We start from the raw sequence: 270395 nt of genomic DNA on the forward strand, positions 1-270395 counted from the left end.
CTGGCAGAGGAGGTGACATGTGAGCTGGACGTTACAGAAAAATGTCAGGAAAGGGCAGAGCACTCCAAGCAACGGGAACACTGGCAATTTGCATTTTAAGATAATTTCTTAAGAGGAAGGACATGGAAGGGGAGGGCACATAAAGCTGGCCGCCAACTGTGGGCTCCGGGGTGACACTGGGGGCCAGGGAGACTCCTCTAGCTTCAGTCCCCCTGCCTAACCATGCGAAGCAAAGGGTCATCAGGCTGCAGGCACTGGACCCAGCTCAGAGAGAGCTGCCCCCTCCTCCCACAGGCTGGACAGCCGTGTTTCATTAATAACATGTAATTTGGCCTCTGTGAGTCATGACCTGCACATCTGACTTCAGAGCCGCGGCGTGAGTGCTGCCCTCCAGCACCGGCCCTGACCCAGAGGAGGTGGCTGCGTTCAGGCAGGTCGGAGCCCATTTCTGAACACGCTGGGAGCAGGTTCCCGGGAATCGCGGGTGGAGTGGCAGGGTCACGGGACAAGAGCACAGGACCGTGAGAGCATGCTCAGTCATGTCTCCACGCCTCATTCCCTTCTCTGCAAAAGCAGAAAATGGCAGTGCTCATCCTAGCGGACTCGCGGGGTTGCTGTAGGGATTAAAAGTGCTCCCTTTGGCTAATCCTCCACCTGCGGCGCCGGCACACCAGGTTCTAGTCCTGGTCGGGCGCCAGCACACCAGGTTCTAGTCCTGGTCGGGCGCCAGATTCTATCCCGGTGCCCCTCTTCCAGGCCAGCTTTCTGCTGTGGCCCAGGAGTGCAGTGGAGGATGGCCCAAGTGCTTGGGCCCTGCACTCCATGGGAGACCAGAAGCACCTGGCTCCTGCCTTCGGATCAGCGTGGTGTACTGGCCGCGGCGGCCATTGGAGGGTGAACCAACAGTAAAGGAAGACCTTTCTCTCTATCTCTGTCTCTCACTGTCCACTCTGCCTGTCAAAAAAAAAAAAAAAGTGCTCCCTTTGGAAATACGTGAGCCACTCTACGTGTGTTCTCTGTGCCCTTGCCGGCTCTGGAATGTTCATTGCCTTTAGACCAGGGCAAGGGCGGGAGGGCCACTTATAAATGTGTGAATTTGGGGCTGGCGCTGTGGCACAGCAGGTTAAGCTGCTGCGTGAGATGCTGGCATCCCATATGGGCACCTGTTCAAGTTGGGCTGCTCTACTTCCAATCCAGCTCCCTGCTAATGTACCTAGGAAAGCAGCAGAAGATACCCCAAGTGCTTGCCCTGCATCCACGTGGGAGACTCTGGATGGAGCTCCTGGCTCCTGGCTCCAGCCTTGGCCCAGCCTGGGCTGTTGCAGCCATCTGGGGGGTGAACCAGCAGATCCCTCTGTCTCTCCTTCTTTCTAACACTGCCTTTCAAATAAATGTCTTTCTTTACAAAAAAAAAAAAAAAGTATGTGTGCATTTTAAATGTTTATCCTTTCCCAGAGACCCCTCCGTACCCAGATTGGATACCAGCCCAGCCCAGGGAACTTGGCTCTGCCTGCACACAACCCCCGTGTTCCACACAGCTGGCAGGGTTGATTCCAGGCCCTTCCCTCAGCCCTTGATCTCTGGCCCAGGACCAAAGAGGAGGCAGCACTGAGCTATGTCCTGGGTCACCCTGCCACCCTCCCTCAAAAGCCCCTGGACGTTTGCATACCCCAGACTCCTGGCCGTCAAAGCCCCCGGCAGTCCTGGCAGCTGCTGGCTCGTCCTGGTAAGTGTGGCCCAGGGGGAAAGAGGAGGAGTAGGGAGGGGGAGAGCCAGAGTAAGCTCAGGAGGGCGCCACGACCTGAGCAGGCTGGCCCATGCAGGAAGCTGACGGCCTGCGTCTTCCTGCCTCACAGCCTGCCCCTTTCTCCCAGGGCACCGGGCGTTCCCAGGGCGTCCTCCCTTCTGTCCTGCCACTCCGGTCCTAGGGAGGAGGCTGCAAGGTCTTGCCTGTCCTCATCGTCCTCCTCTGTCCCATGGCACAACCAGGGCTCATGAGTGTTGGAGAGAGTTGTGCGTCTGACAGAAATACACCCTTGCAACAAACACTGGGCCCCGCACGCAGCGTGCACCCACACCATGAGCAAGAGTATTCTGGGGGGAAGTGTTTGTGCAGCCGTACAGTGCCCCTGGCACTTCCACATCTCATGGGGGGGTCCCTGGTTCAAGTCCCACCTCCACTTCTGATCTGACTTCTTGTTTTTTATTTTTATTTATTTATTGATTGATTGATTGACAGGCAGAGTGGACAGTGAGAGAGAGAGACAGAGAGAAAGGTCTTCCTTTGCCATTGGTTCACCCTCCAATAGCCGCTGCGGCCGGCGCACTGCGGCCGGCGCACCGTGCTGATCCGATGGCAGGAGCCAGGTACTTATCCTGGTCTCCCATGGGGTGCAGGGCCCAAGCACTTGGGCCATCCTCCACTGCACACCCGGGCCAGCCTGGAAGAGGGGCAACCGGGACAGAATCCGGCGCCCCGACCGGGACTAGAACCCGGTATGCCGGCGCCGCAAGGCGGAGGATTAGCCTAGTGAGCCGCGGCACCAGCTTGACTTCTTGTTAATGTGCATCGTAGGAGGCAGCAGTGATGGTTCAACGACTCAGGCCCCTGTCCCCCATGGGGGAGACCCAGACTGAGTTCCAAGCTTCGGGCTCCAGCCTAGTCTAGTCCAGCTGCTGCAGGCATTTGGGAAGTGAAACAACAGAGGGAAGATTTATCTCTTTCTGTCTCTCTGCCTTTCAAATAAAATTAAAGTATTAATTAATTAATTTTTGAAAGAATGAGAAGTCTGGAGGGAGAAGACCTGGTCTCCAGTTCTAGTTCCTCCTCCACTGAGAGCCTTTACCAAGTTCTTTAACTCAAGTCTCAATTCTGTTATGTATAAAATGGGTTTTCATGAGGGCTCATGCAGAGTTAGCATGGGACTCCTTTGAGATAACGAACATGAGCAGCTGTACGGTGGGAAGCGTATCACAAGATACACATTCACTATCTTGGCACCTACCTGGGACTCAGCAGCCCCTCCACAGATTTCTGAAAGCCTCCGGGATCCTGCCAAGTGCTTTGACCCCCACCCCCCTCACAGCCACAGCAGCAGGTGGCAGAGCCACATTTGCACACTGCATACTGTATAAATATAGGTTTTATTAATAATGGGTGAAATCCCACAAATACAACTGGCATCTCTGTGTGAGGAGAAGAACCTGTGGCAGGGTGAGGGAGGGGAGAGAGGTCCTCTTACAGGTGTGAAGGGGAGCCCTGGACAGAGGGGAGATCAGAGGGCACCTGCACCTGCACCCACCAGGACAGTGAGCAGCTCGCTCTGCGTGTGTCTGCCACCTGGTGCTCAGGGCGTGCTGCTCTGATGCCCGTGGGCCACCTGCTGACGGCAAGGGCTGGAGAGACATGGACAGGACTCTGAATGAGCAGCAAGCGGCCAGGGAGGGGTGGGGGGATGAGAACGCCAGATTGGAGCACAAAAGGAAAGCCATGGGGTGATGGTGGCCAAGGCCAACGGATGCCCATGCTTGTGCTTGTGTTGGGTCCTGAACTCCAGGGAGCTAGCGCCCCATGCCACCCTTGGCTTGGGAGGAAGGAAAGATGGGGGGGAGGGAGGGGAGACACCTGCCGATCCTGGAGACACCTGGGCAGCACCAGCCTCCTCCTGAGAGTCTCCAAAGTGGGATCCCCGGGAGGAGCTTGGCACCGCCCTCCCTGCAGCGCCCGCCACTGCCACCACCGTGATGCCGCTGGCACTGGTCCTCCGAGCCGGAGGGAATGGCGAGTGTGGGGAGCTGAGATTGCCCGTTCACATGTGTGTGCCTGTGGCTCTGGAGAGGGGAGGGAGCCTCGTGAGACCCTGCTGTGGGGGCAGGTCTTCCCCCACTCACACCCAGAATAAAGTGCATTCTCCAGTTCCGCCGGCAGGTGGGACAGAAACACAGACGTTATTGCAGAGGTACCACCAGGCCCTACTCCCCAAAGGCAGGGGGCACAGGGAGCGGGGCGTCCCACGGCCCCAGGTCTCTCCAATCCTCAGGATTAGGAGTGCAGACCCAGACAGAAAATCCAGCTTCTGTCAGCAGATTGTCCAAATCAGCCAGGTTCTCGGGGAGGGGGAAAGGTGAGGAAGAGGAGGGAGAGACTTCCAGAGTCCTTCCCTGCTCCATTCCAACATCCAGAATGGGGCTTCCAGGGGGCCCCACCAGGGCCCAGCCCTGGCACTCCAACTTTAGAGCTGCCCGGTTTACAAACACCTGTGTGGTGGGGCCCCCCAGAGGGGGCCACTTTGGTCAGTTGTACGTGGGAGCCTGGAGAGCCTTGGGCTCCTAGGCAGACAACAGAGGAAGGTGCCAGGGCAGGGAGGAGAGTGGCAGCCTCCCAGGGGTCTTTGCATGCAGGTGTTGGAGAGAGTAGGGAGGAAGCTACAAACTGCATCAAATGGGAAGACTCCTGGGCGCAGTGGGGAGGCTGAAGCCCCTCGCCAGGGCCTGGCTGGGACCACAGTCTGTGGAGCAGCTGGGGGAGGGGACGGTGGCCACACCAGCAACCAGTGCTACAAGGTTAAAACAGCCCCCAAAGGGCTGGGGCCCAGGGCTTCCAGCTGCAGGGGCTGGGGCCCAGGCCAGGAGCCAGGCTCTATCTCTCCGACTTGACCCGGTAACGAAGCACGAGGTACGCCAGCAGCCGCAGGGCCAGGAAGAAGATGCCCAAGACCAGGAAGTCCATGTACAGCTTGGCATCCTCCACATCCAGCGCCCGGAGGATGCTCTGTGGCTCCCGGAACGGGCAGCGCTCCTCCAAGCACGTCAGGTCTCCTCGCTCCATGCCATAGATTGTCAGGATCACACCCTCAAAGCCATACCTAGGTAGGCAGGGGCGTCAGAGCTTGACAGAGCGCCGTGTCCACTCCCTGGGCAAACTGCCAGAGCCCAGCTCTGACCCCCCTGAGCCAGCCAGGGCGCCCTGCCCGCGGGAGAGTTAGGCAGGCACCAGACCCGGCACAACCGGGGTCTCCTGGGCACAGTCCCCTGCAGGGCAGGAGAAGGAAGGGGCACTGACCTGACGTAGGAGAGATAGGAGCTCCACTGCAGGTAAGTGGGGATGGTCTTGAAGCTGACAAAGAAGCCAGAGAACAGGAGGACAGGGATCGCGGTGACCGGGCCCACGAAGGTGGCCACCTGGAGGGAGGGGGAGGGCCAGGCCATCACAGGAGTGACCAGGACAGACTGGGTCCACCCCTGATGGCCCCCCATGCTTCCTCCCACAAGGCCCCATGGGGAATCCCCACCTGTAGGGAGTTGGAGGCGGCGCCGATCAGCAGCCCCAAAGACTGGGCCACCAAGGCCGTGGCGGTGGCCAGGGCTGAGAAGAGCAGGAAGCGGCTGGTCTCAGCTGGCTGGCCCGTCATCCAGTACACGATGCTGCAGTACACCACGGGGCACACCACCTGGGGGGCGGGCATGCAGCTGGGCAGCAGACCTTAAGCCGGGGGCCTCCACTCCCCCCTAGCTCTAGAGCACCTGTGCCTGCAGTGTTCCCTGCCTGTGCTGCCTCCACCCTCTCCATCACCCCGTCCCCCAGATTGACACGTGGCACCTGCCAGTCCCACCGCTCCATTAGGCCTGCTCTGACCAGCTCAGACACAGTGACATCTCCCTGCTCTGAGCTCCCAAAGTCCTTCCTGGCCAGGCCTGCTTGGTGCTTGTATTGTTACTGCGGTCGCTCGTCCTAGGAGCCTGTTTGGTTTTCCCAGGAGACTATATCCTGTGTGTAGAATCAACAAATTTACAGATCTGAGCTACACCTGGAGGACCACAGGCAATAAAGTCCTGTTGTATTAGGAGTTCCTGTTGAAGTTTAGTGTATTTCAGTTGCTCTTGTCACAGAAAGATAACTCTGAGATGAGAGCCATGTTCATTTGCTTCAGCATGGTAACACTTTACTCTCTGCATCTCATAGCACAGCATTATAAACCTCAAATATACACAGTGAAACGTTTTCTTTTTAATAGAAGAGTAGGCACGTGTCTAGCCTGGCAGTAAAGACACAAGTTAAGACTCTTGCATCCTACATCACAGCACGTGGGTCCGATGCTCAGCTCTGGCTCCTGACCCTGGCTTCCTGCCACTGTAGACCCTGGGAGGCAGCGGCAAGGGCTCAAATACTTGGGTTCCTGCCGCTCGCATGGGAGACCTGGATTGAGTTCCTGGCTCCAGGTATTTTAGGAGTGAATTAGCAGATGGGAGCTCTCTGTCTCTATTTATCTCTCTCTTCTCTGCCTTTACCTCTTTCTCTTAGTCGCTGCCTCTCAAATAAATAAATAGTAGAAGAAATAGTATTATAAGAAAAAATTGCAATAGAGAGGGGGGTGGAGAGTAAAAGATGCAGGCAGGAACCAAGCATGTGGCTTAGCATTAAAGATGATGGTTGGGACACACCCCACAGCCTGTATCACAGTGTCTGGGTTGAAGTCCCAGCTCCACTCCTGATTCCAGCTTCCTGCTAATGCATAACCCTGGGAAGCAGCAGGTGATGGCTCAAGTGGCTGGGCTGACACGGATTGAGTTATTGGCTCCCAGGCATTTTGGAGTAAACCAGTGGCAGGGACTTTGTCTCTCAAAAATAAATAAATAAACAAACAGATTTTTTTTTTAATATGGAAGCAGGATAGAACCAAGTGTGTGTGCCCAACCGCAGGCCAAGATCCAGCCTGTGTTGTTGTCATGGAACCTGGCACAGCACAGGAGCCACCCCCGAGGAATGGGTGCCCCCTCGTAACATGCAGGTGCCTGGGGATGATTGGCAGCCCTGGTGCTCAGAACATGGTGGTGATAGTCATAACAAGAAACCGACTGGGGGGCCGGTGCTGTGGCATAATGAGTAAAGCCACTGCCTGCAGTGCCGGCATCCCATGTAGGTGCCGGTTCAAGTCCCAGCTGCTCTATTTCCAATCCAGCTCTCTGCTATGGCGTGGGAAAGCAGTGGAGGATGGCCCAGGTCCTTGGGCCTCTGCACCCGCATGGGAGACCTGGAAGAAGCTCCTGGCTCCTGGCTTTGGATTGGTGCAGCTCTGGCCACTGAGGCCATCTGGGGAGTGAACCAGTGGATGGAAGACCTCTCTCTCTGCCTCTGCCTCTCTGTAACTCTGCCTTTCAAATAAATATAAGTCTTAAAAAAAAAAAAAAAAAAAGAAGGAAAGAAACCAGCTAACATTTAATGAGTGCTTCATATATGCCACGCACTGTTCTAAGATTTTTCTCGTAGTCAGTCATTTACTTCTCATAAAGAATCCTGTAGGAGGTCCTCTCGTCACCCCCTTTACAGACACTGAAACAGGGAGACGTGCAGCTAGCACACGGTAGCAAGCCCCGGGGTCTACTGATTGTCTGCTGCCTCCGACAGTCTTACAGGGAGTCATTTGTAAGGTTGCCCTCGGCAGCATCTTCTGGTGGTTGCTAGTTGTTTCCACTAAAACATCAGCTTGTGAGCTCAAGGCTCTATCAGAGCTATCAGTGCTAGTACAGACCTGGTGCACGGCAGGTCCTCACCACCCACCTGCTAAGCGATGGAGGGAACAAGACAGCATGGAGGCAGTGGGGGCGGGGCTGAGGCTCACCTGAAAGGGCACATCGGCCATGGTCTTGGCCAGGTAATACGCTTTGAGGCTGTACCAGTAGTTGAGGTGCTCCCTCATGAAGACTGCCATCTCCAAGGGGACTACGGACACAGGCAGATCAGGCACAGCTGGCTGACACCCCGCCCCTCCCCCATGGCCCATGCCCCGGGCAGCTCAGCTCACAGGTAAGCACAGTCGGCATAAGGGCAGCAAACATGAGGAACAGCATGGAAAAGAAGAGGCAGCCGGTGTTGTTGAAGACCTTGCTGGCATCGTCGCCGATGTGCAGGTAGAGGAGACCGATGAGCACGCCAATCACCACGTGGGACACGAACCGCAGGTGGGTCAGGACCTGTGGGAAGGGTCGCCGAGAGGACACGGGATGCGTCACAGCCCAGGGATGGGCAGGCCATCCAAGGGTTGGAGCTTCCCAGGCACACAGACCCACAGGTGCCAGGATCTTCCAGCCCAAAGGGCCAGGCCTATGGGCTGATGGCAGCTTCCTCTCCCCCGACCCAACGCCTCACCGTGTCCCTGAGGATGGACAAGAAGGTCCTCTTGAAGAGGATGCAGAACTGCGTGAGGGTGCTGGTGGCAAAGGTGTGGCTCTCGATGGGATCCACTTCCTGGGGAGAGAAAATTGGCTCCGGTGAGCCTGGCCCGGCCTGGAGAATGGGCAAATGCTGAGCCCGGCCCAAGGGCAGGGGTCCTCCAGGTCTGCAGGAGAATCCTCCACCACTGGGTTGGGTACGGGGAAGCTGGGCTGAGGGGTACGAATCGTAGAGAGATTTATTGAGAGAGGCGAGGAGGGAGTGAACACCTGGGAGGGGGGAGATGGAACAGTGGCCAAGGAATCCCAGTTGCATCTTTAATGCATTGAAAAGCACTAACCCGAAGTGTACAAGGGTTATCGCAAAGTTCATGAGTATTACGAAGACACCATTAATGGATTCAACGTTTTTGCACCAAAATAAACTTGTGTTTTAATCCCATTTTCTATGAGTTTTTGAAGGTACCACTGTATAATTCCTCTATGCCACCCATTTCACATTAATATTATTTAGTGATAATAATGACAGCAATGACAATAATAGGGTGGGCTTTGGCTTAGCAGCTACGCTGTCAGTGGTGCGTCTCCATCCCGTATCAGAGCGCCTGGGTTTGCGTACCAGTTCTGCTTCTGATCCCAGCTTCCTGCCAGTGCACACCCTGGGAGGCAGCACGTTGTTGAGTCCCTGCCACCCACATGGGGGACCTGGATTGAGTTCCTGGCTCCCATGCACTTGGGAAGTAAACTAGCTGTTGGGACCTCTCTCTCTCTCTCTCTCTCTTTCTCTCTGCCCCCCTTTGCATCTCAACAAAAAAATAATAAACGTTTAAAACTTAAAAAAATAGGGGCCAGCACTGTGGCACAGTAGGTTAATCCTCTGCCTGCGGCACTGGCATCCCATTTGGGCGCCAGTTCTAGACCCAGCTGCTCTACTTCCCATCCAGCTCCCTGCTATGGCCTGGGAAAGCAGTGGAGGATGGCCCAAGTGCTTGGGCCCCTGCACCCGTGTGGAAGACCGGGAAGAACCTCCTGGCTCCTGGCTTCAGATTGGCACAGCTTCAGCTGTTGCAGCCAACTGGGGAGTGAACAAATTGAGGGAAGACCTCTCTCTCTGTCTCTCCCTCTCACTGTCTGTAACTCTACCTCTCAAATAAAATAAATAAATATTTTTTTAAAAATTTTAAAAATAAGTAAGGGGCTGGTGCTGTGGCGTAGCAGCATCCCATATGGGCACAAGTTCAAGTCCTGGCTGCTCCACTTCCTATCCAGCTCCCTGCTAATGTGCTGGGAAAGCAATAGAAGATGGCCCAAGTCCTTAGGTCCCTGCACCCACGTGGAGACCCAGAAGAGGCTCCTGGCTCCTGGCTTCAGACTGGCCCAGCCCTGACCATTGTAGCCATTTGGGGAGTGAACCAGAGGATGGAACATCTCACTCTCTGCCTCTCCTCCCACCCCTCCCTCTCTCTGTAACTCTGCCTTTCAAATAAATCTTAAAAAAAAAAAAAAAAAGTAAGTAAAATGGTTTCTGCTTAAAAAATGTAAGAGTGGTAACACTAAGTAACCCTTCTGGAATTCGAAGGTTTTAGTAGCTCAGCGGGGGAAGAACTGGCCCTGGCAAATGTACTAACTACAGTGCTGGGGCTTCCTGCCATCATCTGCTTAGTCCCCCTAACCCTGCAGGGCAAGTGTCACCACCTGCAGCTCAGAGGCAACAGCAAGCCACCCTGGCCCCGGGGCTGAGGGGCACGGCGGAATTGAAGGACAACACACTACAGGCGCTCAACATGACTTCAAAGAATAAGTGAACGCACAAACCAAAGCTTGGCACCCAGGACCACACCACTGCTCATGCAGGTCTGTCCCAAGTCCCGGCTTCTTCCTAGCACCCAGCAGCTGCGGCAGCTCTGAGGGACAGTGTCTTTGGCAGGGCCACTGCCAGTGCTCTCCTCTCCTCTCCCGCCTCTGCACTCACACTCACCGGAGGGCAGGGGGGGCAGGGGTGAGGGGTCTCGTTCTTCTCGGGGCTGCTCTTCTTCTCAGCCATGGCGCACAGCCCGTTCTGCACAGCCCTGAACAGCATGGGGTTCAGGTCTCCATACTCGCCCGACGCCACCTCGATGACTGCGCGACAGAGAGCGGGGGTCAGCCAAGACCCACCCGCGTCTCTCATGGGGGAAGTCAGCCCTCCTGGGATGTGCGGGGAAGGCGGGCACCCCGAGCCCCAGGGTCAGCCCACAGCGGGCATCCCAGCCCCCACTCACTGAAGTCCGCGGGGTTGTGGTAGGTGGGGCAGTACAAGCCGAGCCCCTTCAGATAGGGGATGAGGTTGGTGACCACGCCCTTGAAGATGCACTGACCCTGGCTCAGGATGTAGAGCTGAGGCAGAAAGCGAAGTGTAAGAAACTCACAACAGGCAGGCTGAACCGGGGCCCCGCCAGCACCTCGAATGGCCCCCGGGGTCCCCTCGTCTCAGGCCAGTCTTCTTTGAGGCCCAAGACACTCACCTTGTCAAACATCTCAAAGAGCTTGGCACTGGGCTGGTGGATGGTGCAGATGATGGTACGGCCTCCGTGGGCCAGGGACTTCATGAGGGACACCACTTGGAAACAAGAGGCACTGTCCAGACCGCTGTGCAGAGAGAGGCCAGCAGGGCGCCCGGTGAGGTGGGTAGGGCCGAGAAAGGGGAGCATCTGGGGCTGGGCAGCAGCTGTGAAAGGGGTGGAGCCCAGGGCTCACACTGAGGTACAGCGGGTAAAGCCACCGCCTGCAACACCATCCCATGTGGGCACCAGCTCAAGTCCCGGCTGCTCCACTTCGGATCCAGCTCCCTGCTGATGGCCTGGGAAAGCAGCAGAAGATGGCTCAAGTGCTTGGGCTCCTGCACTCACATAGGAGACCTGGAAGAAGCTCCCAGATCCTGGCTTCCAATTGGCTCAGCTCCACCCACTGTGGTCATTTGGGGAACAAACCAGTGGATGGAAGATCAATCTGTGTGTGTGTGTGTATGTGTGTGTGTCATGCTGACTTTCAAATAAATAAAATAAACCTATAAAAATAAATAAATAAAAGGGGCGGGGCCTGCAGGAAGGAATCTCTGGCCACCCCCTTTTCCTGGAGGTCCTGTATGCTTCAGGCACGCGCAGGTGCCCACTGCTCAGCTTCACAGGCATGTACCGAGCACCCTTGTATTCCAGGCACTGGGATTATTAATGGTGCATAAACGAGACCTTGACTCTGGGCTGGAGGGAGAGATGGACAAGTGCACAGCCACAGGTGATCTGAGGTTAGGTGAAAAGTGGTGTAGCGACACGGGGAGCTGGGGGGACGCAGCTGTCTTGAGGGAGCCTGGTTGAGGGCAGAGCTGAGCCAGATGACAGCGCAAGGGGAGGCGCCACGTTGAAGGGCACTGCAGGCCGAAGACTCAGCATGGGCACAGCTTGGGGGTAGGAAACACATGGTTTGACCAAGGAATTGCAAGGCTTCGGCATTATTAGAGCGTAAAATACAAGACGTGAGGCCGGAGAAGGAGGTTCGGAGAGGCACCTGCCTGGGTCTTGGCAGCAACCGGAGGCGCCGCATACCTTCCAGTAGGGGTGTGGGGCCTGCCAGACTGGGCTTTTAGAAAGTACTCGTGGGCGGCCGAGCGGATGGGGGCTGGCTGGAAGGGAGCGGACACGAGGCGCTCAGAGTCCGCTGGTGGTGTCCGGCTCGCAAGCACTGGCCCTGGGGAAGGATGGGGCAGGGCCACCTGGGGGCAACAGGGTGTGGTGGCTAACAGTGTGGGGACACAGGAGAGGAGGCCTCGGCCAAGGAGGCACCCGGGTCCCTGCCTGGCAGCAGGCTTGGCAGGCACGGAAGGAGGAAGAAGCCCTCCCCTTGGCCGCAGGAGGCTGCAAACAGAGACGCTGACCCCACGTGAGACAGGATGCAGGGAGGAGTGGCAGGGGAGGACTACCTGGTGGGCTCGTCAAAGAACATGACGGGCGGGTTGTTGACCAGCTCCAGGGCGATGGCCAAGCGCTTCCTCTGCCCGCTGGAGAGCAGGGCGGTCTTCGTGTGGGAGCAGCTCAGCAGGCCCAGCGCTGTCAGGATCTCTGTCACCTGGCTCCGCCCCAGCCCCCAAGAGCAGATCAGAGTCTGCTTCCCGCAGGCGCCTCCCACGCCTCCCATGCACCTTTCTGAAGCCCGCGGGCCCCTGCCTTGGCCACCACGCTCCCACCCCCACGCTGGGCAGCTGGCCCCCTTGCCTCCCCTCCCCCACTCACCAGCTCCTTCTTCACCTCTTGCTTCTCGCTCAGCTTCAGGTTGGCAGAGACCTGGGGCCCAGAGAGGAGGTGAGACAGGGGTGGCTGGGAGGGGCCCTGGCGGCGGGGAGGAGAGGGAGGCAGGCCAGGGCCGGCGGGCCTCACCATCATGGCTTCCAGCACGGTGAGGTGCGGCAGCAGCATGTCGTCTTGCATGATGTAGCAGGACATCTTCCGGAAGGTCCTCAGCTCCCGCGGCCTCCCGTTCACCAGGATCTGCCCCTTCATTCCTGACTCCCTGGGGGGAGGGGTGTCGCTTGGAGATGCAGGGTGCCCCTAGGGACCCTTGTCCAACCCACCCCACCCCGTGCTCATCCTCTCACCTGTATCCTGCCAAGATGTTCATGAACGTGGACTTGCCCGCCCCCGAGGGGCCCATGATGCCGATGAGCTCCCGACGGCAGAATTTGCCTGACAGGCACTTGAGGAGGGTCTTATAACCTGCGGAGAGCAAGGCGGGGATCTTTGGCCAAGGCTACAGCAAACGCAGGCACTGCCGAGCCTCTTGGGAGCAGCCATGGCTCTCAGCACGATGGGCCATGGCCCCTGCTCAGTGTGGTTGGGTCAGGACGGAGGAGCGACCCTCAGAGCCCACCAGCGAGCCCTACTCTCTCATCCTGGTCACCTACAAATGACCACCACTACCGCCAAAGTGCCAGAGAGGACAAGCCTCTTCTGCACAAACCCATGCATCTCACGGCACAGAGAGGAGATGCAGGTCTGGGAAGACCCAGGCCCTCTTCTGTAATCATGGCACCACCGTCTCACCCCCTCCAGGAAGGCTTCCCTGTGTCTCCACAGCAGCACGTGCATCTGGGGCGGGGTCCGAAACCTCAGCAGGCTGCGTGGCATGCAGTAGGTGCTCAGTAAGTGTTGGTTCTGCATGTATACCTTCTTAGAGCGATGCTTCATCCTGAGAAAGCCTTCCATGTGCTCTCTGCCTGTCATGCTTGTCTCACCAGCCCCTAACACGGCCCAGTAAAATCTCACCATCCATTCCTTAGGAGGCAGCACACGCATTAAGAGCCCCAGAATGGAGTTAGGTGGATCTGGGTTCAAATTCTGGCTCCACACTTACCAGCTGTGTGACCTCAGGCAAGCTGCTTAATCTCTCTGAGCTCCAGGTCCCTCATCTGTAAAATGAGGATATGTACCCATCTCATAACGTTTTTGTAAAGACTCAATGGGAGGACACCCGTGATGTACATGACACCATGCTTAGCACATGGAGAGCATTTTAAAAAGTAACATTTTGGGGCCAGTGCTGTGGCGTAGCAGGTAAAGCCACCGCCTGCAATACCAGCATCCCATATGGGCACCGGTTCAAGTCCCAGCTGCTCCACCTCTGACCCAGCTCTCTGCTGTGGCCTGGGAAAGCAGTGGAAGATGGATCAAGTCCTTGGGCCCCTGCACCTGCATGGGAGACCCGGAAGAAGCTCCTGGCTCCTGGCTTGGGATGCAGCTCCAGCCATTGCGGCCATCTGGGGAGTGAACCAGCAGATGGAAGACCTCTCTCTCTCTCTCTCTCTCTCTCTCTCTCTCTCTCTGCCTCTCCTTCTCTGTGTAACTGAGAGGTAGAGTTACAGAGAGAGAGAGGGAGAGGCAAATAGAGAGGTCTTCCATCCGCTGGTTCACTCCCCAAATGGCTGCAATGGCCAAAACTGGGCCAATCCAAAGCCAGGAGCCAGGAGCTTCTTCAAATAAATAAGTAAATCTTAAAAAAAAAAAAAAATCAGGCTTCCTGGAAGAGCTGAGCCTTGAAGGACGAGCAGGATTTCAAAAGGCAGAGGCCCTCCAGGCCTTGGAAGGAAAATCTCTACTGTGGGGCCAGCACTGTGCCATAGCAGGTAAAGCCACCGCCTGCAGGGCTGGCATCCCATTTGGGGACTGGTTCGCAACCCGGCTGCTCCACTTCCAATCCAGCTCCCTGCTGTGGCCTGGGAAAGCAGTGGAGGATGGCCCAAGTCCTTGGGCCCCTGCACCCGCATGGGAGACCTGGAAGAAGCTCCTGGCTCCTGGCTTTGGATTGGCCCAGTTTTGGCCATTGCAGCCATTTGGGGAGTGAACCAGCGGATGGAAGACCTCTCTATTTGCCTCTCCCTCTCTCTCTCTGTAACTCTACCTCTCAAGTAAATAAAAAAAAATCTGAAAGAAAGAAAGAAAGAAAGAAAGAAAGAAAGAAAGAAAGAAAGAAAGAAAGAGAAAGAGAGAGAGAGAGAAAGAAGGAAAGAAAGAAAGAAAGAAAGAAAGAAAGAAAGAGAAAGAGAGAGAGAGAGAAAGAAAGAAAGAAAGAAAGAAAGAAAGAAAGAAAGAAAGAAAGAAAGAAAGGGGAGAGAAAATCGCTGTATAAAAACAGACATACAAGGGTACTTCAAAAAGTTCATGGAAAGTGCATTATGAATAACTCTGCATGGATTTCAAAGTTTTTTGCACCAAAATAAGTATCTTATAATCCCATTTTCTGGGAACATTTTGGAGTTCCTGCATACATAGAAAGCAATCCAGAGGACGGGGGTAGAAATGCCTAGACGGGACTGACGAGGCGGCGCGGGCCTTGCCTGCTGAGCCTGCAGCCCTCACTTGGCCCAGCGCCTCCCCTCGCCTCTGCCGACCCCCAAGGAGCCCACTACCTGCCCCACACCGGCTCCCGAGCAGGCCCTGAAGCACTGTCTCATTTAATGCCTGCCCACCACTACTCTCAGGGCTCTGCTCTGGACATCAGAGGGAATCAGCCCCTCCCACTGCTGGGCTCCAATCCCACCCAGATGGTGCGCATTGCTTCAGCTGCTCTGTACCAACACAGATGAGGCAACTGGGGCCCAGAGACATCCAGTGACTCACCCAAGGTCACACAGCAAGTTCTTTACTGGAAAGGGGGCGTCATGGGCTATAATAATCCCCTGCCTTGGGCGTCCTCCCTCCCAAACAGAGATGGGGGGGAGGTGCACTCCAGCACCTGCCTTTCACAGGCACTCACAGGAAGTGATCCCTTTTGCAGGGAGGAAATGGGCAGGGAGGAGCCCTCCCCTCATGCAATCCCAGCACAGATCTCATCTTACACTTGCCCGCACAAAGTGCTTCCAGACAGCATCCTGGCCGAGCCAGGGTGCTCCTCTGTTTACACATGGGGACAGGAGGCAGACTGGGACAGACAGCCCGCCCCAGGCCACTCAGCCACCAGGTGGCTAGGACCCCATGTCCCTGGGCTCCCGCCAGGCCACGTGCTGGACAGACAGCTGCAGTCTGGTCCTGCCGGGCCCGAGACTCCTGCGCGGCTCTGCCGAGCCTCGGGTCCCTGAGCTGTTAAAAGAAGGGTGGGTGCATCCCCTCCCAAGGCCTTCGTGGGACTGCGACAAATATGGAGTGAGATCCTTAATAACGATTAATAGGAAAGCGCTCTGAAAAATACACAGAACGCTGTGTGTAGCTAGGGGAGACCGAAGATAAACTTGGGAAAGACAGGAGCCTCCCCCACCCGTGCCCACCTCCAGCTGCTTTCTGATCTCTACAGCAGCAGAGAGGGACTCCAAGGCAAAGAGGAGCAGAGTGGGGGGAAGCAGAGGGCCGAGGAGGGACCGTGAGATGGGACAGCAGAGTGGGATGGACGAGGTCCAAGAGCGGGAAGGCCCATCGGGGTGGCCAGGGTGGGCCTGGTGGGTGGCAGCAGCTGGGGAGTGCCCAGCCAGCCACGGTTCTTCCTTGGCACAGAACACCTGCCTAGAACTGTGCTCAACCAGAGAGAGACCGCTTACCAGGAAGGGAGCCCTCCTGCCTCAGCTCCCCTCGGCGCGTCCCCAGACCTGGCGGTCACTCACGGTCACTCACGGGAGGGAGGGTGGAGAGTGCGGAGCCAGCTCAGGCTAAGCCCAGCTCTGAAGCATCCCAAACCTATTTCTCAAATCCCAGAGAACAATGGCCCAGCTCCACCCCGGGCCCACACCCAGGCTCCCGGAAACAAACCGAGCTTCTCTGTTCCCAGCTGGAGCTACCCAGGTAGGTTAGGGGCCGCTTGGAGACAGTCAGTGCTGATGGCCAGGAGGCGGGGACAGGGGCCGCTTGGCCCAGCTTCTGGCCCCAGCTCTGTGCTTATTAACCATGCGAGGACATCGGTGAAGCTAATCAACTTCCCTGAGCCTGGGATCCCGTGTGAGTGACGGGAGGATGACATCCACCCTTCCAGACCTCCACCCTTCCTGTTTCAGTGGACTGTGGCAAGAACCGAGTGAGGTGACAGCAGTGAGAGCATCTTAGGAAGGGACCCCAGGGTGTGCCAAGCATGCCAGCCCTCCCAGGCAGGACCCCTCCCCACACCCAAACACCCAAACTCATCAAGGGCCTCCCAAGGACCTGGTGGACAGGGCAGAGCTCACAGGTGTGGGGAGAACGGACCCTGGCACCCCAGCTGCCACAGGGAGGGAGGGGCTTGGCTACCCAGGGAGGGGCAGGGGTCCCGCAGCAGGGGACTCTCAGGCCTGAGACTCCAGCAGAGGCAGCTCGCGGGGGACCCGCGCTCCCTACCCCGTTTGCGCCAGCAGGGCCCCTCCCGCACGGAATAGGACAGCTCCACGAACTCGATGTCCACGGCCGAGCGCTTGGGCAGGTGAGAGAAGCGCTGGGCTTCTGTGATGTGGTTCTCCACCTTCTTCAGGTGCGTGGTCAGCACCGGGGGCTCCGCCCCATCCTCCAGTGCAACGGCCATGGCCACGGCCCCCGGCCCTAGTCCACAGCCCACGGCCTCCAGCGCCTTCTCCGCCATCACGCCGCGTGCCGGCCTGCAGGAGAGGGCCGGCTCAGTCGGGGCGGACCCCCCGCCGCCGCCCCAAGCTCCCCGCCTGCCCGGTGCTGCCCGCGCCTCCTTGGTGCTCAGGGCAGAACGGCAACTGTTGGCCCCTCGCTTCCCACGGCCCGGGCATCCGCGCCCCCCGACCCCCACTCCCCACGCTGCGCCGCTTCGCCCGGATCTCTCCCCTGTCCCGGGCAGCACCCGCCCCAGCCCGGCCCCTCCGAGCCTTCATCCGCCCCGTCCTCTCCGCCGCGGCTCGGGCTCTAATCTCCTTACCCTGCGGGCCAGCAGCCCCTGGGGACCCGACGGGTGGCGTGGGGGGAGGGGCCGGCGGCCGAAGCTGCCCGCCAGGAGGTCCCGGGGACAGGGGGAACGCAGGGTGGTGGGCCGGGGAGCCCGAGAAGGGCAGCTCCGGGCCTCCCGCTGCGACCCCTCCCCACCGCAGGGCGCGACACCCCGGCCGGCCCCTCCCGCGGATGCCGCGGGCCGGCGTGCCCAGTGTTCTTCCCAGAGACAGGCGCGCCCCCCGGACTCAAAGCCCCGCGGCCCCCGCAGCGCCCCCCGCCCCCCACCGCCGCCGGTGCCTAGTCACCTTGACGCGCCCCCGGGCCGTGCGGGCCGCGCCTCTGGGCGCCGCCGCGGGCCGGGGATGCAGACCACGGGCCCTCCTTACCTGCCTCGGGCTGCGGCACCCGCGTCCCGGCTCCGGATCCCGGCCGCCCGGGCCGGGGCGGGGCCGGGGCGGGGTGGGCGGCAGGGAGGCCGGGCCTCGGGTCGGAGAAGACGACCAGGTTGGGGAGGGGCGGTTGGGGTCCTGCCCCCGACTCCGCTCGGCTGCGCACACCCGGTTCCCCGAGCCCGGTGCCCGGCGCTCCGTCCTCCCGAGCCCGCCGGGCGACTGCGCTCTCCTCCAAGCCACTGCTCGCCGGGCCCGCTGCTCTTAAAGGGCCCGCACCGCCCGCAGCCCGCGGGGGGCGAGGATGGCGACGGCGAGCGCGGCGCTGGGGGCGCATTTGTGGATGCAGGACCGCAAGTTGGCGGCGACAGGCCGCCTCGGGAGCAGTGAGGAAGGGAGGGCTGGAGCCGCTCGGCGGGGACGGGGTGCGGATGCCATCGTCCTCGAGGCGTCGTGAACCCGTTTCCCTCAGCTCCCGTCCTTGAGCTCAGCGTCCCGCCCAAATCCCCAAACTGGGCACAAAGGCTTCCACCACAGCGACAGTCTGAGGGCACTGGGACACCCCTCTCCCTCGCACCATCCGCTCCGAGGGGGAGGTCGTGGTTAGGAAGGGCCAGGGGCTTGCATTGAGGGAGCTCGCGGGCAGCCAGCCCCCAGGTCAAAGCGGTACCCGGAGCTCTGCCTGCTCCCACTGTAGGAGTCTCTTCACCCAGCCAGCTTCGGGCCTTCAGTCCAGGCACCTGTGTCCAGGGCCGGCATCCGGCTCACAGCCTCTGCCTCCGGCCCCTTCTCCCACGGGCGCCTTCCCCCCTGCATCCCAAGCCCGCAGCTCAGTCCCGGCAAAGGGGCGACTCTCCCCTGCTCTGCCCCTTTCTCAGACAATCCCTCTCGGCCCCTGCCTGCCCCCGCCCCTGTGTCTTCGAGGGGTAAGTAGGTTAGCCAGCCAAGACACGTGACCTGAGCGTGAAGTTCCCACCTGTCACAGCGCCGAGATGGATGGGAGGGGCGGCGGCCGGGGCCGCTGAGGCTGCTGCTCACTGCAGCAGTGAGAGGTTACTAGCAGTCAATCTTGCTGCTACCCCGCCCGGCAGCCTCCCCGCCACCCGGCAGCCTCTCCGCCGCCGGCGGCTCGCGGCCCCTGCAGCGCACGGCCAGGCCCCGCCCTGGAACTGCGAGGCTTAGCTGGGATGTGGGTCCAGCCTTTTCAACTTTCTCACGCCCAAACTGCCTTCTCCACGTTAACCTCCGGCGCTCTCCTACTTACTCCCCCAGCCGCCAGCACTGCATTTGCTGAGCAACTGCCGTGAGTCCTTTCTCCGGGAGGGTTTGCATCCACGGATTCGACCAACGGAGGATCAAAAGAAAAGTTCTCTCTCTCTCTCTCCCCATATGTGTGTGTGTGTGTAATTTTTTTGTTTGTTTGAGAGAGCTAGAAAAACACAGAAGGAGCTCTCCCATCCCCTGGTTCACACCCCAGTGTCCATTATGGTGATGAGGCGGGAGGAGTTAAAGCTGGGAGTCTGAAACTCAATCCAAGTCTCCTACATAGGTGGCAGCAGCCCAACCATCTGAGCCATCGCTGACAGAGGAGGGACGCCCAGGGTCTGCTGCAGCAGGATGTAGCAGTCAGGAGCCAGAGCCAGGCATGAGCCCAAGCACTCCAATTCGGGGAGTGGCATCCCAATCAGTAGGCCAAACGGCAACTAGAGAAAAAAAAAATAGTCTAAATTGCATCTGCCGCCTTTCTGCTTTCCGGCCTGGGAAAGCAGTAGAAGATGGCCCAAGTGCTTGGGCTCCTGCACCCACATAGGAGACCTGAAAAAAGCTCCTGGTCCTGGCTTCAGATTGGCTCAGCTCCAGCTGTTGCAGCCATCTGGGAAGTGAACCAGGCAGATGGAAGATCCCTCTGTCTCTTTCTGTAACACTACCTTCAAAAAAAAAGTTGTTGGGGCTGGCACTGTGGCTCACTTGGTTAATCCTCTGCCTACGGCACCAGCATCCCATATGAGGACTGGGTTCTAGCCCCAGTTGCTCCTCTTCCAGTCCAGCTCTCTGTTGTGGCCTGGAAGGCAGTGGAGGATGGTCCAAGTGCTTGGGCCCCTGCACCTGCATGGGAGACCAGGAGGAGGCACCTGGCTCCTGGCTTCAGATCAGCACAGCGCCGGCTATGGCGGCCATTTGGGGGGTCAACCAATGGAAGGAAGACCTTTCTCTCTGTCTCTCTCTCTCTCTCTCTCTCTCTGTCAAATAAATTTTTTAAAAAGTTGCACTGGAAGCCAGCACTGTGACGCAGCATGCTAAGCCACTTGCACTGCAGACGTCCCTTAGGAGCACCAGTCCCAGCTGCTCCACTTCTGATCCAGCTCCTTGCTAATGCACCCAGGAGAGCAGTGGAAGATGGCCCAGGTACATGGGCTCCTGCCACCTGTAGGAGAGACCTGGATGGAGTTTCAGGCTCCTGATGTCAGCTTGGCCCAGCCCTGGTCATTGTGGCCTTTTGGGGAGTAGACCAGCAGATGGAAGACCTCTCTTCTCTCTCTCTTTCTTTGTAACTCTACCTTTCAAATAAATTAAAACAAAGCACTAAAAAGTTACATTGGCACTGAACATGTGCAGCCTTTTTGTTATTATGTCCTTAAACAATATGGGGTAACAACTATAACTATTCACATAGCATTTACATTATATCAGATATTTGACGGGATGCAGATTTGACTTAAAGTATACATGATTAAATGCAATACTGTGATATTTTATATAAGCCACTGGAGCATCCACAGGGGGTCCTGGAACCCGTTTCCAGTGACATGCAGGGACCACTCTACTATCTGCCAGGTATTATCTCATTTAACACTCACAGTATCCCTAGCAAGCAGGTTTTACACACCCTCCTCAGAGACAAAGAAACGGAGAGATAGGGAGGTTGAGCAATATACCCAAGCTGATACATCTAACGGGTAGCAGGGGCCAGCACTTGGTGCAGAGGTTAAGATGCCCCTTGGGACACCCGCATCCCATTTGGAATGCCTGGTTTAAGTCGGGGCTCAAGCACTTGGCCCTTCTGCTGCTGCTTTCCCAGGTGCATTAGCAGGGAGCTGGACCAGAAGTGGAGCAGCCGGGTCTTGAACTGACGGATGCTGGCATTGCAGGCGGAGGCTTAACCAGCTATACCACAAAAGGTCCCGCTCGTCACCTTCTGAGATCAGCATTTCCACATCTCCCATCAGCTTCCTGTACTGCAGGGCTCAGCGCACTGGGCCTCAGCCTTGCCTTGGAAGCAGTGTGTCCTGGGAGGCTTTCAAAAGATGACCAGATGCCACTCCAGACCCAGTGCTCCTGAATCTGGTGTGGGGCCCCGGCTCTTTAGATGTTTAGAGGCTACCAGGCAACCCCATTGGCAAGCAAAGGTGAAAGCCACTGCTCTAGGTGAACCTTCCCTTCCCTGGGTTGGAAGCCCCTACCCGGCCCTCCCGCCCCTCTGCCCTGAAACAGGCTTTCCCTCCTCCATGACACCCTCTCCCCCACGGGAGCAGGTCGTCCATGTCCTGAACTTGGAATCAGATATCTGTAACGACTTCTTACAAGTTCTGTACTGCATCCGGGACTCGAACCAGCCCCTACATGGGACACCAGCACTGCAGACAGCAGCCTCACCTGCTACGCCAGTGTCGGCCTCGGGCCCACACATCTCTAGTTCAGGTTCATTTCCTTTTCCCAGAAGAATCTCATGCTTCCTTGGCAGAATATAGAAAATTACATTTATCTTTTTTAAAAATTCATTTATTTGAAAGGCAGAGAAAGTGAGATCTCCCATCTGTTGGTTCACTCCCCAAATGCCTGCAACTGCAGGACTGGGCTAGGATGAAGCCAGGAGCCAGGAAACGCATCCTGGTCTCCTACCTGGGTGGCTGGAACCCAAGTTCTTGGGCCATCACCTGCTGTGCCCCCAGGCACATCAGCAAGGAGCTGGATTGAAAGAGGAGATGAGATGTGGTCCCAGGCACGCCAACACGGGATGCGGTGACCTGAATAGGCCTTAAGCTGCTGTGCCACAATACCCACCCCCAAAGCTGTATTCATTGAATGTAGGCACCCAGGGTAGAGTTATGCTCTCTGAGAAAGGGGCTAGGTCTGTCTCTTTCTCCCCATCTTCCTAGAACTATAACAGAAAATGCACCCAATAAAAACCTGTTGACTGATCCATCCATTGTCTCCCCAAGTTTTCCATAAGGAAACTGTAGCTCAGAGTACTAGGTACAAGTGTGAGGTCACACAGCTGGTGCGGTGGGTCCGGGTCTCAGTGGCTCTGAGCTGTGGCTCTACCTATTTACTCCCTCAAACTTCCCCTTTCCCTAACAGTGTCACCTTCCCATTTTACCAAGCACATCCACCTGCATCCCAGGGAACAGCCCCCTCTCGTTGGAGCACATGAACCTTCCAAATCTTCCAGCGATTCCCTAGGGCAGACTCTCCCCACTCTGGAGGTGCTCCCGACACATGCCCCCGAGGGCAGATCTCTGCTTCCTGAGAAGACACACTTCTTGTTATTGTTGTTTGTTTTTTAAGAGACAAAACAACTGCAGGGCAACAGGGGAGTGGGGAGTACAGGGGCATAGGGCACCAACCAACACTTATCACTTTTTTTTTTTTTTTGACAGGCAGAGTGGACAGTGAGAGAGAGAGACAGAGAGAAAGGTCTTCCTTTACCGTTGGTTCACCCTCCAATGGCTGCCGCGGATGTGCTGATCTGAAGCTAGGAGCCAGGTGCCTCTCCTGGTCTCCCAAGTGGGTGCAGGGCCCAAGGACTTGGGCCATCCTCCACTGCACTCCTGGGCCACAGCAAAGAGCTGGCCTGGAAGAGGGGCAACCAGGATAGAACCCGGCGCCCCAACCAGGACTAGAACCTGGTGTGCCGGCGCCGCAGGCGGAGGATTAGCCTAGTGAGCCACGGCGCTGCTCCCCCCCCCCCCACCTTTTCTTTTTTAACATTTATTTATTTGAAAGGCAGAGTGAGGCCAGCTCTGTGGTGTAATGGGTAAAGCCGCCACCTGAGTGCCGGCATCCCACATGGGCACCCATTCAAGTCCCAGCTGCTCCACTTCCAATGCAGTGGAAAATAGCACAAGTCCTTGGTTCCCTGCACCCACATGGGAGACCTAGAAGAGGTTCCAGGCTCCTGGCTTCGGATCAGCTCAGCTCCAGCCATTGCAGCTGTTTGGGGAGTGAATCAGCAGATGAAAGACCTCCCCCACCCCACCCTGCAACTCTGCCTTTCAAATAGATAAATCATTAGAAAGAGAGACAGAGAGAGTGACAGATATTCAATCTCCTGAACATCTCTCCAAACGCCTGCCAACAGCAAGGGATTGGTGGCCAGGCTGTGGCCAGAAGCCAAGAACTCACTCCATCCTGGTCTCCCATCATCCCAGCACTTGGGCCATCCTCCACTGCCTTCCCAGGCGCATTAGCAGGGAGCTGGATTAGAAGAAAAGCAGCTGGGACACAAACTGGAACCCATATGCGATGTGGGTACTGCAGGCTGGGGCTTTAACCCCCTGTGCCACAGTGCCAGCCCCTTAATATTTTTAAATTTTTTTTTTTTTTTGACAGGCAGAGTAGACAGTGAGAGAGACAGAGAGAAAGGTCTTCCTTTGCTGTTGGTTCACCCTCCAATGGCTGCCGCAGCCGATGCGCTGCGGCCGGCGCACCACGCTGATCTGATGGCAGGAGCCAGGTACTTATTCTGGTCTCCCATGGGGTGCAGGGCCCAAGCACTTGGGCCATCCTCCACTGCACTCCCTGGCCACAGCAGAGAGCTGGCCTGGAAGAGGGGCAACCGGGACAGAATCTGGCGCCCCGACCGGGACTAGAACCCGGTGTGCCGGCGCCGCAAGGTGGAAGATTAGCCTAGGGAGCCACAGTGCCAGCCCTTATTTTCATTTTTATTTGAAAGGCAGAGAGATCTTCCATCCACTAGTTCACTTCCCAAATGCCCAAAACAGCCAGGGCTGGACAGGGCTACAGTTTCCCAGATGGGTGGCAGGAACCCAACTACTTGAGCTATCACCCGCTGCCCTCCAGGGTGTGCATTAGTAGGAAGCTGGACTCAGGAGTGAAGCTGGGATTGAACCCTGGCACCCTGATATGGGATGGGGCATCCTTAGTGTGTCAGCCACTGCACCAAACACCTGCCTCCACAGCTCACAGCTTTAATTCCACTTTTCATGTACACTGTGATATTTGTCGGTGGAAGGCCCCTCTGCTGGCCACTTGGGGAGATGCAGCTCAGGCCTGGAAGGCAGCGGGGCATTCCGGAGACCGATGGCGCCCTCTGCCTCCATCTGCTGGCTTCCTGGTCCCTGCCGGTCCTCTCCTGTGGCTTCCCTAAGGCAGGCGGTGAGCTGGAGGGATCCCTACTGGTTGCTGTTCCTGATCTCTCAGGGGCTAGGCAGAAACCCTATTGTTGCTTTTTTTTTTTAAATCTTTATTGTTTAAAAATTTTTTAAAAATATAAATACAAAATCAAGGAATATCGAAGTGCATTTAAACAACGAGGTATTTCTCTCTCTGCTTCCTCTAATAACAAAAAAGCGAGTTCTCCATGCTACAGAGTGCCAAGTTTCTCTGCCAAGTTGTCTCTTTCCTCGTGCCCAGGACTGGAGTTCCCACTGTGGATGTCTTTCGCATGGTACCAGCCTCAAATCAGTATTGAACCAGCTTTTCCTTCGGGCCTGGCTCCTTCCCCTCAGAGTGGGACTGGTGTTGTGCACACCAGGTTGAGTTGCCACCTGCCACACCAGCATCCCATGTTGGAGTGCCACTTCGAGTCCTAGCTGCCCCATTTCTAATCCAGCTCCCTGCTAGTACTCCTAGGAAAGCAGCAGAGCATGGCCCAAGTGCTTGGGCCCCTGCACCCACACGGGAAATTCAGATGGAGCTCTTGGCCTTGGCCTGGCCTAACCCTGGGGCTGCAGACATTTGGAGAGTGAACCAGCAGATGGAAGCTCTATCTTTCCCTCTCTCGCGGTAATTCTGCCTTCCAAATAAATTCTTTTTTATTTTTTTTAAGATTTATTTATTTATTTGAAAGTCAGAGTTACACGGAGAGAGAAGGAGAGGCAGAGTGAGAGAAAGAGAGAGAGAGGTCTTCCATCTGCTGGTTCACTCCCCAACTGGCCGCAATGGCCGGAGCTGTGCCAATCTGAAACCAGGAGCCAGGAGCTTTTTCCAGATCTTCCACACAGGTGCAGAGGCCCAAGGACTTGGGCCATTTTTTACTGCTTTCCCAGGCCACAACAGAGAGCTGGATTGGAAGTGGAGTAGTCGGGACTCAAACCAGCGCCAAAATGGGATGCTGGCACTGCAGGTGGTGGCTTTACCTGCTACACCACAGCACTGGCTCCCAAATATTCTTTTTTTTAAAAAAAATTGTATTTAGGCCGGCGCCGCGGCTCACTAGGCTAATCCTCCGCCTAGCGGCGCCGGCACACCGGGTTCTAGTCCCGGTCGGGGCGCCGGATTCTGTCCCGGTTGCCCCTCTTCCAGGCCAGCCCTCTGCTGTGGCCAGGGAGTGCAGTGGAGGATGGCCCAGGTGCTTGGGCCCTGCACCCCATGGGAGACCAGGAAAAGCACCTGGCTCCTGGCTCCTGCCATCGGATCAGCGCGGTGCGCCGGCCGCAGCGCGCCGGCCGCGGCGGCCATTGGAGGGTGAACCAACGGCAAAGGAAGACCTTTCTTTCTGTCTCTCTCTCTCACTGTCCACTCTGCCTGTCAAAAAAAAAAAAATTGTATTTATTCATTTGGAAGGCAGAGTTACAGCGAGAGAGGGAGAGACAGAAACACACACACACACAAAGAGAGGAGGCCAGCGCCGCGGCTCACTAGGCTAATCCTCCACCTTGCGGCACCGGCACACCGGGTTCTAGTCCCAGTCGGGGCGCCAGATTCTGTCTCGGTTGCCCCTCTTCCAGGCCAGCTCTCTGTTGTGGCCAGGGAGTGCAGTGGAGGATGGCCCAAGTCCTTGGGCCCTGCACCCCATGGGAGACCAGGAGAAGCACCTGGCTCCTGAAAAAAAAAAAAAAAAAGAGAGAGAGAAAGAGAGAGAGGGAGAGATCTTCCACCTGCTGTTCACTCCCCAAATGGCTACAATGACCAGGGCTGGGCCAGGCCAAAGCCAGGAGCTCCATCTGAGTCTCTCACACGGGTGCACTTGGGCCATCTTCCGTTGCTTTCCCAGGCACATTAGCAGGGAGCTGGATCAGAAGTAGAGCAGCCAGGACTCAAACCAGAGCCCATAAAGGATGACAGCCCTGCAGACAGCAGCTTTGATGGTGGCTTAACCTGCTAGGCCAGAGCGCCAGCCCCCTAAAAAAGAGTTCTTAAAAAAGGGTACACCTAGGGCTGGCACTGTGGCATAGTGGGTTACGTCACTGCCTGCTGTGCTGGTATCCCATATGGTTGCCAGTTTGGTTTGCAGCTGCTCCACTACCTAACTCCCTGCTGATAGCCTGGGAAAGCAGTAGAAAACGGCCCAAGTCCTTGGGTCCCTGCACCCATGTGGGAGACTCAGAAGCTCCTGGCTTCAGGTCTGCCCAGCTCCAGCCATTGCAGCCATTTGGGGGGTGAATCAGCAGGTGGAAGACTTCTTTCTCTGTAACTCTGCCTCTCAAGTAAATAAATAAATCTTTAAAACAAACAAAAACTGCAGCCCATGGTGGGTGGAGCAGAGAGCCCAAGGCTGCTGGGCCCTCAGATGCTCCACTTCCCGATTTCCACGGCCCCAGTGCTCTCCGCCTCCACTCAGCAGCCTCCTTTCCCGTGAACATACTCTGGACCCTGTATCTCCATTTGAAGCTGTCCGTTTGTCAGCACATCAGCTGATCAGAAGTCTCCCTAGAGCGTCCAGGGCTTTCATTTCCACTCCTACCTTCTAGTCTCTCCAGTCTGGACCTCATGAGCCCTCCCAGCTGCTCTCATCATGTTGCTCCTTGGCCCTGCCCAGTCCCCGTCCTGTCAGGCCCTTGCTGTGGATCTACCTAGTGGTCTGTTTGCTGCTTTTGCTTCAGGGAGGCTGGTGTCTGCTACTAAAAAATACTGTGGCCACACCAGCATCTTATATGGGTACCTGATCAAGTCCCAGCTACTCTACTTCTAATTCAGCTCCCCGCTAAGGCACCTGGGAAAGCAGCAGAAGATGGCCCAAGTGGGTGGGCATCTCCCACCCACGTGGGAGACCCAAGAAAAGCTCCTGGATCCTGGCTTCGGCCTGACACAGCCCCAGCCTTTGCAGCCATTTGGGGAGTGAACCAGTGGATGGAAGATCTGTATAATTCTTTCAAATAAAGAAATAAAATTAACCTTTAAAGTGCACATGGACAGTGACGTTCCCATTGCTTTCCAGGTTTTGCCAACCTACTTGTCCTCCAGAGACCTCCCCCAGACAAGGAATCCAAGCTGTCCTGTGTGATCTGAAGGTTTCACTGCTCCCCCAGCCTCCGTCAATGTGCTCACTGCCCTTTTCATTAAGGGCCCACATTCACTAGGTCACGCACAAGCATTTACTCCTCCCTCCTCATCTCGGAGCATCTGTTTTTATATCCACTCAGCTCTTCCATGCCCTTCTCGGAGGTAGTGACCTTGCCCCAGGCAAGAGAAAAGCACCCTCAGCCTCCAACTCCTGGGCCACCTGCTTTCGCTCCCCACCCTTTTAGGAGTAAGACGGGTTCTCCACTCTTCACCATGATGTGGCGACAAGGGCTGACTTCAGATGAAACTGGAAGGTGATCAAACTAGTATGCCAGCCTCCTCTCCAGGGTCTGCTCTCACCCAGGCCCAGCCTCCAGTATTTCTACAGGCCTCGATCCGCCTGAACTCCTCAGTCCCAGACCAGAGCTTCCTAGCCCACACATGCTAAGCTTTGGCCTCCAGGTCCTACCTGCTTCCAGGGAGCTGGAATGATGTTGACAGCAGACCAGAGTCTCTCGTGCTGTCACCATCGTCTGGGTAGTGTGCAGGATGTGCACAACTGTCGGGAAGGAGCCTCCCCAAAGGATGCAGGCCTGACCCTGAAGGCACTCCTCAGTGAGGGATGATGTCAAGAGCGCCGGATTACTCAAAGGCAGCCCAAGCCACTGCTTAGATCACCAAACGGAACGGCACATTGGGACTTCAAGAATGAAATTTGAACATTAGGAAAATAATTTCATAGTATACCTATGAGGGTTTTTTTAAAATAGGAAATTAGTCACTTTAAAAAAAATGATTTTATTTATTTGAGAGATAGAGAGAGAGGCAGAGAGAGAGAGAGAGGTCTTCCATCCGCTGGTTCACTCCCCAGACGGCCACAACGGCTGGAGCTGAGCCATTCTCTTCCAGGTCTTCCACATGAATGCTGGGATCCAAGCCCTCGGGCCATCTTCCACTGCTTTCCCAGGACATAAGCAGAGAGCTGGATCGGAAGTGGAGCAGCCAGGACAGGAACCAACACTCATAGGGGATGTCGACGCGGCAGGGGGAGACTTAGCCCATTACGCCACAACACAGGCCCCTGAGGGGGTCTTCAAAAAGCTCATGGAAGATGCGTATTAGAAAATATTGGGCATGGATTTCCCCAATTTTTTGAAGTGCCCTCATGGGTGTGTGTGCATAAAACACCAAAGTAGCCATGGTGGACTTCCGTATACATATACTTCTCAGCTCACCACTTTTCTTTAGAACTACCTTTGAAAACAGGGCACCACTCTTTCAGGATGGCGGGCGTTGACAATCTTCTTCTGGTCTTGGTTAGGGTCTCTTTCTAGAAAAAAACCTTCCCCATGCCCAGGTCTACGGTCCACCATGTTGAACCTTCTCAACATACAGCGTAAGTTCCTATCACTTCCCTTACATACTCTCTCCTTGTCTCTATACTGCAAGTCCCTCCAGGATGGGTCCTAGGTATTATTTTTGTATCCTTAACAGCTGTGCCTGGGCCACAGCAGGAACTGAGATGATGGGAACGGCATTGTGCCAGGGGGTTACGCTGCCTGCAATGCCAGCATCCCACATGAGCGCATTGGAGTCCTGGCTGCTCCACTTCTGATGCAGCTCCCTGCTAAGGCACGAGGAAAGCAAGAGCAGACGACGTCACCCAAGTGGGACACCGGCTGGAGTTCCTGGCTCCTGGCTTTGGCCTGGCCAAGTCCTGGCCATTATAGCCATCTGGCCAGTTAAACCAGCAGATGGAAGCTCTCTCTCTGTCCTCCCTCTCTGTAACTCTTTCAAATAATCTAAGAAAGAAAGAAAGCAAGAAAGAAAAGAAAATGGGCCGGTGCCACGGCTCACTAGGCTAATCCTCCGCCTGCAGTGCCAGCACCCCGGGTTCTAGTCCCGGTTGGGGCGCTGGATTCTGTCCTGGTTGCTCCTCTTCCAGTCCAGCTCTCTGCTGTGGCCCGGGAAGGCAGTGGAGGATGGCCCAAGTGCATGGGCCCTGCACTCGCATGGGAGACCAGGAGGAAGCACCTGGCTTCTGGCTTTGGATCCACGCAGCGCACCGGCCGTAGCGGCCATTTGGGGGGTGAACCAATGGAAGACCTTTCTCTCTCTCTAACTCTGCCTTTCCAAAAAAAGAAAGAGAGAAAAGAAAAGAAAATGGCTGATGGAGGAGGACCTGTGGTACAGGATGCTAAGTCACCACTTGGGCTGCCTGTATCCCACATCACAGTCCCTGGAGTCCTGGCTACTCCACTTCACATCCAGGTTCCTCTAATGCATGCCCCTCCCCCGGGGGGGGGGTAGCAGTGATGGCTCAAGTACTTGAGTACCTATCACACACATGGCAGACCTGCGTGCACTCCAGGCTTCTTTCACCTGGCCAAGCCCTGGTTCTCACAGGCAGCTGGGGGCTGAACCAGTAGATGGAAGCTCTCCCTAATCCTGTCATCCCATAGGCATGAGTGCTGGCTGAGTCTCAGCTGCTCCACTTCTGATCCGGTTCCCTGCTAATGTGCCCGGATAAACAGTGGAAGATGCCCCAAGTGCTGGAGCCCTGGCCACCCACATGGGAGACCCAGGTGGAGCTCCAGCTCCTGGCTCCAGCCTGGCCCAGCCCCAGCTGCTGCAGGGCATTTAGGCAGTAGACTAGCACATGGAAGATCTCTGTCTCTCCCTCTCTGTTACTCTGCTTTTCAAATAAAGAATCTTAAAAAAAAAAAAAAAGCTGACAGATTTTATTTTCCTTTCTTAATTCTGTCAACAATAGACAGTTTTCGCAGTAAGAATTTAAAGCAAGCCCTTTAACAGATCCAGAATCCTTTTTAGGCAACTTCCTGGTCGTCTAAGACTCTCAGAGTATTTCCTTGGCCTCTCCACGGCAGCAGACATAAGAATGAACACTGTGTACTGAGAAGTAGCCAAACCAGCCTAAAAAATGTCTGTATTTTGGAGGTGTTTCAGCCTCTGTGAAAATCTACTGAAAACAGATCCTATCCCCCAGGAAAATGCATTTTGTTCCTGGCCCCCTGCAGTACCTGCCATTCCCCAGGGAGCCTCCCAATCCACCCGGCTCTCCCTTCCTCCCACAGCCCCAGAGGTAAGGAACCTTACCCCAGGGGCACTGGGTTCTGATCAGTGTGGCCGTGCTCAGCTGCTCCATCTTCCCGGGTCAGCCCCATTCTCATCTATGCCATAGATCTGCAGCCCACTCATGTCCAAGTGCTGGGGGCCTCCATGGAGATGGCAAATGCTCTGAGAAAGAACAGAGACATTTCACCAAAGTGGGGCTGCAGCAGAGGCAGCAACACGACAGAAATAAGCCACACCAGGCACTAAAAGGGGAATAAGTCGGATTACTCAGCTCCTCTTCCAGAAAGATGTACCTCTTGCTACCCAGTTAACTTCCACTATACCTAGGAAGAAATGAGTTCCAGTCCAAGTGTTTATTATAAAAAAACAACTACTACACACATTCAGTACCTCCAAGCCCGTCCCTGAGGATAACCGTAGAGCCCTTGCTGTTGTAGGAACCCCTAAGAGAAATGGATGCCTGGTTCCTAATACCTTGGCTGATGGCAACGAAAAGCCCTTATAGGGGGTGTGGCATGGAAATGGACGTAAGCTGAGTAAGGAATTCAGCATGGTCTAGCACGTCTACAGAGTAACGGTTAAGCCTGATCACAGCCCCTTACCAAGAACACATACAGCCAGGATCCCTTCAGAGAACCCAGGTAGCTAAGGACCCCCAGAAATTGCAGTCTGGCAGAAAGGGAAGTCCTGAGAGCCCGCAGAACCATGCAAGCCCAGGAAGAGCAGTGCGCACTGCTCTCCACATCACTCCTAAGGTATCCAGCTGCAAGAGCCGCCCCCTGGGGCACTGCACCCCCAGCTCAAACTCCGGGGCCGGGGCAGAAGTGGCCAGGCTCTGCAGCTTCACACAGTGTGGACCTCTGGCTCCTCAGCAAGTTCTGGAAGCTTCTCCATGATGCCTCCTGAGGGCAGCTCCGGAGCTGGCGGGGGCTCCCCGGGGGCTTCAGCCAGCACATAGTAGACAATCTCTCGCTGGCCTTGGGTGTTGGTCTGATTCACCATGTGGATGACAGGGCTGGGGTTGTTCTGAGAGGCTGAGTGGGCTGTCCCCTCACCACCCCTGCTCTCCTCCTCCTCTTCCGCCTCTTCCTTAGATCCTGGCTCCTCTGTCACCGTTTCTAGGATGAGGCCCTGTAGGCTGCTCTCATTCAGTGCTGATCCCAGGCCGGACCCCTCTGGGGGCTGCTGCAGCAGCTGCTGAGTCAGCTCTACACTCTCGTAGCGAACCAGCTGCAGCCGCATGTAGCCGTCTTCATGCTCCTTGTACCTGGGGGAGGAGGAACACAAGGCAGCACACGTGGGCAGGGGATGCCAAACAGCTCACACACAGGGAGCTTAAGGGACAGATGCAGAAGGAATCCTGGGATTTTATGTGACACCATTGAAAACTGACAGACAGTAACCCACCATAAAAGCATTCAAAGGTTTTTAACTTTGGCGCAAAAAAAAAAAAAAAAAAAAAAAAAAGACACAGAAAAAAACGTGTGTGAACCTGGAGGGAGGGTTGTTGTGGGACCTACCGAAAACGGGGGTGCCCCGAGGGCCACTTGAACTGATGCTTCTGGCGAAGGTGCACGGTGAGGCTGTTGCCCCGTGTGAAGCACTTGTCACACACATGACATTTGTACCTCGGCTCCGAGTCCCCCTGACAAGGAGAGAGGCAGAAGTGAGGCTGACCCTTGACCCCAGGCTCCCCCACACTTCTGCCAGGCCCACTCCACCCCCAGCCCCTCACCTCGTGCACTTTGCGGTAATGGGACTTGACGGAGCAGAGGGACCGGGCACTGAAGGTGCAGCTCTCGAAATCACACCTGTAGGCTGGCTCCTTGCTGTGCGTTTCCAGGTGTTTCCGGAGGTCGATCAGATTCTTACAGCTGCCAGGAGAGGTGAGGGGGGTTGGAGGACATGGGGACCCTGGAACACGAGCTCTTTTTCTGGGCCCCGATTCCCCTTACCTGTAGTCGCAACAGTCACATTTAAAGGGACGGTCCTCACTGTGGCGGAAGCGCATGTGATTGCGGAGGGAGGAAGGCAGCGGGCAGGTCATGTCACACAGGGGGCACTTATAGTGATTCACTGGGAGGAGCAGAGAGGAGGCTGTGGTTTGAAGACTTGTGGAGCCCTGGAGGGTGGACGGGGAGGCTGGCGTGGCGGGCCACTCACCATGGTTGCGCATATGGTCCCGCAAGAGCCGCTCTGTGGCAAACCTCTTGGAACAGTGAGAGCACTGGAAGCGCTGCTCTGGGGACAGGGCAGGCAATGAAAGGAGGGCGGCGGGGGATGTGGAGAGGAGAGGGAAGAGGAGGAGGACCACCCCAGGCACAAGGGAGCACCCGAGGACAAAGGGGAGCCTAGCGAGCTGTGGATGGACACAGGAGCCTGGAAAGAACGCGGGGCCAGAACAGAGAACCTGAGAGAGAAGCCCGCCCTCACCACTTACTCTCTGTGTGATTTCAGCTGACTGACTTAACCTCTCTGAGCCGCAGCTTCTGCATCTGCAGAAACGGGGATAAGAAGCCTACCTCACGGGGCTGCTTTGAGGGCTCACTGAGATAACTGACGGGCAGTGAGTGCTGAGCGACAGCACCCGGGACTGGCTCAGCACCGAGGCTGTGGGGTGCGTGAGCCCAGAAGGAAGAGGGAGCCAAGCCACAGATCTCTTCAGGGGAAACACGCGCCCACCACGCTCCGGGCAGGGCAACCTGCTCCCACCCCTGCTCTCTGGCTCTTACGATCCAGGGAGGTCTGGCGGCGGATGTGATCCAAGAACTTGGTGTTGTTGGCAAACATGCCCCCGCAGGTGGGACAGGCTACCACCTTCTCCTGGGTGTGGCTGCGGAGGTGTTCTCGAAGCTTACAGCGGTCTTTGAAGGTGCAGGTGCAGCCTGGGAAGGAAGGCCCGGCCAGGTTCCAGTTACAAACTCCCCCAATAGGCTCTACGAGCCCCAACTCTCTCCAGCTGCCAGCCAAGCTAGCCCTGCAGGACTGGCCCGCTCCTTGGCTGCCCTGGCCCCTGGCCACCCCAGGGTTTCTTTCAGGACCCAGAAGTTAAAGACAGGCCCTACCTTTCCAGCCACACAGCACCACATGGTTGTCCTTGCCAACTGCTTTGTATTCATAGCACAGGCTGTGCGCTTCCACGTGCCGATAGAACCACTCAGGGTTGTCAAAGGTGCTCTGTGCCAGAGGCAACTCAAGGTGAGAACTGAGGTAGTGGAGGGACCCTTACCACCATGTGCCCAGAGGGGTTTCCTGGCTCTCTCCCAAATTAACTGGGTAGGGATAGAAAGTTAGAGGAAAGGAGCTACACGGAGCTAGGGCAGAGGCACTAGCAGGAGCTGTGGTAAGATAACCACCCCTAAGAAAGTCAAGACAGCTTGAGTCAGGACTCCCAGACCCCCCCCCCCCCCCCGCCATGACTGGCACTGCTCACTGACCTCACAGTACTCCCACAGACACAGGAAGTGGTCAGGGATGTCAGGGATGATGTTCCGGCTCTGGAAGTCCAAGATGCAGGGGCTGAGATCTGCCTGGCTTTGCAAGGCCTGCAGCCCCCACTGCTTCAGCTTGGTGTGGTAGCAGTGGAAGTAGACGTGGCGGATGAGATCAGCAGAACTGTCCAGAGAGCAAAAGCCGCACTCCTGCCACAAGCAGGAGAATTCTTCCCCTGCAAAGGGTTTAGAAGGAGAGTCCAGTCCTTTCCTGGGGTCAGCATTCTCTCCACCTGCAGCACTTGGCAGGGAATAAGGCCAGGCGCTTACCAAATTACCAGGAGTTCCTTCAGCAAATACCATCACTTAATGACCATCCACTGTGCACCAGGCACTAAGGACGTAACCAGCATGACAGAGTACCAGTCCTTGCCCTCACACAGCTTTCAGTCAAGGAAAAAAGAACATTACTCAATCATCACATCTACAAAATAAAACTGCAACTAGTAGTGATAAGCGTGATGGGGTAGGGGCCCACGGTACTATACAATTATGAAGCAGAGGTAGCTGGACACAGACAGGGGTGTCTTGAGAATTGCCCTCATGCTGAGATCTGACGGATGCGTATCCGCAGTAAGTGAAGGGCAGGTGTGGTGGAGGCAGAGGTAACTGCAAACTCAAGGCCCGAGCTCAGAGCCGGCGGGTGTGGCTGGCACCACAGACTCTGGCTCACAGTGCCCACTGCCCCTGAGGAAGACGCAGCCTCCTCTGTCCCCCCACTTCCCACTCAAGAGCTGCTTTCTCCAGGAAGGCCCCAGCAATGGTTCCAATCCACTTCCAATATCTCTAGCATCTCCAAGCAACTTAGCTTCAAAGCTTTATAGAAATGGTGTCTCAGCCAGCGCCGTGGCTCACTTGGCTAATCCTCCGCCTGTGGTGCCGGCACCCCAGGTTCTAGTCCCAGTTGGGGTGCCGGGTACTAGTCCTGGTGCTCCTCTTCCAGTCCAGCTCTCTGCTGTGGCCCAGGTGCTTGGGCCCCTGCACCCGCATGGGAGACCAGGAGGAAGCAGCCGGCTCCTGGCTTCGGATCAGCACAGCGCTGGCCATGGCAGCCATTAGGGGAGTGAACCAATGGAAGGAAGACCTTTCTCTCTTTCTCTTTCTCTCACTGTCTATAAATCTACCTGTCAAATAAAAAAAAAAAAAAGAAAGAAAGAAAGAAAAGAAAGAAATGGTTGTCTCAAAAAGTAGAGGGGCTGAAGTCATGGTGTGGCTGGTTAAGCTGCTGCCTGCGACACCAACATTCCGTATGGGTGTTGGTTCGAACCCCAGCTGCTCCACTTCAGATCCAGCTTCCTGCTGGTGGAGCTGGGAAAGTGGCAGAGGATGGCTCAAGTGCTTGGGCCCCCACACTGACATGGGAGACCTGGAGGAAGTTCCTGGCTCTTGGCTTCAGTCTGGCTCAGTCCTGGCTGTTGCAGCCATTTGGGGAGTGAACCAGTGGATGGAAGATGTCTCTCCCTCTCTCTGTAACTCTGCCTTTCAAATAAATACATTAATTAAAAAAAAAAGGTATGTATTTTAGAAAATATGACCATCCTCTGATTGTTCTTTATTACTTTTCAAACTATCAGTTATAGCTTAGTCACAGAATCTCGGGTTGGGGAAGGAGAGTGGTCCCCATACTTACAAGGTCTCCTACATGGGTGACAGGGCACTAAGCACCTGGTTCATCCTCTACTGCTTCCCAGGCACACTAGCAGGGAGCTGGATCAGAAGTGGAGTAGCATAGGCTTAAACTGGTGCTCTGATATAGGATGCAGGTGTTGAAAATGGCAGCTTAACCTGCTGTGCCACCAGAAAGTACCCCCTCCCCTTTAAATAAAGGAGCACAAGGGGGGCGGGTGTTGTGGTGCAGTGGGCTAAGCTGCTGCCCACAATGCCAGCATCCCATGTGAGTGCTGGATCAAGTCCCAGCTGCTGCACTTCCAATCCAGCTCCCTGCTAATGTGCCCGGGAAAGCAGTAAAGGATGGTCCAAGTAGTTGGGCCCTGCCACCTGGATGGAGTTTCTGGCTTCAGCCTGGCCCAGACCTGGCTGTAGCAGCCATCTGGGGAGTGAAACAGTGGATGGAAGCTCTCTCTCTTTCCCTGTCTTCCCCTATCTCTCTGTGACTCTGCCTTTCAATTAAATAAATAAACCTTAAAAAAAAGAGAGAGACAGACAGTAAGGGACAGGCATTTAACCTAGCAATTAAAATGCCAGTTAAGACACCATGTCTCACATCAGAGCACCCAGCTCTGCTCCTGACTCCAGCTTCCTGCTAACGCAGACCCTGGGAGGCTACAGTGATGGCGCAAGTGACTGGGTTCCTGCCTCCTGCATAGGAGACTTGGCTTGAGTTGTTGGCTCCCAGCTTCAGCTTCAGCTTCTAGCCTGGGATTACTGCAGCTTCGGGGAAGTAAACCAGCAGATGGGAGCTCTCTCTGTCTGCCTCTCATATTAGAGAGAGAGGCAGACAGACATTGCAGACAGTATTTAGTAAGTATTGTTCCTGGTATTTTTTTTCCTTTAATTTTTGTGTTGTAAAATATATATTGCAGGGGCCAGCGCTGTGGCGTAGTAGCTTAGGCATCCACCTATGGTGCCAGCATCCCATATGGGCAACTAGTTCGAGTCCCAGTTGCTCCACTTCCAATCCACCTCCCTGCTGATGGCATGGGAAAGCAGAAGATGGCCTAAGTGCTTGGGCCGCTGCACCCATGTGGGAGAGCCAGAATAAGATCCTGGCTTCTGATCAGCCCAGTTCCAGCCATTGTCGCCATTTAGGGAGTGAACCAGTGGATGGAAGACCTCTCTCTTCTTCTGTAACTCTGCCTCTCAAGTAAATAAATAAAATCTTAAATACATGCATATGCATGCACACACACACACATCCTGTGCCACAGTGCCTGTTCTGAGTCCAAGCTATTCTGCGGCCCATCCATGTACCTGCTGATGCGCATCCTGGGAGGCAGGTGATGGCCCAAATGCTTGTGTTGCTGCCACCCGCATGGGAGACCTAGATACAGTTCCTTGCTCCTAGCTCCTAGCTTCAGCCCTGGCTCTTGCAGGCATTTGGAAAGTGACCCAACAGATGGACCATCTCTCTTTCCCTCCTTCTCTCGCTCTACCTTTCAAATAAATAAATAAATCTTTATATTTCTGTATTTATCTAGATACATAAACACACACACACACACAGATACCCCTAACTGGTGGCTGCGGGAGAAGAGGAGGGGGTTGGAGAGAGGAGCACTCCCAGAGTTAAAGAGAAAGGGTTGCCAACCGCTTCTACAGTATGAGCTTTTTACAAAAAACAAAATCTGCATCTAATTTAAGTACACAAATGCAAGAGAAGGCAAAAAGAATGTTCACTAAAGCAGTGTAACTGCCTCTTGATGGCAGATGCACTCCCTATATCCTTTTGTTGACTGAATTGTCTATAAATAAATTTACAATGTTTTTATAACCAAAAAAAGCACAATATGGAAAATAAGCCTCCATTCTCCCAGGCTGTCCTCTCCCTTTGGGGAAAGGAAAGTCAATTTCCCATCTTCCTTTTAGCTCTTTCCCCTTCCTGTGTCCTGCTCCCTTACCAAGCGGGTCATCCTCCTCTTCCTCCTCCCTGGAACCATGCAGGTGCTGTTGCAGGTGCTGAGTGACATGCTCGCAGAATTCCTCCATGGCTGAGCACACAGAGGAGCAGGACCCCCACTCACACTGGAGCCCCAGGTTCTCCTTCCGGGGCACCTTCCCAGCAGGTGGCATGGCCTTGCTGTGGAGGGAGAGGAAGAAGTACATAGCTGCAAAGATTCCACCCAGTGCTGCTGGGGCAAACAGCTGGGCAGGCAGCCTGCCTAGAATCAGCAGGTGTGTTTCCAGTGAGGATGGAATAGCAGTTCTTCAAATTCCTGGAAGCTATCTGGTGTTCTTGAAAAAAGGGAACAGAAACTAACACTATCCAGTTTGTGCTAGGCAGTAAGCTAAACACTTTAACAGACATTTCCTCTTGAAGTTTCAGAGCAACCCACCAAGAAGGAATTATGCTTTAGGCAGGAAGAACAACACTCAGGTTCAGAGACAACTCTGGAAAGGAATCAGAATTCAAATCCAGACTCTACTGTCTACCACCTACTAGCTATGTGACTTTGGCCAAGAACTTAACCTTCAACTTTTGAACATTCTTTTCTGCAAGATGGAGCTAATAGATCCTTTTAAAGTTTATTTATTTATTTATTTTCATCTACTTGAAAGGCAGAGCAATAGAGAGAGAGAACTCCCACCTGCTAGTTCATTCCCCCAAATGCCTGCAACAGCCACAGCTGGGCCAGAAACCCAGCACTCCATCTGGGTCTCCCAAATGGGTGGCAAGAGACCAAGCACTTAAGCCATCATCTGCTGCCTCCCAGGATGTGTTACCAGGAAGCTGGATTGGAAATGAAGTAGCCAGGACTCAAACCGGCACTCCAAAATGGGATACAGGCAACCCAAGCAGTTGCTTAACTTGCTATACCACGATGCCTGTCCCTAAAACCTTTTATTTTTAATTTCACAGCTACTTTATGTCAAGCACCATCTTAAACATTTTATTTGTATTACATCCTTTAATTACCAACCATGCTAATAGGTATGTACTATTTTTAATCTCCTTTATAGACAAGGATCTGAAGTTAGGTGATGTGCACAAGGTCACACACTGGTGGTATAGCAAGGTCAAACAAAGCTCACCCTAAAGTCCTCAATCTTCCTATTGGACACAGCCTGCAGATGGGCCCCAAATCTGCTTACTTCTCATAGCATCATGTCTTAAGTTCTCTGTCAGACTTCACACTTTCAAAGTGTCACACAATCTGCCCCTGCCTAACTAGCCAACGATTACCCAGCACTCCCAAACACCCTGTTGAAACGTAGATTCCAGGGGCAGGTGTTTGGCCAGTGGCTAAGATGCCGCTAGGATGCTCCCACCCTCTATGGAAGGGCCTGGGCTGGAGTGCCTGCTCCACTTCTGATTCCAGCTTCCAGCTTCCAGCTTCCCACTTCCCCACTAATACTGATCATGGGAGGCAGCAAGTGATGGCTCAAATATTTGGGTTCCTGAAGTCACCCATGTGTGAAACCTAGATTGAGTTCTGAACTCCTGTCTTCAGCCTGGCCCAGCTTCGGCTGTTGACTGCATTTGGAGAGTGAATCAGCAGACAGAAGATCTCTCTACCTTTCAAATAAATGAAAATTAATGTAAAAAAGATTTTGTAAAAGAGTCACCCTTGGGGCCAGCACTGTGGCGTAGAAGGTTCAGCCTCTGCCTGCAGTGTCGGCATCCCATATGGGTTCAAGTCCCAAGCTGCTCCACTTCTGATCCAGCTCCTGGCTGATGTACCTGGGAAAGTAGCAGAAGATGGCCCAGGTACTTGGACCCCTGCACCCACGTGGAAAACCCAGAGGAAGCTCCTGACTCCTGGCTTCAGATCAGCCCAGCACTAGCCGTTTCAGCCATTTGGGGAGTGAACCAGTGGATGGAAGACCTCTTTCTCTGTCTCTCCCTCTCTCTCTGTAATTCTGACTTTCAAATAAATCTTAGGAAAAAAAAAAAAAAAAGAGTCAACCTTTGTTGCGGTTGATTTGTTTCTGAGAGGAAGAACGTGGTGAGGGCAAGAGGCGCGGAGTCACTACACAGACCGCAGGAATCTGGTGAAAGCAGGCCTGAGACGAGCAGCCTGCAGACTCGTTTATTTCAGTTGATACAGCAGCTTATATAGCCAAGGCAGCCAATCCGGTCAAGGGGCAGTCTATGCCCTAACCAATCACATCCTGTTGCCAGGCAGTTTCTGAAGCCATCCAATCACAGCCTGTTGCCAGGCAGTTTCCGTTGCCAGCGGCCATCTTGGCATGGCCTTCTCATTCCACATTTCCCCCTTTTCCTTTATTTTTGAGCAACGGGAGGCATGATTCTTGGCCATACCATTGTTGACCCCGCTTCCATGTGGTCTCCATACACGGCTGTGCCTGTCTTAGGTTGTCCTCCAGGGGATCTTACCCATCATTGACTAACCAGCGCTCAAAACGGGAGACCACAGGAGTGCTTGCTCAGATGGGGGTAGGAATGAGGAACAATGGTAATCAGGTTGGCATGACTGCACACAGGCTGTGGGCTGTTCGAGTGGCTGACCAGAGCTAGTGGGGTATAAAACAGTAATGGATGTGGCTACAGTTCCTCAGGGTAGGATGATAGGGCAAGTACATCCGCTAACAAGGTGGGCTCTCAGTCTTGTTCAGCTGGTTCTGGTTGGCTATCAGTTGTAGGCTTGATGTTTCTGGCTGGTACACAATGGGCTGTCCCGCATTCTCTGGAAAGACACGCATATCCTCGACCCTTGGTTAGCAGACGCCTTTTTACAGGCGTTGGAATCCAGGGTCTGAATTTTGCCTCCACTCCTACATTTATGGCAAACATGCGGGTGGGATGGGGTATAGCAGCTACCCTGAGAGCCTGGGGTGCCTGGGGACTGCCACAAATGTGGGGATCCTCACTGGGTGCGGATGGGATGACCTCGCATGGGTTATTGCCTCGAGGTCGTCTTAAGTTCATCCCACAAGTATTTGGGGGGTGGCTGACCAGGCATTGCTGTACCAGAAACCTTTAAAAACAAAACATAAAGAAGACCTGTCTCATTTACACTGCACCCGAGGTACCTATAAATTGCTAGACAAACTTAGGCATATAATAACTATTTGTTAGAGAGAGAGACGATTATAAAACTAAATGTTTTCAATGCTTACTATACACACAAATAGGGTTCTCCAGTCCCTCCCCCTAGAAGTTCAGATTCAGCAAAGTGGCAGGTGAGCCTAGAAATCTGCTTTTAAAACTCAGCATTCAGTTTTGATCCAGGCAGTACCAGCAGCATACTTCAAGAAACGGCAAAAGTTTCTCTCATTAAAAAAGAACACAGAAAAAAGGATGACACTGGAACCTAAAGTTCTGGGAGGAGAGAAAACAATAAAAGCCTTGACTGTGTCCCCTGAATGCCACCTTCCCCTAGGGGATCTCACTGCCCCCACCCTAGCAGACCCTGGAAGGGAACAGGGCACGGCCGACTCTGGCCTACCTGAGACTGATGAGGACTCTGTAAAAGGCCTTTACTGAATATTAAGAGGAATAAAATAAATGAAATAAAATAAGGTCATAAATCCTTCATGCCTCCAAGTACAAGGCTCTGAACCTACTCTATCTGCTAAACCTACCCAGTCTTTTCTCCTCCTCAGAGAAGAATCAAGTCACCGGGACACTGGATTAGACAAGGATTGCAGGGCTGCTCCTAGGCTTTATTAGGAGAAAACGTCTACTGCTTTCATAAAGTTGGGGTAGGGAAAGTCTCCCTAAGCCAGACATAAAATCCCAAACTTCCTCTCTACCACTTACAGTATGGAAAATGCAAGACTTTCCAAACTAGCTTCAACTTACTTCTCCAGAGTCTGGGTGTGGAAATTCACACCCACGAGGGCCCAGGTAACGTTAGCCCTGCCATGACCCCGCTCCACATGTCACTACACTACTCTGAGAGGGCCCTGATTCTGATCCAAGGATCACACCCCCTCACCACCACCACACCATGCTGCTTCTCCAGCTTCTTCTCCCTTGCCTCTCTGATTCACTCTCCTGAAACTCTGCCGAAGCAGCAGCTCATCCTTCAGACCCCAAGGTCCCTTCCTTGGTCTCCCTCTCCCCAGTTCACCAGGTCAGCTGGAGTTTCCCATCTCCTGCCCACAGCGTCCCGTAGACCCCTTCACTGCAGCGCTTGCTCCAACGCAACAGAAAGCAGTCTCCCTAGACTACACGTTTCACAGGGCAGGGACCAGCACAGAGCTCCGTAGGCCCCAGTGCTCACAGGTCTCGGATGATCATATTCCAGGAAGCCCTCCTAAACTATGCTACTCCTCAGTAACAACTCTTTGGCCTTCTGGTTCTAGGGCTGGCACTGTTGACAGACATCATAAAACCTCAACCCAATTAGGACACCATGAGGATCACTCATGGTCTTTTTATGTGTTCTGTTCCTGTTTACACAACTGGGCTATAAGCTGTTTCTGAGTAGAGGCCCCAGCAGGTGCATCTGGGTCTCTCCACGGTGCCCACAGTGCTGAGCACAAATGTTCTAAACGCGTTCCCACGGTGGGGTTGGGTGGGAAGACCCAGGAAGCTGGCTACCTAGTGACAGGGAATGACCTGACTTAGGCAAAGCTTCCTGACTTCCTCTTTTTCTCCCTGTGTCCCTAGAGACACAGGAGAGATGTGCGACAGAACTATGTCCCACACTGCCCCATCTGTAGATGAACGATGCAAATGATGCAAACAACATACGGGAGAGCTCTGCACCAGCCGTCAGAGATCCGGGTTCCAGTTTTCTGTCTCAGCGAATCTGCTCTATTTATTTACCTACCATATCCAAACACCGCTCTAGGTGTTTCATGTGTATAAAAACCCTTTAATACAACACTCTACCGTGTTAGCTATTATTATTATCCACTGCACCAGTGAGGAAATGGGCCCAGGTAGGTGAAGTAATTTAACCAGGGTCACAACGCTAGAAGTGGAGACAACAGAGAGCCAGGGAGTTTGGCTCCATTTTCCTCCCACTGTTGCCCCTCTTAGGGTACCCGAGTGCCCCACCCACAGACATGGTCTCTGCACACACAATATCCAGACGCCTTTTAGCAAGCAGCTCCTTCGTCAAGCCCCTCCAAGTTGTAACCTGCTGCACAGCCTGGCCTGTGCCCTCTTCAGTTCCACCCGCAGGGTCATCAAACACCTCCTAGGAGCTACGGTAGTTCTAGAACTAGCTACTGTATTTTAGAAAAGCCACTCAGCTTCTCTGAACCTGTTTCTTATTAAGAATGAGATACCAGTTTCAGTGATGGTGTTAGATGCAGCTAACCTGCTCACGAAGCAACATTTACTAACCGTAGGGACCTTCCTTAAGCCTGGGTTTCCAGTGTAGCACGGGAACCATTGTATCTCACTGAACTGGGGGCGGAAGTAGACAATTGATATCAAAATACTTCGCATGGCACAAAAACTCCACACGTGCTGGCTGTGAGTACGCTCGTTGCGGCTGAGGGCTGACCTGAGCGGACTGCTGCGAAGGACCCAACAAAAGGGCAACCCGGGACCCGAGCCTCCCTCCCTTCGCTCGGCGGTCACGGTAAGAAGCGATCAGCAAACACTTGAGAGCGTGCACTGTAGCGCAAGGCACCGAGTGAGCCCTGAGTGGTCTCCAGGAAAGGGAAGGACTTGGGTCCTCATCTCCCAGACTCCCAACTCGGCCAAGTCCTGGGAAGACCAAAACAAAGCGCCCGGCGACAGAGCTCAAGGCAGAGAAATCCCCGGGACAGGGACGCTTCCCCTCCGTGGCGGGAGCACGTCTCGCGGACGAGAACCCGAAAGAGGGCAGGAAGCCGCTCCGGAGGGCAAAGCCTCTCACCCCAGCCCCGCAGCCCTCCCGGGACCCGTCCCTCTAAAAGCGTGGCACTGACCGAGTCTCGGCGTGAAGCCCCGACCCGGGAGGGCACCGAGGTTCGAATCCGGGTGGGCGCCACAGAGAACCAGCGTGCTCGAGCCGCTGGAAGGAGCCTCGCCGAAGCGGCCCAGGAAGAGCTCGGCCTCCTGCAGCCGCCGCGGGACGCACCGCCTCCAGGCCGCCAGGAGCGAGCACCGAGCCCCAGCTCACCGCCCGCCAGCGCCGGCTCTCTCCTCCTCCTACCTCAGACAGTCTCCTGAGAGAGAGCTTGAGCGACGGGCAGCGCTAGCCAATCGCCGCTCCCAGATACTACTGACAGCCAATGGCCGCTGCGTCTGACGGAAACCGTGCGCACCAAAACACGGAAGGGGCGGGATCGTGGGTAGAGCTCGGCGTTCGGAGCGCTACCGAGGGGTTGCCGGATGCGGGGAAAGGTAGCGCGGGCCCTCGGGGCTCCAGACCGCTCGCAGGCTTGGCGCCCAAGGGCCTGAATTCCCCCATCTGCGCAGACTCGGCGTGCGGGCCCAGTGGGCATGCGCGCGGCTTGGTCTGGCCCCTCTGGGGGATCTGCCTGGTCCCATGGGCAGCGCGGAGGCGGGGACGTGGGCGGCTCTGCCCCACCTGCGTCCTTCACCCTCTTAGTCTTGTCTCCCAGATATTGGTGTTCCTGAGCCAGCTTCTCTCTGCCCCGCGCGGCCGGTGAACAACCTTGCCATCCCTCCGCTGTCTGGGGCCGGAAACCTGGCCGGCATCTTTGATTTCCCCCCCTGACCCGCCACATCCGTCAAGTGCTGTGGATTCCACCTCCGCGAGCACAGGACCTCTCACATTCATCTCCCTCATATTCCCATGCCCCCCGAGGTCCGTGAACCTGTCCCCGCTGCGTGCACTCTCGCTTCGCTCCAGAACATTCTCCGGAGCGCTCGCAGCGAGCTGACAACTGGCGGAGTCCCCGTTCCCTAAACAACTCAGGCTTTCTAGACCCTGCAGCAGCTGGGCGCCGCCTGCTTCTGCGGCCACTTGAGTCCTTTTCAAGCTCACGTCCCGCTCTGTGCTGCTTGCCTAGAACATTCCTCCCCCTCTCCCCCAACCCCGTCTTTCACTTGATTCCCACTCATTTCTTCTGGGCTGAGAGGAGACCCGTGGTTCTCCAGGATGGGGTCCTTGAAATCCTTTCCCTTACTTTCCTTTGCAGCTGTATCGCATTGAGTGATATTTGCCTGGTTCCCCGTCTGCATTCTGCACTGGACCGACCGGTCAGTGAGGGAGGCAGGGACTGTATGTGTGTTCTTTGTAACTCCCTTATTTATCCCAGGGGCTGAAACACAGGATTCAAGACATATATGCTAAAGAAATTGTATACTTTAGTTAGGATCGATACTTTGTTGCATTATTATTTTCTATGTCGTCTAAAAATAAACCTATGTAATTTATATAATCCGGAAACACATTAAGTAATCAATATAGATAAAATGAATTTAAAGATGCCATTACAGATGGAAGGCCAGGTTTGTGCGTGAGTTTTGTTTTTAACAACAGTGAATTATAGCTGGGTTCCTATTTTAAAATAGGGCTTAAAAATATAATTCCAAAAAAATTATTTTCTCTTTATTCATTCAGAAGTACATAGTTGTATGTCATGAAATGCCAATCTTATTTTAATTCAGATTTACATTTTCTTTCTGAAAGGTTTATTTATGTATTTCAAAGAGATACAGTGAAGGAAAGGCAGGGAAAGAAAGAGAGGTCTTCCATCCACTGGTTCACTCCCCAGTTGGCCACAACGGCCGGAACTGGGCTGATCTGAAGCCAGGAACCAGGAGCTTCTTCCAGGTCTCCTACGTGGGTGCAGGGGCCCAAGCACTTGGGCTGTCTTCCACTGCTTTCCCAGGCATATTAGCAGGGAGCAGGATTGGAAGTGGAACAGCTGGGACACAAAACAGCACCCATATGGGATGCCAGGGCTGCAGGTGGGTTTTACTAGATACGCCAGGGCACTGGCCCCCAGATTTACATTTCATCCATACTGAAAATGGCTCTCAGCTTCTTTAAAAACTACCACAAAGGGGTAGGCTCTTGACAGAACAGTTAAGCTGCCACTTGGGGTGCCTGCATCCCATGTGACAGTGCCTGGGGTCAAGTCCTGGTTCCATTTCCACTTTCTTTTTCTTCATTTTTAATTTTTATTGATTGATTTGTTTATTTGAAAGGCTGAGTTACACAACGAGAGAGGAGAGGCAGACAGAAATCTTCCTTCTGCTGGGTGACTCCCCAAATGGTTGGTAACAGCCAGGGTTGGGCCAGGCTAGAGCCCAGAGCCTCCTCTGGGTCTCCCATGTGGGTGCAGGGGCCCAACGACTTGGGCCATCCTCTGCTGCTTTCCCAGACACATTAGCAGGGAGCTGGGTCAGAAGTGGAACAGCCAAGACCTGAACCGCAGCCCGTTTGGGATGCTGGCATCGTAGGCAGCAGCTTAACCCACTATACGCCACGGCACTGGCCTCCTGGCTCCACTGCTGATTGTAGCTTCCGGCTCATGTGCACCCTGGGAGGCAGCCCATGATGGCTCAAGCACTTGGGTTCCTGTCATTCATGTGGGAGACCTAATGGAATTTCAGGCTCCTGGCTTCAACCTGGCCCAACCCTGGCTGTTGTGGGCATTTGGGAAATGAACCAATAGATGGAAGAAACTTTCTCCCTTTCAAATGAATAAAATATTTTTAAGAACCTACTTAAAGAGAAAAATCTGCCACAAAAAGTTAAAAGATAATTCATTCTTATTAAAAGCTGTGGGTTTCCCCTGTGAGATGAGTCAAGTTGATGGAATTATATTTTGTATTCTTTTGCATTTTTTTAACTTTTAAAAAAATTATTTGATGAGCAGTTAGAGATATCTTCCATCCATTGGTTCATTCCTCAAATGGCCACAATGGCTGGAGCTGGGCAAAGCTCAAACTGGGAGCCTGGAACTCCAACCTCATCTCCCAAATGGGTGGCAAGGGGCCAACTACCTGGATCATCCTCTGCTGCCTTCCCAGGCACATTAATAGGGAGCTGGATCAGAAGTGGAGCAACCGGGACTTGAACTGGCACCCGTATGGGATGTTGGCATCACAGGTGGCAACTTAACCCACTATGCCACAATGCCAGCCCCTTTTGCATTCTTTTTAAAAATCTCTATTTTTGAAATATGGTCAGGCTCTTCACTGTAAAATATGTGATTGCTTTGAGCCATGGGCCCCCATCACTGAATGGATACAGTCTCTGGTTACCGTCTGCTCAGTCCCCAGGTAGAGTGGAAATCTGAACACTTGGCCTCCCATCAACCAGAGTTTCTCATGAAATTACAAGTTCAGTGGATGTGGCTGTCCTGGGACACTGATACACACACTGCTCCTCTGTGAGCCACCAGGAGTGCAGCATTTCTTAGATTAGGGGAAACAGTCTGAAACATCAGCTTTCATGACCTAATGCTTAGCATATATATAAATTACAGCCAGCTAGCCATACCCTGCCACTCTTTGCAAATATCCCATATTCTGTGACTCATATGGAGGGGCACTTGGGGAATAGTAACAAATCTTCAGGCTACCCCAAGGCACATGCCATGTTAGGTAGGTAAGTCACAGAGCGTCAGCAGAATGGTGATCCAGATGAGGAAGCTGCAGTCCAGAGAGGGGAAGTGCCCTGTGTAGGGTCGCTTGCACCCAGTTTGTGGCAGACTCAGGTTCCCTGCCCACTGGGCCCGTGCTTGGATCGACATGCTACAGCAGCTCGCCTGGCTCAGGGTCCCGGAAGACAGGACCTGGGGACACAGAGTTTGCCAGTAACTATGACTCCCTACTGAAAGTCTTTTTATTATGACAATTGTTCAACTTCCTCCTCCTAATCTGTCTTGTCTGAGGCAAGAGTGGACACTTCTTCAGCCCTATGTGCAACAGAGTGCAGCTGCTCAGCTACTTCTCCCCACTGAATGACAACTACTGTTGTCACCGTCCCCATTTTACAGATGGGGACACAGAGGCCCTCGGCGTTTACTCCCATGATCCCACAGGTGAACAGTGGAACTGGGACTCAAACCCGGGCCGTGTAGTTCCTGAGCACACGCTCTGAACTTCCGCAAAGTGGCCTGTGAGGAAGGGGAACGAAGATGCCTGCGGTCCCTGGTTGATTTTTTTGCTGCAACTTCGGGAGTCTGTCCCACCCCTCTCTCTCCATAGTCCTTCTCTGTGGGAGCTTCTTAGCAGACCCACTATGTGTCAGCTGCCCTATTTCACCATCCAGGCCCCTTTCTCTCACCATCCACACCCTCAGCATCATCACCTCACTGCCTGTTTGCCTTTCAAAGGATAACCAGCTGTCCAGTTTATAAACTCCAATTTGACTTTAATTTAATAAGTTAAACTCCAACCCATCACACAGCAATGGACTTCATCGTCTCCCGACACACAGAGGTGCACCTTGCTCTCGCTCCATCATCAGTCTTTACATAAAGCCCTCAGGCCATCTCTCTGGGGAAGGTTTCCCACCAGGCTCCTGGCTCCCTCCTTCCAACCGAGCCATTGCTCATGGAGAAGGCATCAAGTACAAAAACGGTAAGAAAGGGGAGGGAGGGGCGAGGAGCAGAGGGGAGCAGGGTGGTGGGGAGTACCTGCCCCCCATCCCGGGCACCGGCCCGGCTTCCTGTGAGCTGCCAACGCCCTCAGAGGCAGACACTGGTGCTGGTCTGAGTGGGGACCTGAGGGAGGCATGGGAGCCCCATCCTGAAGGGACTTGCCTATCCTCTTGGGACAGAAAAGAAGGGCCACCTGGGAGATGCCCTCTGTCACCTGTTCACTGAGGGTCCTCGACCACACATATAAATAAAAAAGAATAAATAAGGGAGGAGGAGGGGGCGGCCTGGGACTCTGCTTAGGGCCCAGAGTCAGCAGGAGGCCAGCACAACTGAGTGATGCTGCACGTGCCAGGACAGAGTCTGCCGCTGCCCCCCGCTGCCAGCTCCCACTTCTGTGTCCTTGGCAGGGGATGCCCACTTCTCAAGTGCTTCCCGCTGCAGGGACCCTTCCAGCTGGCCCCACGGCCCAGGGTGGACAAGGCTTCCTGGAACCCAGAGGGCCTTCCTGGCCCCTGGCACTGGGAATCCAGGAAGGGGTATGGAAGGGGATGTGGGAAATGGGCTGAGAGAACTCTCGCCCTCTCCTAGCGCAGGAGGTGAGGAGGGCCCTCAGAGCTGGGGGCTGGGGTTGCCATTGGCTTTGGGTTTGGATTTGAAGGAAAAACGCTTGATAAGGCGGCGAGAAAAGCTGCCGGCCTTCTTCCGGACACTGGGCGTGGCCGTCGTGTTGGAGAGGTCATCGTGTGATTGGCTCAGACCAGCTTCCTTCTGTCGGGGTCTCCGGCGGAAGATGAGCTTTGTGCCACTGCGCAGGAAACTCACTGTGGGGGGATAGGGGAAGCTGAGGCAGACAGAGGGGCTGGGGGAAGGACGGGGACGCAGGGAAAGGACAGAGGTTGGAGGGGCAGGTGGAGTGGAACAGCACCAGTCCTTTGGCCTGAAGCCAGAGCTCTCAGGGAAAGGAAGCGCTCTGCGGTCCCGAGGAAGAAATGCAAGTGAACGTTGGAGTCTGTGTGCACTACCACCTCTGCCCCCGCGAGGAACCTCAGGGGCCGTAACAGGGAGGACAGACACTGGGCCTCTCTCCTGTGAGACAAAGGCTAAGCAGAGGGTGTTCTCCAAAGCCTCTAAATCATAAAAGGGGAGGTGGGTTGACACTGACTTGTTCACGGAATTCCAGGATGTGAACAGGAAGTGGCACCTCCGGGGACTTCAGAGAGGTGAATTCAGGACCAATAGGATGAGGGGCTTATACAGCAGGCTTTGGACTTAGGGACCCCATTATCTCAGAAAGGGACACAGGCTTGCATCCGCGGTCGACAGGCTCATTGGTAGAAAGATGAGCCTGTTTGGGGGAAGCTCCTCACTCTCTGAAGTGCCAGAGCTGTCCCTAGCCTGTGTCATTGCTGGAGGAACAAGTCTGCGGTTGGCCTGGGGTAGGATTTCTTCCATTCTTTGGGATGGAAGTAGGGAGTAAATGGGAAGAAAGGATGAGTGGGAAATAAAGGGAGATGACCTGAAAGCCTTTCCAGTGACCCAAGCCCGTCGGAGCCAGGCCAGGAACTAAGGCACCAAGTTCCCCTCTCTGCTGTAGCTTGGCTGAACCTGGCTGGGAAGTCTGGCTGATCTTTCAGGGGAGGTAGGAGAAGACATGTTTGCCGGAGGCTCCCATGACCCTAGGTGTCCAGCAGAACCCAGGTCATGACCCTGGGTCTAAAGGGGGAGTCACCTGCCAGCATGTCCCCACCTTTGTGATCCTTGAGGCTGCGCGTCTCCAGGGCACCAGTGGACCCTGTTTCCGACTCCACATCATCCACGGACGGCCTCTCAGAAATGTCCGAGCGGGTTGTCTCATCAGCTTCCTGGACACTTGTGGGACTGGAGAGGGCATCGAGGGGTCCTGGGGACATGGCTGGTGGGTCGGAGGGGGGCGAGGAGGGGCCGCCACTGGTCCCTGCATCATCCTGCACGGAGGCTTCCAGGGATGCCGCATAGCCCAGGGAGAGTGCCAACTCGTCCTGAGCAATGGGCACCTGGCAGGAGGGACAAGCGTTAATGGGCAGGAGTGACCCATTAGGCCTTCCTCCCTATCCCAACTCCTCTCCCCAGAGCCCTGTTACCTTGGAAACACCAGAGATGATGAGAGTGCTGCGCTTGGTGGGTGTCTTCTTGGCTGCCCGCCCACTGGGCTCAGTCAGCTGACGAATCGCTGTCTCTGCTACCGGGTCCAAGCCATTGGAAAGGTGGCTCTCCCCTGCTGGGGGTTCAGAGGATGGAGAACCCCATTTCTCCCCAGCTCCTTCTGGGACTCCAACGCCTGCCCTACCCAAAGAGGTTTTTGACCCAGGGGCCCCAGCACCAACCACGTCCACACATCCAGCCCCCACTCACGGCTGCTGCTGTGAGACGTATTGCTGGGGCCGCTGGTCTCACTCAGCACGGTCGTCGTCTTCTCGGTCACCTCCACCTTGGACGGGGAGCGGGAGGGGGAGTCTGGTGGGTGGGGGAGGGTCAGTGAGCTGGGCGGTGCTTTCCAGTGGCTCCCACCCCCTACTACCTTTGTTGAGATGCAGGCTGTGGTTGACTCAGAGGGCAAGGGTGATTAAGGAATGATTAATCACAAGATTAATCATGGGGACCAAAAGACACCATAGGAGCTAATGGGAATGTGGGGCCCACTTGCAGCTATGGGGAGATGCCATGGGAGTATGGAGTATACAGGGGTGATAGAGGGGGAGTGCCAGAGTCCTGTAGGAGGAGCTGGGAGACCCCAGAAGCACTGAAGGGTCAGAGGAGTTTTGGGGAGGTGGAGGGATAGAAGGGAAAGTTTAAGAGAGACAGATCCCAAAGCAGGTATGGCAGGGGCAGAGCGCAAAGTCAGGAACTGGGCACGCTGGCGTGGGGGCTGGCCTTCCCCTTTCCCCGTCCCGCCGCGGTCTGCAGCCCGGGGCCACCACTGGCTAGAGCCGAGCTCCCGGGCTCCTCCTCTGTACCTAATTTGCCATCGCCGCGGGGCCGCGACTGGACGGTGGTGACTGTGGTAACGATGGTGCCGTCAGGCATGATGGTGCGGTCCAGCTCTATCTTCTTGGTGGGTGTGATGCTGGGACGGGGAGTGGAGGGGGTGGGCGTGCCCAGGTTCCGGGGGGAGCCCTCCTCATACTGAAGCTGCGGACGGGTGCGAATGCAAAGAGGCAGGGCCTCAGAGACTGCCTGTCCCCTGCGTCCTCCCGCCTGCCCCTGGCTCCGCATCTCACCTCTGCTGCTATGGTGGCTGCTGGGCCCAGGGCTTTCCCTGGCCCTGGCATGAGTGGGCACACCTGTCTCCGAGACAGTGGTCTGGACGGGGAGCCCACAGGCAGTGTGGCCTGGCCCAGGAGCTCAGCTGGAGCAAAGAGAGGCACTGTGAGCTGTGGCCCTGCTCAGCACCCACCCAGGGTAGCCCTTCCTGCCCCACACTCACTGTCTCCATGGCTGCCGCTCCTCAGCACTCGGAGGGTCAGCTCCCGGCTCTGTGGTCCCAGGTCCCTGGGGGCAGAAGCAGAAGGGGAGGATGAACAACCGGAGTGGACCCCAGGCCAGAGGCAGAGAGAGATGATAGCACAAGGCTCCAGTCCAGTGCTTCTGCCCTCCCAGTCCTGCCTCCTTGGGATAGCAGGGCTAGGCCAGGTGGAGACTCTTTAGCTGGGCTTTCAGACCCTTCCAGGCCCTGCTCCGCCCTGTCTGGTTAGTCTCAAATCATGCTCTTTCATTTGTCCAAGTATCCTGGAACCAGGAGTAGTGTCACACTCCGGTGAAACCCTACTCCTGATCTAAGGTGCAGTTTAATTGCCACCTCCTCCTTGTAGCCTGCTGGGATCCTTGTTCCCCTAAGGGAATTGGTCTCTCCCACCTAAGTGCTCCCTCAGCATATTGTGGTAAGCCTCTATGGGAACACTTACAACACCTTCTTTTTGTACCTCTGTTCTGCCTCAAGCCTGCAATCAATGCAGGGGGTGGGGGCTGTATCGTGGCCACGTCTGGATCCCTGGGATCCAGGCCAAGGCCTGGCCACGCACAAGGAGCTCACATCAAGGGCTACTGCGAACAGAGCTGATTCATGCCAGGGCTGTGCTGGAAGAACTTGACCCTCAGTCGCCCACGGAAGCAGGGGGTTGGGGGGGAGGTCACTGCTTACAGTGCCAGGTCCTCTGTCCACTCCACCTCCGGACCAGCCCTCACAGGCTTGGTCCACTTCTGTTGCATGGGAGTGTCGAGCTCAGCCACACAGCACAGTTCCTCGGTGCCTGTTGGAACCAGCAGTTAGAAGATGCTCAGGTCAGAGATGAGAAGCTACTGAGGAGCAGAGAGGCAGTACCCCTGCTAGAGGGGCAGGGAGTGCTTGCAACCATAGGCCCTGGCCGGTGTGCTCTCACCTCCCAGCTCACTTCCCAGGTGGGAAGCTCGAAGCTGCCGTAGGAATAACCGCGTAGGTCTGGGAATGACTGGCTGGGTCTGGGGCATCGTAGGTGGCTTCTCACTGGGTACCTAAGAGCAGGACGAGGTACCTTAACATGGTACCTTGCGGGCAGGCTGCATGCAATCCTTTGACTTTGGGTGCCTACTCACCAGGCCTCCTGGGGCAGAGCAAGCCCTGAGGTTGACCATCATGGCTGGCTGGGTGCTGACTATGGCGTCCTTGATCAGCTCCTCGATTGTGGAGAGCTCAACTTCCTCCTCACCTCTCTACATGGAGCAGGAAAACAAACAGGTGGAGCCCGCAGCTCTGCCTGCCCTCCCTGCCTCTGGCCTTGTCTTTACCAGTCCGCGCTCCTCACCTCTCTGGCCTGCAGCTTAGGAAGCACCGTGAGGCTGAGATCTGGGCGGTCAGTGAAGGCCCAGGACACCAGCAGCCCTTCCCCAGGGATCTCCTCCAGGTTGACTTCCAACTGGGGAGAGGGACAAAGGGACTGGGCTTGACTTGGCCCGCTCCCCCAAAGACTCCGACTCCCCAGGACCACCCCTTCCCAAATTCCATCCTGGAGAGGAGCCAAACAGAAAATGCTGGGCCACCTGAACCGCCCCCTGTCCAACTCAGTTTCCCACATCCCTCCACCTGTGTTGGTGGCAGTGTCAGAGTGACGTGGTAGGTCTCCATGGAGACGGCAGCGGGGGACTGCTGGGTCACAGAGACTGGGAACCGCATCTCCTCGGCAGAGAGCTGGCAATGCAGCACCTAAGAGAGGAGGGAGGGAGGGTGGCCACCTGCTTCACCTCGCCCTATGATTCAGCAGACTCCTACCCACTTCTGCCTTCCTTGGGACTTCATCTTTTGGAGGTCATGAACCCCTCAACGAATCAGATAAGAGCCAAAGACTCCTTTCCCCAGAGAAATGCACACACACACATGCACACACATTTTGCACCCAACTTCAGGGAGCTCCTCAGACCTCCTAAAGTCAGGAACCCCTGACTAAAAGGAACCCTGGGGTCAGCCTCCCTAAAGTCCCAAGCAGGCAGTGCCCATCCGTCCCTTACCATGGTGTGCTCTGATTGGTCTATGCAGGTCACATGACTGATGCTGGCTCTGGGTGGGAGTTGGGGTACTTCCTCAAAGGCAATTTGGATGGAGCTCTAAGGAAGTAACATGGGCACAAGATCACGTCTCTGGAGCTTCCTCCCACAGAGCTGGCCAGCTCGGTGGCTGGCTGGGCCCGAGCACTGCAGATGCCTCAGCTGCAGGCTGGCTTCTGGCCCCTGTTTGGCTCAGGGCTTTAGGTTCCCATCAGACCCCACCTCTCCAGGGACCTGCAGCTGCTAGGGCTCCCAGGGAGCCAGACCACCTCAGAGACCAGATCACCTTGAGCTGAGGACCCTGGGTTCCTCCAGGAGGAATACCAGAGGTCTCACTCTTCTCCTCACCTTCCTCTTCAACCCCTACTAGTCCCAAAGAACAGTGTGCACAGAAAAGTAATCAAGCCACGTGTGTGTGTGTGTGTGTGTGTGTGTGTGTAAACAGCTTGACAGAGAGGGCTCGGGCTGAGCTAAGGATCAAGGGCATTTACTGTGAGATAAAAGCGAGAGAAATGAAGCTAAGACTTCTTCCAGATCAACAGGATGTGGAGACTCAAGAAGAGGATGCTACTTGAGGATACTCTTGGAGATGGGGTCCGGCTGAGCATGGCCTGGGGGACCTTGAGAAGCAAAGCAAGCTCAGAGGGCTGAAGGGCCCGGGGGCCTAGCTAATGCTGCACGGCAGACAGCAGGACGGTATTAGGAGGCAGAAAGCTGCTTAGCTCAGGTCTCCAAAGAGCTACTCCCTAATTCTTCCACGGCAGTAGAATGAACCTACTGCAGGCCCCTCTGGAGAGCAGGATGGCAGGAACAGTTGAGAAGGGGCACAGATGAGGCTGGCAACTCCTCCCTGGGTCTCGAGATGGAGGAAACAGATCAGTGGGGTTCATGTGCCTCACAAACCAGAGGAAGCCAACTTCTCCGCTCTGGTAACTGGATCAAGGAGCAGGCCAAGGGAGATGGGAGACGGATGCTGGGAACCTTCATCTCCCCGCCAACGTCTGGCTGAGTCAGCTGTCCTGGAGAGTTGCTTGTGACCCAGGGACAAGGTGCAGGGAGAGCTGGCTGGAGGCATGGGTTCAAGGTATAAACTCGCTTTTGGCTGGTCAGCTGGGCAAAGCAACTTCTTGTGGCCACTTCTGTTTCCAGGGATTTGGGGAGCTAGCAGGGTAAAGTCTCCAAACTTGTCATGGCTGAAAACAGAACCCTCTGAACAAGGCGTGGGTGGACTGTGAGGGTCAGAAGAGATGGCTGGGTCCGGATAGGAGGGGACCAGGGCAAGTGGGGACCTCCCATCCCTCCTGGGTCTCATGATCACACTTCCTGCCCCACTTCCTGGGAGGCGATGCCTGCTGCCATGGGAGGAAGTGGGCAGGGCTGGTATGTGACTGACCCTCAAGGGGCAACTGCAGCTCCTTTGGGAAGGGCATGAGCACAGACAGACTGTCAGGCCCTTCTCCACCGGAACATTTTTCCTCCAACAAATACACTGCGGGCCCAGCGAGCAGAGAAATTACTGATGGGCAGGGGGTAGCTCAGGCTCCTTGAAAAACCGCCTGGCCACGGCAGGGATTCAGGGCAGGAGATGTTAACTGGGTGTGGTGGCATGAGGACCAGGCAAATTCCTTCTGCAGGTGCACCTGTCTCCCCTCCGACAGGATCAGCAGGCTTGGCGGAAGTGCCCTCAGGCACAGGGATTAGCGTTGCTATGAGAACAGTAACTTGTACTAGGGTCTGGAGCCAGAGTACCTTGCCCACAGAAACAGATCTGGGACAGCACTGGGTTTCTACAACCCGCAGCCGCAGCCGCACCTGCTTCTCCGATCTGGAGGGGAAGAGAGAGCGTGGGCTTCCCCAGTTGATCTCCACCCCCGTCTGGCCCCTTCCTTCCCTCCCCCGAAAGGAATGGCTGCAGGACCACCTAGGGTCTCGTCCGACTCACCCCGTCCCTGCAGGCCTGCTGGTTCAGCGCTCGCACCCACGCCCGCTGCCAGTTCTCCCGGAAAGACTTGAAGGCGAAGAGCGACGCCAGGAGGCCCCGAACGCCTGGCTCCTCGGCGGCGCCGGTCCGAGTCGCCCGCAGCCGCAGCAGCGAGCGCCACACGCCCAGCTCCCGCAGGGGGCCCGCTGGCTCCGCAGCTGAGGCGGGGCCCGCGCCCCGGCCCCCGCGGGCCCGCGCCAGCCACAAGCCGCGAGCGTACTGCAGCAGCCAGCCGAACACGGTGAGCAGCGAGGCGGCGAAGAGGACCAGCAGGGCCGCCCAGCCCACGTCCCCCTGCCCCCAGCTGCGATCCATGCTCGGCACGGGCTCGGTCCGGCTCCCGGCTCAGGCTCGGCCGCTGCCCCGGGGGAGCATGGCCCAGCAGGGCCGCGGGGCGGGGGCGGGCTCCCCCGGGGCTCTCGCGAGCCGAGTGCCCGGGACCGGCGGGTGCCACAGATCGAGGAGGGGGTGTCCTCGGGGCTCGCGACGCCGGGTCTCTGCCTCCGTGGCCGGGGTCCCTCCCTGCTCCGTCCAGCAGTCGCAGCCCGGCGAGCCTCCGGCCGGCTCCCGGCTCCTCCCACGGCGCGGGCCCGCCGGAGCCGGGCGGGGACTGGGCTGCAGAGACGCTGGGGCGCGCGGGCCGGCACCGGCTCCGGGAGGGCTGCGTGCGCAGAGCTGACACTGACAACACCGCCGGCGCCCCGCCCCCACCCGCCCTTAAAGGGGCCGCGCCCGCACCGGGCGGGGCGGGAGGCGCCGCGCGAGCGGGCGACGTTCCGGGGTTGAAACCGGGCGGGGTCTTTGACCGTTCCGCCCCATCCCGGGACTGGGGGGATGCGCCCCCTCGCCCGAGTTCACGGCGGCGGGAATGACCTCACTCACCCGACGCCCCCTTAGGTCTCTAAGTGAAACGCCTGTGAGGTTGACAAGGAGGTGACCCCCGTGGAAATCGACGCCTCTTCTAACACCTCCAGGCTCGGTCCCTTTTAAGTCCCCCAGTCCTGGGGCGGGGCGGGGCGGCACAGGGCATCCCTCCGGAACGGAAGTGTCTGGTAGAGGTGCACAGAGAGAGAGCAGAACCCGAACCTGGCAGAGAACCGAGCGTAGAATACTGAATTCCCTCCAGCACCCTCGCCGCCCCCACTCCCCTTCGTCTTGGAGCTGGGACCCAGGGACGTCCCCCTTAACTTCTTTGCTCGGATGCGGTTGTTCCGGAGACGTTTCCCAAGCCCAGAGCTGTGTCTGTTTTTAGAAGTGCTATATTTCCATAGTAACAGCTCCTGCCTATGGAGCACGTGTAGAGAGGGTGGGGAAGAGAAGAGAGCAGAGCTGGCGGTGCCGCACTGAACTGCCAATAGATTTGGCCAGAAGACCCTGCCATCCAGATGTGAGACCCCAACAAGCGCCCCAGAAATCGCATTGTGGGTTACCACCCGACTCCCGGCCTCGGGATCAGGGAGGAAATTCAATCCCTGTAGGCCTGGGACCGGAAAGCAGGATCCAGAGGAATCCTGGTTCCCTGAGAGCCTACAAGGGAGGTCTTTGCCCCACAGCCCCTCAGAGAGGTAGGTCAGAAGGTGTTGAATAGCCTTTTCCCAAGTCAGTTAGTTGCCTGAGGGATCAGCACGTGAGAGCAAGGAATGCCTTCTAAAGTGGAGTTGGAGCTGGTGCCGTGGCACAGAGGGTCAGGTCGCCAGCTGCAGAGCTGCATCCTGTAGGGGCACCAGTTCGCGTCCCAGCTGCTCCACTTCTGATCCAGCTCCCTGCTAATGTGCCTGGGAAAGCAGCAGAGGATGGCCCAAGTGCTTGGGCCTCTGCACCTATATGGGAGACCCAGAGGAAGTTCCTGGCTCCTGGCTCTGGCCTGGCCCAGCCCTGGGCATTGCAGCCATTTGTTGAGTGAACCAGTGTTGGAAGATGGATCTCTTTCTCTCTGTCTCTCTCTCTCTCCCACTCTGTGACTCTGTCTTTCAAATAAATAAAAATAAATCCTTAAAAAAAATAAAGAGTGGAGTTGCAGGCCTAGCAGAACCAGCAGGGTTTTGAGGCAGAGGAGGTGTTGGGGTAGCCCGGGGCAGCCCTGGATTTCACTGTAAGGATTGGTGGGGGAGAGGTGGCTGAGATGGGGTAACCCTGCTGTGGCCCTGCGCAGGCATGGTCAACAGCCTGCAAAACAAGAGAGACTCCTAGAGCTGGGCCTCTGGTCTCAAGGGGGAGGAGAAGACATGGAACAAGGAAGGAGAGCAGGCAGGGACAGAATCCAGAGATGCCGGCGGAACAGTACACAGGCAGTGCAGCTGGGGCTGGGGGAGCAGGTCACGCAGGACGTTGTCCAGGTGCAAGTTTCCTCTGTGAAGACCCTCTGCCCCCAATATCCTTCTTTCTTTCGGTTCTCAGTTCTTAGGTTTATTCCATCAGCCCCTGCACTGGGCCTTATGCTGCTTGACAATGAAGACTTAGCACTCCCAGTCTCTCCTCCACCGCTTAGCCCTCGTGCTCTTATTTCTTCAGGGGAGAGGTGGGAAGAGAAGGAAGGAGAGCCATTGGGCTGTGTGGACCGAGTCACAGACAGCGTCCAGCCCCCCCTCTGGAGCTGCAGGGAAGCACCTTTGGGAGGCTTTGTCGTGGTCAGCTCCACAGTGGACTGGCCTTGCTTACCGGGAGGTGCTCAGGACAGTTAGCAGATGTGAGCTCAGGCCTGGTCGGCTCAGCTAACCTGTGAATCCCAGGTGTTAGCCTTCTTATTCATTTGCTAATCACCTTGCTGGCGGTTACCATCAAGGGAGCAAAATCATTCAGCATGAGTGACACGCGTCCAAGGAACCGCTTTCTGATGGTAACATGTATACCTGAATGAAGAATGCCTACTGCTCCGACTTTGAACAAATCCTCCCACCCTCTTAGGTGAGGGAGGGCTGATGATCTCAGAGAAGAAAGAGCCAGTGCCTGGCTGGATAGGCAGATCCATGAGGCTTGGCCTCCCTAATAAAGCAGGAACAGAGACAGACTGTCCCTCCGACCTCCGACCTCCAGGGAGTCTCAGCCAGCCTCTGAGCTATAAGATACCCGGGCGCTGCCTCCTCCGGGGACCCACAGACTCCTCCTTCACACCTGCTCCCGGTCTCACCCCTCCCTCTGGAAGGCCCTTCCATTCTGCCACCTGCTCACATCCTTTGAGATACCACTCCTCCTCCAGGCCCTGTCCTGCCCCTGGTCACCACCCCGTGCTCCCTGCTCTGTGCACCTGTTGCCCTCTGCACTTCTTTCACACTCAGACTCATTAATGTGTGTGATGCCTTCTAAACAGATACCGGTGTCCTTAGCCTCGGGGGGACAGCCTGTGGAAAGAAAAACAGTGGCCTCCAGGGAGTTTCCAGTTTAAGAGGCACCAGTGACACAGACACAGATGGGTACATATGCTCACACACACACACATGGAGGAAACAAACTGGCAGAACACTGTGGTGTAAATCACTGGGATTATGTTCACATGTGTCCTTGTCCCGCTAGAGCTGCTCCGCATCTGTAGATTCAACCACGCAAAAAACATCGTTGTACTTGTATGTACATACATATTTTTTCTTGCTATTCTTCCCTAAACAGTGCAGTACAGCAACTGTTTACCTAGCATTGACATTTAATTCAATATTATAAGTAATCCAGAGATGTAAACTATACAGGAGGAAATGGGTTGGGTTACATGCAAATACTTCACCGTGTTATATAAGGAGGCTCAGCATCCACGGATTTGGGCACCCTAAGGGGTCATGGAACCAAGTCTTGAGGATACTGAGGGACAACTCTATGTACAAATGAGGACACTTCAGAAGGGTCATGGAAAATGTGTATTATGAAAAGACTATGCATGGACTTTCACTTTTTTGCATGTGAACTTTTAAAGACATTTTTCATTACTTTTACAGATTTTTTTATTTGAGAGGCACAGTGACCAAGAGGGTGAGACAGAGACAAAGATCTTCTGTCTGCTGGTTCACTTGTCATTTGCAACAACAGCCAGGTCTGGGCCAAGCCGATGTCAGGCGACAGAAACTTCATCCTGGTTTCCCACATGGATGGTACTGGCCCAAGTACTTGAGCCATCCTCTGCTGCCTTCCCAGGTGCGTTAGCAGGAAACTAGACCTGAAGCAGCTAGGATTTCCTATGGGATGCTGGCATCACAATGCTGGCCCTTCCATGAATTCTTTGAAGGACCTTGGTGTTTATGCCTTTTATACATATATTTTGCCTGTTACTGTTAATTAGACCCAAGGGTCATTTCATACTTTGATTCGAGGTAAAAGACAGACTATCTTGGCCCAAAAAGAATCACCCTGACCTTGACTCCTGAAATTCCGGAATTCCTAATGGCAGAAGTGCTAGGCTATTTGAGGCATATCTCTAACTCCCTCCCGGTTATTTCGTCTTGGAGAAATGAGAACACGTGGGGGAATGAAAGGGAATTTAGATGCCAGTGACCGTTACTTGCAGGGGAGCGGGTACCCAGCAAAAGGCACAGTGAACTGGAGGAAGAAACCTGACTGGGAGCCCTACAGCTCATAAGGAGACAGGTGTGGGCCTGCTGCTCCTATCTCCTAAGCTCATTGCAAAGCCTCAGCCTCCATCTCCTCATTTCGGGAGCTTGGTACAAAGCAGTGATCCAGGACCAAGTGAAAGCCCCGGGTTAGATCCGAGACTCGGTGTGCCGAGCCCTCGGCAGTGGGAAGCGCCGGGCTGGTTGCCTGGCAACTAACTGCTACAGTGGGAGCAGAAGGTGGGTGGGATGCGGGGCGAACAAAAGTACCTGATCCAGGACAAGAGAAACAGGATGGGAGGGGCTCTGTGGTACAGGACAGCGTCCTTCCAAGTAGCGGCAGCGTTTCCGGGAACTGACTTGTTTACCTTGGTTTCCGACTTACGTGGGCAACAGGTTTCCTACAAGAAGCAGGCGCGGCCCCACACCCTCGTCCCTCCCGTCCAACCCCTAGCTGCCAGCAGCCATCATCTTCCCCGCTCCGGAGGCATCCCAGCTTAAGCGCGGGGGGCAGTGGCCCTTTAAACGTGACCTGTGGCGGCCGAAGGAGCTAAAACTGACGTGGAACCCGAGAGTAGACGGTGTCCGGCACGTGGTGCGAGGAGGCGTTCATTTTGGAACTGGGCAAGGAGTCTGGGCTCTGCGTCGTTAATGTTAGAAAAGTGTCCGCGCTTGTTTGTGCTTCTTTTGTCGATATGCCAGTACTCGCGGGATGCCTTTATCCTCGGAAAAAATATGTTTTTTTTTAAAAAAACCACTTTTCTCCCCACCTAGTGCCCTTAATAAAAATGGCGGCCACGGCCTTCCGCAGCAAGTTGCTCTGCGAATGGGATCCGGGCGGAAACAGGATAGGCAGGTGTCGCAAGGCAGCGCTCAGGTTGCCGTAGAGGGGCTGTCGCTGCCGTCCCGGGGCTGCTCTAGTCAGAGTTGCGGGGTTTGCTCCGGCTGGCTGTGGGAACGCTCTGCCGCTTCTTGCTGCTGAGGCCTCTGGGCTGCCGCCCAGCCTGCTAGCTCGCTGAGGGGCCGGCGGAGCGGGGCTCCTGGCCGGTCACCATGTGGGCCTTCCCGGAGTTGCCGATGCCGCTGCTGGTGAATCTGATCGGCTCGCTGATGGGGTTTGTGGCCACGCTCACCCTCATCCCGGCCTTCCGTGAGCACTTCATCGCCGCGCGCCTCTGTGGCCAGGACCTCAACAAGTCCAGCCGGCAGCAGATGTGAGCCGCGGCGCGCGGGGTTCCGGGCAGGGGGCTAGGGCTGAGGAATGTCGGGTGGGCAGGGCAGGGGCGGGGACCGAGAGTTAACCCAAGCCGCCCAGGGCTCGGGGAGGTAATGGGCAGAACTGGCTAGCATAGGGGAAGGTGGGTGGGGGACCCTTGGGTGTATCAGGGACTCGAGCAGTGGTGTTCTCCGTCCGCCCCCCTCACAAGTAAAAAAAAAAACTGGGAAGGGTAAGACTATTTGGAGTCACTGTAACCCCACCCCCGCACTGGTGAGTGACCACGCCCCTTCTCTTGTTTCTCTTCCACTGTTGCTTTTGGGCTGCAGCCCGGAGTCCCAGGGAGTGATCAGCGGTGCTGTCTTCCTTATCATTCTCTTCTGCTTCATCCCTTTCCCCTTCCTGAACTGCTTCGTGGAGGGGCAGTGTAAGGCATTTCCTCACCACGAAGTAAGTGGCTCAGTGGAGGTCCTTGCCTGGTGGCTGGCACCTGGGAACCCGAGAGAGCTGAGGGTGTGGGCGGCGGCCGGGGTTCTCGGAGGTGGAGTGGGAGAAGGCTGGAGCCGTGACCTGCCCGAGCCTCCCCCAGTTTGTGGCCCTGATAGGTGCCCTCCTTGCCATCTGCTGCATGATCTTCCTGGGCTTCGCGGATGACGTGCTGAACCTGCGCTGGCGCCACAAGTTGCTGCTGCCCACAGCCGCCTCGCTGCCTCTCCTCATGGTCTATTTCACCAACTTCGGCAACACCACCATTGTGGTGCCCAAGCCCTTCCGTCCGCTTCTTGGCCTGCATCTGGACTTGGGTGAGTGGCGCTGCCAACTGTGACACCTGTGTCAGGGCCCCCTTCACCCTCGACATATCCACCGGAGCATCCTTTGGTGCTCTGCATTCTCCACCAGGTTATCTCCGCTCTGTGCTTTTATCTTCTCGCTTTCCGGTGGCCCTTCGTCCTGTTCTCTGTCCTCACCGCTTTTCTCAGAAGAACATTCTTGAATGCCCCTTCCCTGGCAGCACTAGGACTTCTCATGCTGTGTCTCCCGCAGGCATCCTGTACTATGTCTACATGGGGCTGCTGGCAGTGTTCTGCACCAATGCCATCAACATCCTAGCAGGAATCAATGGCCTAGAGGCTGGCCAGTCACTAGTCATCTCTGCCTCCATCATTGTCTTCAACCTGGTGGAGCTGGGAGGTAGGTGGGGATAGGGACAAGGAGAGAGAGCAGTCTGAGTGTTGAGGGAGTTGCCTGGTATATGGCTTTGAGGAGTTCTGAAAGAAGCAGTGTGTGCATAATTACAGAAGATAAAAGAAGCTATTTACATCACAAATAACAACAGTTATTAATTGTGGAACAAAGAAACAGCAGCCCTGTCATTTGTAGCTGGTTTGGCCACTGCTAGGACGCAAACAATGTCACAGAACCCTATCATCAGCATCAGACAGGTCACTCTGTGACTACGGTAGAGCAACACAAAAACCAGACCCCTCCGTGTGTTGTCATGGCTGAGCAAGGGAAAACCACAAGAACACCGGGCAGTCCACAGCAACGATCAAGATCCCTTCTCATGGGCTAACATGGGAGACTGCTGCTGCTTTCCAGTAACTCAGCCCTCCTAATTGTTTGATTAAAAATTAAGATGCTCAATTACAGAGCCGCTCTTGCTAGCTGACAGCAGTAGACCAGACCAAACTCTACTCCCCTGCACACTCTCCAGAATTATTCCAAACACACCCTGGAACAAACCCCTCCTAACGGCCCTTTCCTGAGGCATTCTGCAGTTTCCCATGACATGAGGTTTCCAAAGTCCCGCTCATTGCCAGTCAGTGAACCCAGTGGTGACTGTAAGCATGTTTCTGGTGGCCTTTGGTTAATGGGTACCAACAAATGCTTACTAAAGCGAAGCACTGTTGAAACATTATCTCACTGCAATCTTGTAATAGCTCTACATGGCAGTGTTATCATCAGCCCTATTTTACAGATGAGAAAATGGAGGCTTAGAGAAGTTAAGTGTGTCACGGTCAAGGTCACATGGCTAGGAAGTAAAGCTGGTACTCAAACCCGGGTCAGAATGGCCTAAGCTAAATTTACAGTAGTAACTAGGAAGCTGTCCTGAGAGAAGTAGAATAGTGGGAATTGCCCAGGTGACATTAAAGGGAAAGTGTGTTCTTGAAAGTATCTCGGGCAAGTGGATGCCACAGCAAAGGACAGAACTCAGGGACAGACACAGGTAGGACCGAGGTATTTGACTTCCCTTCTCCTCCTGCTCTCAAAGGTGATTACCGGGATGATCACGTGTTTTCCCTGTACTTCATGATACCCTTTTTCTTCACCACTTTGGGATTGCTCTACTATAACTGGTAAGTTGGCCCATGGATGAGGGTCTGAATACATGGCAAAGGTGGTCCTGCTGATAACCCACCCACCGGGGAAAAGGCAAACCCATGCATACCTGTGTTGAGTGTTCTCTGGGTCTTACAGTGATACTATTCCGGCATCCCTCCCTACCCAGCGGAAGTTGGGGATGTATACTCTGGAGTCCCTAAGGATAGAATTCAGGGCCTTGGGTCCTGCAGAATTGCTGGGATAGCTGGACTCTTCCAAGTCAGACTCAGCTTGGGGCTAGCCCGGTGCCCGTAGTGTGTGCTGTGAGAATAAGGATTGGCAATGCCTTTTGCTACTGGCTCAGATCCTCTCCCCCACACAGGTACCCCTCCCGGGTGTTTGTGGGAGATACCTTCTGTTACTTTGCTGGCATGACCTTTGCCGTGGTGGGCATCCTGGGACACTTCAGCAAGACCATGCTCCTCTTCTTCATGCCCCAGGTGTTCAACTTCCTCTACTCACTGCCTCAGCTCCTGCATATCATCCCCTGCCCTCGCCACCGAATTCCCAGGTAGCCGCTTTGGGGCTTCAGAGGCCGACATAGCCTTTCTCTCGGGATAGCCAAAGCCAGTCTATACGTTACTGTGCAAAGGGAGGGGGCCCAAGGAAGGGCTGACTTCCCATGCCGTGCACCTTCTGTAATCTGCGAAGCTATTACATAACCTCACGTAATGCTAAGAGCACTTCCGAGCACACACTAGTAAGCAGAGCCAGAAACAGGCATCTGGCCTTTTCCCTCCCCAGTCAGAGCTCTTCCTATTAATGAACACAGGGAAGAGCCTTCTCCGAGTAGTGGCCCAGTCACATGAAGCTGTCTTCCCCCTGCAGACTCAATACCAAGACAGGCAAACTGGAGATGAGCTATTCCAAGTTCAAGACCAAGAGCCTCTCTTTCTTGGGCACCTTTATTTTAAAGGTAACAAGGTAACAAGGAGGTAAGGCCCTAGGCCGCCATCCTGAACTTGGGGATCCGGGAGCCTAGACCTGCATCAGATCCCAGGGGAGCTCGGAGGCATTAAGCAGACTCCTGTCCCCGGACCACACATAGGAGCTGCGGTTCTCCCTCTGGTCCCCGCAGGTAGCAGAGAGGCTCCGGCTGGTGGCGGTGCGCCAGAGCGAGAGTGAGGACGGCCACTTCACTGAGTGTAACAACTTGACCCTCATCAACCTGCTGCTTAAGGTCTGCGGGCCCATCCATGAGCGGAACCTCACCTTGCTCCTGCTGCTGCTGCAGGTGAGGTCGGGCATGGGGATGGCGTTTGTACTTCCTTGTGGCTCTTTCTCGACGGACCTCACGCCAGTCCATTTCTCTTGCAGGTCGTGGGCAGCGCTCTCACCTTCTCCATCCGATACCAGCTTGTCCGGCTCTTCTATGATGTCTGAGTGCCCTGGGTGTTGGCCCTCACCTCAGAGTCTCCAGGGGTCCTGCCCTGACCCCTGTCTGGACCAAGGCTGCTTCCCCTTCCCCTGTGATCATGGACATCCGGGGCCTTTCTTGCCCTCTGGCGATGGCCACTGAGACTTAGCCTGTGGCTCCCCATCAGCTGGCCGCTCTCCCGCCCTCGCATCTCTGGGCTGCAGCAGATTTTGGACGGTTACCCACAACTCGACTCTCAGGGTCCTGCCGCTCAAGGGATGTGCTGGGCCTTGGGGCAGAACCTGGGCTAGAGAAGGGACACGGGCTGGAAGGGGGCTTGACTCTCGACTCTAAATGAAGTATTCTGATTAGTAAGGGCAGACGGGGCACCCGATGCTCCCGACAGTGACAATAAAGGGTCTTTTTTCTTGTTTCTGTACGTATATTTCCTATGGGGGCATTTTAGGAAAACAGGGAAGGGCGCGGGGAGAGGACCTCCAAGCGGAGGCCTGTGCCTGTGGCTGCTCTTTCAGACCCTTCCCAGAGAGAACACAACTGAGACCTGACAGGGAAGCTCCCGGCGGCACAGGGGGCCTTAAGGTGGGAGTGGCCTGTCTTCCGACGTGGGATCGTCCCTTTTCGCACTCTCCTTCGGCCTATTCGGAGGGGGCGGGGGTAGGGCGCCCCCAGACTTAGATGGGAAAGCTGAGGTAGCAGAATCGAGTCCTTTCCTTTAAAAACCCCAGGCCAGCACGGGGTCTGGCTCCACCCCTTTCGTCTTCCGGTTCTAGTCTCCGCCTGCCACGTTTAAATCTCGCGCGCTTTGCGCGGATTGGCCGCGTCCGGAGTGGCTGCCTGTCAGCCGGCCCGCACGCTTCCTCACCTTCTTACCCGGGCAAAAGGTTTTCAAATTCGACCAATCGGCGGGCGCGCTCCCTCAGCCGAGGCGCGTCCCCGAAGGGTTAACCTCAGCCAACCGGAGGCGGGTACTAGAAAAAAGAGCCAATCAGGAGAGCGCAGGGGGTGTGCCCTAGGGGCATATAAGGGCGGCCCCGCCGCGCGCGCGCCGGCAGTTGGACTGCGGCGGTTGGCTGTTGGGGGCTTCCGTCCGGGCGTCGCTTCGTGCCGTTCTACCTCGCGCACCATGTCCGGCCGCGGCAAGACCGGCGGCAAGGCCCGCGCCAAGGCCAAGTCGCGCTCTTCGCGCGCCGGCCTGCAGTTCCCGGTGGGCCGCGTGCACAGGCTGCTGCGGAAGGGCCACTACGCCGAGCGCGTGGGCGCCGGCGCCCCGGTGTACCTGGCGGCCGTGCTCGAGTACCTGACGGCCGAGATCCTGGAGCTGGCGGGCAACGCGGCGCGCGACAACAAGAAGACGCGCATCATCCCCCGCCACCTGCAGCTGGCCATCCGCAACGACGAGGAGCTCAACAAGCTGCTGGGCGGCGTGACGATCGCCCAGGGAGGCGTCCTGCCCAACATCCAGGCCGTGCTGCTGCCCAAGAAGACCAGCGCCACCGTGGGGCCGAAGGCGCCTTCGGGCGGCAAGAAGGCCACGCAGGCCTCGCAGGAGTACTGAGGGGCCCGCCCCGCGCCACCACAAAGGCCCTTTTAAGGGCCACCACCGCTCTCACGGAAAGAGCTGAGCCACGGCCGCTGCCCCTCCCCCGCGCCGCGCACCTGCACGCGCCTCGGGCCGGGCTCGTGACTCAGCCGCCCCACGCTGCGGGGCTGCGGGGCGGCCGCGGCGCCCGCCGGAAGACGGCCTGCGGGGCCGAGCGGGCAGCCCTGAAGGTGAGGCCCTCGGCGGCCGCAGCCCAGGACTGGGACACCCGTCTGCGGCTTCCAGGCCTCGGCGGGAGACGCGCTGCCCCTCTCGTCGTTGGCGGCCGCACAGCCCAGCTCCGTTCGCCCCGGCGGGGCGGGGGACTGCCCGGAGGACTGCCGGGCGGCGGCGGCGCGGCCCGCGCGCTCAGACCAGCCCCGTCCGGACGGCCTCCGGTGGCTTGACTGGGACTTTGCAGCTAACTCGTCGGAGAACCAGGGACTGGGAGTTTCGGATGGACTCATTTTGTTTATTAAAGGATTTGGTTTTTTAAATGAAGCGCTTCCGTGTACTTGCCTGAGGGGGCGGGGCGGGGGTTCAGCTAACGGGAAAGGCTGTACCGGGACCGGGTGAGGCAGGAGCCGGGGGGCTCTTAAGGTGCGTGGGGGGCTCTCCGCGGTATCCGGGGACCGTGTCGGGCAGAACTACTGCGGCAGGAACGCGGTGTTCCAGAATTCGGGGGGAAGGGTCAAAGGGGTTTGTCCCTGTTTGCGTCTCCACCGACCGCACCACGAGACAACCGGAGAGCCGCCCTCAGCTGGTTTATTCCCGGGGCTGGTTACATTCAAAGGCTGTGGCTTGCATTGTGTTCTCTAGAGATGAGGCCCCCACGCAGCAGGAGGCAAGGCCCCGAGGTGAGGCGAGTCCCCGGCGGTCAGGGACCCCGCAGTTCCTCCTGGAGTGACCACTTCCCAGTGAGAACAGGGCACTCGGCCGACGTCCTCCCCGGGGAGCGGCAGCCCAGGCAGGCACCTGTGCCCACGGCCGCTTAGTGGGCGTCATTCAGCTGGCGTGCAACGTCCAAAATGTTCTTGGCTCCTTTGTTCAGTAACAGATTGGCCAGGCTGATGCCCAGGTTCTCAGCGGCCAACTGGGGTCCTCGTGGAATGTTCCGGGCAGTAATGCCTACCAGCTGGGGGTCATCCTCCGGGCCATCTTCATGCTGGACAGAAGGGAGTGGGACTTAGTGGGGACAGGGAAGTCGCACTGCTCACTCCTCCCTCTCACCCTCTGGCTTTGTACCTGGGCAGGGACCTGGATGCTGGCCTGCATGGTCTCTTGCATTGTGTCGGAGCCATCCAGACTCCAGACTCCTCCAGTCATGTACAGCTGGTTAAGAAAACGGTTGTCTCAGCCTCGTCGGAGGGACTCCTTAGAGACGGGTGCACGGGGATGCCACTATGCTACCTCCCCGTCCTCAGGGTCCCTGCTTACCTGCCCATCCTTCATGGCTGTGTGTACTGCCACTGGCACACTGCAGCCGCCTTCCTGCAACCAGAGGTTCTGTGAGCTCCAGGGCCCCTAACACCCTGGGACCACACTTCTCAGATGCACAGACCCGAAGACGAAAGGCAGCTGAGGGAGGGCCCAGACCTGGCTCCTCCATACGCAGCAGCCACCAACAGGCACTTAAGGAACCTCCGCCCTCCACGGGGGAGCCTCGGGCCCTACCAGGTGCTTCAGGAAGGCCCTTTCAGCAATGCAGCGAAGCAGGGTCTCGGGATCGTGCAGCACACCCACCAGATCCAAGATGTCCTGGTCCTTAGCTCGAACTTCCACTCCCAGGGCCCCCTGATGGGAAAAACAGCTTAAGACCTCAGGCTGACCTCTCTCCAACCGAGCTAAGGATGGAACCCACCCCCCCTCCCCAGCTGCTCCCAGGCCTGTGGACCATCAGCATCCCAAAGCCCTCCCTGAGTATTTTATTTTGGGTGATGCAGACGTAGAAGGTGTGAGCCCAGCCTCTTAGCTGAAAATAACGGAAGAAGTTCATCAACACGCAGCTTCCCCAGTCAAGCGTACCTGGCCCACAGCGTACATGCATTCCTCAGGGTGCAAGATCTGTGAAGAGCAAGTGGGTCACAGACTTGAGATGAGGGCGCCCAAAAGCGCTCAGCGGGGAGGAGGAGCTTCCCTACCACTTTGAAAGCCTGGGTCGGCACATTTGAGAGTCTGGTGCCATCCTGGGACCTGTTTCCAGCTTATAGTGCCAAATGTAGGGTGGTCAGAAAGAGGATTCAGGCAGGAAAAGGAGTCCAGTTGAACTGGGGAGGGGAAGGCACAGGCCATACCTGCCCTACTCGGTTGTGCCAGCCCATGCGCTGTAGGCCAGCCACAGCCAGGATGATAGCACTGAACTCCTGCTGCTCATCCAGCTTCCGGAGCCGGGTGTTGAGGTTTCCCCTCTGCGGAGAGGTGCTAAGGACAATGAGAAGCCTCGTGCTGCCCTCTCTGGCTGACTTCTACGCACGGCCCAGTCCCTCACTTAGTGACGGCAGCTAACACGTGGTGGTGGTCCAAAGTGCTCCCAGGTGCCAGCTATTTGCCCTCACAAGCCTGCGAGGCAGCTGGTGTGATTATCCCCATTTTACAGATGAGGACAATGGGCGTTTAAAGTAACTTGCCCAAGGTTGCAAGACATCTGAGAGCCTCCCCTAGCACCCAAGACTGTGATTATACTCCAGCCAGAAGCTTCCAGAGAATTCCCTATTTTACCGAGTAGAGCATTTAGCATACACTCTTTTTAAAATTAGTCCTATGAAATGTACTGCGGAGCCACTGTCAAATCAAAACATGGTAGCATAAACAACAGTAATGGAAGCACCGTCTAAACGTCCCATACGTCATCACTGTTCAGTACTGCTCTGTGTTTGTATGATCACGCTGGTCTTGTCTCCTGAGCTAAAATGTACACTCCCTACAAGCAGGGACAGTGTTTCTCTCGCTCACTAGAATCCCCGGTGCCAGGCACCTGCCTGGGGCTGAAAAAAACAACAAAAGATGGCAGGGTGGGTGGACAGAAGGACAGAGCGGCCGCTGCCCCTGCACTGTGAGGACCCCCAGGGCCCTCTGGCCCACGTCTTCATTGGCTGCTGCCCCTCTTTCTTCAAAAAGGATACGATACTCTTGAACTCCAGGTGTGGAAACTTCCTCTGCAGCTGGGCTGCTCTCCGCAGGGAGCTGGTTCCCACTACACTGCTCGGAGAGGGGGTTTAAAATCAGATGTCACACCATGGGCCACCGATCCTTTCCTCTGCCCGCATTCCCTCCTTCTTAGATGTACATCCCACGAGATACCCATGCAGGCCTCACTCACCTCCTCTCTGGCAAGGTTGCTAGAGTCTTCCCAACAAATTTTGGGTGAAAGACAACAGCATCGCAGGGGTTCTCCCGCCTAGGCAAGGAGAGAAAGGCAGAGTAAGGGACAGACTTCAGTTCAGGCTACCTCTACTAATAGCCAACTAACGGGCATTTACTGTCTTCTGCCACACTCGACCCTCCTTAGGACAGCGGGAACAGCTCCTGAGGCAGAGGGCCACGTCCCAAAGGGAAAAGCAAAGCTCCCACTAGGCCCACGCCCTGCAGGACTTACTTGCAGATGGCTCCCACGGTGAAGCCAGGAGGAAGCACAGTGGGCAGGTCCTTCAGGGAGTGAACCACCAGGTCCACCCTGGAAAGGTGGGAGAAGGGGCAATGAGGAGGGGTCCAAGCAGCTGCCCCCACCTTTCCTCTGCCACCCCCACTTCTCCCTCAGCAGCGTGGCCTAGGGCCGTTCAGGCCTTTCCGGGACTCCAGGCTCTCTTCCCACCCTCCCTTCCATCCCAGCACCCTCAGTCAATCTCGCCTCCAAGGCAGCTGGATGACTCAGAACCAGGATGCTGTCCTTGACTGGAGCCTCAGGAAGCCACCGGGAGCCCCTCCAGCCCGCCTGAGCCTGGCTGACATGGGTTCGTAACACACAGTGGTGCCAGCAAGAGACAGGTGGGTGCCCCCCAGGCCCTCCTGTCCTCACTCACTCGTTCTTCTCCAGGGCATGTTCCAGTTCCTTGGTGAACAGGCTCTTCTCCCCAATCTGCCAAGCAAGAGCGAGCCAAGGAATGACTCTCTTGGGGGACAGACAGGCGAGACGGGGTCAAGGCCTGGGGGAAGGAGTCTCTCACCTTGGAAAGTGCAGTATCAAGAATCTTGTCCCCCGTGGTGGACATAGCGACTGTGGAGAGAGTCAATCAGGTGCTCATTGGCCTGCATTTATGGAGCCCTCCTGAGCCCAGCCCAGGGTGGGACAGAGGCACACAGGCCCCAGTCCCTGCCCCCTGGGAAGCGAGCCATCCAGCTTCCTCATCCAGCAGGAAGGCACAACCCAGCCACCAGGAAGGCCCAAAGCAGAAGATGAATGATGCCCAGACCAGCCCTGGGTGTCAGAGTTGGAGGCGCCAGGAGGAGGAGAGCAGCCAAGAACGATTCTTAGCGGCCACTGGGCCTCTAGGATGGGCCAAGTCAAAATCCCCGTGCGCTCTCCTCCGCAGGGACTCACTTCCCATCACCTCCCACGCTGCTTTTGGAAAACTCACTGATTTCAAACCGCAGGCCAGGGTATAAGGTTTTCAGCGTTGCCACCACACTGTCCGTCTGGATGCGAGCCAGCTGGGGGCAGAGATGCTGGTTAGTCCCGCCTTTCCCTGGCCACTGCCCCAAGCTCAGAGCTTCACAGGACCAGGAAGACCCTGAAGGATTGGAATTCTCACCTAGGAATGAGACGCGCCTGGCCTGGGCGTACTCTGCACCCCAACGACTTCCCAGCCCAGGGACTCTCTCCACAGAATGCACTCTGCCAGTCCCCACGGAATTTAATGCCCACCCAGAAATTCCTACACAGGGAACGAACCACCTGGCACCCACACCTTGCAATACTGCAAGCAGCAGCCATCCGTAGACTTCCACGGCAGCACAAGCACTCACCTGGCTCTTCCGGGTGCCCACTCGAATCACTCTCATCCTGGGGCTGCTCGCTTCCTGCGGAAAGAGTCCTCGTGTCACCGTCCCCACTGGGGCTTAGCAGCTCATCCAAGAACCAGAACCCCAGGCCTGGGCTCAGCCGGGCCTCAGGGTGGGGGCAATGCTGCAAGACGGCCCCCTTACCTTCCTCAGTACCTTCTGCCTCCTCAGGGAGCCAGAGAAGCAGTAGCAGGATCTGCTGTTACCGCCCTGCCGTAGCCAGGACACTGCGCCCCCAAGCCCACACCGGCTGAGGCAGTTCTCAGAGGGAGTGCTGCACACAGGCAGGTGCAGAGAGAGATAAGGACCATCAGCCTGGCTACAGGGAGGGTGCGCCCCGCAGCTGGCCAGGGCAGGGCGGCAGGGGCCACACAGCAGAACTGTGCTGAGTCACTGGAGAGAGGTTGACTGTCCAAAGCAGAGCAGCACTGGAGAAAGCTCCAGTGTCACCCAGATGCCAGGCGCTACCCCACAGCTGCCACACCAAGGGTCCCTTGATCTGGCAGAATGCACACACATGGGAGGGGGCTCGGCAGATGTGGTGTGCAGTCCTGGCCCGACCTTGTGGCTTGGGCACAGCATCCCACCAGGACCTGCTTGTTGATCTTAGGTCTGGACTCAAGTTTCTTCTGCCCCAGAGGTGCTCGAAGACGGCGAGGCTGAGCTGCCTGAAGTTCACACACACTGAGTGCTGCTCTGGTTTCACTGACGAGGAAATACCGCGATGTCAGGGACACACCTCTTCCTCATGCCACGGCAGCCTGGACAAAGGTGTTCAGTGCCAAGCAGGCAGAACTGGGTGCTTCAGTCTAAGGCAAGGGTCCTAATTCTTTCTACATCAGTAGACGACCTCTGTAAATAATGTCAACTTTCCCTGCTCTGGGTTCTTCTGATGGAGTGCTTCTGCAGTCAGACATCTGGGGCCTCTGTTGCTGGAGGAGGCGACTCCTGAACTCTACCCTATGTGATCACTCCTCCAATAAATCAACCCTGGGAGACCCTCTGCAAATTAGGCTAGGCCTGGGGCTGGTGCTGTGGCATAGTGGGTAAAGCCACTGCCTGCAGTGCCGGCATCCCATATGTACGCTGGTTCTAGTCCTGGCTGCTCCACTTCCAATCCAGCTCTCTGCTATGGCCTGGGAAAGCAGCAGAAGATGGCCCAAGTCCTGGGGCCCCTGCACCCACGTAGGAGACCCAGAAGAAGCTCCTGGCTCCTGGCTTCGGATCAGCACACCTCTGGCTGTTGCAGCCACTTGGGGAGTGAATCAGCGGATAGAAGACTTTCTCTCTCTCTCTCTGCCTCTGACTCTCTGTAAGTCTACCTTTCAAATAAACAAATAAATCTTAAAAAAAAAAAAAACAAACAAACAAAAAAAAAAACTGGGCTAGGCTTGAAGTGCTAAACATGGCCACTGACTTCTGGGCAACAGAGAGTCCCTAGAAAAGAATCTTGGGTTCCAGAACTGCCAGGTTCAAGCAATCTTTTAAGTTCACAGAGTCTGTATAGCCTATGCAAATCAGACCGTTCCATCCAAAAGTATTTACTGAGCACTGGAGATGCTACAGCTATTGCTTTTGCATACTGCTGCTGTCTACCTGTTAGGGAGATGGGGCAGGCACCCCCGGCATCATGTCACAGAAGCAAAGTGCGACTCTACAGGGTGAAGTGACTTAGAAACAACGGGGAGAGCTGGAGCTAGAATCCAGATCTTCCTGCTGCAATAGCCAAGCATCTCATTCTGCACTAACAGGCCGCAGATAAGCAGCCGCCCCGTCTCTTCCTTATCTCAGGCCAGCACTGGCCGCCACCGTTCTGGGACTAGCGTGTGCACAAGCCCACAGCCCCGTAGGCAGGCTAGGGATGTTGAGAATGCCCAGGGGTGTCCGCACCCCACCCCACGGTAGTAATTCAGTGATGTGTCTCTGCTGGTGACTGTGGGAGTACGCTGGGGCTGAGGAGCTGCCACGGCGGAAAATCGGAGAAGGCGCACTTCCAGCACGCAGGGGATCCGGCGGCGTCAAAGCGGAAGGGCCTCCCAAGGTGGCTACATTCGCATCTGCCTCGCCCCGCAAACTTCCCCGCTCCAATCTAGAACCATGCATTTCAGGCCTGGCAGGAAACCCAGCCAGATGCCGGCAGGGAACAGCTTGAAACGCTCCTTCCACTCTTGAACCCGCCCCATCGCCTACTGATTTCTGCCTGCCCTTCCAACCGGCAATCCAGCTACTGGCCCTTTAAAAACCGTGTACACCGAAAAAAACAAAATGACGGATGCCCGTTCTGACCAATAGGCGTCCGAGGACGACAACCTAGGGCCAATCGTAGCACGGTTCATCCGGAAGCCCGAAGTAAGCGGGTCACCAGCTCAGAACTCACCGTCGTTGCAGAAGCCTCGTCATTGCCGTTGCCGGTGCCGGACATGGCTCCGCTCAGGCAGTAGGCCAGAGGTGCCGCCAAGGTACCCGGGTCCGGAGAGGCCGTGGGCTCCGGCCGGCGGGAGCCCGGGGCACGTGGGCCCTGAGCCCGTCCTGCGGCCTCAGACTCCGGGCCTGCACGGGGCCCGGCGTCACTTCCGCGCCCGCCCTCGGAGGGGAGGGCCCCGTTCTGGGCGGGAGTCGGAGCTGTTGCGACAGAGCGGCCCTTACCCTCTGCGCCGCTGCCCACTGCCCCGGGCTCTCCTGAGGGGAGGTTCCCGCCTTCGAGACCCGGGCGGGCCTGCTGATGCAAGGGCTGGGCCGGAGTCCCAGCTCTACCCGTGAAGTAAACTGTCTTCCCAGTGGTCTTCTACGACCCCCCGGGGGACCGTGAGGCGCGGGTGGAAAAGGAGCACCCATGCTCCCCGGAGCGGCCTCTCCCCAGTTACTGCAACTCACCCAGCGCCGCTTTTGCGCTGTCCAAGCCTAGCTTTGCTGGGACCCTGAAGCAAGCCGCATTTCTATTCCTTTATTAAATATGTGGCTGGGCCTTTTTTTTTTTTTTCTTAAAGATTTATTTGAAAGGCAGTTACGGAGAGCGAGAGGTCTTCCATCCGCTGGTTGACTCCCCAAATGGTTTCAATGGCCGGGGCTGCGCCCATCGGAAGCCAGGAGTCTCCCACGTGGGTGCAGAGGCCCAAAGACGTGGTCATCTGCTGCTTTCCCAGGCGCATTAGCAGGGAGATGGATCGGAACCGGAGCAGCCGAGACTTGAACCGGCGCCCACATGGGATGTGGCGCCGCAGGCGTCGGCTTCACCCCCTGCACCAGGGGGCCGCTCCAGCATTTTTCTTTTTTGTTAAACAATGATTTTATTGCTTGGTACATAGACGCGTTTACGCCATCAGGGCGAGGCTGTGGATGGCTCATATTTCCGATCGGAAGGGAGGACCTGTTTAGTTTGTAGTTTCGAGCCAGTCGGTGAACTTGGCTGTCAGAATCAGGCGAATTTAGCATCCTTATTCTTTGTTCCTTTCAAGGTGCTTTTGAACGGCAACAGCTTTCTTAATGAAATGACAGGGATGCTCCGTAAGATCAGGGGCGAGACCCCTGCACTTCAGGATTCTCAAGACTTCACTGCCTGTCTCAAAACGCACTTGTGTGGCTCACACCGATCTGTGAGGGCGCCAGGCCCTTTCTGGCCAGTTGCTAAATCTGCTCCTTCACGTCCTCAGCCGTCAGCTTCAGTCAGGTGGGGACAGGGCAGGGCCGACTGGGACAGGCCCTTCCCAGGACGTGCACACGACCCATGACGGCGGTGGACAGGCCGCAAAACAAACAACAAAAACGCATTTCTGTTTTTCACATGAGGAAATATGTTCACAGAAATTAGTCATGCTTAGAGGCTGCACCTCTGAAGCACTGGGGTTAAGCTGCTGCCTGCAAAGCTGGCATCTCACAGGAGTGCCAGTGACCCCATCCAGCTCCCTGCCAACATGCCTGGAAAAGCAACAAAAGAAAGAAAAGCCTGGGCTTGGGTCCCTGCCACCCAGTAAAGACCTCAGTTGGAGTTCCTGGCTCCCGGCCTTGGCCTGGCCCAGCCCTGGCTGTTGCAGCCACTTGGGGAGTGAACCAGCGGATGAAAGAGCTTTGTCTTTCCTTCTCTCTGTAACTTGCCCTTCAAATAAATAAATCTAAAAAACCCATAATTATGAAGTGGGAGCTAACAGCACTGTTGTTGGTGGAAGAGAAGGCTTAGCTTCTCCAGTAGTGTCACAGTCGTGAACTGAGCAGCTGTGTGCGAACCCTGGGCCCCAGTTTACCGCTCAGGCCTTTATGACCCCCATGCACGCCCTGCCCTAAGTGAAAAGCGCCGCTGGGACTCAGACCCAGGGGAGCTGGTCCAACGTGTACTCACGGTCACTACAGTACTGCTTCTATAGTGTCACAAACACCACAGCTGCCTTCAACTTAAAACACCCATGTCAATAAACACCCTGTAGGAAGACTACTCTCACAGGAAGTGTAACCCAAATTCCACAGCAGCATCAGCTTCAGCTGGCTCCACAGAAGGCCTTTTCTCCTGTTCATCACCAGGTCATGAGGCCAGCAAGACAGCAAGAACGCCTTAGGAAGGGAGGCTGAGCCCAAGGCTTCCCCCAGAATCTGCCTTCTATTGAAGGCAGAATATCTGACCCAAACATGAGGCAGAGACCAGCGAGACGAAAGAGCAAGAGGCATTCTGGGTGCTCAGTCGTTAGGCTTTTGCAGAGTGCTCAGTGAAGCAGAGGCCATAGGCCTCACGCACACCACAGTGAGGTCTCAAGTCAACACGACCTGCAGGGGCTCCACAGGAAGGAACTGGAGTCTAGAACACAGGGAAGTACATTAGGCACAGCTACGAACCACCAGGAAGTCCCCGGAAAAAATCCTCCACCCCCCCAAATCATGATATTCGTTTATTTATAGTAAGGACCCAAGCACAGCCTGGTGCTCTTGGGTGCAGAATAAAGCTGCTATTGTCCACACGCAGAGGTTGCCGAGGTGCCCGCCCCCGCGGGCCTGAATGCTCTAACTGCTCATCAGCAGGCGGGAGGGGCCTGCAGGACAAGGCAGGAAAAGAAGGCCCCTGGGCTCCTTAGCTGTGGGCACGTCTGCCTAGCCTTCCACGCAGCCGCCTCAGTCGCACGTCGGTCCGCTGGGCCTCCGCGGTCACCCGCTTTCTCACGAGCTGCTTAAGTGCCCCTCCTGGAGTGCATGAGCAGGTCCCGCTGCAGCCCCGCCTCCAGGCTGGGGGGCAGTCTGGCTGTGGGCGGGTCGGTCAGCAGAGTCAGTTTATTGAAAACACCTCTGCCAAAGTAGTCGGCAATCACAGAGAAGCTGTCGTTGGAGCACTTGAGCTGCAGGAGAAGAGGGAAGAACAGTAACAGAAGTGACATTTCTTAAATGAGGAGAGGAGCCAAGCCCCGCAGTGCCCCAGGGACTCTGTGACACTGGGGGATCCCCTGCCCCACCTAGCCCACTCATCCCACCTGGTGCTGGAACTGATCGTGGAGATCTCGTTTCTGTTCCTGGGCCCGAATCATATCCATGACCTTCCGGTTTTCTGGGAGGCAGGTGGGGCAGTCGGCATCACTTTCGGAGTAACTCTCAAAGCAGTGCTGGTGGAAGGAGTGGCCACACAGGAAGTGCACCGAGGGCAGCTCCAAGGCACTGTTGCAGATGCTGCACTTGGTCTTCTGGAAAATCTTCGGACTACAGGCAAGGGAGACCGACAGGAGCGGCCGAGAGTGAGGGCAGGGCCACAGCCCGGGGGGACAGAGGGTGGCTGGAGGACACTGGGAGCGGTCCCTGTCTCGCTCGTCTCACCTCAAGGGAGGCGGCTGAGGACGGCAGCCCTGGGGCTGGAGTGAGCCTCTGCATGCTCTGGGCAAGCCCGAGTCACCTCCGGGGACAGTTTTCTCAAGTGCCAGGAAACTGCCTTCCAGGTCTGCACTCAGCTGTGACCCTTTGGGGGAGGCCTGTCCTGGGCACCTCATCTAAAACTGTCACACACACTTCTTCCCCACTCTCCCTCCATTTTCTCCTCAGAACCTGCCACCACCTCACACACTAGAAGAGTTGGCCTACCTCAGGGCTTTCTGTCTGTGTCTCCCTCTTCGACATGAGTGCCATGAAAGCAGGGCCTGGGACGTGATCCAGGCACAGTAAATATTTGTGGAATCAATAAATTGTTGTTCTCTAATAAACGTTTTACAAGGTTACGCGCACATAAGACTAAGAGTCGGGTTTGACATGTAACTAATCTGCTTCGTGTATTTTTTTTTTTAAGATTTATTTTATTTATTTGAGAGGTAGAGTTATAGACAGTGAGAGGGAGAGACATAGAGGTCTTCCTTCCGTTGGTTCACTTCCCAAATGGCCGCAACAGCCAGAGCTGTGCCAAGCCGAAGCCAGGAGCCAAGAGCTTCTTCCAGGTCTCCCATGTGGGTGCAGGGGCCCAAGGACTTGGGCCTTCTTCTACTGCTTTCCCAGGCCATAGTAGAGAGCTGGATTGGAGGAGGAGCAGCCGGGACTAGAACCAGCATCCATATGGGATGCCAGCACCGCAAGCGGAGGATTAACCTACTTGCACCACGGCGCCAGCTCCCACTTCATGTATTTTCTAAAGCCAAGCTCAGAACAGATTCTAATCCCAACTTAGATGTGTGTTTAGAACAACTAGAAAATAAGTAGAGAGAAAGTAAGTACTTGCTACAAGATAATATCCCCCAAAGCCCCATAAATAATGATCTGTGTAATAAGCTATTCTGGAATTCCTCCATTAAAACAGATCTTCAACACAGAAGACAAATACTGCATGTTCTCCCTTGTTATGTGGGAGCTAAAATTTTTTTAAAAAGCTTGTATTAGTTTTGTTGCAAATATTTTATCAAATTTTGTTTTCAATCTGTGTCAAATTGATAGGAATGATATACTACCATAGTTTAATGATTTCGTAACTATTTAAAATTTATTTTATGGGGCCAGATAGCACATGGGCGCCAGCTCACGTTGAAGCTGCTCCACATCTATTCCAGCTCCCTGCTAATGGCCCGGGAAAAGTGGGGTAGGATGGCCCAAGAGTCTGGGCCCCCCTGCACCCATGTGGTAGACTCAGATGAAGCTCCTGGCTCCTGGCTTTGGCTTGGCCCAGTCCTGGCCATTGCAGCCATCTGATGAGTAAACCAGTGGATGGAAAATTCCCGACTCTAACTCTTTCAAATAATAAGTAAATCTTTAAAAAATAATTAAACAAAATAAAATTTAGGGGTTGGCACTGTGGCATAGTGGGTAAAGCTGCCACTGGCTCTGCCAGCATGCCATATGGGTGCCAGTTTGAGTCCCGGCTGCTCCACTTCTGATCCAGCTCTCTGCTGTGGCCTGGGAAAACAGCAGAATATGGCCCAAGTCCTTGGGCCCCTGTACCCACATGATAGACCCAGAAGAAGCTCTCGGATCCTGGCTTTGGATCGGCCCAGCTCTGGCTGTTGTGGCCATTTGGTTTAAGAGTGAACCAGCAGACGGAACACACAGACCTGCCTCTCTGTAACTCTGCCTTTCAAACAAATAAACCTTTAAGAAAAAAAGTTCTGAAAAAAATAAGTAAAATAAAATTGACTTTAAGAGTGAAGTTAAACATCTTTTAAGTCGATTATTGTTTATAACCCCTGCCTATTTTTCTGCTGGACTATGGTCAATTTATTTATTGAACTCTTTATTTGGTAAAACCATTAAGCCTTTGACTGCAATATAAATTTAAAATGTTATCTAATAAAATAAATTAAATATTAAGTTAAAAGAAATAAAAACCACACGTTCAAGGGGAGCACTGTGGCACAGCATATTACGCCTCCATCTGCCACACTAGAGTCCCATATGAGAATGCTCATTTGAGTTCCGGCTGCTCTGCTCAAATCCAGCTTCCTGCTGACATGCCGGGGAAGGAGGCAGCGACGGCCCAAGCCCTTGGGCCACTCAGGCGAGACAGATGGAGTTCTTGGCTCCTGACTTTGGCCCGGCACAGAACTACCTACTGTGGTCATTTGGGGAGTGAACCAGTAGATGCAACATTCTCTGTCTCTCTGATGCTCTTTTTTTTTTTTTTTTTTTTTTTAAGATTTTATTTATTCGTTTGAGGTACAGAGAGAGGGAAACACAAAGAGAATGACCTTTCACCCGCTGGTTCACTACCCAAATGACCGCAACAGCCAGAGCTGAGCTGATCTGAAACCAGGAGCTTCTTCGGGGTCTCCCACACGAGTATGGGGGCCCAAGCACTTGGACCACCTTCTACTGCTTTCCCAGGCCATTAGCAGGGAGCGGGATTGGAAAAGAAACAGCCAGGACAAGAATTGGAACCCATATGGGATGCCAGCACAGCAGGCGGAAACTTAGCCCCCTACGCCACAGCACTGCCCCAATGCTGTGCCTTCCAAACAAACAAATCCGTCTTGAATAAACACCTCTTCAAGACTAAAAATGCACAAACACACACATGCAATCCTGTCTTCCTGCCTCTGATGTGTTTTTACTATACCCCATGAGGAACAGGATCACAGCCTGGACTCCTCCCCTCCCCCTGCACATACAGGTGCTAGGTACCTCGCCTTGAGTTCCTGGATCTCCTGGCGGATGCGAGTGGTCTCCTCTCGGTACCTCCGCACCCGCAGCTCATCCTGTGCGATCTGCTGGCTCTGCTTCTGCAGTTTTTGGACCAGGTAGTCCCGGATGACAGACAGAGTAGCTGTGGAGTTGTGGGCCAGGGTCTGCACCACTGAGAGGGGGTCCGAAAGGAAACAATAGGGTGAGCTGAGCAGCAAGCTCTGGACAGAGCGGAAGGGCCCTGGCCACAGAGCCCTTCGTGGTTGGCAGCCGAGCACCCCCGACCCCACCCTCCCAGTACCTAGAAGGGGCGGCATGAGGTTCCTGGTCTCGATGTGCTTGAGCACGGCCGCCACGTACTCCTTGCAGTCCTCCTCCTTGCGGGCAAAGTAGCTGAGGGCCTGTTCCCAGAGGGAGGGGTCCTGCTCGCCATGGCGCTCACACACGGCGATCACCTGCCGGTACTGCTCATGCTGCATGTGGTAGTGCATTATCTGCTGGAACCTGGGGCCGGGCAAGGGGCACAGCTCAGTGTCCCTGGGACACTCCCTGAATCCTTCCCCTTCTCGGGAAGTTCCCGATGCTTACAGCTTGCCCTGCTCATAGAGGTAAAGGACCCCGTCCTGGAAGTCGTGCATCTGGCACAGGACCAGGGCCTTGTCAAAGACATCACAGAAGCGGCCGCTCTTCAGCAGGGAGATGGCCTCTGCGTGAAGCTTCTCTTTGACCTGGGGAGGAAGGAGGGCAGAGCTGCTGGACATGCAGAAAACTCACAGGGTCTCTTGGAAGCAGGCTAATCAGCGGGTTCTTCCCCTCAGCCCAGTTTCCCCTGCCCTAGTTAGCCCCGTGGATGAGGGGTCACCGCTGGTCTCAGGAATGAGTGTAGTAAAAGGCAGCCCCCAAGAATTGAGTCTGCTCTCCAGCACACCCGAGCGTCTGGCCGGGGCTCACCTGGGGCTCCTTCTCATGGGCCCAGTTCTGCAAGCGCAGCTCGAGGAGCGTGTCGTAGACGCCCTGGGGGGAGTCTGGCTGCACCTCGCTCATGTGCTCCAAGAAGGCTTTCAGCTCTCGCGGGTTGTTGGCAAAGATGGGGATGAACTCTTCCGAGTTGGCCTAGGACACCAAGGGAGGAGAGGGGAGGCAGGGTGAGTGGGCTCGGTTCCCAGGAGGCCCCTACAGTGATCCTGGCTGTCCACAGCTGCTCTACCAAAGGCCTCACCCTGCAGCCTGGAGCCTCCCTGTCGCCTCGGCCTTCTGTGCTGGGCCGGTAGTCAGTGCAGAGTCCCTTCAGCAACTGGGTCGTCTGCTCTGGGATGTGGTGCATGAGGGTCTTCCCATAGCGCTTCATGTTGCTTTCGGCCTGCTCGAAAGGCAGCTTGCCGATGTACTGAAGAGCTTCCTGGTAATTCTGCGGGGTGGTGAGAGGCTGGCTAGCACCTGCTCCTGACTCACGCAGCCTCCTGCTGCGTCCTCAAGATGAACAGGGCTCTGAGCGAGTCAGGATCTCACCCACCTTAATGTCCTCGAGCTGGATCTTCAAGTACCACTCGTGATGCGCATGGTTCTCGGCCAGGTAGAGGGCGTGGGAGTAGTAGCCAGCCTGCCGGAGGACCTTGATGGCTGTCTCCACGTCAAAGTGGACTTCACTCTCGCTCTTTGTCTGCCAGGGAGACACCAGACAGAGTCATTCGCACAGAGGTGGCTGGAGAAGGGAAAGGAAACAAGCAGCCGGTGTTAAGACAGATTCCTAAGGGGTACTAAAGCCCAGGCTTGGGGAACACGAGGACAGCCTGCCTCTCAGGCCTTCCTGGGGACACAGCTTCTTCAACGTCACTTCTCTGGCCTGATACATGAAGAGTTCTGGTACCATAAAAACAAGGAGGGGAGATGGGAGAAAAACAGCAGGACAGCTACTGTGCTCCCCATTTACAGAGGGTGCCGGTCTCCAGATTAAGGTCAGCCTTTGCATTCTCATGCCCGGCTACAGAAGGGGAAGCCCCAGTGCACAACGGGGACCCCCTGGAATCCTCTCCCAACACCGCCCTGCACCTTGATGAACTCCTCCAGCTTTGAGCTGTCCTTGAGCTTGGTATAGCAGTTGAGGAGCAGGGTGGTATGGTCGGCATTGGCCAGAGACTGTCGGTGCAGGGTCTGCAGGTAGGCGGTCAGGTTGTGGATGCGCTGTGCATCCAGAAACTTGCGGATCACGTAGGATGGCTCCAACTTCCCAATGGTTCTAGAGACACAAACATCATCTGCATCAGGGCACTTCTCAAACTTGCGTGCATGAGAATCACCGTAGAGCATGTCACAATGCAAGCTGCTTCAGTAGGCCTGGGAGGCCCCAGATTCTGCATTTCTGACAGTTCCAGGTAATACCAGTCTGCTAGACTGTGAGCTGCAGTGCGCACCAAGGTCCTGGATCACTTATTTTTTTTTCCTCAACTGACAAGTAAAAACTGCAATAGGGGCCAGCGTTGTGGTGCAGTGGGTCAGGCCCCTGCTTAGGACACCAGCATGCCAATCCCAGTTCCAGAGTGCTGGCTCGTGTTCTGGCTTCTCTGTTTCCAATCTAGCCTCCTGCTAATGTGCCTGGGAAGGCCCAGATGATGGCCCAAATACTTGGGCCCCTGCTACCCATGTGGGAGAACAGCAAGAAGTTCCAGTTTCCTGGCTGCGGCCTGGCCCAGACCTGGCTGTTGTGGTCATTTCAGGAGTGAACCAGCAGATGGAAGCACTACTTCTGCCACTTTTTCAAATAAATAAATAAATAAATCTTTAGGGGGGAAAAGGGTACATATTTATGGGGTGCCATGTGAAGTTTCAACACATGTGTACATCATGTAATTCCAAATCTAGGTAAAGACATTTATCTCCTCAAACACATCACTTTCTCATGATGAAAACATTCAGTATCTCCTCTTGTAGTTCTGAAATACATGATCCATTATCAGTCCCTACAGTCACCCTACTGTGTAACAGATATGAGAGTTTTCTCTGTGACTTAACTCCGATCGCCCAACCTTTCCCACCCCTCTCCCCAGCCTCCGGGGACCACCACTCGACCAGCTGCACTTGTCTTTCTGTGCCCGACTTTTTTCACTGAACATGATGACCGCTAGTTCTACCCATGTCACAAATGACAGGACTTCATCTTTTTTAATGGCTGAACAGAATTCCACTGTGTCTATGTGCCACATTTTCTTTACCCACTCATCAGCTGGACACCTCAGCGGATCCTATACGTTGGCTATCACATAAGGTGCTGTAACACTGTATGTGGGAGGACACATGTCTTTTCGACAGACTGATTTCATTTCCCTTGAGTACATACCCAGCAGTGGGACTACTGGATCACATAGTAATTTTATTTTTTTTTTAAAGATTTACGTATTTAATTTGAAAGGCAGAGTTACAGAAAGGAAGAGAGACAGAGACACACAGAAAGAATATGAGAGACAGAAAAAAGATATCTACTGGTTCACTTTCCAAATGGCTGCAACAGCCAGGGCTGTTTTTTTTTTTAAAGATTTACGTATTTAATTTGAAAGGCAGAGTTACAGAAAGGAAGAGAGACAGAGACACACAGAAAGAATATGAGAGACAGAAAAAAGATATCTACTGGTTCACTTTCCAAATGGCTGCAACAGCCAGGGCTAGGCCAGGCTGGACTCAGCGGCCTGGAACTCTATCTGGGTCTCCCAGAGTGCTTGCAGGGACCAAGCACTCGGGCCATCTTCCACTTCCTTCCCAGGTGTATTAGCAGGGAGCTGGATCATACATGCAACAACTGGGACTCGAACCAGGACTCATGTGAGATGCTGGTGTCAAAGTGGCTTAAGTTACTGCCCACCCCTCCAGCCTCTATTTTTAATTTTTTGAGAAACCTCTGTATTGTTTTCCTGAACTTCTGTACAATTTACCTTGTAACCACAGGGTATGAGAATTGCCCTTTCTCCACATCCTCACCTGCAGGCATCTTTTCTTTAAAAAAAAAAAAAAAAAAAAAAACTTATTTATTTTATTTATTTGAGAAGTAGAGACAGAGCAAGCTCTATCCACCTGTTCACTCCCCTGTAACAGCTGGGAATGGCCTGGCCAAAGCCAGGAGCCAAGAAATCAATCTAGGTCTTTCACATGGGTGGCAGGGATCCAGTTATTGAGCCATCACCTCTGCCCCCCAGGGTGTGTGTTAGTAGGAAGCTGGAATCAGGAGAGTAGACAGGACTTGAACCCGTGAACACCAATATAATGGGATTTGAGTGTCCCGGGCGGTGTCTTAACCACCACACCAAACAACAGTCTCTGATCTGTCTGGGAAGTAGTCATCCTAACTAGAATGAAATTGGTTCTTAAACTTGGTTGAAAATAAGAAAAAAGAAAAAAGCTGGCCAGATTTCTAAAACAGTATAGAAACAAGAGATATGGGGCCAGCACTGTGGCATAGAGGGTAAAGCCTCTGCCTGTGATGCCAGCATCCCATATGGGTGCTGGTTCAAGTCCCAGCTGCTCCACTTCCAATCCAGCTCTCTGCTGTGGCCTGGAAAAGCAGTAGATGGCCCAAGTCCTGGGGCCCCTGTACCCACATGGGAGACCAGGAAGAAGCTCCTGGCTTCAGATCAGCGTACCTCTGGCTGTTGCGGCCAACTGGGGAGTGAACCAGCGGATGGAAGACCTCTCTCTGTCTTTGCCTCTCTGTAACTCTGCCTCTTAAGTAAATAAAATAAATCTTTAGAAAAAAAAGGAAACAAGAGATAAACTCTCTTTTTCCTTTAAAGAACCAAGAAATATGAATCTTTAAAAAGGCTAGGCTTAAGTTTAAAATAGGAGGTCATCATCAGTTCAATTGTATACTGATTGGATTTAACCCTAAACACTGCCTTTCCAATAGGGTACCTCATCCTCCCCTGTGAGATGGTGCAGTTTCCATGGCAAATATGAGCCGTTCAGGATGGAGTTCCAGCCCTTCCCCCACACAGGTCTCAGCCATCTGGCTGCCTGCTGTTCAGAGCTACATCCCCAGTGCCTCCAGACTGACCGGATGTACTGCTGGACAGCGCCGTCATGGTTGCCCTTGCTGTAGAGATGGTCTCCATACTGCATGAAGATCTGGGCCAGCCCGTCACTGTCCAGATGCTGGCTCTTGGCCAGGTTAATTGCCATCTCAAATAGGTTCTTCTTGAACAGCATCTAGAAGAGGAGAGACGTTAGAAAACTGGGAGCAGCAGTCCTGAAAAGACCCCATTCCCAACATGCACCTGCAACACACAAGCCAGACAGTCCTGCAGCTGCAACCTTCCCAGAGCCTCAGCACAGTGAGACCTCCCACAGACCCACCTCACCTTGGTTGGTCTTTGCCAACCAAGTGGACCCTGAGAGTGGGCTCAGGCTCCGGGCACTTATGGCCCTTAAAGCCTCATCCCAGGCCATTTATCTTGTGATTCTACCTTAGCTAAGGACACTGAGTCAGACAGTGACCCCAAGGGAAGGGAAACCCTGGGCAAAGTGACTAGGGAGCCTACTCCCGCAGCTGCTTCTGAGCCTGTGCTAGCTCTGGGAACCTGGTGGCCTTGCCTCCAGTTTGGTCTGTGTGTCCTTCTCCTGCAGTGCGTGGACCCGCCCATCCCTCGTCAGCACGTACAGGGAGCCCCATTCAGCAAGCACATCCACTACATCCTCAAAGACAGCGCTATAGGCTATGAACTTGTTGCACAGGTCATAGATGTTGAGAATCTGCTTATCGGAGCTCTGCGAGTCCTGGCTGGTAAACTCTGACCTGCATAGGAAAGAGACAGCATCAGACATGTGGATCCCCCATCTCCACTCCCCTTCAGTTCTTTCCTGGGACAAGTGTGGTGCTGCGCATTCCTCTCAGAACAAATCACCACTTTGGCTGCACTGGCAGCTCACCCTGTAACACCCAGCATTGTGCTGGCAGGTGCAGAAAGAAAGCACACGGGCCTGATCTTATCTCTGGGACCCTACCATGAATCCCAACAGCAGACAGATATCCACCCATCTCACAAGTGATCACCTGACGCCTGCTGTGTTTGGTGCCGTACGAAAACAAACCAACTTCAACTAGGGAGCACTGCCACCATGCAAGAGTCCCTACCTCCCCCTTTTACAGGGCTCTGGAAAAACACAACTGTGCTTTGCACTCTCACTACTTTCAAATTTCTCCGCTACCTCAATCCCTTGTTCCTCTGTCCAATTTGGCTAAAGAGTAAAAAAAAAAATCAATATAAATTCCAAATTTCCTGGAACACTCTAGGATACCAGGGCCACTCAGCAAATGAAGCAGCAATGGAGTCAGTGCTTGAGATGGGAGCATCCCTTATCTGCAGCAAAACCACACATTCTTCAGCAAAGAGGAAGTCTAGGTGCAGTGCAATCTACGTGAAACCGAAGTAGGAGACTGGCAAGATCCAGCCATTAGGATTTTAAAATCTGGATAATTTGGGGACAACAAGTCCAAGTCTCTCTCTTTCCCTTCCCTTCTCCCTGGGTCCTTACTTGGGGGAAACCTTCCGATCACGAGAGACGATGACGAGGTAGCCTCGAAACCAGTGGGCGATGAGCTTATGGCCCTCAAAGGCGAAGCAGGGCCCACGTTCATCAGGCTGGTACAAGTAGACGCAGTCGTCTCCGGCCACAATGAACTGCAGGTCCTGAGAAGGGTCGCTCAGGGCTGAGCAGCGCAGGCCACAGCCGTGGGTGTCCAACTCCACACGGGGGTAGTCCTTCCCGGACACTATATAGGACTGTGGAAGAAAACAAGCAGTTCAAGGCTCCCTTTGAGGGGTAGCACTGAAGCCTCCATATAAAGTACTCCCATCTCTGTAAGATGGCACTTCAAAATGCTCAAGGAAAAAACAGAATTAGAAAAGATACGGTTATAGACTGGCGTTGGGAGCAGCAATGGAGTCAGTGCCTGAGATGCCAGCATCCCTTGTCAAAGCACCTGGGTTCAAGTCTGAGCTTCCTGCTAATGTGCACCCAGGTGTCAGCAGGTGACTGTTCAAGTACTTGGGCTCCTGCCACCCACGTGGGCAACCTGCACTGAGTTCTGGGCTCCTGGCTTTGGCCTACCCCAGCTCTGGCTGTTGCAGGTATTTGGGAACTGAACTGGCATATGGGAGCTCTCTGATTTTCTTTTAATAAATTTTTTAAGATTTATTTATGTATTTGAAAGGCAGAGTTACAGAGACAGAGAGCAAGTGAGATCCTCCATCTGCTGGTTCACTCCCAAAATGGTGACAACAGCCAGGGTTGGGCCAGGCCGAAGACAGGAGCCAGGAGGCTCTTCCGGGTCTCTCACATGAGTGCAGGGGCCCAAGCACTTGGGCCATCCTCCACTGCTTTCCCAGGCCATTGGCAGGGAGATGGATTGGAAGCAGAGCAGCTGGGACTCAAACCAGTGCCCATAATGGACGCCAGCAGCACAGGCGGCAGCTTTACCGGCTGTGCCATGGCGCTGGCCCCTCTGCTTTTCAAGTAAAATGAAAAAAAAAAATAAATAAATAAATAAATAAATAAAAGAGAATGGGGTGAACATGCAGCACAGCACATTAAGCTGTTTCTGGGGACACCTGCATCCCCTAATGAAGTGATGGTTTGAGTCCAGCTACTCCACTTCAATCCAGCTTCTTGCTAATGCATTTGGGAGGTGGTAGATAATAGTTCGTGTTTGGGCTCCTGCCACCCATATGGGAGAATGGACACAAGTCCCAGTTCCTAGCTTAAGTCTGGTGCAGTGCTGGCTGTAGTGCGCATTTGGGAAGAGTACCAGCAGATGGGAGATCTCCCTTTCTCTGTCACTCTGCCTTTCACATAGACGAAAAGAAAAAACAGGCTTTTTAGGGGCACCAGGAACCAAAGAGGCAAAGCAACTTGTCCAATATCACATAGCTAAAGGGGAAAACATCACGGCCTTTTCATTACAAGCCCCGTGTTCTTTTCTTATGCTTCCCACTCTCCGATGTAAAAAAATGAAATACTAAGCGGGGCAATGAGTTAGGGCTATCTGACGAAAGTTCTAAGCATGCCACCTCTCCCATTAGTCCCTTATCCTAGCCCCCTGAGCAACAGAAAAGTCTTACTGGCTGCCGCTCAGACTGGTGGCCTCTGTCATACCTGGACATTCTCTGTCGTCACCACAAACAAGTGGGTGGTCTTTCCTGCTTGGCGAAAGGCCAGTCCAGTAACGGGATAGTTGCCCTTGTGCAAGATCTGGGTCTTGCTATGCCGGTCCCGGGTGATGTCTCCCTTGTTCAATGTCACACTGCCATCAGTGAAACCTGCAGGAGAGCAAGGAGCAGGACTTCAATGAAGGGAAGAGAGACCAATTAGGAACGCCAAGCTCACCTTACACCCAGACTCTCTAACGGCTTACCTGAACACTGGAACTCCCTGGCTCATTATTAAAGAACAAACTGACATGCTTTCTCATTCCAAACTTCACTATCTCAAGGCCTCAGTGCAGAACAAAGTGATCTCATGAAAACAAATGAAGAGGAGCCGCAGAAGCAACTCTGAAGAACGTCTACAAAGCATCTGAAGTGTTACTTCTGCTTTCTTTCTGCTTACCGATGGCCATAAAGTTGAGATTTTCATGGACCGTCAAACAAGACACAACAGTTGGCTCTGTTCCTGGGATGGCGGGAAAGATTCGAGTACAGAGTGGGTTGCCACCATCTCTTTTCTCCAGGTTCCAGATCTTTACCTGTGGACAAACCTCTGAAGTGTGAATGCTATTCACCCTCCAGCAAAAACAAAAAAGCAAAACAAAAGGAAAAAAAAAAAAAAAACACCAGAAGACAGAAAACATTCGCAAGATCCCGGATCTCCCTTCTTCCTTTCCGGGACTCACCAGAGGGTTGATGCCCTCTTCATCCTCACCAACAGACGCCAGGATGTTGTGCTGCTTCAGCTGGTACAGGTGAGTCACCCGCAGTTTGTAGGCCTGGAAGCCTGTAAGCTGGAGGGAGCGTGGCAAGAACCAGATCTGGCCTTCCATATGTGCAGGGCAGTCAAGGTGCTTCCTCTCCAAGAAGAGATACGATAGTTCCCCTGAGCTATGGGTTCACTTTCCATGGCTTCAATTACCCAGTCAACCACAGTCTGAAAACGCTACTACTACACTGGGGCTGGCATTGCGGCCTCGCTGGTCAAGCCACCACTTGCAAAGCCAGCATCCTGGCTTCCTGCTAATGCGCCTGGGAAGCAGCAGATCATGGCTCAAGTGCTTGGGTCCCTGCACCCACGTGGGAGACTCCTACAGAGTTCTGGGCTCCCGGTTCAGCCTAGCCCAGACCTGGCCCTTGTGGCCAGTGGACAAAAGACCTCTTTCTCTGTCTCTCTGCCTTTCAAATAAATAAAATAAATTTTTTTAAAAACTGTATTACTATTACAGCATAAAGAGGAAGTAAGATATTTTGAAAGAGGAACCACATTTACTTAACTTTTAGTATGGCATATTTTTATAATAGCTTTATTTTATTGTTAATCCCTTACCATGATTAACTTACAAATTAAATTTTATCGAGGATATGTACATAGAGATGGTCCTGGACTTACGATGGTTCAGCTCACAATTTTCCAGTCTCACAATGATGCAAAATCAATATGCATTCACCAGAAACCCAACTTCAAATGCTGAATTTGAAAAGATCAAAATCTTTCCCAGGCTAGCGATATGCAGTGCGGTACGACCCTGGGATGCTGGGCAGCACGGAGAGCCACCGCTCCTCAGCAGCCAGGTGGTCACAGGGCAAAGGGCTGACACGCTACAGTGCACCACGTGACTAAGCTCTGCTTGGCAGGAGCGTGTACTACATGCATTTTTGACAAAATATTTTCAACTTAAAATGCTTTAAGCACGATTTAACCCTATTATAAGTTTAGAAACATTTGCCAAGGAAAAAACAATATATAGAGTTTCGTAGTATCTATGGTTCCAGGTATCCCTGGTGGTCCTGAAACCATGGATAAGGGGGAACTGCTGTATTTATGTGTGGATCAGAACGCAAACTAACATGCATACATTATCAAGGATTTTTGACATTACCAAGGATTTCTTCTGGCGGAACATCCTGCCTTAAAGAGTGGTGAAGCCCAGAGTTTAGGGCAACTACGTGAAGAACAAAGCCACAAATTCCTAGTCTCATCTACCTCCCCTCCACAATACTGGGCAGGGGAAACCATGACACCTTACAAATTTATCTTTTAAAGCCAACCGGCATCCATTTTTTGGACTGATCTTAAGATAACCTTGCCAACTGGCACGACGCCCTTTTTACCGATAAAGAAACTGAAGGCCAGTGGTTACATGACTCGCCCAGGATTGGTCAGTCGACAAATTGGAGAATGGACTTCCTTCTGTCTTCCCTCAGCCCACAGAAGAACCCTAGCGCCTATCGAAAGGAAGGTGGCCCAGGGCACGAACCACTCTGACAGGTTCCATCCCAGCTGGATCTCTTCAGCGACCGGGAGAGCAAAGAGACAGCTCCGGAGGAAGGATATCTCCAAAGACCAGGCTCCCTCGGCCTGAGTCGCAGACCGTGATGCCAGGAGGGAGGCAAAGGAACTTGGAAGCAGCGGATCCGGCGGTAGGCGCGGCCCCGGGAGCTGCCCCATCATTGCCCACGGGCTCCTTCACCAGTTCCTTGTCGAAGAAGACGAAGCGCCGCCACTGCAGGTAGGCCGCCATCTTGGCCGTGGAACTCCGCCTCCAGGAGTTGTGTCACGTGAGCCGAGCCCGCGGGTCACATGATCAGAGGTCCTAGGCGCACGCGCGTCCGGCGCACTGGAGAAGGTGTGGAAGAGCCCTAGTTTCCCGGGGCTGGGAGAGTGGGCGGGCCTGTGTGCTGTCAGATTTCCTAAGAGCCACTTGTTCTGGGTAGAACTCTAACTGCGCTGGCTAAGATGCCGAACAGCTGGACCCTTCGCCCCTTTGAACATCTGTTTTGGCCTATGTAAAATGCGCCTGCGCGGAGAGATCAGGCTAAGCGGTGTCCTGCGCTTCGCGAATTGTAACCCGCTGTGCCTAAGAGAATGGTGTTTAGGCCTCACGGGACTTCATAAATGAAGCAATATATATGAAACTAGTTTTTTGGCCGTTGGAGAGGAGAAATAAAATTAGAAGTTTGTGTCTGCTCCTAGGCATAGATTGTGAACCAGTGTCATTTATTCGTTTTTGTGTCCTGCTTAAAACATGCTCTTAAGGAAGTTGGGAAATACTGATGGGGCTGGAATTCTCAAAACCCCATGCCCTTTTCCACAGTGGGAAAGAGCAGAAGCCTGGAAGCCACAGCTCTGGGAGCTGAGTAACTTTTTTGTCTGTTTTAAAGACTCACTGTTATATATTTTGCACTTTTTAAAATATTTACTTTATTTATTTGAAGGGCAGTTACGGGGAGGGGGGGAGTGCGAGATCTTCCATCCACTGGTTTTACTCCATAAATGGCCACAATGGACTGGGCTGGACCAGGCCGAACCCAGGACGCAGGAGCTTCATCCAGGACCTCCCATGTTTCGTGCAGGGGCTCAAGGTTTCTGCCCATCTTCTGCTGCTTTCCCTGGGCACATCAGCAGGGAGTTCGATTGGAAGTGGAGCAGCCAGGATGTGCCGGCCTGCGGCACAATGAACTGGGTCTTCCTGAAACAGAGAGTGGGAATGCGGGGACAAGGACGCAAAGAATGGAGCCAAGACGAGTCCTGATCAAGGCTCGTTTATTGAATAAATGCAGTAGTATTTAAACATGACCAGTTGTTTACAAGGAGGAGCACAAAAGATTTACATATCAAAACGGCTCTTAAGGTTACAATAAAAACACTTAGGTGATAAATGAAGGTTACAGGTGTGACTGATTATTTGTATCATCTCTTGTGAAAGGTTTAGGTTCCTCCTGCCTCTTCCCGGAATCTCCCCTAGCCTAATTGTCTGTGCCAGGAAGTCTCCATTCATATGTTTAAGTGTAAACAAAGGGAGTGACTACCTGTGGCTGCCCACACCAGGACTTGAACTAGTAACTTTCTGGGAGGCTGGCATTGTAGGCAGTGGCTTAACCCATTATACCACAATGCTGACCTCTATATTTCACATTCCACAGGCCAGCGCCGCGGCTCAACAGGCTAATCCTCCGCCTAGCGGCGCCGGCACACAAGGTTCTAGTTAGTCCCCGTCGGGGCGCCGGATTCTGTCCCGGTTGCCCCTCTTCCAGGCCAGCTCTCTGCTGTGGCCCAGGGAGTGCAGTGGAGGATGGCCCAAGTGCTTGGGCCCTGCACCCCATGGAAGACCAGAAGCACCTGGCTCCTGCCATTGGATCAGCGCGGTGCGCCGGCTGCAGCGTGCAGGCCGAGGCGGCCATTGGAGGGTGAACCAACGGTAAAAGGAAGACCTTTCTCTCTGTGTCTCTCTCACTGTCCACTCTGTCTGTCAAAAAAAAAAAAAATTCCACAGAAGTCTATGAACGGTTCTTTTTTTTTTTTTTTAAGATTTATTTAAAAGGCAAAGCAATAGAGAGAGGGAGAGACAGAGATCTTCCATCCTCTGATTCACGCCCCAGATGCCCAAGGCTGGGCTCATCTGAAGCCGGGAGCGAGGATCTCCATCCATGTCTCCCACATGGGTGGCAGGGATCCAAGCATATGGGGCATAATCTGCTGCCTTCCCCGGACTCCAGCCAGCACTCTGTAAGGGATGTGGGTCTCACAGGCAGAGGCTGCTTAACCCACTGTGGCATGAGCCTGTCCCCTACAAACTGTTTTTAAGAAGCCCCTCTTTGGGGCCGGGGCTGTGACGTAATAGGTTAAGCCACCACCTGTGGCACTAGCATCCCATATGGGCACCGCTTCATATCCTGGCTGCTACTCCCGATCCAGCTCTCTGCTGTGGCCTGGGAAAGCAGTAGAAGATGCCCCAAATCCTTGGGCCCAGGCACCTGCATGGGATATCCGAAAGAAGCTCCTGGCTCCTGGCTTCAAGTCAGCCCAGCTCTGGCCATTGTGGCCATTTGGGAAGTGAACCAGTGGATCAAAGACCTTTCTCGGCCGGCGCCGCGGCTCAATAGGCTAATCCTCCGACTGCAGCACCAGCATCTCGGGGTTCTAGTCTCGGTTGGGGCGCCGGTTCTGTCTCGGTTGCTTCTCTTCCAGTCCAGCTCTCTGCTGTGGCCAGGGAGTGCAGTGGAGGATGGCCCAAGTGCTTGGGCCCTGCACCCACATGGGACACCAGGAAGAAGCACCTGGCTCCTGGCTTTAGATCGGCGAGGCACGCCGGCCGTAGCAGCCATTTGGGGGGTGAACCAACAGCAAAGAAAGACCTTTCTCTCTGTCTCTCTCTCTCTAACTCTGCCTGTCAAAAAATAAATAAATAAATAAAAGACCTTCCTCTCCCACTCTGTAACTCTGCCTCTCAAATAAATAAGTAAAATTTTTAAAAAAATCTCTTGGGCCGGCGCCGTGGCACAATAGGTTAATCCTCTGCCTGTGGTGCCAGCAGCCCATATGAGCACTGGTTCGAGACCCAGCTCCTCCTCTTCCAATCCAGCTCTCTGCTGTGGGAAAGCAGTAGAAGATGGCCCAAATACTTGGGGCCCTGCACCCATGTGGGAGACCCAGAGGAAGCTCCTGGCTTTGGACGGGCCCAGCCCTGGCTGTTGGGGCCACTTGGGGAGTGAACCGGCAGATTAAAGACTTCTTTTTTTTTTTTTTTTAATTTTTTGACAGGCAGAGTGGACAGTGAGAGAGAGAGAGACAGAGAGAAAGGTCATCCTTTTGCCGTTGGTTCACCCTCCAATGGCCGCTGCGGCTGGCACACTGTGGCTGGCGCACCATGCTGATCCGATGGCAGGAGCCAGGTACTTATCCTGGTCTCCCATGGGGTGCAGAGCCCAAGTACTTGGGCCATCCTCCACTGCACTCCCTGGCCACAGCAGAGAGCTGGCCTGGAAGAGGGGCAACCGGGACAGAATCCAGTGCCCCGACCGGGACTAGAACCCTGTGTGCCGGCGCCGCAAGGTGGAGGATTAGCCTAGTGAGCCGCGGCGCCGGCCAATAAATCTTTAAAAAAAAAAAAAAAAAAAAGACAGAAGCCCCCCTCCATTGCTTTTCTCTTAATAGTTGTTAAAGTACTGAGTAGAATAAGCCTTGATTTCAGAACAACCAACCTCTCACCACAAACTTGGCAGCTTTTCTATCTTGTTTGTATTATAGTGGTCTATACAATCTATAGTAGGTGTGTCCAGCCAGATCTCCACAACACACTTCAGGAAACCAGTGGTGATGAACAAATTAGCTCTGGCATGGAGCTCTGCTCTCTTGCCCGTAATAGCCTGGAAGACCAGTTTGGTTTTGCTTTGGTTTTTGTTTTTTTGACTTGCGAGGCAGGGAGACAGTGGCACACAGAGATCTTCAGCTGGTTTACCGCTCAAATGCTGGAAACAACAGCGGCTGGGCGGGGCTAACACTGGGAATCTGGAACTCAATCCAAATAGCCCCTGTGAGTGACAGGGACACAACCAGTGGAGCCATCAGCTGCTGCCTCCCAAGGTGCACTTTAGAAGGATCCTGGAACCGGGAGCCGAACCAGGACCCGACCCCAGCTCTCTGACACGGAATATGGCATCCCAAGCAGCATCTTAATCACAGCACCAAATGCCGCTGGTGCCCACCCTCCGGACACTGGTTTCAGTATTGGCAACAGAGCATCAAGAATGACAAGTTATGCACCATTAAAAAAAAAAAAAAAGGGAATTGAGTTTACTGTTTGTTTGCCATGAGGAGCTAGGTAGAGAGAGGAGTGACCTAGCTTTATCTGAGATAGTACGGACATATGGAAGCGTCTATGTGGCTAACATTTGTGAAGTTTAGTTTTCCACCCCTCCACACACAACTTTTTTAGCTTCAGAATAGTTTGTTCTTTAGTCCTACAAGCCTGAGTTTCCAGGCTGTAAGAGTTGTAACTTGTTAAATGTCCATTGTTCTTTTTAAAGGAAGATTTATTTATTTGAAAGGCAGAGTTACAGAGAGGCAGAGAGGCAGAGAGAGAGAGAGGTCTTCCATCTGCTGGTTCACTCCCCAGATGGCTGCAATGGATGGAGTTGGGCTGATCCGAAGCCGGGAGCCAGGAGATTCTTCCAGGTCTCCCACGCGGGTGCAGGGGCCCAAGCGCTTGGGTCATCTGCTTTCCTAGGCCATAACAGAGCTGGATCGGAAGTAGAGCAGCTGGGACTGGAACCGGAGTCCCCGCTATGCAACAGTGCCAGCCCCTGACATGTCCATTGTTTACATTGGGGAAGGTGAAAGCAGAGACCTGGGCTCTTTATTGCTAATGTGGGTGCGCCCCCTGCTGTTCAGTGGATGGGGCTGCAAGTCTTCTGTGTTTGAATCTTGCTCCACCTACACACCTTGGATTGGCTTATTAATGAGAGATACCATGGCAGGGATTGGCCCATGAGAGCAACACAGGACCTCCTGGGACTTACAACCTTCCTTCCTTTCCTCCTTCTGACAGACATGTACTGAGAAGTTCCTGTCCCCCTGGAATTGTAGTAGATGTACAGAGTGTAGAACAAAGCATAGCCCTCAAGCACCACACTAGGCGACAGGAGTAAAAAGGGCCGTCAGCAATCAGCCCTGAACTTCATGGTGCCAATCATAACTAACACAGCGCTTGCACCTTTCCTGGGATCTACCTGACAACTGTGTGCAGAACAGGTGTCAGTATCCTTGGTGAGAAGCCGACTCCAGGAGGTGAAAGGGACTCTGGGTAAAAACATCAAAGTTCTTTGGAAATCAAACAAGAGTTCTCAGGTCCTGCAGTCTCCAAGTCATTGGCTGGAGCGTGAGGCTAGGTTATGCTTGTCAGACATACACCAGGGTTTGTCATTGGGTCACACTTGTCAGCACAAGCACAGGGAGCAAGATCAGCAGGTGCAAAACACAGAAGGCCACTGTGTGTACAGATTCACCTCCAGTTCTGCATCCTGAGAACTCGTGTTCCGAAGAGACGAAGATAAAGTGAAATCTTTCATTTAAAATGAAAACCATCACAACACAGAAGCAGGAATGCAAGCACTGTCTGGGGATGCCCGGCCTCTCGCCCTCAGCACACAGCCGCCCATGGTGTAGAACACTTGGATCGAATGGAACACAAGAGCACTTCTTCCGCATGCAGACCTTCCCTTTTCTCTCACACTTGTTTTTCTCGCCTAGCTCTCTGTGCAGAAACAGTTTTCAGGAATACTGAAAAGTCTCATTTTATTTTATTTTTTTTCTCTTCACCTTCAAGAAGGTGAGCACCAGTTTCCACTTTCAGAGCAAGAGGATCAACTTAAACATGGAGGTCCTGTATTTCGACAGAGCCCAGGGCCCCACAGGCACCAGGAACAGGAGGAAGAAGCTTGTGGCTGAGTCTTATTATTTTGACCTAAGGAATTTATTAATAATATTAATAGATTCTCAGGGTCACAGCAAATTCATGATGACTACTACAACACAGTTCTCATTTCTCTTGTTAATGTGATACCAATACAAAGAGAACAGATTCAAGGTGGTTCATGGAAACAATTCTAAGAATACAATAATACTTCTTCTCCCCTTCCTTTTTTGATTTTTTTAGATCACTCTTTTTTATTTATTTTTATTATTTTTTTTTGACAGGCAGAGTGGACAGTGAGAGAGAGAGACAGAGAGAAAGGTCTTCCTTTGCCGTTGGTTCACCCTCCAATGGCCACCATGGCCGGCGTGCTGCGGCCGGCGCACTGCAGCCGGCGCACAGCGCTGATCTAATGGCAGAAGCCAGGTACTTATCCTGGTCTCCCATGGGATGCAGGGCCCAAGCACTTGGGCCATCCTCCACTGCACTCCCTGGCCACAGCAGAGAGCTGGCCTGGAAGAGGGGAAACCGGGACAGAATCCGGCGCCCCGACTGGGACTAGAACCCGGTGTGCCAGCGCCACAAGGCGGAGAATCGATTAGCCTAGTGAGCCGCGGCACCAGCCCTTTAGATAATATTTTTTTAAATTTACATAATAAACAAAGGCTTAATGCTACACTAAATAGAGTTCAACAGGTAAAGAGTAAAAAAACCTAGTTCAGGGGCCAGTGCTGTGGCGTAGTAGGTAAAGCTGCTGCCAGCAGTGCTGGCATCTCATATGGGTGCCGGTTCGAGTCCCGGATGCTCCACTTCCCATCCAGCTCTCTGCTATGACCTGGGGAAGCAATAGAAGATGGCCCAAGTCCTTGGGTACCTGCTTCGGCTGGGGAGACCCAAAAGAAGCTCCTGACTCCTGGCTTCGGATGGGCTCAGCTCCAGCCATGGCGGCCAACTGGGGAGTGAACCAATGGATGGAAGACCTCTCTCTCTCTCTGCCTCTTCTTCTCTCTCTTTCAAATAAATAAAATAAATCTTTAAAAAAAGACCTAATTCAGAGGGAATATAGGCAAGGGCTATAAACAATAATCAAATGAAAATATGACCACTGAACTTCTATACAGTAAAAAAAATTTTTTTGACAGGCAGAGTGGACAGTGAGAGAGAGAGAGAGAGACAGAACAGAGAGAAAGATCTTCCTTTGCCGTTGGTTCACCCTCCAATGGCCGCTGCGGCTGGCGCGCTGCGGCCAGTGCACCGCGCTGATCTGAAGCCAGGAGCCAGGTGCTTCTCCTGGTCTCCCATGGGGTGCAGGGCCCAAGGACATGGGCCATCCTCCACTGCACTCCCTGGCCACAGCAGAGAGCTGGCCTGGAAGAGGGGCAACCGGGACAGAATCCGGCACCCCGACCGGGACTAGAACCCGGTGTGCCAGCGCTGCAAGGTGGAGGATTAGCCTATTGAGCCACGGCGCCGGCCCATACAGTAAATTTTAATCACAGATCATTAAAACTATAGTAGTATGTCATTCTTTTGTAATATATTTTAATGAATTTTTTAAAATTTTATTTATTTTGAGAGAGGTAGAGACAGAGAGGTCTTCCATCTGCTGGTTCACTCCCCAAATGGCTGCAATGTCGAGAGCTGAGCCAATCAGGAGCCAGAAGCTTCTTCCAGGTCTCCCACACAGGTGCAGGAGCCCAAAGACCTAGGCCATCCTCTGCTGCTTTCCCAGGTGCATTAGCAGGGAGCTGGATTGAAAGTGGAACAGTAGGGCTGGTGCCACAGCTCAATAGGCTAATCCTCCGCCTGCGGCGCCAGCACACCAGGTTCTAGTGCTGGTTGGGGCGCCAGATTCTGTCCTGGTTGCTCCTCTTCCAGTCCAGCTTTCTGCTGTGGCCCAAGAGTGCAATGGAAGATGGTCCAGGTCTTTGGGCCCTGTACCCTGCAACCGCATGGGAGACCAGGAGAGGCACCTGGTTCCTGCCTTCGGATCAGCGCGGTGCGCACCAGCCAGAAGGGCCACTGGGAGGTGAACCATCAGAAAAGGAAGACCTTTCTCTCTGTCTCTCTCTCACACTGTCCACTCTGCCTATCAAAAAGTGGAGCAGCTGGAACTTGAATTAGTGCCCATAAGGGATGCCTGCGCTGCAGGCTGGGGCTTTAAACCGCTGTGCCACAGCGCCAGCCCCAGTATATCATTCTTACACACTGGTTTGACAAAGATGTAATACAAAGTCTGACAAAACTATATTTACTGTGACTGACTGCCGACTATGAAAATCCGATGTGCAAAAGGAAAACCATATTTCCCGAAGCACTTAATCAAGCTTTTAGCATTACAATAGCCCTCATTTTTCAGTGTTGTTTTTCTAGGCTAATACCGAAAGCAATACGAAGTTAGCTAACATGCATGTGTGCTGACGACTTTATGTCTTCCGTTTTTACACCAGCCCTGGGGTGTGGACCAGCAAGAGGAGGAAACGCAGGCCCAAGAAAGCTACCAATGTTCCGAGAATCACACAGATAGGAAGTGGTGGTATTCACAGGCAAACCCAGGTCTGTCAAACCCCAGAGCCCTGTACCCAGGGTACTCAATGTAATTACCCTTCTAGAGAAACGCTCAAGTCCATCAGCTTGTTCATAAGTCTAAGTGATTGTTCTGCGTGATCATGAAGTCACAGAATTCAAGAACCCTTGCAGTCTTGCTCCTCTCCTTGACACAACAATCCCCATCTCAACACAAACTAGGAAAAACGTTCCCAATCCACTGTCTCTACTTCTCCGCATGTATCCTATTCAAATTCATAATCCGAAGACTTTAAGCATGCATTTATATAGTAGTGATAATAAGGATACAAGGATTGTCATTCACTCAGTAAACCCTTCTGGAAGATAATTTAGCAATAATTATCAAATGCTTAAAAACAGGAATTTAAGCCAGCATTTCCATTTCTAGGAATTTATTCTAAGTAAGTTCTAAAGGATAGACTTGTGTAAAGATTTATCAGTAGGGGCTGGTGCTGTGGTGCAGCAGGTTAAAGCCCTGGCCTGCAGTGCCAGCATCCCATATGGGCACTGGTTCGAGTCCCAGCTGCTTCTCTTCCAATCCAGCTCTCTGCTATGGCCTGCGAAAGCAGTAGAAGATGGCCCAAGTCTTTGGGCCCCTGAACCCACATGGGAGACCGGGAGGAAGATCCTGGCTCCTGGCTTTGGATCAGCACAGCTCCAGCCATTGTGACCATCTGGGGAGTGAACCAGTGGAGGGAAGACGTCTCTCTCTCTCTCTCTCTCTCTACCTCTCTCTGTAACTCTTTCAAATAAACAAAATCATTTTAAAAATTTATCAGTAAAGTTGCCTACTGCAGTTTTATGATCGTGAAAATAAAAGGGGTGGGCATTGTAGAATAGCAGGTTAGGCCTCTGCTTGAGAGGCCCACATCCCATATGGGAGTGCCAGGTGGAGTCCTGGCACCTCCACTTATAATCCAGCAGTTTGCTGATGTGCCCGGGAAGCAGCAGATCATGGCTCAAGCACTTGAGGCCCTCTGCCCACGTGGGAAATCCAGATGGAGTTCCTGGTTTCTGGCTTTGGCCTAGCCCAGCCTTGGCTGTTGCAGCCATTTAGGGAGTGAACCAGCGGATGGGAGATCTCTGTATATATGTATTGCTCCTTCTCTCTTGGTCACTCTTTCCAATAAATAAATCTTTATAAAAATGTAATTTTGGTACACAAATTATTGCACTTGCCTGTGCTACAACCTCATAAATGTAGTCACTGAACATCCTAGAGAGGAAAAGTATAGTTTGGTATTATTTCATCAATAAATTAAGTGAAACATGGTCATGAAATCTTATCTTAAGTAAAGTTTCAGCCGGCGCCGTGGCTCAATAGGCTAATCCTCAACCTTGCGGCGCCGGCACACCAGGTTCTAGTCCCAGTTGGGGCGCCGGATTCTGTCCCGGTTGCCCCTCTTCCAGGCCAGCTCTCTGCTATGGCCAGGGAGTGCAGTGGAGGATGGCCCAGGTGCTTGGGCCCTGCACCCCATGGGAGACCAGGAAAAGCACCTGGATCCTGGCTCCTGCCATCGGATCAGCGCGGTGCGCCGGCTGCAGCGGCGGCCATTGGAGGGTGAACCAATGGCAAAGGAAGACCTTTCTCTCTCTGTCTCTCTCTCTCACTGTCCACTCTGCCTGTCAAAAAAAAAAAAAAAAAAAAAAAGTAAAGTTTCTCTTGGTCGGGGCGCCGGATTCTGCGGATTCTGTCCTGGTTGCCCCTCTTCCAGGCCAGCTCTCTGCTGTGGCCCAGGAGTACAGTGGAGGATGGCCCAAGTGCTTGGGCCCTGTACCCCATGGGAGACCAGGAGGAAGCACCTGGCTCCTGGCTTCGAATCAGTGCGGTGCACCGGCCACAGTGCGCCAGCCACAGCAGCCATTGGAGGGTGAACCAACGGCAAAGGAAGACCTTTCTCTCTCTCTCTCTCACTGTCCACTCTGCCTGTCAAAAAAAAAAAAAAAAAAAGTACAGTTCCAAGTGTGTGTAGAACTAAGCAGGCTTTTTTTTAATGTGCTTTCCCAGGCACACGAGTAGGGAGCTGGATGATAAGCAGAGCAACCAGGACTCAAATAGGCACTCCAATATGGAATGGCAGTATCCTAAGTGCCAGCTTTACCCACTGTGCCACCACAATAGCCCCAGTTCATCTTGTCTTGCTGGAAATGGATTCTCCCCCTATCTAGGGTTGTAGCAAAATGGGGTTTCTTTACCATAAATAATTTTTTTCTCTGACAAAATAATTTAAATTTTTTTACTTGGGTATAACACATGTACAGTGAAGTTACATACTACAGCCCACTGAAATTCCATAAACTCGATCCACCTCTTGCAACCGGAAATGAGAACACTGCCAGTGCCCCAGAAGCCTGCCTCCTGCCCTCCTGTAAACTCCTGGAGCAGAACTATCGTGCCGTCACCACTGTAGCTCAGCTGTATCTGCTTTTACACTTATTTTTTTTTTTAATTATGTTTTTTTTCTTGACATGCAGAGTGGACAGTGAGAGAGAGAGAGACAGAGAGAAAGGTCTTCCTTTACCGTTGGTTCACCCTCCAATGGCCGCCACGGCCGGCGCACCGCGCTGATCCGAAGGCAGGAGCCAGGTGCTTCTCCTGGTCTCCCATGGGGTGCAGGGCCCAAGCACTTGGGCCATCCTCCACTGCACTCCCTGGCCACAGCAGAGGGACAGAATCCGGCGCCCCGACCGGGACTAGAACCCAGTGTGCCGGCACCACAAGGCGGAGGATTAGCCTAGTGAGCCACGGCACCGGCTGCTTTTACACTTATATAAGTGAAATCAGACAATACATACTCTGGCTCCTTTCACTCAATGTCATGTGTGTGGACTTCATTTAAGTTTCAACAAGTAAAACAGACCATTTATTCCCACTGAACATAGAATACACAATTCCATTATGTGAATTCACAATTTATTTCTTCATCCAGTTACTGATGGGCATTTGGGTAGTTTTCAGTTTGGACTATTATACATAAAAGTGGCTATCAACAGTCTCTTGGCGACTATGCTTGCATTTATTAGATATAAACCTAAGAATAGGATTGCTGGGTGACAGCTGATTTTTAAAAATTCTCCTGGCCCAAGATGTCCACTTTGATCAACACTGCCTTAAACCCATCACGTAATGTTCGTGGTTTATTATGTATGCATACGCCCTTGTTAATGTGTTCATTTTCAACTTGTTAGTTCAGCAGATGTCCTGCAAGACAGCAACTCCCACCCCTGCCCCGTGGCTTTCTGCACAGCAATGGGGACGGGATGTCGCCCTGAAATGTCAGTAACAAGTTATTCTGGACAAGAACTGTGGAATCCACCTGCCAAGGCCAGCCTAAATCACATGTCTTACATAAAAAATTTCCCATTGTTTTACGGCTCATTCTTGTGAAGCACAATTCTCTCTGGTCAGAGATCAAAACAGGTGTCTCCCCAGAGCACCTGCACCTGCCGCACCTCCCATGGGGATGGCTACCTCATTTGAGAACTGTAGCTGCACTAAAGTGCTCCCACCAACCTATCTTGGGGTTCCGGGGGTGGGAGCTCTATCAGGAACAGGGAAGACTGACTTTGTTAATTTTCTAATCTGCAATTATCTAACATGTCTTTAATAAATAAAAACAGATTTTTAATAACCATTAACATATTTGCTTCCCAATAGATCGCGGACTTCTCTGAGAGCAAGAACAAACTCAAACCATCTCTGGGTTGCCACCCATCTAGCACAGCGCTTGCTTACACAGAAGCCCCGTCAGTGTCACAATGCATAGTCTTTGTTTGAAATGGGTTGAAAGAATCTACTGGATAGCTGGCCAAAAGTGGAGTCAATTATTGAACAGAATCTTCCTCTGTGGAATTGAATTGACAACTCAGATGTTCATGTTGGCCAAACAAACTCCATAGCATGGAATGTTCTACAACAGTAAACAGCAATGAGTCACAGTGACATGGAAAATGCTCCAGGATTTATTATTAGCTAAAGAACAGCAAACAAATGTAACTGCATAACATTTTATGGTTTAAAAAATATAAATGGGGGACACCCTGTGGTGTATTAAGTAAAGCCACCGCCTGTAGTGCTAGCATCCCATATGGGTGCCAGTTTTGAGTCCTGGCTGCTCCACTTCCAATCCAGCTCTCTGCTGTGACCTGGGAAAGCAGTGGAAGATGGCCCCCAAGTCCTTGGGCCCCTGCACCCGCATGGAAGACCCAGAAGAAGCTCCAGGCTCCTGGCTTCAGATCGACCCAGCTCTGGCCATCACAGCCATTTGGAGAGTGAACCAGCAGGTAGAAGAGCTCTCTCTCTCTCTGCCTCTGCCTCTCTGTAACTCTGCCTTTCAAATAAATAAATTAATTTTTTAAAAATCAGTACATGTTTCTTTTTAAAAAAAAAAAAAAGAATTATTTTATTTATTTGAAAGTTAGAGAGAGAGGTAGGGCCAGAGAGAGAGGTCTTCCACCTGCTGGTTCACTCCCCAAATGACTGCAACAGCCAGAGCTGAACTATTCCAAAGCCAGGAGCTTCTTCCACGTCTCCCATGTGGGTGCAGGGGCCCAAGCACTTGGGCTATCTTTACTGCTTTCCCAGGCCTTAGCAGAGAGCTGGATCGGAAGAGGAGCTCAAACTGACGCCCATAAGGGATGCCGGCACTGCAGGCTGGGGCTTTAACTCACTGTGCCACAGCACCAGCCCCAGTACATGTTACAAAAGAGACTTACTATTAATGCAGAGGAAAAGGCCTAGAAGGCCACATACCACATTCCACAGTGCTAACTGCAGTCACATTCAGAGTATGGGAGGTTGCAGTTGGTGTTAAGGATTTAGCTGTAGAGAATGGATTTTTCTTCCAAGGTTATTACATTTGTGTATTATTTGTGTAATTGAACTGTTAACATTTTAAATGAAATTTCTCCCAGTTTTTCTAGTATCTGAACACTGAACTATTCCAAAAATAGCTCTCTCCCTGGTTCTGCCAGTAGGTTGATCTTTCAAGCATAGTTACCTGGCTATGTCCACCTAAGCACCATGAAAAATGTAGAGCAAGGAACAGATGAGGATTCCTTAAACAAGCTCGGATTTGACAAAGTGCTGCCCACGGCAGCCAGGACTCTAAAGAAAGTCCTGGCAGACCGATGCAGTGTCGACTTCTCTTATGGGCACTGGTTCCAGTCCCGGCTGCTCCACTTCCTATCCAGCTCCCTGCTAATGCACCTGGGAAAGCCGCAGAGGCTGGCCCAAGTCCCTGGGTCCTCACACCCACATTGGAGGCCTGGAACAAGCTCGGGGGCGCCTGGCTTCGGGCTGGCCCAGCACCAGCCATTGTGGCCATCTGGGGAGTGAACCTCTCTCGGTCTCTGCCCAACTCCGCCATTCTCATAAATAAGTCTGTAAATAAAGCAATAAATCCTGGCATGGGTTGGGTCACATTTTTAAAGAATGCGCCCTCTAAGGGCTGCGAGGCGCTTTAATTCTCCCACAGAAGCAGTTAGAGATGGTGCAGATTTAATGCAACAGAAAAACGGGGGACACGCGTGCTCACCGCACTGTAGCCTCAAATAATAAAAATGCCTTTTGTCTGTAGCGCTTTACAGTTTGGGGTTTTCTTTCGTATACGAGGGGGGTTTAGGGTAAGGAGTCCAGGCCAAGTTCCGCCACTAACACATCGGTTATCCCTGGCCCACCAGCGAAGTCTGATTTATGGCTTGTTTTCTCAACGAAACAGGGAGGCTGGGGCGGACCAAGTCCGCGGCGCAGCCATTCTCAGATGTCCATCCAAACCCGGCCAACAAACGCCTCTTCCGCATGGCCGCGGAGGGGATGCTGGTCACTGCCGGGGCTCCCCAGGGGACCCAGAGGTCCGAGTGCGGGACCGACCTGCTCAGGACTCGCTCCAGGTGCGGGTCATTCCCGAGCCTCGCTGCGATGCACCCAGCGCCGGGGCCGGAAAGGATCCCCTAGGCGCCGCGGGGCCGGCACTGGCGAGGAGGGAGCGGACGCGCCGGCCCGTGACGTGGCCCAATCGGCTGCCGGCGCCGGCGCTCTCACCCCAACTGGCGGACTGGCCCCGCGGCCGCCTCCGGGACACCGCGGGGACGGAGAGGGGGCGGGCCTAGGACGTGGCCCAATGGGAGCGCGCGCCGGGGCGGCGGGGGCGGGGCCGGGCGCAGGGAGCAGGGCCGGGCGGCGGCGGCTCCAATGAGCGCGCGCCGCGTCCGGGGCCGGCTGGTGCGCGAGACGCCGCCGAGAGGTTGGTGGTTAATGTAACAGTTTGCAAACCGAGGGGAGTTGTGAAGGGCGCGGGCTGGGGGGCGCGCTGCCGGTCTCGTGGGTACGTCCGCGCCGCATCTGACCCAGAGCTGGGGCCGCAGGAGCGGAGGCAGGAGGTAGCAGGGGTGGGGATGCAGCCCCGGGGCCGGCCACCTCTTGTAGGGAGGCAGCGTGCTGGCTCCGGGGGCGGGTCGGTACCGGGAGGGAGGGCCGCACGGACGCTGGTGCTCTCGGCCCCGCGCCTCGGGCCCCGCCGCCGGCCTTCGGGCCGCCCCCGCGCGCTGAGGGTGGCCAGGACCCGTTTCCGGGCTTGGGCGCCTCAGCTTGGGTCAGGTGAGGCTCAGGTGGACAGCGGATACTCGATACCCGCCTTGAGAGCAACCTTAGGGCTCCCGGCGCAGCGTCTGTGTGGGCTGCGGGGCCCCGCGAGTGGGATGAGGAAGGGGAGTGGGCGGGAGCCGCAGGGATGCCGAGGAGACGGGCCCCTTCCATCCCAGCCACCCCCAGCGTCATCGCCTTTCAGTTCCCGTGCAGGCCCTGGCCGGCTTTGCTCGCTCGCGGGGAACTCCAGGTGTGGAGAGGTGGTTGAGCCCTGGCCAGGGATCCCCGGCCCCACCCCGGGTGTCTGACAGCCGGGCCCGGTGCTGGGTACACGGTTACTGCCTGGAAGGCTCCGGTCTCCTTCCTTCCGGCCTAATACCTTCTCTCGGGGATGTGATGGAGCCCAGGGCCCATGCTGTTTCGCCTGGGCCTTGGTGTGGACACTGCTGGGGATGCCTGGAGAGTGGTTGGCACTCATCAGGAGGTGGAAAGGGGGTATAAGCTGCTGTGCCCTGGGCGAGAATGGAGTAGGTACGAATCTTACCGTTTCTCTGGTCTGGAAGTGGCTGTGTCTCCATCACTCGGGCATCCGGTTACCAGTATTTTTTTTCCCTCCTCCCCAGGGCATAATGGCAGCCACAGGCAGGAGGCAGAGGCTGAGGAGGCCAGCCTGCTGGGCCTTGATGGCTGTGCTCTTGGCAGACCTGTTGGCACTGAGTGGTACGTACGGGGTCTGAGCCAGTGTCACACGGTGGGAAGGGGGCTCGAGGTGCCTGGTCAGAAGTCTCTTGGGTGCAGGACCCAGGCTTCCTTCTCTGTCTCTTGCTGTCTTATTCTCTGTGTGGAAAGTGGCGGAGCCTCCGTAAGACAGGGAGGGAGGCTCACCCACAGACCTCTGCTCCCCTGTCCCCAGACACGCTGGCAGTGATGTCCGTGGACCTGGGCAGCGAGTCCATGAAGGTGGCCATCGTCAAACCTGGAGTGCCCATGGAAATCGTCTTGAACAAGTGAGGCCGGCCCCAGGGCGGGGGTCAGGAGGGAGGGAGCCTGGGCTCCTTGTGGGTGTGGGGTGGTCCTTGTAGTACCCACAGCTGACAGTGGCCTCTGAGTGGTTGATTGTATGTGAGGTGCTGAGGTTCCTGAACCCACATGTGCTGCAGACCCTGGGTTCAATATCTGTTTTCCCCAGGGAATCTCGGAGGAAAACCCCGGTGATGGTGACCTTGAAAGAAAATGAGAGATTCTTTGGAGACAGTGCAGCAGGCATGGTGAGCTGCCAGCACCCATTCCCAGTTGTGGTCTGGCCCCTTATCCGTGTCTGACGGAGGTGGGCACCCCTGGGCTTGAGACCCTAATACTCAGCCTCCTCCTCACCTCACAGGCCATCAAGAACCCCAAGGCCACCCTGCGTTACTTCCAGCACCTCCTGGGGAAGCAAGCAGACAACCCACATGTGGCTCTTTACCGGGCCCGTTTCCCGGAGCACGAGCTGAGCTTCGACCCCCAGCGGCAGACTGTGCACTTCCAGATCAGCCCGTGAGTGCTGCGCTGGCGCAGGCGGGCTCCTCACGGTGCGTGCTCGTGGCTTCCTTGCCACCAACTACCCTCCCTCTCCCCAGGCAGCTGCAGTTCTCACCCGAGGAGGTGCTGGGCATGATTCTCAACTACTCCCGCTCCCTGGCTGAAGATTTTGCTGGTGAGTGCCAAGGTGGGACCCATGGCAGCCAGATCCCCCAGGAGCTAAGGCAGCAGTTCACAAACGGGCAGGAACATCTGGCTATGTCTGAAGACACACCTGGTTGTCACATCTGGCCTCTGGTGGGTGGAGGCCAGCGACGCCGCCCAGCATCCCTGGAGTGCACAGGACAGACCCCAGCAACAGTTACCTGGCCCTGAGTGTCAGTAGCGCTGAGGGTGGAAATCCTCATCCAGGCGTGGAGCTGGTGGGACCCTGTTCTCTTGTCCTCTGCAGAGCAGCCCATCAAGGACGCGGTGATCACCGTGCCGGCCTTCTTCAACCAGGCCGAGCGCCGGGCGGTGCTGCAGGCTGCTCGCATGGCCGGCCTCAAAGTGCTGCAGCTCATCAACGACAACACTGCCACCGCCCTCAGCTACGGCGTCTTCCGTCGAAAAGACATCAACACCACCGCCCAGGTGAGCAGGGAGGCGCCCTGACCAGACACACAGGGGGCCAGAGTCCGAGGCTGGCGCTCTCCTGGCCTGCTTTGCATCTCATTTGCATGGCTGGCTCTTGGCAAAAGGCAGCCGCAGCCTCCTCCCAGCCCATGCTGGGGCTGCTGGACTTTATGCTGAGAGCTGGCCTGGGCCCCTGGAGGCAGGCAGGTGGACAGCAGCGCCCTGAGGTCTGATGAGGCTCCTGTGACACTTGCTCTGATGTCGCCGCAGAACATCATGTTCTATGACATGGGCTCAGGCAGCACCGTGTGCACCATCGTGACCTACCAGACGGTGAAGACAAAGGAGGCCGGGATGCAGCCACAGCTGCAGATCCGGGGCGTGGGGTAAGTGGGTGCTCAGGGGTGGGCTTCTTGTTGAGACCCTTGAGTCAGGGGCTTCCTCCTGGAGGGGCACCGCTCCCCTTCCTGATCACTGCAGGAATGCTCCCCAGGTTATAGCGTTGCTCGCCGTGGGGTGCCACTGCCCGAGAGCAAGGCCTGGAGAGGACGGCTGGGAAGGCTGAAAGGCGGGGAGCCCGTGGAGCGTCTAGGGAAATGCACAGGATGGCAGGCCACCTGTTAGGTGTTAGAGGCCATCATGTTTTCTCTTTCGAGTTCACTTAAAAGCTGCTCGCTCTTGTCTGTCTGCTGTCGGTGGATTCCGGCACCCCCATGCTGGTCTGGCCGTTGCCCCTTACCTCCAGGATTAAACAGGACCTCTCTGTCTCCTTTGGGTTCTCTCTCCGTAGTGCAGCCAGAGGCTGGTGTTAACAATGCCAAACTGATTGTAGCCCGTTTCTTCAGAAAGCACTCGGTCACACCAAAACCTTGCTGTGCCCACCTAAGCCCCGCCTCCCACAGCTCGGCTCTAGTCCCAGCAGCGCCCTCCTTTGGAACTTGCTCTCTCAGGGTCGTTATGAGCACTGCTCCTTCCATCTAGAATGTTCTTCCCTCGCTCTACCAGCCCACCCTTCAGGTTTCAGTTCAGGCATCACTTCTTCAGGGAAGCTCTCCTGGATGTCGCTGAATAGCCCACGCGCACGCCCGGCCCGCTGTACTCTCCTTTGTAGCACACACTTGACATTGACGTGGCCTTCCCGCTGCTAGATCATAAGCCCTGGCAGCAGGGACCCTGTCTCCCCGCCACTCCTGCCACAGTTACGTTCCCAGAGACGAGTGCATAGTCAGTGCTCAGTAAATACCATGAACGAATGAGCGAGCTGCCTGCGTGGGGTGTCAGCCATGCTGTGGGGAGCAGAGAGCAGTGTGGGTCCCTGCCTGAAACATGGGGCTCCTGCGTGGGCGGAGGGACCCCCGTGTGTTCCTCACACTTTCCCCTGCTGCCTTCTCTGAGCAGGTTTGACCGCACGCTAGGCGGCCTGGAGATGGAGCTCCGGCTGCGGGAGCACCTGGCCGGGCTTTTCAATGAGCAGCGCAAAGGCCAGCGAGCAAAGGACGTGCGAGAGAACCCGCGGGCGATGGCCAAGCTGCTCCGTGAGGCCAACCGACTCAAAACCGTCCTGAGCGCCAACGCCGACCACATGGCCCAGGTGCCCCCGGGGCTGCATGCAGCCGGACTTGCCCCCAGGGATGCGGAGGGCCCCTGCTTCACCCACTGGGCTTGTTGCCTGCTGGTCCCTGGGCGTCAGTGCCGCCAGCAGAGAGCAGGCACTGACACGCCTCGTCCTCCCCCAGATCGAGGGCCTGATGGACGACGTGGACTTCAAAGCAAAAGTGACCCGAGTGGAGTTCGAGGAGCTGTGCGCCGACCTGTTCGAGCGGGTGCCCGGGCCCGTTCAGCAGGCCCTCCAGAGTGCCGAGATGAGTTTGGTGAGGGGCTGGGGCAGGGGCCGTGGAGGACGTGGGGGAAGGGTCAATGGAGAAAGGGGCGTCGACCGCACGCGGCCCCACCTCACGTTCCTCCCCTCTGCAGGATGAGATTGAGCAGGTGATCCTGGTGGGCGGGGCCACTCGGGTCCCCAAAGTTCAGGAGGTGCTGCTGAAGGCCGTGGGCAAGTGAGTGTGGGGCTGGGGCTGCCCGGCGGAGGGTGGCTGGGTGTCCCCGTGGATGGCGCTGGAGCCTGGGACTCTCCTAGGGAGGAGCTCGGGAAGAACATCAACGCGGACGAGGCGGCTGCCATGGGGGCCGTGTACCAGGCAGCTGCCCTGAGCAAAGCCTTCAAGGTGAAGCCGTTCGTCGTCCGGGACGCCGTGGTCTACCCTATCCTGGTGAGTGAACCCCCTTTCCCTCTCCAGGCAGGAGCCCCGCTTCCCTCTGTCTCCGCGGCCAGGGATCCCCACCTCCTCCGGTTCTCCAGTGCGCCCTGTCTGCCTGCTGTGTAGGTGGAGTTCACCAGGGAGGTGGAGGAGGAGCCCGGGGTCCGCAGCCTGAAGCACAATAAGCGCGTGCTCTTCTCCCGCATGGGGCCCTACCCTCAACGCAAAGTCATCACCTTCAACCGCTACAGCCACGATTTCAACTTCCACATCAACTACGGCGACCTGGGCTTCCTGGGGCCTGAGGATCTTCGGTGAGGGGCAGGGTGTGGGGCCTGCGGGGCTGCCGGGGGAGCAGGCCGAGGGGTTGGGGCGAGGTGGCAAGCCGCCTCTTTGGGCAGTAGTTTGGCCTGGCCTTGGAGAGTGCCCCTGCCGGCCCCAGTGTGAGGCTGTGCGGTCCGCGGTCCCCTCAGACTCTTCTCTCCTGCCCACCCAGGGTGTTTGGCTCCCAGAATCTGACCACAGTGAAGCTGAAAGGTGTGGGAGAGAGCTTCAAGAAGTATCCCGACTATGAGTCCAAGGGCATCAAGGCCCACTTCAACCTGGACGAGAGCGGGGTGCTCAGTCTAGACAGGGTGAGCGCAGAGCGGGCTGTGTGTGCAGGGCAGGGGCCCAGGCCTCACCGGCCCCTTCCCGGGTGGGTTCTGCGTGGTGTTAGGACGTGACAGACAGGGCGTGGAATCAGCAGATCTTGGCTCCACAGGGCTCGCTGGGGATCTGGCATGGGTTCTCTCGTGGGCTACCCATGCTTGTGGGTGTTGTGGGATTCTCTGAGGGAGCCAGGAATGAGAGGCAGCCGCTGTGCAGAGCACTTCTGGACTGCTTTTGAGGATGTGCCATGGGAAGTGTGCCCGTGCACGCTCCAGAGGGTACGGGAGCCAGGCTGCTTTTCTCGGGCTCATGATTGAAGGGGGCGGGGGCCATGCGGGAGTCCTCAGGAAGGCAGGCCAGTGCCGGGCGGGAGGCGGGCTTGCGGGTGTGCTGCTTCATTGCACCTGTTTGCAGGTGGAGTCTGTGTTTGAGACAGTGGTGGAGGACAGTCCAGAAGAGGAATCTACTCTCACCAGTAAGGAGCGTCTGCGTGGGTGTACATGTGCGTGTGCGTGTCTGAGAGAGATTATGCTTGGACTTGGGCAGTTCATGGAAGCAGACAAGGCATTGCCGTTGGCTGAGGAGGTGGAGTCACTGCTGTGGTCCCCTAATTTTTTCTTTTTATAAATTTATTTGAAAGGCAGAGTTACAGAGGGAAAGAAATAGAGACAGTCAGAGAGATCTTCATCTGCTGGTTCACTCCCCAAATGGCCACAATGGCCAGAGCTGAGCTGATTGGAAGCCAGGAGCTTCTTCCAGGTCTCCTGCATGGGTGCAGGGGCCCAAGCACTTGGGCCGTCTTCCAGTGCTTTCCCAGGTGCATTAGCAGGGAGCTGGATTGGAAGTGGAGCAGCCAGACCTCGAACTGGTGCCCACACGGAAAGCCAGCATTGCAGGTGGCAGCTTAACCTGCTAAGCCACAGCGCCAGCCCCTGTGGTCCCCTTTTGAGTCTTTGGCTTTCTTCCCCCTAGAACTCGGCAACACCATTTCCAGCCTGTTCGGAGGTGGCGCGACACCAGATGCCAAAGAGAATGGTACTGACTCGGTCCAGGTGAGCTCAGGAAGGAGCTGGGGACGTGGAGGACAGCACGTGGGGCAGGGAGTGGCAGCAGAGGCAGGCAGTTGGGTGGGCTCAGCTGCTTGGAACTCGGAGCAGCTCTCGCCCTCCCCCTCCCCCAGCCCAGCCTTCTGCAGGCTCCTCCGCACTCCAGGCTGTTCCCTGTTCCAGAGCCCAGAGCCATTGCCCTCAACTCCAGACCCGCTCCCTTTGTCCGGGCAGCCTGCTGACCGTTCCCTTCACTTGTCATCCGTCCTCCCTGACGCTGTGCCCTGAGCCGTGAGCACCTGCACTGCCGAGGCCAGGCCTGCCTGGGGATCTGCTGCTGGGGCTGCCCTGCAGCGTGTCTGTCTGTCCCCCAGGAGGAGGAGGAGAGCCCTGCTGAGGGGAGCAAGGACGAGCCTGGGGAGCAGGCAGAGCTCAAGGAAGAAGCAGGGGCCCCCCGAGAGGATGCCTCTCCGCCCCCACCCCCTGCGCCTGAGGGGGACACAGGCCCTGAGGAGGCAAAGGCAGCAGAAAAGGAAGATGGGGACAGATCTGAGGCACCGGTGAGCCGAGGACCCGGGGACAGGGGGCGGGGCTGCCCGCTTCCCGCTGCAGAAGGTTCTCAGTCCCCTCTTCCTCCCCAGAAGCCAGGCGAGAAGGGGGAGGCAGGGCCCGAGGGCGCCCCTGCAGCCCCCCAGGAAGAGAAGAAGCAGAAGCCCGCCCGGAAGCAGAAGATGGTGGAGGAGATCGGGGTGGAGCTCGTCATTCTGGACGTGCCTGACTTGGCAGAGGCCGAGCTGGCCCGCTCAGTGCAGAAGTAAGTGGGCGAGAGAGCGTGCACCTGCGTGTGCGCTGGACGTGGGGCGCAGTGGGCGGGAGAGTGTGTGCACGCATGTACACTGGACGTAGGATGTAGTGGGCGAGAGAGCGTGCGCCTGCGTGTGCGCTGGACGTGGGGCACAGTGGGCGGGAGAGTGTGTGCAGGCATGTACACTGGACGTGGGGCGTAGTGGGAGAGAGAGCGTGTGCACGCATGTACACTGGACGTGGGGCGCAGTGGGAGAGAGAGTGTGTGCACACATGTACACGACGTAGGACGTAGTGGGCGAGAGAGCGTGCGCCTGTGTGTGCGCTGGACATAGGACATAGTGGGCGAGAGAGCGTGTGCACGCATGCACACTGGACATAGGACGTAGTGGGCGAGAGAGCGTGTGCCTGTGTGTGCGCTGGACGTGGGGCGCAGTGGGTGAGAGTGTGCACCCATGCACACTGGACATAGGATGTAGTGGGCGAGAGAGCGTGTGCCTGCATGTGTGCTGGACGTGGGGCGTAGTGGGCAAGAGAGTGTGTGCATGCATGCACGCTGGACATAGGACGTAGTGGGCGAGAGAGTGTGTGCCTGCGTGTGCACTGGACATAGGACATAGTGGGCGAGAGAGCGTGTGCACGCATGTACACGACGAAGGACGTAGTGGGTGAGAGAGCGTGTGCCTGCGTGTGCGCTGGACGTGGGGCGCAGTGGGCGGGAGAGTGTGTGCACGCATGCACACTGGACATAGGACGTAGTGGGCGAGAGAGCGTGTGCCTGCGTGTGTGCTGGACGTGGGGCGTAGTGGGCGGGAGAGCGTGTGCATGTGTGTGCCTGCGTGTGTGCTGGACGTGGGGCGTAGTGGGTGAGGGTGTGTGCATGCATGTACACTGGACATAGGACGTAGTGGGCGAGAGAGCATGTGCACGCATGCACACTGGACATAGGACGTAGTGGGCGAGAGAGCGTGTGCCTGCGTGTGCACTGGACGTGGGGTGTAGTGGGCTAGAGAGCGTGTGCCTGTGTGTGCGCTGGACGTGGGGCATAGTGGGTGAGAGCATGTGCACGCATGCACCCTGGACATAGGACGTAGTGGGCGAGAGTGCATGTGCCTGCGTGTGCGCTGGACGTGGGGCGCAGTGGGCAAGAGAGTGTGTGCCTGCGTGTGCGCTGGACATAGGACATAGTGGGCGAGAGAGCGTGTGCACACATGCACACTGGACATAGGACATAGTGGGCGAGAGAGCGTGCACCTGTGTGTGCGCTGGACGTGGGGCGTAGTGGGCGAGAGAGTGTGTGCCTGCGTGTGTGCTGGACATAGGACATAGTGGGCGAGAGAGCGTGTGCATGCATGCACACTGGACATAGGACGTAGTGGGTGAGAGAGCGTGTGCCTACATGTGTGCTGGATGTAGGACGTAGTGGATGAGAGTACATGTGCACTGGACGCAGGACGTAGTGGGCAACAGAGCGTGTGCCTGCATGTGCGCTGGACGTGGGGCGTAGTGGGCGAGAGCGTGTGCACGCATGTACACTGGACATAGGATGTAGTGTGCTGGACATAGGACGTAGTGGGTGAGAGTACGTGTGCACTGGACGCAGGACGTAGAGGGCGAGAGTGCATGTGCACATGTGTGCGCTAGACGTGGGGCGCAGGGCGTGGAGCGGCCTCCTGCCCAGGAGAAACGCCCAGAGCCTGAGCCCTGAGCCGCTCTTTCCCTCGTGCCCTCTTCTTTGTCCCACAGGCTCGAGGACTTGACGTCGCGAGACCTGGAGAAGCAGGAACGGGAGAAGGCTGCCAACAGCTTGGAGGCTTTCATCTTTGAGACGCAGGTGGGTGGGCTGGGCAGCACCCGGTCCCTGGCTCTGAGAGCCTTGCCTGGGGTCGCTGCCCGCACGCACCCGTGTCCCTCCCTAGGACAAGCTGGACCAGCCCGAGTACCAGGAAGTGTCCACCGAGGAGCAGCGCGAGGACATCTCGGGGAAGCTCAGAGCCGCGTCCTCCTGGCTGGAAGACGAGGGCTTTGGGGCCACGACTGCGGTGAGGGCCTCCCAGGACGTGGCAGGTGGGGCGAGGGGCTGCGAGGCCATTAGGAGGGACGTGGGGCTGATCAGGGCTCTCCTGTCACCCCTGCCCAACCCCGCCTCCCTCAGAAGTTGAAGGAGAAGCTGGCGGAGCTGAAGAAGCTGTGCCAAGGGCTGTTTTTTCGGGTAGAAGAGCGCAAGAAGTGGCCTGAACGACTGTCGGCCCTCGACAATCTGCTCAACCATTCCAGCATGTTCCTCAAGTGAGCGGCACCTGCGCCCTTTCTGCTTCATTTAGTCCTCTGGTTCCGTCCACTGCCACCCCCCACACCCTGGGCCTCTTCCCACCTAGCCCAGGGCTGACTGTCCTCTCTGCCATCCAGGGGAGCCCGGCTCATTCCAGAGATGGACCAGATCTTCACGGAGGTGGAGATGACCACGTTGGAGAAAGTCATCAATGAGACTTGGGTAACCACCGCGGAAGCTGGCCGTCGGCCCCGTGGGAGGTGGTGGGAGCCGGAAACGTGGCGGCGTCGGCCTCCTGGCGTAGCCACTGACTGGGAAGGCAGGATATTTGCATCTGAGCCCGCTTTTGATTAGCCCCAAGCAAGGGTCAGAGCTGAGAGTCGGGGGGAACAGAGAAGCCTGGGTCCATGAGTGAGGGAGAGCCAGGCTCAGAGATGGGCCGGGTGTGGACCAGCCAGGTGACCTGTCCTGTGAGGCAGACGCTGCTTGGGATGGGTGGGGACTTCCTGAGTCAGCCTAGACGTGCAGAGGCCAGGAAGGAAGAAGCAAGGGCTTCGCTCCGCTGTGGCTGCCCCAGAGCTGGAGGCTTGCAGTGCGGGCCTCTATGGCCTGCCCTGCGGAGGCGCCTGCTCACCTGGGGGCAGACGGCAAGGAGTGGCAGAGTGAGGAGCCTGGAGCTGCTTGGGGACCGGTTCCTCCTGGGAGAGAGACGGCTGCGCACACTGTGGCCAGCGCTGAGCCTGTCCTGGCCTCCCCCACAGGCCTGGAAGAATGCGACGGTGGCCGAGCAGGCCAAACTTCCCGCCACAGATAAGCCTGTGCTGCTCTCAAAAGACATCGAGGCCAAGATGATGGCCCTGGACCGCGAGGTGCAGTACCTGCTCAATAAGGCCAAGTTTGCCAAGCCGCGGCCCCGGCCCAAAGACAAGAACGGGACCCGGACAGAGCCTCCCCTCAATGCCAGTGACAGTGACCAGGGGGAGAAGGTCATCCCTCCAGCAGGTGAGGGCCAGGTGCCCGGTTCCCTGTTCCTGCGGGCAGGGGGCGCTGCTCTCCCTCCTGGGCACACACTCATCCTGCTCTCCCCACAGGCCAGACGGAGGATGCGGAGCCCATCCCCGAACCTGAGAAAGTGGAAGCGGGTGAGTGGGGAGACTGGCGGGGGACACTGTGTTAGCGGGGCAGGCAGACTGGCAGGTGCAGCCCACAGACTGTACAACCTTTATAGAAACTAGAAGAGCTCCTTTAAAAAAGGAAAGCAGGCAGAGACCCCCGTGGCCCACCCATCCTCAGTCATTAGCTGACTCTTTCCAGAAGCAGTTTGCCAACCCCTCGCTCGGTTAGCTTGTCCCTGCCTTCTGTGGAGCCTGACCAGCCCTTTGTTTCCCCAAAGCAGAATCGGAACCAGCAAGCCCAGAGACTTTGGAGTTAGGAGGTCCGGGAGCAGGTGAGGGTGGAGCCGGGGCATGCCGGGAAGCCTGGGTGGTCTCGGGGAGGAGAGCCATAGGGGACCCTGGGCTACTCCCTCGGTCTCAGCTGCTGTCTGTCCTTGGCTCTCCCCTCCCCCACAGCATCAGAACAGGAGCAGCCAGCGCGGCAGAAGCAGCCTGTGAAGAATGATGAGCTATAACCCCCACCTCACGGCCCTGTTTGTCACCACCCCCTTCTCCTGCCACCTCTATTTATTAAACATCGATGGGGGAGGGGGTCGGTCCTGCCCTGGGGGCTCCTTTTCTCTCACTTGCAGCTAGAGTGTGGAGAAGGGGAAGGAGAGGCCAGCTCACCGGCTCCTTCTGGGATAGCTCTGAGGTTAAAGCCAGAACTTGTCTGCCGCCTGCTCCCACCCCGGCTCCCTGCCCACCCAGGCCCTACACTGGGGAATAATCACTATTAGGTCTTAAGGCTTTGCCTGCAGGTAGGCGAGAGAACGGCCACAGTGGCTGACTGGGCCTGGAGGTAGGGAGGGCATCCTGGGACATGGGGGAGTGTCCAGTCCTCTCTGGTCATCCCGCCCTCCCTCCTTCCCCTCCCCCCATGAAACCCATGTCCCGCTGGGCCAGTCTGCACAGCCTCAGTTACCAGCCTTGGTTTCTGAGTCTCTGCCCCTTCCTCCCTCCAAGGTCTTCCCATCCCCGCCCCCCACCCCATGCATTTTCTTGGCTTCCTGGTGCAGGTTGGGTAGTTCTCTGCCCCTTGCCCAAAGCCTTCCATCTGGACTGACTGAAGGAAATCTGGAAGTATTCCGCTCTCACGGATGACCCTTACTGGCCAGAGGAGGCAGAGAGAAAGGGGAGGGGGAGGTGTGTGACAGCCCCGGAAAGCCTGTGGAGTGGTCAGTGTGGGAAACCAGCATCGTGCAAGCCCTCAAAACCTGCATCTTCCCCGGAGGCTGGCCGCCCTGGGGCCTGCGCCCACCTGCCTCCCCTCCTGCTGCTCTGCCCCTGCCCCCCGGGCTGACCAAATGTGCTTGCTACTGTGAGCCCCTATGCTGAGACCCTGGGGCTTGGAGAGCCCACGGTGTGAATGTAAACACAGCACCTCACTCTTGGAGGCAGGCTTTGCGGGTGGAGGAAGAGGGCGGGCGGCCTTCCTCCATGCATTGCTCTGCTGGGGTAGGGGCAGGAGCTGGAGCAGCCTCCTGCGCTCCGGGACGAGGGTGAACCGGGTTGTGTCAGTCATTCTGTCTTTTTTGTCCTTTTTTTTTGTTTTTGCCACATTGGCAGAAAAGGTCCCCCCACCCCCTTCTGTATGTTCGAGTTCTTTCATTAGCAGTTGAGGCTGGTTGGACAGGTTTGAATCAAATTGTACTTTGCTCCATTGTTAATTGAGAAATTGTTTCAATAAAATATTCTTTTCTATAGTTTTTGTGCTATCATTTTGAAACATGAGTTTGTTTCTCAAATATACATGATGCATGTGAAGGGGCAGCTGTTTGGTACAGCAGTCAAGCCACGCTTGGGATACCCACATCCCACATCAGAACTCCTGGGTTGCAGTCCTGACTGCTTCCAGTTCAGTTCCTGCTAATACACCAAATGGGAGTGGAGAGGCTCCAGGCTCATGGCTTCAGCTTGTCCTAGTGCCGGCTGTTAGGGGTGTTTGGGGAGTGAATCAGCAGATGGAAGATCTTTGCCTTTAAATTAGAATTTCAAGACTGCATGTTTAACAGAAGGTAAGACAGGAAGTGGACATTTACCCTAGTTAAGATGCCCATGTCCCAGATTGGAGTTTCTGGGTCCAGTCCCCAGCTCCTGACTCCAACTTCCTGCCAATGCTGGTCCTGGGAGGCTCCAGTAGTTCAGTTCTGGGTACCCATGTGGGAGACAGATTTGAGTTGAAGCCGCCTGGGTCTAACCCAACAACCCCTTCCAATTACGGCAATCATTTGGGGTGTGAACCAGTAGGGGGAGCGCTTTCTTACTCTTAACAATTTCACTTGCTGGCTTACGCTCTCTGACCCAAATTCTTTTGAAGATTTATTTACTTGAAAGAGGGAGAGACAGAGGTCTTCTGTCTGCTGGTTCACGCCCCAGATGGCCACAAGGGCAAAGCCTGGGCCAGGCTGAAGTCAGGAGTCAGGAGCTTCAGCTGGGTTTCCCACGTGGGTGGCACGGCCCCAAGTACTTGAACCATCTTCTGTTTTTCCCAGGCCATTAGCAGGGTGTTGGATTGGAAATGCAGCAGCCGGGACACGAACCAGCAGCCACGTGAGATGCTGGCATCACAGGCAGTGGCTTTACTTGCTACACCACAACACTGGCCCCTCAAATAAAATTTTAGGTTACCTTTCAAAAGATTGTTAACATTCTGGACTTAGTTGAGATTTATATATTTTTTTCATGAAAATAAAATTTTGGTTCTGTTTTCCCTCTACCATTATTTGGACTTCTACCTGCCAGACATTCTTAGGTAGCGTCCATTCCCAAGGTAATAAGGCAGTGCACAGAGGCTGGGCAGTTGGTCTGAGGACGACCTCTTTGTAATCTGCCACAGGAACATAATAGAGATTCACCTCCGTGGCTCAGCTCCCTATTTTCCCAAGGGAGGTAAAACTGTCTTGAGTCATTTACATATCCAAGCAGTTGAGTATATATTTAATGATGACGGAGGTCATTTTTTACTCTGAAGACTGGACAGGTTAGACAAGTTTTGAACCTTAATAATAGATGGCTGAGCGCAGTTTTGAATTCAGCAGTACAGAGTGTCCGCATGTAACTCCCACACGCTCAGCCTCCCCCAGGGTGGTGAGCCCGTACTTCACTGTCATCCAAAGGTCTGTGTGACAGTTATGGTGGAGGGTATGTGTCATTTGACAAAATCCGCAGGCCATCCAGCACCAAGAGTGGACAGTAATGTAAAATGCAGACTGGGCAGCGCCAGTGTAGCTTCGTGGATCGTTGTAAGCAGATCACGCCTGTGCAGGGCCCTGAGAGAGGCCGCTCTGGATTGCACGTGGTTTCCGTGTGTCCCCCAGGGCTCAGCTGTTGGGACCTTGGACCCTAGTGTGGTGGTGCTGAGAGGTGATGGACCTCAAGGGCTGGCGCTGAGGTGTAGCAGGTAAGGCCTCCGCCTGCAGTGTCAGCATCCCATAAGGGCGCCAGTTCAAGTACTGGCTGTTCCACTTCCGATCCAGCTCTCTGCTATTGAGCCTGGGAAAGCAGCGGAGGACAGTCCAAGTCCTTGGGCCCCTGCAACCACATGGGAGACCCAGAGAAAGCTCCTGGCTTCAGATTGGTCTAGCTTTGGACATTGCAGCTATTTGGGGAATGAATTGGCAGATAGAACTCTCTCTCTCTCTCTCTCTCTGCCTCTCTGTAGCTCTACCCTTCAAATAAAAATCTTAAAAAAAAAAAAAAAAAAAAAGTTGGGCCCTGTGGAGGTCCTTAGGTCACTGGGAGTGCACTTGCAAGGCATTAAGCTCCCTCCTGTGGGACCGCCGAGCTCTCTCCAGAGCACGTTGCTAAGAGAGTGAGCCCAACTCCTACACCATTTTCTGGCTTCCTGTGTCCGGGTGTAGTCTCTTCCTCCCACATGTGATCCTGCCCTTGTGAGACCATCACAGTGAGGTTCCTATCATCTTATGCCAAGGCCTTGGTCTCAAATCTCCAGGACTCTGAGCCAAATAAGCCTTTTTACTTTACAGCAGTAGCCTGTATTGGGTATTTCGTTGTAGTGATAATACAGTAGGAGAGGCTGCGAGTGTGTGGAAGCAGGGGCAAATGGGACATTGCTTCCCACCGAATTTGCTCAAATTGCTCTAATAGTTTTGTTTGTTTGTTTGTTTTTTGTTTTGTTTTGTTTTGACAGGCAGAGTGGACAGTGAGAGAGAGACAGACAGAAAGGTCTTCCTTTTGCCCTTGGTTCACCCTCCAATGGCCGCCGCGGCCGGCGCACCGCACTGATCCAAAGGCAGGAGCCAGGTGCTTCTCCTGGTCTCCCATGGGGTGCAGGGCCCAAGCACCTGGGCCATCCTCCACTGCACTCCCTGGCCACAGCAGAGAGCTGGCCTGGAAGAGGGGCAACCGGGACAGAATCCGGCGCCCTGACCAAGACTAGAACCCGGTGTGCCGGCACCACAAGGTGGAGGATTAGCCTAGTGAGCCGTGGTGCCGGCGCTCTAATAGTTTTTTTAAGGGTTTTTAAAAACTTATTTGAAAGATTAACAGAGAGGGAGAGGGAAAGACAGAGATCTTTCACGTGCTGGTTCACCCCTCAGCAAGGTCTGAGCCAGGAACTCCATCTGAGTCTCCCACATGGGTGGTGGGGACCTAAGTACTTGGGCCACCATCTGCTGTTTTCCCAGGCACATGAGCGGGGAGCTGGATCTGAGGCAGAGTAGCCAGGACTCAAATTGGCACTCTAATGTGGGATGCAGGCGTCGCAAGCAGATTAACCTGCTGCGCCACAACACCAGCCCCCTAACAAAGTGGTTCCACATGTGGAGCCCGTCTCCCCTTCCTTCAAGTCTCGGTGGTCCTGTCTCCCCTTCCTTCAAGTCTCGGTGGTCCTGTAGCCTGCCTTGGCCGACAGAAGCAAGCTGAACCATCTGGAACGAGGCCCCAAGATGCTTGCAGGCTTCAGTTCTTCCTCAGACCCCTGCCGTGAGAAGGAGTTCGCGCTTCTCTGCAGGATGACGCAAGACCACAGGGAGCATGCACTTCGTCTCCTCTGGGCCTGTCTGAGATCAGCCAGGCACCAGGCCCCCCGCCTGCAGACACAACATCAAGGCCCCGCTGACCCCGCTGACTCGTGTGCTATAAGACATTCGTGATTGGTTTAAGTGACTGGATTCTGGGGTGATTTTGTTAATTGTAATAGTTAAGTACAGGGGCCAACACTGTGGTGTAGCGGGTAAAGCTGTCACCTGCAGTGCCGGCATCCCATATGGGGGCTGGTTTGAGTCCCAGCTGCTCAACTTCTGATCCAGCTCTCTGCTATGGCCAGGGAAAGCGGTGGAAGATGGCCCAAGTGCTTGGGCCCCTGCACCTGCATGGGAGACCAGAGGAAGCTCCAGGCTCCTGGCTTCGGATCGGCGCAGCTCCGGCCGTTGCGGCCATTTGGGGAGTGAACCAGCAGATGGAAGACCTCTCTCTCTCTGCCTCTCCTTATCTCTATGTAACTCTGACTTTCAAGTATATAAATAAATCTTTTAAAAAAATAGTTAAGTACAAATGTTAATTGATAACTTGCTGCTTTGGCAGCTCTCTGAGACCTCCGGACAGTGATCTTATATGTGGATCAGTTGTTCTATTTGTTGGCAGGAAGACCAGCCTGAAACAAGGCTAATCTGACATTACTAGAAGCGAAGCAACCTTGATGACCTTCATAAGAGTTTCATGACTCCTGCTTTATATTTCTGAAAGTATTTATATGTTGATTTTAACTTCTTGACCCACCAGTCTGCCTTGTCTATTACATAGGGTTCAATTTTTCAGCATCTTATAACAATTTCTTTCCTGTCTAGACTTCTCCCTCCTGAGCTCACATCTCCTTGGCTGGTGGACTTCTGATGAACAGCTAAAACTCCCGGGGCTGGCGTTCAGCAGAGCAGAGCTCGGGACACCAGCATCCCATATTGCAGTGCCTGGGTTCAAGTCCTGGCTCTGCTTCTGACCCCACCTTCCTGCAAACGTGAACCCTGGGAGGCAGCAGATGATGGCTCAAGTCCTTTGTTCCTGGCACCACTGTGGAAGACTCAGATTGCATTCCTGACTCCTAGCTTTTGCCTGCCCCAGCCCGCTGTTGTGAGCACTTGCGAAATGAACCACAGATGGGAGAGTTCTCTCTCTCTTTCCCTCCCTCTCCCTCTCCGATTCAAGGAAACACATCAAGCTCATGTCTAGCATGTGCACTTCCTGATGGATGAGGCTTGAGTTGAGAGGAGGGGTGTGAAACGTACTCGCACAGCAGCAATTGTTCTGGTGTTAACATCTTCCAAAGTAGTGCAGCCCCCACGCTGGGAGCTGCTTTCCATGCTGACACTCTCTCTGCTTTCAGGTTTTACGGCAGCAAAGTAAAGGCTCGGATTCAGCCAGTCTACCTCCCCCTGTGTTGCAAACCTACACCCGGGCCTGTTGACACCGAGTTGGCAGCTGTCTTCCGCCCTAAAGATCAACACGGCCAGCCACAGGCCCTGCCGGGTACTGCTGAGAGACAGTGAGCTGCTGACCTAGAAACTCGCTCCTGCCTTATCTCTTGTCCCTGTACCTGGGCTTCCTCTAGTGCCCTTGACCCCTACCCTAAAGGCACGAGGGCACTGGCTCCCGTTCTCCAGGAGCGCAGCCACGGCTGGGTGCACGATTGACAGGGACCCCACCCTTCCTCCCACTTCTGACTGTGGCTTGGGGCTGGAGGCCCACAGCCCGCACCGTGTACATCCCTTCAGAGACATCTTTATTATTATCATTATCTTTTCATGTTGTCAAATCTATTGTGTTCTTGGGTGATTTCTTCAACTGTTTTCAAGATCGGAAAGTACTTCCTCACCCAGAGACTGACTTAGTGGTTTTATTTCCTAAACGGCACCCTTTATCTGGGATTTACTCTGTGTGGGATGTGCAGTAGAGATCTAAATCGATTTTTTTTCTAAATAGCTGGATGATTATCTTACAACATTTATTAATGAATCCATCCTACCCCTCCCCATTGATTTGTGGTGTTTTCTTGGTCATTGTTAAAAATCACACATGAAAAGGTTTGTTTCTAGTACAACTTTTTTTTAAAAAAGGAGTTATTTATTTGAAAGGCAGAGAGAGAGGGAGAACAAGGTCTTCCATCTGCTGGTTCACTCTCCAAATGCCCTCAACAGTCGAAGCCAGGAGCCTGGAACTCCATCTGGGTCTCTCATGTGGGTGTCAGAGACCCAAGTATTTGGGCCACCTTCAGCTACCTTCCCGGATGCATTGGTAGGGAGTTAGATCGAAGCGGAGCAGATGGGACTCAAACCACACTGGTGCTCTGATGTGGAACCTGCTGAGCCATAACGCCAGCCCCTGTTTCTGATACACTTTACTCCTATGCTCTAAACCACACAGTTATAATTACCATACCTTTAGAATTACTTAGCAGTGGAAATTCTTTTCTCTCTTCTTTTCTTTTTAATTCAAATTTCTTATTCCAATGGTTATTTCTCCAGATGACCATTCCCTCCCCCCCCTTTTTTTTTTAAAGATTTATCTTTTATTTATTTGAAAAGCAGAGTTATAGAGAGAGGGAGAGAGAGAGAGAGAGAGAGAGAGAGAGCGAGCTTCCATCCGCTGGTTCACTCTCCAAATGGCCACAACGACCAAAGCTGGGTTGATCCGAAGCCAGGAGCCAGAAGCTGCTTCTAGGTCTCCTACATGGGTGCAGGGGCCCAAGCACTTGGGCCATCTTCCACTGCTTTCCCAGGCTCGTTAGCAGGGAGCTGGATTGTAAGAGGAGCAATCGGGACTCAAACCAGTGCCCGTATGGAATGCTGGCGCTGCAGATGGCAGTTTAATCCACTATGTCAAAACGCTGGCCCCTCTCCAGCTGATCTTTAACACAATTCTGTCAGCTTTGTAGACATCCAGTTGGGATTTTGGTTAGAATTACTTAAGAACGCCAAGTGAGGGGCAGCCATTTGGCCTGGTGGTTAAAATGCTGGTTAGGATTCCGGTGTCCCACAGTGGAGCAGCCGGCATCAATGCCTGGCTCTGGCTCCAGATTCCAGCTTCTTGCCGATGTGGACCCTGGGAGGCCTGGTAACAGCTCAGGTAGTACCTGCTCCCCACGTGGGACATCTGGGGTGTTTTCAGCTCTCTGACCTGGCCCATCCCTAGCTGTTGTATGCATCTGGGGAGTGAACCAATGGATAAGGTTTTCTATGCTGCTCAAAAAAAAAAAAAAAAAAAAAAAGGAAACCAAAAAAACTGCAAGTGAATTTGAAAAGGGTTGACATTTTGAAAGTATCAAATCATACATAGCCTCTTTTCTGGCCTGTATTATGATTTAAAGCTCCCTCAAAGTCGCTTTTATCATCCTTCATGAAGTCTGCCTTCCTTTTTTTTTTATTTTTTATTTTTTGACAGGCAGAGTGGACAGTGAGAGAGAGAGAGACAGAGAGAAAGGTCTTCCTTTGCCGTTGGTTCACCTTCCAATGGCCGCCGCGGCCGGCGCACCGTACTGATCCAAAGGCAGGAGCCAGGTGCTTCTCCTGGTCATCCTCCACTGCCCTCCCTGGCCACAGCAGAGAGCTGGCCTGGAAGAGGGGCAACTGGGAAAGAATCCGGCACCCTGACCGGGACTAGAACCCGGTGTGCCGGTGCCGCAGGCAGAGGATTAGCCTAGTGAGCCGCGGCGCCGGCCTCTGCCTTCCTTTTTTGAGATTCCCTTCTCATTTCTTTTCTTTAACTTTCTTGAGAAATAGAACTGAGCAGGCCAGCGCTGTGGCATAGTGGGCTAAGCCTCTGCCTGCAGTGCCAGTTTAGGTCCTGGCTGCTCCAGTTCCAATCCAGCTCCCTGCTAGTGTGCCTGGGAAAGCAGTGGAAGATGGCCTAAGTGCTTGGGGCCCTCTCAAATAAATAAAAGCTTTAAAAAGGGAGAAGACTGAGCAACTAGCTTCGGCATCCCTGCTCTGTGCTGACCACGGTGACCTACGTTCATTCACGCCCACAGCCATGTTAGGGTGGGTTATTCAGTCCCTGCTTTGCTGTGGAAGCTGAAATGCGACAACTTAGCAGGAATTGTGGGTGAACCGGGGTTGCGGTTGGACTTAACTGGTGCTGCTCGGGTTGATGCCATGTTAGACTCTACTTCCGGAATGTCTGCAGGGCCCTTGCCCTGTCTCCGGCTTCTGGCTCTGGCTGGCTGCGCCCCGGTCCCTGCCCTGCCTAGCCAGCCAGCTGCAGCAGTGGCAGAGGCAGGATCTCTGTGACCTGCCTGCGCCAGGGGACTCCCCGTTCTCACTCGAGTCAGATCTGAGTGCCGCACAGTGGAATCAAGGATCTGTCCACCTCTGCCCCGCCATCTAGTGCTCCTCCATGGCAAACAAAATGTTAGCAAACAGGGTTGAGTGTTTCACTCCCCTGGGCTCAAAGTCCTTAAGTCTGTAAACAGTGTCTGTGCTGCGGCGGGCACTGCGGGACACAGGGAAGCTGCCACGTGGGATGCCTGTATCCCACACTGGAGCATTCACGACCCGGCTACTCTGCTTCTCATCCACCTCCTGAAGTGCCTGGAGGCAGCGTGTGAAGGCTCGAGGAACTGATTCTGAGGCCCTGTGTTGTGCAGAGTAGGGTAAGCTGCCGCCTGCAGCGCCGGCATCCCACATGGGCACCGGTTCTGGTCCTGGCTGCTCCACTTCTGATCCAGCTCTCTGCTATGGCCTGGGAAAGCAGTAGAAGATGGCCCAAGTCCTTAGGCCCCTGCACCCACGTGGGAGACCCGGAAGAAGCTCCTGGCTCCTGGCTTCGGATTGGCTCAGCTCCAGCAGTTGTGGTCATCTCGGGAATGAACCAGCGAATGGAAGACCTCTCTCTCTCTCTCTCTCTCTCTCTCTCTCTCTCTGTGTATAACTCTGACTTTCAAGTAAATACATAAAGCTTTTTTTTTTTTTTTTTAATTTGAGAGGTAGAGTTACAGACAGTGAGAGAGACAGACAGAAAGGTCCTCCTTCCGTGGGTTCACTCCCCAAATGGCCGCAACGGCTAGAGCTGTGCCCATCCGAAGCTACAGTGCTGCCCTTTTATGCATTTATTTGAAGGCACACTACAAGTGAAAGAGAGAGAGAGAGAGAAAGAGGAGAGAGAGCGCGCGAGCGAGCTTCCACCCACTGATTCACTCCTTAAAAGCCTGAAGGCTGGAACTCCCTTTAGGTCTCCCAGCAGGTGGCAGGGGCCCAGGTACTTGAGAGACCATCTGGTACTTGGCCCACACACTTGAGATACCCAAGAACTTGAGATCCATGGTCTTCCATGTGGCTGCAGGGGCCCAAGCTCTCGGGCCATCCTCTGCTGCTTTCCCAGGCGCATTAGCAGGAAGCAGCAGGGCATCAAATCAGCATCCATATGGGATGCGGGCATCACAGGTGGCTGCCTAACCCACTACGCCACAGCGCCAGCCCCCTCCCCATGTCTAAATTTAATTACAAAGGCAAAGGATGGAGGGGAGGAGAGAGGAGACAAATCATCAGCTAACATCTTCAAGCCAGACCAACAAGAGCAACCATTCGTGTACTGAAATTTCAACTCAAAACCCCAGGGACGGTGGCAGGTGTTAGGGCTACTGGCTGCTGCTAGCTCCAGCCCCACCTGTTACACTCCAGATCCAGCTCCTGGCTAATGCACCTGGGAACGCCACGGACAATGACTTAAGGTCCCTGCTCCCATGTGAGAGACCCACAGGGAGTTCCAGGCTTCTGGCTTCAGCCTGGCCCTGACTCAGCTGTTGTGGCTATTTGGGGAGTGAACCAGTGTATGGAGGATCTCTTTCTCTCTGTTTCTCTCTCTCTGTCACTCTGCTTTTCAAAATAAAAATAAATATTTTAAAAAATCTCAACAAGGGGCCAGCCCTGTGGCATAGCAGGTAAAGCTGCCGTCTGCAGTGCTGGCATCCCATATGGGTGCTGGTTCATGTCCCAGCTGCTCCACTTTTGATCCAACTCTGCTATGGCCTGGGAAGGCAGTAGAAGATGGCCCAAGTGCTTGGGCCCCTGCGCCTGCATGGGAGATCTGGAAGAAGTTCCTGGCTCCTGGCTTCAGATTGGTCCAGCTCCAGCCTTTGTAGCTATTTGGGGAGTGAACCAGCAGATGGAAGACTTCTCTCTCTTGCTCTGCCTCTGTCTCTCTGTAACTCTGCCTTTCAAATAAATAAATAAATCTTTTTTTAAAAAAAATCTCAGCGAGTTGGCCATCAAGGTACCATCTCATTCTGCTTACAACTCCAACCAATCTGGAACCAAGAAATATTTCTCCTTATAGATTGTCCCCATCACAAAACTTTGCCCTTTTTTGGACGTCCAGCCCCTCTTGGTGTTAGGTAGGAAGCTAGGAATTATCCTCTGCGTGTGAGGGGGCCCAGGGAGAACGCGGCAGCTGCAGAAGCTCCCCTTGGAAGCAGCCCAGTATTTCACACCACAAAGCGCACCCACGCCTCTACAGGGGTCTCAGCCTTCCCCGAGGGAAGCTCCCCAGGGGAATCCTCTCCCTCAGCACCAGGCGGGTTACCCGGCTGATGACACGGAGCGACAAAACCCTCACAGCCCCATCCAAGGCAGGCCCGCAGAGGGCAGCCCTTCTGCCCTGCGCCAGGTGGGCTCCCCGGCCTGACAGCTGAGGAGTGAAAGCTTGGGGGGATTTCACCTGATTCACACTCCGCAAACCCCTGTCCTGGAGGAGGAGGAGGAGGGGAAGGAGAACCGGGGTAGGGGGAGGACTGCACCCCTTTCCCTTAGATGTCCTATGCCCAGCTCTCCACTCTCTGCTGAGCCGCCCGCCTGGCCTGCCGGGAGTGTTCTCTCCATAGAACCATGGAGCCTTGCTCTCCCGGGTCTGAGAGCCTGGGCACTGTCTCTCAGATTCTGTACCGTTCGTTCTGACGGATGCCCTAGCCCAGAACATCTTGCTACTGTGCTTACACTGCTCTCTGTCTCACCCCTGAATTCTTTCTTGCGCGAAGACAAGAACCTCGCCCACCCATCGCCAGTAACATTACCTACAGACACTGTAGACACTGTACACAATTCTTTTAAAGACTTATTTATTTATTTGAAAGTCAGAGTTACACAGAGAGAGAAGGAGAGGCAGAGAGAGAGAGAGAGAGAGAGAGAGAGAGGTCTTCCATCCGCTGGTTCACTCCCCAATTGGCCACAACAGCCAGAGCTGCGCTGATCCAAAGCCAGGAGCCAGGAGCTTCTTCCGGGTCTCCTGTGCAGGTGCAGGGGCCCAAGGATTTGGGCCATTTTTCACTGCTTTCCCAGGCCATAGTAGAGAGCTGGATCGGAAGAGGAGCAGCCAGGACCAGAACCGGTGCCCATATTGGATGCCGGCACTGCAGGCGGCGGCTTTATCTGCTAAGCCACAGCGCCGGCCCCATAGTCACTGTACACAATTTACACTTTCTTTTCCCCAAATTCCACTGTAAAATAATCCAGCTTTTTAGACCCAGTGCTCCCTACCCTTGCTGCTGGCGGCTGCAGGAACTTCTCCCAGGGCAGGTCCGTCCTTCCGGCTAGCATCTGTAGCGGCTCAGCAAGTCTCCTATATCAGAGGCCTGCTACTCTCAAGAGTTCTGGCTTAAAAGGCAAAAGCCGTGTTGTTGTGGCGAATTCTTATCTGAATTCTCTGAGCTCATGTCTGAATCAGCTGCTGAGTTTGATGAGGTTGCTAAGAAACTGGGACCAGAGACTGCCCAAGGTGTCAGCGCTGGAGTGCAGGGGTCCAGGATGAGCAGGGAGGGCCCCTCCTTGCCTGTCTCTCATCCCGTATCGGAGTATGGTCCCAGTCCTGGCTGCTCTGCTTCTCATCTAGCGAACGCGACTGGGAGGCAGCAGAGGATGGCTCAAGTACTTGGGTTTCTGCCGCCTGTGTGGGAGCCCTGGAGTTACGAGCTCCTGGCTTCAGCCTGGCCTAGTCTGGGCTATGGGGGCCATTTGGGAGTGAACCAATGGATGCAAACTCTGTCAGTCTCTGTGCCTTTCAAACAAATCAATATATCTTTTTAAAAAAGCGGAAAATACTGGGGCCAACGCTGTGGCACAGCAGGTTAGGCCGCCACCAGCAACGCAGGCACCCCGTGTGAGTGCTGGTTCTAGTACCGGCTGCATAACTTCCTACTACTTTGCCTGGGAAAGCTGTAGAAGATGACCCGAGTGCTTGGGCCCCTGCCACCTGTGTGGGAGACCCAGATGGAGTGCCACACTCTTGGCTCCTGCCTGGCCCAGTGCCAGCCATTGCAGCCATCTGGGTAGTGAACCAGGGAATGGAAGGTCTCTCTCTTTCTCTCTATCCCTCTAATTCTGCCTTTCAAATAAATAAATAAATTTTTAAAAAATAAAAATTAGGGGAATAAATAAGTGGATGTAAAATCTGTTTTTCCTGTCTGTGTCTCTCTTAACTTTCAAATAAAAATTTAAAAAATAAACAGAAAATATCGGCCTCACCAAGACTTTTCCCAGTCTGAGCAGCTCAAGAACAATGATTTTTACCTGATCGATGTAGGATGCAGTTAGGCGGTGGACGCACCACGCAGAGCCGCTAGACGGCGCTGTCTCGCCTAGGGACCAGCGTGACGGGCAGGACGAAACCCGCGTCCCTGGGGGAGGAGTCGGCCCGGGGCTCGCGAGGAAGCGCGCGGAGCCCGCCCCACCGACGGCGCATGCGCATCCCCGGTCCCGCCCCATCCCGCTCGGGCTCCCGCCTCCACTCAGGTAGGGGGCGGCGTGCAGGGGGAGGGGCGCCACCTGAGGGCGGGGCAGGACGGGGCGTCTCAAGGTCTCGGGGTTCCTTTGTGGGCGACCCCTGACTTCCGGTACGACTAGTGGCTGCTTCTGCGGTTGCCTTTCCCGGGGTGGGGGGCAGTTTCTGGGTCTGGGGGCTGCCGGGGACCCAGGCATGCCCCCACCTTTGCAGCGCCCGCCCCGGGGCCTCCGCACCGCCTGCACTCCAGCCCCCGCGGCTGCAGCCCCGGAGTCGGGTGACCTGGGTAGCTTGAGGACGCCGGGGCTGGGCAGGTGCCAGGAGCCGTCAGCGGCCCCCCGCGCCCTCGCCTCTCGGCCGGATCCTGGCAGGGGGAGCGCGGGCGCCAGCAACCAGGGGCCCCCGGGAGGCTACGTGCGGTCGCTGCTCCGCGGCGCCTACGCCTTCTGCTCCAGTTGCTTTCCCAGCCTAGCGGAAAAGTCGGGGCCTGGTGCCGGGCCCTGGGAAGCAGGGCAGCTGGGCGCTGCGGCCCGAAGCCAGCTGGTGGCCTGCCCACCCGCTCTGGACACCAGAGCCGCAGCCCGCAGAGAGGCGGGCGGAAGCCCAGAGCGGAGTTGCAGGGCGATGGGGACCCGAGGCAGCTGTGTGCAACCGCGTCAGCCCGCAGCCTCTCGTGGGGCTTTCCGTGTGACCGTGGGGCCGAGCGAGGGGGTTCCCGCTGTTTACAATTCTGCAACTTCAGTGGGCCCCCCCCTTACCCACCGTTTCGTTACCTGAGGTCAACCGAGGCTGAGAAAGATTAAATGGAAATTTCCAGAAATAAATAACTCCTGTTTATTACAGCACATTGCTATAATCAGTCTATTTTATCATCAGCTACTGTTGCTCATCTCTTAGTGCACCTGATTTATCAACTTCCCCGAGATTTGTAGGTACAGGAAGAAACAGTATGTATAGGGTTGACTGGGATCCACGGCTTCGGGAATCCACAGGGGCACGGCCAGAGCAGGACGCATTGAGTGCTAGGCAGTGGGAGTTTCTGGGTGCATGGTCAGCTGCAGAAGCCCTGTAAGCTGGGTTTTGGGGTGTGTGTGGGTTGTGTGCGGGTAGGTGTGTGGAGAAACTGAGCATCTCTTGCAGCCAGTGAGCCCTGGACTGTCCTGAGTGAACAGGGAAGCAGGGCCAGATAGAGAGGGCAGCCACGCTACCCAGCCCCTGCCTCCCCTGGGTCCCTGCAGACAAGAGTAATTAGGTTGTTCCTTAATCACAGCTGGTGCACAGACGGGAGACGGAGACTTGGGTTGCGGGACTGGCTCGCGGGCATGCCTCCCTCTGGGACCCCCCCGCCCCCCAGTTTGGCCCTGGGTAATCTCTTGTTTTCCTGTCTCCCTCAGGACACTGGGTTCCCTAGGAGCCGCCCCAGGCTTAATGATTGTCCAGGAGGTGGCTATAAAGGGAGCCTGGGAGGCTGGGTGGAGGAGGGAGCAGAAGAAACCTAACTCAGCAGATCTGTGCACCGCGAGAGCCACAGGCAGGAGCTGTGGTCGGAGGCTCGCGTCCTGGCTGCCAGGGCCTGCTCTTTCCTACCATGGCGGCCCAGGGCTATGGCTATTACCGCACCGTGATCTTCTCCGCCATGTTCGGAGGCTACAGCCTGTACTACTTCAACCGCAAGACCTTCTCCTTTGTCATGCCGTCGCTGGTGCAGGAGATCCCCCTGGACAAGGATGACCTGGGTGAGCCCCGAGGGGCAGGGTGGCGGGCTCAGGGACACAGAAGCCGCTGGCACTTTGGGTGTTTGTGGCAGCGCGGTGTGTGTGCAGGCGTGTAGCACGTGCGGAGTATCTGCACGGCAGAGGCGGGGCCGGTCGGCACGTGGCGGAGGCGCGGCTCAGAGGTGAAGGGCTAAGGAGAGCTGCCTCCCTGGTGCGTGACATGTGCCCCTGGAGGGCAGGGCGGTTCCCAGGAGTGAGGGTGCACGCTGAGGCTGCAGGGTGGGTGCTGGCGGCCGCCATCGTGAACTCTGGGAACTGGGTGGTCGGCAGTGACTTCATGTGGCCTGGCCTGCGGTATACCCTTCTGGAGCAACGAGTTCCTGGCTGAGCCCTGGCCTCATGTTTGGAAGGGGCCACAGAGCTGCTCGAGGCCTTGGGTTGGCATCGGTGAGGTGGGAAATCAGGCGGATGCAGATCCCAGGGCGAGGAGCTTCCACGTCTGCTGCCTTCTTGGGTCCTGGCAGCCGAGCCAGAACTCTCCAAGATGTCGAGGACTCCTGAGTCAGTCTGGGGCTAGTGCTGAGGGTGAGGCGGGAGAGGTGGCCAAGGTGGCTGAGGTAGTCGAGGTGGCCGGGACGGCAGGGCCCCAGGGCAGGCTCCTCCTGCTCCCCCCGGGGAAAGGTCCTGTCTCACCCTCCCAGCACCTGTACACACCTGACCCCATGCCTTCCTCCACCCCTCCCGTGCCTCTGCCCTGGCCCCTAACCCCTCAGGTGTCCTGCTGCCCGCTCCCCTCCCCTGCAGGGCTCATCACCAGCAGCCAGTCGGCAGCCTATGCCATCAGCAAGTTTGTGAGCGGCGTGCTGTCCGACCAGATGAGTGCCCGCTGGCTCTTCTCCTCCGGGCTGCTCCTGGTCGGCCTGGTCAACATAGTGTTTTCCTGGAGCTCCGCGGTCCCTGTCTTCGCCGCTCTCTGGTTCCTTAATGGCCTGGCCCAGGGGCTGGGCTGGCCCCCCTGCGGGAAGGTCTTGCGGAAGGTGAGCGCCTGGGTGTGCATGGAGGGTACCTGAGGCACCCCCCTTACACGCCACCTCCCGCCCCTCTCCGCCCTGCGGCAGGTGCCTCGGCGGGGCTCTCAGCCAGCTCAAGTTCCTATTTTAGGAGCCTGAGAGTGGTGGGATCAGGTGGCAGATGAGGGAATTGGCCCTGCCCTCATCCCTGTAATGTGAGCTTCTGGGTCTGCCCCTGCCCCTACCTACCCTCAACACGGGCTGTAGGCTGGGCACCTACTCCGTCCCCCTCTGCTCCACAGTGGTTTGAGCCATCTCAGTTTGGCACTTGGTGGGCCATCCTGTCAACCAGCATGAACCTGGCTGGAGGGCTGGGCCCCATCCTGGCCACTGTCCTGGCCCAGAGCTACAGCTGGCGCAGCACGCTGGCGCTGTCTGGGGCCCTGTGTGTGGCTGTCTCCTTCCTCTGTCTCGTGCTCATCCACAATGAACCTGCCGATGTTGGACTCCGCAACCTGGACCCCACCCCCTCCAAGGGCAAGAAGGGTGAGCTGCCACCCAGGCCAACCCCTGGGCACTGCTACTCGTCATTCACGTGGTGGAATTCCGTGGGGGCCTCGCGTGGGTCTGGCGGTGCACTGGCCCACGGGCAGGGGTGGCGATGGAGGTCAGGTGGGAAGGAAATGAAACTCCATCCCCAGGGGCAGAACTGGCAGTGCTGTGACTCCTGCCCGGACAGCATCCTACGCTCAAGTGGCCTGGCCTGGGTCCCTTCTTCCTTCTACCCTGGTCCTCGGTTTCTCTTTCATTCATTGAGGCCAGCGGGGAGCAGAGGGCAGGGGCGTGAGGGGATACCCTTCAGGCAGGTCCTGACTGTGCTCATGGACTCTGCCCCCCTGGCAGGTTAATGAATGGTGGGGTGCAGGTAGGGGCAGGGCAGCAGGAGCCTGAGCCCAGCCCCTTCCCGCCTCCAGGCTCCTCGAAGGAGGAGAGCACCCTGCAGGAGCTGCTGCTCTCCCCCTACCTGTGGGTGCTCTCCACTGGCTACCTGGTGGTGTTTGGAGTAAAAACCTGCTGTACCGACTGGGGCCAGTTCTTCCTTATCCAGGAGAAAGGGCAGTCGGCCCTCGTGGGTAAGAGGGGTGTCGGCACAGGGGTGGTCATACGCAGCAGGAGGCGATGTGCAGGTCCTCTCCCCCTGACCCCCTTTCTTTGCCTGAGGCCGGGCGCTATGCGGGCAGCAGTGGCTGGCTAGCCACTCTCAGGGACCCCTACCTCTCTGGGTTTAAGCCACTGTAGGACAACCCAGTGTGTAACCCCTGCCTTTCCTTCTTCCCGCAACTCCCCACTGCAGGTAGCTCCTACATGAGTGCCCTGGAGGTTGGGGGCCTTGTAGGCAGCATCGCAGCTGGCTACCTGTCAGACCGGGCCATGGCCAAGGTGAGTGGACAGAGGGGACAGGAAGGAGAAGGCTGGGACAGGCACTGGGAAGATGGGAGCCCTGGGCGCAGAGAGGTTGGCAGCTGCTGGTGTGGGCCGGGTAATAAGGAGGCAGTGGGTCCAGGCTCCTCTTATCTTTCCTGGGGATGTGGAGAAAGGGCTTCAGCTGATGTCAGCCCAGCCGGAGGCCTCTCCACAGTCCCAGGAGAACTGGGCTTGGGGGCAGCCTTGGGGCAGCTCCCCAGCACGTGTCCCAAGCGTGCCCCAAGGCTGTGGAAGGGATGTTGTGGAATTTGGCCTCAAAACATAATGGGCAGGTCCCAGGGCCTCCAGAGCTGCCCAGGATTGCCAAAGACCTGTCACCAGGAGCCTGCTGTGTCAGAGTCCAGGGGTGAGGGTTCTCTGCCCTGCTCCGCGGGCCTGACGCTGCTGCCACTGTACCTGTAGGCGGGGCTGTCCGTGTACGGGAGCCCTCGCCATGGCCTGTTGCTGCTCATGATGGCCGGCATGACAGCGTCCATGTACCTCTTCCGGGTGACGGTGACCAGTGACTCCCCCAAGGTAAATAAGGAGGGCCAGGCCCATGGCAGGCACAGGCGAGAAAGCAGGGTCACTGACTGTCTCCCTGTCCCTGGCTCCAGCCTGGGCAGCCCTCTCTGCCTGACTTCCCTCCGAGTTCTGTTTGTAGCGCAGTCTCCCTCCTCTGCCCTCTGAGTCCTCTCCTCCACTCTGGCCTGGTTTTCTCCTCTCCCTCTGCTCCTCTAGGAGGTAGCTTTCTGGACTGCGGCTCTCCATCCTCTTGCTGAGCTCACAGGCTTTACGGAGCACGAGGTGCCTTAAAGATGTCTCTGGGTTCCTCCTGGTCTGTCTCACCCTGTCTGCCCACTCTGCTTTGCCCCTTGCCAGTCCAGCTTGTGTGCATTCTGAGAATAGGTAGCGTCGCCTTGTGCACCTGCTTCCCTGGTCCGCCTCTGCCCTTGGGTTGGCTCAGTGTGGCATCTGCTGCTCTGGTTCTGTGCGGTCAGTTGTACTGGGGAGGGGCGGAGGAGGGTCACTTACTATCCCTTTGTTACTGTTCCGGACAGGGGTGGGGTTTCTGACTGGCCTCATGTTGCCCTTGCAGCTCTGGATCCTGGTGTTGGGAGCTGTGTTTGGTTTCTCCTCATATGGCCCCATCGCCTTGTTTGGAGTCATAGCCAATGAGAGTGCTCCTCCCAACTTATGCGGCACCTCTCATGCCATTGTGGGACTCATGGCCAATGGTAAGTGTGCCACCTCCTGGACTCTGCCTCTCCCCGGCTTGTGCCTTGTGAGCCCCACTGGCTGTAGCATCACCAATGGCTCAGGCTCTCCTCTTCTCCCTGACAGTGGGCGGCTTTCTGGCTGGGCTGCCCTTCAGCACCATTGCCAAGCACTACAGCTGGGGCACAGCCTTCTGGGTGGCTGAGCTGGTTTGTGCAGCCAGCACCGCTGCCTTCTTCCTGCTTCGAAACATCCGCACCAAGATGGGCAGAGTGCCCAAGAAGGCTGAGTGAAGAGAGCAGGCCCTGGGGCACCCGCACCTGCAGCCTTTCCCCTGCACGCAGCGGGGAAGGGAGGGGGCTGCTCTGGCCGGGACTGAACTGTGGACTTCTGTTTCTGCGCCTTCCCCCTCGTCCAGGTGGTGCTGGAAGTTAACAGTGGCTAAGGAGGTACCAGCTCCCCTCGCCATGCTCTATTTAAAAGATAACCTTTGTTCAGGACTCCATTAGCTCCTATTTCCTGCCTTCAGACAAACAGAAACCCCTCGCCCTCCCCAGTCAGGGAGTCTCCTAGAGCAGCCTTCCTCCGCTGGGCCCTGTCTCATCCCCATTCACCTGACCCACCTGAGTGGTTCTGTCCCTGCAGCCACAGCGCACTAAAGGCCAGTGACTTCTGCTCTGCCCCAAGACCCTCAGCAGTGGGCAACTGCTCTTGCCAATACCTCAGTCTCCAGGGGAAGAGAGGAGGCCAAAACCCGGGGTACAGCAGGAGGTATGGGTAGGAGGGTAAACGACTTGTTATAGATTAAAACTGGATTTTATACTAAACACTGTCAGTGAGTCATTCTTTTAGGAGTAACAGAGTGGGCTTTTGGCCCATTGGGATGGCTGCAGCCCTTATCAGTGCTTTGGGCCCGAGTCCTGCCTCCACTCTCAAGTCCAGCTTCCTGCTGGTGGCACACCCCGGGAGGCATCAGTAATGGCACAAGTAGCTGGCTTGTAGCCACACGTGGAGACCTGGATTGTGCTCCTGGCTGCAGTCCCTGCTGGTGGCTGTTACATGCATTTGGGAAGTGAACGAGCAGATGGGAGACCTGTTCCTCAAGTTTTATTTTATTTTTTTTTAAAGGGGGTGGGGGTAGGAATAAGCCAAGACAGACATTTGCTTGGAAAAATACTGTCAATACCTGTTCTTTCCACCCCTAAAGGGAGAAATTCCATTTTCCCGAAAGAGGAAGTTCAAGTGTAGATGGGCTCATGCCTCATCTACCTTGAGCTCAACACTGTATAGCTGAATGATCATTTTAGAGACCCAGCTGTTACACTACAGGCAAGTTAAATCACTTATGAAAAGAACAGCATAATAGCAGTTCACTGACAGTGAAAGCCTGGGTCCAAATTTAGGCTGTCAGAACTAGATTGGGGACACTGAGGCAGAGATTGTCCCTTGCTAAATCTTACTTGTAACCAAATGTACCCCTGGGACTAGGGTGAAGACTGTTAAAGTGTTGCTGTCAGTGCTGGGTGAACATCCCATCATGGCCATCGCCACCACCACCCTCCAAACACTCCGGGATCAGCAGCAATTCGGGGGCCAGAGCCAAGTGTCATGATGCAGTCCTAATGTTCATTCATGTGATGGACGGGTTTGTTTCTACCAGGACAGAGTTCTCTGCCCAGAACTCCCCTACCATTGCTGCCTCCCATCCCATGCCTTTGCCCCCAGATCATCAGGAGAGCAAACAAAGAGATCAAAGAAATGTTTATTGCAGGGTTAGTGGGCCACCTCCTCCATAAATAACCTGTACAGAGTGGGAGGTAGGGCCATGATATCTACAGAAGGGACGAGAGCACGGTTCAGGCTCGGGGATCAGTAATGTCTTCAGGCTCAGCAGTCTCCCATGTTCAAGTACACTGACGAAGTTGTTGGGTTTCCACTAGCATGGAAACAGCAGGACCCCTGCTGCAGGATCACAGAAGGGGGGGGGGGGGTCCAATGCAGGTTCTGCTCAAGATCCAGGTCCAAAAGTCCCAGCCTTCTCTGCCACTTCCAGGGCTAGCTTCAGGTTCTGATCAAATAGCTCACACCTAAGCCAAGCCCAGGAAACACAAATAAGAAAACAGCGAGGCCTGAGACTCCCCCGACCTTGGGTGCAGAGGCAGTCAGTGGGAACGCCACTGGAAGGAGGACATGAACTCCGAGCAAGTCTTTGGATTCTCCAAATAAAGGGCTACTTGCTGTCGTCCCTGGGGACAGCGCATGGCTCTGACCAGTGTCTGGGGGGTGGGGCACCTACCGGATGGGCATTTCCAGGGAGTAGAATGGATTCTTGAGGGCAAAGTCTGAGTAAATCTCGTAAATTTTTCGGAGAAGGGAATCTATTCCAGCTTGCCTAGGGTCTGCCAGCACCACAAACTTGATCCCTGGAGGGAGGCCAGGAATGGTTACCAAAGCACAGAGATGTACAGCCCTTTCACTTTTGCAGTGTACTTATCCTAAACCCACTTTTATGCAATCCTTATTGCTACATAAAGCGAGAAAGGCAAAACTGAATCTAGAGACCAGAGTCTCATAAAGTGAAGTAAGGGACTCTACCTTTCACCCAATCCAGACTAGACTGAGTTCTAGCTCTGCCATGCACCTCCACTCCCAGAATCCCTCGGGAGCACTGCCGGGAAGGGTACACACTCAGAGGCGACTCTCAGTGACCGGTGTTAAGGGAGTGAAGCAATGACACTCCAGATCCAAAGGCCGTTTCCATTTGGCTTTCATATTTGTTTTAGAAACAACACACCTAAAATGTGTGCAATATGAGATAACGGTGAGTTTAATCTGAACATAGGATGACCGAGGCCGAACACACTGGCTGACGTGGATAAAATCTGCTTCAAATTAAATATTGCCTTTGGAGTCACTAAACAAAGACTGTCCCAGGAAAAGCTGATACCACCCCCAAAGCAAGAGTCACCCGGATTTCCCCCAGCCTGTACCACCTACTCCTCTGGCCTACCTGGAGACACGTACCTGTCAGCGTCTGGAAGCAGTGCAGTTTGAATGTGTCTGTCTCCAGCATCTCAATGCCTGAGCTCCCCTGCTCAGGAGACAGCTGGGAGCCAATGGCAAAAAGCCTACAAGCAGAAGAGACAAAGAGGGGAATGCACCCCAAAGTTGTGGGGCAGGAGTGTTTCTCAAAGGGTTCTAAAGTGGCTGCCTGCTGAGGCCTTCACAGGGCAGCCTGCGACAGGAGAGGCGGCGACAGGCAGGAGAGGTGGCATCAACTGCCTAGCAGCACTGTCGACATTTTTTAATTCATCTGGACTTTGCAGGTATTTTACATTACATTATTTTTAAAATGTATTTATTTTAAAGGCGGGGTGACAGGGAAGACCGAGAACTTCCATTGGCTGGATTACTCCCTAAACAACAACAGAGACTGGGGATGGACCAGGATGAAGCCAGGAGCCTGGGACGTCCCCCACGTGCGTGGCAGGGGCCCCAATACCTGGACTGCCCGCTGGGCCAGGACACGGGTCCCATACGTGACATACTTTCCCATGAAGCACTCATGGGAAAATCTGGATGCATAAACAGCCTGAGTACGTGCCACGCTTACTCTGCCGTCTAACTAGGTACTTGCCAGCACATCTACCACAGCTGAGAGCAAGAAACGATTTTAAAACACTTAGTTCAACTGGCTTACTTCAAAGATGAAGGACCTAAGGCTCAGAGAAAAGAAACTGACTTAAGTAAGATCATGCCACTACCGGTATTACCCAGGCGTATTGGGTTAGTCGCTTTCCCTTTTGTAAGAACCCATAGTTCGTGCTGCCTGCGACGCCGGCATCCCGGATGGGTGCCGGTCCTAGCCCCAGCTTCCTGCTAATGAGTCTGCGAAAGCAGCGGAGTCTGGCCCACTCTCTCTCCCTCTGTAACTCTGCCTTTCAAATGAACGAATAAATCTCAACAGCCGATAGCCCAAGAGGAGGCAGAGAGGCACTGCCGCTCGGGAGACTGCTCGCACACCCGCACGAATCCAGACAGCGACGAGCCAAGCGCACGTCCACAGGCGCGAGAAAGGCTGGAGGCACTTACGAGTGGAACATGGAGGCCAGCATGAGCTTCTCATTGGAGGTGAGGCGAGGCCGGCCGAACCGAATGGACACTGGGTAGTTTGCAGGATTACCCAGATATTCCAGCACCTCCTTGCCATCGGCCGTGTACTTGCCGTTCACGTCCGCGCCATTAATGGCCAACACCGCATGGCCCACTGCAGGGTGAGGCTAAGGGTCAGCGACGCTGCAGCCCCGTGGCTCCGCCGAGGGAGACAGGGCACCCAGCCGCACCGCCTCGCCCCCAGCCACGCCGGGCCACCCCCCGGACCCAGCCTCGCCCACCCCGGATGCCGTCCCGCTGGCCGAAGGCCACCAGCACGCGCTCGTCGTGTAGTTTGAGCAGTAGATCCAGCGGGTAACTGAAGGTCTTCTCGGCCTCGGCCCGCGGCGCGTAGCTGTCCAGCTGGTAAATCAGACCGCCAGCTTTGTTCACCACATACACGCTAAATATCGCCATGGCTGCCGCCGCCCGGACTCTCGGCTCCGCCTTAGGCGGCGGCCCCGCCCCGGAATCCCTGTCACGTGACCCGGCCCTCCGACCCCGGCGTGCTCCTCCGGCAGCGCCTGCGCACTCGGTGCGAGCGATGGCGGGACCTGACAGTGTGCTGTTTCTCAGTGCCATCACGCTGAAAGTGCTTCCCAACTAGCTGCCGTGCGTGTCAATCTAGGCCAGCGTTCGGGGCACTCGCCTACGCCAGTCCGTTGCTCGCGTCGCGCTACGGGTCGGTGGGCAGGACCTCCGCGCGAGGTTCCGCCCCCTGCCCCGGAAGTACTCCAGGCGGGCGGAGGTTTCTGGGCTCGTTGGGCAGCGGCGCTTCCTTTTTGTCCGACATCTTGCAAGGTTGAGGTGGTCGCTGCTACTCTCCGCGCCTCGCTATGGTAAGCGTCAGGGCCGTGAGGCCAGGCGGCTTCTGAGGGCCGGGCGATGCGCGGGCGCGGCGGGGACGGCGTCGGGCGGGAGGGTCCCTGGGGCGGCCGCGCTGGGAGTCGGCGCGGGCGCGGGGAGCGCCTCACCCATGTGCTTCGGTAGTGGGTTGCCCACGGCGGCGTTGGGGGTTTGCAGTGGTGGGGGAGCGTGGGGCTGCTCTCATATCTGCCTGCCCTCCCCTCCCGCAGCCGCCCAAGGACGACAAGAAGAAAAAAGATGCCGGAAAGTCGGCCAAGAAAGACAAGGACCCCGTGAACAAGTCTGGAGGCAAGGCCAAAAAGAAGGTAGGAGTGAGCCGCCTCCAGGAGCGGGAGCCCGGGGTGCCCTCTCGGAGTTCCGGAACGGGGGTGTGGATACAGCGGCGTGGCCGTCGGGTGTGGGTTCTGGGATGTAACACTAGGGTTCAGGACATCGTCGCCCAGTACTCTGTTCTCTTCCCAGTGTTAGGGTGGGGGGCTGCCGCTCAGGCTTGGAAATGAAGGGGCCGGAAGCTGTTCATGGACATGTCCCTAACTTCGAGGGTCTAGAATTGATCTCTGACGAGAGTGGGCGGCTTCTCTGACGTGGGTTGCGTGGGAAGGAGAGTAGACTGCTGCCAGGAGGCCTGACTTGGTTTCCTTTTTGTGTTTCTGAGCAGAAGTGGTCTAAAGGCAAAGTTCGGGACAAGCTCAATAACCTGGTCTTGTTTGACAAAGCTACGTACGACAAGCTCTGTAAGGAAGTGCCCAACTACAAGCTCATAACTCCGGCCGTGGTCTCTGAGAGACTGAAGATCCGCGGGTCCCTGGCCAGGGCAGCCCTGCAGGAGCTCCTGAGTAAAGGTGGGGGATGTGGGCTGCTTTTGCGGGTTACATTGGGCTGGGCTGGCCTGGCCCTCTTAGTGCTTTCACTGGAAAGGTCAGGATTTTTTTTTTTTTTTAGGATTTTATTTATTTGAGAGGTAGAGTTACAGACAGCGAGAGAAAGAGACAGGTCTTCCGTCCATTGGTTCACACCCAAATGGCCCAACAGCCGGAGCTGCACCAGTCCGAAGCCAGGAGTTTTCTTCCTGGTCTCCCACATGGGTGCAGGGGACCAAGGATATTGGTCATCTTCTGCAGCTGTCCCAGGGTCAGAAGTGGAGCTGTCAGGACTAGAACCGGCGCCCGCAGGCAGAGGATTAACCTGTGCCATGGTGCCAGCCCCAGGACTTATTTCTGAAATGGATACTACCTTAGAGGGGCCTTGGCCAGCAGTTCGTCGTGGGTCACAGCAGTATAGTGAAGCTCAAGGTTCCCGCAGTATACCGAAACAATTTTAACATTCAGCTGGTGAATCGAATTACCATCATTTCATGTTAGCGATTCATGTAAATTAAGCTGACCTACTTCTGTTAACAAGCTGTCAAAAACTAAGCAGTTATGTTGGGAAGGCATAGAAAACGTGCTGGTTCTCAGTGGCTCCTTTCTCCCTAGGACTTATCAAACTGGTTTCAAAGCACAGAGCTCAAGTGATTTACACCAGAAACACCAAGGGGGGAGATGCCCCAGCTGCCGGTGAAGATGCGTGAGCAGGTAAGGGCCCGGGAGTCTGGCGGGGGAAGTGCACCCATCGACTTCACAAATGACCTCATTATTTTAATTTTCCTTTACAGGTCCACTGCATTGTACATTTTGAAAAAATAAAACTTTATTAAATTAAATGGTTGGATGTTGTGTTTCTTGAGAAAGGCAGTTAGGAAAGGATTTGGTAAAAGGAATTAGTTGGGGCATAGGTTTGTTGGCTTTGCTCTGAGCTGCAGGGTAGCTGGTAGAGTATCCAGGAGCAATTAGGTTTTTTCTTTATGTGACTGTTGTTTCTTCTTTGCGGCAGCCTCACTTTTGAACTGATGCCTGAAAGGAAATGGAGAGTTACTAGAATGAAGGGACGAGGGCTCCAGAGAGTAGTGGGTTGCAGTTTGGCACTGGACGCATACCTGGACTGCCAGCGGCGGCCATTATTCCAGACTCGGCCAAAAGATGGCAGCCAGCCTGCACTGGTGCTAGAGCTATGGTCAAAGTTGGCCCCGACTCTGTCCGGGGGCAGTTTTTTCAGTTTCTGTTTCTCCCCTGCAATGATAGGGAAAGTTTTAAGTGAGTCTCAAAGAACTACCTGCCCATCTACAGTTAGTCTACTTACTTTCTTTAAGAAATTCTTCATAGGAAGGGCCTATTTGTTGGTTCCCAGAGCTGCAGTCCTCATCTTGGACCATCCAGGGAGGTGTGGCCCCTGGAAGAGAACGACCCATTAAGCAGGTGTTAAGCCTTAATTCACAAATTGCACCATGAGATTGATACCCCCTAGTATCTCAGCCAATTAAGATCCTAGCTGTCCCAGACAACCATTTAGACTGGCTTGCATAGCTGCTTGTGGAGGTGTGTCCTGTCGTTTTGAGAGTCACCAGTGCTGTGGTTAACACTATGCTCAGATGACCTGAGTCCTGTATCAGCTGCACCCCTGATTTCCTGCTAATGTGCATACTGGGAAACAGCAATGCTGTACACATAGGAGACATGGACAGAGCTGGGCCCCTGGCTTTCGTGGGCATTTAGGGAGCAAACCAGGAGGTGGAAGGCCCCCTCTGCCAAAAAATGATCTTTGCTGTTGACGATACTCCATTGTTTAGTCTCCACCTCTTGGGTATTTGGATTGTTTTCAGTCCGCCTACTATAAATAAAGCTACTGCGAAGATCTGTGTAGACCGGCTTGCTTATTCTTGGGTAACACATGGAATGGCTTCTATCACAGCACTGGTTTTCTCGCCTTTTTTTTTTTTGACAGTGGACAGTGAGAGAGACAGAGAAAGGTCTTCCTTTGCCATTGGTTCACCCTCCAATGGCCACTGCGGCCGCTGCGCTGCAGCCGGCGCACTGCACTGATCCGAAGGCAGGAGCCAGGTGCTTCTCCTGGTCTCCTGGGACTAGAACCCGGTGTGACGACACTGCAAGGCAGAGGATTAGCCTATTGAGCTGTGGCGCCGGCCAACAGCACTGGTTTTCAAAGTGGTTCTACCGTTCTAACAGTAGTTATCTTTATTTTTAAAAAATGCATCTTAGAAACATTGCTCTGGACCTTACCTGAGTGGACGTTACCAACTCCTGGCATATCCTGTAGTTGGAAATGAGAAAATTCTAGTCAGAGGAGATGAGAGGATACTTCGAAAGAAAAACTCAAGGTAGCTGCAGCTGCTGCCATGATGCTAACTTTGCGTCTCTGCTGACATTAAAGAGCACAATAAATCGTTAGACGTCCTGTCCTCAAGAGGCTGCGATTGTCCAAAGCTCAAATGCTTATTACCAATAGGTGAATAAGCCCCGCCCTCACAAAGTGCATGCACAGTTGAAGAGAATTAACCATAAGCTACATTTGCAGATTTATGTGGTTCGTCTTTACAATAGAAAGTACAGCAAATCTAGAAACGGAGCAGCAGCAGGGTACACAGCTGGAACACGGTGAGATTGCACGTGGTAAAAGTTTTTTTTGGGGTCAGTGTTGTAGTGTAAGAGGTTAAGCTAGCATCCCTTATGGATTCCAGTTCCAGCTGCTCCACTTCCTGTCCAACTCCCTGATAATGTGCCTGGAAAAGCATCAGAAGATGGCTCAGCTCCTTGGTCCCTGCTGCCTACATGGGAGACCCAGAAGAAGCTCCTAGCTCCCAGCTTTGGACTGGCCCAGCTCCAACCGTTGCAGCCAATTGGGGAGCGAACCAGCGGATGGAAGATCTCATCTGTCCTCCCCCTTCTCTGTAACTGCTTTTCAAATAAATAAGGATTTTTTAAAAATGATTTTCTGTATGTTTGGGATGGAGAGTTCTCCCAACAGATATGGGAGGCGAAAGGAGGAAGGGTAAGGCTCTGTGTCCACAGTGATGGGTACATAGGAGTCCTGAGGGTAGTTCGAGTGCCTCTGGGTTCTTAACAGTAAATATCCCCCTATCAAGCTGGTTGTAAGTTCTACGGTGGGCAAGAAAAGCGGTCTGAGACAAGGGAACAGTGCAGAGGAAGGACTGCAGCGTCCTGGGACCTGAGGGCCCTGGCCTGTTTGCTTTTCCACTGTACCTGATGGCCAATGAACGTCAGAGGCTGCTCTGGCTCCATCCAGGCAAGCTCTGGAGCTGGTGGCAGGTCCACATGTGAGGGCTGCTGGGAGCTGTAAGAACAAGAGCCAGGCTGGCAGATGAGGTCCCTGGGCCTTGGGGTGGCAAAGGTGATCTCTCTTCCATCTTGTAGCCTAAAGGTGAGAGTTTGCTCCAAGGTGTCAAACTCAACGTGAGATTCCCTCCCAGTCTTACCTGTTTGTTCCTTTCCAGCTCTCAGGTACTGAAGAGCCCTCTTCTGGGTCTGGTACTGTCTGAGGCTGAGTTTGATTCAGGAAGAATACATGTGTCTAGAATGCTTAAGAGCCCGCCTAGGCCACGCCCCCACCCTCCAGGCACCTAAGGAAACTGACAGATGAAGGCCACTGCCTGCTGGCTCTGCCCACTCACTGACTAGGCCTGCACAGGGAAAGGAATTCCAGCCAAGCAGATGAGGGATGGAGTAGGGAGAGCTGCCTCATGAGATGCTGGCCCTAGGAGAGCTGGGGATCAGTGGATTTTGGATACTGCTCTGGATCCTCCGAGTGAGACCAACCTCTAAGACAGATCGAACCACCTCCTGCCGGCTCCGCTCCACCTCCCGGATGTGAGCTGCCATCTGTGAGAGAGGCGGTTTAGACAGGCTCACAAGGTGGGTCCTTCAGAGGCCCCCCTTTAACGTACCTCTTTGATCACTTCATCTTCTTTTTCTTCATAGGAATCTAAACCTTTCACCATGGACTTCTTGAATCTAAAAAGAAAAGCAGCCACTCAGCCCAGAACCTTAGCCCCAGCCAGTTGTGGAAAGCTCCTCATGGGGGCCTCGCCTGCAGCATCCTCTTGGGACACTGGTTCAAGTCCCAGCTGTTCCACTTCTGATCCAGCTCCCTGCTAATGGACTGGGAAGAGCACCAGAGGATGGCCCAAGTGGTTGGGCCCCTGCACCCATGTGGGAGACCCAAAAGAAGCTCCTGGCTTCAGATTGGCCCAGCTCCAGGTATTGCAGCTATTTGGGGGAGTGAACCAGAGGATCAAAGATCTCACTCTAACTCTGCCCTTCAAATAAATAAACATACAAAAAAAAGCTCTTCATATATATATATATTTTATTTTATTTTTTATTTTTTTTTGACAGGCAGAGTGGACAGAGAGACAGGGAGAAAGGTCTTCCTTTACCGTTGGTTCACTCCCCAATAGCTACTGCAGCCGGCCCACCGCGCTGATCTGATCAGGTGTTTCTCCTGGTCTCCCATGCAGGTGCAGGGCCCAAGCACTTGGGCCATCCTCCACTGCACTCCTGGGCCACAGCAGAGAGCTGGACTGGAAGAGGGGCAACCGGGACAGAATCTGGCACCCTGACTAGGACTAGAACCCGGTGTGCCAGTGCCTCAGGCGGATGATTAGCCTAGTGAGCCACTTCGCCGGCCAGTATATATATTTGAGATTAAACTCACAGAAACAAGAATAGTATAATGAACACCTATGTTCCTCTTTTTGCTTTTTTTTTTTTTTAAGATTGATTTATTTAAAAGAGTTAAAGGGAGGCAGAGAGAGAGGTGTTCTATCCTCTGGTTCACTCCCCAGATAGCTGCAATGGCAGGAGCTGTACAGATCCAAAGCCAGGAGCTTCTTCCAGGTCTCCCACGTGGGTGCAGGGGCCCATGGACTTGCTTTCCCAGGCCATAGCAGAAGAGCTGGATTGGAACTAGAGCAGCTGGTACTCAAACTGGTGCCTATATGGGATACTGGCACAGCAGGTGGTGGCTTTACCCACTACCCCACAGCATCAGCCCCACTGGCTCCTCTTTTACAGACACCTACACTTCCTTTTTGGAGAACAAAAAAGGGTTTGGACATCAGGAGATGTAATTCTAAATATTTCAGCATGTATCTCCCAAGAACAGGAACATTCTGTACAATTACAACAGCATTACCACCCTTGAGAAAATCACTTATCCTTAAAAAAAAAAAAAAGTTATTTAGGGGCCAGTGTTGTGGTGTAGTGGGTAAAGCTGCCACCTACAAGGCTGGCATCTCACTCGGGTGCTGGTTCAAGTCCTGGCTGCTCCACTTCTGACCCAGCTCCCTGCTAACAGCTTTGGAAAAGCAGTGGAACATGGCCAAAGTGCTTGGGAGACCTGGATGAAGCTCTTGGCTCTGGCTTTGGCCTGACCCAGCCCTGGCTATTGTGGCCATCTGGGGAGTGAACCACTGGATGGAAGATCTAGCTCCTCCCTGCAACTCTGATTTTCAAATAAGTAAATCTTTTCAAAAACTTATTCAATTGAAAGACAGTGATGGGTTTTGGTTTGTGTGTGTGTTTTTCTTAGAAGTTGTGCTTGCTTTATTGTATGTTTTATTTTTCTAAAAAATTTTTTTAAAGTATTTATTTATTTGAAAGACAGAGTTACAGAGAGGCACAGGCAGACAGAGAGGTCTTTCATCCACTGATTCACTCCCCAAATGGCTCCAACGGCCGGAACTGAGATGATCCAAAGCCAGGTGCTTCTTCCGGGTCTCCCACGAAGGTGCAGGGGCTCAAGCATTTGGGCCATCTTATTCTGCTTTCCTAGGCCATGGCACAGAGCTGGGTCAGAAGTGGAGCAGCTGGCATTCGAACCAGTGCCCAAAAGGGATGTCAGCACACAGGCAGCAGCTTTACCCACTATGATTTATTTACTTGAAAGCCAGAGAGATCTTCCATCCATTTGTTCATTCCCTAAATAGTCCCAGTGGCCCAGGTTGGGCCAGACTGAACCAGGAGCCTGGAACCCCAACCAGGTCTCCCATATGAGTGCAGGGGCCTAAGCACTTGAACTGGTGCCTATATGATGCCGGTGTTACAGGCAGCAGCTTATTGAGAGAGTGAGAGAGAGAGAGAGAGAATCTACACACTAGTTCACTCCTAACATGTCTGCAACAGCCAAGGCTGGGCCAGGCTGAAGCCAGGAGCCAGTAACTATCCTTGCCTCCCATGTGGGTGACAGGGACTCAAGTACTTGAGCCATCTTTGCTGCTCCTCAGCAGCATTAGCAGAGAGCCGTGTAGGAAGCAGAGCAGCCGAGACTCAAACTGACAGTACGATGGGGGACGCCAGTGTCCTGAGTGGTGATTTCACCGCTGTGCCATATAGCACCTCTTGCTATATGTGCCACACAGCACCTCCTTTAGTACTTCAAATGGGGGGGCGGCACACCCCATATTGGAGTGCTGTTCCGGTTCTAACCCAGCTTCCTGCTAATGCATCTGAGGAGGAAGCAGATGATGGCTTAAGTACTTGGGCCTTGCCACCCATGTGGGAGATCCATATGGAGGTGTGGGCTCCTGGTCGAACCCCTGGCTCCCAAAAACACCAAAATATTTGCAACTGTTTCATCCTACAATACACAGTAAGAGATTTCAGAGTAACACCACTACAACTATCAACAATAAGCCACCACCACCACCAGCATGCCAGGAAGCCTGGCACATATCCTTATAGCAACAGCACCAGCCACCACACAGGGCTGAATGCCTCCTACCTGCTGAAATTGACAGCAGGAGGCCTGTAACAGGAGCTATGGAGCCACCTTCCACTTGTCTCCCCCTCCCCCATAGGAAGCTGTCTTCACACAGTGTCTCATCAACTCCCAGGATTTGGGGGTGGGCATCTGGCCTAGCAGCCAAGACACCAGTTAGCATGCCCGTGTCCCACATCAGAGTGCCTGAGCTCCAGCTTCCTACCAACGCAGAGCCTGGGAAGCAGCAGTGATGGCCCAAATGACTGGGCTCCTGCCGCCGTGCCGGGAGATCTGGACTGAGCTCCCTGCACCCAGCTTCGGACCCACTGAGTCCTGGCGATTGGGGGCACTTGCTGAGCAACCTAGCGGGATAGGAGCTCTGTCTCTCTGCCTCCCAGCTAACGAAACAGAACGGGCGGTGCAGAGAGGCTGTGTGTGCTCTTTGGAAGCTGCGCAGAGCTCACACTCCCTCCTGCGGGCCAGTTTGCGTCCCGCACATCAGCCGCCCTCCGGAGAGCAGTTATAGCGTCCAAAACTATTCAAAGTGGGCACTGGGTGAGCACCAGGTTCCTGCACACGGTAAACAGCCTCTCTGTACCTAAAGGACGTCAGTATTCTCTGCGCTTACACGTAGCACTCCAGTAGTTGATTATAACACTGTTATTATAGTGTTCTCTGCCAAATCCCATTCCCCGACTAGATTATGCACCTCAATTCTTACCACCCTTTTGTCTACAATACACGGCCTAGAACAGTTAAGTGCTAGGCAGACACTGAATTTTCCAATCATTAGAGGAAGCTCCCACACAAGACAAGCGATCCAGAATTCACTCTGCTACTTCATTTTTCCTAACCAGAGACCTACCGTGCATATTCCTGGGGAGAGATCAGGAATTTCTCTTTCATTTGCATCTCAGCCTTGTTCTCCCACCAGAATTTGTTGGTCGCTTTCTTGTGTTCTGGGCTGAGAATGGAGAGGATTAGTGACCTCAGCTACAGATAATAAAACAGTCGTCAGATATTTCCGCAGGTGGTAAGTAACCAACCGACACCTGGTTTTCCGCCCTGGCAAGGCTGAGAGGAACACTAGCCAGGTCTGTCTAGATCTCCAATCTATCTTCTCCCAATAACATGAGACTAAGGGGACGTGATGGGTGGGGGCCGCCCGAGCGGGCTTTCCCACCTAGAACAGGCAGCCCTAAGCCCCAGGCTGGCAATGCCTGTAGGGTCGCTCTCCACCCTTCCTCGCTCCCCCACGTTTCGCGCCTGCTGTCACCTGGCCAGGTGCTCCAGCAGCCCGCCGTGCAGCACCGTCAGGTTCCCGTGGCTCAGGTGCTTCCGCACCTCGCAGCCGCAGCACAGGCACCAGCAGCAGCGCTCGTGCTCCGGCACGAAACGCTCCACCTGAGCGGCGCGGATGGCCTTGCGGGCGGCCTCCACCTGCAGGAGAGAGGCCAGCTGGGGTCCGACGGCGCCCACCCCGCTACCGCCCCGCATCCGCGACCCCAGCAGCCTTGCGGCCTCACCTGAGGCAGGAGCCGCTCCAAAGCCTCTTTCAGCTGCCTCTGGTGCTTGCGGCTGTAGACGTGTCCGCGACCGCAGAAGAAGGTCTGGCGGCACAGGGCACAGCGCTGCGGCGGCGCCATGGGTCCACGAGGCTGCAGGCCCCCGGGATCTCCGCCACTCGCCGCCGATCCTCCGCCCCGCGGCGACCCCTGACCCCTGACCCCAGGGGGCGGGGCGAACCCAAGGTCTCCCGCGGCGCTCGCGGCTGCAGGCCCTTTTGCGGCTGCGCGGACCGTTCCGCCGGCCGCGTCTCTGCGCTACGCGTCAGAGTCGTCCACCGCCCCGGCGCCGTGAGAACCCAGAAAGTAGTGCGGCTCGCGGGAAAGAGCGCGCGCGTCTCCGGCACTGACGTGGACCGGTGGTAGACTGCGTGACGAATCAGAGCTGATATTACAGGGAGCGCCCTGGGTCCGGTGACCTCACGGAAGCCTCGCAGGAACGCTGTGGGACTATTGTCGGATTTTGCTAGCGGGAAAGCTAAGGCATGGAGGGTCAGGAACTCTGGAGATGTTGGTGTAGGTGGTGGAGGCGGCCCCTGCACCAGCGCCAGCAGCCTGGAGGGGCCACCTGCTGGAGGTGACCATGACCCAGTGCCACCGGGGTGTGGGGCGCTGATCCTGCAGGCTGAAAGGGGAAACTAAAGGATCGTTGCTGGGGGTTCGTCTGTAAAATTTCCATGCTAGTGGAATTTTTATTCTTCCCAAGCTGCTTCTCCCAGAATCAGCAGCCTTCCTACTGGCCGCTTTCCAAGCCTTAGGGCCTCAGGTGAAGTGTCCCCTCGCAGGGCTTAAGTCACCAGGCGGAGATGGCCCTAGGGACTCCACAGGAAAGGCTGGGCCGGCCCGGGGGCAGCTCTCAGCCCTACACAGTCCTGGGCCGGAGGTGTCTAGAGCCGTGCTGTTGTGCTCTGGATAATCATTTGGGTGTCTCCAAAGGCCTGTGCCTTTTTTGTCTAAGATTTTTATTTTATTCGAAATACAGAGTGTCAGGAAGAGACAGAGATCTCCCATCTGCTGGTTCATTCCCACACATGGCCACAGTGAACGGCCTGTACTGGGCCAGGAGCCTGGAACTCCATCCAGGTCTCCCACGTGGGTAGCAGGGGCCATCTTCCACTGCTTTCCAGGAGCATTAGCAGGGAGCTGGAGCTGGATTGGAAGTGGAGCAGCCGGAACACAATGGCACCCTGTTAGGGGATGTAGGGGTAACAAGTGACACTCAACCGCTGTACCACAGTGGCAGTCCCAAGCCCTTGCTTTGAGAGATTGGTCCCCAGAATCTCGTGTTAATGGATTAAGGATGGAACTTAATCCAGTTATGTTGTCTAAGGTGGGCCTTGGAAAGTGACTGGATTGATTAGGAATCCCATAATGGAATTGAGAGGGCTTTATAAGGAAGAACCCACAGAGGGTGGATGAGGGGTGTGCTCCCTGGTTCTCAGCCTCCTGGCTTACCACGCCACGCCTCCCCTGTGTGCATTCCACCGTGCACCACCCTCAGACTCCAGAGCACAGGGCCAACTGGTCTTGAACTATGAACCACAACAGAGGGAACGTAAGCCTTTTCCCTTGTAAGTGAACACCTTTCATGTGTTTTAGTGAAGGGGACGAAAACTTGACAGACACCAAATCTTCACTTTGGTGGGGCTGCCCTGTAGGCTCCAGGCTTTGCCAGATGCGATTCACTTCAGTGACCCTTAGAACACTCAATTCTTTCATTTCCCATCATTCCTCTGGCAGGGTCCATCCAGGACCTTAACCCCCCCCCCCCCCCCGCCAAAATGCTCCTCTGAATCCTTCTAGTCTCTTGGAAAATTACTCAGCATCTGCCTGCCGCTGGATGCTTGGCTCAAGGCCCATGGTTTTCCAAAGTGTGACACTGTCCTCCCCCTCAGGCCTGCAGAATCAGCCTGTTAGTAATGCAAATTCTTGGGCCTTAGACTTACTAAGTTAGAAGCCCTTCTGTGGGTTCACGAATCCCTCGGGACTTTGTTCTTGTCATTGATATTTGAAAGGCAGAGAGACAGATCTTCCACTCACCGGTCCACCCCCCAGATGACCATAACAGCTAGGCAACACTGGGCTGGAGGCAGTAGCTCAGAACTCAGTCTGAGTCTCCTACATGGGTGGCAGGGACCCAAGTACTTAAATCATCATCTGCTACTCTCATGGTGTACATTAGCAGGAAGCTGGATCAGAACCAGAGCCAGAACCTGAACCCATGTGCTGTGACATGGGGTGTGGGCGTCAAAGTGGTGCCTTAACCTGGTGTGCCACGACGCCCACCCCCTTAGCTGGAGTCTTAATGGCCTCGCCGAATGCTTGCCCCATCTTCCATCTGTGCTGTGTCATTTGTTACCTTCTTTTGCTTTTATCCATGTAATATCTTATTTAAAAGGCAGAGTGACAGAAAGGGAGAATTTTTTTTTTTAAATTTTATTTGACAGAGTTAGAAAGTGAGAAAGAGAAAGGTCTTCCCTCCATTGGTTCACCCCCCAAAAGGCTGCTAGGGCCGGAGCTACGCCTAGCCGAAGCCAGGAGCCAGATGCTTCCGCCTGGTCTCCCACACAGGTGCAGGCACCCAAGCACTTGGGCCATCCTCCACTGCCCTCCCGGGACACAGCAGAGAGCTGAACTGGAAGAGGAGCAGCCAGAACTAGAACCTGGTGCCCATATGGGATGCCGGCACCACAGGCAGAGGATTAACCAAGTGAGCCACAGCGCCAGCCCAAGGAAGAATTTTTTATTTATAGGTTCATACCCCAAATGGCTGCAACAGCCAAATCTGGGACAAGCCAAAACCAGGAGCCTCCTGGAACTTCATTCAGGGCCCTTATAAGGGCAGCAGGGCCCAAGCAGTTAGACCATCTTCTGCTGCTCTCCCAGGTGCATTAGCAGGGAGCTGGATCGGAAGTGGAGCATTTGAGACCTGAAACACGCCCATATGGGATGCTGGCATCACAGGCGGTGGCTTTACCCGATATGCCACAACACCTGCTCCAAGCATGCCTTTTAAAACATTTACTGGGGCCAGTGCTGTGGTGTTACAGCCATTTGGGGAGTGAACCAGCGGATTGAAGACCTCTCTCTCTGCCTCTAATTCTGCTGTTCAAATAAATTTTTTTTTAACAGGCAGAGTGGACAGTGAGAGAGACAGAGAGAAAGGTCTTCCTTTGCCATTGGTTCACCCTCCAATGGCCACTGTGGCCAGTGCGCTGCGGCTGGTGCACCGCGCTGATCCAATGGCAGCAGCCAGGTGCTTATCCTGGTCTCCCATGGGGTGCAGGGCCCAAGGACTTGGGCCATCCTCCACTGCACTCCCGGGCCACAGCAGAGAGCTGGCCTGGAAGAGGGACAACCGGGACAGAATCCGGTGCCCCGACCGGGACTAGAACCCGGTGTGACGGCGCCGCAAGGCGGAGGATTAGCCTATTGAGCTGCAGCGCCGGCTTTGAAAGAAAAAAAAGTCAATATAATGCTCTAGTTGCAATGCCACAAAGGGAGACTGTTTTATAATAAAGTAAAATGGATCAAGTAAAATGTAGCAATGGATAAGCTACACTTAAAAACTGAGATCACTGGAAATTTCCATGTACTTACAGGGAATAGCTTAAACAGATGATATTCAAATACTGAGAATACTTCACACTGACTACCTTGGAAGTAGAGCTGAAGAAACGTGCGTGTTTCTACACACGATCCTTCTGAGCACGCCAGACACGCACATACGCACAGTAACACAGGTGAGGTGTTGTTGACTTAAAACTCCAGAATAGCTTTGCTGTCGGTGAACTGATTTCCCAAAATGGCAAACAGCTCTTAGTAAACTTCCAAACCAAAAAAAGTATCATCTTTCTTCACTTCACATAAAAGCTGTATTCCTGGAAAACTCAGTGTATAGTGAATGATGCCACAAAGCATTTTGTTTAGGTAGAACACCAAGTTAGTTCTTGGCTGAGCTCATTATAAACAGCGGTCTGGGTCAGTTCTTAAAGGTGAAGGCCTGTCTCCTGCACTAGGGACATCTGACACCCCAGGGCCTTGACTGCCAATGCCCACCACACCCCCTGGGGTGCCTGTCGTGCCCAGTGAGCCCTGGCCCAGCACTGCTAACTCCCTGCTTCACGGTGAGACGGAAGGGGCGGGGGCCCGGGGCAGGAGACCGGGTGGTGGGGGTGGGGATGGGGATGGGGAGAGTCGGGGGCAGAGTGGCCATGAGGATTTCCTGTCACAGAAACGTGCAGACCAGCAAACAGCTCTTTCTTTAAAGGCGCATTTTGCTCTGGTAGGACACGGATTGCACTTTCAGGAGTAGCACCACGCTTCAAAGAGCAGGCAGGAGGCAGCCGGGTCTCAGCTGCCACTTCACAGGGCATGAAACAGTATGTAAGTGGACAGGAAGTGAAGGCTACTCCTCAAATAGAACAGCCATCACAAAGAGGGGGAGAATGTTTATCTGGGGGCCGGCTGCTTGAAACATATTAGGGCGCCCGTTCGAGTCCTGGCTACTCTGCTTCTGATCCAGCTAACACAGTTGGGAAGTGGTGACCCACATAGGTGACCTAGGTGGGGTTCCTGGCCCCTACCTTTGGCTTGGACCAGCCCGGCTGCTGCAGGCACTTGGGGAATGAACCAGCAGATGGACAATCTCTTGTCTACTCTTCAAATGAATAAATCTTTAAAGTGTTGAATTTGAGAGGCTGACAGACACATCACACACAGATCTCCTATCCACTTGTTAGCCCCTCACATGTCTGTTAACAGCTAGGCTGGGCCAGGACAGAGAAGGCGGAACTGGAAGTCAACCCAGGGAAACCAAACACCTGAGTCTTCCCCTGCTGCCTCCCGGGGTGCACATCGGCTGGAAGCTGGAGCCAGGAGCAGAGCTGCACTCAAACCCAGGCACTCGGATACGGAACGCGGGTGTTCCAAGTGGCGGCTTGAGCCCAGCGCACCCCCCAGCCACCCTAAAATGCTGTGTGGATCTACACAGCTGTCTAACCTGCTTCCAAGCACTCCTTCACTATTAATATGCTGGACTGCACACTTCCCATTATCTTGTTCAGTTCAAGTCAGCTCTCCAGGTACTTTCCTTATCCCTATTTTACACACTAAGGAAACAGGTTTAGAAATGTTTAAAAAGGGGGCTGGCACAGTGGCATTAACAGGTTAAGCTGTAGCCTGCCATGCCGGCATCCCATATGGGCACCGGTTTGAGTCCCAGCTGCTCCACTTCTGATCCTGCTCCCTGCTAATGGCCTGGGAAAGCAGTGGAAGATGGCCCACATATTGGGGCTCCCTGATGAAGCTCCTGACTTCAGCCTGGCCAGGTGTTGGCTGCTGCAGCCATCTAGGGAGTGAATCAGAGGATGGAAATCTTTCTCTGTCTCTGCCTCTCTTTCAGAAGAAAAAAAAAAATGTTGTAAAAAGAATTCAGCTTGAAAAAAAAAAAAAAAAAAAAACATCCAGCCTGTTACAGGGCAGATTTTCTGCTGAGGGGGAGCGGAGAGTCAGATATAGAAAATAAAAGTGTTGCTAAGCAACAGTAAGGCTCAGGCTACCAATAAGCATCGTGGGGGCTAAAAGGAGATGCAGGCTGTTGTTGGCACTCCCAGACGCCACAACCACACACTCGGCTCCCACCATGACCCAGGCTCAGTACCAGGCAGAAGCTGTGTCAGGGCCGAGCACCAACAAGGACAGGGAAGGTGAGGGACCACTTCAAGCTCCCCACCTGCAGATACCAGGGAGCCATTCCCAAGTTAGGTACCACAGGCACCTCTGGAGAGGACCGATGCATTGCGTGAGGCACAGATGACTGGTGGGCAGGGGGTCCTGTGCAAGGTATGGGATGATCCTGCAACACTGGGGTGTTGTGGGATTCCCTCTGACCCGAGCTGGCCCTGTGCTGGGCCACAGCAGTCCCAAGGACTCACTCTGAGGCATCAGACTCAGCAGCATGTGGAAGGCGCTGGCTCTTGGGATGCAAATTCTCACCGCCCCCCCGCCCCCGCACTCATCCCCCATCCCCACTACAACTGAGCAAAAGTCAATGTGGTGCTCCCTACCCAGAGAGAGGAAATGTCAAGAGCCCAAGGGAGGGAGAAGCGACTCCTCACTTCTTGTAGCTCCCTTCCTTAACTGCCCCGTAATACCCTCAATCTCCAACTGCGGCTTCAACTCTGACCCCAAGCCCACCCCACAGGCCTTGCTTCTGTGCTCTGGACTCCTCTCCATGGCTCATCATGCTGACCACCCCCACAGTGGTGCATGGGACTCCCCATTCAATATTTCCCAAATGGATGCACCCTTCTTCCAATTGTATCCCTCTACCCAAGCCCAGCCTAGATTCCTCCCCAGCCCCCTGCGCCCCAGCCAGCTGACTCTACCGCCCACACATTGCAGCCCGTCCCCTTCTCTGCACCTCCCTTGCAGCCATGCCTTCTCCCCAGCTCACGCCACCAGCTGGCTCCAGCCTCGGCCTTCTCCTGTTCTTCATCCACAGGCAGCCGGATGGCCTAACCTGAACACAAGCATCCACCAGCCCTCCCACTTCTCTCTGCAGCTCATCTTGCTTTCACTCGTCGGTACCCTATTCCTGTTTAATTCAAGAACTACCTCCTCCCTGCCAGAGAGCCAACTCTGTGTTCAAAACTAGCCAAGGAGTCAAGTACTTGTCCTGCCTTTCTTGTAGGAGCCACACATCATGATAACTATGGCAGGCGAGAACTTTCTATACAGGTGTTTCAGCTCAGGGCAGGTGCTATGGTACAGCAGGGTAGGACACCCACGTCCCTAATCAGGGTGCCAGTTCGATGCCAGACTACTCTGGGCTTCTCTTCCAGGCCCCTGCTAATGAGCCTGGGAAGCAGCAGGTGATGCTTCAAATACTTGGATCTCTGCTACCCTTGTGGGATACCCTTGCTCTGAGCTTCAATTGGCCCAGCCCCAGATGTTGTGGCCATTTGGGGGAGGGAACCAGCAGATGGAAGATCTGTCTCTCCACCTTCAAATAAATAACCTTCCAAAAAAATCTCAACTTTCTAGGAAGATGGAAAGTATGACCAGTATTCAAGTAAAAATACGTTCAAACAGTCCTTTCAAGGAAAAGCACCTGGAATTGCTTCACCATAACCCAGGGAGAACGGGTCCCGCCTGTAACAAAACGGCAGTGTCCGGGAGTAAAGCTGGATGACAGGCATGCAGGGGCTCTGCATATTATCCTTTATTGATCAAAATTCCAAACAAAGGTAGCCTCTCCCCTAAACCCACCCCCACCCCCACCCCCCCGCTGCCTGGCCACCTGCCCTTACCCCTGTCACAGCTAACCACAGCGCAGAGCAGCAACTGTCCCAGGGCCCTGAAGCCCTATGAGTTCGTTAAGTAGCAGCTTAACGATGTTAGCTGAACAAGTAGGTGGTGCTCCCAGGGCTGCCTGCCACAAGCCAGCATCTCCCAAGATTATCTTCAACATCCAGAAAACGGACACTCGCTCAGGTCTGGCGAAGGGCAAGGACTCTCCTCCTCCGAGACAAGCGTGGCCTCTGCCTGGGAGCATGCGTGGGCTGCTCCCCACCCCGAGCTGGAACTGCACCTCCGCCCTTCACCCCATCTTCAGAGACCACACACACATATCCACACAAGGCTGCTGGGGGCAACTTTAATAACGCAGGGGCTGACTCGCTTTGTGGCATCAAAGGTCAAAGAGGAAGGGCATCATATCTGTAAGAGAAGGAGAGTTCAGAGGAATCTGCACGGCACCTGCTGTCCTCCAAGTCTGGAAGGCTCACACTGGCCATCTGCTTCTCCTGGCTCAAGGCTCAAATGCCACGCAGGCGCTGAGCTGCTCCGGGAAGAGTCCCGGCTGCACACCACGCCTGAGCGTGCTTCCCATTCCGTGGGGTCCCCTGTGAGCAGGGCTGCTAGCCCCTCATTGGTGCACCCCCCATCAAGGTCCCACCTCAGGCAGGTATCACTAGAGGGTTCAGACCACCTCCGCCCCGCCCTGCTCCTCATGGGAGACGCCCCCAGGCTCCCACACTCCGCCTCCAGTGAGGGTGGCCGGCCCTCCTCAGTCCGCCACGCAGGCACGCCACGGCCTCGCACCTGGCTGGCTCATGCACTGCTGGATACTTCCCAGCTGGGTGGCAGCCAGGGCGCGGGCCTCCTCGGCAAAGCGGCGGCGTCCCTCCTCAGTCAACTTCCAGAGGCAGGAGCGGGGCCGGGCGCTGGCCGCGACCTGCATACTGACCGGCACTTTCTCAAAGCTGTCTCGGAAACACAGGTTGTGGCGGATGGTGTTCTTCCAGCCTTCCGGAGCCGTCCGGAAAAACGGAAAGTGTTGTCTGTGGATAGGAGAGAGGTAAGGGAGGGGGGTCCCGAGTGTGCCGTCCTGCCGAGGCCGCTCTCGGGTGGCCGAGGGCACAGCAACACCCCGACCTGTGCCAGCCCCCTCCTCCTGCAGGCCCAGCCCACCGCCCATTCCACCCTCACTCTCCTCCTGCCTTCCAAGGGCTCAGGACCATGCCCGCAGCACAAACAGGCAGAACCGGGCTCCTGGTCAGGGAGGGGCGCCCCTGAAGAGCAGGCCCTCCTTGTACTGCCGGAAGGGGGCCTGCGAAGCTCCCCTACTCCCTTCTTAGCTGTGCATGCCGGCCCTGGAGGCACGCCGGCCGGGGAGAAGCAGGTGGGATGCTATCGCTGTTCGGGAAACCAGATCTCACACTGGCTAATCTGGACAGGGAGGGGCGTGGAGCAACTGTCACCAGGCCCAGTGGGATTTGGGAAGGGAAGCGTGACCAAGAAGCTTGGCGTGTTTTGAGGATGTGAGAGTGAATGTGTTCCCGTACATGGGAGTGGGGCACACACCCAGCTGGGAAGAGACCCCTGGGTGAGCTCCCGTGCTCTCAGACCAGAGGGGGACTGAGCCAGCAGCCCAGGGCCTGGGGGCGGGTTGGGAGGCTCTAGAGCAGGGCCCCGGCCCCTCCCCGCCCTCCTCACGGGCCCCCTGGCACATACCGAGTGAAACTGTAGATCTGCTGCACGTTGAGGCCACGGGGGGAACTGTTTCTTAATGCCAGGGCAATTAGGTGGAAGTAATTGAGAGGGGGCCGGGGCCAGAGCCTCCCCTCCTGGCTGCTGGCTTGCTGAAGCCTCCGGCTCTGGAGGGGGGCCCTTTTGTGAGGGGACGGGAGAGCCACACAGGAGCTGTCATCCTGGTCCTCGGCCTCCTCCTCTTCCGTGAGCTAGAGGAGCACAGAGGAGGAACTGGTCCTGACTCCTCGGCTGCCGCTCAGGGCTGTGCTGGCCGGAAGGGGCAGTGGCACAGGCCCGCCAGCCGGGCTGCTCCCCAACCCAAAGCTGCCCCTAACTCCAGCATCTGGTCCCTGTGCCCGCCCTGCCTACTCCCCACCCCAGAAATCCCTACCTCCCAGCTGCTGGGGGAAGACGAAAAGTGCTTCGGCGACGGAGACTGCTCGGGGGAGGAAGGCGACAGTGCGCGGGGGTAACAGGCATCTTCCTGATGGCAGGGCAGCCGAGGGCGAGGGACCGCGCCCGCTGCTTCCTTCTTCTTACTAGCCCCTTGGGCTTCCAGCTTTCCCGGTGGGTACACGATGTTGGGGTTCACCCACATCCACAGGTTGGGCTCAAACTCTGGACCTGGGGAGAGCAAAGGGCGTCGGCGTCCCCGGCGTCCAGCCTGGGCCACGGAACTGTGTCGGCAGAGATCTGGCCGCTCACCATCTCTGTCAGCGTGGGGCTTCTTCTCCAGAGGTAACCTTGGTGGTTCGACTATTTGAAGCCTGTACCTGGCAACTGGCGAAAGAAAGCACAGATGGTCAAGACATCCTGGGACTTCGAGAGACGAGCCCTGCCTGGGGGGCTCTCCCGCCCCGTTCTCTCCTTCAGCCACAGACAGCATCCTGAGCCACGTGCTGCGAGCCGCGAGCCTCTGGCTGCCGTTACCATCTAGAAACTCGGAGTCCTCAACCCTTGGCCTCTAGCCCAGGCTTTCCGCCGGCCCCTAAGCAGCACTTGAGACAGGGCTTGGGTAGCCCACAGCGAGCCACACTCGACCCTGCTGGACCTGAACTCCTCCTTCTCCTACTCCTTCCTGCAGCGTCCCTGTCTCAGTAAATGGCACCACCAGCCAACTCGCTGTTCTGTCCCCACGAACATCACGTTACAGAGGAGGCTTGTTTTTTGTCAGGCAGTAATCATGTCCTTATTGAGGGTTTGGCAGTCCGGAAGGATGTCCCTGGGCTGGTGCTGTGCTGTAGTGGGTAAAGCTGCCACCTGCAGGGCTGGCATCCCATATGGGTGCCAGTTCAAGTTCTGACCACCCCACTTTTTTATATATATATATTTTTTTTTGACAGGCAGAGTGGACAGTGAGAGAGAGAGAAAAGTCTTCCTTTTGCCATTGGTTCACCCTCCAATGGCCGCTGCGGCCGGCGCACCCCGCTGATCCAATGGCAGGAGCCAGGTGCTTATCCTGGTCTCCCATGAGGTGCAGGGCCCAACGACTTGGGCCATCCTCCACTGCACTCCCAAGCCATAGCAGAGAGCTGGCCTGGAAGAGGAGCAACCGGGACAGAATCGGCGCCCCGGTATGCTGGCGCCGCAAGGTGGAGGATTAGCCTATTGAGCCACGGTGCCGGCTCCACCCCACTTCTGATCTAGCTCTCTGTTATGGCTTGGGAAAGCAGTAGAAGATGGCCCGAGTGCTTGGGCCCCTGCACCCAAGTGGGAGATCAGGAAGAAGCTCCTGGCTACAGATCTGCTCAGCTCCAGCTGTTGCAGCCACTTGGGGAGTGAACCAATGGATGGAAGACCTTTCTGTGTCTCTCTCTGTCTGTGGCTCTGCCTCTCAAATAAATAAAATCTTTTTTTTTAATTTAATTTTTTTTTTTTTTGACAGGCAGAGTGGACCGTGAGAGAGAGAGACAGAGAGAAAGGTCTTCCTTTTGCCGTTGGTTCACCCTCCAATGGCCACCACGGCCGGTGTGCTGTGGCCGGTGCACCGCGCTGATCCGATGGCGGGAGCCAGGTATTTATCCTGGTCTCCCATTGGGTGCAGGGCCCAAGTACTTGGCCGTCCTCCACTGCACTCCCTGGCCACAGCAGAGAGCTGGCCTGGAAGAGGGGCAACCGGGACAGAATCCGGTGCCCTGACTGGGACTAGAACCCGGTGTGCCGGCACCGCAAGGCGGAGGATTAGCCTAGTGAGCCGCGGCGCCAGCCTAAATAAAATCTTAAATATATTATTTGTAGGAAAAAATGATTAGCACAGAAAACCATGCAAAAGCAGCATACAGAGGTGGGCATCTGGCCCAGCAGTTAAGATGCCCACGTCCCCACCAGAACGCCCGCATTCGATTCCGGCTCCAGCTTCCTGCTGAAGCAGACTGAGGGCAGAGGTGAGGACAGGTATCTGGGCCCCTGCTACCCACGTGGGAGACCTGGACTGTGTTCCCAACTCTGGACTTTGGCTTCTGTCCCCTGGCCATTGTGGGCATTTAGGGAGTGAAGCAATAGAGGGGAGCCCTCTCTGTCTTTCAAATATATACAAATCACTAGAACCAACAAAGTGCGTTTGCTGAATACAACAACATAGTAATTGATACTGTTCTTCCATAACAGCATTAAAAGCGTAGCATTTACAGTAAGAACCAGGGGCTGGTGCTGTGGCAGAGTGGGTTAAGCCATCACCTGCAGTGCCAGCATCCCATATTTGTGCCAGTTAAGTCTAGGCTGCTCCACTTCCGATCCAGCTTCCTGTTGATGCTCCTGGGAAAGCAGTGGAAAATGGCCCAAGTCCTTGGGCCCCTGAACCCATGTGGGAGACCCAGATGAAGCTCCTGGCTCCTGGCTTCAGATCGGCCCAGCTCTGGCTGTTGCAGCCATTTGGGGAGTGAACCAGAGGATGGAAGATCTCTGTCTCTCCTCCTTTTCTCTCCTCTCTCTGTAACTCTACCTTACAAATAAACAAATCTTTAAAAAATATATAAGTAGATAGGAGTTAACCCATGAAAGAATGGGGGAAAATCTAATTAGTATTTAATGACATAACAGATTTGAATAAACAAAGACAATAAAGATGTCAGTTACCTTTCAAATCAACCTATACATTTTTTAATTTTTTAATTTTTTTATTTTTTTTATTTTTGATAGGCAGAGTGGACAGTGAGAGAGAGAGACAGAGAGAGAAAGGTCTTCCCTTGCCGTTGGTTCACCCTCCAATGGCCGCCGCTGCAGCCGGCGCACCGCGCTGATCCGATGGCAGGAGCCAGGATCCAGGTGCTTTTTCCTGGTCTCCCATGGGGTGCAGGGCCCAAGCACCTGGGCCATCCTCCACTGCACTCCCTGGCCATAGCAGAGAGCTGGCCTGGAAGAGGGGCAACCGGGACAGAATCCGGCGCCCCGACCGGGACTAGAACCCGGTGTGCCGGCGCCGCAAGGTGGAGGATTAGCCTATTGAGCCACGGCGCCGGCTACCTATACATTTTTAAAAAGATTTTATTTATTTATTTGAGAGGCAGAGTTACAGACAGTGAGAGGGAGAGACAGAGAGAAAGGTCTTCCTTCCATTGGTTCACTCCCCAGATGGCAGCAGCCATGCCCATCCGAAGCCAGGAGCCAGGTGCCTCTTCCTAGCCTTCCACGTGGGTGCAGGGGCCCAAGGACTTGCCCAAGACCTGCTTTCCCAGGCCACAGCAGAGAGCTAGGTTGCAAGAGGAACAGCTGGGAATAGAACCGGTGTCCATATGGGATGGGGCGCCACAGGCGGAGGACTAACCTACTGCGCCACAGCACCAACCCCAACAACCTATACATTTTTATGCACATTTAATAATACATAAAAATGAATGGACAGCTGGTGTGGAGGCTGCCACTTGGGACACTGGCATCCCGTATCAGAGTGCTAGGTCAAGTCCCGGCTCCCCTGCTTCCCATCCAGCTCCCTCCTAACGTGCCTGGTATAGTAACAGATGACCCAAGTACTTGGGTCCCTGCCACCCACGAAGGAGACCTGGATGGAGTTTCTGGCTCCTGACTTCAGCCCAGCTCAGCCCCAGATTGTTGCAGACATTTGGGGAATGAACGAACAGATGGAAAAATCTCTCTAAAAATAAATTTTTAAGATCATTTTTAATTCTTTTTATAATTAATTTATTTGAAAGGCAGAGTGACAGAGAGAGAGATCCCAGGCACCCTGAAATGGGATGCTGGCATTGCAAGTGGCAGCCTAACTGCCCTGCCACAATGCCAGCCCCGAAATTAATCTTTAAAAAAATTAGAATTTCTGCACACTAAAAGTCACCATAAGCCAAGGGGGAAGACAAGTGACAATAAACTAGGGAAAAAATTCAACCCAAAGTTCTCTAACATGCAGAGTTCCCACAAATCCTTAAATAAAAGATCAACAAATTTACAAGTGAGAAAAAAAAATCAGCATTCCTAAAGAGGGGTACCGAGTGGCTAAAAGATGTTCAACCTTATTAGCAATTAAAAAATAAAATACAACACTTCACATCAATCAGATTAACAAGAATCATGAAGAAAACAGAACCCCTGATCACCCTGCACTTCCGGCTGTGAGCCACTCAGCCCCACATGGAGCACTCAGTGCAGCCACCCCCCAGACTGCTCCTGTTACAGGGAACTTAAGTCTCCTCGGCTACTGTCCTCCACTAAACTCTCGGCCACTCCCCCTCATCTGAAAGGGCTTACTGTCACCCTCTCCATCACTCCTGCCCTAAGTCCTGGCTGTTTCCTGAACACTTCCACACTACTAAAGTAGTCCCTCTCCGTCATGAGCTAAACCAGTAACCGCAGCCTCTCCATAACCTCGTCTGTGCACCACGTAAGAATGTGCCACCTTCTGTCTCTCCAGCTAACTCACTCCCCACCCCGACTAGGACCTCCCACGATCACCGACCCATGGACCAAAGACTTAAGAGCACTTGTTTGGCAGGGCTGAACCTAATCAGGGTTCTGTTTGAAAGCCACAGAACAGGGAGGAAAGCCGGCGGACCGGAGACCTCAGCAGGATCCGAGGAGAGAGCCTCTGTCTTTCTGGCCAGCAGATTCCCTGTGCCCTCAGGGACAACGTCCCAGGAACCCTCCCTCTTTCCTGTGTCCTTAATGTTGCTATTCTCACCAGCACCCAAATGTGCTGTTAATTCTCCCGTGTGACTAAAAAGAACTTGTTGGCCCCCACTTTCTGAACCTGGCCACCACTATTTTGAGACAGAATTCCTTGAAAGAAGAATTTATACTTTTCATCTTCACTGCCCCTCCTCCCATTCCTTTATTTATTTATTTAGAGAGTTCCAGCCTCTCTCTTTCCATCCCTAAAGCTCTTTGATCAGCTTTCCATTCTACACCCCCCCCCCAAGGTCATCAGGGACTTCCAGAATGCTAAATCAGCCACTAGTCTCTCCCCTCCTTGAACCCTCCCTAGAATGGTTTCCCGGACACCAGTCCCATAGCTTTGGTTCTCACTGGTCTTTATTTTTTCCTACTTATCTCTCTTCTCCCTAATCTTTTTTATAATGCAATGCCCCTGGGTTCATCCTTGGCCCTCCCGGCCTCACTCCTCAAACCCCACCCATATTCCAAAGCTTGGAAATTTACATCTTGCAGTCCTCACCTCTTCCCAGAACACCAGGCCCTTAGGTCCAACCGCCTACTCAACACTTCTAGCAGTGCCAGACTTTCACCTGATGCACCAAGAGCTTCAGACAGCCACTCTAGGATCTCTTCCTTCCACCAGGCATCCAATCCACCAGCAACTGTGGCTGCCTTCGCCCCTCCCCACCTGGTCTGCCATTCTCTCCCCCCACAGACAGCACACCCTCCAGCTGGCAGCCACGGGGATCCTTCCAGACTGAACATCTTGTCAAACCAGGGTTGTCATTTGTAGGGCCCGATGCAAAGTGAAACCATGGGGCTCCTTGCTCACACCAGAAAGACAAGACCGCAGTGACATAGCGGGCAGCAGGCTCACGAGAGGGGCCCCAGGTCACATCATTTGTCTGCTTCAAACCTCCCAGCCGTGCCTCACGTGAAGTCAATACTGAAGTCCTGACACAGCAGACAAACGCCTCTGCACCCACAGCCCGTGAGCTCGGCATTGGCCTGGATGCAGCCTCACTGGCCTCTCTGCAGCTCCCCAAACACCCGAGGACGCTGGCATGGAGCAGGACGGCTTTCATCCCCTTCAACTCCTTGCTCAAGTATCCTGTTCCCAGTGGAGGTCTACACGACCCTGCAACACCACAGCTGGGAGCACCTCCAACCGTGCCATCCCATGTTTCCTTTCCCATTACAGGTTAGACATAGGACATAACCCGCTCCTCCAGGCACTGTCTGCCTGCCCCAGGAGACAGCAGCCTGTGCCGGCTCGCCCCTCCATTCCCGGTGCACCCAGCGTCCAGGACAGTGGCAGGCCAAGGCGAGGCCCTGAATGAGGGAACACACAGGAACGTCCTGTGGCATTACCCACCATGGCAAACAGCTGGGGAGGGTTTAGGTGTCAGGACAGTGACAGCGCAGAAGGGAACACACGTGGACCATAGGCGGCTACCCAACTGCAGGAAATAACCAACCAACCCTGCATCTAGCAACACAAAGAGCTCCGGAAAACCGTGGGAGCTGGGAAGACAATCAAAAGATTGGGATCGCAACACGGAGGGGAAATGGGCAGAGTCAACCCAAGGCTTTAGCGGCCGCGCTGGCAAACAGGTGCCGCGAATTTTGGAATAATTACCTCGGCTCTCAACTGTGGAGGGTCAAAGGGGAGGAGAAAACAACAAGGCGACGGCCAACCGTCCCCTAAGCAAGCCCTGCACAAGTCTGCATCAAGAGGTGGAGATGCAAACAAACAACACCGTTCCTTCCTTTTTTTTTTTTTTTTTTTTTTTTAAGAGAGAAAAACAAGGCGAGCCTACAGCGCTCCAAATGGCGCCGCCGAGGAGCCAATGAGCGAGCAAGGAGAGGCGGCTCGGCGGAGCCCTAGAACGTTCCGGGCGCGGAGAGGAAGGCGCCAAGGTCGGCGAGACCGGCTGTCCTCCGGGGGCTTCCAGTCGAAAGGCGCGCGCGCGGGGCAGGGGCACACACACCGCGGCGCCCCCGCCAACCAGGCCCCGGCGCGGGCGCGGGGTGCGGGGAGCCGCCTGGCCCCGCCGCGACCCGCGCCCGGCCCGCCGCACGCCCCTCCCCCAGGCCCGGCACTCACGGTTCTGCTCGGCCACGGGCAGATGCGATGTGGTGAAGGCCAGAAAGGCCTCGTTCCCCATGTCCCAGTCGAGCAGTCCCGGGACCTGGCCATGGAGGCTGGCCCAGACGTCGAGCTGCTGGAGTTTGAGGTCCACCTTTAGGGAGAGCACGGCGCGCCCAGCCGCGCAGGGGGTGAGCCTGGAGAGACTGCGGGTGGGCCTCCGAGGGCTTCAAGTACCCTCGCTCCGATAGAATTAGGAGGGAGGCAGCGCAGGTGTGCCAGTCCTCGTTTGACGCCTCTAATCTCGGAGGGAGCCTGCCCTCGCCCGCGGCCGTCGAGTTTGGGGGCTTGGGAACCTCAGGGAGGGGTCCCACAGAGTCTCCCCATCTGTGCTTTTGTGCAGTTATTTTATTTAAAAGGCGTCGTGGCCCTCCCCTCCCCCACTATTTATAGCCGCCTTCTAGAACTTCTGATGGGTTTTTATGGCTTATCTAAAATCACCTCCGTAGCAGATGGTGGAGATAGGATTAGACTCAATGGTGACTTAATTTTGTTCTTAATTATTTTATCGCATTTTAAAAAGATTTATTTATTTACTTAAAAGAGTTACAGAGAGGCAGAGAGAGGAAGTCTTCCATCTGCTGGTTCACTCCCTAAATGGCTGAAACGGCCAGAGCTGGGCTGATCTGAAGCCAGAAGCCAAGAGCTGCTTGCAGGGGCCCAAGAACTTGGATCTACTGCTTTCCTAGACCACAGCAGAGAGCTGGATTGCAAGTGGAGCAGCCAGAACTCAAAATGGTGCCCAAATGGGATGTGAAACTGCAGGCAACGGCTTTACCTGCTACACCACAGCAGTGGCCCCCTTAATTTTAAGTTTACAGAAAAATGCCAAAAAAGCTATAAGAAAATTCCTGTTTACCCATTTCCCAGATTTACCAATTGACATTTGTCATTTTTAATTTTTATACATATGACACAGGTATTTTTTTCTTAGCTTTTTGAGAGTAATTTGGAGATATCATGCACTTTTACCCATAAATACTTCAGTATTTCCCAAAAATAAGGATATTGGCTTACATAATAAAAAATAAGAAAAGTATCTAAATCAGAAAATTTAGCTTTGATGCAGTTCTATAATCAGTATACAGATCTTATTCAAATTTTGCCAATTGTCCCAACAGTGCCTTTTATGTGGGGCCAGTGCTGTGGCGCAGTAGGTTAAATCCCCAGCCTGCAGCATCAGAATCCCATATGGGTGCCAGTTCATGTCCCAGCTGCTCCACTTCTGATCAGCTCCCTGCTGATGTGCCTGGGAAAGCAGTAGAAGATTGAAGTAACACCTTGACATCAGGGACTCTATTTTGGAGCACCCCCCCGACCCCCTCCATGAGACTCTGGTCTGAAACTATGCCCTAAAACACTCAAGCAGTAGCAGTCCACTGCATCACACTAGGCAAAGCATAGAAACCCCCTCGCATGCTCGCTCAAGATTGAAGACAGATAGGTGGGGCCACCACTGTGGCCTAGCAGGTGAGGCCAGTGCCAGCATCCCATATGGGTGCCAGTTCATGTCCTAGATGCTCCACTTCACATCCAGCTCTCTGCTGTGGGCTGGGAAAGGAGTGGAGGATGCCCCAGGCCTGCCCTCTCTTGGGAGACCCAGAAGAGGCTCTGGCTCCTGGCTCCAGGCCTTGGATTGGCCCATCTCTGGCTGTTGTGGCCATTTGGGGAATGAGCCAGCGGATGGAAGACTTTCTGTCTTTTTCTCTTTCTCTCTCTCTCTCTCTCTCTCACTCTGCCTTTCAAATAAATAAATAAATCTTAAAAACAAAAAACAGGCTGCACCTGGGTTACTGATAAGACTGTAATTCGTCCCTGCCCTACATGTTGTTATACCTGAGCAAGTGAAAACAGAAGGGCACCACACATTGATAAAATTGATGGTTCTTCATTGCTGTTGATGGAGAGCATGCTCACGCCCTAAAGAACTCTTGACCCTGAAGCTTAAAGCAACAGGGTTTATAAAGGCAAAAACCACAAGGAGGGGAGGGGGAACACATGGTTACCGGGGTCAAGCTAACCTAAAACCTATGTGAAACTAATACCAATTATAATCTTAACAGTACCAGTTGCAATCTTAATAATTTCAATTAGGTTCTTGACATTAATCCAGGTATTGGCCTAAATCGTATGTAGGACATAGACAAATTACAGTCTTCTCATTAACCCAGGGGTAGCCTATCTGTTTTTAATCTTAAGCGAGCATGCGAGGGGGTCTCTCTGCTCTGCCTAGTGTGATGTCATGGACTGCTACTGTCTGTTTTAGGTCATAGTTTCAGACCAGAGTCTCACATTGGGGGGTGCTTTCTCAAGATGGAGTCAAGATGGAGTCTCAGGTGCTCCAAAATGGAGTCCCTGCTGTCAAGGTGTTACTTCAATATGATTTAGGCCAATACCTGGATTAATGTCAAGAACCTAATTGAAATTGTTAAGATTGTAACTGATATTGTTAAGATTACAATTGGTATTAGTTTCACATAGGCTTTAGGTTAGATTGACCCCAGTAACCTTGTATTCCCCACCTCCCCATCCTAGCAACCATGTATCCCCCCCCTCCTGTTTTTGTGGTTTTTACCTTTATAAACCCTGTTCCTTTGGGCTCCGGGCTTGAGAATTCTTTAGGGCATGAGCCTGTTCTCCCCCTCTGGCAATAAAGGACCACCATATCTTATCAGTGTGTGGTGCTCCTCTGCACTCACTCAAGTACAACAAGATGACCCAGGTCCTTGGGCCCCTGCACCCACGTGGGAGACCCAGAGGAAGCTCCTGGCTCCTGGCTTAGGATCAACTCAGTTCTGGCTGTTGGCAGCCATTTTGGGAATGAACCAGTTGATGGAAGACCTTTCTGTCTCTACCTCTCTCTGTAACTCTGTCTTTCAAATAAACAAAATAAATCTTTTAAAAAATGTCTTTTATGTAATTTTTTTTGGTCTATGATCCTTCAGAATCATTGGGTGCATTTTTTTTAAAGATTTATTTGAGGGGCCGGCGCAGTGGTGCACTAGGTTAATCCTTCGCCTGTGGCGCCAGCATCCCATATGGGCGCCGGGTTCTAGTCCCAGTTGCTCCTTTTCCAGTCCAGCTCTCTGCTGTGGCCTGGGAAGGCAGTGGAGGATGGCCTGGGTCCTTGGGCCCCTGCACCCAGGTAGGAGACCAGGAAGAAGCTCCTGGCTCCTGGCTTTGGATCGGTGCAGCTCCAGCCGTTGCGGCCATCTGGGGAGCAAACCAACGGAAGGAAGACCTTTCTCTCTGTCTCTCTCACTGTCTGTAACTCTACCTGTCAAATAAATAAATAAAAATCTAAAAAAAAAAAAAAAAGATTTATTTGAAAGTCACAATTGCAGAGAGAGAGGGAGAGACAGAGAGACATCTTCCATCCACTGGTTCACTCTCTAGATGGTCACAACAGCCAGACCGAAGCCAGGAGTCAGAAGCTTCTTCCAGGTCTCCCATGTGGGTGCTGGGGCCCAAGGACTTGGGCCATCTTCTGCTGCTTTCCCAGGCCATAGCAGGGAGCTGAATCAAGAGTGGAGCAGCCGGGACACCAGCCGCACCCACGTGGGATGCAGGTGTTGCAGGCAACAGCTTTACCCGCTACACCACTGCGCCAGCCCCATAGAGTGCATTTAGTATCCGTGTCTCTTTAGTATCCTGTAATCTGCAGGCGTTTCTCGGCCTTTATAATCTTTCATTACATTGACGTTTTTGAAGGGCACAGGCTGTTTATTTTGTAAGATTGTCCCTCAGTTTGGGTTTGGCTGGCGTCTCCCCATAATTGAAGTTAGAGTATGCATTTTTGGCACAAATACCACCGAAGGATGGTTCTTGTTCAGTATAAGGCATCAGGGGCGCAGGATGTCAGCGTGCCTCATTGTCAGTGATGGTAATGTCAATGACATGGGTCGGGGGATCCACCGGGCCGTCCTACTATAAAGATGCTTTTCCCCCTATGTAATTAGTGAGCAATTTGAGGGGAGATACTTAGAAATTATCTAGAATCCTGTTCATCAAACTTGGACCCAGTTAAATCCACTTAACATTCTTGCCTAAGTCAGGCATTACGATGACAGTGGTAAAATGGCGATTTTTATGAATCTCTTACTTATTTGCTATTCATTTACTTGGTGTTCTATTGTGTTAAATAAAATTTTGTAGGACGACATCGACTTGAATGAAGTCCCTACTTTGGGTCCAACAGACAAAACCAATATGGAGTTTAATCACAGTAGCTGAGCCTTAGTTCATTGCAGGAAGTTCTGTAACCAATTAACCAATTAAGCTGTAACCAATTAAGTCCTGGCCACAGCTCCTTTCCGTTTTCTCTAACTGCTGTCAGATCATGTTGGTGGGAGTTCCCAGAACCTGCTGTGGTTCTGGGAGCTGCTTGATTCGCAGATTGTTTTCCTTTGCTCAAACCTGACTAAATTTGTTTTAAATTTTTTCTTTTGTTTTTATTTTATTTTTGAAGTTAATTTTTTTTATTTGAAAGGCAGAGAGACACACACAAAGAAGACTGGAGACAGAGAGAACTCCCATCTGCTCATTCACTCCCCAAATACCTGTAATGGCCAGGGCTAGGCGAGAGCCAGGAGCCTGGAACTCAATCCAGGTCTCCCATGAGCGTGGCCGGGACCCAGCTGCTTGAGCTGAAGAACCTTAAAAATCAAACCAAGATGGAGTGACTTAAGCTAACACTATTAAAAACAAGAAGTCATCACCTTTGCCCCAAATAAAAAATTAAAGTTTAAAATTACAGCCCTAAACTTTTTTCCCCAAAGCTAAAATTAGGTGCAGCTATAAAAATAAGGGACCCTATGCTTAGCTAGCTGCAACACTTGTGCCTGGCTGTGCTAAGACCTAACCCAGTTTGTATGCCTCCTCATACTCAAATAACGGTGTGGGAAGCAGGACGCCGCTCTCCCACAAGGGGAACAAAGGGAGCGAGACGTCGCCCCCCCACCCCCACCCCAGGGTGAACAAGATGGCGCTGGCAGGGAAAGGAACTACTAAAGAAGTAAACAACAAAATGGCGACGAGGTGCATGCCTCCCATGTGATCCCGTAGCTGATTGGATAGAAGACGCATGCCCTTCACGTGAACAACTCACGGATTGGACTGCTGTGTGCATGGACTCTATAGTGCTTTTGATTGGTCACTGCGGGCATATAAACCGTGTGGCTTGTACTGGGGGCGCTCTCTGGACTCCCAAGTTCAAGAGGCCCGTCTGCGCAGACGCCGAATAAATCCTCTTGCTTTTGCGTCAGCTGGTCTGGAGTCTGAGTCTCTGGGGTGTGCCTCTCGACATGTTAGCATCCTCACTCTGAGGGTCTAACAGAGCCATCGCCTGGGGCCTCCCAGGGTCTGGGTCAGCAGGAAGCAGGAAGCCGGAAGCAGGAGCAGAGCAGAAGTCAGATCCAAGTATTCCAGTATGGAACGTGGGCATCCCACGTGACATCTTAACCGCTAGGCCAAAAGCACCCCTGTGCATTTTTTCTGATTCTTTCCATAGAATTTCTGGCACTTTCCCAGCCCCTTCCTTCTCTTCAGGGGCTTCTTCATTCATGTGTTCACGTGATCATTCATTTATTCAACAAGTATTTATTGAGTACCTACTGTGTAGAGCCAAGGTTCTACAGGCCTCTGGGAGCAAAGCAGTCTGACGGGGGAGGCAACCTAATAATGACATAAACCCATGATTATAAGCCATAGTGATGCTATATGTAAGACAGGATGGTGGGGGCCGGCGCTGTGGCGCAGCAGGCTAAAGCCCCAGTCTGCAGTATTGGCATCCCATATGGGTGCCAGTTTGAGACCTGGCTGCTCCACTTCTGATCCAGCTCTCTGCTGTGGCCTGGGAAAGCAGTGGAAGATGGCCCAATGCTTGGGCCCCTGCACCCATGTGGGAGACCTGGATGAAGCTCCTGGCTCCTGGCTTTGGATCGGCACAGCTCCAGCTGTTTCAGCCATTAAGGGAGTGAACCAGTGGATGGAAGACCTCTCTGTTTGTCTCTGCTTCTGTCTGTAACTCTGTCTTTCAAATAAATAAAAATAAATATTAAAAAAAAGAATGATGAACCCAGGCTAATGGGGTGGGTGGGGGAATGGAGGCTGGAGAAGAGACAGTGAGCCAACTGTGCAGAGAGCAGCTGCGGGGAAGGAGGTCATTTTGAGTGTATGGAGTGTCTGTGCAAAGGCCCGGGGGCAAGAGGACTGGACGTTGGCAGGAACATGGTGCAAGCTTGGGGGGAGTTATGGAGTAGACCAGGCCTGGCCTCGAAGCTCACCTTAAGGATTTTGGTCTTTACTGTAAGCAATGCAAACATCACCATCCTTATAAGGACTCGATATTGGTGAGGGAAAAGGCAGTGAGGCTGAGCGTTCATGGAGCCCTTCAGTGACCAGACTATGGCAGTCTTGACTCTCTGGCCAGCTGGTGTCCTGTCAGCCTGTTCTCCACCCCGCACCCCGCAGTGCCCTGGCCTTGTCATAGCCGGGACAGAGCTTCCCTCTGCTCCTTTCTCCAGCAGTTCCCATGCTCTGCCAGCTCTGCCCCCGGCCCTCGGGTCTTTAGGCCCCATAAGGCGCACCAGCCCCAGCTTCTGCACCTTCCCCAGGCCCCTGGCTGGGTGGCCTGCTGTGGGCTGTGCAGGGTGTGGGGCTGGGAGCTCTGACGCCCAGACCATCTCACCCTCAGGCCCCTGCCTGCCTCCCTCCTGGGGGAAAGCAGCTCTGAGGCCCTGGGGCAGGTCAGGCACCTGCTCCTGCGCCTGCAGCCTGGGTGTGGAGCCCGGCGGAGGGAAACACACGCTGCAGATGGGGCGTCAGCCTTTATTGTAAGGACTGAGTTCCCTAAGAGGGGACTTGCTGGGGGTGGGGATGAGCTGGGAAGGAACATGGCTTTTAGCGGATCAAAGACCCCAGAGGAGGGAGGTGAGGGCACCGAGGGAGCCAGAGGCTGCTCCCTGAGGCCTGGGAGGAGCCAGGCTGGGGAAGGGGTGGAGCCTGGGCTGGGCGGGGCTGGCCTCCTCACTTGCGGGCGCCCAGTACCAGGGCCGTGATGAAGCCCACAACCAGCAGGAACATGGCGACGGAGAGCAGCACGGTGATGACCACCATGCCCCCTGTGCGGGCCATTCCCAGCCCAATGGACTCCACGTTCCTTCCTGTCGGGAGAGGGAGAGAGAGCGTGAGAGCAAGAGCAAGGGGGGTGGAGCCTTTGGCGGCAGCCTGCTGAGGCTCACAGCCTAGCCCCTCATCCATCCAAGCAACTGACCAACCAATGGGTGCAGACATTTCTGAAGCACCTGTCAGTCACCCAGGACACAGCCCCTGCCTGCGAGGAGCCCTTCACTCAGTAGTGCGGCAGGTGGGTAGACAGGCAGATGGGTGTTAGGGGCCAAGCGCTGGGACGGAGGAGCGAAGGTACCAAGGGGGCCCAGTGGGGCGCAGCAAAGCCAGACTGGGGCTTGGGGGGGTCTGGAGCATGTGTGGGCCCTGACACGTGAGCTGGAGGTGGCAGTGTGACTTACGAGGAAGCGTGGACATTGGGACCTCTCTGCTGGACTCGGCGGATGTCCCCTTCGCCACCAGGTAGGAAACGCTTCGGGGGTTTGGGAGAGAGAGGAGCGACCTTTCAGTGAACAAACGGCACCTGGCAGAGGAGGGTGCTGGCCTGGGCCCCGCCTACCCCACAGTTGTGCTCCCATCTCTGCCCCACCAAGAGAGGCCCAGTTTTTACCCCTTTGGCTGTGCCCTCCCTCTCGCCCCCATGTGACCCAGACCCCCACCCATGAACCTCTCTTCCTGTACCTCCATCCCGCAGATGCCCCAGGACTGGAGTGGGTACCTACTAGTATTTGGTTCCTGGCACGAGATTTGTCACCTGGTATGCGCTGAGCCGAGTGACCACGAAGCCAGCCCCACTGTCTACCACACTCACCAGCTCCCTGCGCCCGCGGCACGGAGGCACCACGAAGCTGGACTTCACCACTGGGCAGGAAATGGGGTGTGGGAGCCAGGGTCAAGTTTCTGGAGACCCCGAAAAGGAGCAATGTTGGAGGCGTGCCCCAGGGGAGGAGTTGCCAGCGTGGTATGAACAGGGGAAGGAACGCGGGTGTCCTGGGACGGGCCCTCTGGGGAGCAGGGGGTCTCCCGGGATGGGGCACAGACCTTGGCTGTCATTGGCTCTGCGGACCCTCAGCGTGGCGTTGCCTCCCGTGAGGTGACAGGGGGGCAGAGCAACCAGCAGGCTCTCCGTTAGCGCCGGGGACAGCAGGCCAGTGAGACCTGAGATGTTGAAGTCTGCTGGGAGGCCAGGAGGGCACTCAGAAGGGAGTCAACTCCCTCCAGGCCATCAGATCTGGCCCTGAACCCCTGGGCCCGTTCTGAGTTCAGAGTCCAGCTCCCCCTCCACGCTGCCACCCATGGGCAGAACAGCCGGACCTGCACGGGTCTGCCCGCCAGGTGGCAGGCTTGGGCTGCAGAAACTGGGTGCTCCACCAAGTTGTTCCCAGCCAGACCTTGGAAGCCAGGAGCGGGAGCAACCAACCTCCTCCCTAGCAAAGCCTTGGACCCATTCCCACACCGCTGTGCCTCCTGGGTCTGGAAAAGGACCAGGAGTGCGCTCTGGGCCTAGCGTCTGCGCCTGGTCACTGCCGTCACCAGCTCCCACCCCCAACAGGCCAGACCAGTACCTCTGTGAGAGCCCTGGAAGGCCCAGTGCCCCCTGCCAGGCCCTCAAGGCCCGCTCCACCCCCACCAGACATGGCAGAGACCTGCAGCCCCTGGGGCCAGGGCAGCCAGCAAAACCAGGATCGAGGGCAAAGTCCAGACGGGCAGCAGAGATGCCATGCCGGGCGGGGAGCTGGACCGGTGCTGGCAGGCTGGGGCTTCCCGAGGCAAGTGAGGCCCTGCCCCCGGGGATGACTGATTATGTCCTGGGGGTGGGAGGGGCTGGAGGGGAATCCAGTCCAACCTGCCCCCTTGGGCCCCACAGCCTCAGGGGAAGGCCCCCAGACAGGTTTTTCAGGATGGGGAGCTGGCCCTGCAGCTGTGGGGCGGGAGATGCCCTGGCTGGGGTCTTGGCAGCCTGGCAGCAGCGGCCAGACTAAATCACCCCTTAGGCACAGTGTGCCTCTGGGGTCTGGCCTGTCGGGGACGGTGCCCCCAGGTTGGGGGTATCCCTGGGGCGGGGGGAGCAGGGAGTTCTGAAGTTACCCTCATGTGTAGGAAAAGGCGAGCAGCCAGGATGGGCTCCTGGAGGGGCCTTGGCTAGGGAAGAATGGGAGAGAGAGCAGACAAGGGGCAGCAGAGCCAAAGAGTCTAATTCTTGGTGTTGACTGAGGCCCAGATTGCTGTGGCTCCAGGAGAGGCGTGGGGGCCTGTGCCGGGGGGTTGGGGGTGTGTGTAAGCACCAGGAGGGCTGGGGAAGACTTCCAGAGAGACCAGACAGCAGATACCAGGGAGGTGGACACTTACCTTGCCCAGCCTTGGACAGCGAGCATTTGCTGAACTGATTGAAAGTAGAGAAAGAACTGGAAAGAGACAATGAAAGAGGGAGCAGGTAAGGAGCAAGCCCAGACTGGGAGGTGAGGTTGTCCCCCGGCTCTGCAGATGTGGGACCCGAGACACAGACAGGTGGACTCACCTGTGGGACGCGGACCGTGGGTGGGAGAGGCTGTTGTAGAGCTCCCGGGGCCCTGCGAGCTGTCTGTCCCCATGTGTCTCTACTCTGTGTCTTCCCCACTTCCAGAGAAGGAAAGTGAGAGGCTGGGGGTGGGGGGAGATGTGGCCTTACCTCCATGGTGGGGAGCAGGGGGCAGGTGGGGGATGACAAGGAAGACAGAACTCCCCAGCACCTGTCTGCAAATCTAACCAGCTCCAGAGGCCCCGGGCATCTTGTTAGATGTGGGCGCTGATTCGGGGGTCTGAGGTGAAGACTGAACGTCTGCATTTCTGATGAGCTTTCTTCCAGGCGGCCCCGAGGGGGCAACCTGAGAGGCCCACAGCTGGGGTCCCAGAGAGTCTCTGGCAGCCCCCACCCGACCCCTGCCCAGGGCGGTGTTTTCTTCCCAGTCTGCCAGGACAGGCTACCTCTGAGTACAGAACTGAATCTGTTTCCTGTCTCTTGACTTTTGGCCCTGTTTGGATCAGATCCTACCATCGCCCTACAGATGGAAAGAGGGCCTTTGGCACATTAAGGAGAACTTGGGGCACAGCAGGTTAGGCTGCCACCCTCATCCCATGTAAGTGCCGTCAAATTCCACTTGTTCTACTTCCCATCCAGCTCCCTGCTGATGTGCCTGGGCAAGTGGCAGAAGACGGCCCAAGTGCGTGGACTCCTGCACCCACACGGGAGGCTGCTGGCTTCAGCCTAGCTCAGCCCCAGCCATCGTGGCCATTTGGGGAGTGAACCAGTGGATGGAAGATGTCTCTCTCTTTCTGTGTGTGTGAGTGTGTGTGTGTCTAACTCTGCCTTTCAAATAAAATAAATCTTGAAGAAAAAGGGGAACTCGGGAGAGCGGGAACAGACTGAATGGTAGAATGCTGGGTGAGGGGACTTCCTGGGGCTCCTCAAATCCCACCTCCCAGCCGGCAGGATGTTCACACTGGCACTTGGGAGGCACCTCTTGCCATTTCAGTCACAGTCAGGAAGCAAAGAGAACAGGTTGGGTTTGTTGCAGAGCAGGTTGCTTTGGGTCCACGCATAAGCCCCCAGCCCCATCGGGAATTACGACTGGGACAGAGTGGGGGAGGGGAGGGCAGATCTCTGACGAGATTTGAAAGGTCTGTGTAGGCTCTGTGCCTTTAAGCCCTCCCTTCTCCTTGCAACCCCCCCCCCCCACGTTCCCCACCCCAACCCTCCCCAGGTTTCTGGAGGAGCTGAGAGTTGCGTCTTCTCCCTGCCCTGCCGAGCTGCTCACTGGCTGCTCTGGAGGCTGTGCTTTGCGGTCTCCATGGAAACCATTAGTTGCTAAGCAACTGGAGCATCATCTGTGCTGAGCTCTCGCATCTAATTATCCCATCACAGTGGCTGAGAAGGGTTTGGGGAGCTGAGAGGAGGGGGAGGCCAAGTGCAGGAGCAAGAGGATAACTCTTTTAGCAGAACAGATTCATTGACAATGCTGAAGTCATTTAAAGTCACAGCACCCTGTTCCTCTGAGGATTTCTCCATGGCTTGCCGGGAGGGAACCAGGGCCACAGGTGCCTGGGGGCTGTCTTTTGGACTCAGTTTTTCCAGGCTGTCTCAGCTTTGGAGTCTTGATCTTGATTCTGCATTCTCACGTTCCCTCCCCAGCTTTCCTCCTTCTGGATCTCGTATTCAATCCCACAGATGGTTGCTGAGTACCAAGCGTGTCTGTCCTAGTAGGCACCAAGGTAGAAGGGGCAGAGAAGTTTCTTCCACCAAGGAGCCGCTCTGTCTCTCTCTGCCCCGACTCGCTCCTGGCACGGACCTCTCCTTGCTGGACTGTGAGACTTTTTCTTTTCTGGTCTATGGCACTTCTGTAGCCAGAAAAGCTGGACTCAGAGCCCAAGTGTTTCTGACGCGCCTTTGGTTCTCTTTCCACATTGCTGCTCTCCCGCCTCCTGATTAGAAACACATGTCTGGCTCCACGGGCAGGTCAGCCCCCGGTGGCTACTCCAGTCCTCCTGTTTCTGAGCGATGCCATGCAACTTCAGCTGGGTCTTTTTTAAAAAAAAAAGTTCATTTATTTTATTTGAAAGGCAGAGTGACAGAGAAAGAGAGACAGAGACAGAGTGAGATTTTCCATCTGTTGGTTCACTTCCCAAATAGCCACAACGGCCTGGGCTGGGCTAGGCCAAAGCCAGGAGTCAGGAGCTCCATCCGGGTCTCCCACCTGGGTGGCAGGGTCCCAAATACGCTGACCATCTTCCACTGCTCTCCCGGATGTATTAGCAGGGCTCTGGGTCAGAGCAGCCCGGATGGGAAATGTCAGTTCTATATGGGATGCCGGTGTCACAAAAGGTGGCTTACCCCCTACACCACCACGCTGGCCCCCGGGGGGTTGCTCTGAACTTCAGTTTTCACACCTTTAAAATGGGAAGACTCATTCCCTCCCTACTCTAAAGATTGAGCAAGATATGATAGGTGTAAAAGTGGTTGAAAATAAAGATGCAGGAGGACTGCTGGAGACTCTGTCATCGCGTGTAGGCGAGGGGGGCCCGCGCTGTGTGTAGGGTAAGCTTCCACCTGAGACGCCGGCATCCTATGTGGGCTGCTCCATTCCCAACCAAGCTCCTGCTAGTGGCCTGGGGAAAGTAGTGTTAGGGCACCTGCTGCCCATGTGAGAGACCCGGATGAAGCTATGGCTCCTGGCATTGGCCTGGCCAAGCCCTGGCCCTTGCAGTCATCTGGTGAATGAACCAGTGGATGGAAGATTGATATCTCCCTCTCTCTCTCTCTGTAACTCTGCCTTTCAAATAAATAAATAAATCTTTTTTGAGAGAGAAGGGGGGAGAGAGAGAGAGAGGGAGAATCCCAGCTCCAAGGGTTGGAAGAGACCTAGATGCTCTCTCTCTCTCTCTTTCTCTCTCTCTTTTTTTTTTTTTTTTTAATGTAGCCTGTGATACAGCACTTATCCTGAAGTCCCCTTCCAGCTTTGTGCTCTGGCCGAGTTACCTGCCTGCTCTGAGCTGCAGTTTCATCTTGTATAGAAAGGGGATGAGGAGCTAGCCCTGTGGCGTAGTGGGTAAAGCCACTGCCTGCAGTGCCAGCATCCCATATAGGCACCGGTTCAAGTCCCAGCTGCTCCACTTCTGATCCAGCTCCCTGCTATGGCCTGGGAAAGCAGTGGGATATAGCCCAAGTCCTTGGGCCCCTGTATCCACAAGGGAGACCTGGAAGAAGCTCCTGGCTCCTGGCTCTGGATTGGCCCAGCTCCAGCCATTGCAGCCAATTGAGGAGTGAATCAGTGGATGGAAGACCTCTTTCTCTCTGCCTCTCCTTTTTTTCTCTGTGTAACTCTGCCTTTCAAATAAATAAATAAATCTTAAAAAAAAAAAAAAAAGAAAGGGGATGAAACCTGTCTTGCTGGAATTTTGTGACTATCAGATGAATTTATTTAAGAGTGCCTAGTACAGTCTCTGGCTCAATGAACTCTACCTCTGCCTGTCAAAAAAAAAAACACTAATGGAAGTCATTTATTGTATCCTTTCCTTTTCATTAACCCTCATTGCCAATGAAGACCAGAGGCCCAGAGGCCATACATGACTTTCTTTCCTTCTCCTCCTCTTCCTCCTTCACCTCTTCCTCCTCCAAGACTTATTTATGGGGCCGGTACTGTGTGCCAGCATCCCATATGGGCACTGGTTCTAGTCCCAGCTGCTCCTCTTCCGATCTAGCTCCCTGCTATGGCAGTTGAAGATGGCTCAAGTCCTTGGGACTCTGTACCCACATGAGAGGCCTGGAGGAAGCTCCTGGCTCCTGGCTCCTGGCTTTGGATCGGCACAGCTCTGGCTGTTGCGGCCATCTGGAGAGTGAACCAGCGGGTAGAAGACCTCTCTCTCTGTCTTTATGTCTCTCTGTAACTCTGTCTTTCAAATAAATATAATAAATCTTTAAAAGAAAAGACTTATTTATTTATTTGAAAGACAGAGTTACAGAGAGAGAGGGAGATTTTCCAACCACTGGTTCACTCCCTTGATAGACACAATGGAAGGGCTGGGCCAGGCTGAGGCCAGGAGCCAAAAGCTTCATCCGGGTCTCCACGTGAATGGCAGATGCCCAAACACTTGGGCCATCCTCCACTGCTTTTCTCAGGCCATTAGCCGGGAGCTGGATTGGAAGTAGAGCAGCCAGGATATGAACTGGTGCCCATTTAGGATGCCAGTGTCACAGGTGGTGGCTTTATGCCACAGTGCCGGACCCCACATATGACTTTTTGAGGGTCACAGCAGATAAGGAATGAGGTGGGATGTAACTCAGAATTTGTTTTTCCAACTATGCCATTGAAAGGCATGGAAAGGTAGCCCAAGTGCAAAGGCGGCTGAGCTGGGGCCAGCTGTTCCCCGTGTGTCCCTCAGAGGCAGCAGACACACACTGCCTGCCCACGCACTCATTCGTCAGTCGGTGCGCATCTCGTCTCTGGTGGTACCAGGCCAGGTGTTGAGATGCAGAGATAACCAGACGCAATCCCTGTCTCACCTTGCTGAGGGTCGAAGAACAAACTGCAGTTAGGCTGGTTGAGATAAGTGGAAGGGCATATTCTAAAACAGAGGGAGCAGCTTAGAGTAGGCTAGCGGCGTGCATTAGCCTGGAAACTGCAAATGATCCATGGTGGCCGGAAAGCAGGACTCAAAGACGGGCATGGTGTGAGCCATGCCACCGGCTGGCGACCAGGACTTCGGAGCCCATGCGAAGGCTCAGGGCTCAGTGTTTGCCCTGCAGAACACAGAAGGCCTTTGAGGGGTTTTAAGTGTGTCGAGAGCATTCTGGCAACAGTGTGGAGAATGGATTGGCAGCCGGGAAGACACGGGGCAGGATGACTAGGCGAGAAGCAAAATGACCCGAGTGGGAGAAAGTGTGCCAGGCAGGAAGCACAGGCACAGCCGGGAGCCCCCAGATGGCAGGGCAGGCGGTTCCCAGGAGGCTGACGGGAGTCGGGGGTTGCCTGCAGAGCAAGCTCAGGGAAGGAAGAATGAAGATCGGTTTCCAGATCTGTGTTTCAGAGTGGATCTGAGGGAGGGGCAGGGAGAAGGAGCTGTGGCTGTGCTGGGTGCTGCGATGCCAGCTCCAGGGTCAGCCCGTGACCTCTGCTCCCACCAGGTGCGCCCGCATGTGTAGCCCCGCATCCGTGTGTGGCCAATAGAACAGGCAGCGGTGATGGCATGCCACAGCTGAGGCTGAGCGGTAAGAAGCAGGCGCCTTCCTCCTGCCGCCCTTCGGAAGGCTCTCTCGGGAGGATACGCAGTGGCTGCTATATGAGGGGGTCTACATGGGAGGGGCTGAGGCCTCCGCCAAGGAGCCGCGGGTCATCTTGACCCCCCCCCCCCGCCCCAGGCAGCAGGTCCGAGAACTTGTGCACTCTCAAGCTGGTCGTCCACCTCTGCTCGAACCCTTGGAGGACTGCACCTGTGCCGCCAGCCTCGCTGAAGCCTGGTGAGATGCCAGATCCAGCCAGTCAAGGTCTCCCAGACCCCCTCCTCAGGAGAAACGCTTGCTTTTATGAGGCACTAAGTTGTGGGGTGACTTGCTATGGTGTAGTAGACAACCAATAGAACCGTCCTGGGGAAATCACAGACATTTGCATCATCGAGGGAGAGACAGAGCTCCACCCCCACCCCCACCCCGCCCGCACCGGGTCCCTTTCCAAATGCCCTCAACACCCAGGGCCTGACCAGGCTGAAGCCAGGAGCCAGGAACTCCATCTGCGTCTCCCATGTACCATACTTGAACCACCACCTGCTACCTTCCAAGGTGCGCATTAGCAGGAAGCTGGATCAGAAGTGGAGGCGGGACTTGAACCCCACACTCTGTTACGGGATGCAGGCCCAGACCCAAATTCTGTGCCTGCCTGCCCCGCCCCCAGCCCTCCCAGCCAAGCCCTCACCAAGCACCGGCAATTTTGCCGTCCCCTGAAAGCCCCTTCTGCTAGAATGTGATCTCCACAGCCCCGCACCCTCTCCCCACTGCAGCAAGAGTGAGCTTTGTAGACTCAGGTTTGACGACCTCTCCAGTTTAATACCCTTCAAGGACGTCCTTTCCTGCTGAGGATAAAAACCAAACTTCTTGAAGGAGACCTGAACAGCTCTTGAGCCGGTCCCCGCTAACTCTCCAGTGACTTCCTAGATTCTGTTCTAGAACTTCGGTGGGGCCCGTTCTCTGACCTTGAGCCTTTGCAGTTCTTTGAGCCTAGCATGACCTCTCCTCCCTCCCCCTGCACCCCGCTACCTCCCACTCAGCCTTCAGGTCTTCCCTTTGTTAGGACTTCCTCCAGGAGGCCTTCCTGACCACCCCAACCCATGCATGTTGCCCCTTTGCTTGAGGGACCTCTTCAGCAACGTTGACTTCTCTGTGCCTTGGTTTCCTTATTCAGGACATGAGGACGATGGGGGTGGTTGTTGTGGCACAACAGGTAAGCTGCTGCCCGTGACGCCGGTATCCCATGTTACAGCACCAGTTCAAATCCTGGCTGCTCTGCTTCAGATCTAGCACCCTGCTAATACACCTGGGAAGACAACGGAAAATGGCCCAAGTACTTGGGCCTCTGCCACCCGCATGAAAGACCCGGATGACGCTCTGGGCTCCTGGCTTCAGCCTGGATGTTGTAACCATTTGCGGGGTGAACCAGCAGATGGAAGATCTCTCCCCATCTCTCCCTGACACTCTGCCTTTCAAATAAATGAATAAATCTTTTTTAAAAATGAGGATAATAACAGTAATAATAGCTGTTGCCGTTTTCTCTTCTGCTAATGTCCTGATACAAAGTGGTCATGGATTCTTTTTTCAGAGTTCGTCACATTCTATGTTTATTTTCATTTATTTGTAATCCAGACTGTGTCACTAGCTGAGGAACAGTTGTGGTGGGATTAGCAGATTTGTGGGGAGGGCCTGGGGGGGGAGATAGTTGTTTTTATTTATTTATTTCATTTTTATATTTTAATTTTTTAAAATATTGTATTTATTTAGTTGAGAGGTGGAGATACAGACAAAGAGAGGCAGAGACAGAGAGACAGGTCTTCCATCCACTGGTTCACTCCCCAGATGGCTGCTTGGGCATACCAGGTGGGTGTGTGGAAAGTGGTTGGATGCACAGCCTGGAGCAGGTGCTGTGGGGGGCAGAGGGGAGGGTCAGCACAGGTGTTACTGCTGAAGCCTTGGCAAGGAGTGCATGGGGGAAGAAAAGGTCAAGGACCGAGCCTGGGCGCCCCAACAATTATGGGCAAAAGAGGAGAGGAGCCCACATAGGAGACGGGAAGCTCACCTATAAGAAAAAGGAGGGGCCAGCACTGTGGTGTAGTAGGCTAAGCCCGTATGGTTCCAGTTAGTGTCCCAAATGTTCCTCTTCCAATCTGTTCCCTGCTATGGCTTGGGAAAGCAATATAAGATGGCCCAAGTGCTTGGTATCCTGCACCCGCATGGAAGACCCAGAAGAAGCTCCTGGCTCCTGGCTTCCCCCTGGCCCAGCCCTGGCTGTTACGGCCATTTGGGGAGTGAACCAGCAGATGGAGGACCTTTTGCTCTGTCTCTCTCTCTCTGTCGGTAACTCTGCCTCTCAAATAAATAAATAAATAAAATCTTTTAAAAAAGGAGAAGTCCTAAGAGTCCTCTTCCAACTGCAGGGCGGGTGGAGGAGCCTAGATTCCCTCCAACCCATCCCTACCTTCTGCTCTGCTGGGAACCTCCAAGGGGAGGGGGTCAGGGAGGCTTCCTGGGACATTGGTGGGGCGAGAAGGAGACATAAACGAAGCAACACAGCAAGAGAGCAAAGGTGGGCATCGAGGCACAGGGGGCTAAGGCACTGCTGGCACCCATATAGGAGTGCTAGCTGGAGTCCCGGGTGCTTTGCTTCTGATCCAGCTTCCTGCCAGTGGGCCTGGGACGGCAGGGGAAGCTGGTGGGACCCCATCTCAAAGACCAAGTTCCTGGGCTCCAGCCTGGCCCAGCCCTGGCTGTTGTGACCCTTCTGGGGGAGTGAGCCAGTAGATAGACCATCTCTCTCTCTCTCTCTTTGTAGCTCTGCCTTTGAAATAAAATTTATTTATTTAAGCAGCAATGGGGGAGAGGTTGGGGTGGGGGAGTTGGGGGAAACCTGAATTCTCCAGTCCAGCGGCTGAGGGACCCAACAGAATTGGGAACTTCAATCTTTGTTGGAGTCCGGCCTTTTCCCACCACCAAGGACTTCCAGGGCAGGCTGTGGCCCAAGCCAGGCCCCAGAGAGCACAGCCGACTGTCTCAAGGCAGCCACCAGGAGGAGCGTCGGCTGTGATGGGAGGGGCCAGGCATGCTTCTGAACCCCTACCAACCGCTGAGGGGGTACAGATCATTATCAGTTTGAATTTTAACTCCAGAGGCAGACTGAGCGAGACCCACAGACAGAGAGCTGCCATCTGCTGGTTCACTTCTCAGTCCGGCAGGCTGAGCCATGTAAAGCCAGGAGCTGGGAACTTAATCCAGGCAGGTCTCCCACACGGGTCACAGGGACCCAAGTACTTGAGCCCTTACAGGCTGCCCCCGGGTGGTGCAACAGCAGGAAGCAGAGCTGGGAGCTGAACCCAGGCGCTTTAATATATGCTGTGGGCATGGGGACTTGTGTCTCAGTCACCAGGCCAAAGGTCTGCCCCGGGGCGGGGGCGGGGGCGGGGGTAGTCTGGGCACAGTTGCCCAGGCCACAGCCCTCAGCCTGCCTTCCCCCACCTCCCCAAGCCCTGCTTGGTATGCACATCAGATACCAGTGCCCTTTGCAAAACTGTTATTTGTACAGAAGCCTGAGGGAGGAGAAGGGAGGGGAGCTGCTCCCTCCTCTTCCCTGCCTCCCGCCACTTCCACTTGCAGGGACCTGCAGGCAAATACCAACCCCCCTGCCACTCTCCCTCCCTGGCTCAAGGCTGCTGCTCCCACGTGCCCCAGGCTGGGAGTTGCTGTCAGCTCTGCCGGAAATGGCCTGGCCTCGGAACTTCCCCTTACCCTCCTGGGGCCTCCCAACCCCCAGCCCTTCCTCCCTGCTCCCCCATCCCGGAGTTCATGCTGCCCTGGCCTCCCACCTGGCCGGGCTGCCTGGCCTCAGATCTTCTCAGCTCTTTACGAGGCCAGCCCCTGAGCAGCTTCCATGCTGCCAATCCTGCCCTAAGGGAGCAGGCAGAGTCGGGAGTGGGAAGTGGGCCCCTTGGCAGAGAGCTGGGAGGAGAATGGGATGGGCCCTGGGCCCGGGTATATACCCCCAGCACCTGCTACCTTCCAGCCTGTGACCTTGATCTGTTTCCTGTCTATAAACAGGTGGGAGCGCCTACCTCCCCTAAGCGGAGGTGAGGAGAGAAAGAACTGACACATAGTAGGTGCTTAAAACAAGTTCCCTCCCCACCCTCTTCTGTGGCTCTCTGATGGAGGAGTAGAATGAGAGAAACTAGGGTCCCTGGAGAGAGCTCTCCAAGAGACAGTGGGTACGCTGGGGTGCAGTTATGGATCCCAGGGGCCTAAGAGAGCCAGAGCCCTGGTCCCCTCTGATGCTCTTTGCTCACTGCATTCCTCACGTGGCCTGGGCCAGGCCCCTGGGGAAGGTCTCCCTCATGGGACGGGCAGAGGGAGGTCTGGTGGGGGCGCCCAGTGCAGGGAGACTGCCTCTGGGTCTTGAACACCCCCCAGACACCCCCAACTCATAATCCGATTTATATTCCTACTCCCTCGTCTGGACCCGTCACCATGGCAACAGTTTTCTCAGTTGCACTTCATCGGCTTCTCTGCAAATCTTTTTTTCTGCCTCCTTCCATCTTTTCCTCCTGCTCCCTTGGTCAGCTCTTCTGCACTCACAGGGTGCCCACCTTCCCCTTTATCTCTCGGCTTCTCTATTTCTCTCTCGCCGGTATTGCTACCTCCCGGCCTGCCTCTGTCCACATCGCTCTACACCTTCCCTCTTGTCTCTCTCGCTGTTCAAGCCCATGACGGTAGTAATGAGCTGGGGTCTGTTGAGAGGACCAGAGCTGTGTCTTGCGCTATCAGAAGAGGCGGAGAAGCCCGAGTGGTCAGAGATTGGGTCTCAGTGGGTACTGCACGAGATCTGTCCTCAGTGCCACAGTGGGTGGGTGTCAGCGGGCTAGGTCTGTTTAAGTGTGTCTAGGGAGGGAGAGCACTTGGCCTGGCAGTTAGGGCGCCAGTTGGGGGAGCCGCACTGGGGAAGCCCACATTCCATATTGGAGTGTCTGGGTTTGAGCCCTAATCCACTTCCAATCCAGCTTCCTGCTGAGGGAGCCCTGGGAGGCAGCAGGTGATGGCTCAAGTACCTGGGTCCCTGCCACCCACGTGGGATACCTGGGTGCAGTTCCCGGGCTCCAGCCTGGCCCAGCCTTGGCTCTTGGAGGCATTAGGGGAATAAACTAACAAAGTATAAGGGCCTCTTTCTGTCTGCCTTCCAGAAAAGTAATTAAACAAAAGAAAACAAAAACGCTGTGGTCGGGTTGCCTGTGTCCCATGCTGGAGTGCCTGAGGTTCTCCAGATCTGTAGAGTTCCAAAGTAAGAGCCTTTGTTGTTATGCAAGACTGCGCCCTTGGGGCCTGTGCTGTGGCGTGGAGGGAAGCCACCACTCTAATCCAGCTCTCTGCTAATGTGCTTGGGAAAGCAGCGGAGGATGGCCCAAGTGAGCGGGCCCCTGCACCCGTGTGGGAGTCTCAGGTAGAGTTCCTGGCTTCAGTCCAGTCCAGCCCTGGCCGTTGCAGCCATTTGGGGAGTGAGCCAGAAGATGGAAGATCTCTCTCTCTCTCTGGCTCTTGCTCTCGCTCTCTGTCTCTCCCTCCTTTTCTGTAACTCTACATTTTAAATAAATAAACTAAAAAGAAAAAAAAAAAAAAAGGGCAGGGGGCGGCGCTGTAGGTTATCAGGTAAAGCCACTACCTGCAACACCAGCATCCCATATAGGCTCTGATTGGGTCCTGGCTGCTCCACTTCTGATCCAGTTCCCTGCTAATGGCCCATGAGGGAGACCTGGATGAAGCTTCCGGCTCCTGACTTTGGCCTGGCTCAGCCCTGGCTGCTGGAGTAAACCAGCAGATGGAAGATCTCTCTCTCTCCCTCCCTCTCTCCCCCTCCCTCTCTCTGTAACTCTTTCAATTAAATAAATAAATCTTTTTTTAAAAAATAAAAGACTGTACCTTATCTGACATTTGTACTCAAAATTTTCTGATCTTATTCTTCCATCACACTTTTAAAATATTAGAAAGGCAGAGAGACAGAGAAAGTTCTCTCGGCTGGTTCATTCCTCATAAGCCCACCACAGCCAGGCCTGTGCCACACGGAAGACAGGAGCTCGGAACTGAATCCGGGTTTCCACGTGGCTGGCAGGGACCCAGGTACTTGAGCTGACTCCCAAGATGCACATTAGAAGGAGGCTGGACTGGAAGCAGAGCCGGGAGTTGAACCCAGAGACTGACAGAGGATGCAGGCATCCCAAGCGGGGCTTAACTTGTGCACCTAATGTTGTCCCCCATTAGACTTTTGAGGATCATTATAACCTGATTCCATCCCATCTGCGAAGTCACATCCCTGAGACTTCTCAATGTGACAAGAGCTGGTATCAACCAGAAGAACATTTGTGTGCTTTTGGATTTTGTCTCCATTTCTGTCCTGTTGAGTGTCTTTACCAACAGCTTGTGTAAAAATAGAGTATCACATTTCTGGGGGATCATAAACATCGAAGGACAGAGAAGATCAAAAAATCATCCCCCTGTACAGAACGGTAGACCCAACAAGATGAAATGATGGGAATGTCAGCATGCCCAGGGCCAGACACGGCGTAGAAGCACTCAGGTGGAGAAGAATCAGGGGTTTTAATATGGTCAGCCGAGTCATCAGCATAACCTGGCTGCCACAAGCAAATTCAATTTGTATTAAAGGATTTATTTGTTTATTTGGAAGGCAAAGTGACAGAGAGAGAGAGAGCGCGAGAGCGAGAGCGAGCTTTCATCTGCTGGTTCACTCCCTAAATGGCCACAACAGCCAGGTCTAGAGCAGGCTAAAGCCAAGAGCCAGGCACTGCATCCTGGTCTCCCACACGGAGGGCAGGGTCTGCTGCCTCCCCGGGAGCATCAGCAGGAAGCTGAACTGGAAGCAGCGAGGATGAGGGGTACCCACATTGCAGGCAGCGGCTTAACCCGCTGGGCGGCCCCAAGCGAAGTCAATGTGAAGCTGTATTACTGGAGAGACGATATTTGGAATAAAGGAGAGGATGGATGGTCCTGCCTGAGGAGCTGGTCAGGTGTCATCCTGGAAGTGACTGGTTGGTGGGATGGGAGTGTTCGGGCCAGAGCAGAGGAAGGCAGGAGTCCCCAGGGCTCAAGTATTGAAGGGCTGTTCTGGGAGGAATGAGTCTTCCACTGGGGGGACTGCTGGGGGGCGGGTTCAGCCCCAAGCGGAGCTGGCTCGGTGGAGAGTGCTAGGAGACGGAGTTCAGCTCAGAGCGAGGAAAACCAGATGTTCCTAAAGGGAAGGGGCCGCCTCGGGCGTCCGTGCGGTCTCCACTCCTGCGCTTGTTCCGGATGATGCACTGCTTGCCAGAGATGTTGGCAGGGAGTTGAACATCAGAAAGGATCTGAACTTGGCAGTTGGTCTTTGAGATTTGTTCCCACCAAGATCCGGGTTCCTCTCCTGTTTGCTCTTTCTGGGCCACTCACCGACACACGTATGTATTTGGGTTGGGCAGACCCAGAGTGCATTCAACTTATAAGTTCTTTTTTTTTTTTTTTTTTTTTTTTTGACAGGCAGAGTGGATAGTGAGAGAGACAGAGAGAAAGGTCTTCCTTTTTGCCATTGGTTCACCCTCCAATGGCCGCCGCAGCTGGCGCACCGCGCTGATCCGAAGCCAGGAGCCAGGTGCTTCTCCTGGTCTCCCATGCGGTGCAGGGCCCAAGCACTTGGGCAATCCTCCACTGCACTCCCAGGCCATAGCAGAGAGCTGGCCTGGAAGAGGGGCAACTGGGACAGAATCCGGCGCCCCAACCGGGACTAGAACCTGGTGTGCCAGCGCCGCAGGCAGAGGATTAGCCTAGTGGGCCGCGGCGTCAGCCCAACTTATAAGTTCTGTGACGGTCACAGCACCCAGCTTGGTGCCGGGGTGTCAACACCCCAGACACAGTGCCATGGTCCAGCAGTTACCATGGATGTGGCCCTGAGGTCATGGGACCCCACAGACAGAAGCATTAGGCTTTACCATTTCCTTACTCAGAGCTCTTTTTATTATTATTATTAAAAATATTGGCCGGTGCCGTGGCTCACTAGGCTAATCCTCCACCTGGGGCACTGGCACCCCAGGTTCTAGTCCCGGTCAGGGTGCCGGTTTTGTCCCGGTTGCCCCTCTTCCAGGCCAGCTCTCTGCTGTAGCCTGGGAGTGCAGTGGAAGATGGCTCAAGTGCTTGGGCCCTCCACCCGCATGGGAGACCGGGAGGAAGCACCTGGCTCCTGGCTTTAGATTGGCGCAGTGCGCTGGCCGTAGCAGCCATTTGGGGAGTGAACCAATGGAAGGAAGACCTTTCTCTCTCTCTCTCTCTCACTGTCTAACTCTGCCTGTCCAAAAAAAAAAAAAAATTTTTTTTTTTTACTTAGTGGCCCAGTGGGTTAAGCTGCTGCCTGCAATGCCGGCATCCTGTATGAGCACCAGTTGGAAACCTGGTTGCTCCACTTTGGTTCCAGCTCCCTGCTAATGTGCCTGGGAAGGCAGCAGCAGATGGCCCAAGTGATTGGGCCCCTGCCACCCACGTGGGAGACCTGGATGGAGTTTCTGGTTCCTGGCTTTGGACTAGCCCAGCCCTTGCCATTATGGCCATATGGAGAGTGAACCAACAGATGGAAGATCTCTCTCTCTCCCCGTAACTCTGCCTTTCATAAAATAAAATCTTTAAATTTTTAAAAATTTATTTGAAAGGCAGATTGAGTGGCAGAGACTTGAGCACTAGAGCCATCTGCTGTCTTCCCAGGTGCATCAGCGGGGAACTGGATAGGAACAGGAGCAGCCAGATTCCAGTGGGTGCTCTATATGGGATCTGGCATCTCAAGTGGAGGCCTGACCCACTGTGCCACAACACTGGCCTCAGAGCTGTATCTTTTTTTTTTTTTTTAAAGATTTATTGATTTGAAAGGCAGAGTTACACATTATAGAAAGAGAAGGAGAGACAGAGAGAGAGAGATCATTCATCCACTGGTTCACTCCCCAAATAGACAAGGCTGGAGCTGGGCCAGTCCAAAGGCAGGATCCAGGAGCTTCCTCTGGGTCTCCCACATGGGTGCAGGGGCCCAAGCACTAAGGCCATTCTCTGCTGCCTTCCCAGGTGCATCAGCAGAGAGCTGGATTGGAAGTGGAGCAGCCAGGACTTGAACCTTGGAAGTGGAGCAGCCAGAACTCGAGCTGGTGCCCATATGGGATGCCAGCACCGCAGGCAGCAGGCAGCCTTACCTGCTACGCCACAGCACTGGCCCCAACCTTTTAAAAACTCTTCCTGAACTGGGATTTCAACTTACCAGTGCCCCAGGGGTTATGAGAAGTTAAAGATCTTTGCACAAATATTTTTGAAAATTTTATTTATTTGAGAGAGAGAACACTCTTGTCTGCTGGTTCACTGTACAACAGTCAAGGCTGTCCCAGAGCTGTAGGTGGCAAGGATCCCACTACTGGGGCCATTACTGCCCCCTCCCAAGGTCGCGTGAGCAGGGAGCTGAAACCAGGAGCAGGAGACAGGCACCCCACGTGAGACCCAAGCATCCCAGCCTGCGTCTTAACCATCAGCCTGGGAGCCAGCCCCAGGTTACGGTTCCTGGCAGGTGAAGACATGAGGCCCAGGGAGGTTAATCAGTTTGCCTGAGGCCACAGAGCAGGCTTCAGGCTGCCTGGGGCTCAGTACATGCCTGCCCCCGCTTTGTGCACAGTCCAGAGATGCCTCTTGGGAGCCAGTGAGCGACATGCACGTGAATAGGGTCGTGATGAGGGGGCAAAAAGGGGCCTGGGAGACGGGAGGTTTCTGAGCACCCTTTCAGGCTGGGGGAGGGGAGGGGTCGATGTCCAGATTGCCTTCCCAGATCCTCTGGCCGCCCAGGGCAATAAGCCAGACACAGGAAGAAGTCCAGTGGAACGCTGGATACCAGAGGCCCAGTGGTGTTGTGGAAGAGTCTGGATGGGGTATTAGGAGGCCTGGGGACTTCTGCCAGCTGTCACTTCCCAGCCACGTGATTTTTTTTTTTTTTTTTTTTTGACAGGCAGAGTGGACAGTGACAGAGACAGAGAGAAAGGTCTTCCTTTACCGCTGGTTCACCCTCCAATGGCCGCTGCAGCCAGCACACCACGCTGATCTGAAGCCAGGAGCCAGGTGCTTCTCCTGGTCTCCCATGCAGGTGCAGGGCCCAAGGATTTGGGCCATCCTCCACTGCACTCCCGGGGCACAGCAGAAAGCTGGCCTGGAAGAGGGGCAACCGGGACAGAATCCGGCGCCCCGACCAGGACTAGAACCCGGTGTGCCGGCGCCGCAGGTGGAGGATCAGCCTATTGAGCCACAGCGCCGGCCGTCACGTGATTTTACCCAAGTCCCTTCCCCATCTTTTGCAAGTAGCAGCTCTACAGTACTGCATATAAGAGCAAATTCATGCAGCAACTAAGCATGTCCTGTGGGCACTGTCCCCCAGCCTTCAGTTAAGGGCACGAATTCAATGTTCCCAGCACCCAGAACAACCAAGGTGGGGCGTCGGGCAAGCAGAGGTGCCTGGCTGTGACTTCCTCAGGGGCCCTGCTCCGGTTTATGAACTCCGTCCTCCCAAGTGGACTGGAGCCAAGCAGTTTTCTCTCTCTCTAGCTTGCCATTTAATCTCTCTCTGCAGGGTGAAGAAGGCCTTGCAGACACACTCACTCCTTTGTACATGTTAAGAGACAGAGGCCCGGCGAGAGGGAGTGCCTAGGCCAAGGTCACATGTACTGGACTCCCAGGCCAGCCTCCTCCTGGAATGTGGATTGAATGGATGAGAAATGGGTTGTGTGGGAATGCAGCCCCACAGGTCTCTGGCTGAGACCTCTTGCTGGGCTCCTGCTCTGTCTGGAGGCCCCCAGCGACATGCACCACCTGCCTGAACAGAACCACACCCATGGCTGGAAGAAGTCTCCGCTCCGATGTCATTCCCTGTTCTGGGGTCCCAAGTCTGGGACATAGATCTCCCCTGAGTGTGCCCAAGCCCTCATCACACTGAGTTGAGCCTGCCTGTTACTGGCTGTCAGTCTCCAACCAGGCTGTGAGGGGGGCCAGGACCTCATATGTCTTGTCACAAGCATAAGCAGTGCCCAGCACATGGTAGGACTAAATGGGCGGAGTTGGTCAGGGGAGGGGAAGGCAAACGTTGAGTCGGGTATGGCGACCTGTAGGGGCAGCACTGCCCGCACAGGAGATCTGAGAGGGAGGCGGGCAGGGGAGTGAGTGAGGCAACGGCCTGGCCCTGGGTGACCGTGGGCTCTGCCAATCTGGGAGGGCTGTTGGGGAGAAAGGCAGTGGTTGTGAGCACCCACAATCCCTCAGGGGGGATCTTTTGATGATCTGAACCCAGAAGGCCGCTTGGTTGGAGGGCGGGAAGCTCCAGGGGACAGGACTGCCAGTGAGAGCTTTGAAGCCGGCCAGGGCTTTGCAGGATTCTGGGGTCTGGAGGCATGTGAGCTGGAGGCGGGCCTGGGCCGCAGAAAGGAGAGGCGGATGCAACTCCCTCGCGTCCCTGTCTATTAGATGGCGACTTCGGAGGGCATGGCCTGCATCCTCTGTGTTCTTTCTGCCCGGCTCCAGGTTGTCTGGGCACCTGGGACGCGCGGCGCGGAGTTGCTAGGGCAGGGATCTGTTGGGAGTGGCTGGGGCAGTCCGCTGTGTGGGACAGCAAGGTTAGGGGTCCTGCGAGCTCCCTTCTTCCTCCCCGGAGAGCTCTCCCTCCCTCGGACGGTGCAGTTCTCAGGGAAGGACCCTCTAGCTGTCCCCAACGTCCTTGCGCGAATCCCCACGTGAGCATGTTTTTGCCAGCGGCTGCTAAGCCAGGTCTAGCCACCAGGGGGCAAGAGAAAAAAAACGAGCCGTCCTTAAGGTCAGTGTCCCTCCTCTTCCCACCCACACGCACCTGACGGCCAAGGTGGGCGGGACCACACCTGGCTTTCACGTAGAGCCGGCTAGCTCCGTTAACCCCTTCCGGCCGAGTCCGAGGCGTCTCCCTCAGGCAGAGTCGTTCCCACAAGAATTCGGGGGTGCACATCTGACAGGGGAGGGGCTGGGGCAGGGTGAGGTCAGGGTCTCCGGGGGAGACTGGCACTCTCCGCCCCTGGGGATGGCCGGAAAGGTGGAAGAACCCCGCTGGGGGGCGAGCGAGGCGGGAGCTGTGGTCACCTGCGCGGGGCCTCGGCGGCGGACGCGGGGGAGAACGCCGAGGCTGCTAGGGCACCCAGACTCGCGGGCTCCCCTCGCCGTCGCGCTGCCGGGGGCCTGGGCCGCAGTCAGCGGTCGGGGCGGGGAGAAGGAGGGCAGACACAGGGCGGAGGGAGAGACGCGGAGAGTGCGAGCTGGGCGGGGAGGCCGTTCAGGGTGCGCCGGGGAGCCCGCTGGGGCCGGGGTCTGCGCGGGACAGCCTTTCCCGGCCCTAACCTGCCCGAGTTCCGGGCCACCAGGTGTTCAGCTGCGGGCGGGAGCGGGGTCCGGAGCCCCTCTCCCACAGCGTCCCCACCCCGGAGTCCGCCAGGCTGGGACGCAAGGAGTTAAGTCTGCCCGCAATCTGCAAGACTGGAGCCGGGGAGGGGGAGGAGGCCGCAGAGGAGGGGGGCAGAGAGGAGAAGGGGGAAGCAGACAGCAGGGAGACAGCGCCAGGAGCCCCCTCCCCGGGGACCTGGCCCCTGGGCCCCCAGCCCCAAAAGAGGCCCTGCCCTCCGCGGGGTCGCGCTCTCCTCCCCCGCCCTGCCCCCGCCCCGCAGCTTTGTGTCCCCGGGAGGGTGGGCTGCAGGATTTCCAGCCAAGCCTTGGCTGCCTGCTCAGTTTTTCCAAACCCTCCAGTCGGGGAAGGCGGGAGCCCTGTCAGGATAAGAGTCCCCCCCCCCCCCGCCCCGGCCGGCCCCTCGCCCAGCCCCCGCGGCGTCTCCGAACTCCTCTCCCTCTCCGACCCTGGCCTCAGCGCCCTCTGGCCCCACCTTTACTGGCTCCCGAGTTCCAAGTTCAAGTTGGAGGGGGCCAGGTGGGTCCCACAGTCTGAGAGAGGCGCTGGCGAAGCCACCCGACCGCAGGCGAGACCCTGAGACCTTGCGGGGCGCCGGCCCGGCTGCCAGCCTGGCGCCCGCCGCGCCTCGGGACTCGGCCTCTGGGCCATCTGGGGGCCCGGGGTCTCCCGCCGGGGCGGCGGCGCAGCAGGCTCTGCGCGGCAGGTGCCAGGCCCCGGGGCAGGCTCCGAGGAGGGGCGCTGGCACGGGGCTGCCCGGCAATTCTGTTATGTAATCATCACCCTCCGTCGGGAAGCCAGGCAGCTGGAGAGAGTGGGGGACGCCAGGAGGCCCGGTCCGCTCTTCCTCCAGGGCCCGGGAGGCGTCGCCAGCAAGATGGGGGTGTGGGAGCAGCCCAGCCGTGAGAGGATGTGGGGGTCGAGGGGCAAGTGAGGGGCTCCGGGCGATCCGGCGGCGGCCCCGCAAGCCCCGCCCCCAGCACGCTGACGGACAGCGCCCTGAGCCAATGACTGCGGTCGCTGTGGGGCTCGCGGTTAACTCTTTCTTGGGCGCCCGGTTGTTTGATGGGATAGTCCCTTACCGGGAACGGTCCTCACGGCCTGGAGCCCTCGCGTCTTCCCTGGCTTGTGCGCGGGGCCAGTGAGGGGAACCGACCGGGCAGCCGTGCGCCCCAGCCACGCCGGGCACTCGGGGTGCCCCATCTCAGACGCTCTGCAGGCCCTAAGTAAGCGTGACAGGTGTGCGCGCCCCAGTTTCCAGCGAGGCGTCGCGTGGCGCTGGCACCCCCCACTCGCTGACACACCTGTGACACCCCTCGTGACTCAGTGACACACAGATACACCGAAATCGCCGCGGTTCCCCCGCTCGCCAGTAGAGGGAGCCGCTCGATTCCCGCCGCGGGCTGCCCTCAGCCTGTCTGCTTTGGCTCCTCGCTCTCTCCCGGGTCCCACCCAGAACTCGTGGCTGCCCCCAGTCCGCTCGGCATCCCAACCTGGAGCCTACGCTGGGGCAGTGAGTCACAGCCCCACCCAGGGGAGCGCTCTACATGGCCGCTCCCCAGGACGGGCGCACCGTATGTAAGAGACCCCCTTAGAACCTAGCCATCACGCACCCCTACAAACCCCGGTTTCTGGGCCTATGAGGAACAGGCTCGTGCCAAGGGCATCATATGACCACGTGGCTGGTCATGTATGTAATGCAAGACTGTGCGTGCGCTCTTCTAGAAGCATCCTGTTTGAGAACTGTGGCCTGTATTATCCTCCAGGGACGCCGCAGAGAGAAGAAATTGACGCCTGTTTCCACGGACCAGGCACTAGTGTAGGTGCTGGGATCTCCCACAGCAGAGCTCCGCCTCTCCGGACCTCGGTTCTCTTTTCCTCCCACCTGGTAGGATCGTGCTGCTCCCACCCGTGACCTAACGCGGTGCGTGCACAGCAGTCAGCAGGCACTTGTAAAGTTCTCTTCGTGGATCAAAGCAGGATCCTGCCACTGTGTGCATGAAAGGACTTTGCAGACTGTGATGTGTCAGACACAAGCTGGGCTGGGTGGGTGGAGGTCGTCTTTCCAGGTCGGCCTCCCCCGAGCTTGCCCAGTGCCCGGCGGCTCGCACCGTGGATGCATCAGATCCTGAAGTCCTGTTGTGAGGAGCACAGAGGCCCCAGGGAGTCTTTGGTGGCGACCAGACACGGGCTCAGGGGAAGGAGTTCCAGCATCTGGGTCCTGGGTGGGGTAAAGATGTGACAGGGGTCAGAAGGCAGGGAGGTCAGTGAGGGCTGGAGACCCCGGGAGACCGTCCGTGCGGAGTGGCAGGGGAGCAGCAATTAAATACACTTGCTGGTATCCAAAGCAAGTTTCCAAAGCACGAGGAAACGCTTGTCACCTGGTGATCATTCCAGGGAGGAGGGGTCGAGACCAGTAGGATGGAGGGAAAGTGACTTGGGATAGGGAGATGGAAATTCTAGCTCTGGACTCGCCACTTTCTAGTGTAACCCCCCCCCCCCAGTAAGTCCTTCGGTAAGGCCCGCCTCAGTCTCCTCACCTGTGTAATGGGACCATATGCTTTCAAAAAGTGCTTTACAGTTCCTTTTGCATTGCATCCACGGTGCAATAGGGCGCGTGTGTGTGATTGAAAGAGAGAGACTGACACTTGGAGGTTAGGAGCCAGCTCTTTTGAGAAGACAAAGGTTTCACTTCCACAATTTCTCAGCATCCACTCAGCTTTGCTGAGGACCGAGATGAAAATGATCATCTGTGTCCTCCAGGACCTCATGGTCCACCAGGAGACACACGAATAAGGAGATGCTCAGCGCATCCTGGATGCGGGTGGGTACAGGAGCAGAGGGGACCCAGAGCTGGGTGCGCGCGGGTGTCCAGGCAACCCCCACTCCTACCAATCAGGGCAGACTGGAGGCCAGGCTTGTCAAATCTCTCCTGAGCCGAGCCTGGGATGCTCCTCCCCTGCTCGGGAGTGGGGAGGAGAGGAGGGCCAGAGCCCCCCTCCCCGCCCCCGGGCCAACCTGCCTCCCGCTAGCCGGCCGGGCGCCTTACCGAGTCAGACCGCTGGGAGGCTGGGGGAGCCGGCTCGGGCGAGGAGGCGAGCGAGATGGGGGAGCTCTTATTTTGACAGGGGCCTCTCCGGGCTCTGGTATGAAGGCAGAAGGAGGCAGCCAGAGAGCCCCGATGCTTATTCAGGCTGGGGAGAGGAGCCGAGCGGAGGGGCGAGCGAGGCTCCGGCAGCGCAGGGGAGCCCGGGGAGGCGGCGGCGCGCGGCGGAGCCAGTGGCCGGACATGCCCCGGACTCGGGGCCGCTGCACCACCGCCGCCGCCCGGAGCCAGCCGGCCGGACGCCCGCACGCCTGGGTCCCCCGGCGCCGCGCCGCCAGGGGGCTGCGACCCGGACCCTCGGCGTCCGACCAACAATAAGCGCCCAGACAGCCCCCTCCCCGCCCCGTGCCCGCCGTCCCCGCGGGCCTCGGGGAAAGTGAAAGGAAGAGGCGAAGGAAGGAAGGAAGGAAGGAAGGGAGGAGGAGCAGGAGCCGGAGCCCTGAGGTTCGGGGCCGAGACCCCAGCCCCGAGCCCCGGCCCGGGCGGGTGCGCGCACTCTCCCGCCGCTGCCCGGCGCCCACGACCATGCTCCGCAGTTGGGAGGCAGGAACCCAGGCGCCCCGCGATTCCCGGACACCCTCTCCCGGGCCGGGCTGGGATTGAGATCAAGGCGTCCAGGATCAAAAGATCACCGCCTGCCCGCCCTCTCCGCACCTCCAACTGTGAATCAGAAGGACCCCAAGCCACCCACCGACCCTGACCTGGTCATGGCGTCCAGCTCCGGCCTGGCGTGAGGACCACCGGACCCGCGCGAGGTGAGGGGTGGGTTGGGGGCGAGGGCGAAAGTCATGCCAGGCCAGCAGAGGTGCGAAGAAGAGAGCACCAGTTTGAATTGGGGAGGGGGAAACACAGACTGATTGTCTCTTGCCTGCTGGCACACACTCCCAGGCTGTTTAAGGGGTGGGGGACACCCCCAGGGCCGGCAGAGGCTACTCTTGGGCACCCCATCAGGTTGGCAGCCCCAGAGCCCAGAGAGGAGGGCTTAGGGGCAGCAGGGGGACCCTGCCACCCTAGCGCAGAGAACAAGGCCGGCCTTGGGCCAGCTGGAGCGGGGAACCCTGCCCTGGGGGCTTCTGGGAGATGTAGTCCCCTCCCAGGCTCCCCCATCCCGTGGGTCTCAGCACCCCAGCCCTCCTCCCCTGGGCTGCAGAGCCAGTGGAAGGAGGTGGGTTAGGATTGGGGGAGCGCCGGGGCCACCCTCTGCCCCTAGCCACTGCCTGTGAGCAGCAGAGCCTGTGGCTGCTGGGGATTCTGAGTGGTGTGGGCTTGGCTGGGGGTGGGGGTGGGGGTAGGGCAGTCCCACAGTTCCTTGGAGGTGTCCCCACACTGCTGAAGGGAGGGGGCCCCTGCCTTGGTCCACAGGGGTCCTTGGGGAGGAGAATGTGGGGGAGAGAAGTGAGACTCCACAGGAGGGGGGACGACCCATCCCTGCGCTGCCCGGAGAGGCCAGGTCTGCCCCACTCTCCTCCCTCGTGGGGGCTGAGGAAGACACGAGTGCTCAGAAGCGGGGCGGCTGGAAGGTGTCTGCGCCAAGCAGCGGAGCCCCGCTCGGCTTCTGTCTGTCTGTCCAGCTTCCTTCCTTCCGGGTTGTGCTGACACCCCCTCCCTCCTCCTCCTCCTGTCTGCCTGCTGCTTGGGGTGTGTGTTTGTGTCTGTGTCTGGGGGACGGCTGCTGCCAGGAGGAAGAGTGTTGCCCTGGGAAGGGGGCTCCCGGGCCCCCTCGGTCTTTCGCCTTCCCTCCCAGGCTCCGCGGACCCTTCCCGTAGGAGGGCCAGCTGCGCACTGTACCTGCTACAACCCTGCGACCGGCCCTGAGCAGCTCTCTCCAAGAGAGACCTCTGGGGCGGGCAGGCGGGCTTCCACTGCCTGCTTCTCCCCTCTCCCTAGCTCTCCAAGGAGCAGCTACTTTTTCCTGACCTGGGCCACCGGCTCCTCTGCTGGCCCCCAGTGTAGGCTGGGCTGTCTCCTCTGGGTCAGGACCACAATTTCATGGCCCCAGGGGAAGAGCAGGCTCGGGCCCTGTCTTCCTGGTGTCACTCCAGAGGTCCTGCTGGTAGAAGCCTCAGGACAGAGGGAGAATGGGGCAGGGAGGGAGACAGGGCATCTGGTGTCAGAAAGGTGCTGGCTCCCGGGGGTGGGGGCCTCTGCCTCCTTGGCCCTGGAGGACCAGGCCTTGGAGGCCAGCGTCTGGCCACCTCTTTCGGGGTTCTCTGCTTACCTGCGTGGATCCTGGTGGAGCTGGGCTAGGGGTTCGTGTTGAGAAGGATGCTGGGGAGGGGTGGAATATCTTTCATCTTGAATCTACAGTGACTCTTGTGCCCAGGGTAGCAGGGTCCCGTGGCTAGAGACAGTCTCTAATTATGGCTATGACAGGGCCCTGGGGGGCTGCTGGTGCACTGAGGCTGGCCAGCCAGTGGTGAGCACACCGGTGGTGATCTGGGACCTAGTGACCCTGCATTGGGCCCCCATGACCCTGCTGAGCTCCTAGCTCCTGGGTTATGGAGGAGTCTTGGGCAGTGTACTCAATGTCCATGACCAAGTCCATGACCAAGGCCAGAGACCTGGCGGGTGGCAGTGTCGACTCAGCAAGGGCTGGAACGCTTGGCACCTGCTTTAGATTAAAGGGGGGCTGCCTGCCGGGGTAGGGGGTGGGGAGCGGCTAGGATGGAGCTCAGTGGAGACCAGGAGTGGGGTGGGAGAGCAGCACCTAGGTGGCAGACAGCAGCAGCTCTGGCAGGAGTGGAGGGAACCAACAGTCACCCAGGCCTGCAGCCTCCCCCCAGGGAGTCTAAGAGGAAGGGCCGGGGGTACCCACCTACTGCTTCTGGCACCACAGGCTGCGGTCCAGTCCCAGAGCCCCGAGGCAGCTCCTGGGAGCCAGGGTGTCTGTATCCAGGCTTTCCAGGATCAGCAGAGGCCTGCAAGGGGGGGGGGGGCGCACTTTGGGCTTCCTGCTGCCTTGCTGCTGGGTCACTCATCCCGGGCTTCCTGGTTGCTGAGACTGGGGCGCCGGCAGGGCCTGGGCACCCAGGGTTGACAGGGAACGGCACCCTGGGCTTTCTTGTACCAGAGCCCTGGGCACTGCCCGGGTGCTGACCTGGGGGAGAGGGTGGAGGGGGATGGCACCGTGGGAAAGTGGGCAGCCGTGGGAGCCAAGCGGGCACAGGCTGGGTGCCGCGGGCAGGGAGCCTCTGCCAGGCCCGCTCTCCCTGGGGTGGGGCCGACTGTTCCAAGGACTGGCTCAACCTGTTGTACGCCTGGCTGCTCCGGCTTGGCATCTGTGCCCCTGCCTGCCAGCTCCAACAGCTGCCCACCCAGAGCCAGCCTGTGGGACCTTGAGAGAGGAGGCCCCCACTGGCCAGAGGGGCTCAGCCGGGGCTCAGCCCGGGCTGGGAGAGGGGTCCTGAGTTTCCTCAAGCCCGTCCTCTAAGTCCCGTCCTCTAAGTCCCGGAGCTGGAGCCAGGGGGCTGGGCGGCCAGGACCAGGGGCTCAGCGGCTCAGGGAAGAAGGGCCCCCGGCTGCACGGTAGCTCCTGAATGTCACTTGGACTGGTGGCCCTGAAGGCGGCCTGGAGTTACAGCCTGGAATCTCCTCCGCTGGGTGCCAGGGCCAGGCCTCCAGAGCCCCACCCCCAGCCTGGCCTGACCTCCCCTGGAGGTTGGGGGAGGGGCAGCAAGGGCATTCTGGCTGCCCTGGGAGGGGCGACTTCCTGGGTGCTGAGCGGATTGCCCTGACTCAGTCTCCCCCAGGGTCTACCCTCTCTCTGGAGGGGAAGGAAGCCTTGGGTGCCCATGGGACGCCCCCATCTTGCTCTGAGAGTGGAGAGCCCTGGAAAACCGGGGTCCCTGAGTCTTAGCTTTCAGCCCCCCCGGGGCTCTGCTGGCTGCTGGGGAAAAGGGGCCAGGGTGTTACTCTGGAGGGGAGAAGCTGGTCGCCACTGCTTTGATGGGGAAGGGGTACAGGCACGCCCCCCACCTCCTTGCTTTCCCTGTCCAGGGCCAGAGCCGGGGCCTCCCTGTGGCTTCCTCCCCAGCAGCCCAGGCCCTCCCTGTCCCTCCCTGCCCCTCCTTGCCCCTCCTTGCCCCTCCTGACCTTGGTGGCTCTTTCCAGGCCCCCTCCCCAGGGGCTGGGACTCCTCCCGTCCAGCCCCTGTCCTCCTGCAGTGCTCTGGGAAACAGGCTGCTGGCCTGTCTTCCCCTCCCCCCCTTGCTCTCCACCCGCCCCCTCTAAGCCTCAACTGGGAATGGCCCTGAATCCAGCATTTCCAGCATTTCGAAACCAGGATTGTTTTGAAATCCCTGAGCACTCCCCACCCGCCCGACTCCCCTCCCCACGCTGTGCCTTGCAAGGTTGCGTGTTTGAGTTTGTGCGCCAGCACGTGGCCCACGTACTACCTTGTGTGTGTCCGCGTGTGGGTGTCACTTCTGTGTGTCTCCTGAGCTCTCGGGTCTGCCTCCATGGTGTGGGAGTCCCTTTGGGTCTCAGGGGTCACTCCTGACGAGCTGGCGGTTGTTTCGCTGTGGCAGGGGCTGTGTGTGGGGAGTGTGTGCTGGCCGTGGCTCTCTGAGGTGTGTGCAGGGCTTTGCCCGTCCCTTCGCCTCTCTCCTCCTTCCTGGGAACATGGCTGGCGTGTGCGGTCACAGGTCTCCCACAGCGCCCTGGGACGCGCAGTCCTCTGCCTGTTGATAGGGACGTTTCCTGGCGTGGGGCCCAGGCTTCTGGCAGGTTCTGTGGTCCTTGAAGAGCGAGCGAGTGGGCCGTGGAGCAGGGAGACTGGGATACACCAGCTCGTGCCACCCCTTGTGGACACCCAGCACTTTGAGGTGTCCCCACCAGCCCCCTCCCCATTCTGTGTTCTGATGACATACAGGGGCAGGGCAGGGAACCGTCCACCCGTGGGGTTACTTGCTTCACAGAGGGCTTGGGGACAATTGTACAGACATTCAGGAATGCAGACCTCTCCAGCAAGGGACAAATACAAAACAAGACAGGACCCTCATATGTACAGCCCGTGGAGCAGCGAGAGGGGCCGCCTGCCACTGTAGCCCTGGGCCTGGAAAGTCCTTCCTGCTGTTTAACCTCCTTGCCTCTTGCTGCAGCCAGACAGTGATCTGCAGGAGGGGAGGAAGAGGGTGGGGTGGTTTAGCCAAGGCCAGGATGGTGATGATGGAGTTACATCTGCGAGGATAAAGGTGCTGGAAGCTTCATTATCATACTCAGTCTCCCATCCTGGGGTCCCAGGCTACGACTGGAGTATGTGAACAACTCAGTGCAGGAGAAGAGGGCCAGGACACCGGCTGTGGGGGCCCAGAGCCAGCGGAGGAAGCACAGGAGGTGGTCACAAGGAGAAGCTCTCCCTTTTACTCCCCCCGCAGCCCCTGGTCCCAGAGTGCAGAGGGAGGAAGGGAGGGGTAGAGGCACAGGTTGGTACAGTGCTCAGTGACCCGGCATGGGGAGTGCCTTGGCAAGGAATTTTCAGTTTGTTTCTCAATGTCTGTCTCTGAGACACGCACACACACGTCACTGCAGACACCTTCAGGAGATGAGCCCAGAAAAGTCACCCAGGTGGCCACGGGGCCGGCAGTGCCAGATGGGGCCTGTGGACCCAGCCGCGTGCTGGCAGATGCCCTGTGCTGCTTGCCCCCTAGCCTTGGAAGCCGAGCCCAGCTGCAGGCCCCCTGCCCAGCAACTCCAGCCTGGCTGGGAGCAGTAGGCTGGAGAGGGTTAAGTCTGGTTGGCAGGGACACCCCCCACCCCCACCCCCAGTGCAGTGAGAGAAAGGGAGGGGCGGTTAGCAGCTTGCTCTAGTTGGCTTCTCTCCCAGAATTCTTCGGAAAAGAACTCCCCTTTGACCCCCAGTACAAACTGAGCCCAGCCACCAGCCTCCCTCCGCCTGTCGTGGGGGCTTCAGCCAGCTCCCCTCTGCTGCCTCCCTGGGTCCTGGCCCTCCCACCCAAACCAGGGCCCCAGGCCTTCGTGTCTTAAGGGGACCAGGGCCCTAGCTGAGGAGCCATCATTGTGATGTTGGAGCCATAGCCATTCTTTTCCAGGGGTGGCTGGCCCTGGGAGCCCGGCTCCCCAGGTCCCCCCCAGTGCCCTCCCCTCTCAGGCCAGGCCATGGGAGTCCTCCGCCCCTCCTCTCTCCCTGTGGGGCCAAGCTCTTGGGAGCACGGAGGTCTTCCAGTGCCTTCTCCTTTCCTGCTTCCAGGATAGGGAGGGGGAGTGGCATGGTGGGGCAGCTGGGTCAGGCCTGGCTGCCAGCCAATCCACAGAAGTCCTGTTGGTGGTGGGGTGTCTGAGCAGCCCAGAGACTTCCTGGAGCTGCAGGCGGTGTGTACGTGTGTACATGTTTATGTGCTGGGTGTGGGGCTGGGGCCGGGCTGGGAGGAGCAGGGGCCTGGATTGCTGGTGGGAGCTTCCATCTGTGACCCTCTCTCCACAGGGAGCCCCCATCCCGAGCCTGAGCCTGACACCCACTAGTCCCGAGGTGAGAGGTCCGTGTGCTTGCGTGCGTCCTCCTCAGCCTCCTGCTCTGTCCGCAGTGGCCGCGTCACCCCGGCTTAGCCTCCTGCTCGGCTGTTTTGTCTTTGGGGCTCCCTCCTGGCTCTCTGTTCCCACTTCTCCCTTCGTTTCCCTCCCCCACCCCCCGGGGGGAGGCCTTCTGGGGCTGCCGCTGGGCCAGTAGCCTTCAACAACCTGGAACCTGGTTGCTTGGAGCTGGGAGTGGGGGCGGGGCTGGGTGGGCTGGGTCCAGCCCAACTCCTCTGGTTCCAGCCCTTCTCCAAGCTTAATGTCCTCCCTCCCCCTCCTCCCTGTCTCCTCCACCCCCATGGGAGGCGGGAGATTCAGCCTGATCACCCTGGAGGGCAAGGTACTATTTCCTGTTCCTCCCAAGTACTTGCTCCTTGCTCCCCTTATTGGCTTTGGCCCCCTCTGGCTGAGTCAAAGCCACCTCAGTGTGGTTTCTGCCCCGTGTAGGCAGAGGCGCACACCCACACAGACCCCCCCGACATGCACAGACACATGCACACACATGTATAGACATACATGCATAAGCAGACACACATACAGATACATATGCATAAGCTTGCACAATGCATAAGTTTACACACATGTAGACACACACATGCACAGATACACACACAGCAGACACACATGCACAGGCTCACACGCATATGCATAAGCAGACACTGTAGGACCCCAAAAGCGGTGTCCTCTTGTGACGACCCCAGAAACACAGACTCCAGACCAGACGATGCAATAGAGCAGGAGGTAATTTTTATTTCATTTGCGCAAATGGGCCCCCTGCTGCTGCAAGCAGCAAGCAAGCGAGAGGAGCCCCGAGCAGCTATCTCACACAGCTTTTAAGGGGCAAAACCACAAAATTAACATACCATAGGGTGGCGTAAGTTTATTGGGTAACTACAAGGGGAGGAGGTCGTCGAGGAGGAGGAGAGAACAGAAACCGGGGCTATGTGCCCTACGTGTCTAAGCTTGGACAAGGGGAGGGGGTCGTTGAAGAGCAGAAAGGGGTGGCTACGTGCCCTACGTGTCTCGCGGTTTCTTTGTTAAGCTTGAACAAGCACAGGGGAGGGGGCTTATGTGCATACCAGGATGTTCTGTCGCCCTTATCTCTGGCTAGTAGCCCTTATCTCTGGCTAGTAGCTATCTGCTTTCTCTGTGAACTTAGTTTACTCCCCATTTCCCAGGACTGTTTTATTAAGGCCATTTTATGGCGGCTCTCGGCCGCTCCTTTCATTCCCCCATTTTCTCTTTGAACTAATTTTAATCCTAAAATTGTGTGCCATTAATGAGGGGTTTCAATACGGTCACTGGTGGCCAGGGCTTGATACTGTTGCGCGAGGACTAATGCCAATGATCAGCAAGCCAGGCCTTAGCATGTGGGCCCATGGCCAGCCATGGGTCCCCACATCTCCTCCTTTTTTTTTTTATTAAATTGAGAATGGCCTCTGTCTTAGGTTGCCCTCAGTCATCTCTGTCCTTACCCGTCATCGGTAACTCTGGCAGCTTGGCCTAGAGCCCTGTCTTAGGTTGGTACAGGATGCTGAGCGTCTTACCCGTCTTTGAGTACCATTCCAGCCCAACATTAGGTGAGAGATGAAACATACAGCCAAATATCAATTATTTTGATTACAAAGGAGGCTTGGTACGAAGTTTTAAATGATGAATCTCAGTCCATTCATACTGTAGCGAAGTCAGCATAAAATGCAGAACACACAGAATACATCCCATACAAAGTAGGAAAAGCAGTAGCAGTCCAGCCAACATTAATAACCAATGAATCCATTGAAACCCTTCAAATGAATAGTGGGTTAGTAATAAACATATGTTGCATTTTACTCTTAAGTTTATCAATAACAGACTCTATATATGGCACATTGTTAGTAATGTTAAAATAACATCCCCCAGGTACAGATTTACAACTTATATGATTTTTTTAACAGCAAGTAATTGTTAGCTGCATGGCTTAAAAGCACTCCTGAGTGAACTTGATCCAATTCTTTGGCTATATTGGATAGCACAGTAGCAGTAAGATTGATTGCTTTGGTCACCAAACATGTAAGCCTTCATAGTCCACGATTATTTCCAAAAGCCAGTCCAGGAACACTTACTACTGATGCAGCCATGGCAAGGGCAGTGTCCTCTCCTATTAGGATGATTGTTATTGTAGTCTTCAGGTAAAGCACACCACTGCTCTATCCGCTGCTGTAAATACAGATGTTAGCATCAGGGCCACACGGCCCAGGGAGCAATTGCAGAAAGGCATGTTGGTTACACGGAAAAACCCATCCCTTAGGAGCCCTTGTCCCATACCAGTACTGGATCAGGTCCATTCCATTGATTGGTGATAGGATCCCTCCATTTTACCATTGCTCTTTTTACAGCTGTTTTTAAGCAGTTAGAATTTAACAGAGACATCAAGAGAACATAATAGATTACTTTAACTCATTGCTTTAACAGAGGATCAGATTTTGATTTTATGTCAAAGAAAATAACCAAAGATTTCTTCTTCCCATAACATTTTGCGACTTTCTCACACCTTCTGTAACTTGCTCAAACCTTTCTCTTCTCCCCCCCCTTTTATAAACAATTTTTACAAATCATATCCCTTTTTTATTTAAAAGTATCTCTTTCTTTTAACTTTCCTTATCAAGAACACGCTTTTATGTTTGTGACCTTTTACATCAAAATGATGGTATCTGGGACTGTAGCAGTCAATGGGAGAGTAACTTTGTTTAATTCCCTGTAATCCACAGTCATTTTTCAGGTTTCATCTGATTTCTTAACATGCCAAATTAGATAATTTCTTTTAGTGATTATGGGAATCATCACTCCAGCACTAAGATAATTTTTTACTGTTTTAGATTTTTTTTATGTCCACCTGGAATTTTGTATTGTTTACACTGAATAACCTTAGTTGGCCCCGGCAGCAGTACAGGAGCTTGATATAATTTTTTTCTACCACTATCTAGCAGTTTGACTCCAAAGGGCAGCATTTTCTTTTTCCCAATTTACATTTATCCTGTACTTATTTTTTTAATTGCTTACACATGCATCAGTATGCAGATAACAAAATCCATTTTCACCTCCCCAAAGCCTATAGTTCATCCCCCTTTTCCACCGGCACTGATAGCAAAACCTCAATAACTTGTGGAGGCTGTGCACTCTGTAACTTGCCATCCCAATTCTCACTCGATTCTGAGCAGAGAGCCCATTCCTTCACCAAAGAGGCGAACTGAAGGTCTTTCCAGCCAGGAACATCACAGGTTACACATGCAACTTCAGTTTTTCTTTTAAAGAAAGGCATTGCTTTGCATACTTGCGGATCCTGCCAACTATGCCAATTTGTGACAGTAAATTACTTTTCAGCTGTCTGCTGTGCACAGACTTAGTTACTTTTAGTTTAATCCACAAGAAATACGCTGCAAGCCTTGTAGTGCACACTAAAATTATTTACAGGAAAGATGGTAAAGGAGCATAGATTAACAGAATGTTGCAATAAACATGGCTCCATTGCTTTAATGATACTATAGCAAGATGGTCCACTGATCCCTGTAGGGAGGGCCTGAGGCTGGCCCCGCTTCCAGTTTCCTGAACTCTGTTTTTTAATGAATTACCTTCTTTATCAGTTTTGGAGTGACATTTATTGGCCCAATGCCTTCCCCTTTAGCACTGGAAGCAAATCCCAGGAAGAGCCTTATTTTGATTTTTGATTTCTGGACAATTTTTGTTCATGTCCCTGTTGCCCACATTTATAGCACCCTCATTTATCAGGCATAGCCCTCCTTGATGATTTTTGTAATGACATACCAAGCAGAGTGTCAGGTCCTGAATGTCCTGTTATTAATCCATTTTGTTAATTTCTCATTAAAGGGACTGTCACAGAACACCTCAATCACAGTAGCCAATTGATCATGTCCACGTTGTACTTATGTTTTGTAGAATTTACAGTACTGTGGGCATCACTAGGCAATCTTCACACAGCTCCGGAGAAGGATCCATACTGAGAATTAAACATTATTAGTAATCATCACGGGCACATTTAACATTCAGCTTGACTGCGTGTTCCCCCCGAAACGAAACAGCAGCAGCAGAGGCTTGCTCCGGCTCCCCCTTAAAGCCCCCAAGGACAAGGGTGGCTCATTGCCAAGATTTTAGGCAAGCAGTGCGTCCCATCTCGGGTCTTGGCCAGAGAGCCGAGACATGAAGCATGCCCACCTGTTTATCAGAAAACATTCCTTTATCCTCCTCCCTGGGAACTGGCCAGGCTCCCAAGGAGCAGGAGAAGGTCATTCGGCAGCAAAGTTTCTTGGTTACCAGAGCCAAATCTAGGTACAAGCCTCTCCATTCCAAAAATTTGTCCTTACATTTGGCCCTAGAGTTGCATTGAGAAGTAGACATAATTAACACATCATAAGAATACAATACACATTTTTCATACAAATATACATCTAGCAATCAAACACAACAATAAAAACAGATGGGGGAGACAGTAAGAAATAAAGGACAACAAAAACAGTGACACACAGAACACAAATCACAAGCCGAGCGGCAACAGACCTAGACAAAACCGAAACTATCAGAAGGGAGCGGCCATCTGGCCAGGCTCTCCCCTGGAAGAAGGGAAATTCCCTCTTTCCCTCCTTCCCAGACCACCACTGGAGCGTCCTCCAGGGTTGAACCAGGGGTCTCAGGACACGTCTGTCTCCCCCACTGGTCCAGTCAATACTGAGCCTGTACAGGCGCCCCAGGACGGATTCCACGTCGCCCTGGCAGACAAAGACAAACAGTACAAACCACAATTACAATAATACACAAGTAAGCAAACTTACCTCCGTCAGGCCGATGGAGTGTGGGAGTCTGGGGTCCCCCAAATCCCGGACGAGCCCCCAAATGTAGGACCCCAAAAGCGGTGTCCTCTTGTGACGACCCCAGAAACACAGACTCCAGACCAGACGATGCAATAGAGCAGGAGGTAATTTTTATTTCATTTGCGCAAATGGGCCCCCTGCTGCTGCAAGCAGCAAGCAAGCGAGAGGAGCCCCGAGCAGCTATCTCACACAGCTTTTAAGGGGCAAAACCACAAAATTAACATACCATAGGGTGGCGTAAGTTTATTGGGTAACTACAAGGGGAGGAGGTCGTCGAGGAGGAGGAGAGAACAGAAACCGGGGCTATGTGCCCTACGTGTCTAAGCTTGGACAAGGGGAGGGGGTCGTTGAAGAGCAGAAAGGGGTGGCTACGTGCCCTACGTGTCTCGCGGTTTCTTTGTTAAGCTTGAACAAGCACAGGGGAGGGGGCTTATGTGCATACCAGGATGTTCTGTCGCCCTTATCTCTGGCTAGTAGCCCTTATCTCTGGCTAGTAGCTATCTGCTTTCTCTGTGAACTTAGTTTACTCCCCATTTCCCAGGACTGTTTTATTAAGGCCATTTTATGGCGGCTCTCGGCCGCTCCTTTCAACACATACACACACAGCCCAGGCAGACACACATACACACACAGCCTCTTCTCCTCCTGCCAGCCCCCTCCTCCCCTCCCTCCCTTCCCTCCTTAGCAACAACTCCCTGAATTCACAACAAACACTCCTGTGGGCTCCCAGTCTGACTAGGGAAGCTGGAGAGAGCTGGGGACAGGGAGGAGGTGCTTTGTAGAGTGCCCTCAGGAGAGAGGGGCTTCTAGTCCTAGGCCCCCCTGGCTCCCTACTGGAGGCCACTCCCCCTTGACGCTTGGGACAAAGTGGTCCTGCTTCCAACTCCGGCAGTGAAAAAAGTGGGGTGCAGTGGACAGGTGTGGCTGCAGGTGGGTGGGGCGGGGCGGGGCTTGGATTCCACCTCACTAGGGAGTCCCACTTGACCTATGATCCCCACGGCGGGGAGGGGGGGGGCGAAGAGCGAGCAGCAGCTCCTCTCCCGCTGGTGGCATCTCAGCAGGGGCCCTGTGCTGTCGTCCCAGTAGCTTGCCTTGCTCCTCTGACCAATAGGGACCCGCGTGTGTGAGCACATTGCAGACTGGGGATGGGCAGGACGGGGAGGCCTGAGAACTTTGCTCTCTCGGAGCACAGAGCAGTGGGACACTTGTGTTGGGGGTGGGGAGCGGTGCTGTCTCTTTGATCTCTTTCCTGGGCAGGAGCTGTGTTCTTTAAAGCAGACCTGGTACCCATCAGGCCTGGAGGCAGGGTGTGGGGCTGAGAGCAAGGCCGGACCCCCATTCTCTCCCGGAAACAGAAAGGACCATGTCACCGTGACTCCGTATTTTGCATTGGATGGGAATCCAGCTGCTGGAGAGTCTGGTTTCAGATCCTGACTTTTCTAGAGGCTCTGTGCCTTGGGCAAGTTGCTTAACTTCCTTGTGCCTCTCTTATCTGTAAAATGGAGATAACAAAAGTACTTTCTTAGGAGTTGTTCTGACAGGCTCCTTGGGACATCCGGCATCACATGTTGGGCTCCCGTGAATTTGTGTGGCAGCTCGGCTTCCAGTCCAGCTTCCTGCCAATGTGCATACGACGGGGCAGCAAATGATGGCTCAGGCACTTGGGTCCCTGCCGCCCACATGGGAGACCCGGATGGAGCTCTGGGCTCCTGGCTTTGACCTTGCCCAGCCCTAGGTGCTGTGGAGCATTTGGGGAGTGAATCAGTGTATGGAAGATCTCTTGTCTGCCTCTCTGCATTTCAATAAGGTAATGTTTAAAAGTTAAGTAGTGCATGTAAAGCAGCTGGGTGAAGGCTCAGTAAATGTTAGAGATTCCTCATTATCATTAGTCACTGCTCTTCCTAGGAGTTCTTGACCTTCCCAGGGGCTGGAGCAAGGAAGAACTGATGGTGGGGCGGGGCGGGAATGCTTCAGAATCCTGTATTGAATGCCCTTCCACACCCACCTTCTTGTTGCCTTGTTTTCCCCACTGTTGATGTCAGCTGACAACTTTAAAAATTTTTATGTATTTATTTGAGAGGCCGAGAGACAGAGGACAGACAGAGAGCTCATAGCCACTGGGTTGCTCCCCAGATGTAACAGCTGTGGCTGGGCCAGGCTGAAGCCAGGAGCTGGGTACTCAGTCTGGATCGCCCACGGGTGGCAGAGACCCGACTACTTCAGGCATCACCACTGCCTTGCAGGGCCTGCGTTAGCAGGGAGTTGGAGTCAGGAGCCGGACGTGGCAGGAATCAACCCTGGCATTCCTTAGTGGGACACGGTCCCCTAACCAGCATCTTAACCACTACGCTGAATGCCACTCCCTCCAGGCTGAGGTCTTGGTTGCAAGTTTACCAAGTAGCCAGAGGCCTGGAGGAGGACCTGAGGAGGTTCGGATCTGTTGCTTTCCCTATCTCCCCAAGGCTGCTGGGGCTGAGCCCCCCCTCCCCCAGGCCCTTTGCTCTGTTCAGCTTCAGCGCCCCTCCCAGCCCTGCTGCTGTGTTCTTTTACCAGGCAGAACGAGACATTCCCTCCTTAAATGGCTTCAGCGGTTGCCTCCTCTCCTTCCTGGCTTAGGGGTCAGCGACCTTCCTTGGGAGGAGGAGTGGCAGCTGTGAGAACTGCCCCAGGGCTCAGGGTACCCCGTGTGCCCTGCCTGGGTATACAGGGGCAGTTGCCCAGGCCTGCGATGTGTAGAGAAGCCAGGCACCTGAAGGACGCAGCTGGCAGCCAGGGGGTGTCCTCAAGGTGTCCAGTGGACATCTGACATCTTCCCCTGGGGGGCGTGGGTGAGCGTGGGCTGTGCCGGAGAAAGTTCAGGCCAGGGACAGTGTGCGTGGGGCTGGGCGCCGGCGTTTCCAAAGGCCCTGGCATGGCAGTGGCATGGCGGAAGGGCTGAGGCCTGGAACTTCTGTGCGAGAAGCCCCGGGAGTGGGCAGCAAGGGTTGGGAGCCCACTGTGAGGGGGGCTGTGCAGACAGGTGGGTGGGATCATGTGGGGACTAAGACGTGGCAGAAGCACCTGGGAAGCCAGGCTCCTGGGTCTGAGGTCTGGGCCTGGCTGCAGGTGCCCTCTCTGGACTGAGACCAAGAGGGGTGGGTAGGAATCCCTGGCTCTGCGCACCACCTCCTCCCGGAACCAGAAGGAACACCTCCCTTCATGGGCCTAGAGGTGAGGGCTCTGTCTGCCTGGGCTGTGCCTCACTGCTGGGCTGGCCATGCCTCCTGTGCCCGGCCCCTGGGGCCCGTTCCTTGGGCAGGCTGGGGCTATTTTTGGGATTGGGCTGGGGCTCTGGGGCTGGTTTCAGATGTTCCAACGTGAACAGGAGAAAATGGGAACAGATGGCTGGAGGGTTCTGATCAGCGGGTCGTGCTGGGAGCAGGTTATTTTTAGGGCCTTGTTAACCCTTTGGGGGTTGTGGGGCCACCCTGAGAGGTGCAGCCCTCTGTAATGGAGAGGGGAACACAGCTTTTTCCCGGACTCTGCTCAGCTGCTCTTCTTCCTCTCCCAGACCCTCCACTCTTTAAAAAAAAAAAAAGAGATTTTATTTATTTGAGAGGTAGAGTTACAGAGAGAGAGAGGGAGAGAGAAGAAAGGGCTTCCATCCACTGGTTCACTCCCCAGATGGCCACAATGGCTGGAGCTGGGCCAATCTGAAGCAGGAGCCAGGAGCTTCTTCCAGGTCTCCCATGTGGATTTGAGACCCAAGCACTTGGGCCATCTTGCACTCCACTGCTCTCTCAGGCCATAGCAGAGAGCTGGACTGGAAGTGGAGCAGCCGGGTCTAGAACTGGCGCCCATATGGGATGCCGGCGTCGCAGGTGGAAGCCTAGCCTACTACACCACAGCGGCAGCCGCAACCCTCCACTTTTTTTTTTTTTTTTTTTTTTTTTTTGACAGGCAGAGTGGACAGTGAGAGAGAGAGAGACAGTGAGAAAGGTCTTCCTTTGCCGTTGGTTCACCCTCCAATGGCCGCCGCGGCCGGCGCGCTGCTGCCGGCGCACCGCGCTGATCCGATGGCAGGAGCCAGGAGCCAGGTGCTTTTCCTGGTCTCCCATGGGGTGCAGGGCCCAAGCACTTGGGCCATCCTCCACTGCACTCCCTGGCCACAGTAGAGAGCTGGCCTGGAAGAGGGGCAACCGGGACAGAATCCGGCGCCCCGACCGGGACTAGAACCCGGTGTGCCGGTGCCGCTAGGCGGAGGATTAGCCTAGTGAGCCGCGGCGCCGGCACAACCCTCCACTCTTTAAAGAGCTCCATGGTGAGAGCGTAGTAGTCTTGAGTGCCCCCCCACCCCAGCCTGATACCTCAGGGTGACTGCCAAGGGAGCCTTCAGAGAGGTGCCTGGTGGAGAGGAAGTGCCTCCTGTCCCCCCCCCCCCCCCGACAGGCAGAGGAGACAGTGAGAGAGAGAGACAGAGAGAAAGGTCTTCCTTTTTTGCTGTTGGTTCACCCTCCAATGGCCGCCGCAGCCGGCACACCGCAATGAGCCGAAGGCAGTAGCCAGGTGCTTCTCCTGGTCTCCCACGGGGTGCAGGGCCCAAGCACTTGGGCCATCCTCCACTGCCTTCCCGGGCCATAGCAGAGAACTGGCCTGGAAGAGGGGCAACCGGGACAGAATCTGGCGCCCCGACCAGGACTAGAACCCGGTGTGCTGGCGCTGCAAGGTGGAGGATTAGCCTAGTGAGCCACGGCGCCAGCCCCTCCTGGGGTTTTAAGGCATAGACCTCACGGTAAGAGAATGGACAGCTGCCCGTTGGGTTCACGCTCTGGGCTTGAGGGGCGTGCAAGCAGAGGGAGAGGGCCTCTGCTAGAAGAGTAGACGCAAAACCAAGTCTTTGTCCTGGGTGCCACCACTCAGAAGCCCATGGGCCCTGCTCCCCGGGGCCCCCAGAGGGCAAACACTGGACAGTGCCCACATCCATCAAACGCCCGCATACTTGGGTGCTGTGGCAGGGGATAGAGAAGGGGGCCGGCGGCAGGCACCATGAGCCCACTTCACCACGCGTTCTCTCTTGCTGTATCCCATGCTCCTCACGCTCACGTTGCAGGTGAGAAGACCAAGGTTCAGAGGGAGAAGGGGATGGTGAGGCTCCAGAGCTCAGGGGAGACACGGCATGATTGGCAGGCACCCGGTCTGCCTGGCAGCAAAGCCGGTTCTCATGCCACCACACACAACGCCTGCCAGGCTCCCAACCCCAGCAGGCGAGGCTGCTGTGGGCACCGGGCTTCCCCAGGGAGCAGGCCTGGGGGCAGGGGACCCTGCCTGCCACTGCCCTCACAATCCCCTAAGCTCCTCTGGCTGGAAGGTGCCAGGACTGACACCAGACACCCCATTTGGCCTTCCTGTCTCCCCTGCAGGAGGATCACAGGCACACATCCTGTCTCATCACCCTCACCCCCACCCTGTCCTGGCCCACATGCCCCTGCTGCCTGCAGGGTCCTGGCAGTCTGGATGTCATCGTGGGCAGAGCTGGAAGGCCCTCTGGGTGCTGCTGGTGCCCTTAGTTTAGGCCAGGCAGGCGAGGCGAGGTGAGGGGCTCTGCCTCTGGCAGCACCTGGGGGAGAGCAGAGCCGGCGGCAGGCCTTGGGTGAGGTCCCGCCCCATGGTGCGCTGGCCGTGCCAGCAGTCTGCCCGCACTCGCTCCTCCCACAATGGCCCCATTGTTCCCAGCAGCCAGGCAGTTTGGAGGAGGTTCCTCGGCCACCCTTACCCCCCTAAACCGGGGCCCCGATTAACCCCTTGGAGGACTGAGGCCAGGTGGTGGCCCACGGGGAGTGACTCTGCCCTTCTGCCCTGTTCTGGGAGTCCAGGCTTGAGAAGCCACTTTCTGCCCACCTGTACCCAAGCAACAGGTCATCTCCTGAGACTGGCGTCTCCCGTGGCATGGGGAGTAGCACCCAGACCCTCTCCCACCCCCACCCTGGTGCAGGTGCCAGGGGGCAGGAAGTGCCAGTGGGGTGGCGGGTGGAGACCAGATATATTTGGGCTGGTGGGGCTAATTCCAGCCACCACCGCCTGCCCTACTGGCTCCAGAACTCCTTTCCTTCCTGTGAAACCAGAGCTGGGTTGGGCCTAGCTCAGGATTTCGGTGGATTTAAAGAGGCAGGCCCATCCCTGCCAGTCTGGCTTCCTCTCCCCCTCCCCAGGTAGGGTCTGTGGCCCAGCACTTACTGGAGTGCCTCCTGCCCCTCCCTTGCCCTGGGCTGACCCTTGGCCCTGGCCGCTGCAGTTGGGGTACCAGGCTTCTGACACTCCTCTCTCCCAGCCTGGGGCGGGTGGGGTGGGCGGGGGTGGGCTGTGGTTTCCTGTGTTGGCTGTTTGTGCCTGGCGCACAGTGCCCGCTGCCTGCCTGCCTGGCCTTCCTGCCCTGTCTTACTTCCTTGTGCCCCCCCCACTCCTATCCCCCTCCCCGAGGGAGGGAGAAGCCGGAGATCGGGCAGCAGTCTGGGGGGGGGGGCACCCCCTACGATTGCTTTCCAAGGCCTGGCCACACTGGTGAGGGCTGAAGGAGCCAGAAGAAGTGAGGTGGCCTCAGGCCGGTCCAGGCATGGCTATGTGAGCCTGCAGGCCCCAGAAGGAGCAGCGGCCTGGGGTGGGCTGAGGTCCCTGCCCCTAACCCCAGCACCCCGCTGGAAGGTCCCAAACTCGGAGATTCCGTGGCCGGGCAGGGGTTGCCGCAGGGTGGGTGGGGGGCGGGGCTGGAAACTCCCAGGTGAAAATGGGTGATTTGCATAATCTCCTTTAGCTGGGCTGTGGGGTTGGGGGGAGAGCTGCTAGGAACCCGAGGCGGGGAAGAGGCCCCCGAGCCTGGAAGTCCCCCGTGTAGAGGGTCCCAGAGAAGCACCTTGGTCCTTGAGCAGATTTCCTGCTGGGCTTCGAATCCTTGACCTCCCCGCCCGCTGAGTCACCACTTCGGGAAGAGGAAGTGACCTGAGAGGTAGAGGACGTCTGCTTAGGACCAGGAGTCCTGACACCCAGGACGAAGGGGACCTGGACCCTTCTGTCTGGGCGGCTGTCCCCAGGGGGTCCTCCCTAGAGGCACCACCCACCGCACGTGGGAGCATGCACTGTCTGAAGCATCTCCCTGCTCTAGTGGTGTGGTTTGGAGCTGGGCGCTGAGACTGGGGCCCTGGCAGAGGCTCCCAACGTGGGGGCAGCGGCAGCAGGCAGGGGGGCTCTGGTGGGGGTGGTGTGTGGATGCCTCCCCTACCCGAGGCCGGTCTGTCAGCAGAGCTGCTGGGTGACACCTGTAGGCTCTGGGCTTGGAGCCTTCCCTCCTCACCCGTAACCCCCTGCTGGGTCAGCCCCCCCCCCCCCTTAGGCTGCTGGCTCTCTACCCCCTTGGGGAGGGGGGATTGTGTCAAAAGATCTTGGGTTCTTTGTCTCCGAAGCCTGCGGGCGCATTCTCCTGGGTAGGCTCCGGGTCTTTCACTCAGGCGACTCCTGCACCTGCTGCTTGTGAGCTGGTCACCTCTCCCCACCCTACCTTTTGGGCTCCTGGTCTCGTGCTCGGATACCGCCACCCCCCCCCCCCGCCCTCCTCCCTGCAGTACCACCCCTGGGGGCAGTCCGGCAGGCCCTCCTGCTGTCTTTGGGGACTGAGAGTGGAGAGGGGGAGGGGTCTTTGGGGAAGTGGGCCTGACTCCTGGGGGGCGGAGGGGGAGACGTGAGATGGGAAAGTCCTGACTCATCCTTGCTTGACTCAGCTCGCCCTGCGGCTGGGTAGGAGGGCGGGGTGGAGTCCCAGCAGGGAGGGCCACTGAGATTCTTCTGGGGAGGAGCCTTGGCCTCCCTGGGACCCCTGGAAAGGGCCTACACCCTCTCCCCAAATTATTACAGGTCTCCAGCATGGCGGGTAGTGGGTGGCCCTTGCTCTGCACGCCCCACACCCATCTGTGGAAGGTTCTGAGGGGACGCTGCTGTGTGCTGGGCACGTGCCCCAAGGGCGGCGCAGGGCGAAGGGGGTAGCTGCTGAGAGTCTGCGCCGCCGGTCCGCCAGAGGCCTGGCCCTGAGCTCAGGTGCCCCCGCCTGCCGCCTGCCTCTGCTGCTCCCGGACTGGGATGCAGGGAATGGGGGTGGCAGCTGCTTCCCGGCCAGGCCCTGGACTTTGGAACCCTTCCTCGCCAGAGGCAGAAAGGAGTAGGCAAGGCTGCTGTGCCCTGGGGTTACGTTAGGGTTAGGTTCCCAGAGCGGGGCCGTGAGGCCCCCCCCCCCCTCCAGTGCCAGCCCTGCAGGGAGCGGCACGAGTGTGCACCAGCGTCTGGCTGCGCCTGTCACCGGGACAAGGCTCGGCCCGCCGGGACTCCTTCCCTTCCCTCCCCCACCTTTTGCGGGCGGGGATCAGCAGTGGCTGGCGGTTGGCGGGACGGGTGGGTGAGGTGTCCGTGTAGGTTTGCGTGGTGGTGTCTCTACCACGCTGTGTGCCTTTGTGAAGACCAGACTCCTCTCTCCAAGGCTCTCTGGCAGCCGGGCCTCAATCTTCTTATCTGCTCAATGAGTCGAGCTCCCCACGTAGCCCTCGGGCGGCCTCGGCGCGCGCCCGGGGCCGTGCAGGGGCTCCCTCCGCGGGCCGGCTGTGAGCGCGCCCCTAGGTGGCCGGGCTCATGCGTGTCTTTGTCTCCCTGTCCACGTGTGTGCTGTGAGTAGTGTGGGAGTCAAGAGTTCGGGGCCTTGTGGGTCGCCGAGGCCCGGCCTTTGCCGGGCGCGTCCGTGCGTCCATCCGTCCGCGCGCGCGCGCACGGGCCGGTAACCACGCTGCAGCCTTGCCCGCCTCCCGCGCCCTCGCCCGCTGCCTCGCTGGCTATGTCGCTCGCTCGCTCGCTCGCTCTGCCTCTCCGTTCGGGCTCTGCCGAGGGGGCGGGGTGGGGGCCCCGGCGGGGGAGGGGAGGCTCCTGCATTCTTGCGGTCGGGGAGGAATCCGAGCCAGCGTTACTGGTCTCCAGAAGCGCCCAGCTGCAGCCCCGGGGCCCCGCCAGGCCTCGCGCTGCCCGCCCGGGCCTGCTGGGATGGGCACGGGCTAGGCCTCGAGCTGGGGGCGGGGCGGGGCCTGGTCCCCACGCAGGCCCCCGCCGCGGCCCGAGCGCCCCGGGGCGTGGCTCGGCGCCGGGGGCGGGGCGAGAGGGGTTCCCAAACCCTGGGTGAGGGGCGTGTCAAGGGAGCGGGAGTCCCCCCTCCCGGGGCGGGGGCACCCAGCTGCTCCGTGCAGTCCACCCCCGCAGCCCGAGACTGCACGCTCCTTGAGGGCCAGGTGCACGCAGCTCGGGGGTAGGGCTGGCCTCTGGGGTCTAGCCCCCATCTCTAGTGCTCCCTCTCCAGCTCCCTAGTCCCAGGGCTGTTGGGTCCTCCCTTCTCCCCTCCCCAATCACAAGTTTTCTCTTTGGGGCTTGTTGCTGCAGTCCGTGCTCCAGTACCGAGTACCTGGCTGGGCCCTGGGCACGCACAGGGGCCGTAGCCCCACTGTGTGTGGGAACCATGAGGATCCTGGCTAACAAGACAAGGTGTGTGGGTGTCGTGGCGGGCGGGGAAGGGAAGGGCCCAGTGGTGCAGGGCCTGCTGTGCTGATGTGGAGAGCACGTCTCCTGGCCACCTGGCTCCCCCGGCCACCAGTGGGCCCACGGGGGTTCCGACGGGAAGGAGGACAGGCCCTGGGCTAGGGGCCTGCCGCCGGCGCTGCCTGCGGCTTCTGGTGCCTTCTAGCTCTTCCCTCCTTAAAACGGTTTGAGCAGACCCCCGCCCACCCCACTGTGGGGTCCAATGGCGCCCTCTGGCCTCCGTGTGGCTGGGGGCGGGAGCCTGCCACCGCCTCCCTCCCCTCCCCGGGAGAAGCCGGCCGACTGGGCCAGGCGGCAGCAGCAGGACAGCAGAGCTGAAATAAATCTGAGCTGGTGTGGAATGAGGGGGGATAAATATCCTCTCCCGTGATGTGATCTTTCCAGCGGCTATTAATAGGTCTCCGGGGAGGGGGAGGCGGCGGGGGGAGCGGGCTGGAGCTTAAAGGGCCCGCAGCCCAGGCTGCTGGAATCCTTGGCTTCAAGCTGCGCTCCCGTCTGCTCGTCACACCGCGCCCCTCCCCCCTCCTGCTCCCGCCTGCCCGCCCGGCCTGCCGGCCCACCCTCCCCAGGCCTGCCCCTGCGGCTCCGGGGAGCTGTCTGGACCAGTGGGCACCAGCCTTGGGTGTGCTCCTCCCACCTCCCCCTGGGAATGGGGCTGGGGCAGAAGGAGTGACCCCTCAGGGCTGGTGGTGGAGTTGAGCTTTGGGTCGGATGGAGTCTGAAAGGAACCAGCCCTAGACGAGAAGGCGCTCGGTGCTGGTCAGGTGCCAGAGGACCAGGCCTGCCACGGGAGCCTGTGGTCTGGTGGAGGCTGGGGCTGGGGCGGGGGTGCAGGGTCTGCCAGTGCCAGGCCCTGGCTGGGGAGTGGAGATGGGGCAAGGTAGACCATGGCCTCAGCCTTGTCTGAGGGGCCGTGGAGGGAGGGAGGGTGGGAGGAGGGGAAGAGTGGGTGGCCTGGAGGTGCCATTCAGCTCCCCCTGCCCCCTTAGGTAAGGCATGATGGGAGAGTTAAAGCCCAGGTACGCTACCCCTGGCAAGATTAACTTCTGTCTCTCCTGCCTTCTCCCAGGTTACCCCATCCCAGGAGGAGAGAAGCTCCGGGGAGCCCGCCGCTGTCCCCCCGCGGCCACTGCCCCCCTGCCCCAGCCAAGCCAATGCACCCAGAAAATAAACTGACCAATCATGGCAAGACAGGGAATGGCGGGGCCCAATCCCAGCACCAGAATGTGAACCAAGGACCCACCTGCAACCTGGGCTCGAAGGGCGTGGGGGCGGGGAACCATGGGGCCAAGGCCAACCAGATCTCACCCAGCAACTCCAGTCTGAAGAACCCCCAGGCAGGGGTGCCCCCTTTCAGCTCGCTCAAGGGCAAGGTGAAGCGGGAGCGCAGCGTGTCTGTGGACTCTGGAGAGCAGCGGGAGGCTGGGACCCCGTCCCTGGACTCAGAGGCCAAAGGTATCCCCTTCTTGATGCTCCACACCTAGCACCTCCCACGGCTCCAGCCCCCAACTGGAGGCTGGAAACCTGCCTCCCTCCCGCTGGCCCGACCCTCACAGCATCTGTGCAAGGGCACGCACCAGGTCATTCAGGAGTGGGGTTTACCAGGGTGCCACCCAGGGAGAGGCCGCGCAGGGTGACCAGGCCACCGGTCTCATCGCTCTCCTCCCTTCCACTGCAGCCCCAGCGTGGGGCCAGGGAGGTGCTCCGGGGTGAGGTACAGAGCCAGGCACCTCCCTGCAGCCGCCTGTGTCTCTGGCTGGTGGGAGCCCTCTGGGAGCAGCCACTGGGGCCTGGAAGAGTAGCAGTGGCTGCCCCCTCCCCCTCCCCCCCTAATTAGAACCAGTTGTGGTTGGGGATTATGCAGTGCTTGGGGGGGGGAGGGGAGACGGGCAGCCAGGGCTGCAGGGAGAAATCAGAAACAAATGGTGGTGTGGCGGGGGCCAGGGACTGGCAGAGTGCCCGCCGTGGACTGGGCAGTGCCCTCTGGGACCCGGGAGGGACGGTGGCCGCGTGGGAGGATGGGGCTGTGGGCACTAACTCTCACCCGCCTGCCGGTCCTGCCTGGGCAGAGGTGGCGCCGAGGAGCAAGCGGCGCTGTGTGCTGGAGCGGAAGCAGCCATACAGCGGGGATGAGTGGTGCTCTGGCCCGGACAGCGAGGAGGACGACAAGCCGGTCGCGGCCACCCACAGTGAGTGTTCCTTGGCTCCGAGGCCCTGAGGGAATCTCTTGTCAGCTCCCCCCTTACTGTGCAGCCGGCCCCTCCTTGCGTGCGTGCGTGCCTGCGTTGGCCCAGCCCCTGCCTTCCCGCTCACTGGGGACTGGCGGTGGGGTTCACGCAGGTGGCCCCTTCCTTGGCCACCTCACCTACACCTCTCCGCGTGAATGCCTGGCCTATGCTGCCACCTACTGGTCAGCGGAGAGAGGGCGGCGAAGGTCCTTCCTGCTTGGGCGTGGGACGCTGGCTCAGCTGGGCAAAGCCACGCTAAGCCTGGGTGTGAGCTGACAGTTGGCGCCCTTCCCTAACCTCTGCGTGACTCCTGGCAGGGCCGGGGTGTGTCCCCAGGAGGCGGAGTGGGTGTGGATGGGTGCCCACTCTCTTGTTGATCAGTGTGTTTCTGGACCTGTCTCCCTGGGGAACCCTTCCACAGTGACGGGTGTCCCCTCAGAGCTGTTCAGGGGCCGAGACAACTTTAGGTGCAAGAAACTAGCCGGAGAATGTGGACTTGTGGCTTTGTTGAAGGCAGGGATCAGGGAAAGGAGGAGAGAACTGTGTGGCTGCTTTGGTGCTTTGCTTATGTGTTCCTGTGAGGCAGGCTAAGCTGTGTGTTTCAGAGAGAGAAACAGATGTGGACTGAGTGCTGTTGGAGGAGTGTGCAGGAGAGGGACCCAGGGCACATAGGATGCACTCAGCATGTTCACGGAAAATGGATTTAAAAGATCAATTTATTTTGGAGCTGGTGTTGTGGTGTAGGGGGTAAAGCCATCTGTGATGCCGACATCCCGTATAGGTGCTGGTTTGAGTCCCAGCTGCTCCTCTTCTGACCCAGCTCCCTGCTAATGCACCTGGAAAAAGCTGCCCAGGTGGTTGGGCCCTTGCCACCCACATGGAGACCAGAGGAAGCTCCTGGCTTTGGTCTGGCCCAGCCCTGGCCATTACAGCCATCTAGGGAGTGAACCAGCAGATGGAAGACCTCTAAAGTTTCTCCCTCTGTCTCTGTAACTGTCTTTTAAATAGTAAATCTTTAAAAAAAAATTATCTTGATGCAAAAACATTTGAAATCCATGCATATAAGGGGTTTTCAAAAAGTTGATGGAGGGCCGGCGCCGCGGCTCAACAGGCTAATCCTCCGCCTAGCGGCGCCGGCACACCAGGTTCTAGTCCCGGTCGGGGTGCCGGATTCTGTTCCTGTTGCCCCTCTTCCAGGCCAGCTCTCTGCTGTGGCCAGGGAGTGCGGTGGAGGATGGCCCAAGTGCTGGGCCCTGCACCTCATGGGAGACCAGGAGAAGCACCTGGCTCCTGCCATCGGATCAGCAGGGTGCGCCGGCCTTAGCACACCAGTCACGGCGGCCATTGGAGGGTGAACCAAAGGAAGACCTTTCTCTCTGTCTCTCTCTCTCACTGTCCGCTCTGCCTGTCAAAAAAAAAAAAAAAAAAAAAGTTGATGGAAAAATTCATATTAAGAAAAAAGTAGGTATGGATTTAAAACATTTTGCATTAAAATAAACTTATCTTTTTAAATCCAGTTTTCATGAACCTAAAAAAATTTATGTGTTTGAAAAGCAGAGTTACAGAGAAAGAGGGAGAGAGGGAGAGAGAGAGAGAAATCTTCCATCTGCTGGTTCACTACCCAAATGGCCTCAATAGCCAAGGTGGGGCCAAGTGGAAGCCAGGAGCCAGGAACTCCATCTGGGTCTTGGCATGTGAGTGGCAGCCCTTCTGTTACCTTCCCACGTACTTCAGTTATTTTTTTATTTTAATTTTTTTTAAAGATTTATTCCTTCATTTGAAAGAGTTACAGAGAGGCAGAAAGAGAGAGAGAGAAAGGTCTTCCATCTGCTGGTTCACTCCCTAGATGACTGCAATGACCAGAGCTGCACCAATCTGAAGCCAGGAGCCAGGAGCCTCCTCCGTGTCTCCCATGCAGGTGCAGGAGCCCAAGGACTTGGGCCATCTTCCACTGCTTTCCCAGACCACAGTTGAGAGCTGGATCGGAAGTGGAGTAGCCAGGACTTGAACCAGTGCCCATATGGGATGCTGGCACTGCAGGCGGCAGCTTTACCTACTATGCCACAGCACTGGCCCCTCCCAAATACTTTAGCAGGGAGCTGAATTGGAAGTGGGATGCCATCCCTGTTCATTAACTTCTTGAAATAACTTTTATTATTATTTTTATATGAAAGGCAGAGAGACAGAAAGGTCTCCCATCCGCTGGTTCGTTTCGCAACTGCGTGCAACAGCTTGGTTGAGCCAGCAGTGGGAGCAGGCAGCTCCATCCAGATCTCATGAGGGTGGGAGGGGCCCGAGTACCTGGGCCATCACCTGCGGCCCTCCAGAGTGTGCGTTACTAGGAAGCTGGAGCTGGAAGCAGAGCCGGAGCTAGGACTTAACACAGATGCTTTGTACGGGATGCAGGCATTTGAAGCAGCATTTTGACTTCCGTGTCAAACGCTAACCCCCCGAACTTTTGAAGTGCCCCCATTCTGAAGCCTCTACAGCTCTCTGGGACTCCAAAGACCATCGGTCCCAGGTCCCCCCTCCCCCAGGAGACTGACTTGTGACCCTCCAGCGTCTGGCTGAGCCCCTCAGTGATGGCACCCCACACTGCCTCCCAGGACAGGACCCCCCACCCCTACTCCCAATTCATTTTTTTTTTTAAAGATTTATTATGGGGTCAGTGCTGTGGCATAGCAGGTAAAGCTACCACCTGCAGTGCTAGCATCCTATGTGGGCACCGGTTCCAATCTTGGCTGCTCCACTTCTGATCCAGCTCTCTGCTATGGCCTGGGAAAGCAGTGGAAGATGGCCCAAGTGCTTAGTTCCCCGCACCTGCATGGGAGATGAGGAAGAAGCTCCTGGCTCCTGGCTTTGGATGAGCTCAGCTCTGGCTGTTGCGGCCATCTGGGGAGTGAACCAGCAGATGGAAGACCTCTCTCTCTCTGCCTCTGCCTCTCTGTAACTCTGACTTCAAGTAAAATAAATAAATCCTTAAAAAAATTCATTTATTTTCATGTACATGAAAGGCGGAGGGAAAGAGACAGAGAGATGGTCTGTCTATTGGCTTACCACTTCCCAAGTGCCCACAGCAGCCAGGGCTTTGCCAGACCAAAGCAAGGAACCAGGAACTCCATCCAGGCCTCCCACGTGGGTGACAGAGGCCTGAGCACTTGGGTCATCACCAGCTTCCTCCCAGGATGTGTTAGCAGAAAGCTGTGTGAGAAGCAGAGTAGCCAGAACTCAAACTGGCATTCCCATATGAGATCCTGACACCCCAAGTGGCAGCCTGACCCACCATACCGCATACCTGCCCCCCAGTGTTCCATTTCTTTGGTCATTATCATTGTACTGCGAAGTTCCTTATTGACATAAACTCTGCCTCCCCACCGAACGTGTCCAGCAACCAGCCCTGTTCCCTGGGCAGCCCCCACACCCTGAGGCTGGCTCTCAGGTCCCTGACCCCCACCCCCGCCCCGTCCCCTGCCAGCCCCATACGGAAGCCTCCGCTCCTGTGTGTCACACAGAGCGGCAGTCGGAGCAGGACCATCGTGGGGTGCATCTGTCAGAGAAGGCTCATCACTGACTGGGAGCCCGACACCTGGCTGGGGACGCAGCGTCAGGCTGGTAGCTCCTGAGTGTGCCCGCCCACGGATGACCCACTGACCAGCTAGTGTGCACCGTGGGACAAAGCTCTCGGTGCTTGCTGATCTCTTTGGGGAGGGCGTGTGCATCCCATTTTCCTGGCATACAGCTCCTCTCCCAAGTGCTGCGTGTTTTGTAGACAAGTTGACTGAGAGCTTCGGGGCGGGGGGGGGGGGTGACCTTGGTCGCTCGAAACACTCAGGCAGGATTAGTGGAGGGGACATTCAGCCCCACCCCCAACCTGAGGCTGGGAGAGGGGCTGAAGGTTGAGCTGATCAGTCCTGCCTACCTAGTGAGCCTTCCAGAAACCTCCAGGAGGACTGGGTTCAGGGGGCTTCCGGAGAGTTGAGAGCCTGGAGGTTCCTGGAGGAGGTGCACCCGCAGAGGGCACGGGGGCACCAAGGCCTTTCTGCAGGCGCTGCCCTGGTGTCTCCCCATATTCTTTGTGAGCTCCTCGGTAGTGGAGGTGAGCGTTGCCCTGAATACCATGTGCTGCTCTCGCCAATGAGTGGAACCTGAAGGTGGGAGTTCTGATGTATAAGACGGTTGGTGGAAAGTGGAATCAAGAGAACGTCAGGGCGTGGGCACGTGACACAGTGGTTAAGATGCTGTTTGGGACACCCGCACCCTCGTCAGAGAGCCCAGGGTAGAGTCCCAGCTTCCTGCTAATGCGCCCCTTGGAGGCAGCAGCTGGTGATGCAGGCGCTTGGGTCCCTGCCACCCACACAGGAGACCTGGATAGAGTTCTGGGCTCCTGGCCTCAGCCTGGCCCAGCCCTGGCTGTTGCAGGCGTTTGGGGAGTGAATCTGTGAGTGGATGGTAAGTCTCTGTCTGACTGTTTCCGTCTCTCTGCCTTTCAAATAAATGGTTGAGATACTTGCATCCCTGTGGGAGTACCTGGCTTCAATTCCCGGCTCCAACCCCTGACGCCAGTTTCCTGCTAATATGCACCTTGGGAGGCAGTAGTGACGATTCAAGGAATTGGGCTCCTGCCACCCGCAGATGACACCCAGGCTGAGTTCCCAGCTCTGGCCATGACTTAGCCCCAGCCGTGAGGCTGTGTGTCTGTCTCTCTGCCTCTCAAATAAATATGTAAAATAAAAAGTTTACTTTGAATGTACAAAAGTCATTCAGCTTTTTCATCATGTACATTTTCCATGAACTTCTTTGGGGGAGGGAAAGACTTATGTAGTTGGAAAGCAGAGTGACAGGGAGAGGGGCTCCTTGGTCTGCTGGCTCACTGCTCAGACTGCGCTGTGCCAGGTGGAAGCCAGGAGCCTGGAACCCCACCATGTGGGTGGCAGCACTTGGGCCTTCCAGAAACCTCCAGGAGGACTGGGTTCAGGGGGCTTCCGGAGAGTTGCGAGCCTGGAGGTTCCTGCAGGCCGTCATCTCCTGCTTTCCCAGGGCCCTTAGCAGGAAGCTGGATTGGAAACAGCAGCCTGGACTCCCGCTGCCGCTCTGACATGGGATGTGCGTGTCACAAGTGCCCACTGGGCCACGTCACCGGTCCCCTCTGTTTTCCGCAGACTTTTTAAAGTCCCTGGTAGCAGATTGTTCAGAAGCAGGATCAGAGCAACCTGTGGCTTGCAGGCGGCATCTGGAGTAGAGGTAGCCTTGGGGGACGAGCCCTCAACCTGTGGGCTGTGACACTGTCCCTGGGCCGACGGTGGCTGATGGGGAGAAGTGTGCCCACCCCACACACACTTGGCACCCTCAGGGCTTGCACAGGCTACCGTGTGGAAACGCATGGGAACCGCATGCGGAACCCACTTTGCTGCTTCTACATGGCCTTTTCCAACTCTGTTTTCCACGTGGATTTTTTCAACTTGGTGCCATGGTTCTGAATATGTTAAAAATAGGTTTCTTTGCCCTGTGCAGGGTCGAGGTTTGTGTGTCCATTGGACAGACGAGGAGATGAGGCTTAGAGAGGTGTTGTGATGCAGCGGCACCCCTTATCAGAGTACCTGCTTCCAGCTCTGGCTGCTTCCATCCAGCTCCCTGCTAATGCACCTGGGAGGCAGGTGATGGCCCAAGTGCGTGGGTTCCAGCCACCCACGTGGGAGACCCAGAGTGAGGTCCGGGCTCCTGGCTTCGGCTTGGCCCAGTGCTGGCTGTTGCAGGCATTTGGAGAGTGAACCAGCAGATGGAAGATTCCTCTCTCTCTTTTCCTCTGTTACACTACTTTCCTTTTTTTTTTTTTTTTTTAAGAAACTGGGTCTTAGAGGGCCGACGTGTCCCAGAGGCAGTGAGTGTTGAATCGCGGGTTTGTGCAGCCTCTTTGCCTTCTCCATGCCGGCGTCACTAGGCAGTGTGTGTGCACATGCGCAGACCACAGCGTGCTGGGCTGAGCAGACAGGAGCAGCGCTGCCCCGTCCTTGCCCTGGGCCCGAGTGCTGGCTCCCGTTCTCTGGCTGTGTAACCTGGCCTGAGTTGCTTTGAGGCTCCCAGGCCGCCGCCTCCTCTGTACAGTGGAGTGCCCAGGAACGTGTAGATTAGGTGAGTCACATCCACCAGCCCCCAGCCCAGTGCCAGGCAGGGATGGGCTGCATCTCCCCTTTGCCTCCTCTCCCCGCGTTCACCACCCGGCTGTCCTGGGCAGGTGAGTGTGGAGGACCACAGAGTAGGACCCCCTACGGCAGACCATTGTGAGGCAGTGCACCTGCCTGGGCTGGGGGCGCGGCCGGTCCTGCTTGCTGCCTGCCTCCTAGCCGCTTACCCTCTTCCCTGTCTTCTCTCCTCACGCAGATTGTAATGTAGCAGACCCAGCCATGGCGGCCCCGCAGCTGGGCCCCGGCCCAACTGCCCAGCTGCCCCTCAGCGAGAGCAGTGCACCAGGGCCCCCGCACGGCCCCCCACCAGGCCTCCGGACAGATGCGCCCGGGGGCGGGGGTGGGGGCGTCGGGGGCAAGCCAACCTCTCAGTTCGTGTATGTCTTCACCACCCACCTGGCTAACACGTGAGTGCCAGGGAGGCCGGAATCTGCCGGGCCTCCTCCCGCCCCAGCCTGGGCCGTGTGAGCGCGGTGGGAGGGGGGACTCCCTCCTGGGCACAGTCCTGAGCTGTCTGCGCCCCACTCTGGTGCAGGGCTGCCGAGGCAGTGCTGCAGGGCCGGGCCGACTCCATCCTCGCCTACCACCAGCAGAACGTGCCCCGGGCCAAGCTGGACCAGGTGAGTGTGCTGCCCGGGGCGGGCCTCCTCCCGGGCCCCCGTGTCACCTCCAGGAACTGCACCAGACGTTGCTGCACCTATCTCACGCTTGGTTTTGGTCCTCCCACAGGCCCCCAAAGTGCCACCCACCCCAGAACCACTACCCCTGAGCACGCCATCAGCAGGTACCCCGCAGTCTCAGCCACCTCCGCTGCCGCCACCGCCACCACCACCCCCAGCCCCCGGCAGTGCCCCCCCGGCTCTGCCCTCCGAGGGACCTCCTGAGGACCCCGGTGGTCAGGACCTGGCCCCCAACTCGGTGGGAGCTGCCAGCACGGGCGGTGGGACTGGAGGCACCCACCCTAACACCCCGACGGCTGCCACCGCCAACAGCTCCATGCCTCCCGGAGGAGACCCCGGTGCTGCCCAGGGCCCTGCCCTGCTGGGGGAGGCGGCCCCTGCGGGCAATGGGCAGCGCGGCCTGGTGGGCTCCGAGGGCCTGTCCAAAGAGCAGCTGGAGCACCGGGAGCGCTCCCTGCAGACCCTGCGAGACATCGAGCGGCTCCTGCTCCGCAGTGGGGAGGCCGAGCCCTTCCTCAAGGCACCCCCAGGAGGAGCTGGCGAGGGGGGCGCCCCGGCGCAAGCCCCGCCTGCTCCCCAGCAGCCCGCGGCAGCGCCCCCCAGCGGGCTGAAGAAGTACGAGGAGCCCTTACAATCCATGATGTCGCAGACGCAGAGCCTCGGGGGCCCCCCGCTGGAGCACGACGTGCCTGGACACCCCCCCGGCGGGGACATGGGGCCGCAGATGAACATGATGATGCAGAGGCTGGGCCAGGACAGCCTGACGCCCGAGCAGGTGGCCTGGCGCAAGCTGCAGGAGGAGTACTACGAGGAGAAGCGGCGGAAGGAAGAGCAGATCGGGCTGCATGGGGGCCGCCCCCTGCAGGACATGATGGGCATGGGGGGCATGATGGTGAGGGGGCCCCCGCCCCCCTACCACAGCAAGCCTGGGGATCAGTGGCCGCCCGGAATGGGTGGCCAGCTGCGTGGACCCATGGATGTCCAGGATCCCATGCAACTCCGTGGAGGCCCTCCCTTCCCTGGGCCCCGTTTCCCAGGCAACCAGATGCAGCGGGTGCCCGGGTTTGGGGGCATGCAGAGCATGCCCATGGAGGTGCCCATGAATGCCATGCAGAGGCCTGTGCGGCCTGGCATGGGCTGGACCGAAGACCTGCCCCCTATGGGGGGCCCCAGCAACTTTGCCCAGAACGCTGTGCCCTACCCAGGTGGGCAGGGGGAGGCCGAGCGATTCATGACCCCTCGGGTCCGGGAGGAGCTGCTGCGGCACCAGCTGCTGGAGAAGCGGTCGATGGGCATGCAGCGGCCCCTGGGCATGGCAGGCGGCGGCATGGGGCAGAGCATGGAGATGGAGCGGATGATGCAGGCGCACCGGCAGATGGATCCCGCCATGTTCCCCGGGCAGATGGCTGGCGGCGAGGGCCTGGCGGGCACCCCCATGGGCATGGAGTTTGGAGGAGGTCGGGGCCTCCTGAGCCCGCCCATGGGGCAGTCTGGGCTGAGGGAGGTGGACCCACCCATGGGGCCAGGCAACCTCAACATGAACATGAATGTGAACATGAACATGAACATGAACCTGAATGTGCAGATGACCCCCCAGCAGCAGATGCTGATGTCACAGAAGATGCGGGGTCCTGGGGACATGATGGGGCCCCAGGGCCTCAGTCCCGAGGAGATGGCCCGCGTTCGGGCCCAGAACAGCAGTGGCATGATGGGCGGCCCGCAGAAGATGCTCATGCCCTCTCAGTTCCCCAGCCAGGGCCAGCAGGGCTTCTCCGGGGGCCAGGGGCCTTACCAAGCCATGCCACAGGACATGGGCAACAACCAAGACATGTTCAGTCCTGACCAGAGCTCCATGCCCATGGGCAGTGTGGGCACCACCCGGCTCAGCCACATGCCCCTGCCCGCTGCATCCAATCCTCCCCCCGGGCCCGTGCATTCAGCCCCGAGCCGGGGGCTGGGCAGGCGGCCTTCAGACCTCACCATCAGTATTAACCAGATGGGCTCGCCAGGCATGGGGCACCTAAAGTCGCCCACCCTTAGCCAGGTGCACTCGCCCCTGGTCACCTCGCCCTCTGCCAACCTCAAGTCGCCCCAGACCCCCTCCCAGATGGTGCCCTTGGCCTCCGCCAACCCGCCGGGACCTCTCAAGTCACCCCAGGTCCTCAGCTCCTCCCTCAGCGTCCGGTCGCCCACTGGCTCGCCCAGCAGGCTCAAGTCTCCCTCCATGGCGGTGCCTTCTCCAGGCTGGGTTGCCTCGCCCAAGACAGCCATGCCCAGCCCTGGGGTCTCGCAGAACAAGCAGCCACCTCTCACCATGAACTCTTCTGCACCCCTGGGCAATGTGGAACAGGGTGAGTAGACCAGTGGGGTGCCTCTCAGGTGGGCGTGCTCTCCTGGGCAGGTGGCGGTGGCTGTGCTGGGCTCGCTCAGGGAGCACTGCACCCATCTCCCGGGTATTTTGCTTGGGACTTGGCTGGGGGTGGGGTCTTCTGCACTTCAGAAATTGCTTGAAAAGGGTGGGCTATGGTTCCCTGGGACATAGGTGTGCCTGGGGGAGTCCAAGGGAGACGTGGGGAGCTGAGCTCGTCCCAAGTCCCCCAGTACGAGCAGCCCAGTCACCCCTTGCTCTCTTTTGTCTCTGTGCTTCTTCAGGTGCCCTCCCACCTAGCGGCCCCCGGAGCAGCTCCTCCGCGCCTCCCGCCAACCCTCCCAGCAGCCTCATGAACCCCAGCCTACCGTTCACCTCCTCCCCAGACCCCACGCCTTCCCAGAACCCCCTGTCACTGATGATGTCGCAGATGTCCAAGTACGCCATGCCCAGCTCCACCCCGCTGTACCACAATGCCATCAAGACCATCGCCACCTCCGACGACGAGCTGCTGCCCCCACCACCGCCTCCGCAGGGCTCTGGGCCAGGTGTGGGGACAGCTGGGGGACCCCGGGGCTGGGAAGAGTAGGCACAGCGAAGACCTGCCCCTGCAGCCATGCTGGCTTTTCTGCGCTTCCGCGGCGGCCTGGGCGTGGGAGGTGGGGAGGGGTGTTGAGGTCCTAGGCTGCTGGTGCCACTTAACTGCAGCCATTCAGGAAACTCCTCTGCAGTGTGTCAGTGGCACATGTGGTCAGAACTTGGGCTCCGGGCTTCTGGATAGATCTCTCCATTGCCCTCGCGCTGTGTCTCTGGGATTGGGGGAGGCCAGTGGGGCAGGCTGGTACCGCCTGGCTAGGGATGGGGAGGCGCTGAGTTGTGCACCCTCTCCGTGCTGGGTACACACGGCTCTGACCCCTTGTCCTTTTGCCCCACAGGCATCAGCAACAACCAGCCCAACCAGATGCACCTGAACTCGGCTGCTGCCCAGAGCCCTATGGCCATGAACCTGCCAGGCCAGCAGCCCCTGTCCCACGAGCCCCCGCCTACCATGTTGCCCTCCCCCACTCCCCTGGGCTCCAACATTCCACTGCATCCCAATGCGCAAGGGACAGCAGGGCCCCCTCAAAACTCAATGATGATGGCCCCCGGGGGCCCAGACTCCCTGAATGCCCCCTGCGGCCCTGTGCCCAGCTCTTCCCAGATGCTGCCCTTCCCCCCGCGGTTACAGCAGCCCCATGGTGCCATGGCCCCCACTGGGGGTGGGGGCGGGGGGCCTGGCCTGCAGCAGCACTACCCTTCAGGCATGCCCCTGCCCCCAGAGGACCTGCCCAGCCAGCCCCCGGGCCCCATGCCCCCCCAGCAGCACCTCATGGGCAAAGGCATGGCTGGGCGTGTGGGCGACACCTACCCGCCGGGCGTGCTCCCTGGGGTGGCGTCCGTGCTGAACGACCCCGAGCTGAGCGAGGTGATCCGGCCCACCCCGACGGGGATCCCCGAGTTCGACTTGTCGAGGATCATCCCCTCTGAGAAGCCAAGCAGCACCCTCCAGTACTTCCCCAAGAGCGAGAACCAGCCCCCCAAGGCCCAGCCCCCCAACCTGCATCTCATGAACCTGCAGAACATGATGGCGGAGCAGACCCCTTCTCGGCCCCCCAACCTCCCAGGCCAGCAGGGCGTCCAGCGGGGGCTCAACATGTCCATGTGCCACCCCGGACAGATGTCCTTGCTGGGCAGGACAGGAGTGCCCCCGCAGCAGGGCATGGTGCCCCACAGCCTGCACCAGGGAGTCATGTCCCCCCCACAAGGCCTCATGGCCCAGCAGAATTTCATGCTGATGAAGCAACGGGGCGTGGGGGGCGAGGTCTACAGCCAGCCCCCCCACATGCTGTCCCCGCAGGGCTCCCTCATGGGCCCCCCGCCCCAGCAGAACCTCATGGTGTCCCACCCCCTGCGGCAGCGCAGCGTGTCTCTGGACAGCCAGATGGGCTACCTCCCGGCGCCGGGCGGCATGGCCAACCTGCCCTTCTAGCGGTCCCTGTGAGGGCGGAGCTGGGGCAGGCTTGCAAATATGCTAACCTAAAGAAAACTTCCCCACTGTGTTGGGATGGCCTGGGTCCAGGGGTGGGGTGGAGGGGGGGCGGGGGCTTGTGTGGGGGCGTGGCATTTGTGGAGACCAGATGTGCTGGCAGCCTAGAGGGAAGCGGCAGAGCTGGGCGGGTGGGGGTGGGGGGGATTCGGGATTGGGGTTGGTTCCGTTTTGGCCACCAGGACTGCCCCTCCCCAACCCCTAGGCGTCTCCTTTCCCTCTCCCTCTCCCTCTCCCTCTCTCTCTCTCTCTCTCTCTCTCTCTCTCATTCTCTCTGCAAGCCCCGTCCCTATCCCCACCTCCTCCTGCTGAGCTTTGGATCCTTAGGGGAGGGAGGGTCCTTTCTGCTGCTGTCTCCCGTCTTCATTTCTCCGCCTCTGGTTTCTCTGCCCCACCCCTTTCCCTTCTGTCTTTTCCTGCCTTATTCCCACCCCCACCTGCGATGTGGCTGACCCCCTCTCCCACCCCTCCCTGCAGGCAGCTGGCCAGGTGGGCAGGTGCCAGCCATAGCTGTAAATAGAGCGCTGGGCTTTTGTGCCGGTTTGTGTGTGTGCTGTATTTCTGTGTTTTGATAGAAGTCACACAAAAAAAGAAAGGATAAAAGAAACCCTCCCTGCTCCTTCAAATGCTTGCCCCTCCATCTCCCAGGACCGAGGGACATGCCCGCCCACTGGGTGCCGTGTCTCTGCGTCCCTAAAGGTGTCCGTTCCTGTCCCCTCCCCAAGTGATGAAATGACATAGATGCCCCACACCACCCTGAGGTCAGACCACCGAGGCTTCCACCTGGTGAGCCCCAGCGGGGCGGCGGGGAGAACGAGTGTGCACCTGCACGCCTGTTAGCCCATGCCGGTGACATGGGGCCCTGGTTTTCCACTGCTGATGTCAGTGCCTCTGCTGCTACATCTTAGCCAGAACTTGAAGCCCTTTGTCCCATGCTGGGATGAAGGAGAGGAGGAGGAGGCAGTAGCTGAGTAGCTTCCCCCAGGGGAGCCATAGAGGGGGTGATGCGGCCCCTACCCCCCCCCCCAGTGGGAGCCTGTGGCCACAGTACCCCTGGCCAGGTGGCCCCTGGGCCCTGGCTCCTCAGAGCCTGCCTCCCACTTCTTACCAAAGAAGGAAGGAGCAGCGCTCGGTTGAGTCAGACTGCTGCTCTCCAGCCTCCACCCCAGAGGGAGCGATGGGGAGTGCTAGGGGTGGGGGCAGCCTGCCCAGAACGACCAGGCCCCCTGCCCCGGGGCTCCAGGCTCCAGGCCTGCCCGAGCCCGCCCAGGCGCAGCCCCTGCTTTCCCTTAGCCCCTTGCCCTCCCCTGGAGGAGCACCCCACCTGCCTCTGGTCCGAGCTGAAGCCATATGCGACTCTTGGCCCCAGGAATTCAAAACTCCTTTTCTCACTTCCTTTCCTGCCTTGTGAGGGGGCGGGGCTGCTCTGGGCTGCAGCCTCTGGCGCTCTGCCCCCAGGGCCAAGGGCCATTCTAGACAGGGTATCTTCTGCCAGGGCCCCGCCCCAGCCCCCCTGGCCTGCAGGGCCTGGTTTCGCATTGGCAGCTGTAATACAAAGGGAATTCGCCCCCACTTCTCCCAGTCTGGTGCTGTCCACTCAGTCCACCGTCAGCCGGGTCAAGCGCCAAGCGCCACTTCCTGCAGGGCTGGCTGCAGGATCCTGACCCCCGCCCCCACCACCTCCCAGGGGCTGAGGCTGGGGCCTCTGTGTTGGGGAGCACCCTCCAGGCGCTGTGCCCGCCCTGCCTCCACCCAGGCCTTGTGCCCGGGAGCCCCCACTCCTGTCCCAAGACTGCCCGAAGTGTCTAACTCTGAGTGTGTCCTGCCCCGAGGGGAGAGAGTGCAGGCTGAAAAGGGCCCCACGCCCTCCCTGCTCCCCTCTCTCCCTCCCCCCCCTCTAGCTTCCCAAGGTGAACTCCACAGGCCAGCCTACTTCCCTCCATCCATGGCCATACCCCCAGCCATTTTGTACCATTATATAAATATATATATATAAATATAAATATATAAATACAATATGTGAAGACATCCTCTTGGTTTTTATTTTGAAACAATTTTTAGGCTTGTTCTGGGGGTCTCTGTGCTGCCTGTACTGTATTGACCTGTTTTATAGGTGCCTTTTTATTAAAAAGAAAATTCAAAATCCAACCTCTTGCCTTTTCCTTCTGTGTCTGACTCCTCCTTAGCCAGCTTCCTTCTAGATGCAAGGAGGAAAAAGGGGGACTCCAGGGCTTCCCGGATATGCAGGCACAGGGCCCCAGGCCTGCTGTAGGGGACCCTGGGCTCTCACCCACAGTCAGAGGCTGGGGAGGGGGAGGACAGAAGGCCGCACAGGTGCCCCCACCCCCGCCCTGAGTGTGGAGTGCCCCCAAGCGCGGAGTCGCTTCCTCTGGTTGCATCTGAGTGGTGTCCTCTTGGGGACAGGGCTTCCTGGGGACTGGGGACTTCCCTGCCCAGGTCTGCTTCTCACGCTGCTCAGCCTCAGGTGATACTGTGGGGGCGGGGGCCTGGGTCAGGTGGCTCCCAGAGGCCCCTCTCTGTCTGTCTGCTCCAGGGGCTCTCCGTCTCCAACATGCGAGCTGAGACCCACCCCCCCACCCCCCAGCCTCAGCTTCTGTAATTTCCATGGGAAGGGTGCCAAGGAGGGGACGAGTCTATCTCCTTCCCATCAGTGTCCAGACATCCAGGCCCTGGACCACGCTGGGAGCTCCGCACCCACTGGTGCTTGGCGGAGGAGGCAGCTGGGTCTGACTTACACTTGTCCTTCCCTCTTCCCGGTTAGAGGGGAGTCTTTCCTGTCGCACCTTGGGCTCCGCTCCTAGCTTGCCCTTAGCTCTTCCTCGGGGCGCTGGCTGGCCTCTGAGGCCACCTGGAGTCCACCCAAAGTCTGAAGACCTCCCAGGACCCAGAGACACGGGGCTGACCCAGTGCCGTTTGGGTCAGAGCCAGGGCAGCTGCCCGAACTCCATCAGTCTGAGCCTCCTGCTTGGTTGAGATGGCTGCAGGGTGGGGACCCTGGCAGAACATCTGTGGCGAAGCGACTGAGACATGTCAGGGCCACACGCTCTGCGAGCAGCTGGTCTTTCCGCAGCCTTAGCTTCCACCCATCCCCTGGTGCTTGGCTTCTCCTGGCTTCGCTGGGCAGCTGGGGTAGGGGAGGTGGGCAGCTGTGCAGGGCAGTGGCCTTGAAGATGCTGGATGGCTCTGTGGGAGGGGACTGGCTTTCCCTATTGGCGAGGGCAGAAGTATCAGCTGTCGCTGGTTAGGGGGAGAGGAGGCATGCGGGTCCTCCAGCACGAGACGCTGTGGGAGGGTTCAGAGAGCCTTTGCTTTGCCTTTGGACTGCTTCCTTCCTCCTCTCCAGGGCTAGAAGAGCTCTGGGAAGAGGGGTTGGTTCATCCAGCTGCCCTGCACAAGGATGCGGCCCAAGGCCAGCCCTTTCTTCCGGGTGGAAGGGGTTCCTGCCTCCCCAGACGCTCTAGGGAAAGCAGAAACGCAGGGCCGTGCCGGGTCCTAGAAGGTGGTGAGGGAGGTGGCGTTCTCGGACTCGGAGAGGCTGCTCTTGCGCCAGCTGGGGAAGAGCTGGCACAGGGAGGCGGGGCCGGCGCAGCCCAGCTTGGTCAGAAGCCGAGAGAGGTCGCTGCGGAACTTCACGCCGGCAAAGGTGTAAAGCATGGGGTTGAGGCAGCAGTGGGCCAGGCCCAGGAACTCGCACATGGTGATGGCCACCGGCAGAGAGCCGTGCAGCTCGCAGCTGTTGCCCACGGCCTTCAGCCTGGCCAGGGTGTCCAGGAAGATGACAACGTGGTAGGGCGACCAGCAGAGGAAGAAGATGCTGGTCACCAGGATGGCCACCCTGACTGCCTTCTGCCGCTGAGGGCGCCTCTGGGCCTGGCACAGCCTGTGCACCACGCCCACGTAGCACCAGCCCATCACCAGCATCGGCAGCAGGAAGCCCCCGACGTGGTAGAGGAAGCGGGAGATGAACCAGGCGTTGGTCTCGGCTTGGTTCTCCTGGGAGAAGGTGCAGCGTGGCAGGGAGTCGTTGTGGTGGGGCCGGCTGACCTTGGCGAAGAGAATCTCTGGCAAGGCAAAGAGGAAGCCCGCCAGCCAGACAGTGGCGCAGGTGATGTGGATGGAGAGGAGGCGGCGGTGGCGGTAGGCATGCACGGCGTGGACGATGGCCAGGTAGCGGTCGACAGCGATGCAGGCCAGGAGCAGGCTGCTGCAGTAGAAGTTGATCTTGTGCAGAGCGATCACCGTTTTGCAGAGGAAGGTCCCCAGGACCCAGCCCACGGAGCCCTCGGCCACGGCGAAGGGCAGGATGAAGACGAGCAGCAGGTCGGCCACGGCCAGGTGGAAGAGGAAGGTCTCGGTGGAGCTGCGAGTCTGCCGGTGCCTCTCCAGGATCACCAGCACAAGGATGTTGCCCAGCATGCCCAGGAGGAAGATGAGACTGTAGGCCACGGGCATGAACACAGCCTTGAAGGAGCTCAGGAGGGGCCCCTCGGCGCTGGAGCAGAAGTGGCTTTCCAGTTGCGTGGGCTCCGTGCTGTCATTGTAGTTGAGGAATTCCTTGTACTGCAAGGACAAGGAGATGGGAGGGTGAGGAGCTGAGGACGCTGCTTTTCTGCTCCCAGGGGAACCTGCCTCCCCCATGTACTTTTCCTACCCTTCTGGGCTGACTGCTTTTGTCTCTGCATCCCCAAGTGCCCCACTGCCCAAATTCCAATTTTCCTTAGTCTATCCCTTCTTAGAAGTTATCTATGGTTATTATTAGAGGCAGAGACAGACAGACACAGCTTCCGTCCACTGGTTTACTCCCCAGATGCCTGCCACAGCCAGGGCTTGTCCAGAAAGCGGGGTCTCCCATGCAGGTGGCAGGAACCCAGCTACTTGAGTCAGCACCCTCTCTCTCCCAGGTGCGCATCAGCAGGAAGCTGGACTCAGGAGCCGAGTCAGGACTCAAGCCCAGGCATTCCAGGACGCGACAGGGCTGTCCCAAACAGTATCTTAACTATCGTGCCAAAAGCCTGCCCCCTGAGTGTATCCTTGCGCCAATCAGCTTGTCTTGCCCAGCTTCAGTTTTTTGTCTATAAGAAGGACTAATTCTTCACAGGTGGAAGGATACCCTGAGGGCGGCGTGCTGCTCGCCCTGGCGGGCTGTGCCCCCGCAGATTGGTTTGTGCATGGGTGTTCTCAGGGGTGGAAGGCTGCACGCTCTGGGGCTGGAATCAGAAGTGCAGCCTGGGGGCCGGATTGGTGGGGACTAGGAGCCAGCTCTTGCAGCTCTGAGCAGTAGACATTAGGAGCCTGCTGCGGGCGGGTCAGGGGCAGACTGAAGCGGCTGGCTGGCTTCCCTTTGATTGGTCTCTGTCTTCCTGTCTTCATGATCATTGAAAGTGTGGCAACAGCCTCCCTTCTGGTTTCATCCACACACGCTTGGGTTATGCTAGCCTTATGGATGTGTCTCGCGGAAGACCGAGTTGGTTGGATTCGGCGTTTGGCTAGCCGCAGAGCCAGTACGTGCGCCGTTCAGCCGCACTGCCTGGACCTCGCTCTCAAGGTTGCTGGGAGGGAGCGTGGGCAAGGCCTCTACTACATCCCATGCCTCGCACACCCCCCACGGCCAGGAAGCAGAGACAGGCATAAGGAAGTGCCGGAGACCCGGCACCGGGCAGGGGAGGAGGCTGTTCCAAGCGAAGGGGGCGTGCCCACTCTGCCTGCGGAAGTTCCCTCCTCCACATCCTCCTCCTCGCTCCCCAACACGGCCTACCCCATCACCCCCCCCCCCCCCACCCCGGGCTCAGGTTGTTTACCCGGCTAACCGCAAAGGAAGACATGGTGCCTGTTTTCATACCTTTCACTCACAGCTGTTCCCTGCACCTGCTGCACCTCACCTCCCAGCTCTGTTCTTCCCACCCCTCTCCAACTGCCCCCTCCCCGTGGCAATTCAAATCCACTTAGGTGGGATCAGAAAGGCGATTCTGTAAATGATGAGCCTGCTCTGTCCCCTAGGCTGTAGGTACTCTCAAACTGCTCCCGAGCCAGGACAGCAAGGGTTCCCGGGGAGCAGGGGACGGCTGTGCTGGCCTCCACAGAGCTTTCTTGCTGCCCTGGGACAATTGTAGTCACGCCTGTCCCCCAACGGTGCAGAGACCCATGCCCCCACCTGTGTCCTGTCTTCTGGTGCCAGGAGTGGGTCCTTAAGAAGGAGGAGGGAGGAGACACACAGTGCAGTGACAGCATCCACGGCTCGCGCCCGTGACCCCCTGCCATGGTCCCTGTCCAGCTCGTCTTCACCCCGAGGTGCGGGACTACAGTCTGTCTCCACGACCCTGTCCCGTCAGCTTTTCCCTGTCCGCCTCCTGCGCAGGCTGAGTTTCCACCCCACCAATCCCACTGCATGCGTCTCGGCAGCTCATCACCTGCGAGCAGTGGTTTTCCTTTCTTTTTGTCTTTATCTTTTTTTTTTCTTTTCAGTTTCACATTTCATAGCAAAGTCAATTACAAGTATAGGAAAAAGTTATTTTTGTGATATCATGAATGGAGATCAGAGTAAACCAAACCGAGCTGGGCTCGCACAACAGAATTCAGCGCCGCGCTTGGAGAGGTTTGTGAGCAGGTCCTCCGAGGGCAAGATGTTCCACACGTTGCTAAATTTCAGAGCCACAGGCGCGATTCCCTGGACTCTGAACAGCGCCCATGACTGCAGGCACCACAGGCTTTGCCTGGGGCCACACACCCTGTGCGGTGCGGGCTCCCCTCCTTGCCTCTAAACCAGAGCTCTCCACTGCTTGCCCGTGTGGGGTGTTCAGAAACACACATGCCTTTGTTTAAGAAAAGGGTTCCGTTTTCATCTGCACACCATGGCCCTGTAGGGCGAGGACTGACTCCCCAGCAGGGCCTGTAAATGCCACCAGGATGCAGAGTTCTCTGACATCCGAGCTGACCTACTTTATTGCTTCAGGCCCCCGATGCTAGGTGCACTGTTCTCCCGGCTGCCCACACTCCAGCGCTGTCCTGGTCCCAAACCTTTGTGCAAATTCTTCTTTTCGCCTGGCCGGCCTTTCAACCCAGTCTGCCCATCTAAGTCCTCTCCTGCCTTCAAAACACAACTCCACCTTCCTGCCTCCTCCCTAGCTCCTCCTTCCACTCATAATGCGCGTGCATGTGCTGCGGCACTCAGGCTTGGCACGTTCACTCTCTCTCTCTCTGGATGCAGAGCTCCTGCGGCCAGGCCCACTGCCCACCCCACGACGCAGATGCGTGCTGAGCTGCTCTGAGAGCAGCTTCCCAGAGGGCGCCGGGGCCGTGCTGTTCCTGGGCGGGAAGCAGGCGCCTCTTTAAGCAATGCCCGCCTCCTCCCAACACCTTGGCCAGTCCGGAGCCCATCTGAAGTTCTCGCTCCCTGTTGGGAGTTATTTCCAACATCGTCCCGAGTACAACCATTTGACTCAGAGTGGAATTCAGCAGGAGTTCCCAGGGACATGCAGTGAGCAAAGGAATTCAGAGGGAGGAGCGAGCAGGGCCTGGGGCGGCCCGCAGGGCTGGACTCCACCTGCCTTGGCAGTGGCTGCAGCCTGGCTGCCTCTGTGCTCCGGGGAGGGCTTAGGTCCAGCCAGCCTGTCTGGCCCAGAAGGCTCTTTCATGACCCTCTCGAATTCCCACCCTCCAACGCATCCAGGCTGCTTGGCGTCCTGCTGTTTTATTTCACCGCTCATTTGAAGCCGAGGCAGTGGAACTTGTCCTCAGGGCCCCTCGGCTCTGAGAAGCCAGGTTTAGGGGAAGCCTGGGGAGGGGGTTTCTGCCCTCTCTCCAAGAGCTGTTTACTTCATGAAGCGCTCAGCAGCCAGGGCAAGGGAGAGGAAAAAGCTGGTGTTGGGGTGGTGGGAGTTGTTAGTACATGCAGCGGGAGGTGTCAAACAGCCATTGTGAGGGCCTGGGAGTGGCACATGTTGAAGCCACTTCTCACACGCAGGGGTTCTGCCGCCCTCTCCTTCCCCACACCGTGGAGAGACGTCCTAATTGGCTCTGGCCCGGTGGGAAGTTGGGGAATCAGAAATCCTGGATGTTGTGTGGCCCGCAGTGCCAGCTGGAGCCCTCCAAGCTGCACGCCAGCAGTGCGGCTGTGGCTTACTCGTTCTTTGACATACAAAGCTGCAGAAACCCAAGGCCCTGGTGCACGCACACTCAGACAGCAACAGACATGTGCCCAGATGGGCCACACCGGGTGGCATGGGGCATAGGCAGACGCCGACGGAGACAACAGCCTGTACACGGGCCAGGACTGAAGCTCAAAGTCAGCAAGAAAACACGGCAGCTGGGTGGAAGCTGAGCACGGAGCCAGGCTTCGGGTTAGAAAGTCGCTGGGAGGGCTGGGCATTGGTGCACTGTTACGAAGTTGCATGGGAGGCCGGCATCCCTGGTTCCTGGTTGGAGTCCCGGCTCCCCTCTATTCCAGCTTCCTGCTACTACACACCCTGGGGGGCAGCTGCTGATGGCCCAAGTAAAGGACTTGGCTTCCTGCCACCCCCGTGGGAGACCCCAATTGAGTTCAGGGCTCCTGACTTTGGCCTGATTCAGGCCTGGTTGTTGTAGGCATTTAGAAAGTGAACCAGCAGATGGGAGGTCTCTGTTTCTGTCCCCCTGCCTTTCAAATAAAATGAAAATAAATAAGAAAAAAAGGATGAGGGACTGGAACGGGGAGGGACGTGGGGAGAGGGGTGGGGAGGTGCAAAGTGCTTGGCCTGTGGTGGGTGGGACCACAGATGTTACCGCCCCCATCCCCCACCCCCAGGGCACTGTAGGACCCAGCCTTTCCTCAACACTGACGGCTCCGGTCCCACCCGACCTCTCCAGATACGCGGAGGCTGCCTCTCTGCCTTACTCTGCCTGCAAGAAGCTGCCCTTGCCTTTGCCGATGGGATTCTCTGTGTGTGGGGGGGGACCTGGGGCATTCTGCAGGGGTTGATCCTGGGTACCCTCCTCCTTAGCCTTGGGGAGGACGAGGCTGGTGGACACTTTCGGACAATGTCGGATTCTCCGTGAGCCGGAACCATGGGCCCAAACTAAACAGATGGAAATGCACTGGGCAAAAGTACAGAGCTGGCCTTGGGTTTGTACCATCAACCGTCCAGGGACAAGCCAGCGAAGGCCTCCTAACGACCGCTCGTGGGAAAATGACTTGTCACTCTGGTGACCGCAAGCTTCAGATGAGTCACCAGGGCGACGTGACTGTGGGAGAGCTGCTGTTATCTCTCTCTAGGTGGACAGAAACCTCCAAGTGGGCGGCTGGACAGCAGCCCTGCTTGGTGGTCACAGCAAGGGAGACCCTGCCCTGGGAAGGAGCTTTCAGTCCGGACAGGAGCCTGTGGGCGCTGTCTTCAAGGACTGGCAAGAGGCCTCAGGGCCAAGAGGGCTGGAGTGGGCCAAGGGGTGAGCTGCCAGGGGCCAGCCCAGGAGCAAGGGGCGGAAGTTGAGGGGGTGGGGTTTCGGTCAAAGGATGGACAACTTCCCAACAGACAGAGCTATCCTACACCAGGATGGGGCCCTTGGTAGGGAGGGGACGGGTGAGCCCAAGTGTGTGGGGGGGCCTCCTACCCTGGGAAGGAGGCTGGACCCCTGCTCACAGCTCCCTGCTGTGCCCTGCCCGGTGCTGAGCTGGTTCTTAGCGTGATCCTCATGTGCCTCAGCTCCCGGGAGCCTTCCATTTTCTAGACTGTTCTGCAGCCCCGCCTGCCCCCGCATGCCCTTGCTTCCCAGCCCCAGGGAGGGGGCGGTGGTGGTGGTGGGGAGGTGGGGGGTGGGCAGAGCTGCCTGCCAAGTGCGTGGCTCACTGAGCGAGCCCAGGGCCCTGAGGTCTGAGTCATACTGGCAGCGGGAAGCCGGTCATCGCTCTGGCCGAGGGGAGCGGGCAGGCTCCATCTCCTTTTATGTCCCTACGTGGGTGTTCGCAGCTGAGAGTCAGGCGTGGAGCGTGGAGCCGGCCAGGGCCCCTCACACTCCAGCCGTCAGTGGCTTGAGGGGTGCAGGGGGCACTGAGCCTGGGCTGGGGTACAGGCGTGAGTCTGAACCCCTTACCCCACTTTTCCGTCAGCAGACCCATGCTCCCTGTAGGCCGTCTGAGACTCTGGCTTGTCCTTTGTTACACTGCCCCCCTTTCTCACCCCCCACCAAGAGAGTGCTGCCAGAGTCCAGTCCATCTTGACCCCAAGGGTCCTGGCCACCAGGAGCATGGTCCTGGGTGTGGCGCTAGAGGGCGATTTCTAAGCTGTTCTTGGAGATGGAGCTGAGACTTGAACCTAAGAACTCTGATATGGGATACAGGTGTCCCAAGTGATGTCTTTTTATTTATTTATTTGTTTTCACCTACTTAAAAGGCAGAGAGAGAGAGAGAGAGAGAGGTCTTGCATCTGCTAGGTCACTCCTGAAATGCCCACAACAGCCAGGGCTGCTGGGGGAGCCAGGAGCTCCATCCAGATCTCTCATACTGGTGGCAGGGACCCAAGCACTTGAGCCATCATCAGCTGCCTGCCAAGTATGGTAGCAGGAAGCTGGATCAGAGGCAGAGCAGCTGGGACCTGAACACTCTGATGTGGGACGCGGGCATCCCGAGCAGCGACCTCACCCACGGTACCACAACGCCCGCCCCCAAAGTGATGTCATAACTGTTGTACCAAAAACCCACCCCGCTCTGGGACTTTTGACTTGACTGTGGCGGGGGATCCACCCCTCCTCCAAGGTAAAAGCCCAGAGGCAGTCTGAGCAGGTTTTGGTTCCTCTTCTTCACCCCTCCTTGGTGAAATGAGACAGTGCACGTGGACGGGCTCCCTCGCCTCTGATCCTCTGGTCACTCACGGGCGATGGTGATCACCAGGCCTGGGCCGCCTCACCCCTCTTGCTAGCGGCTTCCCCTCCTGGCCGCCTCCAGAGGTGCCCAGCCCAGGCCTGCGTGCTGTTGGCAGGAGGCTCCCCCCACCCACCAAGGGTCCTGTGCACAGGGGCTGCTGCCTCCCCAGCAGCATGGGTCCCTGGCAGGCCTGCCCCAGCGACCAGGCTCCTGCTTCCTGCAGGTTCTTAGCCATCTAGTTTTCTCCTTGGTCCGTGAGATTCCAGCAGGGCAGCCTCAAGAAAGCAGACGTTTTACGCAGCTGGAGTTGATCTTAGAAGTCAAGAGGAGAACGGGAGGGCACTCAGGTTGGCCAACACTCGGCCTACACACTCGAGCCCTCGGTTCTGAATCCAGCACTGGGTGCAGAAGCCAGAGCTTAGTTTGGATGAGAGCAGGGTGGGGACCGGGAAGCCCAGGGCCAGGAAGTCCGTTAACTCCAGAGGAGAGGGGGCGCAAAGGCCGTGAGTGATTCACAGAGGAAAGAAAGAGGCTCCGGCGCCACAATCTCTGCCTCTGTGCTATTGTGCACTTGGGCGCTGCTCAGGGCCCTGCAGGGTGTGTGGGGTGGGCAAAGACAGCCTGCGTCCCCGAGGGGAGCAGCCCTGGCCCGAGTGCACGGGAGGGAAGTGGAGGCAGAGCCCAGCAGCGCAGAGCCTGGGTCGGGGGTGCGGTCTGGAAATGTTTGGGTTGCCTGGCCCAAGACTGCTCATTTGAGGTGTGCCATGAAGCCAGCCGAGAGACACGGCCCCCGCCCCCCACCTGCCTCTCGCAGGTCACGCAGTGGAAGGAGGCGTGCAGTTAGGGGAAACTTTTGAGGTTTCTCAGAAGCCAGGAACGGCCAGGTCTCCAGGTGGTTGCTAAGATATCCAACTGGGTCAGGGCCCGTGGTCAGTTCAAAGCTGGGGGCACAGGAAGACACCAGTCTCACCTAATCAGGCGCGGCCAGCAGCCGGGGTGGGGGGCCAGGCTAGGAGCACAGTACCCGGCCAGGGCAGTGGGCTCTCAGGGTGCCTGGGGGCCTCGCCTAGGCCCTGTGCGGAGACTCAAGGCAGCGTCTGATGCGGGGACCCCATGTAGCTGCACACAGAAGGGCTCTGGCCTTGGTTTAATGCCTGCTCTTGCGGCCCTCACATTCTCAATCGGTTCTCAACAGGGGGCCCCGTGTTTTCATTTCACACTGGGTCCCACAGACTACGCAGTGGGCTGCAATTTTCACCAGGGATTGGGTCTGGGAGGCTGGACTCTAGGTTCTGAGCCCTCCCTCTCGCTTTCCACCCCTGTTCTACTGACACTTCCCAGCAGTGGGCTCTGGGCAAGCGAGAGAGGGACAGGCTTTTCCCGGCAACTCTGGGGACATAGTTGGTGGAGGGAAGGTCACAGGCGAGGGGCAGCTGGGAGGGTGGGGCAGGGTCTCAGGGTGAGTTTCAGGTCAGAAGACCTGGTAGGGACCAAGCTTTGGGTCCTTTAGGACCTGGCCCAGAATGTAGCTCGGAGAGACGTTGTTGACCCCATGCCGAGAAAAGACCATAAGGACATTTCCAAGAAGTCTGCACCCAGACACCCCAGGGTGCTCTGGTTGAGCTGCTCTCCACACACCCTTCACAAGCCCAGTGACAGCCAAGTCAACCAAACCATTATGCTTCACTGGAGAGACCCAGGTGTGGCAGAGTGGGGCTGGGGACCATTTTTTTAGCCCACCCAAGAAACCCTTCCAAGAACACCCTATCTCTAGGGACTGCAGTCCTCTGAGCGTGGCCACGGCATGCTCTAGACCTTTCCAAGTCCAACACAGGGCTCCCTCGGCAGCCTGGCACCCCCTGCGCCCCGACCCCGGCTCCCTAGGGGCCTCTCCCTTGTTGCCATCTGGTCTCACACCAACCCCGTTGGGCACAAAGTCATCACCCAGGAGCTCGCAGGGAGCGATCTGTCTCTTCTTGGCCGGACCGAGTCCTCCCCTTCTCCCTCCAACACAGAGCCGACTGATGCGACAGTCATTCAGCGAGGGAGCAACACGGGCACGCTGATGGCTCCGTTAGCAGCGCCAGCGCCCTGGCATTAAGAAAGTCTCCAAAGCACGCGCCCGTCCAGCGCCCGTCCCAACCCCGAGAATTGAAGAGAGGAGCCCATCCAGAAGAAAGGAGGGCCACACAGCGAGGCAGGGGAGGCTTGAGCCCTGGTCTCCCAATGCCCTCCAAAAGACGCCCGCAAAGTGCGACAGCTCTGCTCCCTCCGGAGACTGGGAGAGAGAACACCTCAGAAGACAGGAGCCCGTGGGCCTGTCCAGATTCGACAGCCCCGCAGTGGGAGGGGACTGGCAAGCTGTTCCCTGTCCCCTGGATGCTGGCCCAGGAGATGAAGAATTCCAAGCAGGGCCTGGGCCACAGGGAGCGTCCGGTCCCTACTCACCACGTCCTCCAGATTGTAGTTCAAGAGGTCCACATCCAGGGTCATGGGGTAGTTCATGGCGGTGGCCGGGACTTGCCAGACCGGTCAGTATCTGATCAACCGCGGGAGGCTCTGCCCCAGTGCCTATAGAGAGCAGCAGGCGGCAGCTGCAAATGTAGGCAAATGAGCTGCGCTCTGTCTCCTGGGGCTGCCGGGGGCTGCTGCCTGCTCACAACTCATCATTTTTGTTTCCACTGTGTCTTTTCTGTTTTTTTTTTTTTTTTTTTTTTTTTTTGAAGAAAAAGGGAAAATCCCCCACAGCCTCAGTGCCAGTCAGGGTTTAAGCTTCTTTCCTGGCAACCGTTGTCTCGACTGGGGCTGATGTCTAGTGTAGTCTGCTCCCCGCTTCTCCTCTGGGACCCCCAGTTTCCACGACAACCACGATGCACATGACCAACCCCCCATAGAAAGGCACAGGGGAAACACTCTCCCAAGACCTCTCCCCCAAGACCAGCTCATACCTTCCTCTTTCCTCCCCACCCCAACTCAGGTGGCCAACCTGCCCAGCGTGCCCAGGACCGAAAGTCCCTTGTCTTGGGGAACCCCTCAGTCGGACACACCAAGGACCCAATTCCCCGCCACTCCTTCAACTTCAGAATAGTGAGCCCAGGAGCTCTCCAAAGGAACAACACTGGAAGGTGGAAGTGGACTTGCTGAGTTAAAGCACAGCACAGGCATAGCCACACAGGGTCATGTCCTGACTCCACACGCTGACCTTCTGGCTACAAATGAACTTGATTGGCATGTAAATGATTGACGTAAATGACCCAGGCCAGGAGGGCTCCAGAGGTCAGCCAGTGCCACCCCCAAGGTTTCAGACAGGCTCGGGGCTCAGAGAAGGGGATCCAGTGCTCACCACGGGGGGAGCTGGCACCGAACCGGGTCTCCTGACTGCACATTCAGGGCTTTCTCTGCCGCACCAGGCTGCCCCTGGCAGGGTGCGCCTCCCCCACCCCTGCCCGCCAGTCCGCCCGCTCTATCTGAGAAGCCCCTCTGGAGAGGTGGATGAATTTTCCCCTCCATGTCTCATCTTTGTACTTTCTTCCATGAGAAGGCATTTCCTGTCTTGGTCCACAATGACGTAAAATCAATTACTGTACACACAGCGGCACCCCGCCCCCGCCCTTGTCCTCGCTGTCCCCTGGCAGCCCCATCGCCAGTGGCTGGGGTCCTCCACGTGCCTCTGCCCCCTTTCCCTCGGGTGTGCGCACTGACAGCCCCACCTCACCCCAACAGGTGTGAGGAATTGTCAGCCTACTGCGTGCGCCTTCCCCACCCCCACCCCACCTTGCCTTCAGTAACTGCTTTCAGGGAGGGGGAAATCCCAGGACAAGAGGTCAGACCTCCTGTCCAGACTTCCGGTGCTGGGACCCCATGGGAGGAAGCTGTCTGGCTGTTTCCAGGGCGCTCAGCTGGCCGGGGGCCCTCCTCAGCCTTCCATCCCCCACCCCTCAAACATTGCAGCCCCTCCCAGTCCATCTGCATGTTCAGCTTAGCTTGTGGGATGCTAAGACATTGATCAAGAAGGGAAGAAGGCATTTGGCCCTGCAGTTACCATGCCGCTAGGGACACTGCGTCCTGTTTCTTCCAGGTGTGAATCCCAGCTCCACTTCCAATCCGGTTTCCTGCTGATGTGCCTACAAGGCAGCAGGTGATGGCTTAAGTACTGGGTCCCTGCCACCCACGGGGAGACCCAGTTGGAGTTCCTGGCTCCTGGCTTCAACCTGGCCCAGCCCTACTTGTTGTAGGCATCTGGAGAGTGAACTGGTGTAAGGGAGAGCTTTGTCTCTTCCTCTGCCTTTCAAATAAAATGAAAATAAATAAGAAGGAATAGAGCATCTAGAATCATCTAGGAACCGAAAGGGACTTTGGAAGACAAGCCACTCCTTCCTCCCGCCACCCCCACCGCCAGCAAGTGCAAGTTCTCATCAGTGAATCCTCTTCAGATGGCGTTGGTCAAACATCACAGGTTGAGAAGTGTGATTCTGGGGCCTGGCTCCGTGGCTCACTTGGTTAATCCTCCGCCTGCGGCAGCGTCGACATCCCATATGGGCACCAGGTTCTGGTCCCGGTTGCTCCTCTTCTAGTCCAGCTCTCTGCTGTGGCCCGGGAAGGCAGTGGAGGATGGCCCAAGTGCTTGGGCCCCTGCACCCGCATGGAGACCAGGAGAAGCACCTGGCTGCTGGCTTCGGATCGGCATAGCTCTGGCCGTAGCAGCCATCTGAGATGTGAACCAACGGAAGGAAGACTGTTTTCTCTGTAACTGAAAAAAAAAAGTGTGCTTCTTCCAGGAGCTCCTGTTGCAGTGTGGGACAGCTTAATGATTAGAATCGCATTCCTCACGCTGAGTCAAAAAACATCTTCCTGTGACTCATCCCCCAGGGTCCCGGCTGTGTCCCCTGCCTGATCATCCAGCTCCTCTCCCAGTAAGCACCCCCTGAAGACAGAAACCACATCCCCATGAGGCTTCTTGGCTCCAAAACACACAGTGTCCTCAACCATCCTTCAGAGATTTTTTTTCTGGGTCCCTCAGTAATTTGTCCCTTGACCTCTGGGTGATTTTGCCCTATCTGATTGGGACAAAATATGAGAAGGTGAGTTCCTCGTTCAGGACCCCATACCTGGGGGCTGGCCTTGTGGCATAGCCACCGTGTGTGAAGCGTGCTTCCCATTTCACAGTGCTGGTTTGAGTCCCGGCTGCTCTGTTTCTGATTCAGTTCCCGGGGAGCAAATTCAGCTACCGCACCTGGGAAGGCAGCAGAGGATGGCCCAAGTGCTTGGACCCCAGCCACCCGTATGGGAGACCAGGATAGAGCCCCTGGTTCCTGGCTTCAGCCTGGTCCAGCTTTGGCTATTGCAGCCACTTGGGGGAATGAACCAGCAGATGAAAGATTTTTTCCTCATCTGTCTCTCTCTGTCCCTCTGCCTTTCAAATAAATAAAATAAGTCTCTTTTAAAAACACTCAACTTGAAAAGAAAGGCCTCACACTTAAACAACTACAGTCCAGGTGGGCTTCCCTGTGGGCCCCCAGCCACCTTCACCACATGCCTAATGGGTTTCATTTCGACGCTTCAGTCCTTTGTTTCAGCTGATAAAGGGAAACTTGTGCGGTCCTGATTTGGGCGTCTGGTGATGTGATGACAATGCAGATAAGACAGCCTCGAGTCTCTCCAAGTCCTGATATCGACAGGACAAAGCCAAAAGCAGAACCCTGCCTCGTGCCGGAAGAGACCCACTATTCTCCAAGGTCAGGAAGACTGCATGGAAGAGGGGGGACCCGAGTGGGGTACAGTCAGGGGAAGAGGGGACGTGGGGGTGTCAGAGATGACAACCACGGTGTGGAAGGAATCCTGCTGTGCCTGGGACGGCGTGGGCACGTGGAGTGTGCCGGGTGTGGCTGTGGTAGGGCTGGTGGTGACGATGGTGGGAGGGAGGGGAGACACCAGGAGACTGAGGTGTGCAGAGGTCAAAGTCACGGTTGTTATTTTGGTGCCTTCTTCTTTTGTGTTCTTCGCACAGCTGTCCCCTTCCCAGGCTGTGCTGCGAGCTGGAAGAAGGGCCCAGGGCAGACCAGGACTTTGCCACCCTCTCCGCCGCCACCGTCACAAGCACTGGCATGTGGTTTTGAGGCGATGGGGCAGCGGGAGCCCAGGCTGTGAGCCTTTGGCCTTCAGATGCGATGGCAAGGTTTCTACCTGTGTGCAACGATCAGCCAGGAGGGAACCCTTCCAGGTGAGGCAGCTCAAATTTCTTTTCAACTTGCCTCTACTGTGGCTCTGTGAGATCCCACTTCCGAGCCCCTGGGTAGCTCGCTGAGGCTGGCTTGTTTCCTAGGCTTTTCTTGAAAATGACCCGTAAGTGACGGATGGGCATTGGGTACAGTGGTTACGTCACCACCTGGAACATGTACATCCCTTTCCTGAGCACCTGGTTCAAATCCCATTTCCACTTCTGATCCAGCTGCCTGCTAACGTGCACCCTGGGAGGCAACAGGTGATGGCTCAAGTGCCTGGATCCCTGCCACCCGCCTGGATGGAGTCTCAGCTCCCGGCTTCAGACTGGCCCAATCTTTGGCTGCTGTAGGCATTTGGGGAATGCACAAGCAGGTGGGAGATCTCTCTCCATCTGTCTCACTGTCTCTATCTCTCTGTCTTTCAGATAAAATCAAAGTAAATAAATAAATGAAATTTTAAAGAAGAAAGAAAATGACCGCCGGGGGCAGCCACCACGCCAGAGCTCATGTCTGGTCCAGGTGGGAGCGGCTGCTTAGTATTAGCCCGAGTGGATTTTCCCCGTAATTATGATTTCGCGGTTCATGGAATTTATCAGGTTTCTCTCTGTTCCAGATATTGGATACAATCACTCATCTTGGAGTTGGGTTTCCACATTCCACAGAGAAAGGAACTTATTCCACAGTCTTGGGTGCTGTTGCAGGAAATAGGCTGGCGCTTTGCCCAATTTCCTTCATGGCCCTGGGCCGCTCTCTCTCCCTGTCTTTCCCAGGCTCCCGCCCAGCAGTTCTCAGAGCAGAGCCCCACAATCCCCTCCCTCGCCAGCCACAGAGTGGGGGCCCAGGGAGAATCACAGTGACACTGCACAGCATTCACCCACGCACGCGGTCCCGCACGTCTAAAATTTAATTTCTGCTTAACCTTCATATCCCACTTTATCGTCATGCTTCGTCATATGTGACCCACAAAACCCTTTGTGCACCTACATCCCTGGCTGTGGTTTCTGGGGGACTGATGCAAGACAGTCCCATGTTCTTGCTCATGATGGCAGCGGGCCTCAGGGTCTACAGTCGGCTCGGTGGGCACCGATGTGAGGGTCTCTCTCAAGACCACACAACCTCCTCTCAGGGACCCCATTTTGCACAGGAGAGGCATTTTCCCCGCCATGGGCTGTTTATCACGTATTTGCAGGTTGGGTACGGAGTGAGCAGCAGGCGGAGGGGAGACTCTGATGGGGCACTTTGCTGCACAGCGAGGCAGAGCAGATGCAGGTATGCACACACACACTCACACACACACACACACACACCATGAACTGTGCCGCGTTCTTCAAGCACACGGCTGCCTTTCATCCTCAGAACAGTCTTGAAGTGTTGGATGCTTCGTTACCATATCACAGGCGTGGAACCGGCTTCAGACAGCGGTGGGAAGTCATGCAACTGCTAACAGCTCACCAGGCACGAGGGACCCAACAGCACGATGCAAGCCAACACAGGAAACGGGGTGGTAAAGGTTGTCACTGACGGGAGCCAGCACCCACGCACGGCTCCCTCTCTCATTAGGTGACAGGTAGGGGTCCTGCGGGGAGGAAATGGGCTGCAGGTGCTGGGGCAGCTCCTCTCAAGGTTACCGCAAGGTTACAGAAGCATGAGTGTGTTTGGAAGCCCCGGGCTGGACGCAGGCTGTATGGCCAGGGTTGGAGAGTGCGTTGGTGCTTGGACCGTGGATTTACATACTGGGTACTGACTGAGCATCAGCTGGAGATGAGGCTGTGTCCTGGAGGACTTGGCCTAACAGAGAAGGGAGAGCAGATGCTGGTGCGCAGACTCTCACACTCACACTCACACACTCTCACACACACACACACATCATGTACACACACTCTCATGCATCACACACATCACATACCCACACTCTCACACAGTCTCACACTCACATACACACACACTCATAATACTCTCACACACACCACTCATACACTCTCACATACATACACATTCACACTTGCACACTCATACATATTCACACACACATACACTCACACACTCACATAAACACACTCTCACATACACTCTCACACACACTGTCACATACACACACTCACACATATCACATACACTCATACACATACTCTCACACATTCTCACACTCACATACACACACTCTCATACATACTCTCACACACCACTCATACACACTCGCACACACTCTTACATACATACACACACGTACACTTGCACACACTCATACATATTCACACACACATACACTCACACATTCACACAAACACACACACTCACACTCACATACACACACTCATACACATACTCACACTCACATACACATTCACATAACACACTCTCACATACATTCTTACACTCACATACACACACCCCCCACTCATATGCACACTCTCACACACATACACACACTCACACTTGCACACACTCATACATACACACATGCACACACATACACTCACACATACTCACACACACACAACTTGTGAACAGTTTTGAGCACTACGTGAAACAGTGTGGGTGGAACCCAGCGGTGCAGAAGGCACACATGACAGAAGGATACACGCAGCTTTCTGTCACACGTGATGCTACGTGTGAATGTGCCGGGTAAACTGTGAGGCAGAGTGGGTGAAGGGCAGAACACGGGATTTGTGCCAAACATCCTGGATTGTAGGCCTCGCCTGTCTGTTTCCCAGGGAGTCTGCTCTTAGAATAGGCCTGGCCAAGGTGTTCCATGACACACGGAACACAGGCAACCCCGTAGCCCCAGTGAGTGGTCCTCACACATCCTGCCTCAGGGTCACACAGAGGGCTCAGGGCCCCATCCCGGGGGGGCTCTGTGTCAGGAGCTCTGGGCTGGGGGCTTGAAAAGCGTTGGCCTAGAGCTGCACTTTGAGAACCGCTGTCCTGGGCTGTGTGGGATTGGTGTGTGCAAATGGACAGCAGTTGGTCCCCTTGCCCGGACTGGAGGTGCCAGCCTACTGGGCAGGGCTCCCAGCCTTCCATCAGGAGACACCACAGCTGAGGCCTCTCCAGGGCACGTGACAGCACCTCGCAGCTCGGGACCATGACCCCCATGGTTCTCCGCAGAATGCCGGGCTTCCCGGGGCCCGCCCTGGCACAGCTGAGAGTTATGTCGCCCCTCCCCAGGCTCCCACTGGCTCCCCCCTGCACTTGCACTGTGCCATGCCACCCTGTCACCTTTTTATTTATTTATTTTAAGATTTATTTGTTGGAAAGGCAGAGTGACAAAGAGAGAAGAAGACACACACGCACACACACACACACAGATCTTCCAACGCTGGTTCACTCCCCAAATGGCTGCAACAGCCAGGTCTGAACCAGGCCAAAGCCAGCAGGCAGGAACTCCACCCCCCCACCCCCCCATCTTCCCCGTGGGTGGTAGGGGCACGCGTACTTGGGCTGTATTCTGCTGTCTTTCTAGGGGTGTTGTCAGGAAGACGCATTGGAAGGAGAGTAGCTGGGGCTCAAGTCCATGCTCTGATATGGGATAAAGTCAGGGAGGGAAGGAGAGAAACTACGAAAGAACTCCCATCAGCTAGCTCATTCCCCAAATACCCACAATGGTTAGAACAGGGTCACACCAAAGCCAGGGCCGTAACTCAGCCCAGGCCTCAGACGGCAGGGACCCATCTGCTACCTCCTAAGGTGAGCATTAGCAGGAAGCTGGAGACAGGAGCTGGGGGTGGGACTCTAATCCCGGTGTGCAGAGTTGGGGTGCTGGTGTCTTCATGGCCAGGCTGCACGCACACCCTCAATCATGCCTTTGTAAAGAGTGGTGGGAAAGAAAGGAAAAATTTATTTATTTATTTATTTGGAAGGCAGAGTTACAGAGAGAGAGAGAGAGAGAGATGTCTTTCATTCATTGGTTCACTATCCAAATGGCCACAATGGCTGGAGCTCCAACTGTTGCAGCAATCTGGGGAGTGAACCAGTAGATGGAAGATTCTCTCTCTCTCTTTGTAATTCTGCCTTTCAAATAAATAAATACATCTTTAAAAGAAAAAAAAAAAGAACAGGAGGTGAGGGGGCAGATGCTAACAGGCCCGGGAGCTCGTCTGTGTGCAGGGATCACAGAAGGGTGGCAGAGCCTTCAGGGGTTTTTAAGGAGATGTCTTCATTTCCACTTCCAAAATGCATTTATTAATTGCCTACTGCATGCCAGGCTTGAGCAGTGAACAAGGCGGAGTAGTCTGATAAAATCTCCAGTAGGGATGGGTGGCAGGGCCACAGACAAAGGTGCCTTAATCATCCGTGACATTCCAGGCCCAAAGTGGGTGTAGGGAGGCTGAATAAGAAACAAAACCCAGCGTGGCTCCTGCTGGCGGCCAGCAAGTGTAGCTGCTGCCTTCCTGGCCTTGGGAGCCCTCTCACGTCCTCTGTCTCCTGGGGGGTCTCATCAGCCAGGAGTTCTCAGCCCATTTTAGCTATGGGAGCTGTCAGGGCGTGCAGGCCCCCCGGAGTGCGGGCGCTGGCTGCCCCCACCCCCCGACCCGGGCTCTGCCCTGCTGGAGCCAGAGAGACAGTGCCCACTGTGGCCGGAGTGCCCACTTGCTCTAGAGGAGGCCCTCAAGCGGCGAGTGGCATGAAGCTCATGGTCCCGTTTTCAGCACTGAGTCTCCTGGCCAGGCTGCTGTGGGGCCCTGTGGTCAGTGACCCGAGGTCAGAGGCCAGGCCTGGCGTGGCTCAGAGTGGGGCCGGTGGGCCTCGGTGGCGCTGTCGGCAGAGGCAGGATCCCCAGGCCGAGGCACCATCAAAGGCAGCCGCACCGACCCCAGCAGTGAAAGTGAACCGGGCCCAAGGCGGAGGTGACAGGCCAACGAAACCCCTACCACATTCACCTCCGAAATTGGGGCCAGGGGAAGGCTGGCCCAGCTGCCCTGTCAGCACCTTCCTCCCGGCGCTCATCAGAGAGGTTTCCGAATGACTGGGCCCTGCTGCCCCAGGAAGGAAGCTCCGGGCTGCACCGCGGGGCCGTGGGGTGTGGGCCAGGCCTGTGCAGGCGAGTAAGTGATGACACAGCACTGGGGCCAGCTCTGCAGAGGGCAGAGGCGGAGGAGCCACCTGGCCTTACCTGACAAAGAGCCGTCAACGGCTGCGCCAGCAGCAGGGCCCCGCTCCGCAGCGCGGCCTTCTGAGGTTCTTTGTAGTCGGGCCTAGAGCTATGATTTTCATTGCTCCCGGCACACAGCCACCAACCACGGTGACTCGTGTACTCTCTCTTTCCCTCTACTCCACTCCTTTCTTAGATGTTTCTGGAATCCAGACAGCCCTCCTCCCATGACTTGGCATGACCCAAACCAGAAGAGGATGGGTGGGGAGGATGGGGGCTGGGAAGTCTGGGGCGGCCGTGTTCGGCCCTCCCTGGTGGTCCTTCGAGGCCTGCACCTGCACGGCTTGTGCTGAGGCAGCAAGATCTCAGGCGAAAGAATACAAGCTTGGGGCCGGCGCTGTGGCACAGTGGGTAAAGCCGCCCCTGTACCCACGTGAGAGGCCCAGAAGAAGCTCCTGGCTTCGGCCTGGCACAGCCATGGCCATTTGGGGAGTGAGCCAGCAGATGGAAGATCTCTCTCTCTCTCTCTCTCTCTGTCCCACGAGGTTTGGCTCTCACCTTGATTCTCAGTGGCTGTGTGACATTTGACGAGTTTGTATCATCCTCATGTATACATGAAACCAAGGTTCACGTGAGGATCAATACGTGATCATTACCCAGTGTCTACTTGCTGATGAATTGTGTCGCCAGGAAGATTTTTTTTTTAAAGTAACACATGCCTGGCAGCCAAATCTGTTGTCTTGGAGTTTAAAATCCTGGGCTGGCAATGTGGTGAAGCAGGTGGAGCCACAGCTTGTGGCGTGGGCATCCCGTATTAGAGGGCTGGTTTGAATCCCGGCTGCTCCACTTCCGATCCAGCTTCCTGGTGATGCGCCTGGAAAAGCAAGTGGATGATGGCCCGAATTCTTGTGCCCCTGCCACCCATGTGGGAGACCTTGATGGAGCTCCTGCCTCCCCGCTTCAGCCAGGCCCAACCCTGGCTAGTAAGGGCATTTGGGGAGTGAATCAGTAGGTGAGAGATACCTCTCTCTCTGCCTCGCCTTCTTTCTCACTGTCTTTCAAATAAATAAATGCATAAATCTTAAAGAAAATTGTACTTGTGATTAAACGAGGTGCCCTGGGGACTACATGACCATGAACAATGGCTGGGGTTCTGCTTTGGACAGGAAGTATTGTGAGACCCTCCAGGGTCCCTGGCCAGGTGCTGGGGGCGTGCAGCCCAGATACAGCAGCGAGGAGAGAGGCTCAGCTTGCCCACGCAGGCAGTGGCCCTTGGCTTAATGACAGCTCAGAGATGCCCCAGTGTTTTCCGCCCTTCCCAGGCGTGGGGTGGAGGGGAGGAGAAAGCCACAGTGCACTGAGCCCAGTCCCAGATAATGGACATTGGCCAGACTCATGGCCGTGGAACTCTGTCCTGGAGAGAGGCCCGGGGCTGAGCCCTAGTCAGCTGCAGAGGGGGCTCCTTGGGCTGGCCAAGTGGGGAGGAGAGTGGCTGGGGAGGTGCCTGGGACAGAAGGGGCCTGAATCAGCCTCGCTAGCTTCTCACGCCTGCGGCCGCTGCTCTAACACAAACAGAGTGGAGCACATCAGAAATGAAGGGCAGCCCACGAGGCTGAGGCCAGTGCACAGGGACGTGGCAGGTGTGGGTGCACCCAGGACACAAGGGTGCTTTGCTGCTGGTGGCTTTGCCAGTGGCTGCTGAGCTGCAGGAATCCACAGTCAGACTGCCCTTGGGAGGCCCGGCTCTCTCCAGGCAAACAAAACCCGTGTGGAGCTCCCTTCCAAAGGGCCCATGCACCCTTCCCTCCCCAGGCTGGGCGTCTCCCATGGAATGTTCTTGCTGTCCTGCTGGAAGCAGGGAGGAGGGGAGAGGGTGTTCCCAGCACCCCGCCCAAGTCCAGACCAGACCTGGAGCCACATCCTCACAGGCAGGGGGAGCTTCCGGGCCTCTCCAAGCCCCACGTTTGTGCTTGAGGGAAGGCGATTTGAGTGTGGGCAGGAAAAGAGCTGTGTTGCTTCGAGGAGCTTTAGTTACAGCTTTAGTTACACTTTGTCTTCTTTAAGAATTTTGAAATGGTCTCTTCTAGCTGACCTTAAAGAAAATACAAGCACACAGTATTTTTGTCAATGATTCGAATATTACAGCAGAAGTCCTTTGACCAGATCCGTTCTTCCCAGGGAGAACTCCAGTGGCCAGGCCTGTCTGGCCACCACAGAAAATGTAAGACATTTTCAGTTGTTGTTTGGAGAGGCAGACAGACAGAACTCCCATCTGCCAGCACACTCTCCCACCTGGCTGCAATGGCCAGGGGCTGGGGCTGGGGCCAGGAGCACACGCCAGGTCTCCCACGTGGACAGCAGGGACCCAACTACTCAAGCCATTGCCACTGTCTCCCAGCGTCGGTCGGTGTTAATAGGAAGCTGGAGTCGGGGACCAGAAACAGAAATGGAACAAAGCTGCTCCCCTGAGCATTTCACTGCTAGGCTGGGGGCTCACTCTTGCTGCGTTTTCATGTGAAGAATGTTCATATTTCAGTAAGTTAAATTTTTACCTTATTCTAAAAGTAACATTATATATAATCAGAAAACAGCAGGAACAATCAGTCATAATGTTGTAATGAAAAGTAACATAACTTTGGCCGGCGCCGCAATCCTGTACAGGCTAATTAGTACAGGCTAATCCTCTGCCTGCAGCGCTGGCACACCGGGTTCTAGTCCCGGTCGGGGTGCCGGATTCTGTCCCGGTTGCCCCTCTTCCAGGCCAGCTCTCTGCTGTGGCCAGGGAGTGCAGTGGAGGATGGCCCAAGTCCTTGGGCCCTGCACTTGCATGGGAGACCAGGAGGAAGCACCTGGCTCCTGGCTTTGGATCGGCGCATCGTGCCAGCTGTAGCAGCCATTTGAGGGGTGAACCAACAGAAGGAAGACCTTTCTCTCTGTCTCTCTCTCTCACTGTCTAACTCTGCCTGTTAGAAAAATACCTTTTGAAGTTTTCAGCCTGAATGTCAATGCTTGAAATTATTCTTTTTCTCCCTCTTACTGCTTCCAAAATGTTAAAATATAATCATTGGAGTTCACATGTATTCATCCAATTTCATCAACAATTATTATGAAGAAGCTTTTTTTAAAAAAAAAAAACATTACAGTTACAGAGAGGCAGAGGCAGAGAGAGGGAGAGAGAGAGGTCTTCACTCTGCTGGTTCACTCCCCAGATGGCCACAACAGCCAGAGCTGCACTGATCTGAAGCCAGGAGCCAGGAGCTTCCTCTGGGTCTCCCACATGGGTGCAGGGGCCCAAGGACTTGGGCCATCCTCTACTGCTTTTCCCATAACAGAGAGCTGAAGTGGAGCAGCAAGACTCGAACTGGGGCCCATATGGGATGCCAGTGTGGCAGACAAAGACTTAACCTACAAAGCACAGCACTGGCCCCATTTGTTGAATTCTTTATTTAGTCAAACGATTTTAACTACAACATAAGTTAAAAATATGTTATCTCAAAAATAAATAAATAAAATATTAAGTTGGAGAGAAAAAAAAGCCCCAAGGACAAGCCATTCGAAGACCCAGCGAGAAGGTGGCTGTGCACCAGGGAGAGAGCCCTCACCAGAAACCAGACGCGGCCTCCAGCACTGTGGTTTAGGGCACAGGGTGGGCACCGTTGTATTAGGGCAGCTGGCTAAGGCCCTGCCTGGGGAGGGCCGCCTGCCTGTCTGCTCCCAGGGGGGTGTAAGTGAGCGCATCACTTCCAGCCTTGCAGGAACTACAGCCGGGAACACTTCGCACAGTGCCTGGGCCTTGACAGCTGCTCAATCAGTGGCAATTACACTGAAAACAGCTGTGATGGGGGGCGGGCGGGGGAGTGTGTGTGCAAAAATCCACAGAAAGAAGGATGGAGCGCAATAGATAACCCGAAATCTGCCCTGTTTTCCTGAGCCCCAGGGAAGGGAAAGGGAGAGGGAGGGGGAGGGGGACGGAGGGAGAGGGAGAGGGAGAGATCTTCTGTCCAGTTGGTTCATTCCCCAAATGGCACAACAGCTGGGACTGAAGGAGCCAGGAACTTCCTCCAGATCTCCCATGTGGGTGGCAGGTGCCCAAGGACTTGGGTTATCTTCTGCTGCTTTCCTACGCACATTTGCAGGGAGCTGGACTGAAAGCAGAACAGCCGGGCCCCAACCGTCACCCTCATGGGATGCCAGTGTCACATGAGGCTACGCTACAGTGCTGGCCCCATCACGATTTTTAACTCTTAGACTTATTGCCCATGGGCTTCCATCTGTGTTCTTCCCAGCTTTGGCCTTTGGCAGGGACAGGCAGAGCTGAGGGCCTATGCAGCTGGAATTCTTTTCCTATGGGTGGGGAAGGAGAGGGAGGACACACACAGACCCTTGATGCTTGAGCCCTGATTGAAATTTGACCCTAAAACCTTTGAAGGTTGTTAGGAATGGGGAGGAAATGAAAAACTGTCATTTCAAAACAGACATTGATCCATTTTCACTCTAAGAAAGTTGCTTGAGAGGACTTTTAGTTATGCAAATGTAGGACACAGCTCTCCCTCTGAAATGGAGGTGCGTGCGTGCATGTGTGTGCACGTGTGTGTGTGTGGCTGGGGTCCCTGGAGCACTATTTCTCCATCAGATAATGCCAGTGGCTGATATTGTAGGGGGAAGGGGTCTTTTCAGATACTATTTTCCTTTGGAAAAGTTTGATATAAAATCTCACTTACACAATTAATATTGAATGAACAGTCATCATGTGCTAGGTACTATGATGGACACTTACATTGGTCATCCCATTCTATCTTCAGAAGAGCCGATACCCACTGCATTTTATAACTGGGGAGTCTGAGGGGCTGCAGTGGAGGTACAGTGGGCTAAGCCACTGCCTGCAATGCCGGCATCCTGTATAGGGGTGCTGGTTCCTTCCAGGCAGATCCACGCCTGATCCCGGGAAGGAGGCAGAGGACGGCCCGAGTACTTGGGCCCCTGCCACCTCTGTGGGAGACCAGGAAGGAGCTCCTGGTTCCTGGTTTCAGCCTGGCCCAGCCCCGCTGGTGTGCGAATCTGGGGCGTGAATCAGCGGATGGAAGATCTCTTTCTGTCTCTCCCTGTCTCTGTGTCACTCCGCCTAGAACCGTAACAAATGCATCTTTCTTTCCCTTCTTTTTACGTTTTAACAAAAACTGCCCATCTTGTGACTTAGCTATGATGATCTTGTGACTTACCTGTGACCAGTCTTGTGACTCGACTGTTTGTCTAAGAATTTCAGGACCCATTATCTTCCCTGACCTCCTGTAATGACCCTGTCTCTTGCTGCCTGCAGCCTGGCGACAGTGTGATTGGGACCACAAAGTCTGCCTACCTCTCCTGGGGCCACCCTAACTCTAACGAATGGGCTGTCTCCTGCCCTGACCCTTGTCTCCGGGGTATTGACTGCCCAGCATCGAGCAGTCCAAGCCCAGTTGTTCCAGTAACATGCCTTTCTTTTTTTATTTTTATTTTTATTTTTTGACAGGCAGAGTGGACAGTGAGAGAGAGAGACAGAGAGAAAGGTCTTCCTTTGCCGTTGGTTCACCCTCCAATGGCCGCCGCGGCCTGCGTGCTGCAGTAGGCGCACCGCGCTGATCCGATGGCAGGAGCCAGGTACTTATCCTGGTCTCCTATGGGGTGCAGGGCCCAAGCACTTGGGCCATCCTCCACTGCACTCCCTGGCCACAGTAGAGAGCTGGCCTGGAAGAGGGGCAACCGGGACAGAATCCGGCGCCCCGACCGGGACTAGAACCCGGTGTGCCGGCGCTACAAGGCGGAGGATTAGCCTAATGAGCCGCAGCGCCGGCAACATACCTTTCAAATAAATAAATCTTTAAAAAAAAAAATGCGGGGGAACTGAGCTCCATGGGTTTAAGTAACTTGTGCAGCTAGCAAGGGAATTGGAGCCCACGTGTGACCCCAGAGCCTGTGTGCCACCTCTAACACGCTCTGGAACATTTCCAGGCCGTTGACAATCCTCTGGCATGGAGGGCCCAGCCGGGAATGCCAGGCTCAAGACTGGTGCAGCCTGGAGCAGAGGAAGAGAAACCACCACCTACTGGAAGTGCGTCCAATCTGGGCCAACCTTGGCGACTTCAGGAGAAACTTGTCTCTTGTCCCACGAAGGAAGGGACGGAGCCACCTAACGACAAGGGCACGAAGATGCCCTCTTGGTAATAGGCAGGAAGGAGCCGGAACCTAGACCAGGCTGGGAAGAGTTGAGCTCCAGGAGACCAAGGGTGATGTTGAGGACAGGAGCCAGAGGGGTTTTGCAGAAGCTCCCTGAATGGAAGCCTCTGGCCAGAGCCAACTGCTGGGCTGGGGGGGAGCAGTGATCAGGATCCAGAGAAGAGCCCCCTGCCACCCCGTGCTGCAGACTGGGGCCGGGCGCTGTGGAGCAGAGCGGTGGATACAGCAGGAGGGCATGTCCTTGTCCTTGGGGCTGTAAAAACCTGTCAGGCTTAAGGGGACATTTGTTTGTGGATTCAGCTTTCTTGAGTTTAAACTTTATCAAACCACATGGTTAGCAGTGTGCAAATGCTACACGCCTCCCAGCCACTCTGAATTTTTTTAGATGCTCAGGTCAGGGCTGGAGCAAAGGAAATGCAACTGCTCTCTCCTCCCCACGGCTTCCCTCCAAGCAGCCCTGCCTGTTTGCCCCAGCTCAATGGTTACAAGGCTATGGATGCTTCTTGCCATGGCGTTACAAGCTGTTGGTTTATATTTAGCTTGTGGTTGACCTAAACTGCCAGATCTTTTTCATACAAACTGCTGTCAGGCCGGTTCTTCCCATCCTGTGCCTCTAGTACACGTGCAACTGCCTAAAAATAAAGCAAAATGCAAATGTGAGACATTCCACATAAAATTTCATTTTGATTCTGGTCTGCTACAGTGGTCAGAGTGTATCCTGTCACCTTTCTAACAGTCCCCTTGCCAGCTTTGTTGTTGATCCTTTTGTCTCATGGGCACTTCATATGCTAAAGCAGACCAAAGGGAGTTCTGGGGGGTCCCACCAGCAGGGCTCCCCATGTAGTCTGAGAATCTGGGAGCACCCCCAGACCTTTTCAGGGGGTCTGTGAGATCAGAACTTTTTTTTGAAAGATTTATTTATTCATTTGAAAGGTAGAGTTACAGAGAAGGAGAAGTCTTCCATCTGCTGGTTCACTCCCCAAATGCGCACCATGGCCAGGGCTGGGTCAGGCCAAAGCCAGGAGCCAGGAGCTTCTTCCAGGTCTCCCACATGGGTGCAGGGGTCCAATCACTCGGGCCATCTTCCGCTGTTTTCCCAGGTGCATTAGTAGGCTGCTGAATCAGAAGTGGAGCAGCTGGGGCTTGAACCGGTGCCCATATGGGATGCCAGCACTGCAGGCAGTGGCTGGACCCACTATACCACAGCGCCAGCGCCCCACCATTTTCATAACAATGTTAAAATGCCTTTTTTCACTCTCATTCTATCACTAATAAACTGGAGTTCTCCAGAGGCTACAGGACGCGGGCTTTTGGTCTACATGCAGAAACAAGAAAATCCAGCTATCTCCACTGAAGACAGGGATTAAAGAGTTTCACGAAGATATAAAGCAAAGCCATTCTTCTCATCATTTAAAAAATAATCTTTATTTCTCACAAGAATAACTCTTGGGTTGCTAAAACAAAACACCTTAGACCCGGTAATTTATAAAGAACGGAAACATTTCTCACTGCTCTGGCGCTGGCAAGTCCAAGATTAAGCCACCAGCAGACCCTGCGTCTGGCGAGGGCCTGTTCCTCACAGGAGGTGCCCTGCCTGTGGCTTCCATTCATTTGGAAGAGCAATGATCCCACTCATGAAGGGGGGGTGTTCCTGACCTGCTCACCCAAAGGCCCCCACCTCTTAATACCATCAATTGGAGGCTTCTTTTTAAATTTACTTAAAAAAAGATTTATTTATTTATCTGAAAGTTAGAGTTACAGTGAGAGAGGGAGAGACAGAGAGAGAGAGAAAGAGATCTTTCTTCTGCTGGTTCAATCCCCAAATGGTTGCAACGACTGGGGCGGGCCAGGCTGAAGCCAGGAGCCTGGAGCTTCATCTCGGTCTCCCATGTGAGTAGCAGAAGCTCAAGCACTTGGACCATCCTCCACTGCTTTCCCAGGTGCCTTAGCAGGGAGCTGGATCTGAAGTTGAGCAGCGGGGACTCGAACAGGTGCCCACGTGGGGTGCTAGTGTCGCAGATAGCAGCTCAACTTGCTGCACCATGGTGCTGTCCCCAACTTTTTAAAAAAAAGATTTATTTATTTTAAAAGAAAAACTACAGCAGAGAGGGCTATCTTCCATCTGCTGGTTCACTCTACAAATGGCCACAACAGTCAAGGTTGGGCCAAGCTGAAGCCGGGGGCCAGGAACTCCTTCCTAATCTCCCATGTGGGTGCCAGGGGCCAAGTACTTCAAGCTGCCTGCATTGCCATTGGCAGTTTAACCCTCTGTACCACAACGCTGGTCCCTACCTTGGGGGTTTCAACATAAGAATCTGGGAGGAGCAGGCACAGCAGGTAAACCAGTGCCCACGATGCCTGCATTTCACAGTCAGTGGGGTCCCGGGCTCAAGTCCCCGCTCTGTTCTCCATTCTAGTTTCCTGCTGATGTCCACCTAGGAGGCAGCGGGCGATGGCTCAAGTAGTTGAGTCTCTGTCACCCATGTGGGAGACCCAGAGTGAGTCCCCAGTTTCTGGCTTCAGCCTGGCACAGTCCTGGCTATAGCAGAGACCCAATTACTCGAATCATTACTTTTCCTCCCAGGGTCTGAACTGGGGAGAAACTGGAGTTGGGAATCAAACCCAGGAGGGCTGGCGCCATGGCTCACTTGGCTAATCCTCCGCCTTCGGCACCAGAATCCCATATGGGCGCTGGGTTCTGTCCCGGTTGCCCCTCTTCCAGGCCAGCTCTCTGCTGTGGCCCAGGAAGGCAGTGGAGATGGCCCAAGTGCTTCTGCACCCGCATGGGAGACCAGGAGAAGCACCTGGCTCCTGGCTTCGGATCGGCATAGCTCCGGCCGTAGCAGCCATTTGCAGGGTGAACCAACGGAAGGAAGACTTTTCTCTCTGTCTCTCTCTCTCACTGTCTGAAACTCTACCTGTCAAATAAATAAATAAAAAAATCCAGGAACCCTGATGTGGGGGCCAACACTTTCACTGCTAGGCTCTCCGATGTTGGAGAGCCTATCCTTGTAATAAACATTTCTAGATACAACCTATACGAACAAAGGTTCTTGTGAGTCTTCAGTCATTTTGAGGCGTGCAAGGGGGACCTCAGGCTGTAAAGTCCCACAACCAGGACACTGCAGGTGTGCCTCAGGCTTACAGCCAGCCCTCGCTCGATGAGTTGTCACAGACAATGTGGAAATTCTTTCCATAATTTCTCTTGCCCTTTTCTTCCCAGCCTGGGGATTCCAGAGGCTGAGGCCCTAATCCTGGCTACCCCACTAACTGTCGGTGCGATCCTGGGCAGACGTCTCTACTTCTGTAGAAACCCTTTCTGCATTTGCAAAACAAGAGACTTAATGGGATTAAGCTCTAAGGTAAATATTTGATTAAAAAAGATCTATTAATTTAAAAGGCAGAGAGAGAGAGAGAGAGAGAGAATATCTTCCATCCATTGGTTCACTGCCCAGATGGCCACAGCAGCCTGAAGCCAGGAACTAGGAACTCTATCCGAGTCCCCCACATGGGCGGCAGGGCCCCAAGGACTTGGGCCATCATCTGCTGCCTCCCAGGATGCACTGGCAGGACGCTGGATCAGAAGTGGAGCACAGGAGACTCAAACGGGCACTCTGATATGGGAAGTGGGCATCCCAACAGTGGTCTATCCTGCTGTGCCACAATGCCTGACCCAAATATAAACTTCTGTTTAAAAAGTATTTATTTGAAAGAGTTACAAAGAGAGAGAGAGAGAGAGAGAGAGAGAGAGAGAATCTTTCATTTTCTGTTCACTCCCTAGGTGGCCGCATGGCCAGGGCTGGGCCAGGCCAAAGCCGGGAGCCAGGAGCTTTACCTGGGTCTCCCATGTGACAAGAACTGGTGCCCATGTGGGATACCTGCAGCTCAGGCAGGGACTTTCCTTGCTATACCACAATGCCAGCCACACCGAGGATTGAATTTTTAATGAACTAAAAACACTTTCAGAAACCTCCTTGGGAGAGGAAGGAGGGGAAGGAATCTTCTTTATTTTAGGAGCATGGAAGCTAAGGTCCAAAGATGTTAAGAGAAAAAACTGCTCAAGCATCGGCTGCAGGAACCCGTGTCTTCTGGTCTAAGTCTTCATCCACACAAGGGCAATGTTAATGCTGCTGTTTGCATTGCATAGCATTTTTAAAACATAAATGCTTGGGTTGAAAAAACCACAATCTTGGAAAGTTAAGTGAATGGGACGAAGAACTTTCCTAACTTCCATGACCATGGTAGTCAGTCTCCAGGTTGGTTCCCACTAATCCTTGCCTCTTGGTAGCTACTCCCTTAGGTGGGCCCTACCTGGGTGACCAGTAGGTACAGTTGAAGTGACAGTGTGTGATGTCGAGACTGCATCACAAAAGATACTGTAGCTTCCACCTTGCTCTCCCTGAGGCTGCCCTGGGGGAAAACCGTCACCCCGTTGAGGGCACTCAGGTGGCCCGAGGTAGACACCTGTGGTGAGGAACTGGACAGTCTGCCAACGAGCATGCCAGCCTGCATTCCTGGTCCACGTTCAATGCCGACTAGATTGTGTCAGAGACCAGAGAGTTGATGGAGCCCCAGGGGAGTGCAGTGCAGGTGTATGGGTGAGGCCCAGCCAGCTAAAGGACAACCAGGTCTGGCAGTCTTTCCTAAAAGGTATGGAACTAAAAGCTCTCACCGTGTTAGCTACAGACTAAGTGACATGGGGTGTGTGGGCTTGCTTTAGCAAACAAATCATACCCAGGACGGCAGCTGCATTTGGGGTCACCACGTTTCGGATAAGCCATTGCCATTCTCCAAGGCCCATGAGTGCCAGCAGGCAGGCTCTCAGGGGATAGTATGGTGGAGGTCACTGCCTCTGTGCCCTTCAAGACCTTGTTGGTGGCACTGACCTCGTCAGTCCTCTCGGGATGGGATACTGCCTGCCGTCTGCTTTTGTGCTGCATAGACACAGTTCTAGAGGCTTCCACTCGTCCCTTTCTGTCATGTTAGCCTTCATTCCATGGGTCAGAGAACGAGTGTGCTGAGTACGTGGAAGCTTCGGTCTGCATCCACGGGCGCTGGGGCAGTAATGTGGGCTGGGTTCTGGGGACGCTGAGCCGGGCCGCAGGTCCGTAGGTGTCTGACTCCGGAAGCCCACGCGCGGATGACAGAACACAGCCATTCAGAGTCTGGGTTCAAGGTTCTCTCTTCTCGGTGCTTCGTCACCCTGTACAATGTCTCTGTGGGGCCACACTGGGAGGGAGATTCACCGTAACACTCTGGATATATAGCAGGCCCCAGCCCTTTCTTCAAGGGGCGAGGTCTGTGAATAGGTCTCCAACTGAAGAATTGGCCAAAGGGCTCCGACTCCCTACTGTCAGAAGCCAGACTTCTGCTCACCACACCAGAGCCTCTCCATTTGCTCAAATCCAGCAGGTCTCCAGGCGGCTGCCTGTTCACTTGTGTCCCGGGGATGTTACCAGCCATCACCCACGCGAGACCGCTTTGATTCCTGCTTCGGCTCTGCTGCACATTGCCACAGCTACACAAACACAGTCGGTGTCCGAGCGCCTCCAGTTGGCTCCCGACATCCGGATAGCTCATCATTCGCTTTGCGTGAATTCCAGGACCCATTTGGTGGCTGCATTTCTTGCTTCCACGACTTCCCTTCAAAGAATAACCGCTATGGAGCTCTTTAAAATGCTGGCGCGCCTCTCACCCACACGTGTCTTCTGGGCCCCCCCCAGGAATACAGTTAGCGAGGCTTCCGCTGTGACGTCTACTCCATCCACATCCTGGATACTTCCCTCTTTGCTGTGTGGAGCTCAAACACCCCAGCTTCAATCAGTGAAACAACCCGGGGAGTTTAATGGTAAACGAACTGCGAGAGCCCTTCCTGTGTGAACTCCAGAATCTGCTAGTGTTCCTCTTTTACCTCCTTTTAGCAGATGGCCAGCCAGGTATGGCTGCGAGAGGAGGCAGAGGAGAAGCTCAGGAAAGCCAAGTTTATTACCATCTCGGGTCTGAGAAGCAGGAGGCAGGCCAGGCCACTGGGAACGCGGGAGGAGGCGGAAGGCAGGGTGGAGGGGTAGCTGTATGCTGCTGCCTCCAGAGGCGCTTCAGTGGGCAAGGCAGGGCAGGACGGGGCAGGACAGGCTGGTTTGAATGATTGTGGTGGTTTGGGCTGGTTCTTAGTCTGGAACCTGGCCTTGGATGGGGCAGAGGAGCCTGGCCTGCTAGGGTGTGGGAGCCACGAGGAGGCCTGGCCCTGCGTTGTTTGCGGATGAAGGGCAGGGCTCTTTGCTGCCTGGGAGAAGGGGCTAGCCCAGGAAGGGGCAGGCTCAGAAAGTCAACACATCCTGATGTTTAGAGCAGAAGTCAGAATACAGCACCCACTTCAATAGATCCAGCCAGATCCAAAATTCTATTCTTCCTCTCCCGATCCAATACTTTAAGATCCATTCCCCAGGCTTCCTTCAACATAACTGGCATTTGAGGAATACTTTTTTTTTTTTTTTTTTAAAGATTTATTTTGAAAGTCAGAGTTACACAGACTCAACGGCTGGAGTTGTGCCGATCCGAAGCCAGGAGCCAGGAGCTTCCTCTGTGTCTCCCACATGGGTGCAGGGGCCCAAGGACTTGGGCCATTTCCCACTGCTTTCCCAGGCCATAGCAGAGAGCTAGATCGGATGTGGAGCATCTGGGACACAAACCGGTGCCCATATGGGATGCCCGCACTGCAGGTGGCGGCTTTACCCGCTATGCCACAGCGCCGGACCCACTTTTTTTTTTTTTAAGATTTATTTATTTGAAAGGCAGAACGAGAGAGAGAGAGAGAGAGAGAGAGAGAAAGAGAGAGATTGAGATATCTTCCACCCATTCGTTCACTCCCCAAATAGCTGCAACAGCCAGGTCTGGGCCAGGCCCAAGCCAAGAGCCAGGAACTCCATCCTGGTCTCCCACATACAGGTGGCCAAGCACTTGGGCCATCTTCTGGTGCCTTCTCAGGCAGTGAGCAGTGAGCTCAGTTGGAAGCTAGGAGCTCAGACTTGCATTGGCACTCTGATGTGGGATGCTAACATTCTAAGTGGCGGCTTCGTACGCTGCACGGCAACACTGGCCCCTATTTGAGGAATCTCGATAAAAAGTAAAGAGGATGGGCCAGCCTGGTGAAACAGCCAGTCAAGCCGCTGCCTGTGATGCCGGCATCCTATGTGAGCCCAGGTTCAAGTCCCGGCCGCTCCACTTCCCATCCAGCTCCCAGCTCCCTGCTAATGCACCTGGGAAGACAGTGGAAAATGGCCCAAGGGCTTAGGCCCCTGCCGCCCCCGGGGGAGACCCAGATGGAGTTCCAGGTTCCTGGCTTTGACTGAGGACCGGTTGTTGAAGCCATCTGAAGCATGAACCAGAAGATGGAAGATCTCTCTTTCCCTCTCTCTCTCTCCCTCCTCTCTCTCTGTCTCTCTCCCTCTCCCTTTCCCTCTCTCTCTCCCTCCTCTCTCTCTGTCTCTCTCCCTCTCCCTTTCTCTCCCTCTCTCTCTTTCTCTCTCTCTCTCCCTCTCTTTCTCTCTCTCTCCTCCCTCTGCTGCTCTTCCTTTCAAATAAATAAATAAATCTTCAAAAAAAAAAAAAAGTCAAGAGGATTATCTGTGCTGCTTGTGTACCTTTGTTAAGTATGAAATGATGTCAGAACAAAAAGTGAAACAACGTGTGAACTGAAGACTCTCAGCCTTCTCCTGGCAAACCCTGTATTTCCTCACCGGTCACGCGGGGGCCTGCAGTGGCTTGAATCTAGTCTCAGATCCAGAAGAGGCGGTAGGGTTAGTTCCTAGGGGGACGACCAGCAGAGAGCTGCAAGGCCACCTCCTCCAGGGAGGCCCATGCTTGTTGTTCAGGTAAGGGAAAATTAACTTCAGATGGAGAGGAAGGGTCACATTTTTTGCTGAGGGAAGCTCAGCTAGATTCAGGGTTGTTGGTCTTTGGCGTCTTTGGAATCCAACCACACGTTCCCATCCTAAAATTCCAAGTCTCACGCTTTTCCAATCATTGTCTTATTTTTGACATACGAGACCCGGCTGGGTTTCGGATTCAATTCACATCAGCAGTCAACCCTCTGCAGGGGGAGGTTTAGGTCTGGTTATCAGAATCTTGCCCCTGAAGCTACAGAAGGGAAGCGTTTCTTTGCAGGCATTTCGGTCCCTTTCCCAAACCTGAGGTGGGGACACGAAGCCCAGAGTTCAGAAAGTTCCAGATTCCACTCCGCAGGAGTCTGTCCCTGAAACCATTGCCAGTACCAGTAATCCTGCTGGCCGGGAACGAGAGCTACTCTACGGCGAGATACGGAATGTGTTACGGGCATTGGACCTGCCGTAACTGTGGAAGGAGCCACAGAGGTGGGGGACCCGGACAACAGTCAGAGGAGCAGGAGGAGCCTCCCACGCGGGCATCGCAGCTCACCAGAGGCTGTGACGGGAGGGTTTGCTGGGGGTCTGTGTGGCCGCCACCTCCGTGGGTCTGGAGGCGCGGGGACTCGGCAGCGGACACGATCAGAGCAAAGCGAGGACAAGCTGGAGCTCACTGACATTTCTGTCGCCACGTCTGCCCACAGGGACCTTCAGGGAATGTGGCTCGCTGCTTCATTTCTGCCTTCCAAATCGCATGCAAATGCTTCGTTTGCTCAATTCTGACCCGAAACTGTTCAGGGGAAGGGGTTCCGGGAAACACAGGCTCAACTCAATCAAGATCACATAACGCAAACCACACTAAGGCACAGCGTGTGACCTGGGTTGCATCCTGAATTGTGAGAACAACAACCCTTTGAAGACCTTTTGGGATTCTTTTGTGGTACAGAAGCATGGGTGGTGACTGGGGTTTTCACGTTCTCCTACGAGATGTGTCTCCCTCACCTTGGCACTTTACCCATCTGATTTTTGTTTAAAAAGGGCATTTTAGGGAACTGGAGATGACTTTTATTCGGACTAGCTGTTGCTGTAGAATTGTTCTACTGTCTAATGCACAGCGAGCCAATCACGGACACTGAGATGGGGGTGGGGTGATTTCCTCACAGCCAGGACGAGGACAAGGAGTCAGGCGGCTGTCACCCATTCCCAGGCTCCTGGAGGCAGGAGCAGTGGCGAGTCTCATTTTTAAGATTTATTTACTGAGGCTGGCGCTGTGGTGTAGCAGGTAAAACCACCGCCTGCAGTGCCGGCATCCCATATGAGCGCCGGTTTGAGACCCGGCTGCTCCACTTCCCATCCAGCTCTCTGCCACGGCCTGGGAAAGCCGTGGAAGATGGCCCAAGTCCTTGGGCCCCTGCACCCTCGTGGGAGACGTGGAAGAAGCTTCTTGGCTCCTGGCTTCGGATCAGATGGCCATCTGGGGAGTGAAACAGCAGATGAAAGACCTCTCTCTCTCTCTCTGCCTCTGCCTCTCTGTGACTGCCTTTCAAATAAATAAATAAATCTTAAAAAAAAAAGTCACAAGGCCGGTGCCGCGGCTCACTAGGCTAATCCTCCGCCTAGCGGCGCCGGCACACCAGGTTCTAGTCCCGGTCGGAGCGCCGGATTCTGTCCCGGTTGCCCCTCTTCCAGGCCAGCTCTCTGCTGTGGCCCAGGAGTGCAGTGGAGGATGGCCCAAGTACTTGGGTCCTGCACCCCATGGGAGACCAGGAGAAGCACCTGGCTCCTGCCTTTGGATCAGCATGGTGCGCCGGCCACAGCGCGCCGGCCGCGGCGGCCATTGGAGGGTGAACCAACGGCAAAGGAAGACCTTTCTCTCTGTCTCTCTCTCTCACTGTCCACTCTGCCTGTCAAAAAAAAAAAAAAAAAGTCACAGGCAGCGGCTTAACCCACTGCGCCACAGTGTGGGCCCTGAGTGGCTGCTCTTAGAGACGAAAGCTGGGAAGGAGCAGTGTGTGGTCTCTTGTCCATCTGCTCGTGGCCGTCCTCTGCTATCAGTGACAGGAGGCTGGTGTGCTCTTCTGAGAGCGCTGTGAGGGGCGTGCCGAGTGTACTGTGGTCTGTGTCGTCGTGACTTGGATCAGGGTCTGGGGTTCTTGTGAAGCATCGCAATATGGAGTCCAGTGTGGGGCATGGACTACAGAGGAGAAAACTGAATTATGCATCTTGAAATCTGGGGTCTTGAGGCACCCACTGTTTTGTTTTGTTTTAAGATTTATTTAATTGAGGCTGGTGCCGCGGCTCACTAGGCTAATCCTCCACCTTGCGGTGCCGGCACACTGGGTTCTAGTCCCAGTGGGGGCGCCGGATTCTGTCCCAGTTGCCCCTCTTCCAGGCCAGCTCTCTGCTGTGGCCAGGGAGTGCAGTGGAGGATGGCCCAAGTCCTTGGGCCCTGCACCCCATGGGAGACCAGGAGAAGCACCTGGCTCCTGGCTCCTGCCATCGGATCAGCGCGGTGCGCCGGCCTCAGCGCGCCGGCCGCGGCGGCCATTGGAGGGTGAACCAACGGCAAAGGAAGACCTTTCTCTCTGTCTCTCTCTCTCACTGTCCACTCTGCCTGTCAAAAAAAAAAAAAAAAAAAAAAAAGATTTATTTATTTGAAAGGCAGAGTTACGGAGAGAGAGACCGAGTCAAGATAGAGATAGATCTTAGATCTGCTGGTTGACTCCTCAAACTGCCTCAATGGCTGAGGCTGGGCCAGGCCAAAGCCAGGAGCTGGGAGCTTCCTCCAGGTCTCCCACACGGGAGCAGGGGCCCAAGCACTTGGGTCATCCTCCACTGCTTTCCCAGGCGCAGGAGCAGGAAACTGGATGGGAAATGGAGCAGTGGGACTTGAACCAGCATCCATGGGGGCTGCAGCGCCACAGGCAGTGGTTTAACTTGCTATACCACAGCGCTGGCCTTGTGGGGCTCCCTGGACCCTTGCACCACTGCCTAATTTAGCGAGTTACTCTTCAGCAAGGAGCTGACTTGTAGCCATCATGGGGGATCCTGAGGAACTGCAAGCTAAGGAGAGAATAGGGCTTGAGAGTCTGGGTTAAATGCACTAGGGATAGGGGATCATTTTCCACATTAGGTAATTAAAAGAAATTAATGTTGACTTTTGTGTTTGATAATAACAGTGCGGCTATGTAAGAGAATGTCATTCTGGGGCCAGCGCTGTGGCGTAGTGGGCTAAGCCGCCTACAGTGCCAGCATCCCATATGGGCACTGGCTGTAGTCCTGGCTGTTTCTCTTCCGATCCTGCTCTCTCTTATGGCCTGGGAAAGCAGTGGAAGATGGCCCAAGTCCTTGGGCCCCTGCACCCGTGTGAGAGACCAGGAAGAAGCT

At 55.8% G+C, this 270395-nt stretch overlaps 16 protein-coding genes, 3 long non-coding RNA genes and 2 pseudogenes across 96 annotated transcripts; 8 read left to right on the plus strand and 13 right to left on the minus strand.

Moving 5' to 3' along the window:
* Positions 1-3125: 3125 nt before the first annotated feature.
* ABCG4 (ATP binding cassette subfamily G member 4) lies at positions 3126-30739 on the minus strand. 4 transcript variants are annotated; one of them, XM_051837702.3, is made up of 15 exons: positions 30515-30739; positions 16992-17245; positions 12797-12914; positions 12579-12711; positions 12435-12485; positions 12125-12270; positions 10674-10797; positions 10431-10545; positions 10148-10290; positions 8147-8245; positions 7803-7971; positions 7620-7720; positions 5292-5450; positions 5063-5181; positions 3126-4865 (listed from the first exon to the last, which is right to left on the minus strand). In XM_051837702.3, the coding sequence occupies exons 1-15, from the start codon at positions 30586-30588 to the stop codon at positions 4640-4642; spliced, it is 2031 nt and encodes a 676-aa protein (XP_051693662.1). In that variant the 5' UTR covers positions 30589-30739; the 3' UTR covers positions 3126-4639. The 4 variants fall into 4 exon arrangements, with proteins under 4 accessions (XP_051693662.1, XP_051693664.1, XP_051693663.1 ...); XM_051837704.3 differs by lacking the exon at positions 30515-30739 and adding an exon at positions 18909-19022; XM_051837703.3 differs by lacking the exon at positions 30515-30739 and adding an exon at positions 17930-18662.
* An 88-nt stretch (positions 30740-30827) lies between these two features.
* HINFP (histone H4 transcription factor) lies at positions 30828-43963 on the minus strand. Of its 4 annotated transcripts, none has more exons than XM_089334273.1 (10): positions 43725-43963; positions 37563-37741; positions 33931-34160; positions 33559-33670; positions 33226-33378; positions 32657-32734; positions 32449-32569; positions 32229-32367; positions 32014-32138; positions 30828-31760 (listed from the first exon to the last, which is right to left on the minus strand). In XM_089334273.1, the coding sequence occupies exons 2-10, from the start codon at positions 37732-37734 to the stop codon at positions 31337-31339; spliced, it is 1554 nt and encodes a 517-aa protein (XP_089190399.1). In that variant the 5' UTR covers positions 37735-37741; positions 43725-43963; the 3' UTR covers positions 30828-31336. The 4 variants fall into 4 exon arrangements, with proteins under 4 accessions (XP_089190399.1, XP_002722770.3, XP_089190408.1 ...); XM_002722724.6 differs by having other exon boundaries at positions 43498-43837; XM_089334282.1 differs by lacking the exon at positions 37563-37741 and having other exon boundaries at positions 43725-43958.
* Positions 43964-47846: 3883 nt separating this feature from the next.
* On the minus strand, positions 47847-56096 carry C2CD2L (C2CD2 like). 4 transcript variants are annotated; one of them, XR_016234683.1, is made up of 14 exons: positions 55592-56096; positions 53614-53709; positions 53192-53311; positions 52914-53024; positions 52705-52821; positions 52512-52623; positions 52274-52382; positions 51560-51624; positions 51354-51481; positions 51090-51264; positions 50488-50563; positions 50217-50350; positions 49844-50129; positions 47847-48917 (listed from the first exon to the last, which is right to left on the minus strand). XR_016234683.1 is itself a non-coding variant. In XM_002722712.6 (14 exons), the coding sequence occupies exons 1-14, from the start codon at positions 55943-55945 to the stop codon at positions 48706-48708; spliced, it is 2121 nt and encodes a 706-aa protein (XP_002722758.1). In that variant the 5' UTR covers positions 55946-56096; the 3' UTR covers positions 47847-48705. The 4 variants fall into 4 exon arrangements, 2 of the variants coding, with proteins under 2 accessions (XP_002722758.1, XP_008248722.1); XR_016234684.1 differs by having other exon boundaries at positions 50217-50353; XM_002722712.6 differs by having other exon boundaries at positions 50488-50589.
* A 4894-nt stretch (positions 56097-60990) lies between these two features.
* Positions 60991-65550, plus strand: DPAGT1 (dolichyl-phosphate N-acetylglucosaminephosphotransferase 1). Of its 15 annotated transcripts, none has more exons than XM_002722711.6 (9): positions 60991-61376; positions 61708-61828; positions 61968-62181; positions 62423-62569; positions 63651-63735; positions 64083-64271; positions 64589-64676; positions 64839-64994; positions 65078-65550. In XM_002722711.6, exons 1-9 carry the CDS (start codon positions 61216-61218, stop codon positions 65141-65143), a joined length of 1227 nt encoding a protein of 408 aa, XP_002722757.1. In that variant the 5' UTR covers positions 60991-61215; the 3' UTR covers positions 65144-65550. The 15 variants fall into 15 exon arrangements, 3 of the variants coding, with proteins under 3 accessions (XP_002722757.1, XP_089190416.1, XP_089190419.1); XR_016234690.1 differs by having other exon boundaries at positions 61002-61376; positions 64589-64684; XR_016234689.1 differs by having other exon boundaries at positions 61008-61376; positions 64589-64695.
* A 609-nt stretch (positions 65551-66159) lies between these two features.
* Positions 66160-67214, plus strand: H2AX (H2A.X variant histone). The gene has a single exon (XM_002722709.6). The coding sequence runs from the start codon at positions 66262-66264 to the stop codon at positions 66691-66693; it is 432 nt and encodes a 143-aa protein (XP_002722755.1). The 5' UTR covers positions 66160-66261; the 3' UTR covers positions 66694-67214.
* Positions 67215-67464: 250 nt separating this feature from the next.
* On the minus strand, positions 67465-74296 carry HMBS (hydroxymethylbilane synthase). Of its 2 annotated transcripts, none has more exons than XM_002722723.6 (14): positions 74093-74296; positions 71680-71733; positions 71292-71364; positions 70881-70930; positions 70737-70792; positions 70313-70390; positions 70037-70114; positions 69840-69915; positions 69012-69125; positions 68743-68781; positions 68392-68511; positions 68155-68208; positions 67963-68049; positions 67465-67882 (listed from the first exon to the last, which is right to left on the minus strand). In XM_002722723.6, exons 1-14 carry the CDS (start codon positions 74135-74137, stop codon positions 67709-67711), a joined length of 1098 nt encoding a protein of 365 aa, XP_002722769.1. In that variant the 5' UTR covers positions 74138-74296; the 3' UTR covers positions 67465-67708. The 2 variants fall into 2 exon arrangements, with proteins under 2 accessions (XP_002722769.1, XP_008248720.1); XM_008250498.5 differs by lacking the exon at positions 74093-74296 and adding an exon at positions 71860-73095.
* Positions 74297-74976: 680 nt separating this feature from the next.
* On the minus strand, positions 74977-75517 carry LOC138850763 (small ribosomal subunit protein uS15-like; annotated as a pseudogene).
* A 1059-nt stretch (positions 75518-76576) lies between these two features.
* On the minus strand, positions 76577-91058 carry VPS11 (VPS11 core subunit of CORVET and HOPS complexes). 4 transcript variants are annotated; one of them, XM_070079425.2, is made up of 16 exons: positions 90795-91058; positions 89147-89291; positions 88864-88999; positions 88411-88574; positions 86791-87038; positions 85849-86050; positions 85313-85464; positions 82324-82510; positions 81788-81934; positions 81494-81682; positions 81226-81387; positions 80863-81002; positions 80576-80778; positions 80275-80446; positions 77163-77385; positions 76577-77030 (listed from the first exon to the last, which is right to left on the minus strand). In XM_070079425.2, the coding sequence occupies exons 1-16, from the start codon at positions 90983-90985 to the stop codon at positions 76866-76868; spliced, it is 2826 nt and encodes a 941-aa protein (XP_069935526.2). In that variant the 5' UTR covers positions 90986-91058; the 3' UTR covers positions 76577-76865. The 4 variants fall into 4 exon arrangements, with proteins under 4 accessions (XP_069935526.2, XP_089190346.1, XP_089190337.1 ...); XM_089334220.1 differs by having other exon boundaries at positions 89147-89320; positions 90722-91002; XM_089334211.1 differs by having other exon boundaries at positions 89147-89320; positions 90576-91002.
* A 14299-nt stretch (positions 91059-105357) lies between these two features.
* Positions 105358-117836, plus strand: HYOU1 (hypoxia up-regulated 1). 10 transcript variants are annotated; one of them, XM_089334333.1, is made up of 27 exons: positions 105499-105549; positions 106012-106340; positions 106433-106529; positions 106723-106816; positions 106999-107077; positions 107191-107345; positions 107429-107505; positions 107782-107963; positions 108216-108331; positions 109344-109536; positions 109682-109816; positions 109920-110002; positions 110083-110215; positions 110330-110517; positions 110700-110838; positions 111269-111329; positions 111827-111906; positions 112275-112460; positions 112542-112714; positions 114451-114538; positions 114624-114746; positions 114860-114993; positions 115114-115198; positions 115738-115978; positions 116068-116118; positions 116370-116423; positions 116548-117836. In XM_089334333.1, the coding sequence occupies exons 3-27, from the start codon at positions 106439-106441 to the stop codon at positions 116604-116606; spliced, it is 3000 nt and encodes a 999-aa protein (XP_089190459.1). In that variant the 5' UTR covers positions 105499-105549; positions 106012-106340; positions 106433-106438; the 3' UTR covers positions 116607-117836. The 10 variants fall into 10 exon arrangements, with proteins under 10 accessions (XP_051693651.3, XP_069935500.2, XP_069935512.2 ...); XM_051837691.3 differs by lacking the exons at positions 105499-105549; positions 106012-106340 and adding an exon at positions 105358-105468; XM_070079399.2 differs by lacking the exons at positions 105499-105549; positions 106012-106340 and adding an exon at positions 105358-105468 and having other exon boundaries at positions 116373-116423.
* A 13494-nt stretch (positions 117837-131330) lies between these two features.
* Positions 131331-136086, plus strand: SLC37A4 (solute carrier family 37 member 4). Of its 8 annotated transcripts, none has more exons than XM_070079454.2 (9): positions 131331-131588; positions 132341-132604; positions 132880-133123; positions 133552-133710; positions 133932-134017; positions 134465-134578; positions 134783-134848; positions 135141-135279; positions 135364-136086. In XM_070079454.2, the coding sequence occupies exons 1-9, from the start codon at positions 131580-131582 to the stop codon at positions 135462-135464; spliced, it is 1182 nt and encodes a 393-aa protein (XP_069935555.2). In that variant the 5' UTR covers positions 131331-131579; the 3' UTR covers positions 135465-136086. The 8 variants fall into 8 exon arrangements, with proteins under 8 accessions (XP_069935555.2, XP_008248717.3, XP_008248716.3 ...); XM_008250495.5 differs by having other exon boundaries at positions 135386-136086; XM_008250494.5 differs by having other exon boundaries at positions 132372-132604.
* Positions 136087-137003: 917 nt separating this feature from the next.
* TRAPPC4 (trafficking protein particle complex subunit 4) lies at positions 137004-139861 on the minus strand. 4 transcript variants are annotated; one of them, XM_051837725.3, is made up of 5 exons: positions 139654-139861; positions 139352-139526; positions 138284-138387; positions 137556-137682; positions 137004-137221 (listed from the first exon to the last, which is right to left on the minus strand). In XM_051837725.3, exons 1-5 carry the CDS (start codon positions 139826-139828, stop codon positions 137164-137166), a joined length of 639 nt encoding a protein of 212 aa, XP_051693685.2. In that variant the 5' UTR covers positions 139829-139861; the 3' UTR covers positions 137004-137163. The 4 variants fall into 4 exon arrangements, with proteins under 4 accessions (XP_051693685.2, XP_002722752.3, XP_089190548.1 ...); XM_002722706.6 differs by having other exon boundaries at positions 137004-137346; XM_089334417.1 differs by lacking the exon at positions 137004-137221 and having other exon boundaries at positions 137620-138053.
* A 328-nt stretch (positions 139862-140189) lies between these two features.
* RPS25 (ribosomal protein S25) lies at positions 140190-144099 on the plus strand. Of its 2 annotated transcripts, none has more exons than XM_051837726.3 (5): positions 140190-140250; positions 140488-140583; positions 140937-141120; positions 141754-141852; positions 143853-144099. In XM_051837726.3, exons 1-4 carry the CDS (start codon positions 140248-140250, stop codon positions 141846-141848), a joined length of 378 nt encoding a protein of 125 aa, XP_051693686.1. In that variant the 5' UTR covers positions 140190-140247; the 3' UTR covers positions 141849-141852; positions 143853-144099. The 2 variants fall into 2 exon arrangements, with proteins under 2 accessions (XP_051693686.1, XP_002722751.1); XM_002722705.6 differs by lacking the exon at positions 143853-144099 and adding an exon at positions 141933-141980.
* CENATAC (centrosomal AT-AC splicing factor) lies at positions 141946-149592 on the minus strand. Of its 14 annotated transcripts, none has more exons than XR_016234774.1 (11): positions 149419-149592; positions 149169-149332; positions 148758-148856; positions 145077-145143; positions 144949-145011; positions 144609-144673; positions 144376-144466; positions 143395-143530; positions 142457-142546; positions 142254-142386; positions 141946-142170 (listed from the first exon to the last, which is right to left on the minus strand). XR_016234774.1 is itself a non-coding variant. In XM_002722704.6 (11 exons), the coding sequence occupies exons 1-11, from the start codon at positions 149536-149538 to the stop codon at positions 142107-142109; spliced, it is 987 nt and encodes a 328-aa protein (XP_002722750.3). In that variant the 5' UTR covers positions 149539-149592; the 3' UTR covers positions 141946-142106. The 14 variants fall into 14 exon arrangements, 7 of the variants coding, with proteins under 7 accessions (XP_002722750.3, XP_089190537.1, XP_089190514.1 ...); XR_016234772.1 differs by having other exon boundaries at positions 143395-143533; XR_016234776.1 differs by having other exon boundaries at positions 143395-143425; positions 144921-145011.
* Positions 149593-157103: 7511 nt separating this feature from the next.
* On the minus strand, positions 157104-167682 carry FOXR1 (forkhead box R1). 8 transcript variants are annotated; one of them, XM_089334451.1, is made up of 6 exons: positions 167579-167682; positions 159199-159273; positions 158885-159117; positions 158476-158702; positions 157564-157802; positions 157104-157179 (listed from the first exon to the last, which is right to left on the minus strand). In XM_089334451.1, the coding sequence occupies exons 3-6, from the start codon at positions 159089-159091 to the stop codon at positions 157151-157153; spliced, it is 702 nt and encodes a 233-aa protein (XP_089190577.1). In that variant the 5' UTR covers positions 159092-159117; positions 159199-159273; positions 167579-167682; the 3' UTR covers positions 157104-157150. The 8 variants fall into 8 exon arrangements, with proteins under 8 accessions (XP_089190577.1, XP_008248710.1, XP_089190586.1 ...); XM_008250488.5 differs by lacking the exon at positions 167579-167682 and adding an exon at positions 165701-166150; XM_089334460.1 differs by lacking the exon at positions 167579-167682 and adding an exon at positions 165233-165363.
* Positions 167683-172550: 4868 nt separating this feature from the next.
* UPK2 (uroplakin 2) lies at positions 172551-174637 on the minus strand. The gene is given in 5 exon segments (NM_001195840.2): positions 172551-172905; positions 173272-173342; positions 173593-173731; positions 173912-174043; positions 174517-174637. Coding segments are annotated over 5 exon segments (555 nt in total). The 5' UTR covers positions 174593-174637; the 3' UTR covers positions 172551-172768.
* Positions 174638-175166: 529 nt separating this feature from the next.
* LOC138847217 (uncharacterized) lies at positions 175167-182157 on the plus strand. Of its 5 annotated transcripts, none has more exons than XR_016234819.1 (5): positions 175169-175304; positions 176028-176190; positions 180528-180611; positions 180766-180860; positions 181876-182157. It is a non-coding gene; the product is annotated as an uncharacterized LOC138847217 (long non-coding RNA). The 5 variants fall into 5 exon arrangements; XR_016234817.1 differs by having other exon boundaries at positions 180762-180887; positions 181876-182156; XR_016234815.1 differs by having other exon boundaries at positions 180762-180860; positions 181798-182156.
* LOC149128554 (uncharacterized) lies at positions 175215-176016 on the minus strand. Its single transcript, XR_016234823.1, has 3 exons — positions 175600-176016; positions 175389-175510; positions 175215-175275 (listed from the first exon to the last, which is right to left on the minus strand). It is a non-coding gene; the product is annotated as an uncharacterized LOC149128554 (long non-coding RNA).
* A 13637-nt stretch (positions 182158-195794) lies between the features above and the next one.
* BCL9L (BCL9 like) lies at positions 195795-232898 on the plus strand. 5 transcript variants are annotated; one of them, XM_070079473.2, is made up of 10 exons: positions 195795-196974; positions 202662-202713; positions 217051-217152; positions 218276-218661; positions 219276-219395; positions 225813-226023; positions 226152-226236; positions 226346-228647; positions 228949-229212; positions 229600-232898. In XM_070079473.2, the coding sequence occupies exons 3-10, from the start codon at positions 217127-217129 to the stop codon at positions 230691-230693; spliced, it is 4488 nt and encodes a 1495-aa protein (XP_069935574.2). In that variant the 5' UTR covers positions 195795-196974; positions 202662-202713; positions 217051-217126; the 3' UTR covers positions 230694-232898. The 5 variants fall into 5 exon arrangements, with proteins under 5 accessions (XP_069935574.2, XP_069935575.2, XP_069935568.2 ...); XM_070079467.2 differs by having other exon boundaries at positions 195796-196974; positions 202662-202706; XM_070079474.2 differs by lacking the exon at positions 202662-202713.
* LOC149128555 (uncharacterized) lies at positions 196981-202646 on the minus strand. 2 transcript variants are annotated; one of them, XR_016234862.1, is made up of 3 exons: positions 200614-202646; positions 199035-199137; positions 196981-198487 (listed from the first exon to the last, which is right to left on the minus strand). It is a non-coding gene; the product is annotated as an uncharacterized LOC149128555 (long non-coding RNA). The 2 variants fall into 2 exon arrangements; XR_016234860.1 differs by lacking the exon at positions 200614-202646 and adding an exon at positions 200312-200557.
* Positions 232246-244251, minus strand: CXCR5 (C-X-C motif chemokine receptor 5). 2 transcript variants are annotated; one of them, XM_002722702.6, is made up of 2 exons: positions 244051-244251; positions 232246-235331 (listed from the first exon to the last, which is right to left on the minus strand). In XM_002722702.6, the coding sequence occupies exons 1-2, from the start codon at positions 244105-244107 to the stop codon at positions 234264-234266; spliced, it is 1125 nt and encodes a 374-aa protein (XP_002722748.1). In that variant the 5' UTR covers positions 244108-244251; the 3' UTR covers positions 232246-234263. The 2 variants fall into 2 exon arrangements, with proteins under 2 accessions (XP_002722748.1, XP_089190644.1); XM_089334518.1 differs by lacking the exon at positions 244051-244251 and adding an exon at positions 236923-237179.
* Positions 244252-267937: 23686 nt separating this feature from the next.
* LOC127488418 (small nucleolar RNA U13) lies at positions 267938-268033 on the plus strand (annotated as a pseudogene).
* Positions 268034-270395: the final 2362 nt, after the last annotated feature.

The sequence above is a fragment of the Oryctolagus cuniculus genome, chromosome 1 (genome assembly GCF_051225735.1).
Source record: "Oryctolagus cuniculus isolate XC-2025 breed Fujian yellow rabbit chromosome 1, ASM5122573v1, whole genome shotgun sequence".
Lineage (NCBI taxonomy): Eukaryota > Metazoa > Chordata > Mammalia > Lagomorpha > Leporidae > Oryctolagus > Oryctolagus cuniculus.

Coding starts and splice junctions, on each gene's coding strand:
- DPAGT1 (XM_002722711.6), top strand. CDS start 61,216: ATGTGGGCCTTCCCGGAGTTGCCGATGCCGCTGCTGGTGAATCTGATC. Junction 61,829..61,967: donor AGGCATTTCCTCACCACGAA/GTAAGTGGCTCA, acceptor AGCCTCCCCCAG/TTTGTGGCCCTGATAGGTGC. Junction 62,570..63,650: donor CAACCTGGTGGAGCTGGGAG/GTAGGTGGGGAT, acceptor CTGCTCTCAAAG/GTGATTACCGGGATGATCAC.
- H2AX (XM_002722709.6), top strand. CDS start 66,262: ATGTCCGGCCGCGGCAAGACCGGCGGCAAGGCCCGCGCCAAGGCCAAG.
- CENATAC (XM_089334411.1), bottom strand. CDS start 149,538: ATGGCGCCGCCGCAGCGCTGTGCCCTGTGCCGCCAGACCTTCTTCTGC. Junction 144,674..144,948: donor TGGTTCGATCTGTCTTAGAG/GTTGGTCTCACT, acceptor AATCAAACTCAG/CCTCAGACAGTACCAGACCC. Junction 144,509..144,608: donor AGCTGGAAAGGAACAAACAG/GTAAGACTGGGA, acceptor TGCCACCCCAAG/GCCCAGGGACCTCATCTGCC.
- C2CD2L (XM_008250500.5), bottom strand. CDS start 55,945: ATGGATCGCAGCTGGGGGCAGGGGGACGTGGGCTGGGCGGCCCTGCTG. Junction 53,025..53,191: donor TGACACTGCCACCAACACAG/GTGGAGGGATGT, acceptor CCCTCTCCCCAG/TTGGAAGTCAACCTGGAGGA. Junction 52,383..52,511: donor CCTGGGAAGTGAGCTGGGAG/GTGAGAGCACAC, acceptor TGGTTCCAACAG/GCACCGAGGAACTGTGCTGT.
- BCL9L (XM_070079473.2), top strand. CDS start 217,127: ATGAGGATCCTGGCTAACAAGACAAG. Junction 226,237..226,345: donor CCCGGGCCAAGCTGGACCAG/GTGAGTGTGCTG, acceptor GTCCTCCCACAG/GCCCCCAAAGTGCCACCCAC. Junction 228,648..228,948: donor CCTGGGCAATGTGGAACAGG/GTGAGTAGACCA, acceptor GTGCTTCTTCAG/GTGCCCTCCCACCTAGCGGC.
- TRAPPC4 (XM_002722706.6), bottom strand. CDS start 139,828: ATGGCGATATTTAGCGTGTATGTGGTGAACAAAGCTGGCGGTCTGATT. Junction 139,527..139,653: donor CCAGCGGGACGGCATCCGGG/GTGGGCGAGGCT, acceptor CTCACCCTGCAG/TGGGCCATGCGGTGTTGGCC. Junction 137,347..137,555: donor TCCCTGGAAATGCCCATCCG/GTAGGTGCCCCA, acceptor GGCTTGGCTTAG/GTGTGAGCTATTTGATCAGA.
- HYOU1 (XM_051837691.3), top strand. CDS start 106,439: ATGGCAGCCACAGGCAGGAGGCAGAGGCTGAGGAGGCCAGCCTGCTGG. Junction 106,530..106,722: donor AGACCTGTTGGCACTGAGTG/GTACGTACGGGG, acceptor CCCTGTCCCCAG/ACACGCTGGCAGTGATGTCC. Junction 110,839..111,268: donor GGGTGCTCAGTCTAGACAGG/GTGAGCGCAGAG, acceptor ACCTGTTTGCAG/GTGGAGTCTGTGTTTGAGAC.
- HMBS (XM_002722723.6), bottom strand. CDS start 74,137: ATGTCCGGCACCGGCAACGGCAATGACGAGGCTTCTGCAACGACG. Junction 70,391..70,736: donor CATGCCCTGGAGAAGAACGA/GTGAGTGAGGAC, acceptor CCACCTTTCCAG/GGTGGACCTGGTGGTTCACT. Junction 70,115..70,312: donor ACCGTGGGAGCCATCTGCAA/GTAAGTCCTGCA, acceptor CTCCTTGCCTAG/GCGGGAGAACCCCTGCGATG.
- VPS11 (XM_070079425.2), bottom strand. CDS start 90,985: ATGGCGGCCTACCTGCAGTGGCGGCGCTTCGTCTTCTTCGACAAGGAA. Junction 88,575..88,863: donor TCTCAACTTTATGGCCATCG/GTAAGCAGAAAG, acceptor GCTCTCCTGCAG/GTTTCACTGATGGCAGTGTG. Junction 81,388..81,493: donor GGGAGGCTCCAGGCTGCAGG/GTGAGGCCTTTG, acceptor TTGGTGTCCTAG/GCCAACTCGGAAGAGTTCAT.
- ABCG4 (XM_051837702.3), bottom strand. CDS start 30,588: ATGAGAATGGGGCTGACCCGGGAAGATGGAGCAGCTGAGCACGGCCAC. Junction 17,246..30,514: donor CAGAACCCAGTGCCCCTGGG/GTAAGGTTCCTT, acceptor CCTCTCCTGCAG/GCCGGCACGCGGCGTGATGG. Junction 4,866..5,062: donor TCCTATCTCTCCTACGTCAG/GTCAGTGCCCCT, acceptor CTGCCTACCTAG/GTATGGCTTTGAGGGTGTGA.
- RPS25 (XM_051837726.3), top strand. Junction 140,584..140,936: donor GAGGCAAGGCCAAAAAGAAG/GTAGGAGTGAGC, acceptor GTTTCTGAGCAG/AAGTGGTCTAAAGGCAAAGT. Junction 141,121..141,753: donor GCAGGAGCTCCTGAGTAAAG/GTGGGGGATGTG, acceptor CTTTCTCCCTAG/GACTTATCAAACTGGTTTCA.
- SLC37A4 (XM_002722707.6), top strand. CDS start 131,441: ATGGCGGCCCAGGGCTATGGCTATTACCGCACCGTGATCTTCTCCGCC. Junction 132,605..132,879: donor GCGGGAAGGTCTTGCGGAAG/GTGAGCGCCTGG, acceptor TCTGCTCCACAG/TGGTTTGAGCCATCTCAGTT. Junction 134,579..134,782: donor TGACCAGTGACTCCCCCAAG/GTAAATAAGGAG, acceptor CTGCTCCTCTAG/GAGGTAGCTTTCTGGACTGC.
- CXCR5 (XM_002722702.6), bottom strand. CDS start 244,107: ATGAACTACCCCATGACCCTGGATGTGGACCTCTTGAACTACAATCTG. Junction 235,332..244,050: donor ACTACAATCTGGAGGACGTG/GTGAGTAGGGAC, acceptor TTGTCCTTGCAG/TACAAGGAATTCCTCAACTA.
- HINFP (XM_089334273.1), bottom strand. CDS start 37,734: ATGCCACCTGCTGGGAAGGTGCCCCGGAAGGAGAACCTGGGGCTCCAG. Junction 33,379..33,558: donor GGTGCTGTGTGGCTGGAAAG/GTAGGGCCTGTC, acceptor CTTCCTTCCCAG/GCTGCACCTGCACCTTCAAA. Junction 32,139..32,228: donor ATTACCGCAAAGTGCACGAG/GTGAGGGGCTGG, acceptor TCTCCTTGTCAG/GGGGACTCGGAGCCGAGGTA.
- FOXR1 (XM_051837714.3), bottom strand. CDS start 165,761: ATGGGGAACGAGGCCTTTCTGGCCTTCACCACATCGCATCTGCCCGTG. Junction 158,703..158,884: donor CTTCCCCCAGCAGCTGGGAG/GTAGGGATTTCT, acceptor GTGCTCCTCTAG/CTCACGGAAGAGGAGGAGGC. Junction 157,180..157,563: donor GCAGTGCATGAGCCAGCCAG/GTGCGAGGCCGT, acceptor CTTCTCTTACAG/ATATGATGCCCTTCCTCTTT.